Below are 204,603 nucleotides of genomic sequence, written 5' to 3'. Positions count from 1 at the left end.
ATTAGTGGTTAAAGAAGAAGTCAACCTAAAAATTGTATTTACAATAATACATTCTCTGCAGTCTCACTAGTCTAAACAATGCATTCTGATTAATATTGTGTTCGTGGGATTTGAGTTAAGCAGTAAAAATCCACTTGGTTTTGTCCATTCTGGGGGCGGGGGCATTTTGCCACTTGCCGTTGACTGAAAATGACATCACAGTTGCTCAGTACTCATGTAACAACCAATCATGGCTCAGCTTCTGAAAACGGGTGAGCCGTGTGAAACAAAACTGCACTAAGTACTGAGTACCTTCAGATTTTATGAGGGTCAAACTTCAAAAACTGAAATGTGTCAATTAAAATGTTGCCCAACAATCTAAATCGGGGATGGGCATCTTGAGGGGGAGACCACGATTTTTCATCAGTGCTATTGGGGGGGGGGGGTCTCTTACATATAAATGACAATTCAAGGATCGCACAAAACTGTTGAGCAAGAAATCAACATTAAGTACAAGAACTCATTTTGTACATCCATCTATCCGCTTCTCCTCACAAGGGTCGCGGGCGTGCCGGAACCTATGCCAGCAGTCTTCGGGCAGTCGACGGGGGACACCCTGAATTGGTTGCCAGCCAATCGCAGGGCACACAGAGACAAACAAACAACCGCACTCACAATCACACCTAGGGGCAATTTAGAGTGTCCAATCAACTTACCATTTTGGACATTTTTTCTCAAAAATCAACTCACTCAAAATTTTACTGAGATATTTTTTCAGCACATCATTCCAAATTGGAAAAAAAAAAAAAAATAGGCCAATTTATGTTGTAGTATGGTCAGTATAAGATCCAGTGTAAGTGTAACTAAGACATATTTGCCATCTAGTGGTGAATGGTGATATTACAACTTAAAAATACAGTTGAGCTCTGCATATTCGCAGTTCAGCACCTGCAGATTCTCAGATTAAAAAAAAAAAAATGCGATCATTATAATATGTTGGCATCACCCCAAGCTGTCGACAATGTGCACATCTGTTTCATTACTCAAAAACAACACAAGTTCTGCCAACTTACATCTTTATCATCAGTGCTGTGCTGAACTCCAAGCGGTTTGATTGGGTCGGATGAACAGCAATTTGCTTTTCCTGTGCCGGTCTTATTCCACAGCCTCCTGTTGTTTCTCAAGTTCCAAGTGAAGTTCTTGTAGGCTGCAAGGTGGACATGTTCAGACAGGAACAGATGACACATTTCATGACAGTTGTTTTTTTGTAGTCCATCCATCTATCTATGATTTTGTTTCATGCTTATCCTTACCAAGGCGGTGGGTGACCTGCCACAGCTTGTATAGGTCAAGAGTTGAATACTTCAAGACAATACAAATGGAAGATTCTTAATAAAAACAATAAAAATCTGCTACACCAAAGAGTTGACACCACTTTTTTTTTTCCAAGTGAAAAAAAAAAAATTAAATCAAACAAACACAGAAATCTAATCTTTTTTTTTCGCTTTTAAATCAAGCACCAAATTGAATGCCTTCAGACGCCCTACATCTACTGTGCATATGGTTGAATGTCAAATGTATAATAATGTTACTCAAATATAAATATATATATATATAGAGAGAGAGAGATATATTTTATCGCTGCAATGTTGCCATACAGAGTCAAGCATTGATGACGAATAAATCAATAAGGGAAAAAATGACAAAAGCATGAAAAAAAAATAAAATAAAAATACCCTTCAACTTATATTAAAAAAAAAAAAAAAAAAAAAAAAAAGGACACACTTATCCGAATCTCCGCCAAAACATAAAGCGATTTTCTTGTCACCATCTCCTCAAAGGTTATGTTTTTGCAAAGTGACACGCACCCTTAGGGAGGTCGAATAATTAAGTCATTATAGGTTGTCGTACTGAACACTGTTACACGACATTACGTCCGTGCAACATGACATTTTCCAACGGAGCGGGTCAATAAGCCGCAGCAGCATGGGACGCCATCAGCGAGAAGCGCCATACCCCGCAGGTTATACAAACAATAACGCCGGTCCCGGTGGGTCTATAGTGTCTATCAGCTTTAGATGACACGTTTCAATAGCGCGCTGATTTGGGCGCCCGAGACGCCGCAAGATGGCTGGCGTCTCCATCCAATCAAGGAGGTGAGAGGAACACCTGCGGACACCGGAATAAACTGGAAGACCGACCACTGCTCGGCCTCGCGCCGGGCCACGTGGCATTAGCTTCTGGTAGCGCCATCCAATTTGCACGCACCAGAACACCTCTGATGGTGTTTTAGGCCAATAAGGCCAAGTGTGTGTATGTAATAGAAATGTTTCATGTAATGCACTCAAAGGTTATTCGCAATGTGATTTGACAATAGCGCCATAGCAACAGCTCCGCTGACCCCCTTGGGAACCCTTGCCCTGGCTGGAGATGGGCCAGGCTTCAGGCTTGTCGACTGGCTGTGCATCTCTGCTGGTCTAAACACTATCAGGGGCACTGGATTATATTTTAATACACAACCTAAATTCTAGCCCCCTCCTCTGAGTATGGAAGAGGAGAAGCGGCAGTAAAACAAGCCAAAATCCAGACGTCAGGGGTGAGGTAAGGCAAGAGACCAGCTGTGTATGAAGTGTCAAGTTTACTTGCATAGGCCGGAAAGAGGGAAATCAACCCAAACATATTTTATTTCAAGAATATGTTCCCAGCAGGCCCGCTAGTTGAAACACGGCTTTTTGATTAAAATTCACTCGTTTTGAGCCATCTCGGGGGGCGGCCATTTTGTCATTTGTGTCGACTGAAAATGACATCACAACTACCCAGGGCTCAAGGAACGACCAATCACAGCTCGCCTGTTTTCTAAAGCTGAGCCGTGATTGGTCGTTACCTGAGCTCTGGGGAGTTGTGACGTCATTTTCAGGTGACAGAAGTGACAAAATGGCCACCTCCAGAGATGGCTAAAAACCAGTGGATTAACTCTTATTCCACAAATGCAATATTTATCAGAGTGCCTTGCTTCAACTAGTGGGCTTGCATAGAACGAATTCTTGAAAAAAATATATGTTTGGGTTGATTTCCTCCTTAATCACAAAATAGTCCCAGAAGGCTTCAGATACCCGCCGTTCCCAAAGATGACGACATGACCTGTGGCTAAACCCCACAAGGAAAAAAAACAAGCAAGATAACCCATTGAAGGGAGAAAAATGAAGACATTTTAAGATGGGATCAAAATGCCGTGAGTCTCCTTCCTGTACAATGTTCATTAAAACAGTATTTGTTTATTTATCTAATGAAATGACACACCACAGGTAGACGTCACCGGGGAAGCGATTCTCTTCAGGACCTGTACCGGTCGCTCAATAAGAAAACAGCCGCAGCAACGGCATCGCCCTTTCTCTGAGCAGGAGTGTGGTGCAAGGAGAAGCGGCAGTAAAGAGGCCAAAATCCAGATGTCTAGGTGGGACACAGAGCAAGAGACTAGTTGCATAGTAGGTGTCGAGTCAAGTACATTTGTATAGCCTTTAACTACAGAAGAGTCAAAGGGTTTCACAGGTCCACAGTCCAAAGATAAAAAACAGCGGGGAGCGGCAATAAAACAGGCCCAAAAACAGATGGCGGGTACATTATCATCTGACCACACGAAGCAAGCACCGTAAAAATTATAAACCAATAAGCTGAGTACTCACCAGAGATGGAAACGGTGGTGAAGGTATCCTGTGAGTCGAGTCTCATCACATGCGAGTGCTTTACCGTAAAAAAAAAAAAAACAACAAAAAAAATCAAAGCAAGATTTGCTGAAGTCTCACATGACTTCAGAGGCTTTGCCGCTTTTACAGACAGTACACGAGGGGAATTTATCATGTAAACTATATATAAAAGGTCTGGGAGGGTTGAACTTGCAGTAGAAGATGCCAAGACTGCTCCAGTTTCTCTGGCAAGCGGCGGCGGGGTCATCCAAGAGGGAGACATTATTCGGAGAATGGGAACATGACAGGGCGTCTGGATAGTGATGCAGACTTCCCAGACAGCTCTTTGCTCTCCAGAAGGGTATCGCAGCCTTTAAGAAGCAGCACCGTGCAGGGAGAGGCTTTGAAACCACTACGTTTGCCCAAGGCAGGCTTGGGGCACTTTGGCTGGCCATCAAAAAAAAAAAAAAAAAAAAAACCCATCACAGAAACTGTGAGAAAATACTTTTAACAGGGCGGGAACAGTTCTAATAGGTATTTTCCCAGTCCGTGGTTAAAAATAACCAATTGGATTTGGCCCCTATGGAGGCTGTTTTTAATGTCTCCCTCCTCCAACACACCTGATTCAAATGATCAGGATTGTCATCAAACGTCTGCAAAGCTTGTTGATGGACTGATCATTTGAATCAGGTGTGTTAGAGGAGGGAGACATCTAAAACAGGCTGAATAGGGGCTCTTGAGGACTGGACCTTGGCACCCTTGGTTACGTAGTGACACTTTTACATGTACATACTGTAATCGCTGCATATTTGTGCTATACAGTATTCACAAATGAGCCTGTTCTGTTTTTTTGTGCTCCCAACTGGTGTCAAGGAAGTATGCTCAAGTGATACAGTTGGAGTGAGAGACAAGCTTTACATGGCGGGGAAGGTTCCAAGTTCCACATCTATCTATTTATATTTCTGGTTTCAATGATTCATATCACATCTTTAAAGCGGAAGTCACCCCAAACATATTTTTTTCAAGAATATGTCCCTAGCAGGCCCACCAGTTGAAACACGGCTTTCTGATTAATTTTGTGTTTGTGTGATAAATAAATTAGCAGCAAAATGCACTTGTTTTTAGCCATCTGTGGGGGCGGCCATTTTGTCTTCTGTCGACTGAAAATTGACATCACAACTGCTCACAACGACCAATCACAGGTGACCTGTTTTCCGAATCGGAGCCGTGATTGGTCGTTTGTTGTGATGTCATTTTCAGTCGACAGAAGACAAAATGGCCACCCCCACAGATGGCTAAAAACGAGTGGATTAACACTTATTCCACAAACGCGATATTTATCAGAATGCCCTGTTTCATCTAGTGGGCTTGCATAGAACATATTCTTGAAAAAAAACAAAAACGTTTGACCTCCTCATTAAGGGGTTAGGGGTCAATTAGTCACAGATTTTTGCCATCTGCGGCAGTGCTCAATCTGTCCACAGTGAACTGCTGGGGATTACTTACAGTATATCGAGTGGTGCTTTGAGAAGCGGGCGACTGCACTCGCTTCTCAAGGCATCACTGTATATCATGAATTTTTTAAGTGATAAAATAAAACCATCCTCAAACTGATTTTGGGCAACCGCACCTTTATTAATTTTATTAGTATTCACCCATGATATATTAGTTTCTTAATACATGCATTGACAAGCATTTGTTTTTTTTTGTTTTTTTTAAACACAAAGTTCCCAAGAAATATATTTTTTCCTTTTTTTTTTTTTTTTTTTTTTTTTTTTTTAAACACAAAGTTCCCAAGAAATATATTTTTCCTCTTTTGTTAAACATTAAACAACAAAAAAAAACAAAACAACCTCTTGTCCGGGCCTGCAGAGTCCAGCCCTTCAGCCCAGGCCAGTCATCTTGTTCTAGTGGTTTCTGTACGATAGCGTGGGGCCTTATTGATCGCTGTCTCCCAGTGAAGTCCGGGCATTAGTTCCGGCAGGGTGACCAGACAGCATTCCGTCAAAGACACTCTAACAGGGATGATCGCAGCCCGGATGCGCGCACTTTGGATTTTGATCTCCCCGACATCACTCGTATTGAGCGACACTCTGCCCCGTCTTGTACACGTTTTACTTGCTGAGGAAAGCAATAGAAGCTCACACACATCTGAAATTATCATCCCGGCCGCTGCGATGATGACTTGTCCACGGTCGTCTGAAGCCGGAAGCTAATCACCGATGTCATCTACTGCTGACCACTGACCGCAGCGATCACAAGCTGCAAGGGTTATCTTCTTAGGACAATCCGGGATTCGCCTAGCTTATCTTAAGAGGGCGCGTTTGTGTCACCAAAGTTAAGACGCAAAGATCACTTTTTCTCGCTTGGCTTTTCCACTTCAAACATATTACAGCAAGTTGACCAAATTTTATCCGCGAGGAAGCTGTGGCCAGCGTAAAAACCTGAGCACTGCAGCAAAGTGGAGATTGTGGATGATAACGCTCCGGGTGAGCTTCTGTAGCATGAATAAGCAAAGAAAAAAAAAAAAAAATCGAATCCTTCGCCTCATCTCAGTTTCCCAGTCCGAAAATATTACAGTAAGAAGACAAACTTTATCCAAAAGGAGTCTGGGGGCAGTATAAATATATAATATTGCTGTGACCGGAATTAAGGGCACAGCACACAGACCACTTTGGTTTTCAAATTCAAACATCACAAAAGAAACATTTTAAATCAGAGGAGATTGAGGGCGACAGAAAAAATAAAGCACTGCAGCAAAGTGGGAGCAGTGGAGTGTGACAATCGAGCCTCCATAGTTAAGGGTGAGGAGCTCCTAAAGTTATGAGCCACAGAGCTTTATTTTTCTTTTACTCGCCTCGGTTTTCCACTTAAAAAATATTTCAGTAGGGAGACAAACTTATCCTAAAAGGAGACTATGGACGTCCTACAGTGTCCAGAGCTACGGGTAAGGTTCTCCAAAGTTAAGGCCCAAAAACTTGGTTTCCTTCTACTCGCCCTGGTTTTCCACTTGGCATACACAACTTTGCAGCAAGGAGACCATTTTCCTCCAAGAGGAGACTCTGGGCAGCACAAAAATGGAGAGATACTGCAAAGTGGAGACTGTGAAGTATTATACTGCAACGAACTGAGATAAAATTCACATAGCTTCGTGCCCAAAATTTGATTTCTACGACTTGCCTCGGTTTTAAATTTCAAAAGTGATTACAACTAAAAAGAACTCATTTTATCCAAATGGAGACGGTAGGCGACAAGTAAATAGAGTGCCGCGACATAGTGAGGTTCTCCAAAGAGATGTTTTTCCTTTGTCATGCAAAAGTCGCATCCGGTTTGAGACTTTCAAGCAACACGTGTGAACGCCCAACTGAATTGGATTCAGTTCTGACTCGTGTGAAGCGGGCCTTACCACCTGTGTCCCTTTGTTGATCCTGCTCTGCCTTGTCCTAACATGTCCTCTTTCATTCTGCTGTCCTGTAAGGTAGTGCCTGGATGTGAATTCAAATGGGGATCAGAAGCATACGTTGTCTCAACTAAAAAAAATCCAAGGTTCAAGGCTTACCATAAACGAGTGGTGCTTGCTGCTATCTAGTGGCCGCTAGAGGTATTACACGAAAGAAAAAAAAAACAAAAACCCTGCCCTTTTTCCAACATGTCAACGTGGTATCAGCATAAAGTCTACCTACATCCCCCGGTGATGGTCTTTGTGGCCAGCAGTGGATGACGCCGGCACCCTGCCGGCACTCAGCAGCCGGCGGCCTTCCTCGTAGTCGTCCTGGTCCACGCTGATGAGCAGCCGGACGCCCTCGGAGCCTGCCGCCACCCTCAGCGAGTCGGTGATGAAGACGCCCTTGAGGGCCTCCAGCAGCGCCCCGCTCAGGTAGTCCACCCAGAAGGCTTCCAAGTTGTCCAGCTCCGTGAACTTGATGTCACACACGATGGCGCCGAGGTGTCGGGCGCGCAGCAGCGAGTCGGCCTGCCTGAACAGCTCGAATTGGCGCTCCAGAGGTTGCCGCTTGTCCGAGGAGACGCCGTCACGCAGCGCCGACTCGTGCTCCAGGAACTCGGCCCGCACCCTCAGGCGGATGTCTGGGAGCGGGAGACGGGGATTGCGGGGGAGGGCAAATTTGGTGGTGAGGAAGGGACGAGGGGGGGAATGGGAAGGAGAGTCAAAACAAGGAAGACAAAAAGGGACAGCAGTCAGAAACATCACACTGATGGCGATTTCACACTGCATGATACCAGCTTGGATCTGCTCAGCTTGACTCACTTTCCCCACTTTTACTAGTATCAGACTCTGCGAAAAGCACACCACATTGAACACATTGCATTGGTCTAGCAGACCAAGGTTATTATTATTATAGTTATCAAAAACTAATGAAATGATGAAAACTAAATTTTGTGTGTGTGTTTAAGGAAATAAAAACGAAAGTGCTTTTAAAGAAATAAATTACACTTCATGTTTATCAAATTAATTAAAACTAATTATTGCAAACAATGTCCGTCGTTTTAGTCTTAATTTTGTGCATGAGCTTTCATACTTTGTTAAAAGCATCTATTTCAGTATTAATATTCATAATACGTTTGTGACCGCTTTTATTTTGAATCGTGCACTGCACAAATTTTTCGTACATACAACACAAGGTTTTTCAACTAAATATGAAAATATAAAACTAAATACTAAAACTAATTAAAAAATAAACCAACCAACCCACTCTTAAAAACAAATTAAAATTTAATTAAAAAAAAAAAAAAACGTCAAAACGAAATAAAAAGTATAATGAAAAATCCCAAACTATTATAGCTCAGGTCTAGGGATACAACTAACGATTATTCTAACAATCGATTAAAAGCTGTCGTCAATAATGGATGGATAATTAGGATTTAAAAAAAAAAAAAAAAAATTCAATTCCCATCCTTTTATTCAAAAACAGGACATCGTTTTATATTGACAATGCAGAAAATGCTGAAACATTGTGATTTGGTTACTGGTGGTTTGGTTGGTTGAATTGTGAGCAAACGGGCAAAAATGGCCATTGTTCTCCAAAGTAAAATCAGGTGTCGGCAACATCCCCCCCAGTGTCTGAAGTGTTCTTTACAACACTTGTCGGACACCCTAATCACGGGGAGGAAAAAAAATACAGTCTTTTGACACAGTGATGACCAATCTGCTCGACTGATGAGCGCTCAGCAGCGGTTTACGTCATCCGTATGGAACACCGGCTGCCTGCCAGAAATTGTCCCCGGTTCTGAAAGTGGACAAGCGTCAATAGCGAGAGTGGAGCCAAGTCGGTAGCATGCGGTGGAAATAAAATTGATGCCTTAATTGATGAATCACACAACAATAATCACATAAAAGGGACGGAGTTGAAGAGCAGTTTTTCAAAAAGGAGCTCGTGACCGAGTAAGCGGAACACTAACTGGACTGGAACGTACACAATGTCATTCTTGCTTGAGCTTTTGCTAAAAGCAGCACAAATGTTGCCAAGAACCAAAAAGAAAAAAAAAAAAGAAAAAAAAAAAGTGCAGTCAGGTAGCGCAAAGTGGCCATTTTTGTGAACTGGGAATGATAAATACTGCGGCCATGGAACCGGTTGACTTGGACACGGTGTCAGCAGCACACTCAGCAAAATTCCCAGTGGAAGCTTAGCATCGTGCGGCTCAGGAATTCTGTGTTTCGTTCGTTTTGGGTTCCAGCTCAAGTGTTAAGCCATGAATCTGCTCGGAACTGGACTGGCGGTCATGCAACAGCACAGCGAGGAAGATCAGAGGATACATACTGTACTGAGCACGAGCGCCGCTGACAGACAGAGCGTCCCCCCCGCGTCACTATTCCAGAAGTGCGGCTGCTTGACGACTTTGGCTGCAACAGAAACTCATCTTGCTCCCTCCAAAGCTCGCTTTAGTGAGGAACAACAAGTTTGATGGAACCTTGTCCACCAGAAACATAACGCAGAAATTAAATGAAAAACAGTTCTACAACTAAAAGGTTTGAATCATCGATTCATCCGTCCATTATTTTTTCAATTAAATCGATGAATCGATTAAAACAAACAAACAAAACAAAAAAAAACATTTTTAAATTTCACATCCCTTTATTCATAAACAAGACATTTTTTTTCTTCAAATTGCCAGTGCAGAAAATGCATAAATAAAAATTAATACATAAATTGATTCAGTTACTGGTTTGGTCCATGTCAGGTAATCAGTCAAAACGATCATTGTTTTCCAAAGAAAAGCAGATGCAAATGTCTTATTTTGATGAAACACAAACGACAAACAGTCTTCTTTCAAGGAGGACAACAGAAATCGGAGAATATTCAAGTGACGAGAGGCTAAAACTCTGTGGACATTTTCAGGTTAAACAATGTCGGTGAACAATTAATCGAGACGAATAGTTGCCGAGTAATTGGTGAACCCCTACAACAAATCGGAGGATGACGGACTGTTCGCGGGGGAGGAACCGCATCATTGAGTCCAGTTATTCATCCTCCTGCTAACGAATGATCAAAGTCAACACCGAGTGCTATTTGTCTGCGTCGGGCTGCGCAAGACTCCAGAGGGGCAAGTTTGCAAAATGCCAACATTAGGAAGGCAAATGTCCAATTCATTCATGCATCGATTCTCGCATCTCTTAACATTTGCAAAAGAGCAATGTGTTTTAATGAGGGCTGTAATTATTAGACTGATGGAAAAAAAATACATAAATAAATACAAAAATTCAGTGTGCTTCACAGTGGAATCAATCAGAATGAGTGCGGAATGGACGATTAAAACACCTGACGGGAATTTGCCATTATGGTCGGGAAAAACAACGAGAAGAAAGTGCTTTACCGTGACTGCGGCCCTTAAGGATGCAAGTGAGGTTTTTAGGAAGAGCGCGAAGACCTGGATCAATTGGTGTTAGGACAAGAGTACGTTACGAATAAGAGTGCACCAATTGAACACACCACAGCAGACAGAACATCAGGAAGACTTAAGAGATAAAAGCCACGTCAGGGAATTTGACTTGGAAGGTTTCGCTGGATAACTCATAGAATCCATTACTTGGATTCTGAATCAATTTGTTTCTTTAGACATTTGAAACACCGTGGCACTTACTTAACCCCGTGGGTCGATTGAGGTCTTTACGTTATAAGGCAGATAGGGAATCTTACACCCATGAATTCTTGAGAAATCCATCTTCACAAATGAAAGGCATCGCCGTTTCAAAACGGAGATTTGAGATCATTGAAGTACCAAGACGATTTTTCAATATGGACTCCAATGAAATAGAATGAACAACTGTTAAAGGGGAGTCAACCCAAACATTTTTTTTTTCCAAGAACATGTTCAAGGCTCATAACGACCAATCATGGCTCAGCTTCAGAAAACAGGTGAGCTGTGATTGGCCGTTACCTGAGCCCCGAGCAACTGTGATGTCATTTTCAGTCGACAGAAGTGACTAAACGGACGTTATTTGCCTGAGATGGCAAAAAAAAAAAAAAAAAAAATGGCTGGATTTTGCTGCTTAACTCATATTCCACAAACGATATTAATCGGAATGCCTTGTTTCAACTAGTAGGTGTGAGAAGAACATATTCTTGAAAAAAAAAAAAACGTTTGGGTAGACTTCCCCCTTTTAGGGTTCCGATCATTAGACCGTGTGAGGGCTGTGGCCATGACTGACTTTGGTTGCACTCCACTTGGACCACAAACAGAGATGTCAAGTGCGTGTTACAAAATGCTTCTTGTTTCATTACACAGAGTGGACATTTTCTCACTTGGAGGGAAAAAAAACAAACAAAAAACAAACAAAGTAAAACACCTGACTTACTCCATATCTTGGCCATAGAAAAAAATAAAAACAACAACAACAACAAAGTTTAAGTACCCATTTACAAGGAGTCGCTTGGCCCGCAGTGTCAACTTAATCGATCCTCGTTTCTGCTCAACGACCGACCAAGGGAGCCAAGAGACAAAAAAAAAAAAGAAAAGAACTCTCTGTGCTGTGTTTTGCGCAGTTTTGAGTATTAAGAGTTCTCCCTCTGATTGCGTGTGACGATACCGTTTTGTTGGTCTGTTTAGAACTGCGAACACAGAAAGGAGAGAGAGAGAGAGAGAGAGAGAGAGAGAGAGAGAGAGACAGAGAGAGACAGAGACAAGTGGGTTGAACGTGTCGAAGAAGCAGGCATTCAACAGTATTAGCTGGTGCAGGGCTACCTAGGATTGGGACCTAAGGGTGGGTGACGTTAGAGGCCACTTCACTTGGGAGGATGGTGCTAACCACACCTTCATCGGCCACTGCCATAACATAAATCAGGTAAGTCCATTTTAGGCAGTCATAAGCACAATTCAGCATAGAAAAAATAAATAAATAAATAAATAAAAGCAACAGAGGCGGGGAAGTCTTTGCAGAGAGCTCCAGAGTCCGCAACTGCTGGTGTGAAGCTTAAAAAAAAAACAAAAACAACGTTTAAACTGACAATCTCCCACCCATCAAGAACTTCATTATAAAGTTGTCCCGATTCTGCCACGTAATTTTCCGTTGATCAGCATCGGTTGAAAAATGTCAGATTTTTGACATGAATAAAAAAAAAACAGCAAACATATTGATTCTGGAAAGTCAATTCAGAGATTTGTTTTCTAAGCGTGTTCAACAAGTTTGAAGTAATTGATGAAAACGTGCCAAGACTATGGCAGATCTGAATTGTGGCGATGTAGCCGTTGTTTTTCACCATGCTAGTTTTCCAGATTTTTAGCTGTCACGGCTGTAGTGACACATCGAGGCGTCTGGTATGAATTCCCCCTCCCGCACCTTATAAGGACTTGAGCGCATTCGTTCACATCAGTGGTCATTAGATGAAGTAGCATCTATTTTTCTGGTCAGAGCAGTGGTATTTGATTGACAGTTGACAGGTTAGCAGAGGGTGGTTTCGGTCCATTAAGCAGACGTTTGAGGTTTTTTTTTTTTTTTTTTTTTTTCTAAAGGGCATGCAAATGTCTCATCGAAGAACTGACAAACTTGTACTCCCCAATGGGGCGGTGCACCCTCTTCCAATGTGATTACAAACTTTTGTGAACACTAGTTACAAAAAAAAAAAAACAACAAAAAAAATCTGGTTAAGACATTTTATCAACTGCCTTTGTAATAAAATCTTTAAAATTGTAAAGAGACCCCGTAATCGATGCGTTCTTTCGCAGTTGAATAGATGTTTTTTGGCCACGCTATGAGAAAACAAGGTGCGCGTACAAGGCGTTTTGCCCACTAGTGTTGGTTTGAAAGCAAACCTACTTTACGAGTGGAATTACTCATTTCTACGGATGATTACATTTGATTGGCAGGCCATGTTTCCTCGAAGTATATTTTGCATAAAGGACATTCCAAAAGCAAGCGAGGGGCGGTTGGGGAATGAGCAGCTATGTTATGACACACAGGCATCCACTCCTTGTGTTACCCCGAAAGGAGTGGGGGGGTGGGGGGGGACAGCCGGGCTTGCGTCATGAGAGGTCGATCGAGATGGGAAAATGGTGGAAAATAACAAAGCAAACTTGCCACTTCAGTTCAAGACCGCGAGGTTAACGAGAAGCAACGTTTTGGCAATAGAGTAGCGTTGCAGAAAAGAATGTTGATCAGTGCTCTTTTTTTTTTTTTTTTCTTCCCTTTGAGAATATTGCAGCTGACTTGTGTGCAAATGAAGCGGAAGGAAGGCTGCATCGCGATGAGAATGAAAGAGTTTGAAGTTGCATTGGCTAAAGATTTTTTTCCCTTTTTTTTTTTTTTTGAATAAATCAGTGAGCTGAATTTCATAAATCAAAGCGGGGTACACGCACAAAGACAATCTGGCCCAGCCTCTTACAGGTCTATCCATGTTTTGCTTGCAATTGTTTTTTTTTGTGATGTGTTGAAATACATTTAGACTGCATTTCAAAAGCTACAGGTCAAACTATGCTTGAAAAATACCAATTAGTGGACATTGGTGACGAGAGGACACTGACTTGACTTTCATCGCAATAGTGTCAGCTTTAAAAGCTAAATCTGAATTCGTGCACCCCCTAATATTGACTAAAGGCCGAACACAGCACAGCAGTGTCGAAATATCGTTGCATGAGTTCGGAGTCCGTCACAATTTAAAATATCTTTCTGTGTGTACCACACTAGACACTTAAGAGGCGTCATCATGTATGGCGATGATTGGAATGGTTGTGCCAGTCCTTGTTTGCTTCTACTCCCATTTTTTGACTTCATTGGTCTACAACAGATATTGACGTTAGCTTCTTGTTAGCGTGGGGATCTACTGGAGGCCCTTGTTGAAAACTTCCAAAAGAAACAAAGGCAGCCAGGGCTCGCACTGGATAAAAAGACGCCGTTTTAAGCTTTTCCGATTGCAACTTCAAAATGAAAAATCTGTCCGCAGTGCAAGAGACAAGCTCCAGATCTTTCCTCCTTTTGCGGCGACAACATTGCACAGGAAGCGACCCAGGCGCTCAAAGGTTCTGATCGACTGCGGCGGCGGAACATGGTGGAAAAAGGTGAAGGGGAAAATCAATGAGTGGGATGAAAGAGCAGAAATGAAATGCATGTTTAGATGCAGGCAGACAGCTCCAAACTAGGGATGGGCATGGGGGAAAATTGACTATCAACTACATTTTTTTTTTTTTCGTATCGCCCTCTAAATGTTCCGAACTCCTGTTTCCATACCAGCGCCGTTGAGAAGACTGACAGCCGGGAGGAGTTTGTATCACAGTGTGGATTTGAGATGAACCACTATGAAATGTAATATCCTGTTTATTGCGACATTTCAAATGTACAGTATCAGTGTTACCAGACATCAAAGCTAGGGATGTTCCGATCAGGGTTTTATGACACCGATACCGATCATCTATGAGTGACATCGGGCGATATCGATTCCGAGCCCATGGATTATCTGTATATTGAACTGTTGCATAAATGTCACTCATACTGCGCTGTGACAAGGAGCGGTGACGCAATGCTGTACGCAGGCTGGTGAAGACTGCGATTCATGAGTTCCGAGGTGATCGGATTTTTTGATCTTCAATAAAAGGCTTTGATCAAATTTTCCGATTACGTAACTTTTCATGAAAATCGGCCGATCGACCGGAGCATCCCTAATCAAAACAACGACAAAATTTCGAATTGTAAGACAATTTTAAATCAGTTTATCTGTAAATCGTTTCCATCCCTCGCGCAGAGTGAGCCCCGGTTGCAGTCAGGCAGTGCACTCTTTGATGCTTCAACAAACGATTACTCATAAAATTGAATTAGTATGCCCATCCCTAATCCAAACATGATTTGTATGGATTGAAATCACATGCAAAACCGACGTATTGTTATAATCAACTAAACTAACGTGACGTTCAGGTTTGAAATTGTGTTAGCACCGCAACACATTTGAGTGTTCGATTATTCGACATAATTACTTCATTTGTAAATTACTGATAGTGCAGAGAGGCCTAACTGTCACATGATAACATACTGGAAAAAGGCTCCAAGGTTTGACTGCGAGCTCAAAGTGGAGATTGCGACAGTTTTGCAGTGTTGTTGGAAGAATCCCACCACTGTAACATTCAAATGATCGCTTCATTTGAATGTTAAATCATAGTGCACAATACATCCAACCTTCAAGATGAGTTAGAAAGCAACATTTACCATCGCGTAAGCATTGTGTTTTGAAGACAACAAAAAGACTTAGTAAGCCAACGTTTGATGTGCTTCATCGTGGCAGCAACAAAGCAAAGCTTGGGGGACGCGGCATGGATAAAGCAAAAAAAAAAAAAAAAAAGCAGGGAGCGGTTTTGTCTCAGAGAAAATGTGGCGGGAAGAGATGATCGTCTATTGTTAGGGAAGGAACATGCTGTTCTTACTGCAAGATGCTTTCTGAGGCGGCGCTGGTGGTGGCAGTTGCTGGGCCTGCCTGCTGGTCTTCTTGTGAGTCCAGCCGTGCCCTCTTTTTCTTCTCCTCCTCTGCCTCTGCAGGGAGCCTCCAGCCACTGTAGGGTCAAACCCTACGGCAGGAAGCACAAAATGAGTTAAGATTATTGTCACAAGGAGGGCAAAAGTATTAGGAAAACTGGCCATTAAACATACAGAAAAAGTGAAAATGCATTTACTATCCTGGATTTATCTCGCAAATTGCCTTTGCATGCTGTTCAGTTCACATTGTTTGACTACTTCAAGCGAATGGGTCTCTTCACTAAGTCGTACTTGTTTTCTATTTCATTTTTAGATCTACTTGAATAGTAGATCCATAGCATCTCATGCACCTGGGTTTGAACTTGAAGCAAAAGGGTCATTATTCCAAATTGCACTATGTTTTGGATTGGTTTTATAAAAGATGCGTGAGAAATTTAGTGTTGCCACGATACCAAAACTTGGGCTTCGATACTACACCTGCATAAAGTACCTCGATCCCAGAACCTTGACAAAAATCGAAAATCTGCAAAAAGCAGCAAACTTAAATAAATAAACTTATTTTTAGTTTGTATTAGTTTTATAAAAGATCCGTGAGAAATTTAGTGTTGCCACGATACCAATATTTTGACTTCGATATTACACCTGCATAAAGTACCTCGATACCAGAACCTTGACAAAAATCGAAAATCTACACTAAATTTAGTGTTGCCACGATACCAAAATTTTGACTTCGATACTACACCTGCATAAAGTACATACCAGAACCTCGACAAAAATCGAAAATCTGCAAAAGCAGCAGACTTAAATAAACAAACTTATATTTATTTGTTATTAATGTAATGTTCCTTTGAGGGTGTGTGTGTGTGTGTGTGTGTGTGTGTGCGTGCGTCTACTCTTCTCTAATCCGCTCCCAGCTGGTCGAATGCCTCCTCAAATTATACAAATGGCGAGCAAAATAATTCCCGTTGGTCGGCTTGCCATGGCTGTCGGCCATGTAAGCAAAAAAAGTTCCATACGGCACTTTGCTCGTCATGCTTTTCAACAGGAGGTGCAGTGAGCGCTTCGCCGCCCGAGGCCAACTTCCTCTGAGTCTTGCGCACACGCACAAGGAGCACTTTAACATGTGGAGGTATATATCGCAAATTTTCACCGATTGCGGATGGGTCGAGAAAACATATCCCCAAACCAGGGTTCACTGCACACATTGAATGTATATCAACGTTTAGTGTGACTATTGTTGCTCCTCATTTCGCAACAGACTGCTTCCATAATTGCAGCATTATAACTGTTTATGATGACAGTGTTCTGCAACTGTATGGGAGAAAAGTAGGCCTATAGGTTTCCTGGAATGGTGAATGTAGCCTTGAGGGAGCAGTCATACCTGTTCTCACTTGCTGTCCGGAGGAAGGAAGAGACACGTCTGCTTGTCCATAGGAGGACATCCTCGGGCCAGAAGTGCACAACTCTCTGTGCTCTTCCCTCCATCGCTTGTCAGTTCTCTCTGGAGACACTGCAATGTCATTAACATACATGATGGCGGTTGTTGATCAAGGAGGGAAAAACAGACCGACACAGCAAATAAGCACCTCCCTCAAATAAATGTTCCCAACCGGTTCATTTAAAGATGCTTCTTTTTGTTTACAACTCTTTAAGCTCCTCCCTACGCACCTTCCCGGTGCCTCAGGTCTGCGGACCAGGCGCTGCTGGAGGTGCCGAGGACCAAGCGGTGTCTCAGAGGGGATCGTGCCTTTTCTGTTGCTGGTTCTTCCCTTTGGAATGACCTTCGATTAAATGTGAGGCAAGCCCCTTCCCTGTCCGTTTTTAAAACCCGTTTGAAGACACATTTCTATTCTCTGGCTTTTGATCCGACCTGAGACTGACAGTTTTCTGCTGTTTTATGGTGTCTATTATACTATTTTGTGTTTTCATTTATTGCTTTCTGTTGTTATATTATTGCTATTTTGTCATTGTAATGTAAAGTGATTTGTTACAGCTGTAGCGCTATATAAATAAAGTTGTATTGTACAGGGCCCATTTGAGCTCTGTTCTATTGCTGACCAAAACAGCAGCAACTACTGAGGTGTGCCTCTCAGACGAATTCAGGTATGGCTTTTTAGTAGAATAGCAATGCTAACATATTTTGCTTTAGAGACGCCTCAACCTATAAAATAAAAACTGAGACTGAGATAGTGCTTTTGATGTCAAAAAGTTATTTCTTTACCGATGTACGACTACGAAACATGAGCGACGCTAACTCACCACAGGATCGTATTTAATGCCAGTGGATTTTTCTTTTTTTGGGGGGGGGTCCAGACCTTGGGGTTTTTCATTTCAATAGGTGTCAATTATATGAAGATTTTTGCAATTCAGAGGCAAGTCAGGTCCCTATCCGTGTCTGGGTCAACTGTACAGACACATACTCTGTCTAAGAGTGAGTTGCCTAAAATTGCCCGCCTGTTTGCACTTGCAGCTAAAATCCAGGAGCTCTTAAACAGCCACACCAGCATGATGCCCCTTTCCACACTGAAATGGTGAAAAACACACCCTCATCTCAACAACTGAGTACTGCGTGATTCTAAGTATTTGTACAAAGTACATGTTTTCAGAAATTATCTTCAAACATGAATAAGATATCAATGAGCCCATCTCTGAATTCATTTTTCAGTCTCTTTAAAATTATGAATATAGGAAATAACACAAAAATTAGGAGGGGTACGTCAATTACTTGCAGTTTTCGGCTTTTCGCGGCGGTTGCTATTGGACTTCAGAACTCACCTGTTCTTCTCCTCTTGTGGGACACGAGAGGCAGCAGGTCGTGTCGGGTGAGGACTCTGAGGAGCTGCAGAAGCGGCTCCATGTTGCCTTCACTGATGTACCCTCGCCTCTCCAGGTCCAGCAACAACTCCAGGCCACTCCTGGGCTTGAACCAGGCCACCTTGGGTTGCGGGGAGCCTTGCGACTGCAAGCGCCTCCAGGCCGCTAAGAGTTTGGGACTCGGGGCCTCGCCGGGGTTGAGCGGGTTGTCTTCATCAGGCTTCACCATCCAGCTGCCGGGGTCTAAGGGGTGAACGCTGGCGCAGGTTTCACTCAGGAGGAACGAGAGCACGTCGATGTCGCCGTCCGTTAGCTGTGAGCCAACTACTTTGAAGACCTCATGGAGGGACAGCAACCCATAATAGTTGAGGCACTCTGTTTCATCCCAGTCAAGCGAGTGCCTCAGCGTGCAGCTGGCCATGTTGGTATCACCCAGCCACTTTTATATATTACGACCTGCGTCAAGACAATTAAGGGGGAAATACATAGGACATTTTCGTAAACAGTAAAGACATTCCTCACTGAATTTCCATTTTGAAAATTAATTAATATAGCATGCAGTAGATACCTGAAACATTTACTTAAGTATAGTAACGACGTATTCACGTCCCACCAGAGATATTTTACGGGTTTATGAGGTTTCGATCAGTGGATTTTTTTTTTTTTAATTACGCTTTAAACAGGTGTCTTAATAAGCTAGCAGCAACAACAAGCTAACAGTCTTCGAGGGATAGAGACAGCTCCTTAAAAATGCCTGCCTCTTATTGTTTGTATCATAATAAATGTACCTTTCCAAAGTAAGTCCCTCTCTGGAAAAAAAAAAGGGGGGGGGGGGCTCGTTCGTCAGACAAACAGCGTCGGAAGAATTCCCAGCGTTGACAAGTGACACCAACCCTGCGAAGGGAAACACTATCATTACAACGAGACTTTAAATGGCGAGCGTCTACTTACTAGTAACTATACTAAAAATGACTAATAACACAACATTTCTCAATATTGTGCTTACACACTGTGCGCTGGAGTTAGCACGGTCAAGAACGGCGATAGCTACGTCGCGCTAATTAAACAGGTCTTCATAAGACAAGAATGAATTCATAAGAATGGGCTATAGTCGATAATGACACCTTTCTTGGCTCGTAACGGTATATCAAATCAACTGTCATTACATTAACAGGCCGATATTTATACAGACAGCGGAGCAAAACATCTCACCTCCCTGCTTATGTACAGACAGCCTGACAACTTCCTTAAGTTGAGAAACTGGCCAATCACAGCTCAAGTTCTATTCAGAGCCATCGCAATTTATCGCTGGTTTGGTGTCAGATTTTGCACGGTCTTCCTATAGTTAAAGCAGGAAGAAGAATCAATAGCTGGCTGATCTCGAGTCAGTTTTTGAAATATGTTGTTTCAGTGGGCTCTGGTCTGGTGTGAGACATATTCACAGTCTCGTCGCATTTAACAAAACAAGGAGGCAACTCTCAGGCTGATCTCAAATCGGTTGTTTCAGATGAGTATGTCACGTCTTCGTTGTCGTTCTGGTCTGGTGTCCGTTTGTTTCACCGTCTCCCACTGAAGTGGAAGAATGAAGAACCTGATAGGTAATCTCAGGTCGGTTATGTGCACAGTAATTGTAAATGTCAAAGCACCTTCCTTTCTAGCTTAATCTGTAATGACTACAAATGTATGAGCACATGTGAAACACATATTGTTTTCAACAACACCAAATAGTAAGAAGTCGACGTAAATTCGTAAAACTTGTCATCATGAACGCAAAACAACCCTAAGAAACTGGCCAATCAAGGTTTGATCTTTGCACTGAACCCTGCTATCTATTTGGCCGGTCTGATGTCAGTTATGTATCACAGTTCCCTCACATTATACCCCAAAAACAACGCAATAGCTGATCTCGAGTCAGTCAATTCAATTACGTTGCTGCAGAGACATACATGACTATGTTGCTGGTCCGGTGTCATTTTTTTAACAACGATATTGTCACAGTAAAGAGGAAGCAAAACCCGCTAGTTGATCTCACATCTGTTTACACCGGGGTTGTGTTGTGCGATTGCCAACCGGATTGTTGTGGGTGGGGGGAAGACGTCACTTCCGTCATCACCCGGAGGCATCCTGGACTACAGTACTTCGATTGTGTGAGTGTGTGTTTTTATGTTACAATTACTCATCTAAACCACACTTTTATCAATTTGTTATTGTGGAACTCAAATGGAATTGACGAGTGACGCGTGGTTGTCTACGTATGTGAAACAAAGACGAAGCAGCGACTAGTAGCAAATAAGCTACGCGTTGTGATTGTCTTTCACCGTTTTTAAAGAATTCAAAACGTGTATTTCCATTTCTGTAAAACGACGTAGCATGTTGATGGCGGTATCGTAATGTACAAAGAATTTATTTTGTGACGTGTCGGTGTCGCCTTGCATGTGGCATATTTTCCATTGGAGGCACAACACACTGTTAACACGGTTGACCACAGTAATGACCTACTGCTTAATATATAAAAAATAATAAGAAATCAATAAATAAACCTGAGCCTGACCATCTTTGTCAAGTCACGTTTTTGAGGCCGGTCTCGCCTCTCAAATGTTTCTCAAGTCACGATTTTGAGGCCGGTCTCGCCTCTCTAATGTTTCTCATTTCTGGTTTTAGGGTTATAGAAGATTAGTAGATGCAAGTTCCAAAGGGGGAGAACTGCCAGGTGGACATGGAGAGCAAAGCTGGAGATGTTTTTGGTGCTGAGGATGCTCATGTGACGGGCACGGCTGGTGCAGCTGGGATCCTTGCCAAGTAAGACGTTTATTACTGGGGGGTTCACATAACAATTAAAAAGTCAATTTTCCATGATGTGTCATTCCCCAGGCTGGGCCTCCCCAAAGGTTTTTCGGCCAACGTGGCCAAAGAGTGGCTGGACCGGCGGCGGGTGTCCATCCGGCCGTGGGCCAGCTTCGCAGACCAGCGCAAGTTCTCCAAGCCGCGCAACTTTGGCGAGATGTGCCAGCGCGTGGTGAAGAACGTGGACACGTACAACAGCAACTACACCTTCATCTTCCTCGGACTCATCCTCTACTGCATGTAAGCGCCGTTAAGTCATCGGTTGACACATCTACACTGCCTGTGTGTGACTGAGCTTTTTTTTTTTTTTTTTTTTTTTTACTGAGTATTATTTCATGGCTGTGTTCTATTTCTATCGTGTGATATGCTGATGATGGATATCAGGAATGTTTTCATCTGTCTTCAGAGTCAGCTCCCCCATGTTACTGATAGCATTGGCCGTGTTCATCGGTGCCTTCTACATCATCCACCTTAAATCGCTGGAGTCCAAGCTGGTGATCCTTGGTAATTATCAGGGCCTGACCAATTCATCGGTTGGCCGATTTACCTGGCCATTAGCTCTTTTATCAAAAATCGGGGAAAAAAGTCTTTTTACTTCCAAAACATTAGCACATTACCACATACGACAAAGATAATGACAATCAAACTATTAGCCCCACAGCTGTTACAAGGCAAGGCTCCACATACATATCTACTGTATTTTTGTATGCCTTTGTTTTTAATCTGCACTATTGTTTTTTTTTTTTTTTTGTCTTAGGCAAGGAGCTGACCGTCCCGCACCAGATGAGTCTGGCTGGAGGCATCTCCTTACCCGTCTTTTGGTTGGCCGGAGCCGGAGCCGCCGTCTTTTGGGTTCTGGGTGAGTCCGTTATTTAAACGCCGTTCTTTCCAATGATAAACTGCTTCTTATTCCTTGACTGATGTATACACATGACAATACAGTAGTCTATATTATGTACAGCAGTCCCCCCTCCATCGCGGCGGTTACGTTCCAGACCTTGTCCACAAGAAGTGAAATACACAATACAGAAATACCCTACTTGAATATATATATTTTAAAGTTCTTTTAGCACACTTTTAAAATAATGAACACATTGTATGTGTTTAAACACATAAAATGCATTGAGAGAGAATAAGAGCATTGGATAAGGCAAAAATATGGTACAAACAGTGTAATAGTATACCGATCACTCATTGTCAAAAACAAATTCTTTTTTTTCCAAACTAACAAACCTCATTTATAATCTCATGCTGAAATGAACCTACATCCGTTGCTTGATGTAGGCGTGAATACAAAGCAGGCCCGAAGAGGACTGGACATTCAATAATCTTCCGTAAAACCTAGACTGAGCTGAAATACTTGTTTTCATTCTTCTTTCAAATTTGCAGTGTTAAACAAAATAGTGTGCCCCCATCTAGTGGTCGATACTAGAATTACACCCACAATAAATGGGAGGCCGAAAAAAAGTTATTTAAAAAAATTGGGAGTTGTTGAACGCACCACATTGATTGGATATTATCTGGCAAGACTGTTGTGGAGGTCGTTTTTGGTAAAACTGAGGACCATCTCTTCTCGAATAAATATGCAAATCAGTACGATAATATACAGTTATATCTACTTGTTTTTCTTTCTCTCCCTCTCAGGGGCGACCTTGTTCGTGATCGGAAGTCACGCCGCATTCCGAGAGCTGGAAAGCTCCGACATGGAGGAGCTGCTCATGGAGCCTGTGTGATATATGCAACCCTGGTTACAACGTGTTACACATGTATGATCACAATCATTGGTTTGTGGTGTACTCAAGTATATGATCATGAAATGCTAAATTTGACTTATTTCATACACGGGTGCATCCTATGTCATCGTATTGTATTGATGGAACTCTGAACCCTAAAAAAATGCAATTTAAAGGCTTTGAACACATTGACTCTTATATTGATTCTACACAAATAAAAATGGTCTTTCTTTGAATTAAGCTTGTGCAATTCAGTTTGAGTTATGTTTTATGTAGTCGATGTTTGATATTTTCAGATGGGTCATTTAAGGTTTGGGTTATAAATAAAGTTGTGACCATGCAAGCAGAAAAAAAGTTGTTTTTTTTAATGGATTATTCGCTGACCTCTCCTCAACCACTACGTGTATAAACGTGGAATTTTAGACAAACTTGCATCTCGACAGAATGGACTGAGCTATTACTTTTCGAAGCAATTAACCAGGTGGACACCCTGTTAAGAGCCAAAGTTTGACATCCGAGATACAAAGTCTGATAGTCTGATTGAAATTTCTAACACAGGTTCAAATCAATTTGCTGTTCACAAAAACCCTGAAAACATTTATTTCACTTTCTTCAATCAGCTTGCTTACTGTTAGAAAACAAGGCCTCACTCCTCACCGCAAGTCAGTCTGAGTTGAAACTTCTCACACGGGTTCAACTCGGGGTGATCTAAAAACAAATTTACTATGTTTCACTTTCTCTGCTCAGGTTATTATTTCTTAGCAAACAGGCCACTCCCCTCACCACAAGTCATTGTTATTGACTTAAAATTTGTTACTGGTCAACTCAATTTGTGCAAAAAAAGTAAGTAAAATACACTACAGTCAAAGCATTTTGAGCCTAAAACCATTTACCACAAAATCACAGTAAAGTGTACGTAGCTTGAAATTTCACTCAGAGATGCAAATCAATCTACAAAACAGCCTCAGGACAATGTGCAAAAAAAACCCAACAATTCAATTCTAAGGCACAAATATGTTGTGCAGGCGAATTTTGAGTTAATTGCGTCTTTAGTTTTCTCATTACTCTCCTTGTGTGCAGTGGGAATGGACATTTGCTCTTATCTTCCATCACTAGCTCTTGACTCCAAATGTGGCACCACCAAGAAACCCTCCAGCCCGCCCCGCTTATGACCTGTGCGATCCATGCTCTAGAGGACCCCCTCGCTCAGGTTACCATGGCAATGACCTTGGCAACCCCCAACCCCTTCCCCCTCCTCTCTCCCGCGTATCACACACACACACACACGCTGACTTATTCACTGCAGCAAAGGCGGGGATCGATATTCTATTAAATGGAATGTGGTTGAAGGTGTGGGAGGGGATGGGGGGGGGGGGGCGTGGGGGTGAGTGAAGTCGCACTGCAGTGAGATGGGAGGGGAAAAAAAACAGGGGCGACAGAAAGCGGGCGTGTACAAGAGATGTTTGGATCCTCTTTCGAAATGATGTGAATCATATGAGGCTTCGCTTCATTATGCTGAGACAAAAGCGAACAAGATGTTCAGTGTTGCAAGTCACACTGGGTGGCAGGCTGGCGGCCCAGCCTTATCGAGGCACATTTCAAAAATTGCTTGAAGCACTGTATACAGCACTGTATAATATTGTATTTAGACGCAATGAAAGAATTCTAAATCATGACTTTTTTGTCACACTGCATAAATTGAATGGCCATTGTGCTACTTGTCTGCGTTGTCCACCTGGGGACTGTATAATAAATTGAAACAAATGATTAGGAGGTGTATCATGCTATTTTAATATTTCAACAGTTAACTACAGGTATATACAGTAAATGATGATACCGTTAGCAAAATGGCACTGAAGTTTCTTATGAAATATGAGTTATTTTGGTGGCTATTTTTCTAACTCGGAAGCAAGACGCCTGATTTAATAAAACCCCGCCTCTCCTCGTTGTGGCTGCCCTCTTTCATGACGCCGTCCCAAAGTCGGCAGCGCGCACCGCCCACCAAACCGTAACTGGTGGCTTCTGGAGAAAGTGGGCGTGTTTACTCGGCAGGGGCGGTACGGGATCGGCTCCTCACATTCGATGGGAGGAAAATGCGTTTTAACATGGCTAAAAGTTCCAAAAAGTTGATTCAGCATGATACATCTCTTTAAGTCATGATACAATAATCATTTAATATTAAATAGGATAATCACCACTATAACACCAGGTAATACATTTTTTATTCTGTTTGTTCCCATGAAATATCTAATATAACTTGCTATTGCTAAGTAATACTGTATTCAATATTTTTTTGAAAACCACTGTAGAACCAGTTGAGAATATTACATTTATATTTATAGATAATATATTTTGAAAATGTAGTATATGTCTTTATGTATTCTGAGAGTACTTTTATTGTTTTTTTACATTTCGTCAACCGTTGTAGTCAGTCACGAATGTTTGTTTTATAGAATTTAGTGTCATCTAGTGGCGAACTAATAGAATGCAACGACCTAAAGCGGGGTGGGCAATTGCGGCCCTCGAGGGCCGGTATTCTGCCTGTTTTCCATCTCTCCCTGCTGGAACACACCTGATTCAAATGATCATATAATCAGCAAGATCTGCAGAGGCTGGATAACGACCCTGATCATTTGAATCGGGTGGGTTGCACCAGGGTGACATCGAAAACATGCAGGATATCGGCCTTCGAGGGCCGAAATTGCCCACCCATGACCTCAACTCACGTGCATTTTGAAGCATGCACACTACGGTGCCTCAGAGGGAGCACAAATACGCCATTAATTTCTTCAGGAGTGGTGCAAGCAAAACATCATCACAACTCATGGCGGCCTCCTGTTGGGGAAGCGTGCCCTCTGTAATATGTAATACAATTAGCGATTACAAATGTCATATTTCAGTTATATTGTTTAAATACTGATTGTAATGTGTATTTGTGCGTTGTATTCTAATTCATTTGATGGCAACTGGTACCGATGCCCTTAATCCTCTCTTAGGGGCTGGCCGACCCGTCCCGTGCCCTCCATCGGATGGTCCTCAGGATGGTGCCTCGGATGTGGGCAGGGCTGAGTCTGCCCTTTTTCACTGTGCTCCGTAACACCAGCTGACTAACACGAATGTGAAGCGATGTTCATTGATTACTAAATTTCCATAGCCATGCAAAAGGATGAACTGTAGTTGCTTGTGCTAGAACATCAGTAGACCTGCCCTGCTCAGACCCGTCCAAATAGGTGGGCCATAGGCCTAGTTAAGGCATGGCTCTTGAAAAATAAACTTTTAAAATTAATTTTCATTTTATGTTATCATAATAGCTACATTTTTTTTTTTTTTGTGTTGTGAAATAATAAAGTAGAGTTGTTTTGGGCTATTCGTGGGATGGTCCCAATTGAACCCCCCCCCCGCAGTTCACTGTACTGTAAATGAGTTGTTCAATAGATTGGTCCATCTTCAGATCGGATTGGTTCTTGAATAAGAGGTTATACCACCAATAAACATTTTTCCGGAAAAAACAGGATGTGACCACCAAGTGGAGAAAAGGCAGAATTGCGCAACTTCTGCCAGCCTGTCAGCAATCAATAAATACTGTACCGTAGTTTGTTTAGCAATGATCCATTTCTGACCTTTTTTAATTTTTTTTTCTTTTTTGCTAAAGAAAGAGCCGCAGTCAGCATGAGTTTGTATTAAATGTTTCTAGATGTTTTATTGGTGTTGCTTTCATTTCTTTGACACACATGTTCTTTCTTAATGAGTAGACTTTGTTTGGATTCTTTTCAATTGATCTCGAACGTCAACCTTAAAGCAGCCAGCCTGAGACTCACACACATGCGGACCAGGACACGTCATCCTCATCTTCACACATCATCATCCTCATCATCATCATCGCCATCATAGCGCACACCCTACACCAGTGGCGTCCATTTTGAAACGGAACAGGCCAAAAGAACTGGAAAAAAATGGGTTGTTCTCTTATTACTTTTTTTTTTTTTCTTCAACATTTTTCATCTTTTATTGTATGGGTGTCATTTTAAATTCAGTATAGAATTATATAGATTTCCTAGAGCACACAGAAAGATTGTTGATGTGAGGGTGGGTGGGCAGGGATCTCATAGTAATAACAAGAACAATGCTGTCACACAGTGTACACAAACGAGAGACAAACAGGGGGAGGAGGGAGACCGGTGGGGAGAGGGGGCTGCGGGGCGCCTTGGTGTGCCCCCCCACCTCTCCGTAATAATAATAATAGAATAAAAAAAAAAAACTAAAAAAAAAAAATAAAAAAAAATCAGTGAATCAGTCCCCCTACCTGACATATTTCATAAAATAAACACAACAACAACACTGTGGCGCAGGTGGGAGTCAGTCAGTGTGATGGCTATTTGTGTGTGTGAGGGATGAAATGGGGGGGGGGGGTGATTTGGGGGGGCATTGGGGCGGGGGATAGCAAGGTGGCCCTTTTTCAGCCCAGTCGGCTCCTTGGAATCTACATAAGACAATATGCAGCTGCCGTTTGGTAGATATTATTATTATTATACTGGTTTATGTACACAGCAGTGAAAGAACACATGCAAAGACTATCATATGGGAGGGGGCAGTGATGGGACGAATGAGGGAGGGGTGGAGTGTATGATGAAAGTTGTAAAGGTGCTTTTGCTGTTTTGAATCTTTGGGGCAGTTGGGATGAAAATTGCTTCAAAGCGTTGTTTTTTTTTTGGGGGGGGGGGGGGGGGTTGAGGGTGTGAAGTAAGTGGAAGAAGATGAGTGAGAGAGGATGTTGGGGGGCGGGGGAGGGGTGAGCAACAAGATGCTCCAACGATCAATAATACGTCTCCTTCTCCACCCAACCTGCATGAGAGGAAACAACAAGGACAGCACATATGTTTTGCCGTTACTTCAAGAGCAAAAGGACAAATGCAAACCAAAAAGAATACAAGTAAAGCAAAACAATTTGAATAAATAATATAGTAACAAGAAAAAATTGACAATTAATGAAACAGACAATGAGTTAAAACAAGAAAAAAATCATCGTAAAAATGGAAAAATAAAACGGGATAAAAAAAGATATACATTAAAAAATATAATTAATCAACAATAATTTATGAAGATGAAAACAACATGAATTATAACAAAGCAAAAAATAAGTCAAAACAAATAGAATAAAATCATGTTAACTAAAATAAAAATACTAAAAAAAATGAATTTACAAAGAGAATAAGTTCCAGACTGAGTCAAAAATTGACCACAAAAAAAGTAAAAAGCAATGTAAAAATCATTAAAAAAAAACCAAAAAGGAAATATCCAAACAATTTTCAAAAGTTAAAGCATGCATAAATATTTAAAAAATAATGTTTAAAAAAATAACAATTTAAACTACATAAAAAAAATAATAAATTCACAGTAGGTAAAAGGTAGTAATCCACAACAAATTTCAAATGAGGATGTTGATAATGTGAAATGAAACTGACCTCCAGGGTTCCGGCGGATGAGGAGCTTTCGAATTTCATCGTAAACAAAGATGAGGAAACTGTAAGGGAAGGCGCAGAACCACCAGGAAGGCCTGCGCACATGCACACACACAAACAAACTTTTAACACTGGAAACAAAGGAAGCCAAACCAGGATCCAACCAATGAAACTCAAGAAGACAATAGTGCTTCAGTTGTGAACAGAAATGGAAGCAATCTTGAATATTTATAATGCTCCAATTCCAAAATCATTATTTTTGAATAATTGGCCAAATCTGAGGAAAACGAGCAATATCTGTGAAAACGAGCATCCAAAAGAACTCATCATTTGCCTATAGATCACTAAGATAGAAATCCCCCAAATGTTATGACAGCCATTAAACTTTAAAATCACACTCCTGGAAAATAACAAAAATGGAGTTAGCCCACTCTAGTTTTGAGTGGCCTAATTTATCTGAAGGGATCATCTATGGGCTGCATAACTAATTGAATTTTAATCGATACCAATCAAACTTTCGCCCGCCTCGATTAAACGAACCTGATCGTCGGCGATATTTTCATTTAAAATGAAAATATGTGCTGCTGCACACCGAATCAAGCATTTTCTCAATCACTAGTAAGCCAACCGCCAGCGCTGAGTGCACGGTTAAGGTTTCATTAAGCTAAGAGTGGAGCATGTCGAGAGAAGAAAAGACAAAATTGGGGAGCATCATGGTGAGGCACTAGTGCCTGCGAAGTGATGGTAGTGTGATTAATAATCGCGATTGAGATATTGATCAAAATAATGGTGATGAGCATTTTGGCCATAACGGTGGTTGCCCGAATCATCGGTGGGGGAAAGAGAAGAGGAGGCAACTCTCACTTGAGGGGGTACATCCTGAGGGCCACATCCATGCCTGGGCAGTAGGACAGGAAGGCAGCCAGGGCCGTCTCCTCAAATAGGCCAAAGATCAAGATCTTGTTCCTGGTGGGGGCGGGGGGCGTGAATAGTAAGGACACGTTTTAAAGAGGAGTCAAGCCGGCCAGCCATTTTGCGACAGGGCGGGCGCTGTACTCACTTCATGCCCTGCTGGAAAACGGAGTTGCGTCTGGTCTTGCAGATGATGACGTCGGCCCACTGCACCACCACGATGCTGACGAAGAAAGCCGTGTGGCACGTGAACTCCACGATCTTCCTCTGCTCGTACGTCTGAGGGCGACACGGCAAGTCGGCCAAAGCGGCAACGTCCTCCACACGCCCCACACGCTCACGGGAGGAACGGTTGTTCTCATATATTTCTGTATTTTGCTTTCATTTTTATATTTTAAGAGTATTTTTTCTAGTTAGGTATTTATCATCATAGCTTTTGTCTTTTGTCTCCAAAAATCTTTTTCAAAAACAAATTTTTCCAGCACATCTTATGTCCAAACATTTTCCAATAATTGTGTATTTTTATCTACTACTTATTTAACTTCTGACTAATATTTTTGTACTTTTTTTTTTTCATCTAATATTTTTGGCTGTTATTATTTTTGTACTGTTTTCTTTTATTTTCATCTAATATTTTTGGCTCTTATTAAGTATTTTCCATTGCATATGCTTGTTTCTTTATTTAATTTTCCTTTTTTTTAAAGCTTTCATCTTATTATCGTTTGGTAAGGCTAATATTTTTATATGTGTCTATTTTTAAATGTATTTATTTACTTACCTGGTTTTATATTTTCTCATCTGATATTGTTCCCAGCATTCATCCCCACCCCTTTAATATTTTGGTATATTTCATCCAATTTTGTAGGTATTTTTTTGGAATACCGGTACTCCCAACACCATTGCTCTGGCTGGCAATAGATTGTGTACCAAATGTTTTGACTCCTTTTGGCAAATCTCTGACTAATTTCTTTGGGCATTTTGATGATTACACTGATAAATGTGATTGTTTTGGTCACAATAATTCGAATACGGTTTGTTCCTATAACATTACACGGACTTCTGAAGAAAACTTTGTACCCATTGTTGTCCGTAGCTGTCCTCTAAGTCGTTGCAGGCGCGGTCGTCCCAGTCCAGGCGGATGCCCACTAACCGACTGGGCAGGAAGCCGTTTTCAGCCAAGATGACAAAGTAGGCGAAGAAGCCGCCCAGGGCCTGGATCATACCTGGTGGGGAATAAAAAAATGGCAAAATTAAAATAAACACGACGTCGCTCAGCTTCACTCTTTCATATGAAGAAACGGCAAAATGCGCACGAAATGGGGCTGGGCTCACCAATCTGTCCGTAGGCGATGCTGATGAGGCGCTCGTTCACCAGCTTGTCCCTGAAGGGGTTCCTGGGCTGGCGCTTCATGATGTCGCTCTCCGCCGCTTCGTAGGCCAGCGAGATAGCCGGCACCTGAGAGAATATTGAAAGTTAGCATGTTAGCATGGTAATAAACTGAAAAAATTTGGGGGAAAATATGATTATAATTATGCTTGATGTGAGCATAGCACGTGAGCTACATCGCTACATCTCCTTCCGCCAACATGAAAGGATTTGCTCTCCATGTGTTTCTTGTTTTTTCTTTGTTTTTCTGTTTATTTTTTACTTTACTGTCTCAGAATTCTCTCTGCAGTTTCCTGAATTGTTCATTTCCCCAAAAGAAGACAAACTATTTTAGTTTCACTTTCCTAAAAAGAAAAAATGGAAGTTTTGATGGACAAGTCATAAAATCTCTTCCTCAAATTCTCAAATGAAGAACCAAATTATGACTTTAAAACCAACAAACAAGGTAAGAACCGAATCGTGATATTTAAATTTTGTATTTGTCATGGAATGTTTTTGTTCTTTTTTTCCCTACAATATTGGTGTATGTTTCATGTAATATTTTTTCCAATAGTAGTATATCTTTGTTGAATATTATTCAAATACATTTGTAATTTTAGATATCTCTCGTAATATTTTTAGCATAATAGATGATACAAATCGCTGGTGTCGGGCAGAAACGTAGCATCTCCAAAACAGCTATTTCCCAGGAAAGCAAAAACAAAACTTTGTTGAAGAATTAACATTTTATCGTCAAAGACAGCAAGATATTTGCAACAAATCAAGAAAAAAAAAAAAAAAAATCAAATAACCTACCCATGCAGGGACTGACCAATTGTATAGATTTATGAAAAAATAGGAAATGGACATATTTGAATTCCGGCGAAGTGTACTTAATTAATCCAATTCTAATTGATGTCATTGGGAAATTCAGTTTTGAAAGCCCTAATGGGAGTTGATTAGTAGTGAACGGGAGTGGGCGCTCACCATGTCGGTACCCAGGTCAATGCAGAGGATAGTGATGGTGCCCAGTGGCAGAGGAATGTTGACGATGATAAACAGGAGGAAGGGCGTGATCTCTGGAATGTTGCTGGTCAGCGTGTAGGCGATGGACTTCTTCAGGTTATCGAAGATCAGTCGGCCTGAAAAAGTAATGGCATCAACAATTCAGTATTTGAGGAAAAGACTGACACTGAGCGGCGATGGACTCGTCCGCTCTCACCTTCTTCCACTCCGGTGACAATGGAGGCAAAGTTGTCATCCAGCAAAATCATGTCCGCGGCTTGTTTGGACACATCGGAGCCAGAGATTCCCATGGCAACGCCGATGTCGGCCTTTTTCAGGGCAGGAGAGTCATTCACGCCATCGCCTGTTACAGCCACGATGGCGCCCTGGAAGAGATGAAGAGAATGAGGGCTTGTTCAATGGACCACTGTCGCCATCTGCTGGTTCATTTCAGTACTGCACTAAATCCTCCACTTAACCCTCAAGGCTCTTTGCGGCCGGCCATTTGCGTTCACCTTGCTTCTTTTTTTTTAACAGTGTTAATGCAACTGTCATTGGGATTTTTGGCAGATTATCAGGTCTTTAAATACAATTGCTTGCTGATGTTTTCGACATGTTTTCGGCGTGTCCATGTGCCACAAACCCAGTGTATGAACTGCTGCCTCCACGAGTTTTTTTACTCTCTTTAGGGCGCTTGTCCCCCCCCCCCCATTTGCCATTGACCCAGTGGGCCGGAATGATGAAGCATGTCACAGACGTTTTACTAAAGAAGAAGTCTACCCGAACATTTTCTTTACAATATGTCAAGTGCAGTCAAATCCACCCATTTTTGTCCGTGTCAGGGGGCGGCCATTTTGGCACTTGCTGTCAACTGAAAATGACATTACAGTTGCTCGGGGCTCTGCTAACGACCAATCATGGCTCAGCTTCAGGAAAGAGGTGAGCCGTGATCGGTCTTTACCTGAGCCCTGGCATCATATGTCTCCTTGACATCAAATATACTGCACCTGTCTCTGGCAGCCCTCTACAATGATCAGTTTCTGCTGAGGGGAGGTTCTGGCAAAAACAATTTCAGTGTGGTTCCTCAAGATGTCGTCCATCTGATCCTGAGAGAGATCCTTCAGGTCAGTGCCATGGATAACGCAAGCCTTGGCATCCCTAATAAAAAGACAGAAGCAGCGTTAAGGGGTCTTTCAAATATCTTAATGGGGAGTTTGTAACAGAGAGACTTACCTGGGGTTGACTTGGCTGACAGGGATGTTGAGACGTGCAGCGATGTCCTCCACCGTCTCGTTGCCCTCGGAAATGATGCCCACTCCCTTGGCGATGGCCTTGGCTGTGATTGGATGATCTCCAGTGACCATGATGACCTAAAAGAATAGAGAACAGACGCCATCAAGCACCTTATGCGGACGAGGGCCGAGACTTTGTTTGCTGCGGAAAGAGGCTCTACCTTGATACCGGCGGATCGACACTTGCCCACGGCGTCGGGCACGGCCGCGCGGGGAGGGTCGATCATGGACATGAGGCCCACGAAGCAGAGGTTGTCCGTCTGGAAGTTGACGTCATCCGTGTCGAAGGCAAAGCCCTTCGGGTACTGGTCCTCGGGCAGCATTAAGTGGCAAAAGCCTGGAGGGGTAAACAAAATGCATCAGTCATTAAAAACTGTATGATTAGATATTACCGAGGGATTTATCATGTGAGTGTGAGTTCGCACAAATGGAGCATTCTAACTCTAATTGAAATTTGCTGAAGCCTATTTTGGTCAATATTATTCCCCCCCAATAAAAGCACTTCCTAATATTTCTCTCCTTATTTCTGATACTGTATTTGTTTTTCAACTAAGATTTGTGCACTGCTTTTCAACACTTTTGTTTTTCCCTAATGATAGTTTCATTTCAATTAGAGAATTTTTGAAGTTCATTATTTAAAAATACATCATGTATTACGTTCTCTCATTTAAAATCATCAAATATTTGTGAATTTCTATACCTCCCAGCATTACAAGGTTCCAAAAGTTCCATGCTCTTTTTGAGCACTAAATTATTTTAATAATGATTTGTTGGTGAAAAATAAAAATAAACTCTACAACATATCTTTTATAAAGTCTTCTAAAAGTGCATTTGTACAAATAAAGGACTCACCCCAAACATTTAGATTTAGTATAAATAAATGCCATCAATGCCACCATATGAAGAAATAGGATTAACGTCTTTATGTGATTATGGTGAGTGGATGAAATAAACAATGACACTTCATTCCCAGTCTATATCCTTACCCAACACTCTCTCTCCCAGTCCTCCCAGCTCCATGTAGGCATTCTGGAAGGCCTCCTTCATCTCCTCGTCCATGGGCTGCTCCTTGCCCTGCAGCAAAATGGTAGAGCAGCGATCCAGGATCCTCTCGGGGGCTCCCTTCATCACCAGCAAGTAGCGGTTGTCGTTGGGGTCCTCCGTCTCGTGCACGGAGAGCTAGAGCGGAAAAGCCCCAGGGAAGGTCGAGGTGAGAGGCTTCCTTTCCAGCGTGGAATCACAGCGTTTTTTTTTTGTTTTTTTTTTTGGGGTCGCGACTTACCTGGTATTTGTTGGTGGAGTTGAAGGGGATCTCGGCCACCTTCTTGTTCCTCTCCCGCATCATCCTGACCGAGCCGCAGGACAGCTCGATGCACTTGAGCAGGGCCGACTCGGAGGCGTCGCCCGCTACGTCGCGCTTGAGGATGGCCACCGAGTCCTGTCCCGCCTTGAACTGGGCGCGGTTGCACAGGGAGGCGATGCGGGCCAGGGCCTGCCACGTCACCGAACTCTTGTCGAACGAGGCGCCTGCAGGAAGAGAGAAGCGGATTCAAAGTGAGGACCTCCAAAAGGTGAAAGGTGAACAATGAATTGAAGTTGGCCAGTTGAATTGACCATTTGTGTCCGTGACCGCCTTTGACCGTCTGTCGCTCACCAGACTGGTCCTCGGTGGTGTCGGCCTCATGGATCTGGTTGTCGAACCACATGTGGGCCACCGTCATCCTGTTCTGGGTCAGGGTGCCCGTCTTGTCGGAGCAGATGGTGGAGGTGGAGCCCAGCGTCTCCACGGCTTCCAAGTTCTTCACCAGGCAGTTCTTCTTCGCCATACGCTTAGCGGTCAGGGTCAGACAGACCTGGGACACACGGCGGGTCAAAATGGGCTCTTACGTACCATCAACGCTGGACAAATCTCACTCACGGTGACGGTAGCCAGCAGGCCTTCGGGCACGTTAGCCACGATGATGCCGATGAGGAAGATGACAGCCTCCAGCCAGCTGTAGCCCAGGATGAGGGCTAGGACGAAGAAGGTGACGCCCAGGAAGACGGCCACGCCGGTGATGATGTGGATGAAGTGCTCGATCTCCTTGGCGATGGGGGTCTTGCCCGTCTCCAGGCCGGACGTCAGGGTAGCGATGCGACCCATGACCGTGCGGTCTCCGGTGCAGATGACGATGCCACGCGCCGTGCCTGGTTTCGGTACAGGAGCGGAGTACGTGGTTCTTTGAATCGGTTTGTAAGTTTTCCCTTGCTTTGTTGCTAAAGGCCAGACACTCCCTTTTTGAAATTGCAAAACTCCCCTTTACATTGAGTTACAGCGTATGCGTACGCACCAGAAACACTTCTCTCGCTCTCGGTCTCTTTCCCTCTCTTTACATAAAATAAAACATGGTAAAATATACCATTTTAGTTTATTCTCTTAAATAATTGGTCAATAATCATTATATCTATAATAAAAGTAATTATAGATAACACATTGAAAATATAAGACATTATTATTTTATTCAAATAACATTTTTGGGAATGAATGAGCACTGATAGGTAGCATAGCAGGTATCGGGTAGTCATAGAGGTGGCTGCTACCAGCCACTGATACTGAAGGCAATTATTATTATTTTTAAATCTGACATTGAGTAAGTCCTCCTTGGCAGTAGTTGGCGCTATACTACATCAACGAATCATCATCTGCGTGAGAAAGAAAGGTGTTCGCAATTTTTTGGCATCGGGTGAAATGACATTGACCTATAGAAAGTACGAGAGGTATCGGTACTCTCTATCGAGGAGAACTCAAACATCGAACACTCATACTGGTATCGGTCAGAAAAAAAGTGGTATCAAAAAGCCCTAATGATTTTACATTGTACATTTTAACTTCTTTTTGTCCATCTCAACTACGCATGACCCGGCCTATCGATTTTAAAAATCAAATGTGACCCTTGAGCACAGGTTTGCCCACACCTGGTCTGAGTCAACACGTAAGTACATTTGTTGATAGAAATTGAGCAGTGCAATTCTGAAAGCGGAACTGTTAAATAGGCTGAAACAAGTTCCCCGTCGGCTCCGTTGTTTGAAAAAACGATCGCATGTTTGGCAATGTCATGTGTTAAGACCAACGCACCTTCCACACAGTTGGTAGAGAAGAAAGCCACATTTCGGGTTTCCAAGGGGTTGTCATGGGTACAGTCAGGTGACCTGCTCTGAGGCTCCGATTCGCCGGTTAGGGAGGAGTTATCCACCTATTCAGGTGAAGGAGGGAAAAAAAAAAAATTAAAAAAAATCGCTGTGAGTTTATTGGGTCTTGCTTAACGACATTGCCGCGCTCCAAAAAGCTGCGTGTCCCCACCTTGCAGCCGTGTGCCGAAACCACTCGAATGTCGGCGGGGATCCTGTCTCCTCCCTTCACTTCGATCAGATCTCCGGCCACCACTTCTTCCGCGTTGATCTGCACCTTCTCGCCCTCTCGGATCACCAGCGCTTGCTGTAATGAATGGTTGGAAAAACGCACGGTGAACACTCACGTCAAGATTGAAATAACGGCCCGAAATGTGACTTTTGGGGGCGCGTTACCTGAGGCACCATGTTCTTGAAAGACTCCATGATTTTGGAGCTCTTGGCCTCTTGGAAATACGAGAAGCAACCGGTAATGATGACGACCGCTGTGAGCACAATACCTAGGTACAACTACACAGACAAACGGATCACGGATGTTACGCGAGCAGACGTAAGACAGCACATGCAACGGACGGACGGACGGACGCGTGACTCACGTTGTCTCCGGCGGGGTCGTCTTCGGTGGCGGCCTGAATGGCGTAGGCCAGGAAGCAGAGGATGGCGCCGATCCACAGCAAGATGGAGAAGCCGCCGAACAGCTGGCGACAGAACTTGACCCACTCCGGGGTGGTGGGAGGCGGGGTGAGTGCGTTGGGGCCATCCCTGAGCAGAACCTCTGCTGCCTTGGCATTAGTCAGTCCCTGGAGGGGTTCGCAGACAAAAAGAGAGCCCAAGTTAGATTTCAACGTTTTTTTTTTTTTTTTTTTTTCCATCGATGATGGCACTACTTGGTATGGGCTCTTTAGACTAGTGCACTGTTACTGAAACGTAAAAGATTGTTGTTTTCTTGCTCCAGTCTGTTGTAACAGAATGAGCCATGCTGTCTCACTATTTGGCAAAAAGGAGTAACTTGCAGCTGGTAAATTAAGTCGCAAAGTCATGAAAAAGTTGCGTATTCTCGTACAAAATCTCGTTGTACGGCGGTGAATGTTGTATGTGACTTGGTTGCTGTTTTACAATTTACAGTCGGTATCGGCTCACTATTTGGCGAGGTTATTATAGTTAACGAAAACTACCGGTAACAAAATAACTAAAATTAAAATTGCAAAAAAAAAATTTTTCATTAAAAGAATAAAATAAAAAGGAAAAAAAAATGCATTCAAAAAATGAAAACAACTATGCTTAATTAATGCCAACGTAAAGGGAGCAAATTTAATCAGAAAATAATAATTTATATAGTTATTAATCATTGATATCATTTGAATTATTATCAGCACATTGTTACAGATGCAGTTGTTGTGAAAGAGCTAAGGAAATAAAATTCAATGCAGCTAGATCTTGTCCTTGCTGGAAGGAAGCACTGTGACGCCATCCAGTGGACAAAAAGTGAGAAAAATAATTTACTGTACCTGGACAATGTCAGTCTGGAATTTCCTGCACACCTCTTCTACGGACATCTTGTGTTCCGTCTGGGAAAGACAACAATAACAACAACAAAAAATCAATAAGGAAAAAAAAAAAAAAAAAAAGTAAAATCATAATACATGCACAGTTTTAACTTGCCTAATAGTAATGCATGCAGGGTAAACTATGATCAAATTGTTCAAATTAACGACGGGAATTGCTCTCGACTGCAACCAGCGACTTTGAGGAATCTCTTGGACTTGTCGAAGATAGAAATGGGCTCCATGCATGCATTTCACCTGTCAAAGTGTATCATGGCAGCCAGGGGAGTCTGCGATGCGGCCTCAAAGTGGCGACTTCCTGATAGCAAGTCTTACCAGCAACAAAAAAATAACTTTTTTTTTTTTTTTTCATCCTGCGTATGATGATTTTAGAGACTTTCATTCTCGTCCCACAGTGTCCATGCTGGACGTGACAAGACACTAGTTAACTGTGAGGACAAAAGACGCAAAAGCACACTTGAATAGTAAATGAGGATTTTTTTTTTTTTTTTTTACTCACAATGGGCACTTCCTTCTTCAGGTCGTCCATGTCCTTAGTTCCCGTCGCCCCCCCCTTCTTCTTCTTGGGGGATCGGTCATCTTTGTCCTGTGTGGTGGCAACGCGGTAACTGTCTGACCGGCCATACTACAGACATACACATATGTTTTATACATGCTTTACAACTAAAAGTGTACAAAATAGTAGGTTGTGTCCCTTTTGTGTCAAGGGTGGGAGGGTGAATGGGGGCGGAGGTCTAGCCTATTATCACTCACAGAGGGCTATGTTTGGAGAGTTGATGACATCAGTACGTAAAAGAGATGGGCATAATAATGCTTTGTTGCGAATTGAGTGTGGATTGAGGTTGTCTCGAAGCAACAAGAGGCAAAATGGAGTGAGCGAATCAGGCTGAGGTTCTTTTGAATGTCAACCAGTTTGCCGTCAAAAGGAGGACAGCATGACAGCGAAGGGAGGTTGAGCTCATCCAGCCAACAAAACTTTACTCAATATCATTAATGTATCTAAATTGAGTCCACTTGAAATTGAATTTGGTTGAATGCCCATCCCTAGTACATAATACTGGATACCCCTTGTGAAGCGGCCTTGAGAAGTAACTTTCTAAGGAGGCAAATACAAGCATTTTCCTTCGATGGCAATCAAAGTCAGAAAATGGCGGAGTACAGGATATATGAAAGATTATCCTCAGTCATTATCCTTTGTTTTTTGTTTTTTTGTTTGTGTCTCCGATCCGAAAACGATCGGGTCGATAACAGCAAAATCTTGTTCACGATCACAGCTCACTCATCACACGAGATACGATGTGATCACCTCATAGATGGGTATATTAGGGATGTTTGATACCACTTTTTTACAGAACGATACAAGTACAAGTGTTCACTCTTGAGTACTCACTAAGGATAGAACGATTATCGGCCGGGCCGATTATCAGTATTCTGACGAATATCGGTATCGGCCTTTTTTAAAAATCCGATGGCCGATATTAAATCAATTTAAAACAGTGTTAACTTCAAGGAAGTATTTATTTACATTTTCAGTGAACTTTATAAGAGATTCTACTGACACTGGAAACACTATGCACCTTCTGTTTTTTATTTGAAATCAACAATACAATATCTCTTTTTGTTGGATTTTTACCTCAAAGCTGGTCACATTGGCAAACATTTATATACTTTTTTTTAAAAAGCAACATTATGCCGGTCTGAAAAAATGTTCAATAAACATATGCTCAAAAACTAATAAACAAAGTTCAGAGTTTTATTTATTTTTTTTTGACACCAATATTTTCGTTTTTAGTGAAAATGAATATCGGCTCCAAATATCGGTTATCGGCCTCTTTGACTACTAATAATCGGTATCGGCCCTGAAAAAAACATATCGGTCTATCCCTAGCACTCACTGCTGTATTAATTTAATACAATGACAGACACTGTAATTCTGAACAAAGACTTTTTTGTCTTTCTGCCGCATGTGTTGCGTCACTCGTGTTAAATGGCAGCAGTGTAGCAACAACTACTGGCAAGGAGGAATTACTCAATGTCATTTGTTTTTTGCCTTACGTATTGGTGGCTGGTATCGGCAGTCTTCACAAGAAACGCTATGTTGAAATAAGGCCGATTCTGATACCTGGCATCGGTACTCGCCAATCCCTAGTTAAAATGGTAAAAAAATGTTTTATATGGTCTCTCAATAAGGTAGATTTTCAGCTACTGTGCTGAAGGTGTGTTTGTAACATTTCCCCTGTGAAAAAAATACAGGGGTTCATTGTACAACCAAAATAAACCTACAAGGACAACATTGTCATTTATTGGGAAAAAGTCCATTGTCATTTTACAAAATCAAAGTGTCATTTCCTGAAAACAAATAAAAAGGGTGACTCGTGATTGTCGGTCAAGATGTGTGTGGTGTGCTGTGATCATCTGGAAGTGCCTCTCACTCACACCTTAAGAGCATTAAGAACCCATGTGATGATTCCCCCCCCCCCCTTCCATCGTGTGAGGGTTTGTCATGTTTTTTTAAAATCTGTTCATATGTTAAAAATGTTTTTGTGTCCCACTTCACACGATAAATGTCTATTAGACTGTGAGAAAGGCGGTCACATTAATCAGACAGTATTATCATCGCAGACGAAGCGCCCTGGTACATGAAAGCGTCAGCCTGCGGTGTTTTGTGTTTGATCACTCTTGATCAAACCGTTCAGGCTGGACACACTGGAAGGGACACACAAGGATGTGTAATCAGCATAAATTAGTGGACCGCACAAAACGTTACATCGCACGACAAACCAGAGACATCACAAGTGCACTTTACGCTGCTCAAGCCTCACCGACGCATAATCGCGGTTCGGCATCCGTTGATTTGCATATTCAGATTTTTTTTCTTATTTTTTTTTTTCAATATTTAAAAGATTTTGGTTGGCTTTTCTTTAATTTCTTCTGGGATTTGTCCTCCAAACCACTCAAATTCCTCTTGGAAAAACGTATATTAAATGTTTAACTATTTTTTGAAGAATTTTCTGGGTGCAGTCAGACAACCGTCACTGGAAAAAGTAGACGCACGTTTGAGGGGCTTGCTAAAAGACTTCCAGCCTCATGTCTTCTTATATTTACTGTTACTTTGAATTGGCTGTATCCGGATTGAAGGCTCAAAATATGTGATTTGGATGGGGGGGTGTCCTGCCATTTCAAAGGCGACACAGGTTCCTGACGGGGAGTATTGTGACTTTCCGTTTCACGGCTGGCTTATTAAATATAGCGACAGTCACTAAGTTGGCAATACCGAGTTGGGGCATGCGTCGTCACATGCCGTACGTCCGCCCCGGTCAGCGTGGTAAGCGAACGAGATAGAGTTGCATCCTCACACGCCGCCTAGTGGACATGAAGTGTGCTTTTTTTTTTTTAATCCGTTGTGTAATTTGACTGAAATTGTTAATAGACTTTTATAATCAACAAATCTAAGAACTACTTTAAATTGTGGAGGAAAAAAAAAAAAAAAGAAAATACAGGTACATCTCCTTTCTGACCAATTTGCACAAATGATTCACCAAAGGCTGATTTTCAATTCTGTAAATGGACCAAATCGGAGCTGGACTAGCGTCATGGAAGGGATAGAGTTTGGAGCACTTTGGAATGCTTGCCAAAAAGGCACACCTAAAACTTGCTGTGAACTACGATGCAAATTAGCTAACCACAAATAAGTAGCCCAAAACACACACACCTGCCGAGCAAATATTAGCGCTTTGCTTTGTGCCTCTCGGCTGAAATGTGTGAGGTCGCTCGAGTAAAAATGTAGCCTATACATATAGGACCTGACTTTCTGGTTTAGTCGACATTTGAAGTAAAAAAAAAAAAAAAGATTGATGGCAACTCTCGGTCGACCCAAACATGCGAACCCTTTGTTGTAGAGTGTGAGTGAAGAGGGAGCGGTTTGACGTATGCACACACACACACACCTACACGCACACACATAAAACCTGAGACCTGTTACCGTACTGTAGTGCAGGTGAAGAAACCTCCGGCTGAAGCAAGACCAGACAGGCCTTGTGAGGTAGGAGAGTAGAAAGATGCAGTGGAAAAGTTCCCGTGAGATTGTGACAGCAACTTTTATCGCTTGATCAAAAAAGTGAATGAAAGGCATTTTTGCCTTTTATTCAGCCGTAAAACAAGGTTCAACTGCTAGCTGAAACCTTACAGGTTGACTAAAGGTTAAATGGATACGATACACATGATCGCTTTGCGAACTAACACTAACAAACAAAAACTTTTTCCACAAGTGTGTTTTGCTTTTGCTTTTTTTCCCCTCATGAAAACAAACCCATAAACTGGAAATGCGATTTACTGCTCATACCAACTTATCAAAAAGATGTGAATGAAAATGACAATAATGAAAGCAAAATCCCTCAAATCTTTTTTTTTTTTGTTTTTTCCCCCCCAAACGGATAGCTAGTCACTGCGGAAGCAAGCACCACTCCGTGTAGAAGTAAACGGGCGCAACGGCAGCGATTCAGGAAGACACTGTCCGTAAAAGACAAGAGAATGTCCAAACTTCATTTCACATTTGAAAAAAAATAACAAATAAAGAGTGAGAAAGTGGAATGTGTTTACTGCAAATCAGAACTGGCATAATATAACAGCCTGTCTCCAATCGCCAGCACTATGTTATTAATGTAAGCTAATTTAATATAGCCTACCGCTGCTAGTTGGAAGAACGTCTTGTAATGCCCCTGGCGCACTTTCAATCGCTTAACTGGACAAAAGAAAGACGAAATAAGCGCATTCCTACGCGAGCTTCTCCAACTGATGCCCAGTCGCTCAACAAACACACAAGCTAACGGTTAGCTACTCAACTCACAGCTGCTAAACTAAGCTTACAACAACTCCACTCTCACTTGCAGACCCCCATGTCACTCACCAGGCCAGGCCCCGCCTTTTAAAGCGCCACACCCACTTAAAGTCACAGATACTGACAGTAGAATGTGAGGATGGCGGACAAAAATAAGACCTCAATCTCACATACGAGTGTTATTGAAGTGTTGGGTGTTTTTGTTTAACAACGATTTTAATTATTTATTACTTTATTTTTTTAATCAGACTACTCAATTAATCAGATGGGATAATACTCTGGAAAAAAAATTCAATAGTTACAGCTCTCACCCTAACCGTGCAAACCACAATTTGTAACTAGACTTTACACAGATCAGATCGGCAGATCACGATTGGTTATAATGTCAATTTGCTGATCGATCAATGATGTCGTTGGATCCGCAAGATAAGACATTACTGCAAACACAATCCCGTTTACTCCAGGGATGCTCTGTGAATATTTGAATGTTTATCAGTGTGATTGGGTGAACTTTAAAGGTTTAATTAATTTTTTTTTTTTTTTCACAATGCATTTCAATGGCCGTGCGCAAGTTTGAGCTGTTCGTGGGCCTGGCCAGTCCCAAACAACTGACTGACACTGTACAGAAAATAAACGAGATGTTTAAATAGATTGAACAGATTGGGCCATCTTCTGATCGGAATGAGTGATCAGTTATCGTTTTTTTTTTTTTTTATTAAACTCGCTGATCTGCTCCCAAATCCTGATCGTGTAGTTTATTTGAAACCCCCAAAGTGTGGTTATAATTATAACCAAGGATTTTTATTCTCTTTGAACATTTTACAGACGGTAAAGGATAGTGACATTTTGACATTTTGAAATCTTGCCCGCTCGGTTAATAAAGATTTTAAAATGGTAAAATGGTTTTGAGGACCCACCTAATGCACACGACAACTTGCAACGGATTGTGTTGCAGGTTCTGCTGCCTAATATGGTTGCTCGAGTTGCGTCTACAGTCAGACGTGTGGCACAGCAGCTCTTGTAGAAGTGAGTGGAATGTGAGGCAGGCTGGTGACAGACAGGAGCGCACACATGCAACAGGAGACACGAGTGGGAGGCGAGAAGCCGGGCCAGATAAAGAGTGAAACAAAAGCAGGTGGCATTGGGGGTGGGTGCTTTGTTATCCAGGCCCCCCCACCACCCCCCTCCCATCCCCACAGCTCCTAATTAGATATTGACCACAATCTTTGTCCACTAGCTCTGTGTCAGCCTCTGACCTGCGCTGACCCCGCTCCAAATAAATTGCACAACCTCACTTAAGGTGTGTGTGTGTGCGCGCGCGCATCCGAGTGCGTATCTGTGGCCGTCAGATAACAAGGTATCTATCTACGAAAACGAGTTGTTTTTTTCCCCGACGAGTCACCCTTCGCTGTATGCGTGTATTTGCGAGTGTAAGATATTGTTTTCATAGTGTGTCGAGAATGTGCGAGTGACTGTAGATTCTTGTGATCACGTGTGCGTGCCTGCGACTCAAGCATTGATGGCCGCAGGGAGAAGCATACCAGACTCTCTGCCCCGCAAAACACAACCAGCTCGATGACAAACGCTCGAAACAGACACTTCACATCAACTACGCATACTGCGATAAATATTAGTGGCGGCACAAAACGCATGAGCTCCCGACGGTAAACTGACTGACCAACTAAGTGTACACGGCAACTCTAATCCCTAACAGGTAGTCATAACCTTTAAGCCCAAAACCAAATTCTAACACGAAACGGTGGTAAATGCTAAGCCTAATATCATGTGACTCAAGATTCTAAATCGTGCTCAATCAACACTGCGTAGCTAAAGCAGCGAAAACACGAGTGAAAACACGTTTTGCTACATGTGTTCATAACCACAGCTACGCCGGTCGCGTCACTCCTTCCATTTTGTTTTGATCGGAGATCCGCGCACAGGGTGACATTGCCGAAAAGTCGGCATTTTTAAGAGGCCGTTGGCGATGATCACCCAATACAATGACTGCACCCATTTCATTCTGTGACGGAGACTCCGCATGCTTTGCTTTGCCATAGCTCAGGTCCATGAATTTATAATTAGAGTTAGTATTAATGTAACTAAGTGCCCATCAGGAATTACCCTCCCTAACACTACCCAAGGTTCTTTAAAAATTGGGAGAAGTGAATGTCGGCTGTTAAACCGGCACATGGGAATACACTAGCACCGGAGGCGGAGCCAGAACGTGGCTCATGGGTGGGCCTGGAAAAATCTGGGCGGGCCTAAATATTTCTCTCGTATATTCAAATAAAATGACAAACTGAATATGAAGTTCAGATCTTCCTAAGACAACCACAATTATGCCATTCTAAATATTCAATAAAAGTTAAAAAAAAAAAACAACAAAACGCAAATTAAAAGATCATTTAATAATAATTAAAAATAATGATAAAAAAAAAATCATGAATCTTACTGGGTGGGCAGTCTGCCAATCTGGGTGGGCCTGTGCACACCCAGGCCCACCCATGGCTCCGCCCCTGCCTTACACACAGCCGTTGGCACACTTTTGTTACAGTTCAGCAATTGGCCCCTTTCACAATGCCTGTCAAAGGTAGTTTTGCCGCCCATGTTGCGGTAAAAGAGATAAAGACCCAGCCACTATCTGGTTGTGTCAGAGACGTATTACAGACAACGGGGGTGTGACATTAACATTAGACACTCGCTTCTCACCCCCCGATGTGTTGAAAGCAATTGCTGCTGACCAACAAACATTTCATAGGTCACTCCTACTCCTATTTAAAATTTAAGGTAATACAGATTCAGATTGCTTGTGACGGTAAATAAAAATATATATATATTGGAAGAGGACCTTGAAAAAAAACTAATCGCATATGAAATCATAATCGCAATATGGAGGAATAAAAATCTAAATTAAATTAGTTTTCAAAATCTTTCAGCCCTAGTCACTTAAGATACTGGCGCTGAGTCGTCAAGCATCACTGAAGGCAGAGAAATTGCCAGTCTGATTTCAACCGATTTAGCCCAATCTGGGTCAGTGCTAATTTACAGATCAGCAACATGGAAAAACGGGTTAAAAGGTGCTTTTTAAAGGCAGTGTCAAGTACAGTGCAATGAATCAAAATTCAATTACAATAACGATCATTAATATGCATCTATACCCAACACACTGTTTACAGAAAAAAATCATACTTGAATTTATACATTTGCACCTTTTTTTATTTTCTAACTAATTTGCTCAATTTTGTTTTCTTGTTTTGTACCCAAAAATAAATGATCATCTGAATAATCGTGATTTAAATGATTACCAAAATAATCGTGATTATTTTTTTTTTTTTTTCCATAATCGAGCAGCCCTAGTGTCAAGGGCATTGTATGTTGTCTCCATCTTGACCATGCGCCGGTTGCAACTCGAGAAACTTGCAAGTTGGGGCACTTGTAAGTCAAGGTACCACTGTATTTTTCAAACATCAAAGCGTGTGTTTGTGTGTGTGTGTCCAGCTGCTGTGCACGTCTCTCTGTAATGTAATGAGCCCTCGTGTGGCTCCAAAGAGGAAACAGAGACCCGTGTCTGGAATTACAGCCGCTCCTGCAGCGAAAACAGACGAACAGAGCGACACACAGCTCTGACATCATCGGGTGCTGCACTCCCATGCGCCCCTCTGAGTACCTGAAGCTAAATATCCTCCGCTGCGTCACTTTTGGACTTGAAAAAAAAAAACGGTCTTGAAATGCCAGCAAGTCATTAAATCAGTGCTGCGGGTCTGGCTGTTGCTCTGTTTGAGCAGGTTGACATTTTGTGAGCGTCGCCGTGGTGACCGACGCTGTGGCTACAAGGGTCCCCTGATGGGATGCGGGACAAGTAATAATTGATGCATGTGTAAGTGGACACTGCATTCCCTCCTCGTATGCAACGTGTGTGCGACATGAGCGGATGTGGGCGGGCGATAGCGTGTATGTGGTGGCGGAACGCAGTGCGGCAGAAAGAGAGAGAGATACACTGGAAGTGAGAGAGAGAGAGAGACAAAGACAGAACTTTTAAATCTGTGGTGTACGGATGTGGGGTGGCAAATATGGGCCGGGTTTCGCTTTCTTTTCACTTTTAACTTTGCGGCGTACTGTGTACAGTGGCCAGAATGCTGCTTCACTACAACTTCCCTGAGGAAGTAGTTGTGGACAGATAGAAGAGTGACTGCCATTTCTCGCATTTAATGTGCAGTTTGTTTTACTTCCCCCTTGAATAAAAAGAAAAAAAATCACCACTTGTGCACCGACCACGTGACAGGCTCGCAACTCTCATTTTTCTTTTTAATCACAACGGCGGCAAGGCATATGATAATTTCTTGATTGATTTAATTAAAAATTATTGTTTACATTGGAGCTGAAGCTTGATTTAGGATATTCACTTGTTGTCTAGGGCATTGAGTTCAATGCGGGGATGGCATTAGGTTGAGAAGACAGGAGAAAAAAAAAAAACGGAATGGTTGCTGAGGAGATTCGACTTTCCGGAGAGCTCCTATGTCACGTGTTCAAAAATAAAGATGCGGATTGGCAGAAGATTTTTTCTAATTTGCATCTGAATTTTGAGAACCGGACTTGCTTTGAAAAAACTGAAAGCGAAAATACATACAGTTAGCGAGGATCAAATACTTTTCCAGAGAGATTGAAATACATTTCCTAATTTTACATTCAGTGTCAAGTTTATTGGGCTTCAGTCCCACCCTAATACATTACAATTGAAATTGTACAATTCAGATTCACTTTTTAGTATCGCAATTGCGCCATTTTGTTTCCCACTTCAACTCATACCTCTTTATTTTGAATGGGATGCGATAACCCCTGCGAAACTTCGGGACATCTATTTTGATTCCAGTCTCATAATACTGAATACTGCTCAGGGGATGTGGATGGTCAATAACAACTTCCCAGAGTTGATGTGACTTTGGCTCTAAACAGTGGACTGGCGCTGGTTTCAGCCATGTCGTGTATTCCCATGTTACCTCAATTAATCTACAAACTCATTGTCTGCATTCTTGAATGCTGAATTGAGGTGGGGTATTCTCTTAGTTTTACCTTTGATTTTTGACACCTGACTATTAAAACTTACTTTCACGGTTTTGCTTTTTGCATAACACAAAATGAGTGTCTGGTGAACCACACTTTTAAAACAAATACAGTACACGGACTAAGCGATTAGTTAGATAATTTCTCCATCCGGTGATCCTGTTAGCGTGTGCGTGTGGTGTAGATGTCATTGCGTGCATCCAGAGATGTGTGACCTGGCAAGGTTATTGGGCCATCTGCTGTCCCTTGCGGCAGGACAGTGTTCCCTCTGGGACGTAGTAGCGGGGCTCGAAGGGGTGCGCGGTTAGCGGATGGGATTAGCAATACGATGGATTAGCCCACTGGGTTAAATCTCTTACGGTGCTAAACAATCACGCATTTCGATAGGGTTGCGTATCACTAACAAACACGTAATTAGGATTTGGACGGATGGTTGACTTTGAAGTTGTTTTCATTTCAAAACTTCGTAGCTAGCTAGTACGTTACGACTAGCTCCGGGGTTAAACTGTTTCCACCATGGTAACACTTCCTAGTAGAAGAGAAGCTAACCACTGTGTAACAAATCTTAAAAGTAATTTTGAAGGGTCGCGCGTAAACGTTTGATTAGATCTTAACGCATAACCTTTTTGTTGAACTACAAATTGGTGCTTTTCTTTTTGGAGTTAGCTAAATCAGTGCAAATGAGGGCCCAGAGGAAAAAGAAAATGTGAAACGTGTACTTGTCATACCTTTGCGTGTGTGAGTGTGTGAAGATTAGCATTGCAAATCTGAGTTTGTTGGATCTGGGGATGAAAGGAATGGAACGTGTCATATTGCCATGGCGAGGCCACCGAAGGACTCCTTGGCGACACCCACGCCCACAAAATGTGCAGATACGAATGTGTTACCGATCAACTGACAGGCTGCTGAAAACCCAACGGTAAAAGCAGTGGCATCAAAGATGACAAAAGGTGGACCTTCAAAATGTTTGTATTTGTATTCATTCAAAACCATATTGGACAGTGGAGGATATTACCTAAAATATTACTATACATGTCAAAAAAATTTAGGGCCCGACCGATTGCGATTTTTGTTAGAGTCAAATTCAGATCATCGATTAATCGGCTGATTAATTAAAAACAATTTGAATGGGTGAAGTAACTTCCTTTTTTGGTCCCTTGACGCTTACAACATCGAAGATATGAATTACCTCTTTTTCGTATAACAGTTCACTATCTGCTGAATGTGGTATCATTGTATTTTTGACAGCGAGGTATCGTTGTACTTTTCTAGGATTGGTAAATTGTCCAAACCTACACTAATTAGTAGTACCAAAATGCCATCTAGCAGATTTAGTAACATAGTTGTCCTCCAACGCAAGTTATGCCTGTCGTGGTAGGCAATAGTGGATAGTAAGACTTCTTTCTTCAAGTGAGCTGAATTGTCTTCCTTGTGAGGACAAAGTTCAAACTAGTACATGGACCTTAAGATGGATATCAAGGACATCGAATAGACGCTCAAACGGCTTCCCTGTCTAAGCCTTAGTTGCTGCGGGTGGCGTGGTGTCACACCTTGTGTTCAAACACATTCGAACAAGTAGCATGCAAACATCTCCAGGACAACACCTCCATTCAGTCGCGTCCTTGCTGTCAGGCAACGGAAGCCCGCTAACACGTTCTCAAGCTAAATCTAAGCTTTACAAAGAGAAACAATGCAGCGCTGACCTTTGCGTTTGATTAGCATTACATAAGCTATCAGAGCGCTGCTAGCAGGGATGCTAACTGTAGCCTTTGTTTTTGCTGACCGTCCTTCAGCAGAGGACAATGCCCTGGTGATACTTATTGATCAGAGACCCTCAAAAGGAGGGAGACATTGGGGGGGGCTTGACTTTAACTGACCGCCAGGCCACAAGGGCAAACTGTGACCGTTCTCCTCTTTCAAAGGTCCTCAATAGGTGGACTCAGGTCTGGATCCGGACCTCGAGGACTTCCTAAACGGACCTATTCTTGGATTATCAGATTACTTTGTCAAATGTTTGTAATTCAAACCCGTGTGGATTAACAGTAGCTTTATATTAACCCCATGCAGACTTTGTCTGGTCAAGTGACAATCTACAGTCAATCCAATGGTTTGAAATAACAAACAATAGCTGTTGAGTTGATAATATAGGTCAGATTTTGGGCTGGGAGAAAAATAAAATAAAAGAAAAAAAATAAACGTCGTCCAAGTCAAATAAATCAACCACAAAAAATGAAACGAAAAAACATTCTTCGCCGCCATCGTGTACGCCATCCACACATTTGCAGTCTCCATCAAACGGCCATGACCTTTTCACAGTCTATTAGCACTTAGGGATTCGATAGTGACAGCCCTAGTCAGAAAGTTTATCCATCCATTCAGTTTCCACAGCGCTCATCCTCAGTTGCGATGATCTGGAGCCTATCCCAGCTGCCTTTGGTCAAGCGGCGGACTACACCTTGGACTGGTCGCCAGCCAATCTCAGGGACAATTATTCACACTCACATTCATGCCGATTTAGACAATTTAATCTTCAATGAACCTAGCATGCTTTTGCGAATGTAACCGCTAGGAAAATCAAGTGAGTACAGTGGTGCCCTGACTTACAAATTAATTTTGCTCCACGACCACGCTTGTAACTAAAAAACACTTGTTTCTTAAATCGTCTTTCCCCATTGAAATGAACTGAAATGCCATGAATCCACTCCAGTTCCACATTGTGATCCTTCTGATGTGCACACCTTAGCCACTAGGGGGCTTACATACAGACACAAACGAAGAAGAGTTTCACAACTAAGTGATTCTGTACGTTGCAGTAATACTTGTCTCTTTTCACAATGAATAAATAATACATTTCTGTGAGTACTATTATATAGTCTGTCTTCATGTATTGCTGCACTGTTGTGTTCCAATATCCGACGCTTAAAGGGGTGTTAACAGAGCGACAATATTTGTTCGCTCTTTTATGGCGTTTTGGATTACGTGTTCTGCAAACTTTCTTTAGGCAAAACTAGGTGGTTTATTTTAAATATACACTGTTTACACAATGAAAATTGAAAATATTTTTTCAGTTTTCTGTTTAGTTTAAAAACAAATCTTCAACTGGGAGTGGCCATATACAGCTTGACACCACTTTTTCTACTTCCTGTTTGTCAGGAGAATTGAGTTCGTTGTCATCGTATTTCAATTTTTGTCCGAGTGTCGGTTTGTAACCTCAAAAAACTCATAAATTGGGTAATTCGTAAGCACAGTCGAGGTACCAATGTACTAAATTTTACTCTTATTTGCAACCAATGGCTCAGGTGGGAGGGATGAGTTAGTTTAGCAATAGAGGATACCACAGAAATGTTTTGATATTCATGGCCTTGAAGTGTTTTTAAATAAAAAATACTTAAAGTGTATGGGACACAAAAAAAGTTACCCTCAATTTTTTTAAGAAGGAGTACAAGTACAAATAGTAAGATTACAATGATTACTTTGGTAAAAATGTAATGAAATGGTTCGCCTACTGGCCGTTTGACCCAGTTTGTGTGTGTGTGTGTGTGAGATGTCGCTAGCCCAACGGGGTCGTCTTCAGACTCTGAAGATGGCAATGCTGAACTGTTGGTAATTATTGGTCGCTCCGTTTTTTTGAAGGAGAAACTAAATGAATCAGAAGAAAAAACACAAAGAGCACACTTCACAGCCAGCGAGTCGATAATGACGTCATATCCGCCTTCACGATTTTGCCGTCGCTCTGGCCCCGCCCGGAAGATTTTCAAAGCGTAATACTAAATCAATAATAATATGTATCATTGCGAGGTCGATATTTTATCGTTTAAGACGACATATAAGGGTTACTATGACTTTGCCAATTTAGCATATAAATTTGTAGAGGTGCAATAAAAAAACGTTTTGAACCGGAAAACCGTTTTTGATTTAAAAGGTGCGAGTGCAAAGAATTGATCCGAATCGTACAGTTTCACTTTGAAATGTTTCGAGATAGGTATCGAATCATCTTTTATTGGAGGGATATATCATAGAAGGAATTGACACATTTAAAGTACTGACAAATTCATTCAAATGCGTGTAAAAAAACGACAAAAAAAGTAATTGCATCGTTCTATATCGAAGCGAATCGTTCCACTTACAAATCGAACGGTCCTTGAATCGTTTCACACCGAACATTTCAAAAACCGTATAGAATCGTCTTTTGTGGAGGGACTCCAAATGTGTGTTTATGTCAATTCCTTCATAAAGCCTTGACCTCTTGCACGGCGCACGACATGAACTCACTCACTTGTGGTTGTGCCACGACTATTTTTTGGTCCGACGACCCTCATTTGCAACCAATGGCTCTCGTGTGTGGAGTATTTAGTGATGTAGTTCAGTGTGCCTTAGAAAATAGTGACTCAGTAAGTAAACTCAAGGTTATCTAACAAATCGGCTGTGGCGTAGACCACTCATTTATGCCGATCGCAGTAGTTACTGTATGTGTTTGTTCTCGTTTTCAGACACTCGCGAATGCTTTATTTTAGATTCTATAAATTCTTCCCTTCAGTTTTAATTGAGGACCGCTGGATTATCGGTTTGGTCCAGTGCGGCAGGTGCAGTGGGGAAGGACGTGCAGCACTCTGCACCAAAGCGAGGGCTGGGCCTCTGCAGAGGCCGCACGCATCCGTCTCTTAAACGAGCACCCACTTCCACTAATACACGCCTGCCCTCTTCATTAGCAGTGGGTGGCGATGGGGGCGAGGTGGGGGGTTCAGCACTCTTCAGCAGCCATTACGACCTTCTGACAAAAGCTGCAGTAACACCACTTCCACCTTCATCACTTTAATCCCCAATGTCGATCTCAAGCAGAGACCACACCCTATGGAGATCCTCCACCTGACCCCCTTCCCCATTCCATCTGTTCTCCCAGATTATCCGGCCCCAGCAATACTCGGCGACCAGGAAACAAGAGCCACGGTAATGTGAGACCCAAGGGTCATTATCCTGTAACAGGATATACATCCAGGCAGCCGCTCCCTCCCCCCCTCCCCTCTCGTATAAATCCACCTTGCTACACCTGCACCTGTGTCCTTCCGTTCTTGCCATCCAGCCCGCCGCCCACCTTCCAGCATCCATGTCGGGGATGTGAAGGTGAAAAGTGCTCCCGGCATGCACCGGTGCCAATAATAATAAAACAGAATGCACCCTTCTTTTTATTTATTTATACGTGCTTGATAAGCGAACGCACCGTCGCACATCTCAAGCGCCGGCCTATTGCAGTTCTGCATGGGGAATTTCCACAGAAGAAGCCCCGCCCCCACTTTGACGCAGCACGCACGTTGCATGCGATGTGCCCCCAGCGGCCTTGGGAAAAGGACAGCTGGCGCACCACCGTTGCGCCGTTTGACACAAAACCGCAGCATCCAGTGAGTGAAAATTCATACCACCCTCCACAATGCCCAACATTTCTACTTCTGCCTAAGAATATTCCCCCCCCCCCACCGTGGCGCCGTTTTTAAACCCTCGCACCCCCCTTTTTGACGCAGCAGCCCATCACCTCCCTCTGCAGGGACACTGCAACGTGCAAGGAGGGGGGACCCGTCGGCTGCCTGCTGTCACTGCAATGACGCCGGTCCCCTTCTGGCTTGCAGCGTCACGCCACTGCACTGCATCCCGGATTGATGCAGTGGTACATACACGCACACACACACGTTGCGCAATGGCTTGCATCTGCATTTACATACGCCGGTGCTGATTTCTTTTTTTTTTTTTTTTTTTTGCCTCTGGTGCTATTCTCAGCAAATTACACAGACAAACCTAACAGGACCTATCTTTATTTTTTAATCCTCACTTTGTGTGTGCGTAGTGGGGGTTGGGGAGTAGTAAATGTATTCACTTCTGGCGATTAGCGCGTCTCTTGTTATGTCACAAATTAAAGGGGAAATAAGCTGGTGAGGCGCTTATTCCCGGTAACCGCATTATGACGCATGGGTCAGCGAGGGTGCCGGGGGATGAGACTGTATGGAGCTTGAGGGGGGCCATGATGCGGGGGTCTGGTGAAGGGGTGTCGGTTGGGGGGGGGGGGGGGGTGCATGGAGAAAAATGGTGGTGGGGGGGTGACATGGAGGTCATGGCAATAAAACCCCTCATGTCCTCTAGTATCCCTAAAACCAGTCTTTTACTTGACATTTGGGTGAAAACATGTCTAAAATGCATACCGCCCACATTGTCCCCCCTTTATAAACCGATTAAGGCCTAGCGAAAATGGTTGGCAAGGTTACAGGCAAAAGTGAGGCCTATGATGAGACACACAGAGGACACTGGGCCCTAGTCTTCTTTGGGGACTTTGAGCAACACTTTCCATTATGAAAACGGTCACCGCCCATTTGTGTGTGTGTTTATGAGTCAGTAAAAGCTAATTAAGACAGCGATAAAACACGAATCCACAATAAGAGAACAGTGCTCGTGAGGCAATAGCAAAGATGAGTGAGAGTGAACGCATAATGGCTACAATAGGCTTTGTCGCAGTGTGGCTGGAGGCAGTTCCGCATTAACGTCAATGTCACTCAGCCATGCACGGGATTTCCACTCAGGGAAAAAATGAAATGACATCACGTTTTCATGTCGAGGTCCCCGCCACCCTCCCTTCTCCCCTCCCTAGCACCGCCACATCCCGGTTCTACGTCCCCGCCACGGAGGTGGTGGTGGCGGACTACAGCTCGCTTCTCAGGCCGCTTCGGGTGTGTGTCAGTACAGGATTGAGCGGGGGTGGAATGGAGTGACGAATGATGTTCTTACCCCCATTTTGGCGCAGTCACTCTTCTTCTTGTCTTCCTCGCAGGTTGAGAGGCGTGTCTTCTCCGCTGGAGCGCCCTTAAAACGTCTTGTAGTGGACGGGAAGGGGAAAAAGGGGGGAAGAAAGAGAAAATGGTGGTAGGACCAGTCTTGAGGCAAGACAAGGGGGAATGCAATCGAGGCTTAAGGTGAGTGCGTCACCGAGAAGTTGCCGTTCCTCACGCGGCTCTCGCAAATTCAAGCTCGGTGAAAACGTCTACGAGCACTCCCAGCCGCGCTTTATGTGCCTTGTTTTAAAAGAAATGTCGCGGTCTCAAGCGGAGCATCACGCGTGGATGTATCACTCGCCAGAAAGGACCGGCGTAACTAACTCGCGAGCCGCACTACCCCTCCTGCCGGTCACTCGTATCCTTCCGCGGCTCGGTAACAGAGCTAACAGCTTGCCGCAGCTCTCCTCACGTCGCACCACTCCGCCTGTGAAAGAAGCGCCGCCCTGAGCGAATGGCTAAAAAGTCGGATTGCTGATTTGAATACATCCCGCCCACCACCAGCACCGTAGCCAATAACCAACGCCCCTACTTCCAACGCTCGGCCCGCTGTCCAATCGCGAATTCGAGCGTCTCTTCAGTGACGACCAATGGGCGTCAACGTTTCCTTCCCGTCGGCTAATTGGAGGGGAGCTTGGCCCCGCCCTCTTTACTGCAGATTTCAGCGGCTGGCTAGCTCAGCCGCTAGCTGTATAGCCACGGCAAGGCTTTAATGTAGAAACCCGAGGGAAGGTTAGATTGGGCTTGTCGTGCTTTTGTGTTTGTTCTCGTGTTGCATGACAAGCAGCCATTGTGTTATTTTTGGCATGTCCTCGTGTCACGTGGTCAGACACTAACGCTATCAGCCTATGAGTGTGCGTGCGTCTCTGTGTGTACGGTTGCATCGATGCACTTAATCTGCAGCAGCAGGAGAGCATCGCTCACTATGCAGAGTCAGCATTTGCGTATAAATTATTCATTGCTGTAGTGCAGGGGCAGGGGAACATTTTCTACATTCCACTTTTATAACGTCATAAATTTATAAAATAAAATATGATGCAGCGATGGGGGGAAAATTGTTTAGTAGTCATATATTACACTTCAGGTTTTACAGCTACAGCAGCTTGAAGAGTTCAAATTTGAGCTAATATATTTTTTTAAAAAGCGTAACGTATTATCATTTAATTTCATTTTAATCATAATAATCCTGTGTGGCGTTTCCATGTTCTCACTGTGCTTTCTATGGGTTTTTTTTCTCCCAGTAGTCCAGTATTCTCCCACATTCCCATGCATGTTTAGCCACTGTTAAGCATTTTATTTGATATTATAAAATACATCTATAAATATTTTTTCAGCCCCCCCCTATTTATCAGTTCAGCCCCCCTTTAGCCTCAGTAGAGAAACAATCCTGGAGCCGTCCCCGCATCTGTCGCCTCAGATCCCTCAAAAATCAACAGACATCGTCATCTGCTCCAAGGTAAACATCAATGATAATAATAATGATAATAATAAATTTGCCAAATAACAGTACCAGAATGTATCTGGTAATGATCCATGGTGCTTGTAAACTTAGCCATCTCAGTTAACTTTCTCTTTGGTTGCAACATTTGCATAGAGACTCATCACCAAAACACAAATGTTACACGTTACTATCGTTTGCTTGGACAAGCTTATCCAGCTAAGCTGAAGAGGCAAGCTACATACTCTCAGTCGGAACCTTGAAATAGGCTAATCGCTAAAATGCTAATGTTACAAGGCCAAGCTACTATCCATGATGCAAGCAAGCTTAGCCAGCTAAGCTAAGGGGGCTAGCTACATTTCCTTAGGGTATTTTTTTTGCATTATTACCTTTTGTCACTTATTATGTTATATATTCTACACCCACTTCTGCCTGCTTGACTCCTAAGGTCACCTACATAAGTGTGTGATTGTTAGGTTATGTATAGCTAATATGCCTCACACCACCTTAGATGGGACATATTGAGCACTTTATTTACAACTGAAAACACTTCCAAGGATTTTTAATAGTATGCCTGTGACCTGCTTTTATCAAAATACCCCAAGGATCAAGAATGAATGAAATTAGCCTGTCGCCGCCCTACTGCTGGGTCAATGCTGAGACCAGACCGACGACAATCGGAGGTGGGAATAGGCAATTTGACTTGTTTTAGGGTAAATCTGAGGCACTTAAAATGGTATTAGGTGCATCATAACTCGCATTTAACATGAGTTTGAATGTGTTTGGTTAATTCTGAACACAGCCACATCCCATTTTTAGGAGGGTGCGCACACTTGTGCACCACGATATCTCAGTTTCATTACCCTATGGAAAATATCTTTTAAAGGGAAGTCAACGCAAACATTTTTTTCAAGAATATGTTCGACGCAAGCCCACTAGTTGAAACGGGGCATTCTGATAAATATTGCGTTTGTTAATGTTAATCACCTCGTTTTTAGCCATCTCTGGGGGCGGCCATTTTGTCTTCGGTCGACTGAAAATGACATCACAACTGCTCACAATGACCAATCGCGGCTCAGATTCAGATAAACGGGTCAGCCGTGATTGGTCTTTACGAGCAGTTGTGACGTCATTTTCAGTGACAGAAGACAAAATGGCCGCCCCCAGAGATGGCTAAAAACAAGTACATTTTGCTGCTTAACTTATATTCCACAAAACCAAAATGAATCAGAATGCCGTGTTTCAACTATAGTGGGCCTGCTGGGAACATATTCTTGAAAAAAAAATGTTTGGGTTGACTTCCGCTTTAAAATTGAATTGCATAGGTTATTAGTCACATTAATGGTGGAAACTGTTTTGAAATTATTTATCTGGGTCTCATTTTTGTGTAAAATCACAAAAAGCTGACATTTGAACAGGGGTGTGTAGACTTTTTATGAGGGTTGGGAATCACTGCACTCGACCACCATGCTGCCTTATAAAATGTCCTTGTTTCCTCAACGGAATCAAATGGTCAATCGAATTTTCTCCACTCATGCTGCATTGAGAGCTCAGCAACCAAGGTAGTATTTTTGGGGCACACCTTTTTATTTTGCATTCCGCATGTTGACACACGCAAAGAGAAACACTGAAAAGAAAGAGAACGGGCTACGCTCCAGGCCAACCGTGCCGGATTGAATACAAACGTCATTTTATGTAACCGTGCCACAGAATCAGCAGAAGGCGACCCTTATGCAGCAACCATGAGTCACGTTTCTTCCCCGCCGCGTTTCTTTCCCAAGCGAGGGGACGACGCTGCAGTGCAGCGAGGCTTCAACCATGCACTGCTAATTTGCAAGGGAAAAGCAGAGCCTGTTCTCACACAAGGCCCCAGGGCGTCGCGCGAGCACGCCGCTGCGGTTTGACGTGCTTAAAGGGGGCTCGTCGCTAATACTTATTTCCAATCTGCTTGCAAAATGGCTGCCGCTGCCTCTCCTGCCGTTACCGCATCTCGTTGCATGTTTCCTCACATGTGTTCTGGGGGAGGGGATTAGGAGGGAGGGAAACAAAAATGCACCCAACAATTCTTGGTCGCCACGGCAACACAAGTCAGATGACCTTGTCTGAGGGCTTATTCTGCTGAGTCAGAAATTGAAGGATGATACAAAAAAGGGGGGTGCTGTTGCCCATTTTGTTGCTGTGGGCGGATGCTCATCAATTCAATTCAGAGGTGGCAAAAAGTACTCAATGTACTACACAATGTACTTGATGTACAAATACGTGTGTAAAAAAGATGGGTAAAAGTAAAAATATTGATTCAACTCCTGTACTTCACTTACTAAACGTAAAAAAGTATAGCATGATATGTACTTCATTAAAAAAAAATTTTACAATGCAATTCGTTATTCAGAAATTCACCCGTTTGTGGATTTTTTTTTCAGAGTTATTCTCCATTTTTGTTTTGTTTTTGCTGAAAACCTCACCTATTCCAATTCTTGTGCTCAGACTGAAGCACTGTTCAAGTATTGCTTTGGCATAATCTTCGTACCACTAAACAGTGTCGCAGTAAAGGGAGGAGCTTCAATAAATGAAGTCGTAGGACTATCTAATAGGAAAGTATGTTTTACTGCCACCTTGTGGCATCTATAGGCAAGTACACATTTGGATTTTCTCTAGTCAGGCTCGTAACCATCCCCCACCACTAGCGGCAAACACTGGATATACAATAGCCGTGTTGTTAGCTTGGCACAAAGAACAAAAGAATTCTCTGCACCCAAAATATTTACCCTCTTTCATTAATCTACAAAACAAATCTTGTTACTTGACACTTGTTGTTCAAAACAACGTGTTAGCGTAGCTTTGTCAAAACGCAATAACAAGAAAAAAAAAATCTAAATCAGCTCATGATAAGATTACAAAAAATACACCATACTTGTATGTCGATGCTGACGGGTGGAATCGTCTCATCTCCAAAATCACTAGTTTTCAGGAAATACAAAACAAAACATAAATCAAAATCGTCATCTTGCCCGGTGTTACCAAACACTGCATTGTTCCAGTTGGTAATATACCTTAAATTGTTATCATATACTGGTACGATCGTGCACCAAAATCAACATGACACCACCCCAAAATCATGTTCGATCGATAATTATACCCCCCGCTCCAAAAAATTGCTAATTTACTATGCTCTTTTTGATTAAAATGATACAGCGTGCCAGCCCCAGCCGTCCACATCGAAGACTGAACTCAAGCCGACCACACAAAAAGCCTTTCATACTTCACAAAAGCAAATGACTGCTTATATCATCTGCCCAAATTCCTTTTCAAAGGTCTTAGAGCCATGAGTGATGCAATAAATAAAATGATGAGCTGACTAAGCAGTGTGATGTTTTTTTTTATCCAACCTTAAAAGACACTCAGATCACAATCAATCAGCTAAACAAGCCAATTGTTCCAAAGTAAGGATAATATTTGAAAATATAGGGAGTCAAATAAAAAGTGGTCAGAAAAACTCAAATCAATAGCTGAGTAAAGAAGAGATACCTGAAAAAATGTGCTAAATTAGAAAACAACGCAAACATTTTTTTTTCAAGAATATGTTCTATGCAAGCCCACTAGTTGAAACAGGGCATTCCTATTAATATTGTGTTTGCGGAATAAGTGTTAATCCACTCGTTTTTTTGCCATCTCTGGGGGCAGCCATTTTGTCTTCTGTCGACTGAAAATGACATCACAACTGCTCACAACGACCAATCACGGCTCAGATTCAGAAAACAGGTCAGCCGTGATTGGTAGTTGTGATGTCATTTTCAGTCGTTAGAAGTGACAAAATGGCCGCCCCCAGAGATAGCATTTTGCTACTTAATTTATATTCTACAAACACAAAATTAATCAGAATGCCGTGTTTCAACTAGTGGGCCTATTCTTGATAAAATATATTTGGGTTGACTTCCGCTGTAAATACACCGCTGGTCCTCATCTTATCTAGCATTGTGTCACACACATTCACACGTAAGCGCATCACACACGCACATGGTGAGCCAAATGAAGGCCATGGAGAATTTTTGGAAACGTATGTGACGCGAGGCGTGAGTCAGGGCTACGGATGGATGCAAAATGTCACAAGGCCTCAGTGTCATGCGTCGCAGACTCACAGTGAATGCTGTGCTCTTTTTAGAATCGCAGATACACTCGACAGCGGGGGTGGACAAAATACGGTATAAAATATAAATACATTTATATGATCAAGGATAATTCAGCTGGATTTTTTGTTTGCTAGCCACGAATTCACCTATTTGCAGGTCGTAGGTCACATTAATAGTGGAAAGAGTCTTGAAATTATTTCACCTGGTCTCATTTCAAAAACCACGGTGAACACCAGTTTGAGAAGCACCGCCCTAGATATTGCTATTCCACAGACATTTTCATACATTTCTTACATTGGCTCTTGTATGAAGTAAACCGCCGACCAGTACATGGAGTACGACTTGCGGTTTGCCATCCATTTCGAAACAAACCAGCATTGACATGCTAAAAAAGAAGCTTGTCCACACTTGCACGGGCATACTTTTGATTAGAAAAGGGCGTTCGCATGGGAGTCATCTGCGCACGCTTGCGTGTGTGAAGGTGATCTCGGCTAATCCGCTTTTAGAAACGTCTGACATAATCTGTGCTTCACTCGCAGGGTCGCCAGTGGCAAGGAGTGAGAGGAAGGCGGGGAAATGAAGGCGGGGGCGGGGGGGCAAACACATACTCGGGATCACCGGGGATGGATGATGAGGTTAAAGGAGGATCGGTTGAAAGAGGAAAAGGGAGGGATGGAGGCATGACGAAGATGACGGAGTGAGTCAGGTGGGTGGTGATGGAAAATTCCTGCGAGTGTTCGCCTGGACGAAAGATAAGAAAGCAGGATATAACTATGACCGTGCTTCAAGTCATGTAAGTGCCGTCAGACCGATGGAATCAACACTGCGAGTGGACCGTGTCGCATGCTCGCACGTATCACGAATGAAGGGCACCGGAAAGAGGAAAGCCTGTATCAGCAGAAAAAAAGTACCGGGTCGTAATCGTTCAAATCTGCATCTTGGCTTTCAAAACGAGAGCCGGATGCAGAACTTGGGTTAAGGTTCCAATTGAGGTGAAACTTTCCTATCACGATTATAGTGACCAATAGAAAACGTATCGATTCCAAAGAATATACAAATGCACAAATATTTGACAAGAAATACACAAATCTTGCAGAAAATACAAATAAAAAATTATGAGGAAAAATTGAAGAAAAATAGAAACGCAGGGGAACAACCTCCCTCTCCCTCGGGAGCTCACTTGTCCCCTCGGTATCTTTTCTTTCAGCACCGCCACCACTGCAGCAAAATTCTCCCCTTAACATTCCGTCCGTAGAGTAGGATTCCAAACCAATGCGCCATAGCAGATCTACAGGTGTGTTTGTAATTTTAGAAAATTACAGTAGTAACGTTACAAGATTCAAGTAGCAGTATTATGAGAATGTTAGGATTATAGAAGGAAACACAGTTTTGTTAAAATCAAGTCATTTCATTATATAAAAAAAAAAAGCCGGACATTTGCAAGAAAAAGTCCAAATTTAGCTGAAAATAAAGTCATAATTTTATGCCAAAAGCATGATTCCTTTACAAAAAAGTAATTTCAGAGGAACATGTCAGAATCGTGCAAAATTAAAGTCATTTTAAAAAGTTGGAGAATGACGGGAAAACAATTGTGAAGTGGTAGCTTTACACAAATGGAGTTAACTCGTAACGTTGCGAGATTAAAATGCTAAATTCACACCAAAAAAGTGAAAATACAATTGTAACTTCAATTTCAGAATTTTATAAAAAATACTTTTGTTTTTTTAAATGGCACAATAACACACAAAATCCTGTTGTAAAGCCTACAAGAATTGTTTTGTAACGTTGCGAGATTAAAGGGATAATTTTACAAAAAAAAAAAAAAAGTTTCATGAAAATACGGCTGCAATTTAACAGGAAAACTTCACAATTGTACAAAAACAAAGTCAAAGAACAAATGGGAAAATTGTAGCTTCACAAAAACGATTAGTAGCATTGCGATATTAAAGTTATAACTTGACGAAAAAAGCGATATACGACAACAAAGACATAATTTAACAGGAACATTTCATAATTTTACAAAAAGAAAGTCGGAAAACGCTGTAGCTTCACAAAAAAAGAATCGAAATGTAGCGAGTTTGAAGAAGAGAATTTGACGGGGAAAGAAAAAAGATGTACTCAAGTTAACAGGATCATTTGAGATTTTTACAAAAAAGAAAGTCAGTTGGAAAGTTTTAGCGTCGCAAGAACAACTCGTAACATTGCGAGACCAAAGTGACAATTTAGAAAACAATCAGAAATTGAAATGAATAAATTGCGCACGAGAGCTTTTAACTCTCTTGTTGTAACAGCTCCACTTTTAGTGGACGAAGTGGACTTTTTTAGTAAACTCCAAAGTAAAAACGAATTGTTGGGAAGATTTGGATCGCCAACATTGCTACTTCATTGTCCCTCCTGCTGCTCTGTACTGCCAACGAGGTTACTAGGCTGAGGGCAAACTAGCTTTCCACAGCTGTTATCGCTCAACAGATTAGCTGTGGTGCACTTCAAACCTATTAAGCACGCATTAGACTGAGCAACGCTTTTTTTTTTTGTCTTTAGTGTGATTGTCAATCCTCTCTTATCGTTGTGTTGGGGGAGCAGGTGGCTGCCGGCTGGCTACGTTTGGAGTCGGGGGCTCATCGTGTGCTTGGAGGCTGTTTGCCTTTCAGGTCTGCTGAGCTTGTAGTGTGTCACGATTGCTTAGCATAAAGCAAAAGGGGACATTGCAGGACATCGCAAGCACACACTTTGTGGCCCCGTTCCTCGCTGCAAATGCAAGTTGTGTGATAAGTGAGCTGCCGCGAAGAGGGCAGCCAGGGGTCCGAGCAGCCGAAGGGGCAAGCATCGTCTCCATGTCATTACAATGATAGTTGTGTTGCAATAAATATCTTAAAAAAAAAAAAAGCAAACAAATGTTTTAAAGAAAGAAAAAAAATATGAGGACATGTTAAAGAAGGAGTCAACACAAATATTTTTTTTTTCAAGATTATGTACTATGCAAGCCCACTAGTTGAAACAGGGCATTCTGATAAATATTGCGCTTGTGGAATATAAATTCAGCAGCACTCGTTTTTCGCCATCTCTGGGGGCGGCCATTTTGTCTTCTGTCGACTGAAAATGACATCGCAACTGCTCACAATGACCAATCACGGCGCAGATTCAGAAAACAGGTCAGCCGTGAGCAGTTGTGATGTCATTTTCAGTCGACAGAAGACAAAATGGCCGCCCCCAGAGAAGGCGTAAAAACAAGTGCTGCTTAATTTGTATTCCACAAACGCAAAATTAACATATGAAACATATGGGAACATATGAAAAAAATATGTTTGGGTTGACCTCCGCTTTAAATACGAAAAAATATATATATTGCAGAAAAAATATAAAAAGATTACATAGTAAATATTAGGACCAAATACTTAAAAATAGACAATATTACAAAATATAGACAAAAGAAAATATTATACAAAATGGAAAACTTACAAAATAATATAAACCCATTAGAAAAACATTAAGAGCAGAACGAATACACAAATATTAGACAAAAAAAGTACTGTATAAAAGTATCGCCATAACTTGCACATTGTTATTTTTGATGAGCAGCACATGGCAACAAACTGAAAGATGATTTTGTCATCTTGTAACCCTCTATGAGCATGTGCGTGTGTGCGCGCATGTACAATAGCTACAAGAGGAGCGACGACAGTGTTGCTGCAGTGGCGGCCATGTGCTCATGTATGTGAGGAGGAAGCGGCCCTTTAATAAGCGCCATCCAATCACGCGGCGGGCGGGGGGGGGGGGGGATGCTAGGAGCCGGGCGTCCTTGGGAATAACCTTGCGGGGAAGCTGACAGGGAGGGCCTCGGGGATGGAGGGGGGCAGTTTGTGGTGCAGATGCTAAGCAATACTTTAGCGAGGTTTGTTATTTGTTTTATTTCAATATTTATATAATGAGGAAAAGTCTTAATTGCACCATAGTGCAATCTAATTTTGACAAGAAAACGTCTTAATGTTACAAACGTAAAACATTTTAATTTCATGAACAATCTTATAAAGAATAAAGTCAACATTCTGTGTATATATAAATAGTCTTGATTCTATGAAAAAAATCTGAACTATCAACATATTATAAGGACAACAGACAGTGAATGTGAACACATGCATCTTCATTTAATGACTGCTCTGTATTAAATATGCACCTGTGTTGCTACTGTACTTTGGATGTAGAACATACAGTGAGAATGATTGGCAGGTCATCTCCATAAGGGAAAACATTTATCCTTGAGCCGACATGGAGGGCGCTGCCCCGTCACGGCCGCACGTCAGGAGACCCTGGAGCGTGAAGGTCGCCGCGGCGACCACAAACCCTCTTACCTCCCCCGCATGCATCTCACTCCTCGTCACATTACTTATCTGTCACACGCCACAACTCACACGTATCAAAGTATGGACACACACACACACACACAGCAGTCACCACATCTTATCGCATCCAATGCTAGAGCTGTTAAATTCCATTGATTCATGCTATCGAAGTGCTGTGTAATTGGACTGTATTATACTGGAAGGCACTGTTTCTAATATTTTGCTAATCTCGGGTGGGGCCTTGACATTAGGCACACACACGTGCTTGTCTTGTATTTTTCTGTAAATGTATTTAATTGGGAATTCATTTTATTGTGATTTCTTTTACCTGCACAATCAGATGTTTATTTCAATGTATTTAATTTAGCAGTATTTAATGAGATTATTTTGAATGTAGTCGAACGTAATCTAATTTCATTGCGTTATATTTGACTGTAAATGTATTTTATTGTCCTTTACTTTGTGTTTTGTAGTTGAAGTTGTTTGGAATTGCACTGCATTACACTTGAAGGAGCTCCTAATATTTTGGGGAAATTAAGGCAGCAAAATTTTCAAAGTACCTCTCTTGGTATGATGTGCAGTGTTAATAATTGTGTAGTCGTAATAATAAACAAATTGACGGAACATTCTAATCTTGGAAGGGTAATTTTTTTTTCTACAGCGCTTGTATTAGAGCGTGTACCTAATGAAGCGTCCAATGAGTGTCTATGACTAAATGGCTAGCACAAAATGAAAATCAAAAAAAAAAAAAAAAAAAGTATGACTCAACACTACTATTTTGCATTTAGGAGCGTAGCCAGTCCGTTGGCCTCGTCAAGGCTGGACTTCTTCTTTTTTAATATTATTACATTGGATTATTGCTTTGCATGTTCTCCCCGTGCCTGCGTGGGTTTCCTCCGGGTACTCCGGTTTCCTCCCACATTCCAAAAACATGCATGGTAAGTTGATTGGACTGTCTAAATTGCCCCTAGGTGTGATTGTGAGTGCGGATGTTTGTCTCTGTGTGCCCTGCGATTGGCTGGCAACCAATTCAGGGTGTCCCCCGCCTACTGCCCAAAGACAGCTGGGATAGGCTCCAGCACGCCCGCGACCCTTGTGAGGATAAGCGGTATGGATAATGAATGAATGAATGAATGGATTATTGCCAGCAGCCCGACAAGTGGGAGTAAGTTAGCGTCTTGAATGTCGGCCACAAATCAGGCCGCCCACAGCGTGTCTGCTCCATGGCTTCTCCTTACTGCTAATAAGTGCACACAAACACATTGGCCTAAGAAAAGTGCTTTCTTGTCAAACATGTCAACAATAACAATATAAAAACAAAGCCGCCAAATCAAGTTGTTGTTGTTGCAGTTTGCTGCAAACCTGACACATAAAACAAAAAAGAATAAGATAAGATAAATAAGGTAAAAATAAACCTGTTAGCTTAATGCTAACATAATGCAGAATGCCATAGGCACGCTAATGGAACTTAGCATAAATGTTACAGTCATTATAAAGCGTCAAACAACTGGTGCTTAAACTGTGCAGCAGCACTTACTTTTAGTGCAGTACCTGATTATGCCACAACATGTTGGGCAGCACTAGAGGGACGCAGTGTAATGAATAGCAAGAAGAAGAGGCAGGGCAGGTTCTCAACTAATACGATTGTCCCAACAGTAATTTTTGATGTTCTCACAGAGCAGCGAGAATACAGTACAGTGGAGCCCTGAGATAAGAGTTTAATTCATTTCATGACCATGAACTCACTCATATCGCAAATCTTCTTTTTCCATTCAAATGAAAAAATAAAAATAAAAACAACGAGAAAAACAGCACTCTATAATATTGTACCTGATCGAAACGAATTTAATAGTTGTTGGCACAATGCCTCCATTAAATACTGCACCTTCTGGAACAGATGAACGCTGTTCATCGAGAGGTCTTCTTTCCGAGCTCATCCGTATGGCACCAATATTAGTCATTCTACAATGTGGATGAAGAATTTATGACTGAGTATTGTTATGTCTGTCTACATCTCGTCGCTGCACCAGTTGTGTTCAATCCGTAAAGCACCGCAACATAGATTCTACTTAGCATTAGCATTAAGCTAGCAACTAAAAGACCACGCTATGCAGTTGTTTTATAATCACAAGTTGTAATGTTTATATTTACAGTAAACGTCACATAGGCATGACAAAGAAACAGCCTGAAGCAAGATGTCATCCAATCCGTGAAGTCACGTCACTTAGCACTTTTTGGGTGTCTATCTATCTTTTCATTCCTTCCTCTCTCCTCCCCGCCTCTTCCTCCTCTTCCCTTAAGAGTCTATTTTTAGCTGCCGCTTGCCGCCTTCTCGGCCTACATCTTTGCTTCTTCCATATGTACTCTTCCGCGGGCGGCGGACATCTTGTGCTGCGTGTGAAGCCATGAGTAACACGGAGATGATGATGAGCACCGAGACCCTAACGGCTGATTGGATTGGATTGGATAAACCACCCCCCCACCACCACCACCACCACCGCCGCTGCTGCTGCTGTTGTCTGAGCCATCCCATAATGCTCAGAGAAAGAGACCTCCCAAGGTTATATGTGTCAACACATGGATGGGTCAAGCCATGTGCATACACACATATACACAAAACTTATTCTTGACAAAGCTCGGGAGGCGGGATGTTGCGGTGGGGGGGGGGGTTGATTGTCAGATTTCCATTTAAAGTGCAACACACGTGTTTACGCCACCCCACGAGAGGCCATCCGGCGGCGTCACAAGAGCAAGATGAGTGACACGCGCAAGGACACAACGCGTGGCCATGAACGCATCGCGCGCGATTGGCGTTTTCATTTTGCTGTTCTACTCGAATAATATTTCATTCGTTTGTATTGGATCGTTTTCCGGTATGTATCCTAAAATGCACTGAAATTTCATTCATTTATTTTGTTCTTAATTTCTGATTTTTGGCTTTGTATTTTCACACATTTGACACACCTTAAAGTGAGTTGAAATGATGCGCTTGAAATACGTGAAACGATTATTATGTTATTCATTCCTTTGATGATGCAGTCATTTTTCCACATAATTTGAGAACTGTGAACTTGAAAAAGGTATTATATTGTGTATTCAAATATTTTAATTGATTTTACTTTCATTTTATTTGTAAAATTAGAGATGTATTATACTATAGTTTAAATATTTTTTTGTGTTATCACACATAAAATATTTTATATTTTGTTATTTTCTAAAATGTATACATTAATGTTGAACCATTTTTAAATATTAGAAATCCATAACAATAACAATATTTTTTGTACTGATCACTACATTTTATTGCACTTTCTAAGCCAAAAAATGTATTTGATCAATATTGTTAATACAGCCTACGAACAACAAAACGAAAAAAGTTGATTGACCATGATTTCTATTAACTACTGACCTTTTTGCCATGCAATTTCCCCAACATTTCGTGACCTTTCAGGCATCTGAAAAGCCCCCCCCCCATATTAAAGAGCAAAGTAGCACACGCTGTTGCAATTGCGTGTCTGCTCCCCAGATAACCCACAATGCAACAGTGCAAGTCTGCGGCGTCCAGCTGTTCACGTCGGCTGTATTAGCCACATTATTGTGCCCGGGGACCTGCTCAGTGGCTGAGCTCAATTAGGATTAAGTTCTGGCATATTAAAATAGACCTGCAGAGTCGGCGGCCAACGTCAAAAGGTTAATCTCAATCTGCGTGACACAGAATCAGGACGAGTTTTATAATTAAAAGGGATGCTATTTTGCCCTTGGAATATTTCCTGTGTGGACATGCTTCTAATAATAATCCAATGACAGCCATAGGAAGACCAAAAGTGAAGCAATGCAACTGCATTCAAAATACAGTCCTCAGGGTCATCTACAGTAACTACAAGGCAGCTTTATAAAGTAGTTGACTGAAATTAGTAAAAGAACATCCTGCGCAAAAACAAAATTTTGTAGAAAATCATAGAAGTTCTTTAAGACCTCAATCATATAATACTTAGCTAACCCACAATGAGGATTCACCGTTGCTACCTACCTAGCTAATTACACAAACTTTTACTGTACGTGCCAACCAACCTACCCATTCTTCCCATTTCACAGTGTTATTTAAGCATCTCCTGGCAGCCCGTAGAACATATTAATGTGTGTGTTTGTACGATTGAGTCGACACGTTTGTACCTGTGCCCGGAAATGTGATACGGGATTAAAATGAAAGGAGTGTCAGTGATGATGACGACGATGATGATGATGATGGTGCAGAATGAAGCAAGTCAAGCAAAAAAAATAAATAACAAAACGTGCCAGATAAATGTGGCTATCAAGTTGAGTGTTGACTGCCAACAGACATCTGGATGATTGTGTTTTAGTGTGTTTAGTCTGGGTCAGAAAGGAAACACTAATAGGGAGCCACAAGGCAGATTCACAACAAGGCAACTCGAGCTTTTGTCATCAACTATTCATCATTTCAAACCCTCGGGCAAGGTTAGTGCACATAGAAAACATACGTACTGGGACAAAAAAAAAAAAAAGGGGCAAACACAAGCATACACACCAGCAAAATGTTCGGAAATGTAATTTTTTTCAAAAGTCTTTTTCAAGGATTTTTTTCAATATAAAAAACTCCATTTCTCCTGAACCCATCATCTGATTTTCAAACTTCTTGGTGTGTTGTGGTCAAGTTGAGGTGACCATTTGAACCAGACTCCACATTTTGATAGACTGTCATTGTTGGGTAGAAATTCAAAAACACAGAAGCCCTAAAATCTGAGAAATGTTAAAAAAGAAATAATATATTTTTTCACCCTTCCAATTCCAGGCCCTGTTGTGGTTATGTTATGTTTCCTGGCGGTGCTGAACGAAAAGCGATTTTGTACTCGCCTCAGGCCATGTAAATTTGTGGGATACTGAATAACACATGGTAACATGATCTAATCACCGTGTACTGTGTGTTTTCTTCTTAATGTTATGTTGCTGTATGATATTCACGCTCAGGTTTGATTGATACGATTGGACAGGTACTCATTTAAGATATATGATCATTATCAGGGTTGTAGTTTGCTCTGTCTTTGGATTTGATCATCTGATCTCACTTTTCACTCCTCTCCTGACTCATACTCACCCCCCACCCCCCCACCCCCCAGTGCGAGGGCGTTTTCTCAACAACATCACTCACCACGTTGCTGGCGCTCATCCCGCCGCCGTCCTCTTGTTCTCCTCTAGTACATTGCGTCCTTCTGGCCTGGTGTTTGCATTTGCATTGCAGATGTGACGAAAAAAAGAAATACATAGAGTTACTGTTAGAGGGTATTCATGGCCAAGTCACAATGTCACACACGCTACTGTTAGTGACTGTTAGCTAGCGCCACACACACACACAAAAAAAACACAGAACATGCTAATAGCTTGAAATACTTGATGCTAATGAACACAATTTGTTAATAATGGACATCCGCTAAAAATATTTCTAATATAAATTGCTTGTATTCGTAGCTTTCCATCAAAATGTATGTTAGAAATGCTAAATCAGGAAAATTGATTTGAAGTCTATTGCTATACTGTATTTTGTCTGGCTTAGGTTAATTTTGGAAAAAAGTCTTCGTTTTAGCATTAGCTTGGCAATATTGTTTATTTGAGGTTAAACTAAAAAGCTATGATAACAGTTAGCTTACCTTTAGCCTGAGGTGTGCTTCTTCGCATCGTTACATCTCGAGCATTCTCCGCTAACGTACAGTTTAAATTGCCAAAACTCTAATGAAAGCAATTCAGTGTAATATGAAATTAAAACGAAATAAGGAGATGAATTAAAAGCATCGACAGGTAGCCTGGCTAACTGCTCTTTTAACATCAAGATCTGAGAGAACTGATGTGAATAGGCTAGCTAACGTTAGCTGAAATGAGCTAAAACTCAGGGTTAAGAAAATAATCATGCATAATTTTGAAAATCCCATATTTTAGTGAAGTTGAAATTTAGGTGAAGTTTGTGCAGATGTAAGAAAGTAAAAGTAGCTCTTACCGCCAGTTAGCTTGTGGTTAACTGGTGCTGCGCTAGCTTTTCATATTGTTAGATCCATTCCGGCAGTCAGATGTTCCCTAACCATTTTATTTGCTATCTATAGTTTACTTTTAATCAATTTCACTCCTTTTTAATCCGTTACAGTGTTACTTTGACTTTCGAGTTTGAGTTTTCTGAGTTCAAGCTGTCACTTAGTTGTCTTTTTGTAGCTAGATTGTGGCAGTGACTCTTTTTCAGCCTCACTGTATCGTGAATACACATTCATACATATTGTATTGGTATTATGCATAAAGCTTTGAAATCGGAATAAATACATAAGATATATATCGTCACCCTCTTTAAAAAAATCGCTTACGTCATTTTTTCCGGGTTGTTTATTTTCGGAAAACATGAAAAACTAAACCACATTCCTATGATCTAATATGTATTAATTTCATTTTGGGTGTAAAATTGAATGATCTGTTTAACTAAGGATGCAGTCGATTTTACCAGAGGTGGCCAGCATCCTGAGGAGACGTTTAAGGCAAAAAAATAATAATTTTGTCAAAACGCCTACTTCCTGGGTTTTGTCTATCGCAGTAGTGCTCTGGAACGTAACCAGTGTATCTGACATAGCAAGGCCATATTGAGTAGTCGCCCTCAAACGTTCTGATAAAACTGCTACTTAACCAATCACAATTTTGTAGCACTTAAAATAGATGTCCAAGGTCATTGGTGGGGTCCTGGGCCTTATCAGGCTCAAGCAGGATTGTATTTAGGAATGCGTGTGTGTGTGTGTGTGTGTGTGTGTGTGTGTGTAAGTGTACTCACCAACCAAGCTAGCAGCACACAGCCAAACATGCTCATCATGGTCATACACATGATGATGGATCCATCATGTGTGCTTCCACATTGTTGTTTGTTTCTCCGATGGCGGTGAGCCGCCAATTCTCCAAGCACCTACTTTCCTGGAAGTCTTTCCATCCTCCCTTGTGTCCAGCGCAGTTCTCTCAATCCTTTCGTCGTCTTCTCTTCTGCCGCTATTTTTAACCGGCTTAGCGATGCAGAAGCGAGCGAATGTTTATTCTCGGCCTTCACCGGTTACCTGCCTCGCAAATCGGTCGGTTAATCTGGTCGTGCAGCAGAATGTCATTGCCTGGAATTTTCTTGAGTGACATAAAACAAGTTAAATCTACAAGCAGTGTTGAATGGGACCTGTTTTTTTCATGGTGAATCTACCAAATGATCACCAAATTGCGACGCCGTGCTTTGGCCACAATAAGCCGAGCAATTTAACGCTCATCTGTCAAACCTGCTTTCGATCAGAGCTCATTTGATCGAACGCCCATGGAGAAGTTGGTCAATTTATGAGCCTTGGAATTTGCCCAAACTGGCTGCTTCAAACCAAAATGGCCAACTTCTGTTCACTTTCATGCTTGGGTCCTTGAGACTTTTTTGTGCCTTCGGTTATGAGAGTTGGGTCCATCCAACATTGTGTCAAACAGTAAAACTCTTGTGTCGGTCTGTCGGATGCTGGAGTGAACTGAAAAAAAAAAATGGATCAATTAAGGTACTGTAATACCCCGGCATGTCGGCCACAGTCACCAATGGACTTTCAGCCATTTTTCGAACGGGTTAGACAATCAAACACACAAATGCAAAATGATAACACTTGCAAGGAACTAACACCCAAACACTGTCATGCAGACTTACTTGAACACGGGGGCGGAGCCAGAACGTGGCTAATGGGTGGGCCTGGAAAGATGAGGGTGGGCCTGAATATTTCTCTCAGTGAGCACAATCCTCCTATCCCAAAAGATCGTATATTCAAATAAAATGATCAACTGAATAATATGAAGTTCAGACCTTCCTTAGATAACCACAATTATGCAATTCTTGCTATTCAATAAAATAAAAATAAAAAAACACAAATTCAAAAATAATTTAACTCAAACTTTAAAAGTATATAGTTTTCATGAATCTCATTGGGTGGGCAGTATGTCAATCTGGGTGGGCCTGGGCCCTTTAAGACCACACATACAGCACAATACTACAGTACGGTGAGAAATTACTTTATGAAACACGTTTGATTATTTTATCATGTTTAATTGTGTTTCTATACATTCAATAATACAGTGCTAATTTCACTCAGGAAAAAATTGTGGGTTTTTTTTGGGGGGGGGGGAGAGGGGTATCTTTTCGCAGGTGTACAAGTAACCAAGAACGTTTGGAAGATATTTAAGCCTCCTTTTGGTGCAGTAAGTCTCCTCGCAGGAAATGAATCACGTTGGTCTAAAAATGGCAGTTTTTCATGTCACCAGAGGATGTGCAGCTTAAGCTAGAAATAGATGAGTCAGACGAGATTTGCGTGTTTTTCATTGGACCGCGACCATATTCATCTTTGGAATAAAGCCACTGAATAAAGACATCTGCTGTCCTTTTGTGTTTAAAGTTCTTAAATAGTAAACACACTTATGATTATATTACCGTACTTCAGTATTAGATTTTCGACATTTAAGAGATAGCTCCAAAGCCTGGTATTTTAGATCCACACTGCCACCAGGTGGACGAATGGTAGAAATACAGCTGCGTCCAAAAGGATTTAGACAATGACAAGCATATTTCTGATTTGGCCTTTACACACCACCACGGCGGATTTCAATAAAACAATCACCCTGTGACTGGGCGGCTTACAGCTTTAAAACAAGATGCCCCACAAAAAATATGGCATTTAATCTAATCCTATTTCAACTGAAATCAACCAGGGTGGTGAATAAACGAAAAATATGATTGTATAAAAAAAAAAAAAGCACGGCACAGTGTTTTATAAAAAAAACATTTATTGAATCAACAAAACCTCTGAATCATAGATCAATCAGTACGAGATATTTTTTTTTAAATAAGTGATTAAAAACATCAACACATGTATGAAAACCACTCGAAAGAGTGGAGGGGGGGGAAAAACCTTAAAATGATTGACTCATTCAATCAGTACAGTCGCAGGCTTTGTTGACTTTAGAAAGTGAACTAATCCTTCACTACAGTGGTAGAGATATCAGATTTCAACACCGTAATACCGATTTAGCCTGTAATCCATTTCATCATGATGCTAGTTAAACTAAAGTACTTTAAAAAAAAAGATGAAGTAACAGATACCGACAATCATCTGCATTGGTTTCATTCACTCTGATGTAACATGAATAAGTTATGGCCTCTACACTTCAAACGTCCGCCCGAAAAACAAGACTTGCTGGCTCAAAATGGTGAATTTGACCAAAATTTTTTTTTAAAAAGTTCACATTCTCAACTCACACACGCGCACACATTCCTGTACAGTGGCAGATCTGCTTACACGAACATGGCAGAAGACACGAAGCTGTCCCCGCGGCTGACGTCGGCACCCTGATGGTACTTGTGGGGCTCGTGAGTCCCGCCGTGCTCGTAGAACGGCGGCGCTTCGCCGTTGCCGGGGTCATCCCAACCAGAGGGGGCGACAGCGTAGTAGTGCACCTGCGCCCCCTGGCCGCCGTTGTCGTTGTCGTCGTTTTCGTCGTTAGAAACATCCAGGTCCTGCAAGGGAAGGCAAAGCTGTCACTGCTTATCGAACAACTCACGGTGGTGATTTGATTCCAAAATAGAATGTAATTAATTATGGGCTGGCAGGATGGTGAACTAGTGGTTAGGTAGGATGCCATACAGTCAAAGGTCCCGATTTCGAATCTCGACTGTCTGGCGTTTGCGTAGCTTTTCATTCCATGCATATCAGGTTCATTGAAGACTTTCCAGACTAATATATGGACAGAGGGCAGCAATGGATAACAAAAGTATAGAACAAAAAGTGTAACAGTATAACAATCTACTTTTTCAGTAAACAAATCCCGCTTTTTCCAAACTAACAAACTTACCTCACAGTATCTATCGACAACGTTGCCCAACGACGATGCATTATAAAATGTAGCTACGGCCACTGCTTTCTGCAGGTGTAAAAAGCAGGATGAAAGAGGATGTGACATTCAAGAATCTTCAGCAAAAACTAGGGTGAGCTTTCCGTTTTCATTCTTCAACTTTCCCTTTCAAAGTTACATGGTAAATTAAAGGGTGTGCCACCATCTAGTGGTCGGCAGTGGAATTACACCCGGCATAAATGGGAAGCAGAACAAAATAGTTATTAAATTGTACACAAAAAAAATCCGAAAAATAGCGGGACTAGAAACCAGGAATATGCAAGGGAGGTGGGTTTACTGCACAGTTAGGGCTGCAGCTATCAACTATTTTGGTATTCGGATATCCTACTGAAAATTCTATTGAAAAGTTGAATAATGGGATACAAATTAAAAAATGTATTTTTTTTTTGCTTGGTTAAAGAACAATTATGAATACAAAAGAGAAATAACATTTGACTTGATAATGAACGATCAAGTGTTTTTCATTTTTAGATAAGCAACACTTTCTACTCAAATTTAAGCTGCGCATAGCACCAAACTGCATTTTCTTCTTTAGAAACATTAGCAAATGAGATTTTGGATTATGAGCCAAAGTGATGTCAGAACCAGAGCAGCGATTTTGCCAGCTAAAACGGCACATTTGAGTAAACCTGGCTAGGTAAAAATGGATCAGTAGGAACGATGACTTGTGTCAAGCTGTCAGCGTCAAATTGCGCAGTCAACTTCGGCAAATTAATCTGCCTTTGGAAAGTCGTCTGCAGCCGAAATGGGGCACGGACGCTAATGCTGCTTACAGACGGCATGTGTCAATGTCAGCATAATTAATTTGAGTTCTTTTTAACTGTCCGTAATTAGAGATTGAAGATGATTTTAGGACGACGCTGTGTTGATATTGATGGCAACAGTTTGTGGCGGCAATAAAAACTAACGCCAAGTCAAGTAAAGTCAAGACAGCGCCGCTGGGAACAACTTCAAAATAAAAGCGTGCCGAGACATATTCTTTGCTAAGCTACGTTTTATTTTGAAGTTAGCCTTCTCGCCGCGTGTTACCGTCATGCATAACATGAACAAGTGTTGATATATATATATATATATATATATATATATATATATATATATAGCGAATCAGAGTGTAGATTTAGCTGGCTGCTAACCGTTAGCCACTCTGCGGTGCTGAATGATTCCCCCCGTAGTTTAAATTGGAGTTGTTCGCAGGAGTTAAGGACAATGTGTTATTCTTACTGTGACTGGCTCCGCATCCTGGGTTCTGTAGTGCTGGTTATGCAAGAGGCGCTCTTCGGCAACGGGGACGTTATTGGTGGTCACCTGCCACACACACACACACACATACATACATACAAACACACACATTTATTTTTGAAACAAATAACAATGTTCCTCCGTCTAATTTTGATTTAATTACATTTTCATGTATTGTACTCATTAGAATCCCTTAACGGGAAGACTCACCGGCCTAATGGCAGTGTTGTTCTTCTTGGGCGGCGGGGGCTTATGCTTGGGGGGGGCGCTGCAAGACAAGACGTGGCCTTTTGTTTTCCAAGCGGTTCACAAAAAAATCGGGCATGAGGCACGACACCGAGCACTCACTCTCCGCTGAGCTTGCCGGCGCGATGTTTGCGGTACATGGCGATGGCTGTGCCGATGATGGCCACGATGAGGATGACGCCGATGATGGCGCCGATGATGCTGCCTGTGGTGGCGCCTTTCTCGGGAAGGCGGGTGCCTGAGGAATGACACAGCAATGTTAATTAAGCTCCATTTTTTATTGCAGCCGTCGCTTGATTTTTTTCACCGATTTTCCTTTCACCATTGAAATGAATGGAAATGATTTATTTTTTTTAATTAATTTTTTTAATTTAATTTTTTTTTAAAGATGAATTGCTCACTAATTGCCAAAGTTTTTTTTATTAAGTAAACTGAACTGAGTTCCCTGCGCTTACTTCATCCCTGTCCTTATTGGTGTTACGATCCCAAGCCATTTGCACATGTTATATGAAACATTCAAATAGATTACTAGTTGGAAAGAAGCGCTTCCTAAGGGCGCCCTTATTGAAATGTCGACGTTTAGGACTCAGCATGCATTAGGTCCCGTGAAAAGCATTCGCTCACACATGCAAAGGGTACAGCCAAATGCGGAGTGATGTCAGTAAGTGTTCGTCCCAGGGGGATTATGCAAATGAGGAAGCGATTAAAGGGTAGAGAAGATGTGAAGATGACTTGATGAGCGCAAATTGTGCTCCTGCTAATTGAGCAGGACACGATTTAGTGATTTTGTGCTCGTCTAATTACATTTCTCTTCTAACAATGGGGGCTTCTACTAAAAGTGTTTTCCTCGTGTCGCACGCTCAGAAGTCTCTTCATGTGCATTGCTCCTAAGATACGATATTTGTGGACCTCGATAATTAAATGAGTAGAAAACATCTTGCATCATTGGTCTCATTTACTGTCATGCAAAACAGACATTTACATATCTTGGTGGGGAACAACAACATCGCATACTGTATCATCAGAAGCACAGCATCAGATCACAAATGTCCCCATTGTGAGACTTAAAAGCTTAATCCATTCTATTTGATTTGTCCTAATATAATTCAGTGTATAACAAGTGACTAAAAATGTAATAACTGTACTATATGTGTTGTGAATAAATTATATTTGTTGTAAAACCCGAAGATATCAATAACAAAACCAACAATACTCAAAAAATGATAATCATTTAAAAAGTAGTTATTATATAAACACGTTAGTATTTGATGGTAGTGTATTAAATTTGTGAAAAAAATGTAATCAATCGTTTAAAATATTTAAAATTTATATTTAATAATAACGATAAAACAATTCCTAAAGGCATTAAAAAAATAACTTCATGTTATGTGTATGATAGCAAATTTAATCTCCTAAAAAAAAGCAAATTATTAGTAATAAAAAAACTAACAAGAATTCAAATCATAATGAGAATGACAATTTACTCAAGTGTAATGAATTTTCTCTCTTTTAAAATCTGATTTATGGAATGGTGACAAGTAAAAGTACCGGATCAGAGTTGACAACATACACATACAAATACCTCATGTTTTGTAAATACTGAAGATATAATATTAAATGGTTGAAAAAAATAAATAATCTTTCGGTCTTAAGTGTCTGACAGTCTGTGTTTCGATTACACATATTCGTCGTCTTGTGTTCTGTTCTGAAGTTCTGGTGGAAAAACCATCATACAAATGAAGCAAAGTCATTTGCATGACGCTTTCACTTCGAATGAAGTCATCACGTGTAGCGACAGGCCCAAAGTCATCACGTGTAGTGACAGGCCCTGTCCACATGATGGCGCTGTGCCTCCTCAATTGCTCACTGTGAAGGATTTGCTTTTGGATTTCAGTGTGATTGCTCCCCATTGCAACAATTGCCTTTTGTCCCCCCCGCCCCAAACACACACAAGGAAACCACCATCCTCCATTTTGGCTCCTGGGATGCTCTCCACCCATTTGAACCCACTTTGTGGCCAGCCCTTTATCTCTACAGGCGTCATTCTATGGCCCGCAGCGTCATTGTGGCTCGGCGGGAAGGAGGCTGACATGCGCTCCCGCCTCTTTGATAAACTCGGCCAGGGAATCCTGGAGGCAAGGGAGCAAGACCAAGGAGAGCGAGGCCAATTTACAGCATGTCAACGTGAACCGAGCGCGCCCTTCGCTCGTTCCATAATGGAACAACCACACATAGCGCTGCCTTGTGTGTGTGAGCGTGTGTGTCATCCGGTTATGTGTGTGCGTAAATACCTGCATACACACTTTGCGCAGGCACCTCCACTGCAAGGTAACCACAAACTGCAATTCCCCCCAGAAATACTGAATGGAATTATGGGCAATGCTGGGCGACGCTGCTGCCTGAGCTGAAATGAATTCATGACTCAAAAACCTTGATTTCTTTTCCCCCCCCATCACTACATATTGTGTCATTGCATTCTTCTATATCCGTAAGGTGGAATATTTGCAATCGTGCCCTAAAAGAGTTCAAAACTTTGGAGGTTTTGGATGAATCGGATGTGTCATTAAAGCTGCGTTTGTGCTGCTCGCCTTGGCCACCGGGAGGATGTATGATACTGTTTAGCCATAAAGTCAAAATAAATAAATAAAGAATAATACTGCTGCTACTATTAGTGACTCAGTAAGATGCTGTAATATTAGTATTTTTCATATATCTGTTGTGAAGTATGATTAATATTCCTGCATTTTACCGAGGAACTGTGTCTGTATTATACTGCCACTATGTGGCCGAGGTGCACACTTGTAGGAGCAGCACAGTGTCCATTAAGCAGCAAAAACTGTTTAACACATTCACTGCCAATGACGAATTGACATGTTTATTTTATATATATATATATATATATATATATATATATATATATATTTTTTTTTTTTTTTTTTTCAAACATTAGGGAAAAAGAGGGTCTGAAAATGTCTGGCAGTGAATGAGTTAATTCTTTACATGTTATCTAATTATTTAATGACTGCATGTTTTTATAAAGTACAATACTATGGAGATATTTTCCAATACAAAAAAAAAAATGCATTTTTGGGGGAAGGTTAGAACGGGTGAACGTCATTTCCATTCCTTTCAATGGGGAAATATAACCTGCAGTACCAGCAGCCTCCACCACATAATAGAAAGCTGCTGTTGTATTGCATCGCGGCCAGTGGCTCGAACATATTTACGCAACCACGCAGCTGATACGAGAGCCCTTTGACACTCTTGTGCTCATGTCCGTGCAAACGGCAAAGCCCGCCCTTCGCACACGCTAGCGTGGATGCATATTTAATAGGTAGCGAGAAATTCAAGTGCATCTCGGCGAAGGGGGGGGGGGGGGCAATGCGGCAGCACTCTGACTGAATCAAGTAGTGTTGTTTGTGGACAAAGTTCACATTCCAAGCGAACAAGTGAAAAGGTCAGCGGTGCTCCTTTGGGCGGATCAATGTGAGAAGCAGCCTGTTAGTTACACATGTATACCTTCCTATCCGTCCTCTACGCCCTGACCCGTCACTCAACCATACACTCACACTCTCCCATGGGGCCCAGAGGAGGTGGTGGTGGTGGTGGGAAAGATGGAGTAGTAGAAGGAAGAGGAAAAGAGGATGGATGCTTGGCTGCAAGTGTCAGAAATGATAGCAGATCCATTTGAGCAAGTTGAAAATGCTGCCGGGTTGTTTGACGCGTGGATGTCAAGGAATACTTAAACTTTTATTACCTCCAGCATTAGAGGAGGTCATGTTTGTTTTTTTTTTTTTTTCTTTCTCAGGATTTCTCCATCTGATAACCGGTTGTATAGAAGTTCTTTAACGTGGATATAACGAGGGATTTCCGCGGAATATGGAACGATTACCGTCGGGTTGATTTGACTTGACTAGTAATGTGGAGTGTGGCAGTGAAGATTACACATAGTGCATTTTTTTTTTTTTTTGGTCAACACGGCGCCATCTGCTGGATCTGAGGGGTCAGTGCCACACTTAGGACCCAATGCAGTGGACAGGAACAGCAAAGCGGCGACGGGAAAGCTGACAGATGGGGCAACCAACCAACTAAGCAACCTAAAGCAAACAACTATTCAATCAGTTAACCTTTTGGCCGGACTGATTAATCAACCGACCAACAAACTAATGACAACAAATCCACCAACCAAACAACAAACCAACCAACTGACCGAATGATCAACCAGCCAGCCAGCACACTAGCTAGCTAGCTAACCAACCAACCAACCAACCAAGAGATTTAGATTTAGATTAGATTTAGCACAAACCAGCTAATTGACTGACCACAAAGCAACCAACAAAAATATCAACCAGCAAACCAACCGACCACTTGACTTAGCAACAGACCGAAGGACACACCAAGTGAACAGCCGAGCGATCGGCCGGTTGACAAACGAAAACCAATCAAACGCCTCAGCAATAAATCAAATGATTGTCTGATCAGCCAAACAAACAAACCACCTGACCAAAGCAACCAAGCGACAAATGACTAACTTCCTGTCCAAAGACGTCCGATCGCCTGCAGTTGAACATTTGTACATCACCGTGACCTGGATGACTAAAACTCTTCCCCGGACCAACGCGACCGATGACTCAAACGTTGAAAGCCGCTGTAAAATGAGAAACAAATTACTCCGAGATGAGTCTGCCTTTGTCCGTATGAATTACCCCATGAGTTCTATTCTAATTTGTACTTTATTTCCACTCTGTTCCTAAACTATGACGCTGGACAGATTGGTTGAACGACCTCAAAGTTAGCCTGAGAGCGACTCACTGGCAGATGAGTCAAGGAGAGCCGTCGGGGGGGGGGGGGGTCTGGAGAGTGAAGTGGACTTCTGGAGAATGGCATTGTGTGTGTGTTGATGCAAAGGCAAGCCAGATGAAGGCAGTGATTAAGAGGTTGGCTCCACATAAGCACAGAGGGATACCCCCGCCCCCCCCCCCCTCCCCCCCACTCACAGCTGCTTGTCTTGACTGCTCACACACCCCAAGGCGTGAAAATCAGAAAGCGGCAAAACAAAGATCTGCCACTCCCGCTCGATTTCCGTGACGATTGCGGTAAACGCGGCTGCACGGGACAGCCTTTGGTTAACCCCCACCTCCACCCCAGCGCTGCCGTGTTGCTATTATTTAGGATTTGGCTTGTTGGGTGCGGTAATAGAGCAGCACAAATCCGCGCCATCTCCCCGTGCATTTCTTATCTGCTGTGCCTAACAAGTGGAGATAAGCCTGTTTTTATTACGCCGTCCTGACCTCCTCCACGCATACAAAAAGTCGGCGTTGTGAAATTGACATCGCTTCCGCACTCAATGCGCATCCGTCGGAGAAAACTTTCAGCCAGATAATGTGGCTGCTTTTGGCTTAAGAGATTTGGTGCTTGATGGGGGCGGAAAAAAAAAAAAACACACAAAAAAAACAATCCCGCTGTAGCTAAGATCAATTCCTAATGGGTTGGCTTGACTTTTTAAAAGGGACAGTAAAAAAAAAAAAAAAAGAAAAAAAAAATATCCCCGAAAGCCTCGGGTGACCTCCGGGACGGGGCCGGAGCGGCCACGTGGCGGTGACGCTGCGGGATTGGCCGGCCTCGTGTAAATCCCTTTCCCCGGGTTTCTCTCGGCACAGCACGCTCGTCAGGAAGACGAGCGGCGTCTGTTTAATTATACACACCCGCGGCGTTTGATCATCACCAGCACCATTAATGTGCAGACGGAGCAAACATTTGCTTGATTTCGTATTCTCTTTCAAAATCTCCTCCTTTTGCTTCAGAAATTTACATCCAAGCAAAGTTTTCTCAAAGAGACCTGACAAAGTTATATTTTGTTGTTTTTTTTTTTTTTAACCCTTAAAAAGCCCTTCGAAAATCCTCACGCATGATGAAAAGTGTCATCGACCCAAAACTGCTGTACAGAAAGTTATTCCTTTTTTTTTTTTTCTCCCCACTTTAAACCAGTCAATCTTTTTTAGAAGTACTTTTGCCTGAAATATCGATACAGTATCATATTCAATTAGTGTGGACATCAAAGAGGATAGATTTTTTTTTTCTGGGGGGGGGGGTCATGTAATATGTATATTGGAGTTTTATCAGTACTTTTTGCAAATTGTTTGGCCCAGTCCCTATCCCTCGTGAAAAGCAGGGTACCACTGTATAGTTTTAAATTTGTAATATCACCATTCACCACTAGATGGCAGATATGGCTTAACTGCCCTATACTACAACGTGAGTAGGCCTAATCATTTTTTTTTGCAGATTTGCAATTACATGCAGGACAAAAATGGTACCTCAGTATTAAAAAATTGTGTGAGTTGATTTTTGTGAGAAAAAAAAAAAGCACTTAATTGCACTGTTGGTTTGGGCCATCCATAAATGGTCATTTTTATTCAAAGACTGGAAACAATTTTTTGGGTGTGTACACGAAAGGAGAACTGTATTATGAAAAATGACTTTTTTTTTTATTCATTCACTGCCATTGACGAATTTATTTGTCTTTTTACAGTTCAGGCATTCAATCCCAGGAACTTATTTATATTTTTTTCAAACGTTTGGGTAACAGACGGTCTGAAAATATCTGGCAGTGAATGAGTTAAGAGCGCGTATTTTGTCTGTATTTAAAATGTTGTCATACATCTGGTTAGATTTGCATATCGCTGGCGTCAGGCCAAAGCCTTGTACCTCCAAAACAGTGACATTTCAGGAGACCCCGAAAACGGCAAGTTTGTTCATGCATTAGAATTGCATTGTGAAAGAGAGCAAGCCTTTTTCAACACTTTAGATTGGTCAATAATGTGTAAAAATAAAACACACGTGCACGCGTGGACTGACAAATAGTATCGATTTTTGAAAAAATATGAAATTCACCAAAATGTGACTGATGAGGTTTTGGCCCGACACCAGCGATATTATTCATGTTAAGGTAAACGTGCGAAAAATTGAACTTCCAAAAGTGTTTTTTGTCGGGAAGAACAAATGTGTCTGTGTTTATGTAGTTTTGTCATTTTAACCTAATTTACGTTGTTTTTTTGTTTTTTTTAAAGCCTAATTTGAATCTCCTCTGGGAAATTCCATCTCAATTCATTCAATGGCGCTACAAAGGCTTGAGAACCGAAAGCGGACGTAAAAACGTCCCTGGGATCTTCTTTGCCACAGCGAGCGAGAGGCGTGCACGCGACCAGCACAGCGCCTGGAGATGAGATGAGATTAGGACAGAATAAATTGATGGCCTCTGAAGGAGATTAAGTCAAAGAACAGCGCGTGTAATCTCATTGCTCACTCAGAGAAATCCCAGCCTTTGGATTTGGGAGGTTAACTGGGCACAACCCTTTGCAAATCTATTGATGCCGAGGCCGCACCGCGAAGAGTGCGCAATAATGAGCCGCGTGGAAAAAGCAGCAGAGTGTGTGCGGAGCTCAAAGAAAAACAGAATACATAAAGCAAGCGGACGATCCCCAGCACACACGAGCCGCTGCATTGACAACAGCACGCGCGCGTAAATTATTCACAATCAATGCATGTGCTGCACTGCAGATAGCCGCACTCACCTCACGTTTTTGACATTTTGACTTTAGACAAAAGTACACGGACAACGGCCAAGTCGTACGGCTTCGAATGCGAGTCTACTTACTCCACCTCTCATTTCATCTTGGCGGTCCTTGGTAAAAGCGTCGCATGTAAGATAAAGAAAACGATTTTTGAAGAGGAAAAAAAATAACACTCTAGAAAATGGTACTACATACGGGAATATCATAAAACCGTTTTTGCCACGTTTTGCTTTACATCAATGGACATTGTGCCGCTCCTTTTGGTGTGCGCGCCTGGGCCACCTGGGGGCAGTGTAATACAGACATGAGGCTATATATGGAAGGGGTCACAGTTCCTCAGTAAGGTAGAGTAATCGTCGTTCTTCACAGAAGATAAGGAATGTATGCTTGTGAGCATTTTTAGATTGTCTACACGTGCTGCGCCGCCGTTTGTGTTCAAAGAATAGTAACTCGGCTATGGTGTTTTGCGTTGTTGTTAGCATTAATTGTCGATAATAAAAGAGCCAAGGAAAATCCAAAGAGAATGCAAAACAGAGAGTTAACCAGACAAAGACTACTTAGGAACCCTACGCCTGGTTTAAAACACTACTTCGAAACCCTAACGCTAGTTTAAAATCCTACTTTAAAACCCTGACCAACTATGAAATCCTTATTTGAAACCCTTATCATACTTCAAAAACCAACTTAAAAAAACCCGACCCTACTTTGAAACCCTAATTTGAATCCTTATCCAAGTTTAAAACCCCAATCCTAGTTTAAATCCTTAATTTGAAACCCTAACAGTAGTTAAAAAACCCTAATTTGAAAACTCGTCCCAAGTTTAAAGCCCCAATTTCAAACCCTAACCCTACTTTGAAACCCTACTTGGACATCCTATCCCAAATTTAAAACCCTAATTTGAATCCTTATCCAAGTTTAAAACCACAATCCTAGTTTAAATCCTTAATTAGAAACCCTAACAGCAGTTAAAACCCCAAATTTGCAAACTTGTGCCAAGTTTAAAGCCCCAATTTCAAACCCTAAGCCTAAAACCCTCATTTTTGACCCGGCCCTCTGCATGCCCCTGTAACCAGATGTTGCTGTCTGACCTGAAGTCTAGTGAGGTACAATGAGGTCTTGACAGCCACAAAATCCACGTCAGCGATCCTTTCTTTTGTTTCAGTCATTTTTTTTTTCATTTTTTTGTGTTGCAAAAAGCTAAAGAAAAAGCAAAAGACAGACTTATTCTAATGATTCCGGCCAAATAGAACTCTTAATTGGTGTGTTTTTGCGTGAGCTCAGCCACACCAGTAATTCCTAATCAGCTGTGATGACACACATTTGAGTTTTCCATTCACTCAGCCGACGACAGCGAGCCAAGGCCTGGGCTTGCCTGCAATTACAGAGGCGTTGTGACATTTTTTTTTTTTTTAAAAAAGACACATGGTGGTAATGGGGAGACACTCTTTGCGTGGTGTGTTGTTTGGTCGTGTGTGTGCATGTGTGCGTGTTGCTGGGGAGACAGTGTGTTGCCTGCCACAGCGCATCAGCACACTTGGTTGCCTTGGGAGAAGGCAGGATCTCTCTCTCGCTCTCTCTCTCTCGCTCTCTCCCTCGCTCTCTCTCCCTCTTTCTGACAAGGTCGCCGAGTGCCTCTGTCTGTCGTCCGCCTGTCGATATTTACAGTCCACTTTACGCGGCCGTAAACAAACGCAAAGAAAATGAGAGTAAGCAGAAGGGGGGAGAGTGGGAAAGCAGTAACGAGTCAAATGTAGGCACTGAAGGACACAGAGGATGTGTCGTAGCGCACGGTTAGCACACATGGCATGACGGGTGCTGGTCAAAGCAGCGAGAAACGTTCTCGGATCTGTGGAACTCCTTTTTCACGGATGGGGAAGAATTTGTAAATGGTAATATGGTATATCAGTTATATGGCGTCGCAGTCTGAGGGGTAGGGCGCACTATAAAAAGAAGTACATAGATGAGAAATTAAGAAGAAAAATGAGACCAAGAAGTACGTAGAGGTAATCGGTAACCGCTGCCTGATATGTGCCGAAGGCCGGGTGGGTGGAGTGTGACAGCTGCCTATGATCGCAACCGGGACAGTGTGAATGATGTTATACTAATAACTTCATGCATGTTATTTTCGTGCTTATAAAAAGACTTGGCTAAAATGTCAAACAATTAAAACCTTACTTCTATACTTTTTGTACATTTAATGACAGCAGTTAGCTTTGTGAGTCAATAGGAAAAGCAAGACGGATGATAGAATTCAAACGCAATAGGATTTGACTGACAACAAGACATAACTTCTCTGTACAGCCCGAAGGATAAAAGATGGCAGGAGAGCGGTAAGGAAGAAGATTGATTTATTGTTCCAGACGCAGACTCGGGAGGAGTTTAGTACACACACCAAGAAACAAAAGGAAATCCACACTGTCAATAGCCCAAGGTCAGAACATTATCCAAACACAACCGTGTTTATGAATTTTTGGACTTTTCCAAAAAAGCAACACATTATCGTGCATTGCTGCCTTCAATTGTGTTGAGTCATATATTGCAATCATTGCATCTACTTTAAGACCATTTGTCTGTCACTCTACCTCTTCTTATTTTTTTCTGTACTATATCTGAACAAACAGCATTAGGCTAAGATAAAAGCTTCAAAACACCAATTTGCAGTATGGCTTCAAGGTGACAGAAGGAAACCAAGCATAGCAACAAGGAGCATGAAGCTAGGCCTCATTAGCATTGCTTAGTAGAACCACAACTCGCAACTTGGCCTTGTAACATGACCACTTCGGCAAAACATAGATACAAACGTTGCAGTAGCTAGCTTCATTAGCTTAGCTAGTTATCTCCAAGGAAACGACGTTGGCCTGGTGATATTAACATTCTGACAATAGTCTGATACAAAAGCCTAGTTAGCTTAGCTTGTTATTAGCACAGACACTAACAAGGCCTTGTAACATTAGCATTTTGGTGATAAGCTTACATAAATATTGCAACCAGGAGCATGTAGGTAGTCTTGTAAGCGCAGCTTGCTAAGCTAACTAGTTAGCGTCACAGATAGTAACTTGGCCTGGTAACGTTGGAATGTTTAGCAGGTCTCTAGGGCATAAGCCCAATTAGCCATTTATAAAACAACTACTGACTCAATGCATGTTCGTTTCATCTTTCAAGAAGGCATCCAATGGAAATAAAAACTCAGGCTTTAAAACATTTCTAGAAGAGGTATTCATTTTCACATAACTGTAGTATTCACGGGTAAAATGTGCCAAAAAATTTTAGGCTAACTTTGCTCCGGAAACTTGGCATCTTTCAGCCTTCATAAATGCAGCAATATCAGGGGTTAAAATCCTGCGTAAAAGACCACTTCAAATTGTAACTTAAGTGGTAATTTGTCATTTATGTGGTTGTCAGTGCCCCTTTCTAGTGGACAAAGTTATCAACAAGAATTAATTTCACTGAAAATGTTCAGGTAGTGTGTTCTATCCCCACAGGCCGGATTGGACCCTTCCGATTCTGGAATTTGCTAAGCTGTTTTTTTTTGGGTTTTTTTTTTACCCGCTCAGCCTTGAGACTCGTGCATTCAGCGAGGAGTCGCTGCTGCATTTACTGAACCGATCCCCCCCCCCCACCCCCACCTCTGGCTAAAAGGCACTCTCACCTCATTCGCCGGCACTCGGCCGAGCTCCAACGCCACTGTCCTCCCTCATATCTCCTGTCTCACCACCAGCATGCTGTGCCGTAACAGAGCCACAATCTACTCCGTAATATAAGCACGTCATGGCTAATTGGTGGTCATCAGGCAGTTTTCCCACAGTTCTATCATTTCATGCTTCCGCAGAGTTACCCCTCCTGAAGTGGTGGTTAACGTTAATAACATCTGTGTTGTGTGGCTGTAAATGAGTAATCATCCACGTCTTCTAACCGTGCTGGACGAGGGAAGTCGACCATGCTTGAGCACAGCCTGGATGGCTCACACTAGTGAGTGCTTACACTAGACAAAGATGTGTGTGGATTTTCAGTGTCAAGCAGAAAGGAATTACATTTGGAAAATCGAGTGTAATACTTTTTAAAACTCTCCAGGCGCTATATCATTCACACTTGAGCATGTTCACTTCATAATTTAACATTGAATCGATTCCATTAGCGGGCCCGAGGGCAACACAGGACGCTTTGGCTATTTAACAAATCGAGGAATTTCAGGGTCAAACGTGGCCAACAATGACACTTGGAACGCAACATTCCTTAACACAATCGCAGCGATTGCCCGACTGAACACATAATTGGCCACTTACGGCTGCACTATTCAAAGAACCTTGACAAATTCAAGAGACGTGTCAAGTCTTTGAATTTTTGGGGGGGACAATTTGTCATTCGTCCCTGAGCATGTTTACATGTGTCAGGATGTCAAAATTACAGCAATCTTCCTGACATTGTGGCTTTTTGTCTTACATCTAAAAATGCAAGCTTGTGTTCATTATTAATAATTGGAGGGGGCGATAGGCCGCATCCATTACTTAGTCTCGGACTTTAGCGCAGTGTGGACATCTTGAGAGTCATTCCGCTGCATTTCCCAAAGTCTTGGGTATGAAATTTCTCAGTTTTGTGGAATGCTTCAACAGTTAGTCATTGTGTCGGAGGAAGAAACTGCAGCGGAGATGAGGACGTGAGAGAGATGCGTGGGAGGTAAAGCAACGTTAGAAGCCGGCATAAAAAGTGCATGGGCGGCACAAGGAAAGTCTCTTGACAGCATCAACTAATGAGCTCGTTCAGTGATGGGACGTAATGATGCACAAATACTTGGATACTGTTATTAAGTTGACTTTTCAGGTATCTCAACCAGAGTATTCATTTTTACTGCCTACACTTGAAAACAGATCTGTACTTTCTACACCTTCAAAGTTAATGAGACGGAAACTGTTGCTTTCCGTTATGATTGTGTATGATTGGCGGTGCACTGCAAATGGATGCTACTTTGTCTCGCGCGGGGAAGGCCAACTGGCAGCCCATCGGCCGCCCACACTCGGAGTGGCCCTTAAATTTGGGGGATTTTTTATTTGTTTATTTATCTGACTGCTGTTGAGCAGTTTTAAGATGCAATCACAGTAGTAACACTCGATGGCAGGTATTGCTCAAGATAGGGGGACCACTTTTTCAAAATTCAAAACTGGGACACTACAATTCCAGTGAAAATCACATATACTGTACAATAAATTCCCATTGAAGCGGAAGTAAACCCAAACACTTTTTTTTTTTCAAGAATATGTTCGCAGCAGGCCCACTAGTTGAAATACGGCACTCTGATTAATTTTGCGTTTGTGGAATATAAGTTAAGCAGCAAAATGCACTCGTTTTTAGCCATCTCTGGGGGCGGCCATTTTGTCTTCTGTGGACTGAAAATGACATCACAATGCTCACAACGACCAATCGCGGCTGACCTGTTTTCTGAATCTGAGCCCAAAATGGTGTCTTTCAGGTAAAATAGGAAACAGATAAGCTCACCGAATTTAAAATCAATCTTATCTGTCCAGTTTGCTTCGAGGCACTATCAGCCATGAAATACTTCATTTTTTTCCCCAAGAACCGTTGACAGTTCGTTTGAAGCGCATGAGGAATGACTATAAATGTGTCCTCCAAAAACAACTTTACAAAAAAAAGTTAGTTTTCAAATGATATAAATAGTAAAATTACCCAAGTATTTGGTCACTACTTTCGTGGATGTCGTCTATTGTGGCGGCGGTCTGGAACTTAACCTCGGTGCCCGGGAAAAGACACTTGAGTAGTGTATTGTTCTACCTTTGCGTCAAACAAGCATGATGCATTAAGAAACAAATCTCTCCAAGTACAGTGTGTGTGTGTGTGGGGGGGGGGGGGGTGTACTTTGGTCACCGCTGATCACAGTGCAGCCTCCAGTGCGTTTTGCTGTAATTTTGTCTGTTTACCCCGTTTCTACTTGTGACCATGTTGGGAGACCAAGCGGTGCACAGTGACATGGGGGCGCGCTTGCCGCACTCAATGTTTTCCTTCCCTGCCATTCAGCGGCGCGGCGGTGCGTGGGCAGACGCAGTCACAATAGAACGCACGGGAGACGCTCACTCTTGAATTTACTGGCGTGGCGACGCTTTCGCTTGCGCTCGAGTGTCGCTGACTGGCTGCCTGCGACAGCCGGATGGGAGTTACAGTATGTGCTGTCAAATGTGATGCAACACTCATTAGCAGTAGCAGGTATGAGGCAATGGTGAGCGGTGGGGGACAAGAAGGCCTAGAACGCGAGCACTGACCTAAAGTACATTTACAACTAAAATTCGAATTGTTTCATGAAATTGAAATTAATCTCTTCTCAGCAGTCTATTCTCTTGATTTCATTGTGTTTCTCTCCGCTGCACTGCTTCCGGTACGTGTATGTTAGAATTTTTATTTTGTTTTTTTTTCCAAATCAGATTTCAGCTTCTGTGTGCTGCCCTGTCAATCTAATCTGCCGAGTGCCTTCAGAATCAGAAATGTTGGCCGATGTGACTCAAACCATTAGCAATGGGACTGTTTCTTTCACCAATCACATTTGAAATTTGCACCGCGCCAGTATTTAGGAAGGACTGGTTTAATCCATTGCTGGAAGCTTCCTAGCACTGTAACATACTGTATATCGTCGCTGTCATGTGAAAAACACGTATGTCCATTTTTTTTCAATTTTCTTATTTTTAGGTGAACGGTGTTTCCGTGTTACAGACATCGCATTAACGTGAACTTTTTTTTTTTTTTCCAAAATTGGACTTAAGTGTTTTTCACAGGACAGCGATGATAAACTAGTTAGCATTAGCATTAAGCTAGCAGACTGAAAGGCTAAGCTATGTGGGTGTTTTAAATAAGGTGTCATTCTCTGGCCATCTCTGGGGGCGGCCATTTTGTCTTCTGTCGACTGAAAATGACATCACAACTGCTCACAATGACCAATCACGGCTCAGATTCAGAAAACAGGTCAGCCGTGATTGGTTGTTGTGAGCATATGTGATGTCATTTTAGGTCGACAGAAGACAAAATGGCCGCCCCCGGAGATGGCTAAAAACGAGTGGATTAACACTTATTCCACAAACACAATATTTATCAGAATGCCCAGTTTCAACTAGTGGGCTTGCATAGAACATCTTGAAAACAAAATGTTTGCGTTGACTTCCTGAATGTAAGAAACTGAAACTGAAAAGTAAGACTTTTTGAAGCTCAGACAGGTTGCCATTTGTGCCTGAGCAAGTGGACATGCACCAACACGAAACCGTATCACTGTAACCTTCCGGACTTTGTTGGATCATCCCATCGATTTGTTGGAGCGTGCTTGAGTGCAGCACCGACCGCGTTCCAAAGTCAAACAATCTTCAAGTATTTAGGTGTCAAGTATGTAGTGCACCATGCTGACAATGCAGGAGCTGTCGAGCAAACGACGCAATCTTGTTGCGTTTGTATTTGTTGCTTTAAGTGCACTGCCTCGTGGTGGGAGCTGAGCATCTCGTATTGGATGTCATTAGACGGAGTAGCTGGGAAGAGCGCGCCGGAGTTCATTAGAGTTGATTAAATAACCGCGGCGGGAATCCAACTCTTAAAGCTGACATTAATATCTGCCATTTAAGACCATCGAAGGGCCAGCGTGCACAAGTCCCGCCTCGGGCTACGCCATCAATATTCCCCAAATCTTTTTATGCCAGATGCAGGCCGCAAATGTCCGTCTAATCAGGTTCCCCGTGCGCTCTCACAGACATCAGCGGATTCTCCCACCACCCGGTCGGCCGCTTTGATGCCCAAGTGCGGGATCGCAGGCTTACGAGGTCCTTCTTTATCCTCCCCAAGCTGGATCTCGCGCGGCAGAGGAAGGAGTTCAAAGCCGGAGGTCACCGTGTTCAACATCCGAAGACAGTATGTGCCGGATACAATCTGCAGTAAAGGCTTTTATATTTTTCATTTCTTCCCCCCAGCTCGTCCTTGTATGGTATAGTCAGGAGTTCAAAACTTTGACTCATTCAGTGCACGCCATTCAGTGAACGCCATTTTCAGAAAAGACAACCGCTACAATGCTAGCCATTTTACAGCATTTTGATTGATGGACTGAGACCCAAAGAACATTGTGTTTTACTATTACATATACTGTACACAGAATCTAATAATAACTCTCTTCTTTTGCGAGCGGGGAATAAAGTTTGATTCTGCCTTTTCCATTCTTGAGCAATCAGCAGTAGAACAGAGGCAAGTTTGACAGAATTCTGACGTTTCTCCCAGAAACTGGCGAAAATGAGCTTTTTGTGAAACAAAACATATGAAGCAGAACAGAGACTTTGCTGGTAAAATGCTACTCTATAAAGCAGCTAAAACATTGAGGCGTGGCTTTTGACAGCAAAATGATTTGGATATAATTATTTGAAAATAATTATAGTCCCCTCCAAAAGCATTGGAACGGCAACGTCAATTCATTTGTTTATGTTCTATAATGACGACATTTGGGCTTCAGATTAAACTGTCAGTATCAGAATTCCGGCTTTTATTTCATGCTATTTATATCTTAAACAATTCCAGACAGAGCTCCTTTTGTTTGAAGCCACCTACTTTATAGAGCGAGTCAATGCAAACATTTTCTTTCCAAGAATATGTTCTATGCGAGCCCACTAGTTGAAAGAAGGCATTGTGATAAATATTGCGTTTGTGGAATAAGTGTTAATCCACTCGTTTTTAGTCATCTCAGGGGGCGGCCATTTTGTCCCATCGACTGAAAATGACGTCACAACTGCTCACAACGACCAATCACGGCTCAGATACAGAAAAAGGGTCAGCCGCGATTGGTCGTTGTGAGCAGTTCTGACGTCATTTTCAGTCGACAGAAGACAAAATGGCCACCCCCAGACATGGCTAAAAACGACTGCATTTTGCTACTTAACTTATATTCTACAAACACAAAATTAATCAGAATGCCGTGTTTCAACTAGTGGGCCTGCTGGGAACATATTCTTGTTTGGGGTGACTTCCGCTTTAAGTGACCAAAAGTATTGTGACTTTTTAATGGACTGATGAGACAAAGATGGACCTTAACCAAAGTGATGGGAAGGCCAAAGTATGGAGAAAGTAAGAAAGGATCCGCTTATGATTCAAAACACACAAGCTCATCTATGAAGCGCGATGGCGGCCCGGAACAGGCTCGCTCGTCTTTAACTCATGACGGTCGCAGGAGAATGAATTATCAAGTCTACAAAATCATTTTGTCCGGCAATTCACAGAAAAATGCATCCAAACTAATCAGGAGAAGCTTCATCATGCAACAGGACAATGACCTAAAAAAAAAAAAAAAAAAATCACTGCCAGCACATCAAAGGACTTCATTCGGAGCAGAGTCCTGGAAAGAAATTGAACTCTTCTGGCGCGACTCTTCATTGAAAAACGGCATCGTCGTCATCATCACCTTTTTTCTGCGAGCCTTTCGTTGCGCCTGCATAGAAGCTCGTCTCATCCGCGTGCGTGCGCGCGCATTTGCCCTGCGGCGGCGTCCCTAACAGTCTCTGACATATCTGTGCCTTTTCCAGCCGAATCGGGGGGCCGGTGCCAAAATGCCACGAAATCAATGCAACAGACTTGTTTTCTCCTCCTTTCTGTTTGCTCTCCAAATCCTTCCTTCTCCTTGTTGTCGATCCCCTCTCTCTTATTTTTCCTCTCCCGCCCCTGGCCCGTGTTTCGCTCCCAGCCTTATTAAAAATGGAAGCGAGTGTGCGCCGCATATTCAAGGCGGGTGGATTTAAGCGGCCGCCGGTGTTTAGCGTCTCCTCGGGGAGCTGAAATGAGCCCTTAAGCTGACTCCTGTGAGTGGAGCCTGACTGACTGCTCAGTGTGCGCTAAACCTCTAATAATGACTTGTGTACACACACACACACACGCGCGCGCCCACGCGTGAGTCGGGAGCGCGCGCGGGTTTGTGTGCGTTTATTAGCAACGGGTGAACAAAATAGCCGGGTCATGCCGTATCGTGTGTTTATCTGTCATGCTACACCAGTATTAAATATCAACACTGATTGTGTGAGGCGGCAGCTCAGCTCACGTCACGTGACACTTTCTGCCACTAAGCGGCCAGTGTACTTGGCTTTTTATTTGGCTTCCTTGCAGCAAAAGAAGGTCCACTGATATACTAGATGACATCACCCGACTTCAGATTTAGGTCGCGACTGTGTTGAATTTAGCCGGCATCACTTAAGACGGCAGCTCGGCTCACATTAAAGATTGCTTTCTGGTAGTACGTTTGGCTTTTTCTTTGACTTTGTTGCCACATCAAATCAAAAAAAAAAAAAGAATGACCACGGACACATCATCAGACTTGAGCCACAGCTCACCGGTGATTCACTTTAGCCAGCATCTTATACGACAGCAACTCGTCTCCCATCAAAGGGCAATTTCCGGCTTTCTGTATTGCTTTTTATTTGTCTTTCTGCAATAAAGACGACGTCACCGGAATTTTGCCTAAGCTCACTCGTCCTCAATTTACTAGACATCACATATGGCGGCAGGGTGGCAGCGTCTTTGGCTTTTTTGGCACATGTATTCCAATAAATAAATATATTAAAAAAAAATTTCAAAAGAAGTGATTTCATCACGGGACTTCCGCCACGCATGACCAAAGATCAAATTAACCAGCATCAATTAAGATGGCAGCTCAGCTGGCAACTAAAGACACTTTCCGCCAGTGTGTTTGGCTTTTTTTGTTTTTTTTTGTTTGCCACACTAATTCAAAGACCCCCAGATTTCACCTACTATTTAGCCATTATCAACGGATTAACTGACTTAATTGTGGGGACATTTATCTTCATGGTGACAATTTGGCTGGTCCGCACGCAAGAACAAGCTGTGTGTGTGTGTGTGTGTGTGTGTGTGTGTGATTGTGTGTGCGTGTGTCACACTGAACCCTTTCAGCTTCAGTATCAAGCGTTTGTGTCATGCTGCCTTTCGTTTAAGCTCGGAATGGGCTCCAATTTTGTCCCAAAGTGTTCTTTCAATGAAAATACTATTGATTGCCCTCAATGCAATTTCCAAGACTAAACATGAGCAACACACACACACACACACACACATATAGTGTTCACGCCCCCCGGGCAGTCAGTGGAGAAGATTTGGCAATATAGTACATTGCATGAAGGCGCCATTGCAGTGTGCGGAACAATGAGATCAGTGGCCCCGGTGCATGAAAACCGGCTTGATGGGATGCGATGTATTCATTATTGATGCCGCCGGGGTTCTTCCTCCTAACGGTGTGTGACGCCGTTTGATGTGCGCGTACAAGCGGCGTGATAAGCGCTGACGCGCGAGGGTTCAAGCGTCAACGTGCATCTTTTGCGTTGGTTGACTCCTTCATGTTTGTGCGCTGGAGATAAGAAGCTTCCGGAGCGTTGAGGTCCAAGAAAATCGATTCTGAAACACCGACGGACGTCCGATTTGTTCCGATTTCTTCTCTTAACATGCGTTGCGCAGGCTCTTCCTGCTTTTGCTACGACTGTAAGGTGCTTGACAACAAGCCTTCAAAGTAAATCGACGTTTGAGAATCATGATTCATTCATTGTGTCTCAGTCTGGTGCGCGCGAATCGGGGAGTAGTATCATCTATTAATGCGGACACAAACGAAGAAGAGTTTCACCATTACTGGAAGTGACAGTAAGCTGGAGTAATATTAGTCGTTTTTCGCAGAGGATAAAGAATATATTCCCGTTGGGTATTGTTACATTTTCCGTCTACATGTGTTGATGTTCAGTTTGTGTTCAACTATAAGTCGCCGACAATTCACTGCAACTTCATTTGAAAATAAACTAAAATGTGTATAAATGCCACAAAAAGAAAACGAAAAAGCCCAAACTTATAAATATATATATAGAGAGATATATTTTTTTTATTAAGTTTTGAGGTGTCCATTCTGCAATTAAATGCGCAAGAAGCCAAAGAAAAAGTGGCCACTGATGTTGGATAAAAAGAAAGTGGGCGTGTCTTCCCCGTCCAACTTCTCTCATTAGCTCGACTGCATTTTTACTGCGCTTTGAGGAGTCACGTGCTAGAGGCAAACGCGCACAAAGGCAGCGCTTTGTCTTCACGAACCCACAATGTTAATCACCATGGAAAGCTATTATCTGCACATCCTCCATTTGTCGCCCGACTCTGCTTTTAAACGCTGACAAAAACCTGCCAGGCTGCTGCATACGAGAGAGCAACCGTCGAGAGCAGCCATTGTTTCACGCAAGGAGCGAGGCAGGCGCCGGAGATAAGAGGCGGCGGAGGCCTGTTCCACCGTAGACATAAACCCACGATTGTAAGAAAAAAACAAAAAAAAACCCAAAACAAAACAAAAAAACCTTGTCGCTAAATTAATCTGCCAGCTACGATGATGAAGTAGAGTGGCGGAGAAATCAGAGTATTCTCACAGAATTTATAATGAAGACTTTCAAATGCGGACGTAAAGCCTCACATATAGATGCTCCAAACACTTTTTTTGCTGCCATTTTCCATGAGATGAGCTCAATGGTGCAAGACTTTTTATATGAATACAAAGGCTGATATCTCTCATATTCTTCCCAAATCCATCTAAAATCTGTGCTAGTGAACACTTCTACTTTGCCAAGATTATCCATTCACCTCACAGGTGAGGCATATCAAGATGCTCATTTGACAGTATTTTTTATTTGGACCTATGTGCCTTGGGCTCACCTTCGCATTGGGTTGTTTAGGTGTGATTGTGGCCCGGGGGAATATTAGCCTACTCCACTTTAATGGCTACGCAAAATTGCTGCTGAAATGAAACATCTAACTTATTTCAGTGTGTTCCTCTGCCTTCAATAGTGAATCACAACACTTGGGAGTAGTTCCTCCAGTTTGACTGAACAAGAACAACAACGAAAGGTGGAGGTGTGACACAGACTGTATACCTAGCGCTAATATTTTACGGCTTTGAGACAACTCAAACTATGGCAACGCTTAAATTTCACAGACAAGCTAGCAGAGACCCTCTTCCACATCTAACCGTTGAAGAACATACTTGACGAATACATTCGTCAGTGGCAGTAAATGTTTGGTTTACAGTTGACAAATATAAACAACAATGGCAGTGAATGAGTTGATATACAACGTTAATCATAGATGTACAAATTTGACACTTTAAGATTTGATGTTGTTGTGTAGTCAGTACTTTATTAAAGCGGAAGTCAACGCAAACATATTTTTTTCAAGAATATGTTCTATGCAAGCCCACTAGTTGAAACGGGGCATTCTGATAAATATTGTGTTTGTGGAATAAGTGTTAATCCTCTCGTTTTTAACCATCTCTGGGGGCGGCCATTTTGTCTCCTGTCGACTGAAAATGACATCACAACTGCTCACAACGACCAATCACGGCTCGGATACAGAAAAGAGGTCAGCCGTGATTGGTGGTTGTGAGCAGTTGTGATGTCATTTTCAGTCGACAGAAGACAAAATGGCCGCCCCCAGAGTTGGCTAAAAACGAGTGCATTTTGCTGCTTAACTTATATTCCACAAATGCAAAATTAATCAGAATGCCGTGTTTCAACTAGTGGGCCTGCTGGGAACATATTCTTGAAAAAAATTTGTTTGGGTTGACTTCCGCTTTAAGGATGCCTTAAATTTCCCCTCAGGCAGAAATGAAGTGCTATGAATGCAAAATCACATTCCAGTCTGGCATTCTGCAATGTGGCAATCAAGGCCGGCCTCCTACAAACAGTGTCTGCTTGAGCCGTATGCTCCGTCCGCCATTTTGAATTCGGAACTTTAAAATTTGGCCCCATTTTTGTCTTTTATAGAGGACACAATTTTTCCTCGTCTTTAAAGTGTGGGTGTTTCATCTAAATATGTTCAAGATGAAAAGTAAAAACAAAGCTTTTTGATTTCATCAAACGCTGTTGCCCTGGCGACGCGCTGTTTGCCAAGAAAAATGAAGCTGATTTTGAAGTTCGAAATAGTCATGACCACTTTGTCCACAAATTAGGCCTGGCAAAATTTTTTTTTTTTAGCAGTTTAGTGTGCCATTAAACTCATTCACTGCCGGGCATTTTTGGACACTCTTTCACAATAACGTTTGAAAAAAATTGGGACTGTGAAAAGGCTAATAAATTCGTCAATGGCAGTGAATGATTTCAAAACAAAAAAAAATCCAATTCCAATGTGTCAGTAATTGTAAGTGCCAGTATCCCAATGTGCCAGCACACCAAAGTGACCCCATAGCTGCTTGCAGCTCTAGTTATACATAATTATCACCAATAAATGTGACACTGATTACGTTCATGATTTCTAACAATAATTATCAGCAATGATTCAACAAGGTGGGAAACAAATCTCAATATGCAACACTTTAATTAAAGTCAGTTTTAATATTCCTCATTATTGCAATTCACAATAAAATGTTCTCTCAAGGCACTTCACGCATTGAGCACATCAAGACGCACGCTCCTCATACACGTAGAAGAAAATCAACTGAACTCGGCACGCCATTTCAACCCAACCGAACTCGGCGGTTGCCGTTTCATGATCAATCTCTGCAATTTTTCAAATGATCCCTTCCACGTCATTTGAAAGAACTCACAATGCCCCCATCACTGGTGAGCTATTTTTCGAAACCTTGCCAGCAGGTAACTCATGTGCTCCTTGGGGGCGACTACCTGGTGCTTGCTGGCATGCCGGTGAGATCATTTTTAATGCTTTTTTACATATCGCATATCACCGCGGTCATTTTTTTGGAGTTGCTCGGATATCACATCGACTGCAAGATGGTGTCGGTCAGAACCCCGTGGTCACTCACCACCTGCCCCTCGGCCTCCAGAGGAAGGAACGAAAGGCGCTTTAGGCAACTTATGTCATTTGTTCATTGCTTTTAAACATTCCGTAGGTTGTTTGCGATAAAAGGCCGAACGGCGCTTTACTGGTTGCCATGTGGGTGTCTCCGTCTATCTGCGATACTACGCCAGCAACATTTGCATTCCCGATGAAGGCAGATTTTTTTTTTTTTACGTGCCCTTCTGTGTGAGGCCGGGAGCTCTCCTGAACCGACACCACTAGAAGCAACGAGCAAATGTGCCGAAATCTTTTTTTGGGCATCTCCAAGCCAAACAAACGCAATTTTTCGGGAGCCAAAATTGAGGTGCTTATCAGCAAAGTGGGCACAAGGAAAGGAATATTGTTTGCGCAGCAACAAACAACCCCTCCCTCCTCCTCCTCCTAAAAATGCTGTGAGTGACAGGGGGTCAGTACTGCGGTAAATGCTGTTTGGTTCGACAAGGAGGACAGTAAAAAAAATAATAATAAAAAGTAATTGGTTTATATTTTTCATTGTGGTTAGTTTTTATTTAGTTTTGACTTGTGTTTTGTAAGTTTTAAGTGCAGGTTTGTTAGTTATTCTTTTTTTTTGAAAACGCTTTTTTAGTTTCACTTTTAGTATTTTTTTTTTATAAGATATGAAGTATTTGTCGAGTGCAAAAAAACCCCGTCAACTCTCAAACCGATGTTAGACCTTCCTTCTTTTGCACTACCGTCGGGCAATAAGCAAATAAATTTCGTTAAAATGAACAACGAAATGAATGGACAAAGATGAAAACAAAGACATTTTCATTCTAATTTTAGTTTGTTTTAGTCAGTTTTATAAAGATCGGATGTAGGTTCAGTTAGTTTTCATTTTGATTTTATTTCGTGAACAAAATGTTTTTTTTTGTCGGTTTTAGTCATTTTGCTAGTTTTCGTTAAATATAACAATCTTGGTGTGTTGCTGGCAGAATTTCGCAGATGGAGGGAGACACCGAGTCATCCAAACGAACCTGGAAAAGCGCTGCTAAGTTTTTCATTGCAAACAATATACAATGGCAGACGTGAAAAAGCAACAACAAATAAAAATGAGTGGTCTAACGTGTCCTCGAGTCAGAATTGATGAGGAGGTACTCCGTGATGAGCTCACGGAAGGTGCTGTAGCAACACAGTGTCAGCCTACTGCCACGATGCAAAAAAAAAAAAACACTTAAATGATCCCCGTGGGGCGAATCAAAAGGTATGAGCAACATCCTTAAAAAAGGGGCGACAAAACATAATTGGACGCAAAGTGCAAAATCTGTACTCATTTTGCCTTCTAACCAGCTGAGTTGCTGAATCTCTTTGTCACCTAAATGTCTACGACTCCTCAGGGCTGTTGTCGTAAGTGCACAGTGGAACTTCGATTTAACCATCGAATTGAGGGCAGGGGTTGTCCGTTAAAGCCGATTGTGGATTGAAGCAGTTTTTTCACGGCCTAAAACGCCCAACGTAGTACAAAATTATTGCAAATATTTAAAAAAAAAAAAAAAAAAAAAAAAAAAAGCTTGAAACAGTTTGAAAAGTTTGAAAGTTTATCCAAACTTACCTCACTAGTGCTTACTGGTGATAATAGCGAGCAGCTGGTCCCTTTTCATATAAGGTTCCTTTTTTTTTACCTCCGTTACAATTAAAGGGATTGACAAAAAAAACTGTACAGTACAGCATGTTTGAGCGAGGTGTACATGCTCGATTAAACATGGCAAGACGGACAGACACACTGTATATGCACGTCTCAACTCCTTGCAGAGGATAAAGAATATGTGGCCGAGTACTGTTATATTGAATGAAATGCGTTGCTGCACCATTTGTGTTGAAATATCAGTATTATATGTATGTGTTTACCATTAAGTGTTAGCATTAGCATTAAGCTACGTCCAAGCAAGGCGGTTGTTTTAAATAGTGTATAGTTCTCTTAGTTTTACGTGTACTTTGACAGTAGAGGCATCAGTGGAACTAACATGCATGTTTTGGGAGATTTAAGTGAGGGACTGCGATTCGAACCCAGATCCTCCGACCTGTGAGGCAGGCGCACTGCGCATTTCCAGCCAATCTAAATGCACTGCAACACATCACTCTGATCAACATGCCGGCAGCGTTCAATTCCTCCTTTTATATTTGACATGTTTTGGGACTTTGAACAAGTCTAAAGCATCACGGCATGCGTCGGTAATGAATGACTGCGGGGGGAGCGAGGCATTACGCAGGCAAGGCTCGGTTCACCTGAATTAGGAAGTGAAGATGGAGGAGGAGAGAGAGGAAAAAAAAAGAAGAAAATCCATCAGCCTCACGGAGGGTTTGGATAATGTCACCTTAATGGAAGTGAGTGAGAGAGGCAGAAAATGTGCTGACGGATGGCAACGACATTTTGACATTCAAACTATTCAGCCACTGAGGAACAATGAGCAACAGACCATTTCCACAACTTAACTCATTTTTTTTTTTTTAGCATGGATTGCGCCAACTATAGCCGTGTTCACAATTATAGCAGCGTGCTTAAAAACGAAAAAAAAAGTCACCAAAGTAGCTTTGAATTGCACCGTTTCCGAGAACCGCTTCACATCTGAGTTGCATGGATTCCGCCAACTTTGTTGTGCTCAAAATAGCAGTGTGGTGGGGAAAAAAAAGTGTATATCTTTTATTTCGACTGTTTCCAAGAACTATTTAATATTTGCTTTGCATGGATTCCGTCAATTTCAGTTCTTTTTACAATACAATAAGCCCACTTCTAGCGCACGTTACATACCAGAGCACCAAATTGAAATATCCCATTGAAATACTCTTGAGACATGTTTTCATAGTAAAGGTCCTTCAATTCACTTGAAATAATACAAGCACATTTGAAGAGTGCAAGAACAATGGATAGCAAAAAAAAAAACTTGTTCCCCTTTGACCCTTTGTGGTTACAATAAACCAAACTAATAAACTTAACCTCTCACGATATTACATCAATAATCAGAGATGTCGATTATAAGATCACCCTACAATCGTCACTTTCTGTAGGCGTAAAAAGCAGGATTGAAGACTTCACATTTAATAATCTGTACACCCTGTTTTCAATCTTTTGTCAAATTCACAGTGTCAAACTAAATATGTGTGCCGCCATCTAGTGGTCGACAGGGGAAATACACCCAAATAACCCCCCCCCCCCCCAAAAAAAATAAAAAAATCACGAAATAGCAGGCCTGCAAACTTGGGGCTTTTACTTTGTGTTTAAAAATGCCGCTAAATTAGCTTTTATTTCTACAATTTTTCATTTTTTATTCCACCAATTTCAGTGGCACTTAAAGTTGTGTTCACAACAGCAGTGTGTTTATAAATGATCCACGTTGCTGCATTGATTTCGCCAATTCCGTTGCAAACCGCACGCGCCTTCCTCTTCCCTCTCCATTAGATGTCTTCAATCCTTACGTTTAGCAACAGTTCTACGTTGTAAAATATGTAGTTGAAGTTCTTGTGTCAGTTCCTCTAGTGACACCAAATCCATCTAAACCCTGATAAGCCTGAGCTGTACTTTCTGGTTAATTAGGCCACAAGCTATCGCCGGCATTGCTTTCATCTCAAATACACGGCAATCAAATGTAATAATCTTCAGTCGACTGATCAAACTGAGCATGCAGTTGTGCCTACTGTTATGTTTTTTTTTGTTTTTTTTTTTATTCTCCGGGTTTAGGCACTATTGCAAAAAGCGAACGCATCACATCGCAATTAACTGAACGGCTTGGTGCAAATGAGACAGCGGCAGCGTGTTCGAGTAAGAAGATGAACTCTCCGGGAGGAACATGACACCGTTGTCATTTTAGCATTGAGCTTCACATAACTGGCACCAAATCAAATCACCTTGAAATGTCAAATCTTGAAATGGAAAAGATCGTGACTGCAATTATTGGGTCAGGTACTTGAAAATGGTCATTTAAAAAGGTAAATGTATCACGTTACCAGGTCGCGTAACACACAGGTGCATGTTAATTAGAATATGGTCGGGAAATTGATTTGAGTAGTTTAATTAAATAAAAATAAAGTTAAACTCATATTACTTGTACATAGTTTCAATAAACAAATGGGGAAGTACTTTGATTTTTTAGTTTATTTTCTTGAGAATTTGAAGTGAATTTTTTTCCCCCACTGTTAGATCCGTAAATATTTCAGTTTATATGTAGTGATTCTAGATAATGGGTTTCACCTTTTTTTTTTTTTTTTTTTTTTTTAATTGAACTACTGAAATAAACGAAGTTATACAATACAAACAAAAATACCGTAATTTACTGAGATGTCAATCGAAAACAGATTGGCCAGTGATAATCTTGGTTACTTTCCTCAGTATTCACCCAAAAATTAAACATGAACTCTTTTGTTGCTCATAGGTTAAAAAAAATAAAATCATCAGCATCAACAGTCATCTAAAGGCAGCCAAAGATTTTACAGTCAAGCCGTGCAGGATGGCGAGACATCCAACAGAAAGAAAGTCAAAGCTAGAGGAGTAGTATGTGCCAACTCATCAATAGATTTTAAAACTCCTGGCAGGACTCTATGCCAAAATGTTCGCAGTCCCCCAAGTCACTAGCAAACTTATGTACTGCACTGAAGGCTCATCTCCTCTCTTGGCTTCTCTGTACGGCACTAATATTAGACTTCATTGCAGAGGATGAAGAATATATGCCTGTGAGTATTGTAATGTTGTCTTACATGTGTTGCAACACCATTTATATTCAGATAGCCATTGCTTAAAGGCCAACAACACCGCCACATAGATGCTAATTGTTAGCCCGCCCCTGTGAATATGGGCATAGAATGCTATGTTAGCATTCAGGTAGCATAGGGTATGTGGTTGCTTTCAATACATAACTTGTATTTTTCTTTGATGTTTATTTTGACAGTAACCTGCAGCTGGGAGTGGCAACAAACTGAGTGAAGCTTTTTTTTTTATTTTTATTTTTAAGAATATTAACTAATTATATTCACCAAACTGCGGCTTGTGTCACCTGCCATTAAAAGGTTTTTGCACTCTGACTTGGTGAGTTAAATCAAAACATGTCTTTTATGTGCTTGCTGACTTCCCCCAAATGATTGGAGTGATGGATTTATTGTCTTTCCTCTGTGATATGTTTGTATACGCCTCTTCCACTAACAAAGCGCAAAGCCTCTTTTATATACGGGATAAGAGCTGTCAGGATGATTTGTGTGCAAAATGTTATTCCGAATCAAGTGGCCGTCTCTCATGGATCCAAATGGCTCCATAAGAGAAAAACAAGAGAATGTCACTTGCTTACCATAAAAATGATTTGAAAAAAAAATTGAATAAAAATAAAAATCAATTTATGTTGTTGACATATGTGATTGTAAAAAGTACATTCTTTTGTATGCACTAGTTTTAAGAGCCATTTCTACTTTTATATTTCATAAGATACACTTTTTGTCCCCAGTATGCACAAATGATTCCACCGCTTTTTAGTGACGGCGAATGCCTGTTTTTGTTAAATGTGAAGTCAACCCATAGATTTTATTTCCAATAATAGGATCTATGCAGCCTCATTAGTCTAAACACCGCATTCTGATTGATATTGTATTTGTGGAAAATGAGTTGAGCAGTAAAATCCACCCCTTTTTGTCCATTTCAGGGGGCGGCCATTTTGTCACTTGCTGTCAACTGAAAATGACATCACAACTACTCAGGGCTCAGGTAACAACCAATCATGGCTCAGCTTCAGAAAAACAGGTGAGCAGTGATTAGTTCCATCAAAATCTTGACCCAACGTGTTGGGTCAAATCCTCAACCCAATGCACTGGGTATAAAAAACTCCCTTTTGGACTACGCATTGGGTTAGCCATCTGTTACGTCCTAAATGTGCGCATATTATTGTCGATTGTGGCATGCGTGTCGTTGTTTGGCTCAAAGTACTGGAGACAAATTCCTTGTGTGGCCAATAAAAATGATTCCAACTTAACCATACGATAAGTAAGCAGTTCACTGTCCTTTACAAAAGTAACACCCAACACTATCCAAATGACACGTCAATAAAAGTAGTCTAAACCCAGAGAGGGCGGGTGGGATTTGGTGGTGGAGGGAGCACGTGGAAAGCACGGATAATAAACGTCAAAGGAAAAAGTAGCCTGGGATGCAGATATGAGGCTTAAACTCTTCCTCCAGGCCGTAAGACCACAAGCTGAGCTCCTCCATTGGCGGGGGGGGGGGAGAGAGTATTAATATGGATGTGGAGAGCATATCCACACATGCACAGAGAGTGGAAGGAGTGCATTAGCCGGGCCTGATATTCCTGAATTTCAAAGCATGAGTATGTGATGCCGGTGACCTGTAAGGTTCACGAGGTGGCGAGCTGAAAGCAGAAAAGGCGAAAAGACGGACGAGTGATGGCTCTAGATAAGGCGCTAGAAATATAAAGAAGGCGCTGCTGTCTCGTTTCTCCTTCCCCCAGCTGTTGTCCTCTCTCCATCACCTCTCATTGTCACTCAAGCCCCCCCAGTCCCCCCCCCCCCCCCCCCCCCCAAACCCCCTCTCACGTGCGCTCTGCCGCCTCTTATTTCCCTCGCTCGCCTCTCTCACTCTCACTCCATCCACACAAATGACTCAGTAAAACAGGTCAAGTGTTACAAAATTCACCCTGCGGCTCAACCTGCCTAATTCAAGGCCTGGCTCGTTGCACCAAAGCAACACACACACACACGCACGCACGCACACACACACACACACACATTCACATGCGCGTGCACACACACGGCTTTCAGTATAAGGATTTGCATGCATATCGTTCGTATATGTATAGCCTCCATAGCGCGTGGGCCATAACTCACCATTAAACATCATCTATCCAGTCAGCACCTCTAGTGATGTTCCTCAAGGGGGGATTTTACGCGGGGTCTATTTAAGTGCAAATTCACATGCATCTTCCTCTAATAGTCACATACTGCATCACCCACTTGAGACAAATAAACACCTCCCTCAATGAGAAGCCCCCCTTTTTTCCCCCCCTCAATCAGGGAATAAAACAAGGTAGCAAGGTGTGCATTGTGGGGGGATTCATTCCAGCCCGCCAAGACCAAACAGCAAGAGACCATATCAAAAGCTTTAAAGCGGAAGTCAACCCAAACATATTTTTTTCAAGAATATGTTCCCAGCAGGCCCACTAGTTGAAACACGGCATTCTGATTCATTTTGCGCGTGTGCGCAATATAAATTAAGCAGCAAAATGCACTCGTTTTTAGCCATCTCTGGAGGCGGCCATTTTGTCTTCTGTCGACTGGAAATGACATCACAACTGCTCACAATCACCAATCACGGCTGACCTCTTTTCTGAATCTGAGCCGTGATTGGTCGTTGTGAGCAGTTGTGATGTCATTTCCGGTCGACAGAAGACAAAATGGCCGACCCCAGACATGGCTAAAAACAAGTGGATTAACACTTATTCCAAAAACGTAATATTTATCAGAATGTTTCAACGAGTGGGCTTGCATAGAACATATTCTTGAAAAAAATATGTTTGCTTTGACTTGACTACACACTTTAAACAGCTTTACACTTTAAAATATTTGAAAAAAAAAACAACACCAAAATACAGGCTGCATTATGCCTTACCTTTTTTTTATTTTTTTATCTGAAAGAATGTGTTGTATGCACCCTCACTAGTCCAAACACAGTATTCTGATTAATATTGCGATTGCGGAATAAGAATTAAGCAGATAAATCCCCCTTTTCATCCGAGGAGGCTGACATTTTATGCCACGTCACCCCCTGCGATGGAGTGAAATTGACATCAAAGTGCCCTCAGGCTCGCATTGCGAACGTCATTTGACCAGACCCAGAAAACAGGTGAGCCGTGACATTCACAATGCCCGGGGGCAGTCGTGATGTCACTTTCAGTCGACTCCAAGGTGCTATTGGCCAAAATGGCAAACACCCCCCGCGATGGATGAAAATGGACAGACTCATCTCTTTAATCCTTATTCCACAAACGCAAAAGGAACGCGGTGTCACAATGACATCAGAAGGCGCATCTAACAAGAAAAGCACCGCCGCAGTGATTTTCCGAGTGCTATCAGCAAAACTCCAACCGGAAGGAAAAGCCTCACTTTCACTTCCTGGATGGCAACTATGGAAGCATGTCCAAATATGGGCGTGCTGGGGAAGACCGGGAAGACCAAGCGCAGTGTGAAAAGGGCTTGAGAGTTCCATCGGACTGACATGATTGTGCCACAATGTTGGACGTGTCCTTGCTATGTGTGTGCGTGTGCAGCTTGCATGTTTGCGCATGAATTAAGCTCCAAAGGGTTCTCCTCATGATGTGACTTACCTGGAACAAATCCTGTTGTTTTGTTAAATAATAAAAACAAAACAAAGAAAATTATGTGAATGCACGATGAGCACCAGGGACATGTGTGTGCCTGCGCGCGCGCGCGTGTGCGTGCGAGCATGACAGCGTTGAGTCGGAATAAAAGAGATTTATATCAGGCAAAGAATGGTTTGTTGCGGCCCCTAAGAATAGATTCTGTGACGGGAATGATTTTGATGCCGTGTGCAAGCCCCCCTGTGTGTGTGTGTGTGTGTGTGTGCGCACGAGTGTGTGTGTGTTTGTGCATGCGCGGAATTTGTCTCATTTCGTGTGTATTTGCCCCGAAGTGCTTTGCAGATCAAATGCACTTGCTGTTTAATTCACCGTCTCAACAGGCAGCGCTTACCGAGCGCACGTACTTAGTGGGGCGTGCGTGGCTACGCGCGCGCACACACACACACACGCACACATACATATATAGAAACAAACATGGAGAATCAGAGATGGAATATGGAGATGAAGACTTTTTAAATATTTGGTCTGAGGCACGGCTGCGTCGTCAGCTGGGGAGTGTCAAGTGTGTCGTGATGGTGTTCATGTGTGCATAGAAGTGTGTTGCAGATGCTTGCCCCTCCCCCCCTGCACACACACACAACTATAATAATCAGATGCAAGCAAGTGACCTCAGCTGTTAAGAAACTTCATGTTCATATGTGTGGAAAAAGTCTTGCATTCAAGGCTGCTTTAACACACACAAAAAAAACTGAAGTTGAATTAATACAATTAAGGAAAGAGTGTCAGAAATTGGCCAATTAAAGGATGGATTTGCACTGCATGGTTCAAATAGCCACAATTTAAATATTGCGCTCACACACAACTGGCACAACCAGCATATACGGGGAAAAAAACATTCAAAACACATACCTGTACAAACACACACACACACACATACATATATATATATATACATACATACACATGTATATATATATACACACAAATACATTTTTTTTGTTTGAGTTATTTCGTTAGTTTTCATTCACTATAATGAACTCAATAAGAGGCTAAAGTGCATTTTGGCTGTTGCAAAGCACAACTGGCCTAAGTTACACAACTGCACAATCTACGGTAAAGTAAACATTATTAGCTAATTGAACATAGCCTCCCACCGCTAGTTGAATGAATTGTAATTCCTCCGCCCGTGGTCAAGGGTTGACACAGCTGGTGCACATTCAATCACTTCATTGACAAACGATGACAAAAAAAAACAAAAAAACAATAAACAAGCAACTTTGCCCACTTGCCAACGGCCTCAACTTATGCAGTCACTCAACACGCAGAATGCTAAAGGATTAGCCAGTTAGCCAGCCAACCCTACAATCCCATTTGCTAATTTTCACGTCACTCAACTGGCCAGGCCCGCACATGTTCAGCTGCAGAGATACTACAGTGTCGAATGTGAGTATGGCAACCTCAAGTGGATGTAAAACTTGGATGTAAAGCTTACACTGGGTTCTGGTTGAATACAATGCGCTGTAGTGTGCGTCTGAGGTCCCTCTCCAGGGACTCTTGTGACCAGAGGAAATATATTCTTTAAGGAGTGTCTTGTCATGAACAAATAAATAATCATGCCGCCGCAACCCTATTTTATGTGTCATCAGATAGCTCCTGACTGGACTTATTTACCCACCTCACATACGCGCACGCACACACACACACACACACACGAACAATCTGATCAGTGAGAGTCTAAATCAACACAGCTGCAACAACTCAGCTCTCGTCTGCGCTCTTCTCAGAGTCGTCGTCTCTCACTTTAATCAGCCTTCTGCTCGCTTCCCCTGCTCTCCACTTTGCCCTTTGCTCCCGCGCGGTCGCCCTTCTTCTTCTCTTCTTCGTCAAGCCGCGCGACATTTTGAATATCAACACATGCATTTTGATTGCTCCGTCCGCCTTTCGCTAAAAGACGGGGGATGGCAACCTGCTGTGTGTGTCTGGGCTCGCGAAAACATGTAATCCAGCCTGCCTTGCACTTGGAAAACAATCTAAAAGAAAACTGAGACCTATCATGTCTTCTGTTTTTCAATTTAAAACAGTCACCAGGTGGCGCAGCACAAAGACGGACTCACCGGCAAATATTCTTTATCCTCTGCGAAGACTGACTACTATTACAACGCCTTGCTCAGGCGTCACCTTCTCCATGTACATCGGTATGTCTACTATACGATCTCCCATGTGGCCAAGGCTCACACTCGTTAGTAGGAGCAGCGCAATGCCCACCGAATTGAAGCAATAAACTGTGGCAATAAAATCTGTTGAATTGTTTACATTCTCTTGAATTACGGTATGTCATAACTGCTCGTTTTTGTAAAGCACAACGATAGAAAGTGCTACTTTAGAGGCTGTAACGTATCGCAAGGCGCTGCGGTGCGTGTTTGTTCAACTTAGTCAGTGGGCAGGCACTCCAGAGACCCAGCTATTTGAACACAACTATTAAAAAGCCAATTTTTATATTGATATTTGTATGACATAAGCCACAGCGCTTGCCCTTCAGTGGCGTTGTGATGAAGACGTACATCATCATCATCATCATCATCAGGATCCGTAGACAGGAAGAGGTAAACTAGCAGGGGCCTCCAGGGGAAACGGGAGCATCCGCTCCGCCCCTTTTCTTGATCAACACCCAGCCCGTGGCCTGTATATTTATATACTGTATTGTACGGTTTGTGTGTGTGTGTGTGTGTGTGTGTGTGTGCGTGAGTACAGTACTGTATATGTGTGCGCGTGAGTGCGCGAGCAGGAAAGCAAAAGATCGGATGTTATCATTTACTGCTAGACAGGAGGCATGATAAAATTTCCAATTTCCTGTGAGTTCTTACATCTGCGCTCCCAGTTGCACACGAGTCCAAGACGGGGAAACATAAACGAGCGTTCAAGATAGTGGTCGCACAAAAATAAATAATAAAAATTTAAAAAAAAACACCCTTATTTTTATAGTTCGGTCGTGCGTAAATGATTGGCGCGTCATCTTGAACCACATCTGCTGATCAAGGAAATGTAGCCAAATGTCTTAAAAATATTTATATATTATTCTTATATTTAATACAGAGTTCATATTATATGGCATGTGTGTCTAGTGCTGTTTACATTCATCCCGATTCCTGTTGGTCATTCAGAATAGCCCACTATGGAGCCCTGTTTGCCCAGCAACAGGTGACACATTAAAGGCTAAAAAAACAAAACAAAAGAAAGACCGCCGGAAGTAGATAAAAGCAACCGCTTGTCCATCACAGGACAAAATTCTCGACTGTTCGCCTCAGTGAGCCTGATCGATGCGGCACTGCGGGGCCAGTACACAACTACAACACGTTTGTTTGATTATTTTCGCCCCCTAGAGTGTCGTTTGGAATGATTGAAGGTTCAATGGTGGATTTTTCCCCCGTGGGGAGTTCCGCTTGGGGGAGGCAAGTTTTCACGCAACGCTATCGCTTGCAGATGCAACACTGCCTGATGAAAATTGTAGGAAGAAATGCGGCTCGATCGCTCATCCTTACAGGTTGAACGGAGCCCGTTTTTTTTTTTTTTTTTTTTTTTTTTTTTAATTTACAAACGCTGAAAGAATCAACAAAGCACCTGATGATGTACTTTCTGGACGATACCATTTTATGTGGGTGTGGCATGGAGTCAATATTTTGTTTATTTGGCAATTGTTTTTATGACTTTTGAAACTGACTACAAAAAAAAAAGACTACATTTGAAAGACCGCATTGAAGCAATTGATGCACTGTTTTGGATGTTGGTGTGGCATGGCGTCAAAATTGAATGATCATTTGACGGATTTGCCATGAAAAAGGGGGATGCTAAAGCTTGTACTTTTAATTCTTATGCAAGAATTTCAAGTTTTGCTCTTAAGAAAAGTGAACAGAAAAAGTTACTAGCACTTGATGATGCACTTTTCTGACTATGCCTATTTACGTAGGTATGGCATGGGGTCAAAATTATGCGATAAATGATGAAGTATTTCCTACAATTGGCTAAATCTGTATAAAAACACTTGGGAATGCACTTTTTAGACTACCGATATGTCATTTGATGTGGATGGCATGGTGTCAAAGTTTTGACCATTTGCAAGAGTCTCCACAAAAAACGGGGCGCGGTATTTATCGTTCATCACTGCTTGCAGCTTTAATTATTATGGCTTGCAAAAAACAAGGTGCGGGGAAGAGAATGGCTGCAATCACACGTAATTGCCAATGCTTTTACCAACAAAGCCATTGGGGGGAAACAAACGACTGTTTTCAGGTGATGAATATCAACAACACGGAGAGTAGAAAAAGATTGTTGCGTGCGCGCCTGACGATAAAGACACTGACACATTCATCATATTCAACGCAGCGACACAACTTGCGCCGAGCACACTCGCATTTTTCATCTTTACCAAAATTACAGAAAGGGAGTGTAAACATCAGCTCACAAATTCACATCCGGGTGCACATTTCGGAAGAATCTGCTGGAGTGATCAATTCATCAATCGGGGCTGTGCCAGAAGACGCTTTAGTTCCTCCGGAATCAGAATTACTTTGCATTTTTGGACGGTATAGCAATCTTAAGGTTGTGGGAAAGCTTGGGGAACGGACTACAGGATGTCAAGAAAGTGAGTGGTGAGAAGAAGCGGATGACGTCTATTCGGTCCTCCCTGAAGGTGCTGTGTGCCGTTTGGCAGAAAGTGAATAGTTCTTCTAAAAGCATACCAAGCCAGGAATATAATCATTTTGTATCTTTCATTCTAGTTGGTTTTTTTTTTATTTCATTTTGAGTTTTGTTTTCAAATTCAGGTAATTTTAATTAGTTTTTAGAGTCAATTTGTTTGGATTAGATATTTTCAAAAATTCTTTGTTTTAAATTCGTTTTGATTCGTTTTTTGTTTTTTTTCTTAGTTAGCAGCTGATTTGGATTCACCTATTCATTCAAGTTGTTTTTCAATATTTATTCAAAAAAATAAAAACAGTTTTATTTTTGTTTTTATTTTTTATTAAAAAAAAAAGAAAAAAAAATCACTATATTTAAAAAACAAAAATGCAGATTTTCACCTCGCTTATAGTGGGTGTCCACTCTATTTCTTGTGTGCAAGAATTAAAATAATGGTCTCGCTAAGCATTATGCAATAAAAACCCTACAAAAGATATCATTTGAAAAAAATAACTAGGTAAAATGTTCCATATGGCCGTAAAATACAGCCACTGTAAAACTGGCCGAGCCCATATAAAAACATTAAAAGCAACCCGGAAAGCTCATGTAAGAAATTCATTGATAAATACAAAAACAGTAGCTAGTTTTGTAAACATCAAATGTGGTTGAATATAATATCCTTGTGCCGAGTATACAGCTTTGAGCAGTTTATTGGCCCTCCCCGTTACTGTAAAAATAACATGACACAGGAGGATTACAAGTGTCGTGAAGCAAACCTCATTCTGCTAGCTTAATGCTAACAGTACGCAGTACGGAAAATGGAACTAGCATCGGTATCGCGGTTGTTATAAACCTTTAAACAACTCATACCTGAACACAAACACCACATATAATATTAATCATAGACATATTTATAAGATGAGAAAAACAACAAATATACTAGCTTGCAACGGACTTCATAATGGATCAAATCTTTGTGCAGGATATGTTTGTATGCATTAGTGGATACTAACTAACCATTTTAACAGGCAAAACAATGAGAGCTGCGGTTAAACACAAAGCGCCATGTTTGTACTTAAGTGTCAGACAAACAGGTCTTAATATTTGATGATTCACCGCCTCGGGCGAGAAAGTGAGTGTAAAAGCATCGTTAATGCTCGCAAGGAAATTTGCACCAGAAGACTTTTATAATTGAGGTCAGAGCAGATATTTCTTTTAATCCCTGTGAAGGAGGAGGAGGGCTGGTCACATCCATCGCATTCAGGAAAACGGGACAGACCGTTCGTCACTCACTCTGGGATTTATTAGTCAGGACTGGGGCAAAGGTTAAGCGAGGAGGCATTGTCTTCGCTGTTATCAGCGCACGGCCCAAAGTGGTTGAGGACACACACACACAAACAAGCAATGTTGAATCAACATTGCGGTTGCAGCTGCCACACATGTATTTCTGCTAATAGTGGCCAGGGGGGTTTATTTAATCAGTTGTAGGTAGGGTGTCAATTAGTGGGCGAGGACTTTATTTATGACAGTTGATGTCAAGTGAAAGTCGAGTTTAAAATTAAATAGGAAGACAAAAGGACTTCTACGGAGATGTGCAAAGGTTCTGCACTTTTCTGACTGGAGAAGAGAAGCATCTGTTTAAGGGAGCCGTTTACTTTCAAGTGCTTGACACTCCTTACGATTCTAAGGTACACATGGGTGGCGTTTATTTTTTCAAATGGATGAGGCTCCAAACTATTTATTTAGACATTCACACAAAAGAGAGGGCTCCATTTGAGTTAGGTGTTTATTTTTTAATCAAGAGAATGGCGCACTCAACGCAACGCAAACACATGTACAAGGGAAGCACCAATTAACTGGATGATGTACAGTGTCTATTTGTTTTTAGCCATCTCTGGGGGCGGCCATTTTGTCACTTCTGTCGACGGAAAATGACATCACAACTGCTCAGGGCTCAGGTAACGACCAATCACGGCTGACCTGTTTTCTGAAGCCGAGCCGTGATTGGTCGTTACCTGAGCCCTAAGCAGTTGTGATGTCATTTTCAGTCGACAGAAGTGACAAAATGGCCGCCCCCAGAGATGGCTAAAAACGTATGGATTTTGTTGCTTAACTCATATTTCACAAACGTAATATTAATCAGAATGCCGTGTTTCAACTAGTTGGCCTGCTGGGAACATATTCTTGAAAAAAAATGTGTTTGGGTTGCATTCCACTTTAAGGCAGGTGTTCTTTTTCTCAAATGGATGATGCGCCCGCCCATTAACTGACAAACACACGCACAGACGTATATTTTGGCGTTAACAGCTAGCCGTACATCCCGAGGGCCAGTACACCAGCATGTCTCATCACTGTAAGCGTCATTTGAAGACGGCACTGGTGGTACTGCTGTCAGTTTGGCTTCAGATCCAGGTTAGCGGCCTGAGGCTCACATTGGGGGTGGGGTCGGAGACAGGTTCTACTGTATGCTATAGAGGTCAGCCCCTTTACATCAGATAAAGGCGAACACAGAAATGCTCTGAGGCTTTTATTCCATGCGTTCAGCTTTGGCAAACAAAAGGCGACGGCCTGTGAGACGCGTTTTTGTGTGCGAGTGTGTGTGAGTGCTTTTCGAAGTCACCGGCCTCCAATCCAAAGCAATTAGAGTGTCCAGATGGCGGCCCTGGCCACGCGGTAAATAGCTGTGCATTGACAGAAGACGCCTGACACAAAAGAAAAGCAGCCAGCGATGACACACATCACGGACACGTGACGCCATCAGAGCAGCAGGCAAACAACGAGGACGTCGAGGCGTCAGACATAAACCAACTGTCTTGCCAACATTTCCATTCGGTCGCCCACAAAGCCAATCGCTTGTTAAAATTTGACCGAACAAGTTTGAGTCAGACTCCAAACAATGTGGCCTCTCTATGTCGAGGCCATTCATGCAGCAGTGTTTCCCAACCTTTATTGGGGCTGGGCAAATATTTTCCATGAGAAAAATCCCACGGCCCAGCACAAAGCGTCGCGGCACACTATTATAGTATGTATAAAGCGTGCCGCAGCACAGCGGTGTATCCACGTTGCCAGGCCGAAAACGCCAACCGCACCGGCGCGTACTTGACGAGTAATATTCTGTCATCACTTTTCACGCCAGCGCATACGCGTTACTGAGGCGGAGCGTTTACTTCGCGGCTGAAGCGGGGCGACGTGGACAAATGAGAGAAAGGTGGTAATAATCTTCAAAACGGCTTCTCTCACTTTCCCACAAGAGCGTTATCGCCACGGCGTCGACGCGCAAACAGATTTATCAAGGTTGAAGGCAGACAAACAGCAGGAAATGAGAGTGGGGGCATAGGGGGTGGTGGTGGTGGGGGGGTAAATAAAATGAGCAGCAGCACGGCCAGTTTTTCTTCCTGATGGGAGACGGAGGCGTTTATTTTTGAGTAAGTGGACGACGCACATGCAGACCACTCACATGGCGGCAAATCCTTAACACAAAGGAGCAGTTATTTTCTCAAGTGGATTACACACCTGCAGATTAATTGAGACACACACATGCAAGACTATTAGTTTTTATCATGCGGATGACGCGCTCGCTGACTGTACAAACAAGGAAGACTTCGATTTGAGGGAGGCGTTGATTCTTTTCAAAGTGTACGACACATTCACTGAGTGAGGCATTTGCTGTTTATCAAGTGGATGACATGCCCGTCGTTGTTAAAGACACACACATAACTAAGGCGTCCATTTGAGGGAGGCCTTTGTTTTTAAAAGTGGATGCTGCACCCAATGATTAGTATACACAGGCCCAAAAGAGATGTCTATTTGAGGGAGGCATTTACCTTTTATTAAGTAGAGTATGTGCCCACTGATTGGTTAAGACACGCACGCACAAGCGTCTATTTGAGGGTGTTTTTTTTATTTTTTTTTTTTATTTAAAAAGTTGATGATGCATCGAATAACCAGTGGTGGGCCTTTTACTCAAGTTTCCCAGTCCATCATTCGTCATCCGTCAGCAGCCTGGGTACCCGTCCGTCCGTCTATTTTTCAAGCTGAACCAAACTGTGATGAACTGATGAAAAATCCATCCATCCATCCATCCATCCATTATATGAACCGATTTGATTAAAATGGTAAAGTTTTGCTTAATTTAACCAGTATGCCATGTCACATTTTTGCCATAGGTACAATCCTTCTGGATTAAAATGTTTCCTGACTAATGACTAACACATGATTATCTCTTTGGTGCATACTGCCACTTGCTGTACATATACAGTCAATGTAGTCTGGGTCGCGTTTCCGTGTCTTGTCGGGCAAAACGAACATCTGTCAATGATGGACTGTGAGGTACGTTCGGACTTTACAGGGTTAGCGATGATTACACAGACGGACAAAAATCCACGTCCGTCTTTGCTTAGACAGTCTTTTTATCATTTTTTAAATTCTTTTTTTTTATTGTAGGTTTCCCATCTATCGTCAGCAAAACGGACGTCCATCAGTGACGGACCGGTCCGTAGGTCAGACTGAATACCCACCTTTGCGAGTAACACACACGCAACCAAAGGGAGATGTTTATGTTCTTGAGCAAATGACACAACCCCGCACAGGGAAACCGTCAATTTGAGAGTGGCGTTTATTTTTTCAAAGTGGACAACACACCCCATGGTTAACACACGCATTAGCACATGCACAGAAGGGGGGCATTTATCAAGTGAATGACTAAGCAATGAATTAAACCGCATGAATGCATACACACACATCCAACACACACGCACACACGAGAAGCATCTATTTGGGGGAGGCATTGATTTTTTTTCAAATTGTAAAACAGAGAACTATGATTAATTGACTCAGGCAAGGCAGATGTCTATTTGAGGGAGGCATTTATTTACTTTATCAGGTGTATGAAGTACCCACCGATTGGTAAAGACAAATGCACAAGGGAAGCGTCTATTTGAGGGAGGCATTTATTTTCAAAAGTGGATGACGCATGCACAGGGGAGATGTTTATTTGAGTCAGAGGTTTACTTTTTAATCAAGACTGCGTCGTGCCCGCCGATGGGTAAAGATAGGTGCCAGTGAAGCCACTATTTGAGCGAGGATTTTTTTTGTGTGTGGTTGATGCAATCAACACAGACGGCCGACTTCAGGCATTCACTAATTAATCTATAAATTTAATCGGAGAGAATCAATGAGCAGCATTGGTCCGCCTTAGCTGGAGCGGTAAAAAGACACACCAGGCTCTGAAACTTCAAAAATCAACAAGTCTTTAATAACCAAGTAAGAAAAAATAAAGACATTACAATAGCAGCGGGAACCAGTCTAATTCACCTGTTTGTTCTCCCCCCATTTATCTGCTGCTTGAAAATCAATATAAAAAAAAGAGTGAGAACAGGAGAAAGAAAGAAAAACAAGTTCCACAGAGCAGTCGATAAAAAGCACATTTCGGAGTAAGAGTGTTGTTCTGCTGCGCGTGTACATTTCAAATTGTATAGACGACGAAGCACATTTGCCAGCGTTTTGGCAGCAATCACAGCGTGGCAGTCGAGAATAAAGCACTGGCAAAGGAAAACAGTTAAATTATAAAGCACGGCAAAAGAACAGCAAACCAAAATAAATCCTTCATGCGTAGCCGTCACTGAGCAATACACAAAACGTGACACCATAAATTAGTACTTCATTTTTTTCCTCTGCTCTGCTACATATTTATATATTTATACTATTTACATAGGAATGATTTGTTTTTTTTCACTGATGAGATGGAGGATGTTAAGGCTTTGTAGTGTCATCGGATGTTTGCGGACAATGGAAAAAGTTGGATATCATGGTGTGAAGATTTCCATGTAATAAGACTTGGGGGGGGAAAAAACGAAATAGTAAAGAGTAAGCGTTTTACTTTAACCGAGTGATCAGACAAAAGCGCTTCAATCGGAAATTTAAAGCACCGAGAACAGACAAGCAGGAAAACACCGATTAATAGATAGGAAGATGCTAGCATCAAGAAAGAAAACAAACGTTTCATCAGCAATTAGCCAACATCAGATATGGATACCATGAATGTCAGAAGAGTTTCTCGCGGTACCACTCGCTAACTGGGCTAAGTTAGCATTCGCAAGGAGTGGGCTAAAACGTCAATATCGCGGTGGTTCGTGTTGCTATCGCTCACGATACATCATCAGATATTGATTTCATTAATGGCATGAGCGTTACGTTAATGGGTGCGACAAAATATCAATAATGTAATATATCATATAATTACATCTGTCAGTCCAGTCTCAACATCAAATATTGATTCCACGGATGGCGGATGAGTGAGCTAGCGGACCCAGGCTAAGTGCAAACAAGGCTATGCATCTACTAAGGGTGGGACAAAATATCAATATCACGAGGAATCACATCGTTATTTTCAAGCTTATTGGTGCCTGTTGCATTACACATATAGCTCACGCTATTAGCACTATTGGCCAATGTAACAAAATGCATTTTGGAGCTGCTTACACAATTTAGAATGACAATCATCTGAAGCGCCACCCACGTTATGAGCCCGTAGCTTGATTGGCAAGACGCGCATCCTGTTAGCCACTCGAGTGCATTTTCCTGCTGTTGTCTACTTTAGTTACGACAGGAGCGCTATTGACAGTAGCTTAAGAGAAGGATCGAGTGCGGATCCTTCCAGAAGCATTTTGTCGGACGTCATGGTAAATGAGGGTGGCGGCTCCCTGTTTGCATGTTGATTGCAGTGGCAAAAGTAAGAAAAAAAAATTAATTAAAAACACGACCGAGCCAAATTTGACACATTTTGCTGTCCTCTGATCAAAGTCAGCAAAGGCCAGATTGTCGAATGTTTTTCAAAGATTACCCTGATCATTTGTCCCGTGGTGAGGGGTGTGTTGGGATTTTTTTCCCCTTACGGACCAGATAAGCCTGCAGTAAGGCTAGCGACTATTTCTTCTTCTTTGACTACTTTTCCTTTGGTACTACGACAAGATACTGTTAAGTGTATGATGTGCTGTAATGGCCACCTTGGGTACACCACACACTAAGAGTCATTTTCGTCTCCCTGTGTGGCATCTCTCCCATCTAAAAATCCATGAAGATGACAAAAATTGGCACGTGTACCCTGCGTAAGAGTAGAAAGCAGCCACTTGATGAAATGCCAAAAGCTGTAATTCCAATGTAGAAGTACAGCAAAGTAGACAAACTACTAAAAAAAATAAAATAAAAAAAAATAAAAGCATGGGTGAATAGCCAATGGTCGGATTACTTTGTTGATGGAAAGCAACAAAATGCAGGACAAATATCAGACTCTTTCCAAACCGCCGGCTATATACGTGCCTTGCCACAACCACCAAGCAAAGAAGGAAGATATGTTTTTGTATGGTTATGTATGCGTGTGTGTGCGTATATGTGTGTGTGTGTGGGCTAGTGTCAGGCGATGGATGGCATGTATGAGCGCAGTTGGGCTGTGGGAGTCGAGCATAATGAGAGCGGCTGCCGGGCGCTCGTGAGTGGGCGAATGTTTCTCGGCGTCGACGCCTCGCCAGCAAAACAACAAGTTTGCTTGGCCATTTTTTTTTCCGCTGTGATAAAGGTTGGCCGATGGGGAAAAAAAAAAAAAACCTTCCTACTTGATCGCAAAACTTTACACACACCTCACGACGCTAGTTGATAAATTATGACTTGTGTGCACATTTTTTTTTTTTTCTATGAGGTGCACGGTGTCAACACCAGACCGCCAATTGTGCAAATCAATGTGTGCTTATTCTGTTGAATTGACAAAATTGGGGAAAAAAAGGGAGGAAAAAGGCTTATAGGCGCATAAATTCAGCAAGAAAACAAAACCTGCCGTGTTCATTTCAGTAAAAACGTACATTCACAACGACTTTTCCTTTACATTGCGCCACATGGGCTCCACCAGGCTGATATCTACATTTGAATAAATATCCACAATTTTTTTTTTCCCACAATAAAAATAAAGATGCTTACATTTATAGTATACACAGACACCTCAACATCAAAAAATGTACATAGAGTTTAAGCATTTGACCCCCCCCAAATTGATGCCATTTTCATCCCCAAACACCAAATGTTACACGCACATATCTCTTTGTAGCAGTGACACACACACACACACACGCACACACACAAGTGCAAAAATAACATTTTGATTTATTTTTTTTGTTTTGTTTTTTGGCTTTTAGGTATGTGTGGTAAATCTGGTGTGTTATGTGGGAATTATGTTGCATTTGCGGTTGATAGGGGTTGTCTTTGTTTTATGTAACCTTTTCGTACTGTGAAATGTGCCGAATGGTCACACTGGGTGAGTGTTCACGCAGTCGTCCTATTGGTCACTGATGTGAACTCACTGGGTCACTACTGCCAAAGTGTCACAGGGCAGATTGTTTTAGCTTTCGTCTGAGGTCCAACAGCTGTTTTTTGTGCTGCAAAACGGAGTCTCCAGTTTACGAGGTTCACAAAGTCAATTGTCGGGGTTACAAACAGCGCGCAATGAACTACTTTGCGCGGCGATGTGAGAATATGTGATCACGCACTACAATAAGGCACGCTCAAGTTATCGCCGCACTTTGTTTTCCATTGGATTGTTTATTATTCATGGCCATTTTTTATACAAACATTTATGCCTTTACTACAAGGCTAGGGTAGGTTAGCGTTAGTGTTCTTGAGTGCTCTGGTGCTCTGACTTAAATACAAATTTAGGTTACAACAGCACTGTAGGAACTGAATCAAACCAAAGACTCCATGTCCTGCTTTCGCTATACAGTGTAGCCAAATAAAATCATACGGTGTATACCTGGCTTAAGGCCAGGAAGAAATATGTTGCAACACTAATTACTTTCCCCAATTTTGTCAACTGATGACCTTTAGAGATGCCAACCCCCCCCGGATTCCCGGAATAATGGCTGTTGAACAAATCCTTCCAATTCCAAAGTTACCTTTTAGGCGCTAGGAATTTCAAAAGGAAACACAATCAATCTGATTGATTCTCTACCCCTCCCAATGAAAGAACTACAATATTCGTCCCTCGCATTGAATGTTTTGATTCTAAGAACGACTTAAGTCGTTCTTGGCATTTAAAGGGGTTAAGGCGCATTTTGGAATCAGAAGGACGAAACGTCCAATATGTTGGATGATTTTCAATATGCTGATTTGAAATAGCATCATATCAGTCAGTCGTGGAAGAAGGCTGTGTTAGTAAGCCAGTTCGCGATGAAATTTTCTGCTTCTGTTAGCTTCTTAGCTAGCCCAAGGAACAGAGGAAAAGGAAAAGGGCAGGGCTTAGCATCTCGTACCTCTACCCCCCTCCCCACCCTCTCTGCCTTCAAGAAGGTTACCAGTCTGCAAGGCAAAACAACATTGGCGAACACAAGCTCTCTCCCGTTATTCAAGGTTAAAAGCTTTAGTACAGTCACCGCTGCCTTGGGCGGTGCTTAAGCCAGCGCTTGACCTGGCAACCGGCAGCATGCTTCAAGACTCCGCTGGGCCTCGCACAGTCATTTACCAGCGATGCAAGAAAAGCAGCTGATCAGAAGGTCAGGAAAATTCATGATCAGGGTGATACGGTGACTAAATGGCAACTACAGATGTAGCGAGGGAGCGCCCGAGCGGGCCTCCGGCGGCTCGTTAGCGAGATGAATTAACAGTCAGGAGACAATCAGGCCCGGAGCTGCATCATAAAGGGCCATTTCGCCGCGTGTTGCCTGTTAGTCAATATAACTCCGCCGGCCGAGGCAAAGCTTTTATGTCCCCCAATCAATTCTCCACACTTAACGGCAACCGCTAATGGAGAAAAATATTGCATGATCTCAGAGGAAAATCTATAGATGCTAATGCGGTGATGCCTCGCGCCATCCGTCAACCGGCCGGTAGGCGGCGGAGGGTGGCCAACCGCTCACCGCGGACACCCCAGGTGGATTCGTCAGTGCTGCCATGTCAGGCCCGAATCGCCTAAGTGGGCTGTTTGACACATGACGAGCAAAGAGAAAAAGTGGCCCTGACCTTGACATTGCCTTGCTTTCAATCAGAGTGGCCATAAAGACTTGCAGAGAGAAAAAAAAAAAAAAAAGGATGATGGCGTTCACGGAAGCCGATGCTACATCATAAAGGATAAGCGGCGACAATCTGTTGGTCCCAGCTAAGCCGGCGACTTCACGCTTCATTAACAAACAAAACTTCCTTCTGTCAGAAGTGCTCGTGTGTCGTGACGAGACGCTCCCCTCCGCCGTCCCGCAGACTCCCTCCGTCCCCTTGACCCTGTCATCTCGGCTACACCTCACTCCCGTCACTCTCTTGTTTACCTTTTAGCTGCCGGCGCCTGGCAGGACGCGGTTGCATGTGAACACCGTGTCAGCGTTTCAAACCCAAAACGCGCTCCGGTTTATACAGCACATAAAGACTCGTGGCTGCGAGGGACAGACAGACAGACGCATGATGCGACCGACATGCCGTGTGGCGGTATCGGAACTTGGAATAAAGGCTCAGCTGTTAAACACGCTACCTTGGTCGTGTTTGGCTCACTTACTGCTTTGACGATGACAAAGGCGGTGGCCTTGGTGGGGGGGGGGGAGCACTCCATCATAAAGGTTGAACTTTGTGATCAAGTAAGTGAGCCACAATGCGGCAACTATTTCCAACCACTGGATGGTTAATAGTTTTTTCAGTTTCAAAATCAACTACAAGGAGGCGGAATGCCCCCTAATCAAACACTTGTAAGTATGTCTACAGTGCCCTCTATATATATGATGGGTTGAAAGACTTTAAATGAATTCCATTTTTATTGCAAAAGCATATCCTCACACTGAAAATTGTTGATATGGTTCACCAGACACAGAAACAAGCATGGCCATCTCAGTCCCCAGACCCTATTGAAAACCTGTGGAGTGATCTAAAGAGGAGAGGATTGCATTCTCTGGATGATTAAGAGACTGTGCAAAGAGGAATGGTCAAAGGTCCCTCTTTCTTTATTCTCTCACCTTGTGAAACATTCTAGGACAAAGTTGCTTGTTTGAGGGCCACATACAGAAAAGTGGAAAAGCGCAAGGGCCACTTTAAAATTGTTTGGATTTAATGTATTAAACATGGTCAATTCAATCAAGCAAGTAATTATATGTTACTTATTTTCAAGTTAATTTGATAAACTGCTACATAACAGCTTTATGTTCAAGATTATAAGGTGAATAGGTAATGAGTTTTCAAGACTGCTAGACTAGATCCACCCCTGCACTGAGCAGCAGCCAAATCTAATTTCCACATTCCGGACTAAAACAAGCGCAAACTGTAGTAAGATGACCATTTTTAAATCAGTTATTTGAGGATTGAAATCGGACCTTAACAAAGCATTAAGTGGAAGAAACCACAGCGATTTTAATAAAAATTGTGTAATTTTAGTCATACAAAAAGCTACAAAAGCTCTATATAGTATAAACCAATGTATTAGGAGTAGCGGCACCTAATTTTTCAACACTCTCCCTTGTCACTCTGCCCTCCTGCACCTTTTTTTTTTTTTTTTTTTTTAAATTAGGTTTGTGGTCCGTGTGAAATATTTCATTTTTAGTATATGCCACAGGCCGCTGAAAAATGGATGGCTATAGTTTGGATACGCCCGTTCTAGGAGAAGACTGCATGCCGTTTGGTTGGCAGAAGGGGCTTGTACAAAGTATTAACGTTAGGGATGCTAATGATTGTAGCACAAGTGATTTCATGCAAAACAATTCATTCTTAATGTGGGATCCCCCCGGGGTAAATGTACTTGAATTAAAGGTTGGATTTAAGTCTTTTTAAAATGTTGGTCCTCCATCATTTAGAAAGAAACTGAAATTATTAGAAGCTAAAGAGCATTTCATAACCAGGGGCGCCAATAATTACGGACGGCAGTGTATGTATAGTCCAAGATAGACCAATCCGACGTTGGTCAACTGTGACAGACGCTTATCCCCTGTGGCGTCGGGCCGGCCGTCGGCACGTCACACTGGAAAAATACACCACAACGACCATTAAAGTACCTTCTGCGCATGCGTGAGATGTAGTACTCCTCCATACCATCGGCGGCGGTAATCACTATTCCGCATGGTTAGGAAAAATCCAACCGGAAAGCTATTGGCCGGGGGCGGATTATGAAAACGTAAACAATGCATGCATTCAGCTATATTCTTCGCTCACAAACTCCCACGCGAAGTAAACCCTCACGTTCTTGACACGGTATTTTGAAATACTTAAATTGTCAACCCTCGCTCTTGTACTTGTAAGCCGATAAGGCAGCAAAGGAGTGCTCACTGTTTATCCGCATTTGTCACTTCCCGTTCTTGCTCCGAGCGCTGATTTGCTAGCTAACTGCCGATCAGCGTGACTAAAAATGTCACGACGCCGACGCTTTCTGGCGGGCTCTGACGCTACGCCGGCGGTAACTACACCAATCAGATGGCGCAATCAGACGCCACGACGCTTCACGACCTCCGACGTCGGATTGGTGTATCTAGGCCTTATGTCTCGGCCCTGGTGTTGGCTGTCGACGAGTCCAGGGTGTAACCCAGCTCCCGCCCAAAGTCAGCTGGGATAGTCTCCCGCTCACTCGTGACCATAATGAGGACAAGCGCTACAGAAACTGTATGGATGGACCTTTCTCTCCCATGAAAATCAGACAATCCTAAGACACACAGAAGTACGGCCTCTGCTGCAAAAACTCGTTTGTTGCGTGCCATTCATAAACTTGAAACATTGTATGTCGATACCATCGTAAGCCGAGGACCCGTTAAGTAGGAAAGGACCAGTATCAGACTCTGACAGTATGATAAATGTGAGCAAAAATATCGCAGTTTCACGGTATCTATGATTTTGAAATGTTTGGGTAAATAACTTACTTTCCATCTAACAAGTTCTGTAGGTACATTAGTACATCTAAAAAAGAAAATAACATTTATTTCTAAATGGAATCAATATGTAGCACAACAATAAAAGTATTTCTCCGGGAATGAGTAGCTTTTCTGCCCTTAACGTCAGACGAATGCGGTAACTTCAGAGCGGAAACAAACTGATGTTAGCTGGTTAGCTAGTTATTTGCCCTGGACTATCCAGTAGTCTATTTCACCAATTGTAGACATTCTAACACTCATAGCCGATTGCCAACGTTCATTTCAAGACGTTGAAGATTATCTTTATCGCTACCTTGAATTTGTCGAAGAGTGTTGGGTGGCGCTCTCGCAATGTAAATGTGATGTCATGTTGGAAGTATTGCCTCCTCTATGAGCCACGTTTGCATAGCCTTCTTTGACCAAGCTGTGGGAAAAATTCCCAAAAGAGACAACTTTTTCAACAAGGGGAAAAGTCGTTGGCCTCAGTGCTTGCTTGCTGTTGGCTGTTGTGAAAGCGCTATATAAATGAAGATGAGTCGAGTGCCAACAACTGGAGGGGGAGGGGTCATGTCACTTCGCCTACACTGATGACAAAAAAACAGCTCAAACTGCTAGAGCAAAGTTTTGGCAATTCTGAAAAACTGATTTTTGAAAGTGGCTATACACCTTGACTCCAGTAACTAACAAATTCCTACCCTGTAGTAGACTTCGAGGGAAAATAAAAATGTTGCTGTATTTTAAAATCCAAAGAATCAAAGGTGACAACCCTCACTAGTCATTCTCATGGACCTCGGAAAAAATTCTGCCTTTCAGTGTGAATCAAATCAACCCGACGGATGCAAACTACGCGGCAGTGATTTGGAGGTTTGACGTGGAAGGCAGGGACGGCCTGCAAAAACAAAGACAACAGACATCAGCAAGCAAATTCTTTCGCAACCACTTGATGGTTTAGTGCCTTCAGACCCCATCACGAGCAACTAAACCACCCGCCGCTCGTCACAGCGTGACAGATTACCAACAGCGGGGAAAAAAAAAAAACGGTTTCCCGCAGGAGACCTGAGACGGCGGGGCAGGCGAACTGCATGACAACAGCATTGCGTTGCGGAGCACATAAGAGTGAATCGTCTGTAGCTGTGATGCCATTCGGCTAGGGCATGATTCCATCTTTGCCATTTTCTCCGTGTCCTTGTGATAGACCAAACAGCGATACTCCACTCGCAAGATTCCTACAACGTCCTCCTCCAATCAGTATTGGGGCTACACTGTGATTAATAATAGCATATATGGAAAATACATGACGTTTTTCAAATAAAAGAGTGGTTTCGTTCTGTCATCTCTATCCGACGGAGGCACAAAAATCCCCGGGACTCCTCCTCGGCGCTTCCTCCTTCCTTCTCGCTCCTGCTTTAAACGTAAACAGCAGTCCGAGAAATGACGGAGCCATCGCGCTGGGACTCCATGTCGTCGTCCAGGTAGTCTCCGATCATATCGCCCTGCTCGTTGGGCGGGCGCAGCTGCAGGATGGGGGCGCCGCCGGAGAAGTGGTCGTACCGCTCCTCTTCCTCCAACTCGTCGAACTTCCTCCTCTCTGCGTCGTCCAGCTCGCTGCTGAGCAGGATGTCCTGGGCGGTGGGCGTGCCGGCCACCGCTTCGGGCCGCCCGCCGATGGTGAGGGGCCCGTGGTTGTTTTTCTCCCCCTGATGGGACGAGCCGTCGTCATACACATAGATGGGGCCGTTGTTGTTGCCCACGCCGCCGCCCACGCCGCCAGTGCCGTTCTTGCTGGCCTTCTTGCCGCCGCCGAATATGCGCGCCTTGAGGTCGCTGCCGCCGTTGGCCCGGTAGCCCTGCTGCTGGCGGCGGCTACGGGTGACCAGCACGGCCACCAGGGCGGCCACCAGGAGCAGAGCCAGCAGGGAGCCGATCACAGCCCCCGCCACCACGCCGGCGTTGGACGGGTTCACTGAAGGCTCTGTAGGAGGGGGAGGAGGAAGGGTGGGAGAGAAAAGGGGAGAAGAAGAAGAAGAAGAGTGTGAATTGTGCCAAGAGAGGAAAGTCATCCGACACCAAGAGTGAAAGGAGGAAAGGAAGAGGACCATAGGGGGAGGGTGGGTTGGATGGTGTCAATGTACTGTTGGTCCTGATGTGTCAGTGTAGTGTGTACGCTTGGGATTGCCCCTAAAACCATTGAGATTTCAACCTTCCTTGGAAACAGTGCATTTTGCACTTGAAAAAAAACGTTACACATTTCGTTTTTGTGTTTGCTTTCATTCAAAACAAAGACGAAAAGTTGAATTCATTTTTTTTTTTTTTTTTTTAAACAGATTACAGCCTCTCAAACTCGATCTACATGGGGGCCTCTGGAGATGGAGCCTGGGTGTATCTGGGCTACATCAAGTAAGACAAGAGTAAAAGAGGTTCAATTATTCAATAAAAAGAAAAGTAAAACTAATCAAATCTTGCCAATCTTTCTTAAAAATAGTTCACAACATTAACAGTTCTTCAGAACATGAACAAGATTGGTGACTTTCTTCTCTCTCTCAACTGCATGATACTTTGCATACTCCGTAGCAAGTTGACTTGAATAATGACGTCTGACTTCTTGAGCAGCGCAACTTTCTCTGTGCATTTAAGACATGTCGGGTTGCCACTCTGCACAACAACAACAACAACAACAACAAAACAGTCCGTCTCTTGTTTTTCTTTAAATTGAGTGTTCTGGTCGCCAACCTCTCTCTGATCACGGCAGGTTTTGAAAAAGACATGATTGGGACTGAGCGACAGGATATCTTTTCCTTCCTCTTGGTGTCACTTCAGAATTACTTTTTGCCAAAAGCTGTCATGAGCCACAAACTTTGGTGTCTAGCAGGGGGCAACAAAATATCCTGCCGGTTCGCGAGTTTGAGACCCCCGGGTAAGAATAACAGTATACTGCATTTCCTCATTTAGCGGAAGATGGAACATTGCGGATCAATCACTATGTCCATGCGTCCATCCATTATCTATACCGCTTATCCTCACAAGGACCACTATGTCTTCTAGTAAAAATAAAGATGCCAGTTCATGTAACATGTTTATGTACTTTGGTAGGTGCTGCTGTTTTGATCTACAACTGAGTTCAAACAGAATGTCTGTGTGGTTAACAACCGCGTGTATGAACTGAAGTCATAATTAGGCGTCTATTTGTGCGAGGTGTGAGGTTTATTAGTCTGCAGTGGTGAAGTCACCTGGCAGCTACTTAGAGGAACACCCACTATTTGAGGAAATTTCCTGACTCATCGCTTTGATTGTCACCAGTGAATGGCACTCATTCTCTACAGATGATACAGTGCTGTGCAATAGTTTTAGGCTGCCAGATGCTAAACTGACCACAAATAACAAAAAAAAGTGCAAGTTGAGGTTATCATCTTAATAAAATGGGTTCTTCCTTCCCCTGCCCAAATTTAGCCCAATTGAATTTGTTTCATGAGCAACACTCCCAACTGTAGCTTCTTCCTTTTGCATAGTATTGTAAGTATGAGCTCAATGAAGATAAACTATAGGGACATTTGCAAGAGCTCAACTAGGTCAGACAGCTTCTCAGACAAGGGGAAAGATTAATCGAGTATTTTGTGTGCCTTGAAGCTGGAGAACCCAGTCGGCTCCCTCAGGTGAAGTGGCGTGCATCCAGGTGGCCCCTTGCTACGCTGACATTTCCCATTGCTGCCTCACAACTGCTCCTGCCCCCATTCCCATCACCACGTCACACAAAACGGTCTCAGACACTTTGCCCTTCAACCGCATAAGCTTGCGTCCAAGGCTTCCGCTGCCGCTGCTGCTGCTGGCCACAAATCACAAAGCCCAGGCGGTGGCGGCATAGAAGAGCGGGCAATGGCGTGTGTGTGTGTGTGTGTGTGTGTGTGTGTGTGTGTGTGTGCGGAACAGGTGGAGGCCATGCGGGGGTTGATCATGATGAATGGAGCAGTGGCGGGTGGGAATTAGATGAAGGAGAAGAAGAGGAGGTGAAGGAAGAGGGAGAGTGAGTGACAAAGTGATGCAGCGGAATGACAGGGCCTCCAGGAAGGCATGAAGGAGAAGCACAGCACAGACGTGCCACCCCTCCGCACCACCAACAGCCCCTCCCTCTCCCCTCCCAACTCGAGTGTCCATTTGATTGGTTGAATCACAAAGAGAAGCCTCTTAAATTCTACTTGGACTTGTTTTGGAAACCCAACAGGCGAGGACGCTGACATTCACACGGCAGTATTTCTTCTAGCGCGTGAACACTGCAGTGAAGCGGCGGCGCCTAAATCAGAGCTCCCGTATGACTCGTCAGCCATATACTGCGCTCGTTCACTCTCTCACGACTCATACTTTCCTCTCTCGTGTGCGCCGCAATATTTTTCAAAAAGGACGTTTGACAGCAAAAAGACTAAACACTGCATTGGAAAAATGCAAGCCTGCCTCCGTGTGAACTTGAATAGTTTTGTGAAAAAACAAAAGTGAAGCCATTGAATTACCATATTTGCTCAAACAGTGACCTTCCTTTGAATAGACGCACAGCCACAGTTGGTCACCGGGCATGTCATCCACTTCCCCCAATTAATTTTCTCCCCTATTTCCCCTCATAAAAAGAAGTCACTCATTATCCCAATACGTATAAATGCAATTGTGGACATGGAAGTTAATGGCTAAGCCTTTTTAACCCCAGGTGCTAAAAAAACAACAGCAATTTTCAAAACACACACAGTCTCTGAGGCGAAGTATGTAACTGAAAAAAACCAAGACTCAATGAACACATACATTAGAGGATTTCTGACAGTCTTCTGATACTACACAGTAAGGAGCCAAAGGTCACAGAAAAAAAAAAAAAACTAATTCTGCAGCAAAGTGGCGACTGTAGAGTAACATTGTGGCAATCGGGCAGAGCAACAGGTAAGACAGTCTCAAATGTTACAATTATGATGGTGATGACAAAATAGATTAGCTAACAAATGACCGTATGATGTGACCAGATTCTATCAAATTAATGAAGACAGCTCCCACAACCCCATCAGGAAAAAAAAAAAAAGTAGGAACCATAATTACAGCGGTTCATTATGACGTAGCAGTGATGAATCTGCTGGACGAATGAGCGACAACACAGTATCACAACATGCGTGTTCAACCCTACTGACCAGGTACTGTTTAGTTTAACTGGCAGCATATTTGCCAGTGCAAAAAGTCAACAGTCGAGCTTGCGCTCTAATCTTCAGATCCCCGTCAGCACGCTGGATGATTTAGGTCAGGAGATGCGAGTGAGCATCCGCTGCTTTGTGTTAAGCAATATCTGGCGCCGCAGACGCGCTTCAATTGGCACAATAAAGGAGGAGATTTACTAGAGTGTGCTCGCAGGCCAGTAAAGCCACCGGAATCACAGCACAGCACAGCAGCGCGATGGCTTGGCACAGGCGCCGGCTTTCGTGTGCCAAGTGTTCAGGGCTCTAGGTGCTTTTTGGGAAGCCTGCCAGATGCCCAGCATGCAACCCTGCGACCATTGTCCACTCGCGGTTATCAGTGGGAGCTGACCCTGACCCTGGCCTGTCTGGATTAACTCCGCTGTGAGACGAGAGATCAAAAACGTCATCTGAACAAAATTCGTTATAGTGCATTCAAAACAATAATTAAAGTAAGGAAGCAATCAAACTAAACCCTGTTGATAGGTCGTGAATCACTAATCCATTAGCTGTACACAGCTAATATGTACGACAGCATTACAAAGAAGGTTTGCAGAGGATCGCTTATTAAGTTCTTGACTACAACTGGTTGAGTCAGAGTTTAATAGTTGGCTAAGCCAATGGGGGTTAGCAAGATATTGCGAAGTAATCTTATGTTACTTGTTATCTCGAAAGAATGATATTAAAATATTCATACTTGTTGTGGCATGTTATCTATCATTCATTAATAATGGTGGCGATTTTAAAATGAATCCACCTTATAAATATAACATCATAACATGAGTATTAAGATAATCTAGTTCCACAAATGCTACACAAGGTAATGTTACTTGTAATTTAGTTTTAAGATTGAGAAGACTGACAACATTTATAATAATACATAACTGTTTTTTTCTGTCATGCATTGTTAATGGAGGTTGTTTAACAATGAATTGTGCCTATAAATAGCTAACAGCCATGTGGCTAGTAGGCTTTTGCTTTTTTAAGTTTGATAAGACTTTGAATAAATAGCTTTCAGTCAATCATCTTTAATTGTGTTTTTTTTACCAATAAATTAACACAATAAGCTAGGTGGCTAGCAGGCTAATCTTGTATGGGTTAGTGAGGTAATGTTCCACAAGGTAATGTCACCTTCTGGCTTTTTTTTTTTTTTGTCAGAGCCAAAATATGACTGAATATAAACAAAATAGTCATACTTTTTACCACATAACATGGCTACATGGCTAGTTTGCTAACCTTATTAGGCTAACCTTGTGAGCCAATACTATACAAGGTAAACACATGGAATTTTTCAGTGAGAAAAGGCTCTTGAACTTCTTTCAGTTTTATGGAGTTTTTAACAGTGAACCGACACAAAGAAAACTACTGATACGTGAAGTACTGTCACAAGGCATTTTTTGGTTAGCTCCAAAAGGCTTTGGATAAAAGATTAGGTTAGAAGAAAGAAAGCAAGATTAAGTTTTCATTCAGTTTTAATGGTGGTTTTTAACAATGGATTCACCCTATAAATATAACATCTACCTGGCTAGTAGACTAATCTAATATGGATTTGCAAAGGAAGGAAAGGCAATCTTAAAGTGTGTGGGACACGAAAAAAAGTTAGCCTAAAAACTTTAAAGTGGAAGTCAACCCAAACATATTTTCTTTCAAGAATATGTTCTATGCAGGCCCAATAGTTGATAAATATTGCGTTTGTGGATTAAGAGTTAATCCACCCATTTTTAACCATCGCTGGGGGCAGTCATTTTGTCACTTCTGTCGACTGAAAATGACATTACAGTTGCTCGGGGCTCAGGTAACGACCAATCACGGCTCAGCTTCAACTTTAAGTGCCCCCCCCCTTTTCTTTTTTAAAAAAAATAAATTCAAACTATTTAACAGTGTCAAATTTACAGCAGTCGTTCTTAATGGCAAAAAATACAACTCCCACGGTGCCATGCAACATGACAGCACCATCAAGCTACAACCTTTATACCGAGGTTTCGACAGGAAGAAAAGTCATTGTTAGTCATACTGTGTATTGGGATGTGGTGCAAAGTGTCAAATACTGCATGTTCTTAGCAACACATCAGATGACAGAACGCAGTCTTCCCTTTTCAGAATAACAGACAAAAGAGCCGCCGCCTCCTTGGTCTGTGAGATTAGGGCTCCACAATGAAAAGCAAATAACTCCGGGTGACACGTTTCAAACATATTCCCAGCTGCCAAAGCGATCAAAACCCCTTTGCAATAAAGTTCACCACCCTTCCCTCTGTTGCTCCGGCTTTGGCTTTTCCGGCAGACACTGCAGAGGATTAACCAGCCGCCGCTGTTGAAACATTTGACAGAAACGAATCAGCCTGTTGTCATTCCCCCTTTTTGTGATGCAACACCCCACAAACCCTGTTGATGAATGCCAGGATTGAATTATTCTTATAGCGCCGATTATTTTCAAGAAACAAATTGCGACGCTCGCCGCCGTCCAACACCTGCGCTCGACCCTCTTAACAGGAGCCTCTCTCCGCTCCTCCATATCCCATTTTATCCATCTCTGCTCGCACTCCACCAGATGTCTCTTCTAAACCCATTTTCCCTGCCATCTTTAATTTGCACCCGCGTTTCTGTCATGTTACGTCTCCTCGCTCTCAGCTCTCGACATAAGCCCCTGGAAGAAAATTAATCATGTCATGTGGCTATATCTTATGTTTATTTCAATATTCGCTCGAGCTCTCCAAATCAACCTCTCTCCTGCCTGTGTTCATGTAAGGCCAACTAAACAACTTATGTCCTTTTAGTTGCTAACCAAAACAGCGGCACCTACAGAAACAGACTCTCCAATTAATTTAACTGTCAACTCTCCAACATTCTGGAAAAGAGTTCCCTGGGCAGTATTTAATATGATGTCATGTTTTATGGCTCAAGTTCCAGTGGACTCTTATGTGATTGGTCAACGTATTACTTCCTATTAGTTGCTAAACCAAATAGTATCACACACTAAAACAGTGTATCCGATGTTTTCAGGTGTGGAATTTCTTACAGCATGTTGGAAAACGCATTCCCTGAACAGTTTTGAAGGTTATTGTATCTTATTCGGAGAGCTTTCCAGTAGACTCATGTAACAATGTTCAGAGTGTATATGTGATTTATTACATCCACTTTGTTGCTAACCAAAACATCAGCACCTTACTTTTTCCGCCAAGTCTCCTTTTCAATGATTTTATCATCATTGAATTTTTAGTTTCAGTTTCACTTGACATAACTTGTAAGATAAATAGTCATGTTTACATTACTCCAAAAAGCAAAACATCCGTTGAAAAGGGGACACATTTTATCCAAGAGGGCACTGCAGTAAAGTGGAGACTGTGGAGGAAAATATTGCGGCGACAGCGGGAGAGGGTCAACAGGTTAGGTATATTTCTCTCTTTATTCACTCTTGCCCCTTTCCAAAAGAAATTGTGTCTCCCCCCCCCCCCCCCCCCCCACCAGTTATTCCTACCGGGCAGTGCTAAACATCGCGATTCACACACACGAAAGCGACGGTTAGCCCCTCAGCGTGCGCTCACCAAAAGAACACGAGAAATGCATTAGCACCTCAGGCTCCGACGAGTCCTGCTACATGCAACGTGACAGGAAGTTCTCTGCAAGCAGATACTGCACTAGAGCACTCACGTCAATGGAGAACTAGTCCTAAAGTCAAATAACAATCCTCATTCTATTCTCTTAGCTAGTTAGCCCGAGGGATTCATCAGTGGTACCATTACCCGCCAAACGAGATCACAGATGGTACATTTAGCAATTTTTACAAATGTTTACGATTTGGCAGTTGGCCCATGAACCAAAGTTAGTAAAGTTCCTTGGCTATCTACGATCACACACCATCTACTGTATGTGGCTGAAGAAGGCTCGGCATTTTATAAAAGTGGTCTTGGAAATCAAGCATACAAAATGCGATAGCCATTGCAATATGGACATCTGCCACGTAGGTAAAGATAATGTATCGTACCAGAAAACAATATATACTGTAGGGCGAAATTGAAATTTTGTCAGACAAGCAGTTCAGACTCTGCATCCGATTTTTTTCCGCCTTTTTAGCGAGAGCTTTGGACGGATCCTGTGTAAAAGGCAAAGGTAGATAAATGACAGGTCTTCTGTTGAGACTATGATGTCAACTGATGTTCGCAGACCTTCTACCTTAGAGGTCAGAGAAGCAGAACACTGCCAGCATGTATTGGCACTGAAAAAAATGATTCCACTGTATTCTTATATGTGCTTTTCAATGTCAGTCTTCAGCGTTCCCCTCCACTCCTAGCCATTTCCTAACCTGCCAAAATGCTGCCATCAAAGAAAATAATCAAAAGATGTAAATCAGGCTATTGAAACTGGAAAAAAATAAAAGTGAAAAATAAAAGCACTACTAATGGAAAGAAATATGAAGGTAAAGTGTGGACAGACCAACACTGAAAAACACGTCCTAGCATAAAAAAAAAAAATGAACATAATATATTGTGTTTTTTGTCTGCATTTCATTTTTTAATATAATCTCTTTCAATGCCAGTACTTCTTTCAAGTCAATACAATACAATCTAGAATGCCAAATTTTATTCTCAATGTCAAAACTTAACCGCAGTGTCCTGGCTCCATAAAAGTCTGGCTGCATTTCAAGTTTTCAGTGCGTCGCTCCTGTCAGCGCTATGCGTCTTTCTCCCTCCCTCTCTAAAGTCTTGTTGCAAATCCTTTAGTGGATGTTGTCTTCCTGAGACAACACTTTAAAGATTTAACAGCGCCATGTAATGGAGTCGTCAGGGGCTCCCCGTGCAGGCGCTCTGTGGACACCTTCTAACAAGGCGACGATAGTATTAAAATAAGTAGGTTAGGGAGAGGGGACATCCTCGAAACACAAGCTGTTGCCTGAACCAGAAGAAAATATCTATGCGGTGTTAATGAGGAGGTGGGTTGGAGAGAAGACACTTGCAGACAGACGATTTGTAATTTGTCATGCATTTCTGCTGAAATTTGTCATAAAATGTGACCAGCATGTGGACAGGTTCTTCGAGCAGGCATGGAAAATGCCGGCGACGACCCGGTCGGATACGATTACTTTTTAACACTAATGTATGCAATAAATCCAACAAGTCCAAAGGGTTCAAACATTTTCGACCGTATATATATATATATATAAACAACAAACTGCGGAAGCCAAAAATCAGCATGCCTCTTCTGAAGCCATGTCCACTGCGATCATGAGCTCCAAGTGACCGAAAGTAATTAGAGAGATGGAGTGGAAGTAACCTCGGCTGCAGCTTTCCAAAAAAAGACGCACACCACCGAGCCTGGCCGCACCTCCGGCATCGCTGGGAAGCGTTCGCTGTCAAGCATGTTAAGTTATCGAACAAGGGCCGCGTGTGCATGTGCGCTAATGGGCGGCGGGCAGCAAGCCAGTTTGAATCCGCCGGCAGACTTGGCTCCAGCGGACCTGTTCTCTGGCTAACTCTCGCATGGCCGGAGACGTGCACTCGCCCACGGAGCCGCACCAATTCAGACGGACCAGAACCCGCCCGCAGGAGGAAGACGCTCCGGCCCCATTCTGCCCTCTACTCGGAGGACTCGCGCGCATCGAATCGAGAGGACGTCTATTTCCGGCGCCGCCGAAAGCCCCTCAGAACATGTGTGCGAATTCAGACGAGGTCATGCCAACTTTTTGAGTCACCGCTGTACGGACTAAGACGCAGGACGGATGGAGGCGCACGCGCCCCCTGCGGGGTCCAGCCCAGCGGAGGGCTGGATGAAGGGACGGAGACCGCTAAACTGTGATTACGGGAAGAGCTATCCTGGTGCGTGAGAGGGTGGTAGAGATAGCAGTCGGAAGGAGCTAACATTGGGGCGGGGGGGTGCAGAAGTCTCTTCCCTGAGCGGCGGGGGGGGGGGGGGAATCAGAGGCAGAGTCGCGGAGGCTGAAAGACAACCGGCTACGGATAAGGAGGATAAGGAAAAAGAGCACACGTCAGCAAACCAGCGAGAGAAGGTGGGATATTTTTGTGCCAGCCTGCCCGCAGGTGCGCGGGACAAGAAGGACGACACGGAGGGGAACGGCCACACAAGCACACCGGTGTGTGCGCTCATGTGCGTGCTCATGCAGCTGTGGGAAGGAAGGCGAGCTTGGAGGGGGATGGAGGGGCCGCTATCGAGCAGGTGCTGGCCGTTCCGCGCCTGTCGGACACTCTTAGCCCCATTTGTCTTCACGCTGGCATCCACGGGTTTTGAATGGAGTCACCCCGTATCTTTCAAGAGTTCAAACTAGCATGTACGTTTATGCATCATCGGTCGCTTCGCGTGCAGTAAACGCGTGGTGCAAATGTCTGTCTGTGCGATTGCATACACAACTACCAGAAGAACGCACCAATTGATATGGATTACTTTTTAGGGTGATGACAGTTAAGATATTTGGCAGAATACAGAATCCGATAAACGATGAATCAGCCGATTATTGAGGGGGGGAGTCACACAGAGACGACCAGTCAGGGTCGGCTGTCTCCAAGTGCCCAAGCCGCCAATTTTACATCATCTGCAAGTGGAGATCTTCTTGCAGTTCCCGTTGAACGTTCTTTACGCGCGGCAATCTTCTGCACGGACTCTAACGAGCAAGACGGTTACGTTTCCGCCTCTCCTCCACTGAATTTAAAGGGAATGAGAGGAGGCACTTTGATTGGCCAGGAATCAATTCTGCTGTGCTCACTCCCACAATGGCTCAAACGCCCATTTCTAACTGTGACCATCTGCAAATATGCCAAAAGAAAGAAAACTCCACCCATGCACACGCCTGTCCATTCACAATGACACCACATTTTAGCAACTGTCCATTGCACTTTGACACCAAATCTAAACACCAGTCTGTCCATTCCCATAGACGCAAAATTTGAACATCAGTCCATTCACAAACACACGTCATGCAAGCCGCTGTCTGTTTAAAACGTGTTCATGGGTGAACATAATGTCTGTGTTGTTGCATAAAACATGGAATTTCAAAATCAGATTTTACACCATTTCTGTCAGTTGCCTTCCTACCACACAAACAAAGCAGGTGGAAATACGGCATTGATCACGCCTATCCGCCCATTTTGACAGCTCTAACAGCGTCCGCAGGTTTGATTGCACCATCATGTGGAGTCATTTCACAACCTTTTTCAAATTGAACCAACACTTAAAGTCAAATGGCGACATTACATTTCTCTGCTCTCACTGCAAATTCAGGTCTCATCGAGTCCTGCGTCCCTGCTCTTTTGCTCTTGGGTAAGCCAAAGTGTGAAGGAGGTGATGGACCACATGAGATGGAGAAGGAAGATGACAGTCAAATTTAACCAGAGCTCTGAGAGAAAAGCGGGGTTAGAACACACACACACACACACACATACATATACACACATACATATACACACATACCCCCACATATATATACATATGCATATATATATACATATATACACATACACACCCACACCCACACACACATATATATACACACACACACACACACACAAAAAGGGATAGAGAAAGAGAGGAGAGCGGACGTTGAAATGACGAGGGAAGCAGCCAGCAGCTCAAGCAGCAAAGGGTGACTGATCCGCTCCGAGAGGCTTGGAGACAAGACAGACACACGCTATATAGCCTCAGATAGTGCAGGCCAATAGCTCGGCAGATAGGATGCAGTGGCACAAGACTCCCATGGGACTTTGAAATGCCTTCAGCATCCTCTCTCGCTCGCCCAACCCTCCCTCCCTCTCTCACTTGCTTGCTCCATCCCCTCGTGCCTTCGCTGGATTGCATGATGGCACTGATTCATCCCACTGCACACTCCCTGACTTCTTAGTCCATAAAAAGCCTCAATCTTCCTGCCTGCTTGCCTGTGCGCCCGCGCTGCCTGGACTTTTACTTTTTTACACCCCGGCTTTGCTCCTCGCCTGTAAAGCCGCGGCGGGAGGCGGCGTGATCGCTTGTGCGACACAGGGCGCCCGCACTTGGCACGGCAGCTAGAACAGAAGGGTCCCACAGGAAGGGTGACGCATGCTGTGGCACCATATGGGGAGCCAAGGGAATGGAGGAAAGACAGGGAAAGAACTAAATAAGGAGGGCAACGTGGATTGTACAAGGATGGCTCTTGTGATGTCACCAAAGCAAAGCATAGATGCTCCATTCGAAGGATAAGTACACAACCCACCAACACAACCACCACTATGTCAGCTGAAAATAACTTCCTGTTAAGAAGTGTAGAAAGGAGGGGGTGGAGGTTATTTTTACATTAGGGGGAAACATAGGTGTGAATGACACTGAGGCTGAATTAGCAGGAAGGCGCAAGTATACTCCTCAAGTGGCACGCTCTTGCTTTGATTAAATGTGGTGAAAGTCACTGTCAAGTGAAAATAAATGTCTTCTGAAGTTGACACACCACAGAAAACAGTGTGGTTAAACTTGTCAAATTCAATGAATGATTGAAATTGGGGGGGGGGGAATCAAATATGTAAAATTCGTCCTCAAAATCACGAAAACTCAAGCCCTTCTCCGCTCCCAAATGCTGTGGGCGTGAACACTGAACACGTGAAACCAAAATTGGGACGCTACTTCATCCAGCAACTTTCTTATGTCTACATCGTGTGTGTGTCATGTCCAAAACTGCTAATCCTGTACAGTGTCGTGGGGAGGTGCTGGAGCCTAACCCATCTGATTTTGGGCGAAAGGCGGACTACACCCTGAACTGGTCGCCAGCTAATCGCAGGGAACAGTACATCATGTTTAATATGGAATATCTGCTTTAGCAGTCTGTTATCCTACTAGCTAGTCACCAGCTTGCTAGCAGGCTAACAGACCTCTGAGGCTTCTCAGTCAGCGGACGGTCCGCAAGACTTTGAGTCGCCTCTATATCTCCCCACCACCCAAAGAGAATCGATAAATCTAACCATTTATCAAGTCCCGTGCCGATTAGAATCTCTCTGTATATTTTTCGAGCTCCTATTTCCATGCCAGTGTTCTATTGGGCAGAGTAATATGCATGAAGGAGGAGGTCGGCATGGATTTGAGTCTTAGCTGATGTCCGTCTTCTTTAACCGGCAAACGACTTGAGACTGAATCCGCCAAGTCCTGCACTACATCTTGCCTTGGTTGCAACAAGAAGCAATTAATTTTACAAAAAAACTGCTTATTCTGACCAATCAAAGAACTAATGGAGCAGGTAGGCGCACAAGGCACCTTTAAAGTCCACGAGATGCAAGCGTCATTTTCCAACTGAGTGAAACTCTAACGACGATTGCGGCCTCGCCGCTAATGAACGCAGCACATTTGCTTTACACAAGTCTCTCTTGTAATCACCGAACATACGGAGCAGCTATGTCCTTTTTTTTTTTTTTGATCATAGCGTTCACAGGGTGAAGTTCAGTTTCAGCGGCTTGTTAAAAACAAATAAATAAAAGAAATAGCACAAAGGCAAAGTGTTAGCGAGGGGGAACGGTCGACGTCGAAACTTAAATGGGAGGAAAACGCCGTCCGCAAATGAGCGCTTTTCAAGGAGGGAGCATCATCAATTAAAAAGTAGGACACAGGAGGAGAGGTGACATGTATACACTATACATGCGTGCACAAACATGCCAATGGACAGAGCAGCTGGGCCTTCTAACCTTTCACTACATTAGAGAAAATGTGTGTATGTGTCATTTCCCGGGGACAACATAAAAGCTGACTACACTTGGAATGTGTTGCCTGGGTGATGAAATTTTGATTAAGTGTTTTTTTTTTTTTTTTTTTTGGGTGATTTGATCCATGGAAAACGTGACTTGGTTCTTTGACTTGAAACCGTGTTATGACACTACCAGCGCAGTATTGCTGAATAGAGGATGATGAAAAGAACTTCATCATTATCTACAATTGCAATAATTGTCCCCCGAGACAATTTACACAAACTTTTTTTTTTTTCCCACCCTCTGCAACATCATCCAGCCTGCATACATATTCTTCTGTTTCAGTGAGCCGGTGTGTTTACTTATAAAATCTGACTGACCTCTGACCAAGGCCGTGACCTGGTCCTTGCCGGTCCCAATGCGGTTCTTGACCTCGCAGATAAAAGTGGTGTTGACTGCCTCATCCACCTTGAGCACCTTCAGCTGGTTGTCTTTGATTTGCACCGTGTCGGGCATCTCTCCTGTCATACTGGAGGAAGACAGCTGCATTAGGCTGGATTTTCACTACGCCGTTCAGTCAGTTTGGACTATTTGGAGGAAAAGCTTGTCCAAACAACATGACAGTACTAACAGAATAAATCCCATATTACAAATGTTGTGTTAAAGTATGTGAAAGCGAGTCTTTCCCAAGTGATTCGTTTTATACGGTAATTCTGTAAAGAAACAAACAGATTCACGTTCATTTCCAAAGTGCACTTGAACACAGCAGTTACAGGAACTGCTCGAGTAAACATGAATGGCAGCTGCGCTGCAAATTGTCACTTAACTCATTCATTCCCAGACATTTTCAGACCCTCTTTTACACTAACATTTGAAAAAAATGTGAAAAAAATTATAAATAACTTCCTGGGATTGAATGGCCGGACTGTGAAAAGACAAGTAAATTCGTCAATGGCAGGGAATGAGTTAAAAGTAGAGCTGTCAAAATTAAATGGATTAATCGACAGCTACCGAGTACATTAGATTGTAAAACTCAAACGTTAACAACATATGAACACCTATTTATCAGCTATTCGGGATCAAAGAAACATGACTCACGACTGAGCATGTGGAGCGCAGCGTGCGACGGGATTGGCAAATCTCTTGCAGAGCGTCCGAGGAGTTTATCATCCATTTTGCAGAACATACTGCAATTTGCAGTTGCCTACGAATGTTGTCAGCCATGTCCTTAAAGCGGAAGTCAACCCAAACATATTTTTTTCAAGAATATGTTCCTAGCAGGCCCACTAGTCGAAACACGGCATTCTGATAAATATTGGGATTGTGGAATAAGTGTTAATCCACTCGTTTTTAGCCATCTCTGGGGGAGGCCATTTTGTATTCTGTCGACTGAAAATGACATCACAACTGCTCACAACGACCAAAAACGGCCGATCTGTTCTCTAAATCTGAGCCGTGATTGGTCGTTGTGAGCAGTTGTGATGTCATCTCAGAATTGTTTGAAATGCAAACACAATGATGTGCTGCATATGGCCCACTGAAAATGACTGTACAAATAGAAAGTCGGATATATACAGTAGGCACCAAGTCAGAACGCCTAAGAAGCGAGAGCGCTCACACAGATTTTCATTTACGCAATGTACATCTGACTCGGATAATCTTATTTATGAGTAAAACATTTCTTCCTGCCTTCCTCGACATCCGATATAGAAACATGATCAAACGGCAGGATCTCAGCTCAAGATCTCGTTTAATTTCCAATTTCTGCACTTCCGGATGATTACTTGTTCAAATGAAGGCACAGTTGGTCATGGTAATAGAAGAAAAATGCGAGTCGATGAACAGCGCCAGTCGTATTGTGCTGCTCATTGACAAAGGGTTAACTCTCAAGTCGGAGTCCATTATGAGAAATTAAATGGCTATTTCCATAAGCGGAGCACGGCACTGCAGCGGTTATATTTAAAAAAAGCGCTGAGTACTGCTCGCCCGCATGATTGCAGGCTTGGAGATGATGGTTGAGGAGAGGGGGAACAAAGGGGAGGCAAAAAAAATAAATAAAATAAAAGGTTGCAGAAATGTGGCGGTACTCACGACTTCCACAGCACTGTCGTCGGGACCGGATTGCCGGAGGCTTGACAGGTGAGCAGCACATTTGTACGGCCCATGTACCAATTATTGTCGTAACCCACTATTGTCACCTGGGGGGCGTCTGAGGAAAGGAAATGAGAGAAAGGAAAGAGGGGAAATAGCGCGGTACAATGACTACAATGAACGACTTCAAGCTTGGAGAGAGGCAAAAATGGGAGAAAAATGAGCCAATAAATAGCATTTGGACTCTTACATAAAACTTTGAGTTTCATCTGAAAGCTCTCCGGCGAGGTCTGCGTCCGGTGCGACACCACGCAGCTGAGGTCTTTGCCGTTGTCCGCCGCGGTGGGAGCCATGCGGTATTCGCTGGTGACCGACACCGTGTTGTCCTGGCCCGGCTTGGACGAGGTGGTGGCGTTGCCGTTGGCGGTGGTCACCCAGCTGATCTGCGCGGCTGGGCGGCCGTTGAGGGACTCGCAGCGCGCCACCACCGTGACCTTGGTGGCCGCTTCCACGGTTAACGGGGAGGCAGAGTTCTGGGGCTTCGCTGGAGGGGAAAGATGAAATCCCATGGTGAATTGTTGAACCTTCAACACGAAAACTTTCAAACCTAAATTTCCCACTGAGATGAATTAGATAGGTTGAATGTCATTATGTTTTGTTTATGCTGCACTGTGTTGCAAATTGCTCATCATTTTTCTGTGAAAAACAATAATATAGATTATAGATTGGCAACCATGACTCACTCCGGGAGTTCATGTGCCCTCCTTGAAAGCGGAATGTGATCAGAGCCAAGATGGACGCTGACAAGCTCGGATGACTTATGTAGTCTGCGGAGGAGGCAATGGAGGCGCGATGCCTCAGCTACAGAGGCGAGCACAACCAGACCAACTGGTGCTGAGCCAAGGTTAGTCCAACAGTTCCATCGCATTAACAAGAGCACAATTGATCTGACAATACCACTTATAATGGCAATTAAGCTGAAGCCCGGACGGGCTCTTAACCTCCACGCCACCCCAGGAAGAGGCAGACGTGCCGGGGGGAAACGCCACATTTATGAATAGAGAGGAATCAATGCGGGTCCCTGACCAAACGCGCATATGAACAGTCAAAGACTTGACAAGAAACTATAGTTAAAGGATTAACACCAACTAAAATGATAGCCATGCCCCTTGTGCTTTGCTGCTCACTGAGGTTTACTGAAAGAGTTGCGATGCAATTAAGACCAAGAAAATGCTGAGAACATTCCCAACATAGCTCCAACGACAGAATGTCAATTCATGTTTTCCACACAGTGCTTGGTGCCTTGAGATACGAATGATCTGACTTACGATTGTTTTAAGTTTACTGCCAAACCAAACGCAAAACAAAGACAATTTCATATTGTGTATTCAAAAACAACCACATAGCTTTGCTAGCTTAATGCTAACACTGAAAAAAACCCAAAGAAAATTCAATTCCCTACATTCAGTCATGTTTTCATAAAGTAAAATTTGACTTCCAATCCTTTAAATGGGGAAAGGTTATTGAATAAATTCAATTTGTACCTTCCGGGCACCACTTCATGGGTATTTTCTCACAGGTCAGTCTTGGTACTATGGTTACATGTGCGGTGTTGGTCATCTTCAGTACCGGTACATCACAGAGCAGTAAGAATACAGGCAGCGATTTTTTTTTTCCCTTATGTGCGGTGCTCCAAATATCTGTCGGCATGTACCCCACTTTGGTTAACATCATATTACAGTACTTCTTGACAGTCGGTTGCATCCAAGTACACTAGATGTTGCCTCAAATGTTTCAGTTAATTCCGCACAATCAACCAAATTCATCACAATTAATCGATTATTTTGCCCATTCCTAGTTGAGGCAACTCCGCTACAAAGATTAGAAGAGAACAAAGATGTTCCATTTCTTAATTACAAAGACACACTAGACTATAATTACAGCCTTATGGTTGTACGCCTCTGCAAACCACTCCAGCCGATGCAGAATATACTTCATGCAGTGCAGACAAACCAATTATCCAGTAAATATTTTTGCCACTATGAAGGCTTTGAATCTTTGTTACAGCAGAACGCAAAGGTGTAATGTCAATCACCTGATGATCAATAGCAGTAAAAAATAAAAAATGAAAGAAAAAGAAAAAAAAAATCATTACGGTTTGCGCGTCTTTACGTTTAACCTTTCGGCTAGAAAATGTCAACGCTCAATCATGCTGTCCTTTTGGACAGTTGTGTGATATTGTGTCATCACTAGATCAAGATACGGCCACAAATGTGTTTTAGTGCGATGGTGCCGGTGGCCTTTTTAAGGGATTCAAAATCCCAAAACTGACTTAAGTCCCTCGGGGCTATGATTAGACGGTAAACCTCACCCGCTGGACTCTTCTGGTATGTGAGGATGTTTTCTGTGGTGCGGTTAGTGCTACAGTGCAGCATTCCAGAAAACTGAAAAGTCACAAATGACTAGAAGAAAGAAAAAGAAGAAGAGGAGGAACAAACCTGTGCTCCTATTTGCTACCTCGGCATGACTTCACTGAAACGCAATAATGGGACAACACCAACAGAGATGCACTCAAACATGATAAATGACTTCATAAACTATATTTATTGGCCACATTAGATGCTGCCACTTAAAAGTACCGGTTCTGAATGTAAAGTAGTATGTAGATATGTCCTCTCGGCATGCAGTTACAGTAAAATGTCCAGTAAAATATGATAAAGACTACCAGAAGAGATTGTTTTGATGTCAAGGACTGACGTCCCGTTTGTCTGTTTCCGTTTGACTTTTTCAAGACTTTGAGGTCAGACCAGCTCGAAGTGGGATATATTGGTCTGGAAATGCAGCACAAGCCATGCCTTCAGCTAAATGATGCACTGCTAAGCCTAATGCTCACCCATAACCTGAGCCTAACCGGACCATGTCAAGTCAATTCAGAGATTTGTTTCTAAATACATGTTTGACGACAATTGCTGAAGACCTGCAAAAACGAAGAGTTATGTAGCACTCAATGTTGTTGCTGTTTTTACGATGTCGGCTTTCCAAATTTTTTTTTCTTTAACAGGGCCAAGTGATGCACCTCGACATCGGCACAAGTCGCACCTATAGAAGAACTTGAGCTTCTTCCATATCATCAATTACCTGGTGAAATTGCGATGTGCAGTTAACAAGCTGGTTACCAAAAAAAAAAAAAGCACCTTCCCTTTGAATAGGCTTCTAGCATGGTCACTTTCGGGCACCCCATTGTCAGCTGTGAGTGTGCGCACGTCACACAGAGAAAGACGGAAGAGAAAGGAGGGGGATTTTCTTTTTTTTCTTTTTAAAGTTTTACTTGACCGCCAGTAGATGAACCGGGGATTTGGACGATCGTGGCCGCTTTAGAGCGCCTTGTCGTCACGTCGTGGAAAAGCCTTGTGACCACACACAGGAAAAAATTCATTCAACCACCAGAGGCTTTCAGCGGATCTATTTTCGCAACTCAAACATGTAGTTAGCATGTTGAAGTTGAAATAAGTCTTTTCACAATAGCCTCGACTTCTCAGGGTTTTTTGTTTTTTTTTCCAGAAACAGGATTTTCAGTGAAACCTGACTAAGTTCTACTGCAGATTACTAAAGAATGACAAATGCTAGGAATAAACTTTTTTGATGAAAGAAGAGAGTCCTATCTTTCTTTGGTTTGTTCCCATGTCTATATTGCCATAAAACACATTACACAATATTCTGTGGGCCTTCAAAGATGGGTCGAAATCCTGGAAAACGGCTGACACTCGGGCTTTGCTCTGCTGCGAATGGCTGGCATTTAGTGAGTTAATTGTCATGTAAGCAATACGAGCCACTATTGCTCCCTTTCAAGTACCACTTCCAGTAATAAGATCCTTTCTTTGTTCCATTATCATCATTATCATTTGACTTCTTGGCCTATCACCATGGATACCCTCATGAAAGGGTATGCACAGTTGCACACACACAAAAAAGACACAGACGCTAACAAAATATGGATGAGGAGTTGAGGGAGGTCTCACAGCTATTCTTTCTCTATTTTGTTCTGGACCCTTGACTTCTGGACCCATCCATTAAAATTCTAGAACAAAGAAATTGTAGGTGTTCCACAGTTTGTTTTTAAAGTGGTTCAGAGGTCCTGAAACAAAAGTGTTAGACGTACCGTGAGATGACAAGATATAGACGATAAAGAATTCCTATTGAGACTTACTGAGCATGACCAGTTGGGTGATTCCTTGTTCAGTTCCGCTGGGGTAGGAAGCAAAATCGCAGATGTACTTGCCCTCGTCAGTCATGCGAACATCGCTGATCTGGATGGAGGGGTTTTCCATGCTGGGACTGGACTGTGTGAAACTGACCCTGCCCTTGAGTGGCGATTCTGGGTAGTTGGGTCCTAAGGCAGGGTGCAATACGGCGATGTTCATGCGCCGCCCCTCCTTGGGCTCGTAGCTCCAGGTGACCTGTGAGTGGAGCGCTAGTTAAGTGACATGCATACTGACAATCGTGACAAATTTGAGTATTTTCCTTCCATTGGAATCAAAGTCAGCAAACGGCTGGGCAATTATTAGATTTTACTAGCAATGTGACGAATGGCTGCCGTCTTTGAGGAATTTTCTAAAAAAAATAAATAAAAAAAATAAAAAAATTTTAAAAGTAAATAAAACAGGTGCTGCAAACGCCCCCATAAATAAATTCATGAAAAAACAATTGATGGACCTATATTGGACATACTGCTCTTTTCACAAATAACGTTCCATTTATGCTATTAAAGTCAAGCTTTTTGTGCAAGTGACGCTGTTTTAAACATCATGGTTTTTTTAACTGAAACTCGCCAGCCAATCACAGAAGGGGTTCTCCCTGTAGGAGATGAAATGAAAAGCGTAAGGAGATATGTTGAGAAATAATGACGTTATACTTATACTAATGACGTTATACTACGACGTTATACACTTTTACTCTCATTTGAAGCTGTTTTGGGGCCAAGTTTTCTACAGGTGATATCACACACAAAAGTTCCAAAAAGGCAATTTTTCCTGCCACAAAAAAAAAAAAGAAAAAAAAAAAAAAGAAATTTTCAAGAACCCATCCTCCAATTTTCAAAATTCTTGGTGTGTTGTACTAATTTTGGGGCAGTATTGTCACATTGCTAATTTTATTCATTAATTCAGTTTATTGCTCACTAGATTAGATTTTTTTTTTGTTGTTGTTTTTTTTTTTTTTTTTTTTAAATACATTTTCTAGCGGCTTCTGTCATCGCGACACCGAGTACCGAAGTTCAAAGCACACCAACGCTGATGTACACAGCTTGCAATCAAAATGGCTGCAAAGAGAGGTCGTTTCAAAAGCGTGGTCAAATTTGCCATTTTGGCAACTTGCAACCCATTCAGCAACATGGGAAAAAAAAAAAAAGCTAGCGACCAGAAACTGGTTGTGCTGTGTTTATCCAACATGTCTCACAAGTCATTCACCACGATGAAAATAAAAAAAGCGAAGAGTTTGCAACTTAAATGTAGTTTAGCAGATGAGCTAACAGTTAGCCTTTCTTTGCATTTTAGAGCAGCATGGATGCCCTGTGGCTCCATGCTCACACTCACAAATCAGATGACGACGGACATTGTCATGTATTTGTAGTGTACTGTTTGTGTATAAGAGCAGTAAGGACAACGCGCACCTGCACTCACAGTATTTCTTAATCTTGTTTGGATTCTTTCACATTTTAAAAATCGATTCAAATGCTAAAACAAGGTATCTACAGTATGTAGCTTACTTTAGGCAACATCCATTCATCACTGGCATCATTTTTTTTTGTAAACGCCACCCGGCTGCATAGAGAGCAAAAAAAAAAAAACACATAAATGGAGCAGGTATGAATATGGATGTGTATTTTCAGGAGCAGCACGCCATCCCAAACCACATCCTCTCTCCCCCTCTGAGCATCCCCCCACCCCCTCAGCTGCTCCCACAGACTTTTCACTTCATTGAGATGCAACTAAGGAGTGTTGCCATTACCATACTCAATCCCCTAAAGCAAAATGAAGCTTAGAATTGTTTGTTTGGCGTAGTAAAACGTTAAGCCTAAATGTGATAAAAACCTATTACTAGCCTTAAGGATTATTTCCGCGAGCCATGATTTGTTAGATTAGAATTTAATGCTGGAGGCAAATAAGGCTCAAACCCCACAACTGTCCTTCCATTGACAATTGTGACTGGAGCCAAGTGATTTCAACAAATTATTAGCACAATGACATACAATAATAGCATAAAAATGATATTTTTAGAGACCCAACTGCAGGGACGGTGTAGTGAAATCACCATTTTCGTCCTCAAACCTTACAGGGGAAGTTAACCCCAAAAAATGTCTTAAGAAAATTACTAATTTAAACACTGCATTAGGATTAATATTGCGTTTGTGTAATAATAATATTAATAATAATAATAATCATAATATGTTTAGAAATATTTATGAATGAAGGTTTAGGTTCAGAAACGGGGATCTTTTTTAATGAAACATACACTATATGCTACAAATTAGGCTTTACACTATCATGATTCTGGAGATGATCGGCAAGTTAAAACAAAAAACAAAAAATCTGATCAGAGGAGGATCTAATTATCCAATCAATTTACCGTAAACAACTCGTTTACAGTAGACCCCCACTATTTGCAGGGTATTGGGACCAGCCCGGCTCACCAAAATGTGCATATAAATGACATTGGACATTGACATTGAACTGCATTGGGAAGAACTAATAATTAAATCCTAAAAATGATCCCCAAAACACTGATTAACTTTTAATGCATGGAAAAAAAATAAAATAAGTTAAAATACTGGGGGGCGGTGGGAAAAAAAAAATAAAAAATCTAACCGTATAGGCCAAGAAACCTTGGCTTATTAACGTTTGCAGCGCAGAATGTCCCTGGAGTGAACGAGATTGTGTTTGCTGTAAAGTTTAGTGGAATCGATTAATTGGCAAATTAGGACAATACAAATTTCAACCGCTCACCAATTTTGCACAAAATGCAAAATATCTGACAATCCCATCCAGCCGGTCATACTTGTGTAAAGTCTACTATAAATTTACAACACACGGTAAAATACGTATTGCGCCAGCTTTCATAGGTCAACCTTAAAAACAATAAATGAACCTGATGTGCGAGAAAAGAAAAAAAAGTTGACTTTTTTTTTTTTTTTTTTAATCGTCAAAACATTTAGGGACACATCAAGCCATCTCCGATTCAATTTTACTGTTGACCAGTGTAATGAAAAAGTCAGGATCACGTCTAACCATGGTGAGCTGAATCAGGGTGGTGTCGACGAAGGCACAGCGGAGGTTGACGGTCTGGCCGGGGTACGACAACACCTCCGGCTCCACTTTCACTCGCTGGCCAGTTGCCCCTAAACACACGCACACAAAGAAGAGAGAAACGTTCATTTTTGCCGCTCAAAGTCGGACAGAGGAGATGAGAAAAAGAAGCACATCATAAACCCTCCTGGTGATAAATGGGAAGTGTCTGCTGCAACATATGAACCCTGGCAAGTAGGCCAAGAGTCTGCCGTCTCCGCATGACTGTGCCTGCGTGGACAGAGTGGCCGAAATAAAAAAAAAAAAAAAAAAAACAACAAGAAAATAAAGGGGAGTGGGACAAGAGAAAAGCAGTCATAAATCATCCGAATGGCCTCTATCACCTCCCACTTGCAGATACCAACACATTCATTTGCAGCGGCAAGGAGTCAAAATAAATATGCTTTCGTTGCTGAGTGAGAAACTGAGCAATGGAGCTTCAGAACGACAATCTGCTATGTGTGTATGTGTGTGTGCGTAATCTAGGTCTCTGTGAAAATGTAATTACTTGTATGAGTAAGCCGGCATTAAGTATGTGTCAGCAAGATGGCACCTGTTTCAAGTAAAAGTGGATTACCTGCAAATACACAACCTCAAATTTCTGCAGCTGCGGCGGGTGTGCGTGCGTGCGCACAATGTACACACACTGTAAGGTGTTAGAAGTGTTTTTAAATCCGACTCCCACTATACGAGTTAATCGCCTGCGACAGAAAGTCAAAGCCGACGACTGAAGGGCTCACACACACACACACACACACACCGAGCGCTGCTGCTGTTCCACTCAAGCCCTGTAGCTGTCGCTAAACGTTTCAAACTGTTGCCCAATGCTTAAAAACACATAAATAAATAAAAACAATCATTAGGGAATGAAAAGAAAACACACACAAAAAAAATGCAACTTGTCGTTCATGAACTTCATGCTATTTATTTCCATAAATATGCTCCAGCTGGTCCAGTATGCTACTCGAGTGCTGACTAGAACCCAGAGATGAGTGTTATGTTGTCTTGTATTAGCCTCACTTTAAAAGACAGCAAAATTTAGTTCATGGTCATTTTTTCCTGAAATGGATGCACCAGTGGACTCAGAATACTACTCGAGTACTGACTAAAACGCTAAGAAAGTCCTTTGCCCTTTATCACCCTCCCTGTAAAAAAAACAGCAATCATTAGTCTATTGCACGCTTTTCTGAGAAGATGTGCCAAGCTGGTCAAGAATGCTACTCGAGTCCCGACTGGAACTCAGAAACAGACGAAGCATTTTTGTCTGTCTTGTATTAGCTTCACAGTAACAGGCAGCAACTTTCATGACATGGTCCTTTTTTCTGTAAAAAATATGATCCATAATTTACTCAAGTACTGATTAGAACTGAAAGAAAAGAAAATAATAGAGCGACTTTAAGTTCATGGTACTTTTTCTGTGACGATGTGCCAAGCTGGTCCAGAATGCTACTCGAGTGCCAACTAGAAATCAGAGAAAAGCGCGTTGTTGTCTTGTATTGGTCTCACTGCAAAAGGCAGCGACTTTTAGCTCATGGTCTTCATTTGATGAAGATGCAGCAGAACGCTACTCGAGTGTTGACTAGAACCTAACAAAAAGTCACCATTTTTTTTTGGTCTTGTATTAGTCTCATTGAAATAGAGCAACTTTTAGTTGGTGGGACTTTATGAAGATGTGCCAAGCTGTTCCAGAATGCGACTCGAGTTCTGACTAGAAAGCAGACAAAAGCAAGTCATTGTCTTTTATTAGCTTCACTGCAACTTTTAGGTGAGTATCGAAAACCGTGAGAGTCTTGTTGCTCCACATCCTTTCATGTCGGCTGCACGACGCCCTGCGAGACGTCAAATTGCTTTGTGATTCAGAAGTGAGCTGCTGACTCGGAATTGGGCTTAATTGACGACTGTGTGTCTCGCTTTCGACACTTGCACACGCCAATGGAAGCTAATTCGCCCTTTACATAAACAATTACCGGTGGATCCAGTTCAAGCGGTTTGTGTCAAGCCAAAGCTGCTGTGTTGAAACTAATATCATCTAGCCGACTGACGAAACACACACGCACAAGAGTGAAAAGCCATAGGCTGGGAGATAAAAGGAAAAGGGCAGCGCTGTCTTTCTTTTTGACGGGCAATAAACTCCACACCTTTTCTTCTCTGGGGAGATGTGAGATATCAATACGAGCGGCGAGGAATGAGGAAAAGAGAAGAGCGAGAAGGAAGAAAACAAGGCCTTTCCTAGAATAACAGCAGCTCTCCCAGGACCGGGCCAATTTGCAACCACAAAACAACACACTTGCAAGCCACAGAGGAGCCTTTGGACAAGCACCAGGCGGCGGAACGCTGAGGCTCGGGCTAGCTTGATCAACCCCGCCGCAAACCCTCACCCCGAAAAAATTCCTACGCATGACATCCCCGCGACGGCTTCATTGTGATCTTTGCGTCTGTGGGCAGCGTCTCGTGTCCGTCCATCAACTTGAACAAGGCTGACTAGACCCAGATTAGCTCTGGGATGGGGAGCTGCACTTACGTTACCGCAGGATCGGGCACCGGACGCCGTGAGAGAGCCGCGGGAGCGCTTCGTTACGCGACTTGATTGGAGGGACTGACACTCCAAACGTCGTTTCAAAGAAAAAGAAAAAATGACACGGGAGCTGCTCCGCTCTTGAATTTGACGTTAGCGACCACTTTGACGACAGCCGTCTTGGACGGTACGACAACATCATCCGATTTCGATTTTTTCTGTTACCGTGCAAAGTGGATGGAAAGTATAAATAATTTTCGTGGTTAGCATTTGTAAACAGTTAAAAAAAAGAAGAAAGAATAATTGATTTATAGCACATTTCATACATAACGCAACTGAATATGCTTCACATAATCTAATTAAAAGTAGCCGTTAAAAGCAGTTACAAACAGAGTTGAAGACATTTAAAAGCAAAGTATCCATCCATACACTATCCAAACTGCTTATCTCACAAGGGTCATGGGTGTACTGGGGCCTATCCCAACTGAAGAAATAAAAAATAGCTCACTAAAATTACTAAAAGTGCATACAGTACAAGAACAAGATTTTGGAAAACATGATTTTCAAAATACTTTGAAAGACCTTAAACAGACATTGGACTAAGCACAGTTTGTAACCTGGATTTAAAAGTATACACTTTACTGGTATGATTAGAATATTTATTCCTTCAAACTATTCTCTCCGATACTAAAGGATACCAACTAATCAGGGGGCTGTATTATAAACAAGTACAGAGAAAAACTGCTTTTTAAGGGTAGTTTTTTTTTTTGTTTGTTTTTTGGGGGGCTATTATACACGGGTGAATGTTGTTCACTGGATTTTACGGTAGTTGTCAATCAATTGTTACGCCTCCATCCACTAATCGACCATCAAGGGCTCTCAATTCACAGAACTCTCAAGTCGGGTCACTTGTGACTCAAGGTTTCACCTCCTTTCATCCCACTGCATACTTACTGACACATTCCCTCAAAAAAGCAAATGTTTTTCAAGACAAAGCTCCACCATCGGCCATGCATTAAATCTTCTCGCATTAATTCTTGACACAGCAGTTGACAGGCGCCATTTTCCATGACTGGATTGTCGCCAGTTGCCAAACTCGGCTGGAAGATTGGGAACCCGTCGGCCACTTTGGCCTTCCAAGGCGACTCCGTGTCGTAGGACGGGGTGTCTGCAGAGAGCCAACACGGGTAAACTCTCGCCCGACTGCCGAGAAAAGACATGCTGGCCTTATGAGACACCACTCTGCCTCGGGGAAATTAATATTACACATACACGGAGATGCACAAAAGACTTTGCCATCGATGGTCCCTGACCCTAAAGGCACTGTCGCTCAAGTGGCGGCAGCGCTTCAAGGCAAGGGAGACGGCATTTGGAAAGAATAATTGCGAGTATAAATATGTAGAAACCGCTGGTCATATGAAGAGAAAAGGAGGGAGATGAGTCTAGTGGCACAACGGAGGGAATTGGAGGATAAAAAAGGCGGTTCAAGGGCACGAGAACAAAAGAGAGCGATGGGAAAAGAGAGGGTTGCCGGGGAGGAGAGTGCCAAAGACGTGTGTCGCCTCCGTGTGACGCTCCAGACACCGACAGATGCCCTTAACATCTTCCAGTCGTCGACGGTAATGTCTCGTGGCGGCTGGCCAAAAGGCACGCAAACATTCAACAACGATTCTCCGGCTGGTCACGGTGACATTTCCATATTTCCCGCCATTGGTGTGTGAAGAGGAAAATGAGAAGAGGGGGGGGGGGGGGGGAGGTGTGGATGAAAGGGTGCAAAGAGAATGCTGTGCCAGGAATAGGGAATGAACGAGGGAAGAGGCGGCGCAGGAGGAGAAGGACGTGGAGCAGAGCGAGACAATGCGATAAACAAGGTTAACGGGAGACGGCCGGAGGGACAAAAGAGCGACAAATAAGGCGGTGAGAAAGAGAAAAGAGAAGAGCAGGTGAAAAATGGAGCTCGTCAGGCGGCCCAATGGAAGGAGGTGGCACGGCAAGAAAGAAACAGAGCGGAGCGGCTGAGCACTTGAACTTGTATAAAAAAAATAATAAAAAAAACACTTGACATCCCACGTGTATGCGCACACAGAGAGAGAGAACACCTGTGAACCTACAAGGAAACAGTCATTCAACACTCCAGCATCCTCCCACATCCCCAAAGTAGGCATGTGGGCTTCATTGAAGACCCTTAATTGTCCAGAGACATGAATGCGTGCACACGTTATTTACTATATAAAATTGCTAATTAATGTCTAAATTCTTCCATTATGAAAAAAAAAATAATCATGAAACGATTTGGTTCGACTCGGTGGGATTACGATTCGATAATATGGCTCAGTTCGAGTGTATGATGCAATTATTTTTTTGTTATTTTACACACGTTTGAATGAATTTGTCAGTACTGGAAATGTGACAATTCCTTCTCAGAAATATCCCTCCAACAGACAATTTGTTACATTTCAAAGTAGAACGAGTAGCACTCGCACCTTTTAAATCAAAAAAAGTTTTTTTGATTCAAACTGGTTTTTGTTACAACCCTACCAATTTTACTTAAATTTTTTGGGGGGCATTTTTTTTTGTTTTAAGGTCTGTTACAGTCTTAAAGACAACAACAAGGCGCTCTAAAGTGTCTACGCCAGCCCAAAGTTGCTGTCCACACACTGACTGCCAAGTCCGACTTCAAAAACAAACCTATTCTACCTTTCTCTGGATGGCTTGTGCACACTCACGGCTGACAACGAGGCACTCTAAAGCAGCCACGTCTGTGGACAATCCAAAAGGAAAAATCAGTTGTGATGTTTCAAGTCAGACTTTTTAAAATGTTTATTCCCGCCTCGTTTTGCTGCCTTGATGTGCACACTCATGACCAACAACGAGGGGATCAAATGTGGCCACGAACATGCGGTCCAATGCCTGAAAGGCTGGAAAAAAAAAAAAAAAAAGCCAGACCATCCATATGCGGGCTATCGGGTCAGACTTAAAAAAGTAAAAGTAGAAGTAAAAAAAAATAATAATAACTCACATATTTCTCTGCGTGACGATCAAATCAAGTAAACTGAAATGGCGAAAGACAGATTAATGCAACATCAAAATAAATTGAACTGCGCATAGTTTTTGCAAGATTTGAGCAATTATCTTTAAACTTGTACAACAGACACTAATCTATGTAATCATTTTGCAGGGTCTTTGAGGTGAATGCATGTATTATTTAGTGAAATATTAAAGAAAAATGCACTAAATCCTTCGTAGGCAACCAGATCTGCTTCAAAACCAAATGTGCTTTCTCATATGCCCACCCTTCTACAAATTTAATGGAATAAAGAGGTTAGGGTTTACCACGGTCCCATTACAGGCGGTTTGGAGGTTACAAATGGCGCGCAATGAAGTAGTTTGTGCAGCAGCATAAGAATACGTGGTTATGTGGCACAAGAACTTACGTTTTTTCCATGTAATCGTTTAATGTTTAGGGCCTAGAATTATTCTTCAGGCCAATGTTAACAGACGAAAGAAACAAAACTCTCGTAAACTGAGGACCCCCGAAAGCAAGCAAAGTGAAATTGGCCAGGGTTGAATGGCAATCAGAAGGGCCAAGAAATGCAATTGGACAGCTTTACAGGTGCCCATCTCCTGCATATGTTTTCATTTTGTCATTAGGATTCAATTATTATTTACTGGGACATGAACTTTCTCGCAATGTTTCCAGGCATTTTAATGGAGGAACACCTATTGAATGTCTGCATTGACTGAGGTTCTTCTTTGGTCATTACCCAAACATTCCTGGAACGTCTATGGAACTTGGCCATGAAATTTTTGTGTCATCTTGCAAACTAAATGGTAAGTAGCGAAGAAAACATATTCATATAAGACTCGGGAGAGCCTTAAATCCTTTTTTTTTTTTTTATGCCAGGCATATAGAGCTTTACAGATGCTACAACCTTCTGTTTGTTCCAATAAATGTCATGTATAATCCAGAGAAATGAAAGGTAAAAAAATAAAAAAAATAAATAAAAAATCACCCTCTCTTTCAATGCAACAAGTATAGTGTTGAGTCATTTATGCATAATCCCACAAAATAAATAATTGAAGAAAACCCCACATCATTAAAAAAAAGAAAGAAAAAGAAAAAAATCCAAATTTTCTCTCCTGCTTATCTGGGACAGCTTGTCTGCATACAAAACACCACACACACACACACACACACACACACACAGTCTTGAGCCTGCATCTGCTCGCCTCATTCCCTCCGAGGCTGACTTTGACGCCTAATGGCATCCGTGCCCTCCGCGTGATCCCCACTATAGCGCAGGAGAAGCGTCGCATCCGAACGGGGAGAGCGGGCTGTGGCCATCACCTAAAATATCCAACGGCCTCCGCAGCTAACCCACTCTGCCACTTCATCAACCGAGTGGCTGCCGACTGACAGGTGCGCTGCCAGTAGAGTGCCAGCATTGTCCACGCCGCTCCTCCGGATTGTTTCCGCTCTGATGTGCCTTGTTGAAATATAACAGCATACAGTGATGGGTGTAGTATGCAAGATGTTTAGCAAAGTACTGGCCTAACTCCGGACATTAGATTTCAAACTCCAGAAGGGCGCGGAATGAACTAGTTTGCACTGCCGCACAACAAGAAGATCAGTCAAAAGCGATTAAACAGGACAATGGTTAAATAAATAAACAAATAAAAAATACAGTTGTGTACAAGTGTGGGTCATCGCCGTAGAAAAGGAATGCTGTCATAAAAGGTGAAAGCTCAAACATTTTTGGGGAACATGCCTCAGATGTCATGTTTTTGGTATTTTTCTCCTTCTTAGCCGCAGCCAGCAACTTTTTGATTTTTATCTTTTGCGACTGGCATTTTGAATCCATTTGTGTTGTTTTGCCAGAGGGGAAGAAGCACTTAATGAAGATGTAGACTGCTACAGTACGTTAGCTTCAGACATGCACTGGCTAGCTTCCGTATGCTTGGCACTTGTGATCAATAGCTTCGAGTGTTTTGTACGTGTCGTACTTGAATGACAATTAGCGTCATTCCGATTCAAAATGTAGCGTAGGTAGCCTCCATTACTGGAAATTAGTCATTTCCAATCTCACAATGGTTTCTGTTGGTACTGCACCGTTAAACCCGTGTCCACAAGTTGAGTGTGATCAAAGGTTCAATGCAGTGTCCAGTTTATCATCTAAATGAGCCTTCCTTACTTACTACATTTATGCTAGCACTGAGACGCACTAGCAAGCACAGAGGGTAGGTTTACGACAAAGTTCAGAATAGCCAAGACATAACCTGAAATGCCAATAACCTACGCGAACGCAGTAGTAAAGTCAGAATGACAGAAAATTTGTATGAAAAACACTTCTTGACAGATAAATGGAAAAAATTCACAAGTATGGCCATAACTGAGCATGCCTGCGTGGTTCATGTGACCACGTATTCTTACGCCCCTGAGAAACAGACTTAACTGGAATTATTGATAACCTCAAAATCTTGAATGTTGGAAAAGGTCACATATCGACAACCTCCTCTACTCTTACACGTATTAAACATCCACATTGGACGCAAGTACGGCTTTCTAGCTCTCGGGCCTGTTTGCCTAGTTCGAAATTACCTGTAAACCGCATTCCAGTTAAATGTCAATTTTTTTTACATCATAATTCATTAGTGCGATATTTCCAAAGTCAGAGGCCATAACGCCCACCCTGTGAGGGAAGATGTGGGTGTGTTCTCCTTTGGCCTTTCTTGCGCACTAATGCCTCTACAGCTAATTACGTCCTCATTATTTTCGCAGGTCAGTGCAAAGTTCTCACTTTCTATTAATCTCTAGTTGTTGTTGTGCCCACCCACTCCGCTGGTGGACAATAATAGCTTTGACACAAGCGGTGGGAGAGTGGCCAGTCACTGTTCTGCCTTGATGGAATCTCGTTTCTGCCTGGTTACTTCCTGCCTTAAGCGAGGCGTTTTATTAAAGCGGAACGGATGGCTTCACGGGCCAACCTATCACAGCTGATGACTTGACAAGCTCCATTTTTGCACCCGAGGGCGGCACCTGTGTAATGAAATGAGGTTTTCCTCGAAACCGCCGGAGCAATTTGGTCAGGAACACAATGAATGCCAATGTTGGCAGCTTAATGATTGCCTGCCAGTGACCACTGTGACGCAAACATCCACAAATATGATTAAATGCTAAACGAGATTTCATCACTTCCCCCCCCCCCCCCCCCCCCCCCCCGGGGCGAGTGGGTCAGATGGTTTTGTGCTCTAGCCTTGCAAGCTTCCTATTACCTTCAAAGACATGAGTGCCAAATATCTGTTTTTTTTTTTGTTTTTTTTTAAAATAGCCTGTTCTGCAACTTTTGGGGGAAAATGGTAAGTCCTTGATTTAATTCTATGATGACTATGCATTCTACTTAGAGTAAAAGACGTCCTCTTTATCGTAAAACAAGTGTGTTTATGCACGGGTCCACAACACGCGCAAATTTCTTTATTTAAATATATAAATCTCCAGGCAGTGTCTAAGCAGTGACGCATTTTTCTCACGCCAACGCGCTCTAAATTTAGAAATTCATTGACTCATTTGGACCAGCGCACACAAGACCATATATACACACACACACCCACACACACACACCACACGCTCATTTGCTCTGCTAAATGTTAGCCGCTTCAGTGGCAGTCAAATGCCGAACAAAATAATTCATGACATATATGACACTTTGAGTTACCTGACAGCTTAATGGCATTTTGTATGAAAATAAAATTGTGGGGCAACACATTCAGTCTAGATTCCAGGAAAACTGCAGTACTCTTGATGTTTGAAATGGAAGTGATTACTGATTAATTGTGCTTTGAAGTAAAAGGCTACAAAAACGTCAACAAGGCATCAGCTACGGGAATCTGTACTACAGTCGTCCCTTGTTATAGTGCAGCTCACTATTGTGGGTTTAGTGCAGTGAATATTTTTTTTATTGTATAGTATAATAAAAGTAAACATTTGTGGCTAATTGAATATAGCCTTTTACCACTAGTGAGAATCAATCGCAACCCATAACAGGTGGTATAGAGAGAGGTAGGATGGAAACAGTCACTGGCGCTCTTTTCAATCGCTTCTTGAAACAAACAGACTAATCCAAAGCACAGTCTTCAGACACCTGCCTGAAGCCTCAACTGAGCTATCGTGATACATATTGATATTGATCTATCGTCCAGCACTATGAATAGGCCAAACAGTCAATGAAGCAATATAACGAGAGGTGAGTGATATCGGACTGTATATCATCACAGCTGTGATAAGGTCGTACATAATCACAGCCATGATAAAATGCATCAAACAAAATAAAGCCTATTGCAGCTGACATTGTTCAAGAGGTGGGATACACCCCTGGACCAGCCAATCGGGGGACACAGAAAACAAGAATTTGCCCTTGCAGTCATCATCAGAACTATAGCTAAACTTGCTATAGCTAAACTTGCTGCCCTTGCGCACCAACCAACCAGCTGCCACTAACTCACCAAGTTGCACAGCGCTGGTTTGTCTGACCTTCACGTCTATGCACAGATGTGTGAGCACAACCACACATGCGCGCGCACACACACACACACACACACACACACACACACACACACACACACACACACACACACACACACACACACACTTGGGTTTACTTTGGTATGCAGAGAGCAGAGTGGAGAAGGCAGCTTAGCTTTGACAGGCGAGGCGCTTTGACAAGCCAAGAATAAAACTCGGAAATGAAGACTTGAGCCGGGCGTGTCATCTCCTTATTGACCTTTCCCGATGGACTCTCCAATCGATAGCACGCGACAAGGTTTTACAAGCAGCAGATTGCGCACTTGTAGACGTTTCCTTTGATGACGTCCCTACAACAAGGCATCCACGCTGTAGGCTACCAACAAGCTGGGTTTGATGGAGTACACTGAAATACTATACTGCGATTCATCGTTTTCTTACGGGTTTTGACAAGACAGTTAACTCTCTGTTATTCACTGAAAAACTCACCAACCAATGTTTTTGTGTTCAGGTTAAACTGTTGGTGAACGGTTTATTGCCACGCACAGCTGCAGGTTAAGGCCAAAATAGACAAAATACAGAGAATTACACATCTAAAACTGCATGGCCTCCGCTAGCTTAATGCTAACACTCAAGATGATGATTAATTAACTAATCGATTAACAAATTTATAATTCAGATGATCAACTAATCGTTTTTAGACCTTGTTTAATTTAAAATTGTGCAAATCCTCAGGATTTCAGCTTCTCAACAGTAGTATTTCCTAATTTCTGTAGTACTTCATGAAATCAGACAGGTTATCTTTGTGTTGAATCAAAATAAAACATTTTTTTGGCCTTTATGTCAATTTGAAATGTCAAGTTTTGAATTTTAGGTCAGAAATTACCACTTTTTTTATCCTAGTCATTATTAATGAACAAATTAATTGACAGATTAATCAATTATCCAAATAATCGTTATTTCCAGCCCTAGTTGTTACCCTTTAAGCCACGGATATCTGAACACTAACAGTGGAGCAAAATGAAGACACAATCTGACAATAATCATAGGCATATATTCTTTATCCCATGCAAAGAACGACAATTAATGTCATAACCCCGGAAAGAGCAGCAAAAAGCATTACAGAGAAATTGACAACAATTGTTTAATTATTTATTAATTCAATGTAATTGTGTCATTAGTATATGCTTTTAAAAAGTATAATATTTAGAGTGCTGTTTGTCTCTTTAAAAATAAAATTGCAACAATTCTTTTGTTGTTTTTTTGGTAGCTCCAAGCACCACTGCATGTTGAACTGAAGGGAGGAGCTTCACTAGCTTTGTCTAACAGAAAAAAAAAGTGCTTTGCAGCCATTTGGCATCTGTAGGCAATGCTTTTGAGTAGGGGTCAATTGCAGGTGGATTTTTGCTCTTAAACTGTAAAACTGTGAGCACATTTACAGCCACAACTCTCATACAGACATCACATGCCACCCCAGGCACCGCCTCTTAAAGGCACATGCATGAACACAGACGCTACAATATTTACAGTATTTTGCTGCTGTTTTTGTGTTCAAATGCAATGTTGTAACACATTGCAACTTTGTTTTTATGAGTTCAAGTACAGTATTGCAAATTTTGACCTAATGTGGATGGGATCCCCTACAAAAAAACGATTCACCGTAGCAGGCATTGAAACATGCGGGCAGCCCTAACGCCAACAGAGGAAGGCCTTCATTTTCACTTTGTTCGACGTGATATGATGAAATACTTCATAAGTGAGAATACACAGCGAGGACGGGGGGGACGTGAAGAAAAGTCGTGAAAGACGCGCAGAGCGGAGGAGACGTGGAGGGCGGGGACACGGGGGGACCCGAAAAAGGCTTCAAAGCGTCAAGGAGAAACAAACAGCTGGAGGAGAAACCTGCACAGGGAGGTGCGTGTGCGCGTGCGCGGGAGAGTGAGCGAGCAACCGTACACTGATGCATATTCCTATTAAGTCGCCTGTTTATACAAACATGCCCTGAGAAAAAGTGAGGATATTATTTGCAAAAATAAGCGTTTACCAATTCAATTTAGTGCAGCGCATTAATACGAACGCCCCGGGAGGAATATATGGAAATGCTGGCTCATAAAAAGTGCATGAACTTTACCTCGAAATGCTAAAATGCCTCCTCGGCGCACGAGGTGGAGCGGGACTAAAACTGGATTATGGGGGTGTAGTTTATATACAGAATAAAGTGAAAGGTCTCCAAAGTTGCAAACATATGGAGAAATCAGCAAATCCCATGAGATTTCGCTGCACAAGTGTTTATTGCTTAATAGTTACCATAGTACCAGGAATTATACCGTGACTAAGGTTAGTATTCAGTGATCACCTTGTTCATTTTTATGTTAGCGTGGGGATGGTAATCCAGTAGTACCTTCAGATGTTGTTTTTATTATTTCATATTACATTTTTATAAGTCTAATTCAGTCTGTGACCACACTCGTAAATAAAAAAAATAAATGTTACAATGTGTTTTATAACCCGGAAAATAGTTCTCTATAATAGTATACTTAAAAAACAGTAATAACAAACACAATCTAAAGAATTAAACTGTTTGTGCGACATGATACTTAATGCTGCAATCCAGTTCATTGTGCTGTTCCTTCTGGCATGCCTACTTTGTCCACCAGGAGGCAATATAAGATAATACAGTCATGCAGACGCAAGAAAGGAAGTTAGTGCTTCTACTACTATTAATGGAAGAGACTCACTAAAAGGATGCTATCGTGGTCATTTAGCTTAGAGCAGTGGTTCTCACACTTTTTACACCAAGTACCAACTGAATTCACAGTGCTTCACTTTTTCCACATTTTTTTACGTTACAGGCTCATTCCAAAATGGAATAAACTCATTTTCCCCCTCAAAAATTCTACACACAACACCTAATAATGATAACACGAAAAATTTTTTTTTATTTTTTTTTATTTTTGCACCATGCACCATGGTAGCAGCATTATGCTGTGGGGATATTTTTCAGTCAAACCAGACCGAAGGCAGAATCCTGATATAGGATGTAGTTTAAATACAATACAGAGGAAAGCCCACATGGTATAAAAATTTCCCCCAAAAATGTCCCGAAAGTCACAAAAAAAAAAATCCTCATCTGCGAATGTTTTTCACGCCGCATACAGGTACTTTTCGCTTTTTTATTTGGTTTTTGTGTTGTCAGAACCCAAGCGTAACAGTGATGGAAAAGAGGGCAAGTGTGATGATCATAGAAACGGAAAGGGAACACATTGGATGATGTTATAGCTTGCTATGGGATGTAATTCATATACAACATAGAGGAACTAAAGGAAATAAAACAATGCAGTGCAATGTGCTTCTTGTCTCACAATATTGCTGCAAATCAAGCAATAAGCAATCCAAGAACAGAACGTACGCAACTTGTGTTGCTACTTGCTACTATATTTCCCTGCCTGTATGTCAGTTTCACTTAATGTTACAATGTTCACATAAAACACAGCTTGTAAGGCCTAATGATGGTGACTTGTAATTTCTATTTCAATTCCTTCCAATAGGGACACACTGTGTCAAAATAAAAACAAATCAGAATGTGATTGCACACCACAAACAAATAGGCCCGTCGATTGGTGCCCGTGATGTGAATGATGAGTGAGAAAATGAAACTGGAAAATAAATACCCTCACTTGTCAATTAATTAGGAACATCTCAGAGGAGCGGGGGGAAAAAAAACGCAATATAATGCAACAGTCCCGCAATAAATCGCCAGTCTTCGTGGGGAGTATGACATTGCGTTTATATTGGATGTGTTTTCGACAGGCTCTGATTTATATTAATTGTCATTTTAATGGCTGTACAATGTGGCTCCGGTGAACTCCACTGGGTTATGATGCGAGGTGTTCCCGATGCACTCGTGTGGCCAGGATGAGAGCAACAGTGGTCTCCAAGGTCTTAAATCTTGTGATTGACCAAAACCTTCAGCAAATAGAAAATATATAATATTTAGTATATAGTTAAGGTGGGGCAAGACAATTTAAAGATTTAAAAAAAAAAAATCAAATTAAAATCTCTAAAATGTACAGGTAGCCAATGAAGGGAGGCCATAATTGGAGTTATGTGCAGATAGAACTTTTTGTGTTAGCCTTGGTTGCTCTGAGTCCCGCTGATGATGTTTGATGTTCCACAGGGTTCGAGTTTGGTTCCCCTGCTGTTTTCATTGTATTTGCTGCCCTGTGACATTGTCGGACCTCACTTGGCGTCATTTCTATTGTGTGTTTTGCTTTCTGCTTCAGCTTTTTGTGACATTTATATATGTAAGACAGCCAGTGGAAGAAGAATTCACTGCAAGTTACCATGAAGTAAGAGACTCATGCAGGGTCCAAGTACTTTTTTCCAGCATTAGTAAATGTTTCAGTGCCATGATGCAGGTTTACAACAGTTTAATTCCTACAGTAGCAATGTAACCTGAATTTCTACGCAAGAGCACTGAGTAAAGATTTCACTTCTGAATAAAAGGTAAGTGATTTGTGTTTTAACATTTTACCTTAGGGGATGCATTCAAATGATACAGCGGATCCTCTGTTTACAACAATCCAGACATGAAATTTCGAGAGTATGAATGGCGTGCATTGAACTACTTTGCTCAGAATATGAATAAATATGTGGTCACACGGCACAAGAAGGCTAAATTACATTTTTTCCATTTGATTGTTTTATATGCAAGGCCTAGGCATGTTGTTCATACAAATATTTACTGTAATTGTGATTTTACTACTACGTTTGCATAGGTTAGTGATAATAGTACGACTTATGTAAAAGGTTGCATTGTCATGGCTGTACAAACAGAACTCTGTTGTCTCTCTAAAAATTCAAAATATTTACAGACTTAGTGTATTACGATTAATCAATTACTGTTTTTTAGTGTTTTTACTGCAATGTTAAATTTGTATAATTTACAAATATTAAAATGGTACTTCAAACATGGCCTGTACAGTTAAGAAAATTTGAGATGGTGACCGTTTGGACTTATTCATAATGTAATATAAGAAGATTGAGTAAACGCTGTGGTCTACCTTGGAGATATCTCTGTATATACAGTATACATATATATACATATATAAACAGTATAACACTTTGCCTCATGTCAGTACTACACACAACACTCAAGGTCATGAAAAAGCCTGCTTAAGAGACAAGCTGTAGGTGCAAAATGTGCATGAGTTAGAAGTGAAACAAAATCCACACATGCAGACGATAGCCGGACTCTCACACACACGCACACACCCCCACACGCGCGCGCACACACACACACACACACACACACACACACACACACGTTGGGGTGGTGGGGTAGGTGCACTATTCTCCACTGGGTGAATAATTCATCTCCTGGTTGGAACGAAAGCGCCATACTCGCCTCCTCCTGCTCTCATCTCTTCATTATTGATAAACAGCAACATCTACACTGTACCTGACCCAGGAGAGACAGCGCAGAGAGATGCAAGGGAAGGAGGGCGGGAAGGGCGACAGAAAAACGGCAATAAAGAATAACTGGCTGAAATGAAATGCAGTAAAAAAAACAGAACAAGGGAAAAAACAAAGTGGGCCGCATGACAAGAGGAGAGTTTAACAAGCTGGCTCTGGCTGCTTTAGGGTCCGTAAAAGTCTTACGGACGGCGAGTTTAGTGTGTCCAGAAAAAAGGCAGAGCCCTCCTGAGACGGACAAACACTGCACTGAATAAGTGACTGAATAAGTTAGAGGCTGGACGGCTGACAGACACCCAGCTCCCCCGCGGCTTTGTCGGACCCTTCATGTCAGTCTACCTCCACCACATCACTTTCTTTCCATTATTTTTTATATAGATATAGATATGTATATACACACACACACATTAACATATACATATACATATATATACACACACCCACGCACGCCAACACCCCACACACACACACACACACACACGCACACACACTTTCCTTGGTGATGTAGCCTCATCCTGTCTTTTCATTTTGGAACAAATCCGTTTTTTATCCCTCTGGCTCATTCTGCTCTCCCTTCGTTTTTGAAGCTGCTGATTCATTTTCTGTCTGGCTTCTTCATACAAGACCTTTGTGCCAGCGCTCTTCAGGGTAATTGGACAAGCCATGAGGTTTTTGTTTTTTTTTCCTTGATAAAATACAGTAGAGCAATACCCCTTAAAAGGTTCACTTCCACTTTGTGTCAACAGGACACATTTTTAACACTAGAGGGGGTTTTGGGGTTTTTGAGTTCCATTAGTACTACAGCAATGTAACCCCAATATGTAGAATATCACTAACAGATGCTAACGCAGTATCAAAGTCACAATTACAGTAGATTTAAGCAATCATAAAATAAAAATAAAATTAAAAAAAAATCTAAGTCAAGTCCGGCATTCAAGGACTCCTTAAGTGGCCACTTCAAAACAAAATGGCAGACTGCCTGTGTCTTTTCAGGCATGGCTTCTTGAGACTTTGTTTTGTTTGATAGACATGTCTACCAGAATTCATGTAGGCGTAGTTCAAATTTGGAAGCAATCAAGGTTGAGTACATCTTTGAAGTATCCCAGGAAAAGGAGCCTAAAAAGGACGCTTCAAACAAAAATGGCAGACTTCCTGTAAGTTTTCAGGCATGGCTTTTTCTTTTTTTTGTGTCTCATTATAGACATACCAACCAAAATTCATGTAGGCATAGTGCCACTTTGAAATCAATTGGACAAAATCACTAGGTCAAGTACAGTACATGTTCAACACAGGAAAGGGGCAAAATCTTTAGAGTCTATTCATAATAGCCACTGCGAAGTTCCAAATCATGCTGCTACACGGGCTAAATTTTTAAACAAATTCCAAGCCAGTTGATACAGAGCAATTTTTTTTTTTTTTTTTTTTAGTATTATGCATGTGACTCTGATCAAACATTCATTTTCTCCAGGATGAACACGCCTGCAAAAAGTAGTATGTTTTTTGACCGATTGAAACCCCTCAAAAGGAATACCATAAATTTTAAATTCTGGCTTGCAGAGAAGTATTATAAATTTGATCAAATAGGGGGCCCCTAGCGAACTATGTTGCACCTTAGACTAGCGCTGCAGCGATAGAATAGTTTGAGAAGAGAATATTCTACTATTATTCAATCGATTGTGATATCTGTGACCGAGTGTGCATGGCTTTAAAGGTTGGGCCTGGCCTGGTGAGTAATGAAGTGAATGAGAGTGTCGAGTTGGCTGTCTGTTAACTGGCTAACCTGTCAGCTAGCCTGTGTTTTGAGTGAGGCCATCGGCAGCTTGTATATGAATATGTTCACTACGCATTTGTTTGCTTACCGCTTGTTCAATATAATGATTGAAAGTGCCCCGGCGGCTGTGTCCTTGACCACTTGCGGCGGCATTACAAGAGTTCTAACTCGTGATATTACTTTGTAAATTAGATCAAGTCTACGTTCACCAGCAGAAGGTAACGCATCGATTCCAGACTCTTTCCCTCTCGCTCGCCATCATCACGCCAATTAATTTCCACACAATATTAGCCCGTGTTGCAAAAATGATCGCTGCAAAGCTTTTTGAGGAGATTTTGCTCCAACCTGTTTTTGTAATTAAGTTACTCCATGAATCTATGCAGCGGTACTGCGAGAACGGAGCTGGAGAATGAAATGTGAAAATCAAATGTGAGGCTTTGTACAAGCACAGTTCAATGCGGTCCGGGGGTCAGACCGGTAAGAAGCATCTCCATCGAGCCGCCATTACTCATTCCGAGGCTTTGCACCTTTATCAGGTCTGGCGGGGAGCGTGCCAAAAGATCTCACACACACATCAACAAGAGGAAGTGTGTTTTTGCACGCGCATGCACACAAAGTTGCAAGTGCTCGCACGTCAGACGCAGTCATGAATTAAAGGCAATGTCACAAGTACACAATTGGAGAACAGTGCCAGGTAATTCAACAAATGTCCCCCTCGTAGTGTGTGTGCGTTAATCCATCACTTTGTGCATTTGTGTACACATCCATCCCGGCGGCGTGTTAGCATAATGTGATTATACAGTACGTCCTATTTTTGAGGGTGTGAGAGTCTGGCGAGGCGTCAGCGGATATTTCGGGGAAGGGGGTGGAGGCCCTTGGGGTGATTCTTATGGAGAATTAAAGCGCCGGCGCCCCTTAAAGGCAGAGGAATTCCATGACATCGCGGCCTCAGGATCTAAACACAGCTGTGCGAGTGTCCAGGGGTTTGTTGGGTTTTTTGGTCACCTTTGCTTCACCTTGGGGGCGTGCGCTTCATTTCCCAGCTGCTCTCTCTCTCTCTCTCTCTCTCTCTCTCTCTCCCCCGGAAGAGTCCAACTACAGACAAACCCCCACCATTGGTCTACTGTCAACTCATCACTCATTCATAGACGGAAAGCGGAAAGGAGTTCCAATCCTGTTTGCACATCACATGAAAGGATTAAAAACAAACAGCAGTCGTGTCATATAGAGGGATACGGGGGCATTAAGCGTTGTCGGTCTACCAGGGGGATCACACAGCAGGCGAGCAAAAATCAATGGCTGCCATATGGGAGACAGAAGGTCAGGTACAACAAGTAAACAAACACAAGCAACAGCAAAATATCGTCCAAAACTGACGATCGCATCTGTCACAACATCCAGCGACGACCAGCTGGATTGAATTACTGATGAGTGTCTGCGTGTGTTTATGTGTGCGGGACGGCTCAGAGCAAGAAGGTGAAGCAGGGAATATTTGAGGACGCAAGGGAAGATTATGTTCCAAACAGCTGCTCTTACTGCGCATGGAAGGACAAAACTTGACCGTGTCCGTGCTGAGAGACGTTGCGCATCAAAAATAGATCGGCTATAAGTGGAGGTGGGCAAACCTTTCATGCTCGAGGCCATATTTTTAGAGTTTTAAAACAGACAGATGGGCCAGGTCATTAGTAGATTAGGCAACACAAAGATCTATTTTTGTATGATTTTGGAATTTTATGCAAAAAGAAAAAAAAAAAAAAAAAAAAAAAAGGGCAATTCTTTAAATAATTAATTCTTAATTTTGGTAATGTATAGTTAACCTTTTAAAGGTGAAGTCAACCTCTAAACATTTGCATTATGTTGTATGCGCGTTCACTAGTCTAAACATGGCATTCCGATTCATATTGCTTTTGTTGATTTATTGAACATAAACAGATTACAGAAAATATATGTTTTTAGTGGGAAATAAAAAAAGATTTAAAAGAACAGAAAAACAAAAGATAAAAAATGGTCATCATTAAGCACTCTTTACATGTTCAAAAGGGAGTAGGAAGAAGTAAAGAAACAAGATTGTTAGAATATTACGAGGAAAAAGGCATAAAATAAAGTCTAAATATTTTTAATTGTGATTTTATGAGAATAAAGCATTCATTATGATAGTTGTAATGAAAGAATAGTTTTACAAAATTTTACAAAAATAATGATGACAAAGTAGTACATTTCAGAGTTTCCTCCAATAACACATTGTTTCTCAAAATTAAGGTTTTTGCATAATGGTGAAGAAATGTAAAGTTGTAATGTGACAAGAAAAATCTTTAGAGGCAAACGCCGTAAAACTATTACCACTGGAATTTAAAACATTTAAAAATCCCCCATGTTATGCGTTTGTCAAAATTAAGCTACTAACTTCCATAATGGTAAGCAAAGAAAAATAATTTTGCAATAAAAAAAATATTTTACAAGATAGAAGTTATACAAGAATGGTATATTTCTAGTATTTCAAGCTCATTAATAACTTAACCTGCTGCATGTTTGTCATGCTGTTAATGGAAGCCGCCGCGGGTTCGGAAGTCGGCAACAATTAGACGGAAGGATGGAGGGACAGACGACTGGAATGCGGCACAATAAATAAGCTGAGAAGCGGCTACGAGCAGAACAGGTTGTGTTTATTTGAGTGGCCGAATTGTATACGTCTTGTTTCCGGCACGCCGGTCCGCAGGGAGCCCAGCGTGGGTGGAGGAGAACAGGCCATTGTCTGGAGGCTCAATAGGGCTCAGGTAAGATGAAACTGCTCGTCAACACTCTGCTATCAGTTCAAGTAAAGGAAGGGAAAGGTGATACCAAACTGGAGCGGGGGGGGGGGGGGGGGGGGGGGCAAGGAATGAATGAATGAGTGAGAAAGAACAGGGAATGGACTGTGGGCTTTTTTCCCTTTAATCTGCTACAGTACAGAAGAGTGATGGAGTGCGAGGGTAGTTGATAAGGATCATCTTGTCTTTGTACTGACTATTAACATCAACTTTGATGCTTCCCCGCAGAGAACGCAACACGCCAGAGTCATCTTATCTTATCACCAGTCTGTCTCGAGGAATACAACCAAATACACTAAATGATAACACTAGGCAAGCAGGGGTGACAATAAAAATACAGTCCAGACCCTGAGTGCAACTACCGTGTAAAAGCGCTCATAAAAAAAAATAAATAAAGGCGAAGACGGCGACGGGCTGTAAAAACGAACAGCAAAGCCACTAGATTGTCCTCAAAGTAACTTTGAGATGTGCCATCGTTTATTCACCTCACAATTGGTTGGTCAGAGGAACAAAAGTTCTCCTTGTGTTTCAGTCCACCGAAACATTTGCGAACTTGTTCAGCCAGCTTCCCGCCTTTACTGAAAAGGACCAAGAAGAATCATTTATTTCTTGGTTGGGAAGGATCTGTATTTTTTTACGTTGTTCTAGAGCTGCATAATAGATTGAAAAAATATTGATATTGTGATATTGACCCATGCAATATGCATACAGCAAATACAAGCGATACGTTTCTAATGGAATTGTATGCTTTTATCTGAATTTGACCAGTCAGACGCAAACTTCAATATGCATCACCACGCAGTGTTGAACATTTATCTTGGGTAATTACAATTAATTAGCTAAGAATACATTGAGCTTGCTTATTTTGCTGCATGAAAAAATCGAATTCTTTCAATATATAATAAAAATGTCAAGTCTATAAGGTACATGCTAAATATCGCATTCGCTATATTCAACGACCATATCGCATGTTTTTCCAATATCATGCAGCCCTACTTCGTACCAGTTTTAAATGTCTGCCAACTAGCACAAAAATCTTCGACAAAGAACAGGTCAACTAAATATTCCCACTGTTGCAGAACTTAAACTTCATAAAAGAGCGTCATAAAATAGGCGAACATATCAATGACGACAAAGCTAAATCGTATACTTAGAGTACAATTACAACACGCCGTTGCTTCGATGAACACGCATGCTTGGTAAACAGGACACTATGCTACAACTTTTCCATTTGAAAAAAAAAAAATCGTTTCTTTAGATTCATGACAACACATCTGTGCTTTAGACAACCTCGAAGATCATTCAAGCTGCATAGGGACCCTTTTCATCATTTTAAGGAAGATACTGGACCAATTTGGGTTAGTTATTGCCCTACGGACAGGAACAATAACAACCGAGGCCCCCATGTGAACTGTGAGGAGGAGGATCCAGTATTGATCAAAGACATCGTCAGATCTTGTGTTGAAAAATATAAAAAGGGCAGAAAGTGTGATGTCATTTATTAAAAGGGCCTGGTAGTCTGCATGACTCAATACGTCAGAGAAATGAATACAGCCCTTAGTCGTCAACCAATCGATTGATTTTCCTTTTATCGGACGGGTGAATTCGTAAATGTTCTGAACTTTACTTCAAGCCCGAGTCACCAACAATTAATTCCACACAATTGGCAGAATTCCTCAAATGAACTGATCATTATGAATACTCCGAGAAATCAGCAAGTGGTAACCTAACATCTGATGTCAGCACTGGTGATAAAAATCCATGCAGTGCTCACCAACACGGGTTTTATGCGGTAAAAGGCTAAGCAAACACCAGCCGCCCTATCATGAAGAAGAGGCAGACATTCCAGAAGAATCCTCAGTCAGGACATGATTACACTGGCTTGGCGGTGGCTTTTGTTTACCATCAAGCCCCTTGAGGCGCTGTGACAGGAAAAGGATTGTGAGGTGAGCGATAGCTAGAAGGTGCTCTGAACAGAGGAGCACCCCCACCCAACCCTCGCCATGCTCGACTGGCCAGCTTCAAGGACCCTTCAATAACACAGCCTCTGTGTAATTAGACAGCGCTCTGTCACACACATAGCAAACAAATCCTCCTCTTGGTGCCACATTAAAACGCTGCAGGGATATCTCCCCTCCCCACGCCAGCGCCTTTTGCCTTGGAGACCCGGCGCAAAAGAGGGATTTGTACAGATTTAATTACGTTCATGATTCTGCCATCTTTAGTTGTAATCGCTTAGGGTTGGGGTTAAGTAAATCCCCCTTGCTCGCGAGCCACCCACACCCTTTTGTTGCCTTAAGCTAGGCATACACTGTACAACTTTAGCAGTGTTAGTCTGAAAATCCAACTTGCGCCATATGTCTTAATCACCAAAGTGAAAGACCGAAGTGCTCAAACTGTTCTTTCAGATTGCTTCTGTTTCACAAGGTCTGTAGACGTTGGTAGGACATGCTTCAAACTCTTGTCGCCTGCCAAAAGAAATCCAAATAACATTTCTGCCTTGTGCGGAGCCTGAACGCTAATGCTAAAAACAAATCAGCAAGCAATGTGCTAGTGTCAACTGTGACTACCTTGATCTTTATAAAAACCCAAAGAGTGACAAGACTTACGCCAGCTTCTGTAAAATTGCTGGATCAGGGACTTCACAGGAGAGCAGGCATTTATTGAACCTGTGATTTTCATAAAACTCTATCCCCAACTCAGGTGCCAACCCAGAAAAGGAGATTCATTTTCTGACAAACATTTAGTTTTAATATTGTGCTGCATGTTGATTTTATTTAGAAAAATAAAATAAATCAATTGTTAATTTTCTTTCCGCGTTTACTAATGCAACTACAGAATGCGTTTGACTTAATTTAAAATCATCTCTGAATCCAAATCAGTCTCTGCTAAAGTATCCTTTTCCTTTTTTTTTTTAACTATCCTTTTCCAAGGATCTTCATTAACAGGCACAAGAAGTAAAACCCTAAAACTGTCAAGCAAAAAATATCATCAGATAGTTGAAGGACCGGTCAGAAGCAACTGATCGTCCTTGACCTGACCAACTACACCCGAAGACATTGGAAATGATCTCTGAAGCGGTCTCTCATCCTTTTCCTAAGAATTTTACTGACGGGATAGAAAGTAAAAGTGACTATTTGTGTGAAATATTAACTGGTGCACACTCTTTGCTTCTTTTGAGTGCTAAAGTGCTTCATGTTTTGGAGCACCAAGCCGGCGTGTTTGTGCCCTGATGTACGATAGCGCGTGTCTGAGGCCACCTAGAGAGTCTCCAAAAAGCGGTGGAAATCTGTGTGCAGAGTGCACGGTTTTGAAACTGTGTGTGTGTGTGTGCGCGCGCGTGTATTCAGTGCACCTCACAGCCAAATCACAGCACCGGCAGGCAGCCTTTCTAAAGAGAGAGAGAGGGACGAGTGAAGCAGATCAAACACAAGCCAACTAATCACAGACGCCGGCTAATTAGCGCAGCCCTCAAAGGGGAACCAGGAATGAGTGATGATTACCCCTTATGAATTTCCCAATGACGCTGTGCAGTATGCCACCACAAATAGTCCCAATTCTGGAGAGTGGAGGGGGTAAAGTACAACTACAGCCACCATCTTATCACCAGAGAGCAGCACGGGGGCAAAGTGGCGCTCGATATCTCTTATCGGAGTTTCAGTCATCTGCCAGGAACACGCAAACACCAGCGCTGACTTTTAATCTCGCCCTTCGCAAATTAGACTGCACGCTGAGTTTTCCCATTAAGGGATTTCTAGAGCGGTTAAAATCCCAAGAGCACATGCATGCCCGCCTCCAGAGCATCGAACGAGGTTGACGTTCCGGAGTGCAGAGTGCGGCTGCTGATTAGCGCTCGGATCTGCCACGCTGATCCCAGATTTCCGCGAGATCACAGGCCGCGCTTTCGAGCACGGGCGGTGGCAGCGCAGGCAACCAATTAGAGAGGTGCCGCCTGTCCGCGAATGCCTTTCCGCCAGCTGAAGCCATCAAAGTGACGTGCGCTCCCCAGCCCCGATTCTCCACATCCTCCTTCTCCAAACGCTTGCTCGTCTAATCTCAGTCGAGAGGCACCTGTCAGGAGTAGGCTCAGTTCACCAGCCAACCTCACAAAGTCAAAAGGCAGGCGTATGAAAACGTAGAGAGCCAGTAAAAGACGTAACAACACTCACAGTTTAAACATTTGACACCTGTTAAGTGGCCAGCGTCAATAAACTATCTTAATAGCTGAAAGGTGGTAAATTCATATCCGGAAGGGATCCACGGGGGCTGCGGTGCAATTAGATGCTTCATAAGCAAACCTGAGCAGATAAGGTTTGACTGAAGTGTTTAAACATCATTTTGCATGCAAGACTTATCTGCTGCCAAAAACCAGGTAGTCATGGGAACGATCTCAGTTCACAGGCGCTATCAGTAACACACGCGTTAATTGTTGAGCTTGTTTATGTTGCCAACCAAAACAGTGTGGAGTCTTACTCCATGCACAGCATTAATAATCATACATTAGTTGGAAACAGCATTTAAGTAGCTGGTTCCGCAATCTTGTGTGCGTCCAGCTGAGGCTGTCTCTGTGCTCAACAATAGTCCTTTTTTATTTTCAACTCCAGTTACACTTGGCGGTGGAAAGTAGGAGTCTCGAAGGATTTTCCTTACTGACTGTAGCGGAAACAATGTCATATGTTTAAAAGCATAATGTAGACAAAGCAAAAATCATGAGAGCCAAAAGATGGGGTATAAGTAGGAGTGACTATCATCAGGTTCACCATCCAGCACAGCTAAGACACGGTGCAGTATGTTTTTGGTAGAGACAGCCGGATATATTTTTTTTCAGGATCGATACCGATTATTACCAGTCAAGGAGGTCGATATCCAATATTTCGAGCTGATATTTATTTGCAGTAAAAGGGAAAACACTGGCGTCAAACTTTAATAGTGGAAATTTCAACTGTGTTTATATGCCTTCAAGTATATTAAACAGCTTTTCAGATTTTTTATTAAAGGCGTTTGTGTTTGTCTTTTTTTTTTTTTTACTTCCATCTTTCAAGATAAAAATATTTTGTTTCATAATCGAAACAAAAACAGAAGACAGCTGCCAGGATCGGCATGTCTTAAAAAGTTAAATGAACACTTCAGCATATAAGTGGTTCCCTAATGTATTCTGGAGGAAATGAAGGTTTTGACTTGAACGTTAATCTTTCACTTTGTTTTAAAAATTTAAAAAAAAAAAGAAAAAAAGTGCAGGAAGTTCCCAGAATTTTGGCTCTGACATAGTGCCAAAATTACCCATCTTTAAATTGATTTCTTATCCACAGTCAGAATTTTCTCGGAAGAGGCCAAGGCTACAAATTTTAAAAAAATAAAATAAATAAAAAAAAAAAAATAACAACAACAACAAAAAAAAAAACATATGGATAGAACAATTAGCGGAAAGGCAACTGATGTTCTAGTTAGAGCACAGTGCCAGCCACTGGACGGGTGAACGCTGAAGCATTATTCATACAACAAATTCTTCCAAATATACACAGGAACAATACCCTTTGCAAACGTGCCATCCACCAGTCAGCATTTTATTTCACAGGATTAGAACGTCGCAGTTGGCCTTCATAAGGCTGACAAACACAAATATCCCAGACTTATTGTCACGACCGAATTCCCCCCCCAAAAGAAGAAAGAAAACCATCCTAATATGCTTTGGAATTTTAACTGCAGCATCAGAAAGCTCAGCAAGTACAAACAAATTGGTGCGGCTAATCAAAGATAACAAAATACCAGATTTGGGAATAGAATTTCAACTCTGCAATTTACGGTTGAGTGAGCGCGTGGCGGGAGGAACAAAGCGGCGTGCAGATAAATAAGAACATATTGGATGGGAGGCAGGGTTAGATATGGAAGAGGGGGCGGGCTGTTGTGTGCGCTGCAAAGCAACAGCTGCTGAGCATCACATCTGCTCCAAGTGGAGTCATCAGCAAACAGACAGACTGGAACCTACCCACCGAGGCAGGCCCCAGGGACGCAGCGAGGGAGATGGAGGGATGCAGAGAGGAAGAGTGGAGGAGCTGGGGGGCTGGCGTGGAGACGAGGGCGACGCAATTAGAAGGGAAATAAGAACGAGCCCACACCCACTCTAATACAGTGCGAACAGTACATATATCATTTGGAGTGTTTGACCACTTGTTAATAGAACGCTACCCTGAGATACGAGTGAATAGAACTCACTTCAACTCAATTCTAAGAATTTTAAGAAGCAGCAGTTTGGTAAACAGTTAATAATTTGTCCAAAAAAAAAAAAAAAGAGGCTCAAAGCTGTCTATTGCCACTCCCACTGTTTACTGTCAAACTAAACATCATACAAAGAATTACGACTTGTACACAGTTTTTAAAACAACCAAGCAGTGTTGCTTTAAGAACGGCCCACTCGCTTAATGCTACATAATGGAAAATGCCATTGACAAGCTAACGACAGCCATGGTTTTAGAACAAATTAAGAATCAGAGTTTTGAACACAAACTGTGGAGCAACACACGTAGACCTAATATAACAACACTCACAGGCATATATTGTTTATCCTTTACCAAAAAATGACAATTATTATTCATTTGTGTCTGCGTGACGGAATTACACTGCCTCACGGTGGCCAAGGCGAACACACCAGAAGGAACAGCACAATGAAATTAGTTGCAACATTAAATCACGACACACAAACTGTTCAATTCTTTACTTTCTATTAAATTATATTATCACTAGTTTTTTTATAAAGTACAATACAGTATTGTCGAGTAATATTATTCGTTATTGAAGAACACAAACATTGTTTTTCTGGAGGGCGGGGCTTGGAATGGATTAATGACATTTGTATTCATTTCAATGAGTAAAGATGTTTTGAGATACAAGTGTTTGAGCTAAGAGCGTGGTCAGAAAAAATGAAGTTGCAATTCAAGCCACCACTGTTTTGTGTTTTAGGTTGCAGAAAATAACAGGCTTAGTTGTCTGTGTAGAAGGGGCAAATTACGACAATCGTGCTTATAAACAATCGTGCTTTCATTTCGGACAATGACAGACATGGGTGTGTTGATTTTCACCAACCTTTGGAGGCAATTACCATTATGTGCACATAATCGCACAGCTAATTGGCTTTTACAGGTTAATTGTATGACGTACAAAACAGCATTTTTGTGCCATTTTCTGGAACAAGGAGAGGAGAAGATTACCATGTTGAGGTCGTTTTAGCGATGCGTTTTCATAACAATGGTGATTTGGTGTCGGAAATTGCTGAATGTTGAAGTTTCTGAAAGGCACGGCCAGCATGCGTACCAAAACAATGGAAGTCAGCACAGGGCTGCTGCAACCTTTGTGCTGAGGATGGGAAAGAGTAGATTTATTGAACTGCAAGTGAGACCATCAGAGACGCATAACATTGCGATGCTTTTGTAGAATGATATTAATCAACATTACTGCTACATTACAGTTTGTGTCAAGTGAAGTGGAGTTTCAAACAAAGTAAAAAGAACTATTATGGAGAAATCCGAGGCCAACTATGCAAACCTAAAATGTCCCGGTCATCATAAAAAAATGGAATCGCACAGCAGTGTGGACCGATCACACACAGGTCTAATGGAAGGTAAATCCTCACTAAAGATCATGTTTAATAGTGTGCAGGAAACATATTTGCCCACTTCAATTCATCTGACGTGCTGCTGTTTTGGTCAGCAACAGAGGTCAAAACGGCGCAGCTGCGTTTTTTTTGCCCCTGATGGGATATAGGAGCCATTAGAAGCGTGGTCACTATTTGAAGGAATACGCAAAACGCCGATGTGTTTAAGGCTTTTGGAGGAACATAATCGCAGTTGATGGTGGTATGATGATTTTCATTGTTGTTGGAAGCGTACCCCGAGTCTATGGGAGCATAAGTTAGTGATGGACTACAGCATATTCCAACTGCGTCCAAATTCAGGTTTGGGTCAGCAATGCCACATACTGAAGACCCTTTCTACATAAAAATAATGTTAAAGAGCACATTTTACTCAACAGTGTGCGACTGCTAAGATTCTCAAATGATCGTTTCACACCATTTTGTAGCATTGGACATCAAAACTGTCGTTGACCGAGGACACCCTGGCACATGCAGAACGTAACAGTAAAGGATGCGGACGTTTTTGTTCTGTTTTTTTTGCATGGAAATGTGGTCGTTATTTTTCTTGCCATTTGGCCACTCTTTCCTCCCCGTACATCCTTCCTCTCTGACTCAAGTCACTCGCCTTCTTTCTCTACAGCCACGCGGGCAGAACAAGAGAAGCCTGTGAGGGCAAAGATGAAAGACCACTGAAAGGAGGTGTGTGTGCGTGTGCGTGTGTGTATTTGCAATGAATGAATGAGCACTCTATCCCTCATCCCCCGCTAGGGCTCTAGTGGGCAAATACAATGGAACGACAACAACACTACAGGGGCAGTCACGAGGGTCACACAGCAGCCGGCGTGGTTCTCCTGTGTTTACTCATCCCGTGCAGGTAGCAAGCGAGAGGTATGAGATGATTTCCCCCCCCCGGCTTCGCAGGGGTGTACACCTCACGCACCCCGAGGAGAGGTGCGCGCCCCGAGAAGATCGCACACCGATCACCTGGCGCTGCATCAGCCGACCCCGGGGCGGAGGAGACCTCGTCATTTGGCAGCAAATGGAGGGGAAAGAAGTGGAGCAGTTGATGCTAGCCTCTCGCAGCGGACGCCAAGTTAGCAAGAGGACAAAGATGAAAGACCATCAGACTGCGCTTGCGTCTTTGAAAATGGGTACCGTAAGACGGCGCTTTTTGAGGCCTCCCTGTAGCTCGCCGTCAGCTCACGTCTTACCTGGCCCTCACCCATGTCTTTGTAAAATATCTACTCGGCGATGCAAAAGGCTGTGCGATGCTTTACATTCAAATATAAGAGCAAACGGCAACGACGACAACTGATTGATTGATTAATAGAATGTGCGGTGAAATAATCTCCATCATCTGATCCCATGCTTCCTTGCCACACAAGTAGTGTAACTCCAGACAATCAATTCTAAATATCAATAAATCCACCTGCAGCGCAGTCATCTCCGGAGACATCAATTCACACATTTTAAGATGAGCACCCCATTGTAGTTAAAAAAACAAAAACAAAACACCATTACTTGTAGAACAGGTTATCTTAAGGTTGCTGGACTTTGGACCAGATTTTGGCAGGTTAAACAGGATTATACGAACAATTGGATTTGGTTTTATGTTGGTCTGAGGTGTATTAAAAGTTGCAAACGAATCGAGCGATTACATTTAACGCAAGGCCGCATTGACACCAAGCAAAAGAAGAAGAGCGAGAGAACAAACCATCCCCCCCTACATTGCCAGCGGCAACGAGCATGTATCTGCCACCGACATCCAGGCATACGCTTGATTCAATTCCCTCGACGTTGACTTAACACCTTCTCCCTATCTCAATCTCGCACCTTACATTACCCCCCTCAGCCGTCCTTAATCGCTTTGCTCGTCGTCTGCGCTGCGGAATTTTGAGGCAGGATGATCCGACGTTTTCTAGTTTGGGAGGAAAAAAAATTTTAAAAAATAAGAGGGGGTACCACTCAAATTTCTCCAAGGTCGTAGGCCGGCCTGCATTGCATGGTTTGGCTTTTTGTGTCTGCGCCGTCATTAGCATGTGTTTGACAAGCAAGCAAATGAAATGATCACAGTCTATGCTGATCTACAAATGCAGAATTAGTACTTGCGCTCCCACTCAATGTCACTCTTGTTTTGGATGTCTTGCACTCATGACTCTTTAACTAGGTGCTCAAAATAGATGCAAATGAACAGAGAGCAAGAACGCAACAGAGAGCGAGAGACTGAGTCAGAAGGCATCCTGAGATTCATCCCCTGGTTGCCGGCTGCTTTTGGGTGGTTGTTCAAGAACTATCCTGGGGGGTGGGGGGGGCGGGGGGATGAGTGTTGTGAAGAAATCCTGTTCCATTAACGCCGTGGTCATTTCTCCCCATTTTGGACTACTTTGCTTCCTACCTATCGCTCCCCTTCTCTATCCACGCGTTGCACCTGTGCCTCATTACCACCGCTGATGGTAACGGGCTTCCACCTCCCTTTAGCTACTGCCAACTTCCATTTACCTCCAACAGCACAGCCGCCACTCGCCTCGCCGCTCGCCTCGTCCCCTGGCAAGGCGTCCACACGTGATGCCATTTCCCTTCCCCTGTACCCCCATCACTTCTGCCATTACACACTCGGTCACAAATCAGCTTTGTCAACCGTCAGGTGATCTAATGATTTTGTGCCAGAACGACCCAGGCTTCCAATTTGTCAGCAGCCTGTCCGAGCAGCCGCTGTTTGCAGCTGTACATTTCTGCTTCGATAGTTACTCAACAACCTTAAGACTCTTTAAAAACACATTTATACACACAGCGACTCGCACCCGCCACCTTCTCATAGTGCCCAATGCACAGCTGTTGTTTTTATTACCCTAATAGCTTTGCTGAAATAAGCTAGTTTGATGCCAAAATGCTTGAGTGACGCTGAAGTTACAATTCTGTCTTTCCTTGAGGAATCAAACATAGAATGAAAGCAGTACAATTAACTCTTGTGCAGCGGCAACAACCTCTTTTACACTGGGGCTGGAACAACTAACTTGTGCACCCCGATTAAAAAAAAAAAAGGCTTGAGGATTTTTTTTCTGCCTCGGGTAACCGTTGATTTGGTTTACACCATAGGAAAAGACAAGTCAAGCGAGCCACAACAACACTTGTTTATAAGCTAACACGCAGCAAAGGCCAACTTCAAAATAAGCCTTCCAAATAACACATGGAAATATAAGCAATAGTCTTGGTAAGCTTTTATTGTGAAGTTGGCCTTTGGCAGCACATGCTCCTATAATCGTTGTTGCGGTTGACTTGACCTGTCTCCGCGACTGCGTAAGCAGCTAGTGGCTAGCAACGACCGCCGGACCACTTTTCAAAATCTGAATCTACATACCTTTCTTGCTGACAGTCTGACCAAGTTGAAGTTCCTACAGATCCATTTTTAACAAACCAGTCTTCTTACTTAAAGGCACTACTGAGATTCTGACGTCATTGTGTGTCATAATCCAAAATCTCATCTACTAATTTTTCTAGTCGAGAACATTTTGGTAAATGAATGAATTTATGCACAGTTTAAATTGAAGAAAAAAACCGTTGATTATCTAAAAAAATAAAAATAGCTGGTCATTTAAGTGTAATGTCTAATTTGCTCGTGTGCGTTCATAAATGTCCTTTAACCAAGCAAGAATATATTCTATTCGAATACTCGATTATTCAATAGAATTTGAAGTAGAATATTCATATAGTAAAATACTTGATTAATACAGTCCTATTTCACACCTCATATTATTAAGTTTGTGACTGCAATGTGAAGGCTACCAACAAAGACTCGGCCAGTTCAACAACAGAAACTCACATCTCCCGCCTCAATCGCACTGTCTGTCAAGTATTTTATAAATCACACTTGATACTGAGGCGGGCATCACCAGGTATCTAATCAGATTGGTGGATGCAATGTTGCTGTGCGAAAATACATGGAGTACAAGACAACATCTTTGTTTGTATAACAGGTGAAAGGCTGATAAATGCTGGCTCTTTTGTTGGTGAAAGGTACTGACACTGAATTGGGATTTCAAGTCCATCCATCTATTATCTATACCGCTTCTCCTCACAAGGGTCGCGGGCGTGCTGGAGTCTATCCCAGCAGTCTTCGGGCAGTAGGCGGGGGGGACCCTGAATTGCTTGCCAGCCAATCGCCACGGGGAGAACGTGCAAACTCCACACAGGGAGGCCGGAGCCGGGATCGAACCCACGACCTCTGAACTGTGAGGCGGCTAACCGGTCGCCCACCGTGCCGCCTGGGATTTCAAGTTGACTTTCAAATTTGCCAGCTTCAGAAGATAGTCTCAGAGAAGAAACGGCAGCTGTAAGAAGGGTGTGAAGTTAAACACCAGACAATGTCTCTAGACAGACAATTATTTTAAGTCACACCAGACAATGGAGCATTAGCCACACATCAAATAGTCTGATTGGAGAATCAAGTGCTTCAGTTTTAAAGCACGCACAGTATAGCAATATCTTGCTTCGCCGTCTTCTGTATGAATGACGATTGGGTGGTTCTCCGAAAGCATGGTCCGGCCAGACGCTCAAACGTTGACCCACTTCGAGTCTATAGTTTTTTTTTCTTTTATAATCAGTCCCGAGATTTCACTGCTTACAATGCTGCATATACACTGCAGAGATTACATGAACACCCTGACTAATATTTGTGCAGTCGTTTCTGTGTGAAAGTATTTTGAGTGGAGAAAAATAGCCGTCTCGACCAATTCCTGTTGGTGAAATGCCAACACATCCATGTAATTAAGTCTCCGTTCTACCCTTAAAATGCATCACTATCAAAAGCAGTTGTTACCAATAACATAACAGAATGTCAATGCGACACAATAATGTTTAATCAAGTCCCACGCTGTCCATCAAGTGACAATACGTCTGCAGAAAAATTCCATTATGATCGTTTCGTCGTGTGTCCACGAGGTACCTCCGACAATTAACAACTGTACTGCCATGTATGTACATTTCCACCGGAATGACTTTAGTAAGTTGAAACATAAGTTCAATGGGTTCACTTTAAAATGTGACATTAACATTTTTTTTCAAACGCTTTTTGTTTATTCAACGACGACCTCTGTATGTATTTTGTCCACAGTGGCCTCAAATGGGGCTGCCAGGAACACAGTGCAAACGTAGCCTTAGCTTATTGCATGATGCCATGTCGCTGTGTGAAAGCTCACAGTTGTGGCTACGTCGCACTTTGCAGCAGCTACTGTACTGTCGCTGGGGATTTTTCACCAATTTGAAAGTGTGCCTTCAAAACAAAATTAGCCCAGAAAGATTTTACTTGAGTCGCCACTACAAAAGCACGCACAGAGACAAAGACATCAACCACCCACTGTCTGGAAAAGCCATAACTGTCGCTGACTTCAAAACCAAATCAATTCAAGTTAATTAATGAACAAGAAGCATTTATGCACTTGTAAATGAACCATTGTTATTGTCTTAAAAAAAAAAAAAAAAAGTAATGAAATTTAATGAAACGATACACGAATTTGAGTGGCCTTTAATTATGTAGTGCGTAGCAAGTATGACCATGTGCCTGCATGGACGTCTCGTAGGGCTGTAGTCAGTTTTATATCCCTAAATATTAGATGTAGACTCACAGTCAGCAAAACGTACAAGCAACCCACACTGCTTTTTACACTGATGTTGTATTAAACCCAAATATATGTGAGCAAGCCCATGGCATCAAGCTATCACTTTCGCCAGGTACCCCAGACTGGCAGCCCTGGCTGTATTGTAATTACCATCATGTGAGTGTTAAAAAGATTAAACTCCACCTTCTGGAGATGTATGCTGGTGCCAAATATGAAACTGCATTCAGCGCTGGTTGATATAGAGTTTCAACAGACATCCATCCATAGCTGCTGTTGGAGCAAGACAAGTAAAATTGACCTGACTTGGCACATAACTCAGTCTTAATGTGGCTGTGGATGAAATGCAGGGAGATGGGAGCAGAATGAATCCCCTGCGACCGCGAATTTCATCGCATGCTTGCTACAATCAACTCGGGACTTTCATTGATACGATGAATTGTTGAATTATACATTATATATGTGATCAGAGTAGCTTAACTATTATATCATGGCCACTATCAGATTCTTTTACGGCCAATTAACCCCTGGGTCAGCATTACAGGAGCAAGTGAAAAGTGGCGTATGTCCACTCCACCTAACGAATGAATGCAAGTACAGTATGTGAGTGGGAGACTACCCCCGCACCCCCACCCAATATTACCCTTGATGGCTTCAAAGATAACCTGCTGGGGATGAGCGTATGACGAGTGGCTATATAGGCATGAGAGTATTGCGGTCAGGCTACACGCCGCATATTAAGTCCTCTAATGCGACCAAAGTCAGCTTGTCGCACGCCGACGCTGCATAATTATGTCATCTGCTCGGGACGACTTTCTGAAAAGGGCAGATGTGCGGCGGAAAGCGAGCGTCATTCCATGTACTGAAATGTCAGTACATGTGGAAAACTGTGTTACTGTGAGCTCATTAGAACGGAACTTACGTTATATTGAAAGACCTAAAGGGAAAATGAAAAATTATATATATATATATATATATAAGTGTTTTTCATAGGACAGCGACGATATATTTAATTAAAATGTATTTATTTATTTATTGTTAATTCCTCATTCACAGCCGTTGACGTTTTTATTCGTCAATTGGAATCCCAACGTATACGTTCCTAAAGGATGTTTTAACAGGTTGTCGTGGAAGAGGGTCTCACCATGCTTGTCTGTGAAATTTAAGTTTTTGAGCGACTGTAACGGTCAACAAATCCCTGCAGATGGTGGCGTTGCATTGCTTTGGGCTTGACATCGGCACAGCTTTGGAGTAGAGAATGATGATCACGCGGCGAACCTCGGCGTGTCACGTTGATTATGAAGGAATGAAATGCCCACACAGAAGTTGGACAGGTTTATGCCCCTCACACTTGAATAGAGTATGCACTGTATGTGTACGGTATAGACAGAGTATGTGTTGCAGTAGTTAATAGAAAGTCCATGTTACAATCGTGAGAAAAGATGACAGTTTGTGGAGTGAATGAGGAACCCCATGTATAAAAGCCACCGATGTTCAATCCTTGCTATGCAGATGAGTCAGCATCGCCCATGGTGCATTTTTTTAGCCGCACATGTATAAATAAAGTATTTTGCAAAGAAGAGCCCTATCAAGGTCTTTTTTTGTTTCAAAAGGTAGGTGTAGCAAAAGCAAAAAAAAAAAAAAATTGCATCGAAGTCACTGTTCTGCTTGACGTTTCTTTTCACAAGCTTGTTTCTGCTGCTTTTTGGCCAGAAGCCTTTGCTCTACTGCTGAGTACAAAAGAAAGGAAAAAGCTAGAAACAAATTCTTTGTCTCATTTATATACACGAGTTGTATTTCATAAAAATAATTATACCTCAAATTCATGACAAATAACATTTTTAAATGATAAAGCGTTTTACATATTTATATAACTGCTTTCAACATAACTCACCTCAGCTGTTTTAAAAATCAAAAAGGTGGCCCTAATCTAAACTATTGCTTCACACAAAAGTTTATCCATCTTTGACGCTTGCCATACCCGACGTCCAGTTGCCCTTCAGACAGAAAACTAGTTCAGACTAAATGAACAGTGTCTCTCCTGCAGCGCACAATCAACATTCTTAATAAATGAGTCAATAAATCAGACACTGAGTTCAGCCGCTCTTCTTGAATTTTAATTCGTTCGCATAATCTTGTCTTCCCACCCAGTGCAAGAGGGGATGAACTTCATATTTCCTTTACTTCCCATCATGGCCACGCGTGCAAATACTTTTGTACATGGAGCCCATCCGCTATCGGATTCTTTACAACCGCGGCAGTCCATCAAGCGAACCGAATCTCCTCTCTCCCGTGGCCCCGCCGTCCGTCAAGCCAAGGCTGACAGCCCCGCCCCCATTTTTAAATAAACAACAGCAAGGAAAGGAGCGCCAGGCAGGGGGTAGGGAGCGGAGGAGGAAATCAAAGTAGGACACACACACACACACACTCACACACACACACACACAAACCTGAGACAGGGCGGCCATGTCTGTTCTGAGAGAGGAAGCACAGTTTAACAATGTAAAGGAAGAGTGGCGTATGTGCCTGTTGTGGGGAAGGAGAGAAACGAAGTGAAGGAAGGAAGATGTTGACAATGGACTGAGGTGAAGAGGGTCATGTCCAACCAACATGAAGAATTGATGTTGTTGCTTTTTTGCCTTCTCATTTATTTTGTTTACTTTACAGTTTCAATGGGTGGTATTGTTGACTCATTGATTTTCTTTTCTTCTTGTTCATTAACGGGTTCAAACAGATGATGTTGGTGGACTGTTTTCTCCTTGTTTAGTCCCAGGGAGAGACGGAATATATTTGATAGCGGTAATTACGACATTTAAAGAAAAGAAAAAAGTTAACCGATCATTAAAAAAAAAAGCATCTAAGTGCAATTTGTTTACCCCCCTCAATATTAAAATTGCGATTTAAAACGGGATTGTCTTTTTCAAGGTCCTCTTCCCATTTTTTTTTAACAAACAAGTCATTAATAAATGTAACTGTATTGCAATACGCTATTAGATGTATGACACATAAATGTTTTCGTTTTATAGGTTAGGCTTATGCTAAAACAAGGGCAAATGAACCATGACTTAATATGAAAGACATCTTATTCACCTCAATTAGAGTTGTTAACTTACTAAACATTTTGACTTATGTTCACCACTTCAGAAAATTCCAACAAACAAATGTAGGGTAAACAAGTCACTAAGTCATAAATCAGATTGCAACAATAATGCAAATAAAATCTGTGGCTTTATCACTTCACCTTTTCCTTAAATCATGGTATGTAAATGTGGATTGCAATTCTTAACCATTGAATTTGTCTACCCAAATAAAAAAATGACGCACACACTCACACAAAAATCCTATTTTTTTGTTTTTGTTTCCAACTTGCAGTCTTTGTGACTTGAAAATTGCACTTTACATTGTGATGTTGGTTGAAATATTATTGTTCAGACTTACAGAAAATAAGTAATAAGATTACAGGTGCATTCAGTAAATATTTATTAATAAAGATAATTCAAAGTATTACAATTTGACACCGTGCTTTTGTCCAGAGTTAGCAGCGCAACGAGTGGAAAACTTGTGACGATAAGCTTCTTTAGTAGGTGTGTTTCAACGTTTGTTATTGATTTTTACTCCCTGTTCTCCTGATTTATTCCCAGGTTCCCCTGCAGGCATTGTTGTCTTTTGTAATTGCTCTTTGCTCTCCCATCTCTCCTCGTTTGCCACGACGCTCCCAAATGGGTCTTGCTGTTGACTTTTGTCATTGCTTCGCATTCTTTTCTCCTCGTTTATTCACCCCCCCCCCAACTACCTCTTCATGTGTTGTCATCTTTTGCGATTCATTTTTTGTTTTTGCTTTCTCTGTTCCACTCCCTGTTTTGCACTCCATTTCCTTAACGTTTAGCAGCAGGAACCCCAACCAGGTCCGCGCAGGCGGTGGTCTTTTCTCTCTTTTGTCTCCATCTGTTCCCTGTTGAACTATGTACTACCCAACCACATTCCAAGCTAACTAATTTGATCACGTAAATAAAAAAACATCAGGGGGTGTATTCAGGCCTCACCTGTTGGCTATCAAATCTGCTCTGGCACAATAATAAGGAATACAGGCCAGTTATGCTGTATGACTATGTTGCTGAAAAGAACAGGTTAAAATAAGACAAGAGTCATTTGGGAAGAGGAGGGAAGAGGCGGAGTGACTGTGAGGGAAGTGAGAATTTCGGGAAGGATAAGAAGAAATTGTGGCATCAATAATCCATGTGTTAAGAGTAAGGAGACTGGGGGGCAGGGGGGGGCATGCAAACGAAAAAAAGAGAGAGAAACCAACGAGAAGGCAAAAGTTGGTCGACAGAACCCGAGGGATTTCTATTTAAATCAAGAACAATTGTGAACGCTCCTTTTAGTTTACACAAATGCATCCTAAAAAGACCCCTCCCCCATCCCCCGGCAGTGTCTATTTTGAATGCGACTTTTCAAGGAGAGTGTTACATCCCTAATAACGGCTGGCATCACAGCAACCCTCTCCCCCAAAATCATTTCAGGCTTCTTCTGTCTCTTGGACCACACACACACGCGCGCGCGCGCGCGCACATGCATGCACCCCGGCATGACTGTGCCGTGTCAGAGCTAAATTCATGAATCACTGGTGCACAAATCAGCCGCGAGCTTGTTGAGATACGAGCAAAGTGGGAGGGGATGGAAAGGACAGGAGTAAGCGGTTCAAGTGATTCACTTTAAAAGCTCTTAAAAAGACGGCGGGCGGGATGGAGGAGACGGCTCCCAGCAACCTACGTGAAGAAGCGAGAGCACACCCGCAGGGCCTCGGTGACAAGGACTAGTCAGCAGACGAGACACCCGCCTCCCCCGTTTCCAAACACACCATCTCCCTGCCGTCTCCTCCTTTCCTTCCTAAGGCAGCCAAGACAGAAATCCGCAACTAACGAGTGTGTGTACAATACATGCGTGGGGTAAACATGCAAATCATTCACGAGCTGGAAAACGTGCAATTTTGTGCACACAGCTACACTTTTAGGCACATGTGGAGGGAAAACCTGTTCCAAGAACAGAGAAACTAATGATGATCTAATCACCGCCTGCTGCTGAGTGCCTTTCCCCTGTGGGGGAACTACTCAATGACAGACCTGTTGTATTGATACAGGTGCGGCAAGGAGCATGGAGACTCGGACGAAAGGTGGCCTTTTAAATGGCGCCGCCACTGATACTAACATTCGCCACACAATGAGCTAGTTTGTGCGGCGGTCACATTTCTGTAGTCTATGATAGAATTGATTATCTTTGTGTTTTTTCTCCCAAAATAAGGCATTTGCAAACATTGGCTTTGACTTTTTTTTTTTTTGTGCAAATTTTCTCATATGTTACGGACCAAACCAGGAACTGAATCACAATTGACTACATTTTCATGCATTTTCTGCATTGTCAATTAGACAGGCGTGCTTTCGAATAAAGGGTGGGAAATTAAAACATGTTTTTTTTTTTTCAAATCCAACTCATCAATTAATCAACATGAGCAGCAGATTAATCGATTATTATAATAATTGTTAGTTGCAGCCCAGCTAAACATTTGATAGTTGCGGCCCTAGTCCTCATTATGTCAATGCTGTGTAACATCGCCAACTACTGACCTGGCATGCATACTAGACTATTTTGAGTCATTTTCACTTGTCGTGAATTGTCTATTAGCTTCTTACACACAAAGAGGGATATATTCTTGTTTTTACTTGGGTGTTGACGCATAAACAGACCATGAAAGTGCATTTGGGAGGAACACTTGCCAGTCTTCCATACAGACTACTGTTTGTGTCGTCTGTCAGTCTCCGCAAAATAAAAACGACTTCTAAGTCCCGCAAAGCGTATCGACTTGTACAACATTGTACTTTGGGAATTAACTCTTCAAATGTAATCCGATTTCAACGTCAGTGTGAGATTCTTGTTGGATGAGTCAGGCTATGTTGGTGGCCTCGTGGCTGCCTGCAGGGGTAATGAGTGTGTGACAGCGTCGAAGCGAGGCCCAGTCAGTCTGATCCCGCCTGAGCCACACGACAGGTTTACTCAGCGTGCAGCCGCTCTCACTTTTCGCCCGGCTAACGACCCGATCTAACCATCAAATGGAGCCCGACCGCGTCGCGGCATGTGAGGTTTTACCCGCCGCGTGGCGACGAATGTCATTTCTACAGAGAGAGGGTGAGATAATCAGGGAAACCGGCAAGGAAAGAGGCATGGTGTCACAGCAGCTTAACCTTAAAAAAAATAAATAAATAAATAAATAATGCTCACTGGCGATAAGAGTGGGAGGATGCATTCTTGCCAGAAGAGAGAGTGAGGAAGAAGAGTAGGCAGAGCTAAAGACTAAGTCCAATTTGGGTGCCCAGAAAACAAGTTGCACCAGTGCGACCAGCCTTTCGAGGGGTTGGGGAGGAAGGCATTAATGACTCTGCACCAAATGCTGAATATTTACTTAAGTGTAATTCATGTGAAAAGAGCCTGAGTCTGGTATACTTACGTATATATTTTTCATTTCAAGATATTTTATTGATTGTTCTACATTTCAATGTTCTAGAGGATAAAAGGTTGCTTTTTAAAAGAAAAAAAAAAAAAAGATACTCGATTTAAAGATGCTCTATCATAATATGAGAAGCATAAAAATCCCCACTGATATTGTTTATCATGATAGTTTTGGGGAAAATATATTGTTCTAAAAAAAATATGCTATTGTGACAGGCCTAGGTGAGTGAGCTACGCCCATCAAATATAGAGTAGAAATAGCTGCGGATGAAAAGATAAGTACGATTGGCAACTTCTTGAATATCAACTCATTCACTGCCAGACACTTTCAGACCCACCTTTACCCTAACGATTGAAAAAAAAATGTAAGTTCCTGGGATTGAATGGCCGGACTGTGAAAAGACAAGTAAATTCGTCAATGGCAGTGAATGAGTTAAGTTGAGACCCGGTGTCTTCACAAGTCCCAACCCAGCGGTCCCAACTACCCGGCCCACTTTGGATCGGCCGCCCTGACGAATGAATAAAAACATGCAGTACTTAGTTTATTTATTATCAGAGGCTAAAAAATATTTTATTTTAAAAAGTGACCTGATTCTCTCCATTACATCTGGCTAGGATTGACTCGACGCATGTCAAGATGCAAAGTTTCTCGATAACGCCAGTATTGAACACACAAGCTAGCAAACCGAGTAAATAAGACATATTTGGAACGTGTCTTTGCAATGGGGAAAAGGCCGAGTGAGGATTCAACAAAAGAGCCTGTGCCCAAGAAGAAAAAGAAAGTCACACAGTCAATACCAGGGCAACCTATCGCAACAGGTGATTGCTCCGCAACAAATCTGTTCAGCAGCTTCTCCAATGAGTCAATGAAGCCTTCAAAACTGATTGGTCAATAAAAGATAAGTGCCTTGAGAGTATAATACTTGGTGGCTAACTCCGCATTGCTAAGGCAAAAAAGTCATTCAATATTGGTGAAGAATTGATCTTTCCTGTGACTATGACAGTCTTGTTACAGTTAGCTAGCGACATAAAAAAACACAGTGGATTTGCGTTACTTGTTTTAGCATTGCATTCTTCTGCCCCACCCCCTACACTGTTGGTGAATGGTTGCTGGAACTGTGATTCAAATAAAAGAACTTTATGATGACCAGATTGTTAGTTAATCATTTACCAGTCAACAGTGCCGAAAAAGGCAGGCATTCATTTTGTATTTATAAAAAAAAAAAAAAAAAAAAAAGGGAGTGAACCTATAAAAATGCAGGGGAAGATTTGGGTGCAACTAAATTTCTGCAAAGAGTTGGCCACACCATTACAACCAGCGCACAGTGTTAGTCAAGAGTCCTAGTAGGGGGAATAAGAAAGAAGACCTTGTTAAGTTCTGGAGGTGGAAAAACAAATGTCCGCAGGGAGGGCAGAGGCAAGTTGCAATTTGGATCTTCTTAAAGACAAACTTGGGCGGTGGCGCAGGTCGCGCGGGAAGGGGAGGAAAGCGGTGGGTGGTATCGCGGAACAGAGAAAGAGCGCTTGAGGGGGGGCTAAAAGGCGGCACAAGAGCATGCAGGAAAGCAACACACATTCCAATTAGCCGGAGCCCAGATGAGGGATTGATGAGTCACAAGAAGAGAGGGAGCAAGAAACGAGGCGATGCAGCACGAGACGCGGCGCTTTAGCGAGCAGATGGATCAATTATGCGGGTCCAAATTACAGCCAGAGGAAGTTTGGAGCATTAGGGAAATAGACATAAACAGGCAAATACAGCAAGAGGACGCGAGAAGAATGAATCAGGAGGGAAAGCCATTGGAGGTAAACAGTGCGGCCAAATTGCAGCGCGGCCAATCAACAGAGGAGATAGGACACAAATTGCTCCAAACAAAGCCGGGCCAGCCGTCTCCTCGGAGACCGCGTCCGACACGCCCTCCTTGGTAAGAACATAGAGCAGATAACGGCATAAACCTGCCGGCTCCATTTGACCTTAATGCGGCGAAGGCTTCAGGGGAGGATTTAAATGCCATTTTCAGGCTCAGGGGACCAATGGCCGCTCACTTGTCGGCATTGCGCGGCACCGACGTCGTTAAAAGCAACAAGTGTCGCGGTCCGTGTGCAGTGATGAAAAATTAAGGCGCCGCATGCCAGCAACGGAGCATTCTGCTTCATTATCTCACATTTCAGAGCGGATGATGTACAGCGGCGCGCCCCGCACTTCATTGCTTTGCTCCAAAGTGGAAAGATATGCCTCAAGAGTCAAACTCAACTTTGAGGTCAAACATCATCATTGTGTACATTCATCAAGTGTGCTACAGCAAATTTCAAATAAATGACGAATAACGGATGCTCAATTTGTAGTAAAACGCCCAGCTCTGTGAACTGTACGACAACATTAAAACATCAGTAACTCAAGCAAGTACTGTTGTTGGCCACAGTTCACACCCAGAGACTCACAAAGACGCTCTGGCATCACATGCCACCCAACCAAGCCACGCCTCTTGAAGGCACAATACATACATGTTATGCTTGCAATTTGTTTTGAGTGGTCAAATGGAATGTTTACAACAAACACCCCAAAATAGTGTGTTTTAATACATTTAAAATGTGTTTAATGCATGTGGGACAGGTAAAACTTTCTAATTTTTAAATTCAATTTTTTTAATAAGGTCTCTATATTGCAGACTTTCACCCTCAGTATTGTGGGTGTGTCTGCAACATATCCCCAAGGGAAAACGGGGAATCACTATCGCACAGTGAACCAAGAGTGAATAGTTTCACTTTACTTTAATGTTACAGTGGTTACACCGCCTAGACTGTTAAAAGGTTCCGAATTCAGGTTACAGCATTGCCGAAGGGAAAATTTGTTTTGAAATTAGAAACTGCTTAGAACAACTTCAGAACAGATTGCATTTGACTGTTGAGGTTTCACTAAATATGGAAGGATGGGCCTTTTTTTTTTTTTTTTTTTTTTAATGACAGTGTAGTTTTACCCTCGCCTTCTCCAGGGATCACGGCCGGGGCAAGCGTGAATTGAAAGCAGTCGGGTCGCGTAGGGAAGTTTCTCGGCGTGCATGACAACATCCAGAGAGGCCCCACTCTCACCAAATTCAATTTCCTGCTCCACAGCCAGCCTGCCCAGCACCCCCACCGGTGAGCGTGAATTCTGACATGACCTTGTCAACGGCTGACGTGATGAAGACGCAGCACATGTGTGTATTATTAGTTGAGCTTAGTCTGGCTGCGGTGATGCTGTTGACATGTTGTTAAGGCATGGGAGGGGGGGGGGGGACAAAATATGGCGACTAAAATAGAGCTGACCGACATAAAAGTCCTATGGTTTTATGTGTTCCATAAATTATTTGCTGTAACCTTGCGAAGCGGCTCGATTGGGAAGAGTTCTTGAGATCTTGCTTGGCTTCAGAGCGATACGGTTACGAAAGGCTTCACATATCAGCATTCTATCAACAGATAAAAGACATCGAGAAGATGGAGGCCCCTGAAGTGATCAAGCTCCTTCAGAAAAAGAGCAGCACTCAAGGCTTTTCTGTATTATGAGATATTTGCGCTCATCTCTCGACTGGCTTTAAGCGACCACAGGCTGATTATCAAGCCAGTGCTCTATAGGTTACTCTTTTATTTGACGGACCCGTATTGATAAAACAACATCAGTCCAGAGTTTCTAGTGGCTGCTATAGAAATGGTGCTGTGGAAAAAAAAAAAAAAAAAAAAACGGGGTGTCAGGTTGTTGCTCTCTAGTGCCGGTGATGATAAAACACCAGGACAGCAAATTAACTGGTCTGTCTCTTTAAAATTCTTTGCATTATATATCCTAGTAAGTATCTCCTACTATTGCTGCCCAATGAAACCTTTTTTGTTTTTACAAACCAAATACGGACAGTCACAAATAATGAATGTAAAAAGGTATACATGAAAGGTCGATTGTGTTGAACCAATTCAGATTAACTCAAGAAAAATCATCCAACCATTTAACTATGAAGTATGTAGACATCAATGCAAAACAGTGTGATGCTATGATATTGTCAACTTTGCGTCTCTTTACCTTGATACTGATACAAATGAATGCACACGTGTCCTTGGTCAGACACTTAAAAGTCCACTTCTACATTTCAAAACAAAGCACACCAAAAAGAAGGAAGAAAAATGATGAGTGTTTTGCATCTTTTCGTATGGTGTGTATACAGTGTTTCTTCTTTCCAAGTCTTTGTTGATGGGGGTAGCGGCAGAATGAGTTCTAAAGTCTACCAAACCATTTTGTCTGGCAATTTACAGAAAAAAAATTTACCCAAACAAATCAGTCGAAGCTTCATCATGCCACATAATGACCCAAAACACGCTGCCAACACAACAAAGGACTTCATCGGGGGGGGGAAGTGGAAGGTCTTAGACTGGCCAAGTCAGTCACCGGTCGATAACCCAATAAAGCCGTTATTTTACCTCCTGGGGAGGAGATTGAAGGGAGAAACAAAAACAAGAACTGAATGTGGCTGCAGTAAAGGCGTTTCAAATGAAGAAGCAATGTAGATGTAAATACTACCTTGAAATAAAAACAGGAATTCTAAACTTTTGTCTCATATTCATCTTTGACTCTGAAACGCAAATGTCTTCAGTATGCAACAAAAACAAAGAAATCAAGTCAAAGATCCATTTTAACTAGGCTGGCAGAGAATGAGTTATGCAGGATGACGTAATCTGGCTTCCTCACACATTTCACAATGATGCAAATTAGGTTTACTGAAGACTCGGGCCCTGTCTACACGTAACCAGGGTTTTTGAAAACTCTGAATATAAGCCTGCGGTTAGCCCTATCATCCACACGTCCCCGGAGTTTTTTCGGTGAAAACGCAAAACTCCGGCCTCAATGGAGATTTGCGGATATCTCCTGAGCCGCGTTTTGGTGTGGATGGTTACTAGGGGTGTAACGGTACGCTAAATCACATTTCGGTTCAGTTCGGTTTTTTGGAAACTTCGATTCGGTATATTTTCGGTACGAAAAAAAAAGTTTTTTTTTTTTAATATGTTTTTTGAAAAGATGACAAGTGAATGTACATTTTTTAGAAAAAACAAGTAATAGCGAACCATTCGGGTGATATTCTAAGAAATTACACCAGAATAAAAAATACACTTACAATAAAGTTCTCTTAATTTTGTAAATTACAAAGTTACAATTATTGCTAACTATATTAAAACTCTTTTTATAATGAAAAAATACAGCAACTTTAAAAAGGTTTTATGAAATTGTCTACACTTTTTAGACATTGAAAGCTTTGAATGTTCAACAGCATATTGTAACGAATTGGGTTATCTGTGTTGTGGTCGGATTTGTGTTGCCGAGTTGTGATGTTTCCGAGGTTCATGAATGCACCGTACGGCAAGCGATTGGGGCAGCGGAGAAAGAAGGTATACGGTTGTTAAAAAAAAACCCGGCTACGTGTAGACAAGGCCTAAATGTCCAGTGGTGTGAATGTGAGTGAATGGTCATCAACTGACTGACGACCAGTCCAAGATGTAGACCGCCTCTCACCCAGTCAGCCCCCCACCCTAATGAGGACAAGCACTATTGAAAACGGACGGATGATTCATCAGTGCACTCTATTTTACCTCGACACACGATTCATCAACTAGCAATTCCACAAACTCGACAAGATTCCTACCAATCAATTGAAGCGATTATTCTTCCCGTGCCAAGACAATGCGTACAGTCTCAAAAAAAAAAAAAAAAAAAGTCTAACTTCTGTGCAACGAGGACACAGGGAAGGTGATGGAGAGATGTTCCGTGGCGCAGCCATTTCCGCAGCTTTAAATGTTTTCAATATCACGTAAGGACACTGCATCATCCACCATTCGATACCCGATCAATAACGCAAACCACCTTCCACCTCGCCGACTACATTTAGACACATTAAAGGTGACTGCTAATGAGAAGCGGTGCATATGGGTGCTTTTGAGAAAAAAAAAAAAAGAAAAAAAAAAGGCGGGGAGAGTATGTTAAGGACAATGTCAAGGGCCTTGGTGCTTAATTCCGTTGTGCCATGAGCCCCATGGAAGAGATTTGTGAAATGAAAGAATATGACAGACAGACGCGGGGACGCAAGGAGGGAAGGGGAGGGGCGGGGAGGGAAGAGGAGGGAGCGTGAGAGTAGCGGCCAGGCTGCGGGCTGTAATAAAAGGGAGAAAGGTGAACGCTCACAGTCCTTCACACAGTCCACAATGGATGGTTCTTTAACTATTAAATATGAGTCTCATGCTTTCAGGGCGAGACGTGCGGAGGGGAGCTGCGACTAAATTACAAATGAGCTGATCATTTGCGGCCTCCCCGCTTGGCTCGCTCGCACCGGTGTTCCAAATCCTACTTCATCCCCTCTGCCAAGATGCTGCGGGTGCGGGATTTGAGCATGTCGACATCCGCGACCCCCGCGTCTTCGACAGTTTTACTCCAATAGGGTCACGGGGAAGCGCCTCTCCCAGGTCTGATTCATTTAAAAAAAAAAAAAAAAAAAAAAAAAAAAAAAAAAAAAAAAAAAAGAGGGTTGGCTCTTTTGCCAATGGAAATTAACACTTGTTCGCCACTGTTCGGGACTGTGGGCTCCGTTCGACATAAGGAATTGCACATTTCGCAGAGGGTGTCTCAGCTAATGGTGTGGAAATGTGTGTGGGACAAAAAAGAAAAGAAAAAAGCCTTAACATTTTCATGCAAGATAAGCTGCTGACATACTACTCAAGCTAATAGCACAGTCTTAAAACCATCCATTATGGCGAATCGTGGCTGGTTCAGGCACATTAAGAAAGACTCTCAAGCATACTGATATAATGTAGCTCTTCCAAAAACATCGCCGACTTGTGTTATTGGAAACTCCTCAACCGGCCAATTCTCATTAAAAGACTTTTGGCACTATTTGTAAGGGCTTATTTTACTTTGGATCAGACGGGAACGACTCCAGCAGTCTGCATACCCCCTCGAAGCCAAACATAACTAAACCGCCGGGGCGGAGGGGACGGGGGGGTGCTCCCAGCATGACCTCAGCAAGCCGGCAGCAAGCTGGGGGGGGGGGGGGTTGGGTGTATTGAGGGGGGGGGGGGGCTGTTGTGACATGGAGCTGTCACAGGGTTATCCGTTCTCTCTCGCTCAGTTCACTTGACCATTTTAACTGAAAATGAGCAAAAGGCATCGTAATCAATTAATTGATCACTCCCAATTATGTCAATTACGTGGGCGGACTTGTGATTAATCATGTCTTCAGGCAATAAGGGGCTGGGGAAACAGGCTTTTTCGCTCGCCGATGAATCTCTTAAAGACTTTTTGTCTGGCTTGTAGAGTGGAGCTATTGGAGTTTTTGTGTTTTATGGTGAGTCATCAAGCTTTGCTGCCAGGCTTCAACCCCGCATGCAGTGACTAAAACTCAAATATCTTGCATTTTAGTGTCACCCATCTGTCTAAGTTCAAATTCGGTAGCAATCGGACTAAATCCCTTGGACAAGTTCACCGTTTAGCTGGAATGGCCACTTCAACCCGAGTACAACGTACTAAGAACTTTGAAAATCGGACAACGGGTTCCGGAGAAATTGAGGTTTTGGCTTTTTTGGACAATGTTTTTCTGTGATATCGGCTCTAGAGAATCTGCTCAAAAAGCACCTTCAAAACGGTATAACATCATTATTTCCCAATGTTCTCCTTGACCCTTTTGTTTCGTAGGATTTTAGAGGCATCTTATCAGGCAAATGTAATCAAGGGCCAATTGCTATCAAAACCAGACGGGTTAAGGTATAACTGGTATGACAGTTCTGGCTCATAATTAAGGAAAGCTGTTATGAGTACATTACACGGGAAAATACAAAACACAAAGGGGAAAAGAACACCAAATGATCAACTATTCCCGACTATCAAAGAAACGTGTGTCCCTGTCTGAGGAATTCATTGTCCATTTTGCAGAATCCTAAAAGTGTTGGCAGCCGTGTCCTTAAAGTACACACAAGCAGTCCACACACACACACGCGCTTGCTCCTACCCGGAAGTATTTGTCAAGCGGGTATCTGTGCGCAGAATATCAGAGAATTTTGAGTACCACTATAACGGATGCCGGTATCGGAGCATCTCTAGTTTCAACACTAGGATTTACGTTTGCACAATAAGGTTCAGGTCTTGAAGTAGGGTTTTAAGGACAGAGCAGGGCCTTCGGGTTAGGTTTTTAAATGTCAAACATGGATTAAGATTTCGAATTAGCGTTTCAAGCTACAGTAGGGGTAAGTGTTTCAAATACTGCAAAAGGTCATTGTTTAAGGTTAGCTTTTTCGCAGCTTTGTATGACCCCTTTTACGGTACATAGAAATTGGTCATTTGCATGTAAACGTGACCCTTTGTCACAGGACTGTGACAGGAATGCCATCTTTAAAAGGGACTCCGTTAAATGAGGAAGCGATTAAAACAGGACTTCCTCAGCTGTGATGTCTGCGCAAGATAACACCGCTGCTGATGGGAATGATATACACGCACGCGTGCGCACACAGCCCGCTTAGTGAAGGACACGCCAACATGCCTCGTCATCCTGCAACGTGACGCCACCTCATTACCGGAATGTCATTCGACTTCCAGTATTCATCGGTTGCTGCGTGCGTGTTTGAGGTTGAATATCACAACCTTAAAACGCAACAAGCTCATCGACGCCGCCTCGCGCCCTTTACGCCCACACCCCAACTCCTCCCGCTCTTCAGATTCATCTCGCATGTCTCCTAATATTCCCCAAGTCAACAATAAGCCTGATGGATTCTACGCGTTTTAGGTTACTGCTAATGAAAAGTCCACAGAGCAAAATCGTTTCATGAAAGCTCGTTTATCAAGATATACGAGTACAAAAAGCCTGAAAGACATCCAAGCGTGTACATCACTCCGGCCAGTGAACTGTCTACATTAGAAGAGGGGGAGGGCGTGGGGTTTGAAGAAAAAAAAAAAAAGAAGAAGAAGAAGAAACACGCCTGCTGTTGAAATGTTTTCAATGCATTTAATAAAAAGAGATTTTCATCCAGAGCTGAGATATCATAGACAAGTAAAAGAAAAAACAGGCACTCTGTTTCTAGGAAGGTTTCTGCGAGTAAAACCACATCCAGAACAGCAGACACGCATAAACACACACATGACCTTTTCAAAATACTGACATTTATCAGGCCGGAGCTGAATGGGGGAGGACAGCTCATTTAGACTGGCCTAATGATAAGACTTAACCACCGTAATCATTAGCACTAAAATAAACAAATGCAAAAGCCTTCGCCAAGCTGAGTGCTAATGAGATACTAAGCGCTTGCCTGTTCCTTCTTTTATTAGGCAGGAAAAGGGATAAACTCATCGCGATCCATCAATTACATTCCTCTTAATAGAGCCAGCATAATGCTCATTCTGGGCTGCGGTGATGATGAATGGCGGCGGGCTTGGCAGCGCGACAATGTTCGCACAGCATTGCTCAGCGTGCAGGGAGATGGTTACAGCTCATAACGCCAGCTCGACAGCAACACAAAAACTACAAACAACAACTACAAAACTGCACACTCACTTCTAGGAATGAAAAGCCAGAGAGCTAGAAAAGAACTAATGACGGCAATTAATTGAGATTAAAGACAGATGGGAAGGCTAACATGTTTTCATAGATGCATTCCTTCACAAAAGGGAGGGGTGAAAACAAGTTCGGGATGAACGATTTCGAGTGGGGTGTCGAAATCCGGTCCTCGGGGGCCGCTATCCTGCATGTTTCAGATGTCTTCCCCAGCCAACACACCTGATTCAAATGATCAATTCAACAGCAAACTTTGCAAAAGCCTGATAACAATCCTGATCATTTGAATTAGGTGTGCTGGAGGAGGGAGACATCCAAAACATGAAGGGTAGGGGCCCTCGAGGACCACGAGTTGACACTTCGGATTTAGAAAAAAAAAAAAAGGTTTCCTCGATCCTGTCTTCTTTTCCTTTCGGATCTCAATACCGCGATTACGATTATTTCTTCAAGGTCCTCGTTCCGTGTGTTTTTTAACCAACATAAGCAAATTAATCAGTATTACAATAAAGAATATCAGATGTATGACTTTATGAATGGGTTTGTCTTATTAGGCTTACACTAAAATGAAGGCAAATGAACCACAAATGAATGTGAAGGTTTATCGACCTGCTTCAGTTAGAGTTGTTAACGTACTGAAATCCAACAAGGACCAAAAGTGCGTTGAACAAATCAGGCTCATTCACATGATGCAAACGGCCAGCTTCAGCATTAGCATTTGCATGTTGTCTTCTCTCTCTGCAGTTTGGAGGAGGATGATTTGCTGGAGACACCAGAGCTGGTTTATTGCGGCCTGGTCGAGTGGCTTTGCAATTATTCAAGTTATCAAAAAAGGCCAACCTTGCTCCATATGTCCTTCTTAACTATGTATCAATCACTACTCCCAATAGCGAACATTATTCCCGTTGACATTGTTACGACCAATTAAAAGAAGAGTGTTCTTCCCCTAGGATTTTTTTTTCCCACCCATTCTGTTTTCTCAGATGTTCAAAGACACCAAACCATGAGGGGAAAAGGACCAAGTTTACAAACCCATCAACTGATTTGTACCAGTGAGGCAAGCCTAAACACGAGTCTCCGGGAGGCACTGTGTTCCTAAATTGGGTCTTCTGGGTTTTCCTTGGCGTAGAAGAGCCGCTTGAAACGCAGGCGTTCCGGCAGTGCATGAGCTCAGATGTAACCATGTTGACAGACCATGTCGGGCTATTTTCCCCCGCTAGCCACCATGTTGTTTATGCCATAAACGCCATGGCCTTGAGTCCAGCGGGGGCAGGGTGAGGATTTGAATACACCAATGCCTACTGTCACTCAAACAAAAGCACTGGACAGGGGGGTCAAAGATAGGAGGGAATAAAAAGATGAGAACAAGGCCCCCGTCTGTGTGTACTAGACAGCGGAGTAGGGGAGGGGCCGCCGGGTGGGATGTAGATTGGCGGGAGGTTTGGAGTGGCCGGATGGGAAGGAGGGGAAGTGGATGGGGGCGTCGTCCATCTTAAATCGCTTGCTGCCAGCTTGCTTTAGAAAAAATAAATGAATTCTAATAACGCTTCCAATGGCTGAAATGAAGCCTACCGAACACCATTCAGCATAACTTTGCATCCCAAGCGTTTTTTTTTGGCGGTCTCCTCTAAGGTGAAGCAAATGAGCTGTGATTCATTTAAGAGCAGGCAGTGAGTCGGCCTCCTCCCCCGCGCATGACCCTGCGTGCCCACCAGTTTCTCAGGCAGCCAGCCAGCCAGCCACCCCCTGCACGCAGGCAGCTTAGTCAGCCATAAAGACAATGCCCCCCCCCCCCCCCCTCAAAACTCCCCTCCACATAAGCCGAGTCCTCTTCAATAAAAACATCACCATGGTAATGGGCCAAGCCTTTCTGACCCACATCCCTAGCTACTTTGACATGGGAGGAGGGGGGCGGGGGGCAGGTTTGCTGGCATTACAATGTTTTTTTCTGACTTGTGGAAATCATTTAACCACTGTAATATTAGGAATGTAAAACAATAGGAAGGGCATAACAATTGCTTAAATTGTTCTTTCAAAGTTCTGTCAATTTTCCTCATAGAAATTTAGTCAAACGTGAAGCACATTGAGTTGCCTTGTGTATGAAATGTGCTATATAAATAAAACCGCTTTGCCAAACGTCAACCGTAGTCGGGTCACAGGCTAGATCTGAGGTGCAACGATTGATAAACAACTAATCCATTATCAAATTAAAATCGATAATTATTTTCAAAATTGCTTAATCGTTTAGATAACTTGTTTTACTTTAGAAATGTCCAAATCCTCAGAATCTCAGCCTCTGAACAGAAAATATTCTCAGATGTCTGTAGTCCTTCATGAAAGCAGACTTATTAGCTTTGAGCTGAATCAAAATAAAACATTTGCAAACATCTGATTTTAGTTTGGGAAAATAATGACCAATATTTTCTGACCATTTTTTGACATGTAACAGACCAAACAAGTAACAGACAATTGTTTTGTGCTTGTGAATTTTCTGCACTGTCAATTTTAAATTTTTGACATAGTGAAGTAAATTGTAATAGTTTTTTTTAATCCAATTCATCAACAAAATAATTTACAGGTTAATCGAGAGATAAAATAATGGTTAGTTGCAGCCCTAGTCTAGATAAAAGCTAAAAAAAAACCAGATAAAATAACAAAACACTACCTTTGATGAGCGTCGTGTGTCACCTTGCTAACAGCTAACACAAGCAGCTAAAGTTAGCAGGGGACGGCAAACACCATTAATACGTGAAATGTAACAAGAGTCAAAAGGGCACAGGAAAAATAAAAAGACCACCATGAAATGTTAAATGAATCATAAACTCTAACCTTCGAGACCAAGTAACAACGCCAGCAGCTAGCATGCGGAGCTCAAGTGAGCAATGCTTGGACTTCATGTTTTTTTACTGTCTTAAGGCCCCGTCGGACGTCGGTAAGCGTCGGATCCCGTCAGGAAGCGTTTTGAGTCGTAACATTTGGCCTCTGTGATTGGCTGTTATCTAGCGACTCAGCGTACGGGGCAGTAACAGGAATTGACAAATGCGGATATACAGTGAGCACGCCTTTGCTGACTTAATTTTCGTACAAGTACAAGAGCGAGGGTTAACAATGTAACCAGCAGGTGAACGAGCTCAGTTGAGTAGAAGCACCTGTGTCTCAAGACAAACTGTGTCAGGATTTTTACTTTCTGGACCCGAGTCTGTCAAGTAGCGGCGACGGCTCCGATTTTTGAAAAGCTCGTAAGTCGCTGCACTCATAAGTCAAGGTAGCACTGTATTCCATTTTCTTACATGCAGTCCATTTAACCACAGAAGTCAACCTTAATTAAAAATGCATCAGCTCACTTTGAATTCAGCATGAAACTTTCTAAAGTGGATAAAAATTCAATCAGCCGCTTGACTCAGACGGGTGGAAAGGGAGGCTGGTGGGCTAAGTGGTTGCCATCAAAGCACAACAGGTATAAGAAGCGCACCAACACGCAGCCGGTGTGTCGTCTTAAGCTGTGCAAATAAAATGAATTAAATGCATGAAAACTCAAAAGGAATGTTTCTGCCGGTACTGCTTAAGCTGTGCATTGCTCTCCACTCATAAATATGGAAAAGCTTTTGTTTTGTCCCTCCCCTACTCCACCACCACCACCAGAGTACTCCTCCATGCTCCGTGCAATCAAAGTGAACATAAAAAGGTCCGCTGCATGAATAAGTCACCAGCGTGCATGTGCGGTCAATGGTGATCATTTCGAATGGAGCGTCGGGTGCGGGTACGGTGACTGCAGCAGCCCTACATACTTGCCCTAATTGCAACACAAAACAAACAGCCGAGGCGCAAGGGAAGCTGAGAAAATGTTCAACTGGTTTTCACGGCGCTCGCATTCATATGTTAATAAGTTAGCTGCATGCCACGGATGCTTGCTCTGCTGACTGCATCGCTCCCGGCGGCCTATCACCTGTTCGCTCGCCAGACTCCAGAGGAAAAACAGGCATTTTCTGAGTTGTACGTCACATTACGTCCGTCTACGGGCACACCACAGAAAGTGTTTTCTTGTGCTCCGCCCTTTCGTTGGATGCCATGAAAATCTGGCAAGGGGTGTTTTTGCATAATCACACAGAGGAACTAGCGTATCAGATTGCTTGGAGGAATTCATTACAGTGGTGCCCAACCACAGTAAAGGCCAACATTTTTTGATGATTTTTTTGGTAGCAGAACATATACGCCCCCCCCCCCCTCCTCCCCCAGTTTACGCTAGTGTATCATTTAGGCTAGTATGCTAGCTAATACTATTGATGGCTTTGCCGCCATCCTGAGTAACTATTCGCCAGTTTTGTTTATTCGCACCAGGGCTTGATCCATTATACCCCAAGCGGATTCACTGTAAGATTGTTTGCTTCCCCACCACATTACAATTCTTTATAGTTGCAATGATTAATCGATTATTCAACAACTAATGACTATCAAATAATTGGTAGTAATTGATAAATACTCGTTTAGATAGCATTTTTAGTTGTCCAAAACCTCATAATTTCAAAAACAGTAGATGTTCTCAGATTTCTACCACCTTCCATGAAAGTAAACTGATCTGTGTGTTGAGTTAAAAATACATTTTAAAAATTGCTTTTACTTTGGAAAACAATGATCATCATTTTCAAACATGTGACGGACCAAACCAATAACCAAATGTTCATGTTTGGCACAATTCGAAATAATGTTCAGAGTTTGCCCACTCACGATAAAGCTGCTGTTGGCCACAGCTCACACAGATAGCCTATGCCATTTACACACCACTAACAAGCCCCACCTCTTAAAGGGACGATATGCAAAGTATTTTATGAACAGTTTAAGCTTGTAACTTTTTTTTTTGTGTTCAATTTTTATTTTACAATTTGTTTAAAGTGTATTTTGGTGAGTTTAAGTGTGTTTAAATGTGGGAAGGGCAAAGAGATAGATAGATAGATAGATAGATAGATAGATAGATAGATAGATAGATAGATAGATAGATAGATAGATAGATAGATAGATAGATAGATAGATAGATTTTATTTGATTAAATATGGTCTTTCTACAAGAAATCACAGATTTTCTTGTTAAGCAACTAGCAGTGACAGCTATCATCACTGCCAAAAGCGATCTAAACCTCTCTCTGCATCATGCAAAACTTTACCACCTTGCTTTCTCTGGGGTCAAATGTCGTGCTGTTGTTAGCTGTCAAGCATGGAAACTGTCAGCTAGTGGCCAACACGAGCTTCTCTTTACACCTACGACGCCTGAGGGGCATCTTGGGCCGTTATAGAAAGAAATACATACGTGCGTTTTAATCAGCAAATCCGCGAGTAGGCGAGGGTTTAGGGTACACTAGACGTCGTGGGAAAGGATGTCCGAATCGATTGCTCAGTGAATAAGACTCGCAGTAGAATGTTATGGGGGGACAAAAAGACGGGAGGGAAAAAAAGTTACGACTAAGCAAATAAATTGTTCGGGTTCCCACTTTGCTATTCTCTCGAGTGCATTATGAGCAGGTTTGTAGAGAATTGCAAGTCAAGTGGAACTAACAGAGGTTGATGTGTGGAAGAAAGCGAGCATGGCAAGGGGAGATGGCTGGTTTTGGGACAAGGGCACAAACGCAAACGACACAAAAGTATGTGCGTGCCTGCGTGCGTGTATGAGTATCGAAACTGACGCAGCCGTCAATCACCTGCAAGCAGACACCTTGCAGCCCCGCGGAGCCACACCTTAAAACAGGCAGTACGTCACTCACCGAAACTCGGGTCAAAGGAGCGAAACGAGGCCGAAAACGCGCTAAGAATACGAAATCCACATGCACACCGCTTTGGTAGGTATGCTAAGTGAGGTCAATTAATCTTCATAAGGATATTTCTATCCAAAAAGGGTCTGTATGAGGGGCACCTGGTCGGACTTCCGCGTCCGTGACAGGTGGTCAAGGTGGTATCGACACTGCTAATGGACAAAACTAGTTTGGAAATTCGCTTACCGTGTGGTAAAAGTGTCGAGGCGAGGAGGAAAAGTAGTACTTTAACGCAGTCTTGTCCACTTGGTAGGTCTTGTCCGGCCATGGTCGCTCCGAAATGTTCCGTAGGGCGATAGCAGGTTCACTTCGCTGGGTAAGGGCGACGAGAAAAAGATTTTTTTTTAAAAAAGTCCAATGTGAGGTATAATCTCGCTTTTAAAAAGTCGCCTCCAGGCTGGAGCGTGTTCAGTTGAATTCCGTGATAGGGTACACAGGTAAACGATTCCGCTCTTTTACTCCCGGCGGGCTGACTCACTCTTGTGTGAGTGTGTGTGTTGCCGCGCTGCTTGCGCTCCAGCAAATAGTCCCGCTTCCTTCACTCCGCAGCGCGAGGCGTACGTCCGAGCGGGCGGGGTGACGTCATCCGGCGGAGGAGGTGTCACAGCCCCGCCCCCCTAACCTTCCCAACCTCAAGTCCCAGGGAGAGCGGGCTAGTATGGACCGGGTTGAGTTCCAGTTCAGTTAAGTGGGAGTGTTTTGTGTACAACTTGTTGCAATAGCCCAAAGCATATTAATCATCGGGGGATGGAATAAAACAACACACCTTAAAGAGTATATTTGCAACACTTGCACTAGTGAGTCACTCAATGTATCCAGAAGAAGTATATTTATAAGAAATACCCGTTCCTTGGATTTTTTTACTTAGACAAGAGACAATCCAGTAAGTGTCACCGGTTCAATTATTGCACAATGGGTGGGAGTTACTGTAGAGGCTTCTAGCGCCCTCTGGTGCGCTGCATCAAATAGAAATGGAAAAAGACCAGTGCTGGCTTTGCAAACCTTTGCAGAGAGAGCCAAGACACATCAATTAACTCGTTCAGTACCAGCCTTTTTTAGCCCCATTGTGAAATGACATATAAATATGTCAGTGGGATAGAATGACTTAAATTAGAAAAATCTCATAGCACAAACTAAAATGTCGCATAATGTGGAGGACT

At 42.5% G+C, this 204,603-nt stretch overlaps 4 protein-coding genes across 18 annotated transcripts; 1 reads left to right on the top strand and 3 right to left on the bottom strand.

The window, feature by feature from the left end:
• Positions 1-5,276: 5,276 nt before the first annotated feature.
• dedd2 (death effector domain containing 2) lies at positions 5,277-19,633 on the bottom strand. Of its 6 annotated transcripts, none has more exons than XR_015087835.1 (7): positions 19,394-19,617; positions 19,176-19,281; positions 18,349-18,843; positions 16,955-17,083; positions 15,525-15,665; positions 7,222-7,748; positions 5,277-7,147 (listed from the first exon to the last, which is right to left on the bottom strand). XR_015087835.1 is itself a non-coding variant. In XM_086037959.1 (7 exons), exons 3-6 carry the CDS (start codon positions 18,806-18,808, stop codon positions 11,875-11,877), a joined length of 945 nt encoding a protein of 314 aa, XP_085894085.1. In that variant the 5' UTR covers positions 18,809-18,843; positions 19,176-19,281; positions 19,394-19,617; the 3' UTR covers positions 11,591-11,728; positions 11,862-11,874. The 6 variants fall into 6 exon arrangements, 5 of the variants coding, with proteins under 5 accessions (XP_085894082.1, XP_085894081.1, XP_085894083.1 ...); XM_086037959.1 differs by lacking the exons at positions 5,277-7,147; positions 7,222-7,748 and adding exons at positions 11,591-11,728; positions 11,862-12,089; XM_086037956.1 differs by having other exon boundaries at positions 5,277-7,748; positions 19,600-19,633.
• A 154-nt stretch (positions 19,634-19,787) lies between these two features.
• Positions 19,788-23,200, top strand: rabac1 (Rab acceptor 1 (prenylated)). Of its 3 annotated transcripts, none has more exons than XM_086037962.1 (6): positions 19,788-19,985; positions 21,049-21,186; positions 21,259-21,471; positions 21,638-21,735; positions 21,989-22,090; positions 22,876-23,200. In XM_086037962.1, exons 2-6 carry the CDS (start codon positions 21,068-21,070, stop codon positions 22,962-22,964), a joined length of 621 nt encoding a protein of 206 aa, XP_085894088.1. In that variant the 5' UTR covers positions 19,788-19,985; positions 21,049-21,067; the 3' UTR covers positions 22,965-23,200. The 3 variants fall into 3 exon arrangements, with proteins under 3 accessions (XP_085894088.1, XP_085894087.1, XP_085894086.1); XM_086037961.1 differs by having other exon boundaries at positions 19,788-19,995; XM_086037960.1 differs by lacking the exon at positions 19,788-19,985 and adding an exon at positions 20,082-20,534.
• A 3,438-nt stretch (positions 23,201-26,638) lies between these two features.
• atp1a3b (ATPase Na+/K+ transporting subunit alpha 3b) lies at positions 26,639-71,336 on the bottom strand. 7 transcript variants are annotated; one of them, XM_086037726.1, is made up of 24 exons: positions 71,164-71,336; positions 69,514-69,579; positions 54,398-54,482; positions 38,231-38,356; positions 37,675-37,734; positions 36,763-36,966; positions 36,563-36,676; positions 36,339-36,473; positions 36,114-36,231; positions 34,917-35,185; positions 34,653-34,851; positions 34,281-34,525; positions 33,985-34,177; positions 33,160-33,335; positions 32,940-33,076; positions 32,714-32,864; positions 31,924-32,092; positions 31,689-31,843; positions 30,668-30,791; positions 30,413-30,558; positions 29,484-29,614; positions 29,288-29,389; positions 28,427-28,518; positions 26,639-27,806 (listed from the first exon to the last, which is right to left on the bottom strand). In XM_086037726.1, the coding sequence occupies exons 3-24, from the start codon at positions 54,401-54,403 to the stop codon at positions 27,778-27,780; spliced, it is 3,081 nt and encodes a 1,026-aa protein (XP_085893852.1). In that variant the 5' UTR covers positions 54,404-54,482; positions 69,514-69,579; positions 71,164-71,336; the 3' UTR covers positions 26,639-27,777. The 7 variants fall into 7 exon arrangements, with proteins under 7 accessions (XP_085893852.1, XP_085893854.1, XP_085893850.1 ...); XM_086037728.1 differs by having other exon boundaries at positions 38,231-38,317; XM_086037724.1 differs by lacking the exons at positions 69,514-69,579; positions 71,164-71,336 and adding exons at positions 58,791-58,836; positions 58,930-59,086.
• Positions 71,337-73,152: 1,816 nt separating this feature from the next.
• Positions 73,153-204,002, bottom strand: LOC147143283 (poliovirus receptor homolog). Of its 2 annotated transcripts, XM_086037392.1 has the most exons (10): positions 203,630-203,998; positions 148,218-148,327; positions 145,142-145,391; positions 141,185-141,478; positions 140,935-141,052; positions 139,224-139,372; positions 75,885-76,020; positions 75,747-75,804; positions 75,519-75,602; positions 73,153-73,902 (listed from the first exon to the last, which is right to left on the bottom strand). In XM_086037392.1, the coding sequence occupies exons 1-10, from the start codon at positions 203,709-203,711 to the stop codon at positions 73,681-73,683; spliced, it is 1,503 nt and encodes a 500-aa protein (XP_085893518.1). In that variant the 5' UTR covers positions 203,712-203,998; the 3' UTR covers positions 73,153-73,680. The 2 variants fall into 2 exon arrangements, with proteins under 2 accessions (XP_085893518.1, XP_085893517.1); XM_086037391.1 differs by lacking the exons at positions 73,153-73,902; positions 75,519-75,602; positions 75,747-75,804; positions 75,885-76,020 and adding an exon at positions 116,392-125,979 and having other exon boundaries at positions 203,630-204,002.
• Positions 204,003-204,603: the final 601 nt, after the last annotated feature.

The sequence above is a fragment of the Filicampus tigris genome, chromosome 8 (assembly GCF_054856515.1).
Source record: "Filicampus tigris isolate MCC_2025a chromosome 8, RoL_Ftig_1.0, whole genome shotgun sequence".
NCBI lineage: Eukaryota > Metazoa > Chordata > Actinopteri > Syngnathiformes > Syngnathidae > Filicampus > Filicampus tigris.
This window is presented reverse-complemented; position numbering and strand designations above follow the sequence as displayed.

Excerpts from the sequence above, each read along its gene's own strand:
- dedd2 (XM_086037956.1), bottom strand. The coding sequence starts at position 18,808 with ATGGCCAGCTGCACGCTGAGGCACTCGCTTGACTGGGATGAAACAGAG. Across the intron at positions 17,084-18,348 it reads CCACAAGAGGAGAAGAACAG|TGTCTCCAGAGAGAACTGAC; the intron begins GTGAGTTCTGAA and ends ATGACATTGCAG. Across the intron at positions 7,749-15,524 it reads GCCTCAGAAAGCATCTTGCA|ACATCCGCCTGAGGGTGCGG; the intron begins GTAAGAACAGCA and ends TCCCGCTCCCAG.
- rabac1 (XM_086037962.1), top strand. The coding sequence starts at position 21,068 with ATGCAAGTTCCAAAGGGGGAGAACTGCCAGGTGGACATGGAGAGCAAA. Across the intron at positions 21,187-21,258 it reads GCAGCTGGGATCCTTGCCAA|GCTGGGCCTCCCCAAAGGTT; the intron begins GTAAGACGTTTA and ends GTCATTCCCCAG. Across the intron at positions 22,091-22,875 it reads CGCCGTCTTTTGGGTTCTGG|GGGCGACCTTGTTCGTGATC; the intron begins GTGAGTCCGTTA and ends TCTCCCTCTCAG.
- atp1a3b (XM_086037724.1), bottom strand. The coding sequence starts at position 58,825 with ATGAGACGATTCCACCCGTCAGCATCGACATACAA. Across the intron at positions 36,232-36,338 it reads TTTCGGCACACGGCTGCAAG|GTGGATAACTCCTCCCTAAC; the intron begins GTGGGGACACGC and ends TCACCTGAATAG. Across the intron at positions 34,178-34,280 it reads ACTCCACCAACAAATACCAG|CTCTCCGTGCACGAGACGGA; the intron begins GTAAGTCGCGAC and ends TTTCCGCTCTAG.
- LOC147143283 (XM_086037391.1), bottom strand. The coding sequence starts at position 203,711 with ATGGCCGGACAAGACCTACCAAGTGGACAAGACTGCGTTAAAGTACTA. Across the intron at positions 148,328-203,629 it reads CTCGACACTTTTACCACACG|GGGCAACTGGCCAGCGAGTG; the intron begins GTAAGCGAATTT and ends GCGTGTGTTTAG. Across the intron at positions 141,479-145,141 it reads CACCCAACTGGTCATGCTCA|CGAAGCCCCAGAACTCTGCC; the intron begins GTAAGTCTCAAT and ends TTTCCCCTCCAG.